Here is a 288358-nt window from a genome sequence, read left to right as displayed (position 1 = left end):
GTCATCTAGCAGTCAAAGCTCTGTCAGGCTACTATTTGATTTTGACAAAGCACAGTATGTACAATAATAACCAAACAATATTACATCCTACATTGTGTGGTGTTTTGGAGCATTCAGAGTACTTGCACAAGTTTTCTCATTTAATTCTAATCCACCATCAGAGCTTGAGTATTATAATTTACGTTTTATAGACGGAAAACTAGGGTTTGGGCAAGCTGAGTAACTTCCCCAAGGCTACAAGGCCAGTCAATCACAGATCCTGGTCTCAAATCCAGGTGCTGAGGCTAAAATCATGGGCTCTTTTTACCACAAAAAGGGTCAGCAAACCAAATCTGCTCACAGAATCTGGCCCACTGCCTGTTTTTGCACCACTTGCAAGCTAAGACTGATTTTACATTTTTAAATGGCTGGGAAAAAGAAAAAGAAACAAGAGAAGGATATTTGGTGACATGCGAAAATTATATCAAATTCAAATTTCTGTGTTCATAAATAAAGTTTTATTGGAACACAGGCACACCCATTGGTTTATGTGTTTCTATGACTGCTTTCACAATACACAGCAGAGTTGAGTAATTAAAATAGAGGTCACATAGCTGGAAGACTAGAGTATTTACTCTCTGACCCTTTACAGGAAAAGTTTGCCAACCCCAGTACTGTGCTATTAAATACTATTAACACCATTAAGTACTATTACATATTGTACTGTACTATTAAAACATTCCTGGGCAAATTAGAATGATGACCTTCTTTTCCAGTATAACTCTATTTTCCAGTATTGTGCTTAGGTTTGTTCAAGGAAAAATAACTCATTTTTTTGTAAGAGAGACAACTGCTTCACAGGACTTTGAGTTGGGTCTCAAAGAAAAGCTCCTTTCTTTTCATAACCATTCCCCCAAGAGTGGTAAATAGAGTAAACAGTCAGGCAAGAGCCAGTGGCCGGCTCAGAAAGTGATGTGGTACAACTACTCATTGATGAATAATTTTAAAAAATGGGAATTCCAGGGACTGAGCTATTGCTTCGCTGACATGCATAGGTATTTAAATATGTAGACAGCTGGGGCCTGGGTCTCTGCTGAGTGGGATGAACTGGACTTGCAGTAGTTGTCACACATCCAAACAAATTCCCCTCCCCTACATGCCTTCCCTCTAATTCTTTCCTGGAATAGAACTAACTAGACTGCTGAGCTGTCTCTCCATCTTCCCTTGCTAGTTTCCTCTAGCCCACAATTGATCAGCGTGATAAGAAGAACCTTAAACCACCACTCCTGTTTAGTTGTACTAGTTCTGGCTCCCTCTAGGTACTCAGCTAAAAGTTTAACATGCAAATAAAAACTAAATGCTTCTCTTAGAAAACAAACAGTTTCTGTGAAAAGAGCTCAGGAAGAAACAGAGGCATAGTAAAGGGTTATTGCATTGTTTGCTGCTTTCTGAGTCTGAAGCACAAGATAAAAATTGGTAACTACAGAAATATTGGATCAAAGAAATTCAGACAATGGAGTTTTGAGATAAGTCAATACTAAATGACATTCTTTAGTATCACTAAGCTGAACTCACTTGTATTCTAAGGAAGCATTTCCAAAGCCAGACATAGGTCAACCAAGTTACGTTTTTTATCTCTTTAGTTCTATTGAAAAATATATCAAGTTCTCTCATGAGTGCTTTCCTGGAAGTTAGGTGGAAAAGAAAAAAATTTGTAATAAATCATTGTGATGTTGTATTGCTGACAGATAAATGATGGAAATTGAGATGAATTTGGTCCTGTGTCTGAAACTAAGTAGTTGATGGTATCTGCAATCATGCAAAAAGCTTGCGATATTGCAACTGCATGGAACAGCATAATAACTAAGTGGGAGGGGAAAAAATCTCAAAGTTCAACACCATAAAACTTAAATAAATGTTAAAAGGAGTCAAACTGTTACTTGGCCTCATTACCTTGGTGAAAGAAAGCTTCATGCATCCACCTAATTCAAATAGGAGAGTCGTAGGGAAAAGAGGACAAACTACTTTAGCACTCACAAGAATAGTTAATTGAAGTAGTCAACAGGACTAAGTGATTGAGATTTATCACCAGTGAAAATGGTATTTATAAGGTTATTTTTAGACACTACCCCCCTAGACACCAATCCTAATGTGCCCTGTGGTTAGCTAGAGACTTGTGACCACATAAGCAACAGAGCTTGATTTCAGAGAACTAAATCTTCCTACTAACAAAGCGTAATTGACCATTTCAAGATTAAGGCTACATACCCGTTGTATTAACATGGATCATGAATACTGTGATATCAACCAGCCAATCTTTATAAGAATAGGAAGGGCTGTTTTTCTCAGGCAATGTAAATATCTGCTACCAACAGGCACCAGTGAAATAAACATGTAATTCATCATCATTTCTAAAATTCTAACAGAAAGCACAAAATAGCCATCCAATGGAGCAAAACGTCCCTGGAGTCCAGGATCGGATCTCTTTGGCTCCTAAAACCCCAGTCCAAGCTGAATGCCTTATGGAGTATGTCAATATTGGGTCTATCACCACTAAACGCAAGTAGCAGAACTGGATCAGCTGTAGCGCAGAGAGCTGGGTTGTCGACAGCTGTGCCTGATTGGAACCTCTGGGTCTTTAGCCAGGCTTCTCAGAGAAGGAGAAGGAACTCTGTTCTCAGATCCAGCCATGGCAGGTGCCGTTCTGGCATCATCTCTCAGCATGGCTGACTGCGGGGCCAGGTATGAGCCATACCCTCCCTTGTCCTTTGGCTCAGCCTTGGGTGGTCCAGAAGCCTTGTTCATACCCACCGCCTCTCTGGGGGAGCCTCTCCCTCCAGCCCTGGTTTCTGCGCATCTAGACAATGACCCCCCAGGAGTGTCTGCTGGGAAGCCTGTATCTTTTGAGCTTCTCTTGGCCAGCACACTTGACCCCACAGAGCACCTGCGTGGGTTAGGAATGATGACTCTCCCTAGAAGAACTGAACTAAGACCTTTTGAGTCCCCTATGCACAGGGATGCCCCTCCCATACGTAAGTCAACGTCAAACAGTAATAATGCATAAATGAAGTAAGTGTAAGGAAGTCCAAAAGAGTTCTCATTACCCATGGTGGTTACCTCACTGCTTTGTTTTCCTTTACGTAGCTTTCTTCAGCTTCTAGAAATTCTCACTTTTCAGCCATCTCCCTAGATGGTCTGACCTTGTCTCCTCTTTTTAAGTGAGAGGTCTTGATCTGTCCACACAAATCTACCCCACAACCAAACAAATGCTGCCCCAATCAAGAAACTTTACATCCCTTCCCTTTCCTCTGGCAGAGCCACCAAATGTGGCAGCAATGTCAAGGGTTTTCTTCTTATTTGCAAGGAATGCCTCCGGATTGCAACTCTTGGAGACACAACTTGTGCTGTCCCCAGGTGCCCACCCAGCTTTCACATCACCGCAGGTGGTCGTCCAAGCCTTCTACCCAGCTCCTCTCTCTGAATTTCCTCCCTCAGCTAACCACTAACAGTCATCTTTCCTGGCACCTTCCTCTGAATGTTCATTCCATTCTTGAGCAGTAGCCGAGACCTATTACTGGGGCTAGTCCTATCTCTTACCACTTCATTGTCCACCACCAGTTTTAATTGAGCATATACTATGTTCATGGTCTGACCACCTGAGACCAAAATGTAGAATATTTTGCTCCTGCCGCATAAACATGAGCTACTGAGAGCCCACGAGTGATGGTCGGGCATTTTGACATCAGCCCATAACTGAATAGAACATCAGTGAAGTCTTGTGCGGAAGAGACAGCTGTACTTTTCCAGGGAAACCTTCTTGTCCTTGTGACTAGGTTAGCCAGCTTGCCAAAGATAGTCCTGAATATCTTTATTCCGCCCAATGATTCTGCATCTAAAATGAGAGCCACGCAGGGACAACAGTGAACTCTCAAGCGTGTACAGGATTCTGAAACAATGACCCAAAAATCTGCCTGTGCAAAGTGGTCTTTCCTCCCCCACCATCTGCACAGACTGTGCTCTGGGGAAAAACCCAGCACCTATGCGGTGCCTGGTTACCCAGGACATTCATGGCTGCTGCCATGGCAACCATAGCCTATCGGTACTGACCATGGAGTCTTTGATGAGAACTGGCAGTGGCCCCAGGGGGCTGAGGCTCCCCAGGACTGCTCCACCTGTAGATAGCCTTGGGGGAGATAGGTATTCATTCAGCATGCCAGGTGTGAGATATTCCTACCCCTTCCTCCTAGGATGGCATGCACTTAGGTGGCCAAACTTCTCCTTAAAAAGCTATTCTTTAAGCCATCATCCCCATACACACACTCTCACACCCAAATCACATTCGCCTTTAAAAAAAAAAAAAGATTCCAAAACCAAAACTAAATTCACATCATCTGATGTAATAGATGTCCAAAGAGCTGCCATCTTATTAATCTCTGCCTAAAAGATTAAGATTGGTCCACAATAAATAGTTAGTGTTTCAATAATAAGCTCAAGTACAAACAAAGGCGATTTTTAAAATTTACTTACAAATTCTTTTCAAAGCCCTAATTTCAAATCAGAGATATTCATTTTTGCCACCAGGATGCAAAGTCCCCCCAGTACTATTTCTCCTTGAACTTGCCATTTTCCATCTGGCTTTGAAACTGGGAAAAAAACTCCTTGACATTGGCATGAAAGGTGAAGTGGAATTTAGCACTGAAGCTTTTAGAGTTCAATTCAGTCTGGCCCCATGAATCAGGCTAGAATAAACGCTGCTAACCAGGAATGTCTCAGCAGCAATCCCACTGGACACCGACCTCATGGAAACTTTGGACACGGTGGTACTCAAGATGATGGCCTGCTTTCAGAGAGAGGATCTTAACATTCAAATCTCTAAGTCATGCCCACACTGTACAAGTCAGGCCAGATCAGATCCCAGAGTTTGCATTTCACTGGGTCAGCTGGCCGTGTTCAGATGGGTGTTAGGGAATAAGTGAGAACTTTCCACAACCTGAGCAGCTTGACTTCCATCTTATTTTTTAATTCTATTACAACAGGCATCAACAAGACGTGTGGGCTCTTCTCCTGTGGTTCCTCTCTATTTGTATCTTCATGTGCTTTTTTTCCTTTTCTAAAAGACTCCGCTAAACGTACACAATGCAGTGGGAGTTTCCAGTCTTTTGTAACTAACACATCAACTGACAAATGCATACACACATATATACATATACTCAAATATACATGCACTTATATACACACACGCGCATGCGCGCGCACACACACACACACACACACCACACGCACTTATCCTTCCCAATCCGTTATGAGCTGGTCCACATAAGTGAATTTCCAGAAAGCCAAAGCCATAACAATAATAATCACTTCCCCCCGGCCCTCCCTCACCATCACTGTGATATTCTTTCTGAAATGTACCATATGCTTCCCTGAAGCCACAGGCAACGGGTCATACATATAGTAGCCTTTCTTTTCACTGGTATGTAGGAAACCTGGATTCAGTCTGAGGAGACTGGGATTCTGGTCCTGGTTCCATCCCCAGATGGGCCGTGTGATCTTGAATAAATAAATGAACTGCTTTGAAACAGTTTTCTCATCTTTTAAGAACTTAGTTAACCTTATTTTCTTAGAGCAGTTTTAGGTCCACAGCAAAACTGAGCGAGAAATATAGAGACTTCCCATATACTCCCTGTCCCCACACATGTACAACCTCCCGCGTTATCAACATCCCCCATCAGAGTGGCTACATTTGTTACAATTGATGAACCTATCTTGATTGTCATCATCACCTAAAGTCCATAGTTTACATTAAGATTCACTCGTGGTATTGTACATTCTATGAGTTTTGACAAATGTGTAATGTATAACGACATGTATCCACCATTGTAGAATCATACAGAATAGTTTCACTGCCAAAAAATCTTCTGTGCTCTGCCTATTCATCTCTCCCTCACCCTAAACCTTAGCAACCACTAGTCTTTTTACTGTCTCCATAGTTTTGCCTTTTCCACAATGTCATATAGTTGGAATCGTACAGTATATAACCTTTTCAGATTAGCTTCTTTCGTTTAGTAATACACATGTAAGTTCCTCCACATCTTTTCGTGGCTTGGTAGCTCATTTATTTTTAGTGCTGAATAATATTCCATTGTCTGGATGTACCACAGTTTATTTATCCATTCACGTACCAAAGGACATCTTGGTTGCTTCCAAGTTTTGACAACGATGAATAAAGCTGCTATAGATATTTGTGTGCAGGTTTTCTATGTAGACATCAAGGGTTTTTTTTTTTTTTCATTTGGGTAAATACCGAGGAGCATGAAGACTGGATCATACGATAAAACTATGTTTAGTTTTGTAAGAAACTGCCAAACTGTCTTCAAAAGTGGCTGTACCATTTTGCATTGCCACCAACAGTGAATGATAATTCTTGTTGTTCCGCATCCTTGCCAGCATCTGGAATTGTCAGTGTTTTGGATTTTGGCCATTCTAATAGGGGTGCACTGATATCTCATTGTTTTCATTTGCATTTCCCTGATGATATAAGATACGGAGCACCTTTTCATATGCTTATTTCCCACTGTACTTCTTCTTTGATGAGGTGCCTGTTCAGGTCTTTGCCCATTTTTTAAAAATTTTTGTTGGGCCATAGTTGTTTTATAATATTGTGTTAGTTTCTGCTGTACAGCAAAGTGAATCAGTTGTACATATACATATATCTACTCTTTTTTATTTATTTAATTTTTTTCTGAAAGTTTGTACTTTTTTTTAATTAATTTATTTATTTTTTATTTATTTATTTTTGGCTGCATTGGATCTTCGTTGCTGCACGTGGGCTTTCTATAGTTGCTGTGAGCGGGGGCTACTCTTCATTGCGGTGCACGGGCTTCTCATTGCAGTGGCTTCTCTTGTTTTGGAGCACAGGCTCTAAGTGCGTGGGATTCAGTAGTTGTGGCACACAGGCTCAGTAGTTGTGGCTCGCGGACTCTAGAGTACAGGCTCAGTAGTTGTGGCGCACGGGCTTAGTTGCTCCGCGGCATGCGGGATCTTCCTGGACCAGGGATCGAACCTGTGTCCCCTGCATTGGCAGGTGGATTCTCAACCACTGTGCCGCCAGGGAAGTCCTCTACTCTTTTTTAGATTCTTTTCCTATATAGGTCATTACAGAGTATTGAGTAGAGTTCCCTGTGCTATATAGTAGGTCCTTATCAGTTATCTATTTTATATATAGTAGTGTGTATGTGTCAATCCCAATCTCCCAATTTATCCCTCCCCCCCACTTTCCCCCCTGGTAACCATAAGATTGTTTTCTACATCTGTGATTCTATTTCTGTTTTGTAAATAAGCTCATTTGTACCATTTTTTTAGATTACACATATAAGCAATATCATATATTTGCCTTTGTCTGACTTACTTCACTCAGTATGAAAATCTCTAGGTCCATCCATGTTGCTGCAAATGGCATTATTTCATTCTTTTTTATGCCTGAGTAATATGCCGTTGTATATATGTACCACATCTTTGTTATCCATTCCTCTGTCAATGGACATTTAGGTTGCTTCAGTGTCCTAGCTATTGTAAACAGTGCTGCAGTGAACATTGGGGTGCATGTATCTTTTCAAATTATGGTTTTCTCCAGGTATATGCCCAGGAGTGGGATTGCTGGAACCTATGGTAGCTCTATTTTTACTTTTTTAAGGAACCTCCACACTGTTTTCCATAGTGGCTGTACCAATTTACATTCCCACCAGCAATGTAGGAGAGTTCCCTTTTCTCCACACCCTCTCCAGCATTTATCATTTGTAGATTTTTTTAAATAAATTTATTTATTTATTTATTTATTTATTTATTTATTTATTTACTTATTATTTATTTTTGGCTGAGTTGGGTCTCCATTGTTGCGCACGGGCTTTCTCTAGTGGAGGTGAGTGGGAGCTACTCTTCCTTGTGGTGCACGAGCTTCTCATTGTGGTGGCCTCCCCCCGCCGCCAAGCACGGGCTCTAGGCATGCGGGCCCCCGCAGTTGTGGCACACAGGCTCAGTAGTTGTGGCTCTCGGGCTCTAGAACACAGGCTCAGCAGTTGTGGCGCACGGGCTTAGTTGCTCCACAGCATGTGGGATCCTCCCGGACCAGGGCTCAAACCCATGTCCCCTGCATTGGCAGGCAGATTCTTAACCACTGTGCCACCAGGGAAGTCCATTTGTAGATTTTTTTAATGACGCCCATTCTGACCAGTGTGAGGTGATACCTCATTGTAGATTTGATTTGCATTTCTCTAATAATTAGTGATGCTGAGCATCTTTTCATGTGCTTTTTGGCCATCTGTATGTCTTCTTTGGAGAAATGTCTATTTAGATCTTCCGCCCATTTTTTGATTGGATTGTTTGTTTTTTTGTTGTTGTTGTTATTGAGCTGCATGAGCTGTTTGTATACTTTGGAGATCAACCCCTTGCGGTCACTTTGTTTGCAAATATTTTCTCCCATTCTGTGGGTTGTCTTTTTGTTTTGTTGCTGGTTTTCTTTGCTGTGCAAAAGTTTTTAAGTTTAATTATGTCCCATTTGTTTATTTTTGTTTTTATTTTCATTATTCTAATTTATGTCAGAAAGTGTTCTGCCTATGTTTTCCTCCAAGAGTTTTATAGTATCCAGCCTTACATTTAGGTTTTTAATCCATTTTGAGTTAATTTTTGTGTATGGTGTTAGAGAGTCCTCTAATTTCATTCTTTTACATGTAGCTGCCCAGTTTTCCCAGCACCACTTACTGAAGAGACTGCATTTTCTCCATTGTATACTCTTGCCTCCTTTGTCATAGATTAATTGACCATAGGTGCATGGGTCTAATCTCTTTGCCCATTTTTTAATCAGGTTACTTTCTTATTGTTGAGTTTTAAGAGTTCTTCATATATTTTGGATAACAGTCCTTTATCAGATGAGTCTTTTGCAAATATTTTCTCCCAGTCCGTGATTTGTCTTCTCATTCTGTTGACAGTGTCTTTTGCAGAGCAGAAATTTTTAATTTTAATGAAGACCAGCTTATCAATTCTTTCCTTCATGAAATATGCCTTTGGTGTTGTATTTTAAAAGTCATTGCCATACCCAAGGTCATCTAGGTTTTCTCATATGTTCTCTTCTAGGAGTTTTCTAGTTTTGCGTTTTACATATAAATCTATGATTCATTTTGAGTTAATTTTTGTGAAAGGTGTAAAGTCTGCATCTAGATTCTTTTTTTTTTTTTTTTTTTTGGTTCCCTGACCAGGGATCAAACCCTCATGCCCTGCATTGGAAGCACAGAGTCTCAACCACTGGACCACCAGGGAAGTCCCCTAGATTCATTTTTTTTTAATATGAATGTACTGTTTTTTCCAGCACCATTTGTTGAAATAACTATCTTTGCTCCATTGTATTGCCTTTGCTCCTTTGTCAAAGTTCAGTTGACTATTTATGTGCGTCTATTTCTGGGCTCTCTATTCTGTTCCATTGATCTGTTTGTCTGTTCTTTCACCAATACCACACCATCTTAATTACTGTAGCTTTATAATAAGCCTTGAGACTGGGTAATGTCAGTCCTCCAACTTTGTTTTTCTCCTTCAATATTGAGTTGGCTATTCTGGGTCTTCTGTTTCTCCATATAAACTTTAGAATCAGTCTGTCAATATCCACAAAATAACTTGCTGGGATTTTGACTGGAATTGCATTGAGTCTGTAGTTCAATTTAGGGAGAACTGACATCTTGGCAATATTGACTCTTCCAATCCATGAACATGGACTATCTCTCCATTTATTTAGTTCATCTTTGATACCTCTCATCAGAGTTTTGTAGTTTTCCTCATACACATTTTGTTAGATTTAAGCCTAAGTATTTCATATTGGGGAGTGCTAATGTAAACAGTGGTGTGTTTTTTATTTCAAATTCCACTTGTTCATTGCTGGTATATAGGAAAGAAAGTGATTGACTTTTTGTATATTAACCCTGTATCCTGCAACCTTGCTATAATGGCTTATTAGTTCCAGGAGTTTTTGCTTTGTTCTTTCAGATTTTCTACATAGACAATTTAGACAATTATGTCATCTGCAAACAAAGACAATTTTATTTCTTCCTTCTCAATCCCTCTAAGCACTGCTTTCACTGCACCCCACAAATTATGATAAGTTGTATTTCCATTTTCATTGAGTTCAAAATATTTTTTTAATTCTCTTGAGATTTCTGCTTTAACCTATGTGTTATTTAGATGTGTGTTGTTGAACCTCCAAGTACTTTGAGATATTTCATCTATCTTTCTGTTATTGATTTCTAGTTTAATTCCACTGCGGTCTAAAACAGACATGGCATGATTTCTATTCTTTTAAGTTTGTTAAGGTGTGTTTTATGGCCCAGAATGTGGTTTATCTTGGTGAATGTTTCACGTCAGCTTGAGGGAAAAAAATGTGTCTGCTGTTAGTTTCATCTTTTTCAGCAAGTATTTGAATCCCACAGTCTCTGCGTCTATGACTCAGTATCTGTTCCGGTCTACATCACCATCAGATCTGGTCTATAACATCCTTCCTTACACTAAATAGCCCAAGATGGTTTAGCTTTAAGTCTTAGCTGCTTTTAAGAGTTTCACTGATTCCTTTGCTGGCAGCAGTGAAATTTCATCACCACCCATATGCTTGTCTCCAGCACCCCCTTGCCAACCACATCCTTCTCTCCTCTCTTTTACCACCACTAAACCTATAGCAAATAAACAAGTTGTGAGTGTGAGTTAGGTACCTTCTAGACAAATGAGGTATTACCAGAGAAGCACTATACTCTCCTCTACAGTAGAAAAAGCCCCAAGGAAGCTTAGCATCTTTGATAGAAAATAAGTGCATGCCTACATCTTAGGTTCATCCATGAACAGCTCAGTCAGCTCCAGCAGGTTATTGGCAACTTATTTTTAACCTGAATCCAACTCTACGTTTCCTGAAGCATGCACCTGGGATCCCAGGCCAGCCAAAAAAAAAAAAAAAAAAAAACTAAACCAAGCAGAACGTAATTAAGGAGGCCAAAACTTACACCATAATAACATTTTCATTCAACTGCTTTATTTCAACCATATCACTCTCTTCCACTATTAATTGAAAGACAATTCATATGTTTGTCTTTCCTAATAAAATAGCACAATACTAAGGCCCCAAACATTTACTATGGCCCTATAAAATATGAGGTTGTTCTGTGAGCCATTTCCTAAGATAGAAAGAAAACTATTCTGGAAAGTTCACTAGTTCAAAAGTCTTAAGCAGTGCCTAAACTTCAATAGTCTTTTTAATCTGAATCTGTGAAATTGAGGGTAATTCTTAATCTGGTTTGAGCATTGCATGTTTGTAGACATCCATGTTTCTCTTGACCTGGAAGTTCTCATTCCTACCATCACACAGAAATGTCAGGAACTATTTAAACAAAACAAAGAACGGACGCTCCCAGGACCAGGTCATCAAGCTGGGGTGTCACTGGGGTGCATGTTGGTGTTCCAGGTCCAGTATCCATTCCTAGAGAATGCAGGTCTTCTAAAAAGAGACAAGGCTCAGACACACTTGATCTTCAATGTCGTTCCCAGAAATTCTTTTAAGAACTTGAGTTTTTGATAAATTTCTCCTACAGAGAAATAAAATATTTCATTTTCAAGGTGCACGAAGTTCACCAATGCTGGGAGCAGGCATGCACTTGTATTTCCATTCTCAGGGATCTAAACCACCGACTAAAACTAGAAAAAGAAAGAACTCTCAAAATATAGAATACTCAAAAGAAAAAGAAAGAACTCTCAAAATATAGAATACTCAAAAGAAAAAGAAAGAACTCTCAAAATATAGAATACTCGAAATATTCTGAAAGCTGGCTGATGCCCCATATTTTATTATTCTATATCTACATGAGCTTGACTGAGTATTGGCCCATGAAAAGTTGTATTACAGTGGGTGATGCCCTAGGCAAGTTACTCTGAAGACTAAGAAATGGTGACTTCTTCCTCTGCCCTCAACAAGCCTACAACCTCATGTCTACCAGCTCTCACCACGTGACAACACGTGCTGAGTGCATCAAGCCACACAAAAGCCTGGTGAGCAAATACTGACTCCCACTTTACAAATGAAGATACTAAGGCCTAAGAGGGAAATTAACATACTCTAGTTTTAGGAATAAGACAACCTAACAGAGAAGGCAAAACAACTGTTCTGAAATTTAAAGAAAGCAGATCAGCTTCCATGTAAGCCATAAGGAGTGGTTTCCTGGGAAAGGAAGGGATATTTGTCTTGACATTCCTTGAGACTAAATGGGATTTGGAAGATAGAGATCCAGGAGGGAGGGCCTTCCTTTCAGTTTGAGGAGCCAGCATGAGAGAGGGTCCAAAGATAGGCATACACAAAGCAAGATTGGGAGATGGTACCTAGGCCAGCCTAGATGGGTTGGGATGGCTTATTGTAGATTTGATGAAATATGCATTTTGAAAACTGGTGCTAAATTGTAGAAGACGGAATTCCAGGCTAAGGAACACAGACCACAGAAAGAATAGTACAGCAGCATTTATTAATAAACCCACCATCGTGCTTAAAAGGCTGTTAAGGCTTTAAGATTGAATTTTTTTAAAAGAATAACTTTCACTAGAAAAAGGCAAAATGTCCTTGACAAAACTGTCAAGCACTTTGATATGATTCAGTGAATCTGTGGAAACAGAATAAATCATTGGTGGAATTTCAATAGCATTTAGTAGTAAATTACAAGTCCAGAAAAATCATAAAACAAGGGTTATTATAAGAGAGATTTATAGATATTAAACAATACAATGCAAAAAATGAAGTTTTACTTGAGCAAAACCAATGATCCTTTAGTGATAAACAGAAAAAAATAAGAAAATGCATCTTTCAAATAATCTTACCAAGGCTTCTGACTTTTCCTCATGATAAGTGATTAGACTGGCTTCTGAAGTCAGTATTGCCAACCTTCCCGCCACGCTTTTTGGAAAGGAAAGCCAGGTAGGGCTCAAGTGCTGGTTTGGCTCCTGACCCACCTTTCAGTTCTTTTGTAACTCAACTCCAAGTACATCTGTGCACGGACAATGAGGCGAAAGCATGCAAAATGCAAAAGCACAAATTATGTATTGAGAAATCACTACAATGCCAAATTTTTTTAGAATAAAAAAATATATCTTTAAGAACTCGCTGTGTTAGGGAAACTGTTTACATATTGAGGTGTTCCTCTTTTTTTTGACTGGAACAATAAAAGAAAAATTTGATATGTCCTTGGTTTCTTCTTTGTGTGTGTGTGTGTGTGTGTGTGTGTGTGTGTGTGTGTCCAAAGAAGTCAGCCTTTTCTGTATGTGGGAACATGAATCATTTTTGAAGTGCCATATCCTTTCACAGGACCAACAGGATGTCAGACCTCCCCCCATATAAATCAAGGACGGTGTTATGGGTTTGTAATAATCCTTTCCCTCTCTCTCTTTCTGTCTGTCTCTCCATCTCTGTCTCTCTCCCCCCCTCCCCTCCCCCACCCACCTCTCCCCACGCTCTGCCTATGGCCAGATCCCTGCACTGGGGCAGCCCTGCTCCTTCCCACACCTTCCCACCCAGGCAGGACCCATTCTATACCCATCTGCTGTTTGCACCTCATGAAACTTTAAAAGATGAAAGGGACCTCAGGACTCACAGAGCAGTTCACAGCTGCTTGTCACAACTCTAAGTATCTTAACTAGAGGAGTTTAACAATACCAGACAAAGTCCAATGTTGAACTGAAGAAACGTTCCTAAGAGAGTTTTCCATGTTCTCAGTGTTCCATTTTGCATGGGGTTGGCTTTGCCCAACTCCAGCACCCCAGCTCTGACTCCAGAGGGCCTTGGCCCCCAGCCGCCTCTAGGGAGGCATGAAAGAAGCCCCTGGGTCCAGCAGAGTTTTCAAATGGCATGTTGGTCGCCTTACACTATAACATGAACAGAAGACGTTGTGTAAAAATACACCTGGGTTATATCATTTCCCAGAGCCTGCTGGATGTGAAATAAAACCCTCAGGACACCATCACTATTTCATCCCACTTTTCCTAGTGTAACCTCCCCCCAAGTCTCGCTGCTGCACCTGGTAGAGTTACTAACCTGTCTTCTGCAACCCCCAGCCCCTTACACATCTGTCCCACTTAGCACTCACCAGGCCCAGCAGAAACCCATGGGCATGTCTCCATCCCTTCAGGTACCCAAGAGAAGAGCCCCTGTCCCTGCTTCTAGCTGACTCCCCTAGAGCCACCCTCCACATTATCCTGGAGCGATTGTCTAAAGCAACTCCCCAGCCAGAGCCATAGCTGGAGCCCCCTCATCTACTCTGGTGGTTTCCAAACTAAGCTGCGGAAACTTTTCTCTGACAGAACTCTCAAGCAGAAGCTCATTATTTGAATTAGACAAAAGATGAGTTGCCCAGTCGCAGCAAGGGTGGAGCTTAGGAGCCCTGCCCCTCAAACCCAAGTGCCCTGGGCCCCTGTCCTTGGATCCCAGGTTAATAATCACTGCTGTGCAGCATCATTTCCAAACCTCTTGCTGGGCCTTATAAGGATGGGCCAATATTCCACCCCACTAGCCCTCTTTATCAAATGTCTACATTCCCCAACAGGGCACGCTCTCCCAGGCCACCTAGACTTTGAAAACATTGCTTTTGCTTCCTGGAATGTGAATCTGGGGCCATCTGGGGAGCTCAGACATCCTTCCCTAACTCCTTTGACCCCAGCAGGCTTCCGAATTTCCATCTTCAGAGCTCATAAGCTAGCACTGCACTGTATATTAACTCTTCCTGTCTGTCGTCCCCAGTAGAGAGCAAACTCCTTACAGCCAAATATTGTCTCACTCATCTGTCCCCAGCACCTTCCACAATGCTTGGTACTTAGTTGGTGCTTTTTTGTTGGATGGATGGATGGATGGATGAGTAGGTGGATGGGTGGCTGGATGGATGCATGAGTGTGTGGATGGATGGGTAGATGGGTGGGTGGGTGGGTGGCTGGATGGATAGATGGATGGATGAGTGAATGGGTAGATAGATGGGTGGGTGAATGGGTAAATGGGTGGGTAGGTGAATGGATGGTTGGACGGATGGAGTAGAAAGAGTAGTACATTCATAGTTTGCCATTCAGGCAACTACAGCAGCCACAGAAACTCCTATTATTGCTTTCACAGTTGCAGTATATTTTGAAAATCTCACTCTTTGCCAACCAGGAATGATCTGGTGCTTCCTTCCATCTATGGTAAAATGGTTTATCCTACCAAATTACATGATCTGACATTTTGACAAAATGTGCTGCACTGCTCACATCCTACCACACTCTAATGGGTAATTCCTGTGAAATTCATTAGTTTATATTTTTAAAAGAGGTCCTCTTGAGCAGAAGCAAGAAGAACTACAATCCTGCAGCCTGTGGAACAAAAACCACGTTCACAGAAACATAGAAAAGATGAAAAGGCAGAGGGCTATGTGCCAGATGAAGGAACAGATAAAACCCCAAAAAAACAACTAAATGAAGTGGAGATAGGCAAACTTCCAGTAAAAGAGTTCAGAATAATGATAGTGAAGATGATCCAGGACCTCGGAAAAAGAATGGAGGCAAAGATCGAGAAGATGCAAGAAATCTTTAGCAAAGACCAAGAAGAATGAAAGAACAAACAAACAGAGATGACCAATACAATAACTGAAATGAAAACTACACTAGAAGGAATCAATAGCAGAATAACTGAGGCAGAAGAACGGATAAGTGACCTGGAAGACAGAATGGTGGAATTCACTGCTGCGGAACAGAATAAAGAAAAAAGAATGAAAAGAAATGAAGACAGCCGAAGAGACCTCTGGGACAACATTAAACACAACAACATTCACATTATAGGGGGTCCCAGAAGGAGAAGAGAGAGAGAAAGGGCCAGAGAAAATATTTGAAGAGATTATAGTTGAAAATGTCCCTAACATGGGAAAGGAAATAGCCACCCAAGTCCAGGAAGCACAGCGAGTCCCATACAGGATAAACCCAAGGAGAAACACGCTGAGACACAGAGTAATCAAATTAGCAAAAATTAAAGACAAAGAAAAATTATTGAAAGCAGCAAGGGCAAAACGACAAATAACATACAAGGGAACTCCCATAAGGTTAACAGCTGATTTCTCAGCAGAAACTCTACAAGCCAGAAGGGAGTGGCATGACACATTTAAAGTGATGAAAGGGAAGAACCTACAACCAAGATTACTCTACTCGGCAAGGATCTCATTCAGATTCGATGGAGAAATCAAAAGCTTGACAGACAAGCAAAAGCTAAGAGAATTCAGCACCACCAAACCAGCTCTACAACAAATGCAAAAGGAACTTCTCTAAGTGGGAAGAACAAGAGAAGAAAAGGACCTACAAAAACAAACCCAAAACAATTAAGAAAATGGTCATAGGAACATACATATCGATAATTACCCTAAACGTCAATGGATTAAATGCTCCAACCAAAAGACACAGGCTTGCTGAATGGATACAAAAACAAGACCCAGGGCTTCCCTGGTGGCGCAGTGGTTGAGAATCTGCCTGCCAATGCAGGGGACACGGGTTTGAGCCCTGGTCTGGGAAGATCCCACATGCCACGAAGCAGCTGGGCCTGTGAGCCACAATTACTGAGCTTGCGCATCTGGAGCCTGTCCTCCGCAACAAGAGAGGCCGTGATAGTGAGAGTCCCGCGCACCGCGATGAAGAGTGGACCCCGCTTGCCACAACTAGAGAAAGCCCTCGCACAGAGACGAAGACCCAACACAGCCATAAATAAATAAATAAATAAATAAATAAATAAATAAAAATTTAAAAAAAAAAACAAGACCCATACATATGTTGTCTACAAGAGACCCACTTCAGACCTAGGGACACATACAGACTGAAAGTGAGGGGATGGAAAAAGATATTCCATGCAAATGGAAATCAAAAGAAAGCTGGAGTAGCTATACTCATATCAGATAAAATAGACTTTAAAATAAAAAATGTTACAAGAGACAAGGAAGGACACTACATAATGATCAAGGGATCAATCCAAGAAGAAGACATAACAATTATAAATATATATGCACCCAACATAGGAGCACCTCAGTACATAAGGCAACTGCTAACCGCTATAAAAGAGGAAATCGACAGTAACACAATAATAGTGGGGGACTTTAACACCTCACTTACACCAATGGACAGATCATCCAAACAGAAAATAAATAAGGAAACAGAAGCTTTAAATGACACAATAGACCAGATACATTTAATTGATATTTATAGGACATTCCATCCAAAACAGCAGATTGCACTTTCTTCTCAAGTGTGCACGGAACATTCTCCAGGATAGATCACATCTTGGGTGACAAATCAAGCCTCAATAAATTTAAGAAAATTGAAATCATATCAAGCATCTTTTCTGACCACAACGCTATGAGATTAGAAATGAATTACAGGGAAAAAAACTTTAAAAACACAAACACATGGAGGCTAAACAATACGTTACTAAATAACCAAGAGCTCACTGAAGAAATCAAAGAGGAAATCAAAAAATACCTAGAGACAAATGACAATGAAAACACGATGATCCAAAACCTATGGGATGCAGCAAAAGCAGTTCTAAGAGGGAAGTTTATAGCTATACAAGCCTACCTCAAGAAACAAGAAAAATCTCAAATAAACAATCTAACCTTACACCTAAAGGAACTAGAGAAAGAAGAACAAACGAAACCCAAAGTTAGCAGAAGGAAAGAAATCATAAAGTTCAGAGCGGAAATAAATGAAATAGAAACAAAGAAAACAATAGCAAAGATCAATAAAACTAAAAGCTGGTTCTTTGAGAAGATAAACAAAATTGATAAACCATTAGCCAGACTCATCAAGAAAAAGAGGGAGAGGACTCAGATCAATAAAATTAGAAATGAAAAAGGAGAAGTTACAACAGACACCGCAGAAATACAAAGCATCCTAAGAGACTACTACAAGCAACCCTATGCCAATAAAATGGACAACCTGAAAGAAATGGACAAATTCTTAAAAAGGTATAACCTTCCAAGATTGAACCAGGAAGAAACAGAAAATATGAACAGACCAATCACAAGTAATGAAATTGAAACTGTGATTAAAAATCTTCCAGCAAGCAAAAGTCCAGGACCAGATGGCTTCACAGGTGAATTCTATCAAACATTTAGAGAAGAGCTAAAACCCATCCTTCTCAAACTCTTCTAAAAAATTGCAGAGGGAGGAACACTCCCAAACTCATTCTATGAGGCCACCATCATCCTGATAGCAAAACCAGACAAAGATACTACAGAAAAAGAAAATTACAGAACAATATCACTGATGAATATAGATGCAAAAATCTTCAACAAAATGCTAGCAAACAGAATCCAACAACACATTAAAAAGATCATACACCATGATCAAGTGGGGTTTATCCCAGGGATGCAAGGATTCTTCAATATACGCAAATCAATCAATGTGATACACCATATTAACAAATTGAAGAATAAATACCATATGATCATCTCAATAGATGCAGAAAAAGCTTTTGACAAAATTCAACACCCATTTATGATAAAAACTCTCCAGAAAGTGGGTAGAGAGGGAACCTACCTCAACATAATAAAGGCCATATATGACAAACCCACAGCAAACATCATTCTCAATGGTGAAAAACTGAAAGCATTTCCTCTAAGATCAGGAACAAGACAAGGATGTCCACTCTCACCACTATTATTCAACATAGTTTTAGAAGTCCTAGCCACGGCAATCAGAGAAGAAAAAGAAATAAAAGGAATACAAATTGGAAAAGAAGAAGTAAAACTGTCACTGTTTGCAGATGACATGATACTATATAGAGAGAATCCTAAAAATGCCACCAGAAAACTACTAGAGCTAATCAATGAATCTGGTAAAGTAGCAGGATACAAAATTAATGCACAGAAATCTCTTGCATTCCTATACACGAATGATGAAAAATCTGAAAGAGAAATTAAGGAAACACTCCCATTTACCACTGCAACAAAAAGAATAAAATACCTGGGGATAAACCTACCTAGGGAGACAAAAGACCTGTATGCAGAAAACTATAAGACACTGATGGAAGAAATTAAAGATGATACCAACAGATGGAGAGTTATACCATGTCCTTGGATTGGAAGAATCAATATCGTGAAAATGACTATACTACCCAAAGCAATCTACAGATTCAATGCAATCCCTATCAAATTACCAATGGCGTTTTTCTATGGAACTAGAACAAAAAAATCTTAAAATCTGTATGGAGACACGAAAGACCCCGAATAGCCAAAGCAGTCTTGAGGGAAAAAAACAGAGCTGGAGGAATCAGACTCCCTGACTTCAGACTATACTACAAAGCTACAGTCATCAAGAGAATATGGTACTGACACAAAAACAGAAACATAGATCAACGGAACAAGATAGAAAGCCCAGAGATAAACCCACGCACCTATGGTCAACTAATCTATGACAAAGAAGGCAAGGATATACAGTGGAGAAAAGACAGTCTCTTCAATAAGTGGTGCTGGGAAAACTGGACAGCTAATGTAAAAGAATGAAATTAGAACACTCCCTAACACCATACACAAAAATAAACTCAAAATGGATTCGAGACCTAAATGTAAGACCGGACACTATAAAACTCTTAGGGAGAAACATAGGAAGAACACTCTTTGACTTAAATCACAGCAAAATCTTTTTTGACCCACCTCTTAGAGTAATGGAAATAAAAACAAAAATAAACAAATGGGACCTAATGAAACTTCAAAGCTTTTGCACAGCAAAGGAAACCATAAACAAGATGAAAAGACAACCCTCAGAATGGGAGAAAATATTTGCAAACGAACCAACGGACAAAGGATTAACCTCCAAAATATATAAACAGCTCATGCAGCTCAATATTAAAGAAACAAAAAACCCAATCCAAAAATGGGCAGAAGACCTAAGTAGACATTTCTCCAAAGAAGACATACAGATGACCAAGAAGCACATAAAAAGCTGCTCAACATCACTAATTATTAGAGAAATGCAAATCAAAACTACAATGAGGTATCACCTCACACCAGTTAGAATGGGCATCATCAGAAAATCCACAAACAACAAATGCTGGAGAGGGTGTGGAGGAAAGGGAACCCTCTTGCACTGTTGGTGGGAATGTAAATTGATACAGCTACTATGGAGAACAGTATAGAGGTTCCTTAAAGAACTAAAAATAGAATTACCATATGATCCAGCAATCCCACTACTGGGCATATACCAAGAGAAAACCATAATTCAAAAAGACACATGCACCCCAATGTTCATTGAAGCACTCTTTACAATAGCCAGGTCATGGAAGCAACCTAAATGCCCATCGACAGACGAATGGATAAAGAAGATGTGGTACATATATACAATGGAATATTACTCAGCCATAAAAAGGAACGAAATTGGGTCTTTTGTTGAGACGTGGATGGATCTAGAGACTGTCACACAGAGTGAAGTAAGTTAGAAAGAGAAAAACAAATATCGTATATTAACGCATGTATGTGGAACCTAGAAAAATGGTACAGATGAACTGGTTTGCAGGGCAGAAGTTGAGACACTGATGTAGAGAACAAACGTATGGCCACCAAGGGGGGAAAGCCGCAGGGGAGGTTGGGGATGGTGGTGTGATGAATTGGGCGATTGGCCTTGACATGTATACACTGATGTGTATAAAACTGATGACTAATAAGAACATGCTGTATTAAAAAATAAATAAAATTAAATTTAAAAAAAAAAGAGGTCCTCTTGTCTGATCATCGTCCATCACTGTGACCTGAGCATTTACAACCAGTGGGCTACAATTCAGCCACCTAAGGTCAATAGATATCCTACAGAAAGGTAAGTGTTTCTCATTCATCACTTGGCAGGACCCATCAGGAGGGATGGACGTTGTATCCAGTGGGACGCAGAACAGCCAGCACCTCCCACTGCTAATGCTTTCCCGAAGCTCACCTTAGGCTTCTTTAACCAGCACCATGCACACATCCTTTCACATGCTTTGATTGTATAATATGATCTTTCTTCTCTTACAAAGAAATGCATTATTCTGGGTCTTCTCAGGAATTGCTCAAGTTACAGTTTTCCTAAATCACAACATCATGTTTCTTTTTCTCAAAGCCCTGAAGTCATCTCTAGAAGGAAGACTTGGGAGTTCAATTCCATCCAAAAAGATGCTTTGAGCAGACCAGGTTCTGCCTCTCTGCCCTCCAGCGTCAAGGAATCCCAAAGACAAGAAAATGAGAAGGCCAGTTCCTCAAAACACAGCTTGTCCCTACCAGAGCTGGTAAAGAGGTGACAGGGCCGCCTTGCTGAAGGCCACTGTCGATACATTGTAGCTCTCCATTCCAGCTTCTTTTCCACAGGCCAGTCTCAAAAAACATAGTTTTTCTACTTTTATAGACTCAAGGCAAGCCGATGATTCTTCCCTTTTTGGACTCTGATTGTTTGATGGCATAACCACAAAAAATACCCACCACTTGTTAGCACATTTACATATAGGTGCAAGGAATTCCATATCCTTATAGCCCTGCAAAATCAGTAATATCAGTCCATTTTCTAGCTGAGAAAACAGAGGCTCAAAGATTATAACACTTAGTCCAAAATGACATGGCAAGCTACAATGATAATATTGAATTGAAAGCTATACTGCCAATTATGTGTTAAACATTCCGAGATGACCCAGCGAATACACAGATTCGTGTTGAGAGGAAGAAATGAAAACCAGGACCAACCATCTTTACCCACGTGGTGACGGGGTCATTAGGCTCGAGCCAGGAGGGGGCAGCAGAATGTTAGCCAGGGAGCCAAGACCAGCAGGGGCCCAACGCTGGCTGGTGATGAAGGACACTAGCTGATGGGGTGTCCGTGACCTCCTCAGCAGGGTCTTGCCACTAACGCCACGCCTGGCTGGGTCTCTCCCCAAACCGGCCGTCAGGGAGGGCATCCAGCAGTACCGCATCAGCAGGCAGAGATGGGGCAGGCCGACCAGGACATAACAGGTCTGAGGACACTGGTCAGCTGCCTAATCAAGGAGCCCAAACTCCCAGCGAGCCCACTCCCTCTCCACAGTAACCTCACAGGAACTCTGTCCCACCGAGGACAGGCAGGGATTTCTTGGGACCAGAATCGTGTCTGTCGACTCCTCCTGTCTCGTGTGCCAAGCAGGTGTGAGCTCAGTAGGCATTTGCTAAGTGATGGAACAATGGACTTGGGGATCGCATGTGTTTACTGTTCCAGCTGCCCTGCCCCACCAAGAGGCGGGGTGATGGGACCTCATCCAGGCCTATGCAGTGATTGTGTACCCTCGCTAGTCCCCAATAGACGCCCCTCTTCACCTGCACCTGAGAGAGCAGCTGAAATCTTTATCTACCAGTTTATTGGGCCACTTTTCATAGGGCTTCCTCCCCGACCCAGCTGGGTGACCAATCTTGTCTTGACAAAATTCCCCAGGTATGTGTTTCTCCACGTGAAGCCACCCATAGAGGCTTCAAACAACCATTTATCTTGCTCACAGTTTTGTGGGCGGGGCAGCGCGTGCGGGGATGGTGTGTCTCGGATCCGTGAGCCGTCAGCTGGGCGCCTTGGTTTCCTCGCCCAGCTCTGTCTCCACGTGGCTGCTCATGGCCCAGGAAGCTCACAGCCACCAGACTCAGGTTTTGCCCAGCGTGGATGTCTCCAGGTGTCCCACTCCTCCCAGGACAGCGCTTCCAAGAGGCAAGAAGCCCACACCGCTCAGTGAAGGGCAGCGCCAATGCTACTGACCAGGGTTCTAGGATTCTTGAGTTAATAGAAATTGATCAGAGGCCAGGCTAGGAACACGGGCAAGGCTGTACTGGGACTCGTGCTGCAGCACGAGGGAGAGAAAACAAGTAACAGGTTCCCTTGCTCGTTCCCCGAGTGTGGGCGAGCTGGTTCCTTAAATGGGGTGGAGGTAGGGACGGATCGGTGGGTTGCGCCCAGAGGGACGGCTTAGGTGGACCGCCCACCCCCTGGGTTGTGCTGTGTGCAAGGATCATACGCAGTCCCCTGCTTTTGCTCCTGGCACATCAGAAATGGCAGTTGGTTTGTGGCCTTTTTGTATCTTACTGTTCATACATTGCCCCAGCTGTGCATGCACGCAGTTATTTTTAGTCCCTTATAGTTTCTTTGTATCTGTTGCTGGAGGAGACGTTTGTCCAGATGCAAGCCCTGCAGTAAAGGGCCCCAGGTCCCAGCCTGTCTCACCAGGAACTGAGCCATTTGTCACCACACTCCGCTGGCCCAAGCAATCACAGTGCCCACCCTAACCCCAGATCTAAGGAGGCAGAGACTCTACTCCACCATGGGGGAGGGGCAAGTTCACTACCCACTGCCCTTGTAGCAGAAAAACCCGGCCTGCCCGCATTGCAGTGCACTGCAATTGCCTTCTAATCCTCCGGACACTAGATCTGGAAGGACCCAGTGAAAGGTTTAACTCCCTCAGCCCAGGTTGGACACTGTCCCCACCCCCTCCCACGTCCTTCCAGACAACATGCACTGAGGCCCTCCTTAACTTCCTCCCCCATAATTCACACATTCCTTCTATCACAAAAAAAAAAAAAAGAAAGAAAGAAAAAATAGCAACAAGGAAAATAGAACCTTATCATATTCATTCCATTCCTGTTAGAGCCGTTACAGTGGCTCTCTGATGACAACACAACAGCCAAGACCTATTCATGTCTTTCCTGAGTTTCTACCTGTGCTGGAATCACAAAGAGCTGCCTTATAAAATGATCCTTATGACAAAAAAGAAGCAGACTCACAGACACAGAGAACAAACTAGTGGTTACAGTGGGGAGAGGGAAGGAGAGAGGGGCAAAGTAGGGGTAGGGGATTAGGAGGCACAAACTATTATGTATAAAATAAGTTATATATACTGTACAAGGATATATTGAACAACTCAAGGAATATAGCCAATATTTTATAATAACTATAAATGGAGTATCTCTTTTAAAATTTTTGAATCACTATATTGCACACCTGTAACTTATATAATATTGTACATCAACTACAGTTCAATTTTAAATTTTTTTTAAATAATAAATTAAGCTGAATCACAAAAAAAAAAGATCTTTACTCATATGAGATGCACGACTGGCTAATGGGCCTTAACAAGCCCTAGATGGGAGAAGCCCAAGATGAGAAATGCAGTCAGACAGCTGCCCTGATGGCCCTAGGACACAGCTCGAGCAAGGTAATTGATGTCAAACAGAATCCAAACAGTCTCTGGGGTCTTGTCCACTCCGGGAAATGCTAGAGGGAGACTGCCAGGGCCAAAGATGCACGAGAAACAAATTAGCTGGAACCACCACCGCCATCACTACCCTGCCCCACAACCATATCGCCAGCTACTGGAGGAGAACCAAACCTTGGGCTGTGCCTTCACCCACCATGGGCCAAAGAGGCCACTCATCCACTTGCAACTAACATCTCTGCGCACAAAGAGATGACAAAATTCTGCCTCTAAGCGCTGAAGAGCTGCATACGCCCATAAGGGCATACGAACAAAATACCACTAGTTCCTGAAAGGAAAGGAGTCTTGTCCATAATTGCCTGCCAGAACCTGCTCCCTAAGGGCTGCCAAGACCTGGAGATCTGTTATGTGTGCACAAAGCCAGCAGAATGAAATCCCCGCAAAGCCCAAGATGGGCGCAGAAACAGACAACAGAGCTGAGGGGGCAGAACAGACAGACTTTGGTTTGGGCGTTTTTGCAGCCCCGCCAATTTCTTGATTTATATATGGTGGTTATCTCTGTGTTCTTTTCAAATTTAAAATGTTTTGTTTTTAAACATTTTAGCATTTTAAAAAATTATTTACCCTCTCAGAAGCCACAGCATTCAGACACGGCTTTGGTTTCATTGTAGGGTACTTGGGATGACAGAGAAATAGGAAGATTTCAAAAGATAAGTCTGCAAGAAGAGTCAGGGAAATGCCAGCGGAGAGCAAGAGGGAATTTCTGAGCTGCTTTGGGCTCTGGAGAAAGAAAGTAGAGGAACATTCTCCAGTCTGGTCAGCCTGTCTCAGGGCCTGGAGGAAGGAGCTTCCAGGCCACCGGGGCATGAATGTGTGGCTACCCCATGCTGTTAATACCTGTAGTAGATTGAATAGTATTTCCCAGAAATTCATGTCCACCCAGAAACTCAGAATGTGACCTTATTTGGAAATAGACTCTTTGCAGACATAATTAGTTAAGGTTGAGATGAGATCATAGGGTGGGCCCTCAATCCAATGACTAGTGTCCTTCTACAAAGAGGAAAAGGCAGACACAGAGGTGAAGGCCAAGTGAAGACAGAAACAGAGGTTGGAGTGATGCGGCCACAAGCCAAGGAATGCCAGGAGCCACCAGAGGCTGGAAAAGACAAGACGGATCCTCCCCTGGAGCCTTCAAAGGAAGCCGGGGCCTGTCGACACCTCGATGTCAGACTTCTGGCCTCCAGAACTGTGAGATAATACAGGTCTGTTGTTTTAAGCCGCCCCGTCCATGGTAACTTGCTACAGCAGCACTGGGAACTGAATATAAAGCCCAACCCCCAGGTGTCCAATCGGCAGAGAAAGGGAAATCCAGAAATAGAACCACACACACAAGGAAAGGCAGCCACACTGTCAGGTCTGGAACCCCTCGTGTTTTCCCTGATCTTGGCAGACCTGAGGTTTGTGATTCTCCAATCCGAACAGGAGTGATTTGATCCGTGTCTGGGCTCCACCAAGAAGACACTGCGGGGGCACCCTGAAGGCATCATGACAATGACAGTTCACCTTGATAGCTTTCTATATGACAGGCCCTGTCCTCAAGTTTCATGGGAAAAGAACGAAAGAGCACACAATGTCTCTCTTCCGCCCACAACACCCGAGTGGGTGGGAGCTACTGGTACCTCATGGAACGGCTCAGAGGAGATGGGAGCTCAGAGGGGTTAAGTGACCTGTCCACTTAGAGGTTTGCCGGAGGCTATGCCAGGGTCAAACCCAAGTTGTCAGACTCTGGGGTAGGGGGCTTTTCTCTTACTGTCCAGGCTACTGTCACCAAAGCAGAGGGCATTAACAAGGAAGCAGCGGCTGAAACCCACGTATGAATCCCCAGTGGCCACCAGGAGAGAAGGACATCCCAGGTGGAGTCTTCTCTATTAACCAGGAGAAGGCAGCGGGCAGAGAGGGAGGGGGCGAGGGAGGGGCAGGAGACAAGGGATTCAGGGACCTGCCGTTATCCACCGGAGGGGATGTCTTGCATAACTTGGAACACGGTCTAAACATAAACCACTTCTAGAGCACTCTGCAATCCCCACCGTTCAGCCGATAAAAGGCGCTAAACTTTGCAGGCTGCCACCCTTCAGAGGAGATAATGAGACGACTAGAAAGGTCAACCGCGCTCTGAAACGCGTCGTGGAAGAACAGAAGCGAGCCCGAGGAACGGTATTCGCTTCTCCTGCACGTCTCTGTGTTTAGTTACACTTTCCTGGTGCATTTTTTAAAAGGAAAAATACACAGTGTTGAGGTTTGTTTTGCCTTCCCTTCAGGCTACAACCCATCCTCCGGGGGTCACGGTCTGTCTGCACGAAGCCAGAGCACAGGCTTAGGCGGGGTCTCTGTGGGATGCAATCCCCCCCTTCTCATCCACTGATATCAGGGGGTCCCACAAGGGAGAAGGGAGTCTGGGGTCCCTCTGGAGTTCTTCATTCCCAGGAGGAAGGAGGGCAAGGGCAGCAGCTCCTCTAAGAGGGAGGCAAAGGTATCCAGACTCTGTGACTCTGTGACCCTGGGCATCCAGGGCTGGTTCTGTGGGATTGCTGGACCAACTCACCTGCTTAGGTGGCACTGGGACATGCCAGGCTTGCACACATTCCCTAAGGGCAGTGCAAGGCTTGGGACCAGGGCTCAACCAGGTAAGTATCAGGGTTGATACAGGGCAAAGCTAGGGCTCACCTGGGGGAGGACCAGGACTGCCTGGGAGCAGTACAAAGCCCGGATCAGTCTGGAAAGCACATCATGCAGCCTACAGCTTGGCAGAGAGCACCAGTGCATCCCTGGCTCCATCTAGCCACGTATGGCTTCCTTTTTTCCTAAAATCCTACAGCACACAGAGACCTAGAATTGTAAGGATTTACATCAGAAGGACATAGCCCCATTCCTCAGGCCAGAAGAAGATGCAGATGGCTGAATGTCCCCTTTCCAGTGGTGACAGTCAGAAGCAGGACCCAGACCTCCGGCCATCAGTCCACCAACCCCGCTTGCATGCACCGCGCACTCCCACCCAGGATGGCGCTGTTCTATGTTACCTGTGCCTGTCGACTTTGCCAGCTCCTTGAACACAAGGTGCAGGTGGGCTCACAGCCCAGCAAGCAAGCCTAGCTCTGTGTCTGCTCTGAGTTTACAGAGGCCGCAGTGGGAATTGACCATGGGAGAAAGCCCTGGAGGACAGAGCAGCACAGTGTTTACACGCACCTGCTCTGGACTCAGGTGTGTATCTGCCATACTCTGTGCATCTCTGGGCAGGTCACTCAACCTCCCTGAGCCTCAGCACCCTCGGCAGGACCTATCTTGAGTGGTATTGCCAGGATGGATGAGCCACTCTGAGCGAAAGCTTAGCTAAGTGCCTGGACCATACCAGGATTCAACAATCACAGTCAAGAAGTATTATCATCAATTACCTTTCAAGTTACTGCACTGGAAAAATCCAAGTTCCCTACTGGAATTTCCACCCAAGAGAACCGAAGCAGAGAACCCCGGAGAAGGGACGAGAGAGTGACCCATGGCTACCATCCCAGCCCAGGACCTGCCTTCCATGACCCATCCTTCTACCCTCATCGAGCAATTGAGACCAAGTCAAACCATGCTTGGTGTCATCTCCTCGGTCCTCCCCGGCGCCGCCCCAGCCTGAGGGGCCAACCTCAGCACTGCACAGCATGGAGAAGGAAGACTGCCCAGCTACAAATTCATTTTTTTCCTGACCCTGAAAAATTTGGGAACACATCCCCAGAGCCTAAATAGGCCCTCCCGGAACATGCAAAAGGAGAAAGCCAATCACAGCCCCCCCTGACCTTCTAGGCTTTCCAGACTGTAATATCATCAGTCTCCAGGAGGCCCTGCTTTGAGCAAGCAGTTTCCTCTAAGTCTAGAGTCTTAAGCCCTTTTCTCATCCATCCTTCAAAGAAAGAATTTGAACAAAGAAAAGCAGGCTGCCCACGTGATCATGGTCGACACGGAAAGTTCTGCTTGTGAACACCTGATCACAGAGTAAAAATAGAAGCTACTTGGCCTCCAAATACTGGGCACTGGGCTAAGTGCTTCATGTACATCAATTCGTGAGATTCCCCACAACCCCTGATGAGCTAGGTTTGATTACCCCCATTTTAGAGATGAGGAAACTGAGGCTCAGAACCTTTCAGTAACCTGCCCTGGCTTCATAGCTAGCAAGAGGGGGAGCCAACATGCTACCCACCACCAGATCCAGCATCCACACAAAGTCCTCCCCATGGATGTTCAGACCCCTCCGATGTCTGAAACTAGATTTCTAGGAACCCACGGTCCATGAGCTAACAGAAATTTCTGGAAGCTTTGAAGGCTGCAATGGCCATAATCTGTCTGTAAAATAATTGTTTCAGGTGGATCTGGCTGTCCAAATGCCTGTCAGCCTCATCTGTCACCCCTAATTAGGAATGTCCACTTTATTAAAACTGAGGAAACTTCAAGCAGCCGCTTCTAATTATTTCATTAGCAACCCACCACCACTTCTCACCACCCTGAAACAAATATTTGGGGCATAATTGAAAGTTATCATTTCTTCCATGAAGTTGCTCTCATGTTAGCTAATTCAGCACCTAAAATAAGAAGATTATGCATATTAGGTTAAAAATGGAGAATCTTATAGCAAAACAAGAAGCGAACGTCTGCTTTCTAGAAGAGTTCTCTTCTCAGAAAGGTGGACCCCTAGCTCTGCGGATGGAGCATGAGACGGCATGCAGCTGAGAACCAAAGGGCTCACCATTTCATCACCGCGTTCCATCCAGATTGCCCAACACCCCAAATCCTGGCAACGTTACAACACCATGGCTAGTGCGTGATGGTGCACCCCCTAAGAACCTAAAAGTGAAAGAAGTAAGACTGCTCCCTGAGCTTTGAACTGTGGTGTCAGCGGGAGGGGAGAGGAGGGCAAAGCCACCCAAGACACTTGGCATCCTTACCCGACGTTATAGGGTTGCGTCAGCAGGATCCCCTCAGCGACACCTTTAGCCAACTCGGCTAAAGTACTCTGGGGTTCAGAGAGCCGCAATATGGGGATGCAGGGCTGTGTGTCTCCACCCTCCACTTACCCTCTGAGGCCAGGCTGAAGGGTTGGGGCCACTGACCATCCTTACGGAAGGGCTGACATGCTCGTGCTAGGTTTTGAGATGATTCCTCTAAGAGCAGAGGGGTCTGGGAGGCTAGTCAAGGCTGGTGCCGTCGTCCAGAAATGGATACAAGGGGCGATTTGGGGTTGTGGCTGGGGGAGGATAAGGAGTGATGTACACAGGAGGTGATGAAGGAGGACTGACCGGGACGTGGGAGGGAACAAAGAAGCAGGATTTGGGGGTGACACAGAGTGGGGCGATGGGGGGCGGGTAATGTGACCGGTGTGGTCAGTCTAAGGGTGATTTGAGGTCAATTCAGCACGGTCTCGACCTACAGATTCCATTAGCTGTCCCTCCCTCTCGGACTTCTAAATGCAAACGCTGTGTTCAACTGAATCATTAGGAAGCGTGTGGTTTCAACCCTCCACAAAGAAAGCCTTCCTTGGATTCAGAGATAATACGATGCTTTCAGCTTTCCGAAACAGGATGCTGCACGCCCTCAGCCGGTCCCCAAAATGCTGACTTCCGGGCCAAGCGGAGAGAGGATCAGGACAGGAAACAGGTGCTGGGGACGTTTCCCCGACGTCGCCAAACTAGCTGCAGACCTTTGTCATCATACTAACCTATGGCTTTTATGTTGTATTTTAAAAATAAGGCATTTATGGGCTTCCCTGGTGGCGCAGTGGTTGAGAATCTGCCTGCTAATGCAGGGGACATGGGTTCGAGCCCTGGTCTGGGAAGATCCCACATGCCGCGGAGCAACTAGGCCCGTGCACCACAACTACTGAGCCTGCGCGTCTGGAGCCTGCGGTCCGCAGCAAGAGAGGCCGCGACAGTGAGAGGCCCGCGCACCGCGATGAGGAGTGGCCCCCGCCCGCCGCAACTAGAGAAAGCCCTCGCACAGAAACGAAGACCCAACACAGCCAAAAAATAATTAATTAATTAATTAAATTTAAAAAAAAATAAGGCATTTATGGAACTAAACCAATCTCTCCCTTTTGCCTTTGCTGCCAGTGAATTCAGTCCTCGATGCATTCCTGGGGCCAGAATATAGTTATTTCTCAGTCTTGTCATTAGAAATTTTTCCTTTCTTTTGTAATTGTCCTGTTACCTACGCATTTACCTTTATAAGCTGCATCCAAGCTTTTCTGAAAGTAGGCAAAGGATGTGTCGCTAAAAAGATGCTCTATTCCGTGCAGCTGCTTCCGTGCATCAAAGAGCCCTGAGCAGAGTGTCAGACACACAGGAACCCCTACTGTCTAGTGGCCCCACCTCACGTACAAGGTCCTTGTGTGGGTTATATTGTGTCCCCCCCAACAGGTATGTTGAGGCCTTAACTCCTGGGTACCTGTGAAAGTGACCTTATATGGAAATGGGCTCTTTAAAGATAAAATTAAGACGTACATTAGGGTGAAGTCATACTGGAGTAGGGTGGGCTCTTCATCTGATAAGACTGGTGTCTTTATGAGAGGAGGAGAAGAGACACAGAGACAGGGATGCAAAGAGAAGGACACCAAGTGATGACCCAGACACACAGAGGGATAACGGCCGTGAGATGATGGGGGAGGGGGGAGCGGAGGTGGGAAGATGTCAGAATTATGCTGCTGTGAGCCAAGAAATGCCAAAGATGGCTGGCAACCACCAGGGGAGAGAACATGGCCCTGGCGGCCCCTTGATTTCAGACTTTCAGTCTCCAAAATGGTGAGAGAATACATTCCTGTTGTTTTAAGCCACCCAGTTTGTGGTCTTTTCTTACAGCAGCCTCAGGAAACTGATACAGCCCTTCATACTAGAGCAGACGCCGCCATGACCCTCTCCACCAGCTCCATCCTGGGCCCATTTCCCTGCTTGCTGCTCCTCAAATCCTCAGCAAGGGTCTCAGAGCCCCCCCCCCACCCCCGCCCCAACCAACCTGCCTTGGCAGCTCTTCCCCCAACATCCCGACATCTGTGGGACTTGTTCCCTAGTATCTTTCAGGTCTCTGCTCAGACATCACCTTCTAAGGGAAGCCCTCCTTGACCACTCTCTATATACAAACCTACCCAATCCTGCCCTCTGTATTCTCCAATACCTACCTGCTAGAGGTGGAATTGCCTCCTGCCCGGCAAAACATGTTGGAATCCTAACCCCCATTTACCTCGGAACCTTATCTGGTGATAGACACTTCACAGAAGTAATCAAGTTAAAATGAGACCATTAGGGTCCCAATCTCATCTGACTGTGTCCTTGTGAAAAAGGGAAATTCGGACGCAGAGACAGACACACACAAAGGGAAGATGATGTAAAAATGATGAAACAGAACAACCACGAAGCCTGGAGCAGATTCTCCTTCACAGGACTCAGAACCAGCCCTGCTGACACCTTGATCTCGGACTCCCGGCCTCCAGAACAGAGAGACAGTACACTTCTGTTGTTTAAGCTGCCCAGTCTGTGTATCTGGTTAAGGCAGCCCTAGCAAACTAACACACTTCCTGATCTGCTACATGTTGATTTCTTTTTTTTTTGTTTTTCTTTGCTCCCTATTAGAATCTAATTCCACGTGGGCAGGGATTTTGTATATTTTATTCGCCACCCAAGTGCCTGGAACAGTGTCTGGTGTGAAGCAGTTGTGCAATAAATATTTGTGGAATAAGTGAATTAATTTGTTAATTGCTCCCTCCCTGATGGCACCACACATACACTACGTACAATCCTGAGAGATTTTTTTTCCTCCTGACACCAAATATGTGGTGTCTTTTCCAACACCACTTCTCCAACTCTCCAACACCAGCTGGATGGCCAACAATTCAATTCAGTTCTGACACTCTCTACCTGGAGTCAGTTAAAGGGGTCATTCGGTCCCTCAAGACTGCCCTCCCTTCAGACATCATTCACAAATCCTGGGCCACCCAATCTTCTGACCAAACGGCTATAAATCAGAAGTTCTCGAGACCCCCTCCTCAGGTGTGATAATCCTCTAGCACAACTCACAGAGCTTCAGGAAAGCACTTCACTTACTATATTACCAGTTTATCGTAGGGGGTACAACTCAACAATGGCCAAATGGAAGAGAAGCATGGGGGTTGGGGGTGGGATATAGAACTTCCATGCCTTTTCTAGGGAGGCCACCCTCCAGCACCTCAATGTGTTCAGCAATGTGGAAGCTCCCTGAATCCCATTGTTCAGGAGTTTTTATAGAAGTTCCATTACATAGATGTGATTGATTCAATCACCGGTCATTGGTGATGACCTCCAGCCCCTCTTCTCTCCCCAGAGGTTAGGGGGGGTGAGGCTGAAAGTTCCAGGCTTCTATTCCTGGTGTGGTCTTTCTGGAAACCAGCCCCCATCCTGAAGAGGTAAATACAAGACCAAGAAATATATATAAAGATGGCCAGTATGATTAGCAGATGCAAACTTTTATATATAGGATGGACAAACAACAAGGTCCTACTGCATAGGACAGGGAACTATATTCAATATCCCGTAATAAACCATAATGGAAAAGAACATTTATATGTATAACTGAGTCACTTTGCTATACAGCAGAAATTAACACAACATTATAAATCAACTATTTTTCAACAAAAATTTTTTTAAAAGATGCTCAATACACATACTAATTAAGGAAAGACAAATTAAAACACTGAAATATTTTATAACCACCCAATTGGAAAATACTAAAAAGCCTAACAATTTCAGTATCAGTGCAGATATAAAGCCATGGGGTCACTTACACGTGGGTATTTGAAGGGTAATTTGCTACAGTCACTCTGGCAAGAAAAGACTTGCTCTTCAATCCAGCGGTTCCGTTTCTAGGAAAAGAATAGAAAAACTCTTACAGAAGTTCCATAGGGAAAATGGCACAAGAGAGTTTATTGCATTATTTGTTTGTCATAGAAAAAATATACACAGTATGACATCAATAAAATACATTTTGACAACACAAAAAAAATAGGGATTCACATATAGGATGTTAATAGAATTTTCAAATGCCATTCTAGGTAAACACCAAATTCGAGATGACAGTTCCCCTCTGGGTGAGGGACGGGGAAAAGAAAGGGATCCTGGAAGGATATACCGGGAGCTTTGCCAGCATGTGTGTTCTTTCGCTTCTTAAAGAAATAGGAAGCAAGTATGACAAAATGTTGGAACTCACTAGAGCTGGGTGGTAAATGTGCTGTGTTTGTCATGAACTTTTCTGTGTATTTGAAATGATTCATATTTTAAGAAAACCACTCAAAAGTGTGCCTCTTAATGTCGTGACTCTTTTTCTCTTGAGCAGGACCTCTTTTGTCAGTCCCACGGTTGCCACGGCAGCTGCACACGTACTACGTCCCCTGCCACCCTCACATAGTGGGCTTTACACTGCCCGGGCCTCTGTAAATGGGGAGAAAAGGATGAACTGATAGTTCTACAGACTTCTGAAGATCATATGAAACGTCTTCTCATCTCTTTTCAAAATGGGCTACCTCCTGCTGACCACTAGGTAGGACACCAGCTTGCCAGTTGCTGAATAAAAACGATACATAGAGAATCCTTGAAGCAGCCTCTGTTTCTGCAGAGAGGACCACGCTCAGAGAGCTGTTCGTGGTGTGCTTCCCGAGTTTGTAAGCAACACCCCTCTGGACTCCCGATGATGACAGCTCATTTGGAGCGCAGGGAGTAATATGTTGCTAATTTGTGCACATTTAAACATATACTCAATTAACTGAAATTTTCTTTGATCCATGACTGGTTTTTTTTCTGACTAACTGTGGTTGGGAGAAGGAAGAGGGAAAAAAATGGAAAATAGCACTGATTTGATGTCCGTTATGTGCCAGGAAGCAAATGACAGCTTTGTCTCCTGTGACCCTTGGGCCTCTCCTTGAAGGAGGAGCACCATTTCAGTTTCAAAAGGAGGAAGCAAAGGCTCCGAGATGTTAGGTGCCTCACCCAGTATCCCACACAGGAGCAACAGACAGAAGGTCTGAACCCACCTCTCTCTTCCATCAAAGCTTGCCCTGTTTCTGTCATACTCCTTCTCCAGAAAGCCTTTGCAGTGAAAGTCTGAGAGAGAGAAGGCAGAGAATATATTTAGTGTAATTTAAACATCTGTAGGCGCAGCTATAAGAGAACAGATTATAAGACAACAGACAAAAGGTCAGTCACCTCCGAGTTCTGCCTGAACCAAGATCACAAAATAAAATGAAAAATATTGCAGCTTATTCTTCCCACGAAATGAGGTTTTTAAGGGAGTAAAAGGCCTAGGGAGCTATTCTTATATATCAAGAGGGAAAATAATGTCCTGGTATGGTCTTTTGACTCCAGACGTGGTGAACTGGGAACAGATTCTCACAAGCAGTGTGTGCATTTGTTTGTTGGGGGTGGGACGGGGTTGGGGGGAGCGGGTTGAATCACACTAGGGCTGCCATAGCAAAGTACCACAGACTGGGAGGCTTTAAATTGATTTATTCTCTCACAGTCTGGAGGCCAGAAGTTTGAGATCAAGGTGTCAGCAGGGTTGGTTTCCTCTGAGGGCCTCTCTCCTTGGTGTGTAGACGGCCACCTTCTCTTTGCGTCTTCACGTGGTTGCCCTCTGTACTTCTCTGTGTCTGAGTCTCCTCTTCTAATAAGGACAGCAGTCCTATTGGATTAGGGCCCACTCATATAACCTCATGTAAACTTAATGACCTCTTTAAAGATCCTATCTCCAAATACAGTCACATTCTGAGGTACCAGGGATTAGGACGTCAAAACATAAATCTAGGGGAAACACAATTCAGCCCAAAACAGGGAAAATACAAGGTGTGAAGGAATCAGATCAGAGTTTGTGGGATTCTGTGAAAACAGTCATAGATGGTGACATAGCCTTGTTTAGCTACCAAACCAGAACAGAACCATCTTCTCTAGAAATATCCCAGTTGACTGGCATCAGAGGTGAATCATCAGTAACATCTTTTTTTTCTTTTAGAATCATTTGAAAATAATTATGACAAGGATTCTGGGGAGATTGTGAGGCATAATATTTTCATCTCTTCAAATTCCTCCATCAAATCAGACCAAGAAACCAGTGTATCAAAATCAAAGACCTTGAACTTCTACAACAAAATAATTAACAAGGTATTCCAATGAATCTTGCAGAATGAGCATGTGGGGTAAATCACCAACAGCTACAAGACCTGTATGGTTGAGGATCTGTGTGGGAGGAAAGGAAGGGATTCCAACAGTACAGAGAACAGAAAAGCCACAACATTGCTCACCTGTATTCACTGACAGCACAGAGGTCCAATTTGAAAATGGTAGCATCCAATTCACAGAGGAGCACAAGGGGACCATGACACACCATTCTGACCATGAAGGAGCAGTCTAGAAGCCTTCAAAAATAGCACAGGGAAGCTACCTGTCAAGACAAACTCCACAAGGAAGAGATCAGGAATAAAGGGTGCAGGGAACAGAGGTGGTGCAGGAAAAAAGAGGGGGAGGGGACCAGAAAGTCAGATCTCTGAAAATATTGAATACAATATTTTTTGTCACTTTGCAAAAGCAGCAGAAGAGGGAGCACTAGAGCCAGGAAGCTACAAAACCTATTTTGCTGTATCCCTCACTCCTGTAAATACAGAGAAACTCACTTCACTTAAAACCAAAAAACAAAACACAATAGAAAAGGATCATGGCCAATTCTCATATAAAGTTGTTATAAGAGAAAAGAGGAAAAGAACATAATATTGTCCCTGCAGACAACAAAAGCAAAACAGAAAGCTATGCTGCACAATGCAGATGAAAATGTAACCTAATATTTGAAATGAGGTGAAAGGAATTAAGCAAATGATAGATGTTATTAAAGTGTAACTTGGGGAATTCCCTGCCGGTCCAGTGGTTAGGACTTGGCACTTTCACTGCGATGGCCCAGGTTCAATCCCTTGTAGGGGAACTAAGACCCCACAAGCTGAGCAGTGCGGTTAAAAAAAAAAAAAAGTGTAACAAATCAAAACTAGAAACATTTAGAAGTACAAGGTTTGAAAGGACTGGTGACAGAACGCAGAACAGGATTAGAAATACAAGGAAAATTTTTCAGAAAAAAATAACTAAATTAGAAGAGACATCAAAAGCAATAAACAAAACAAATAATGGCTTAAAAGAAACAAAATATAAAAGAGCAGATTTTCCAAAATCAAAACAAAATGAAGAGGTTCCACTTCTGGTTAAGATGTAAGAGATCACAAAAGACCACCACTACACCATAGCAATGAGAAAGCACTGGATAAGCTTGAAATTGTATTTTTCTTTAACACCATTGAAGAATTGTAGATTCAGAAGAAGTCTGAATAAACTAAAATCCAGAGAGGGATGAGTCCTTCTTTGTTGAGCATGGCCTCTTCCATTACTGGGGTAAGTTGTCAAGTATGGGAGCCTGGATGGGCAGAAAAGCAAGTTTGCTACTGGTAGAGAAAAACTGGGGGGGTAAGGAGAAACTGAGTGTTTAACAGCTGATGTGTAGACTTGAATCTGGTGGAGTCCCAAACACAGAGTCAGACATCGCCATCTGCCAACCCTCTCTCACAGAAATTTACTGAGTAAATGGTGGCCAGGAAGATGACACAAGAAAGAGAAATTTTGTGGTATCAGATCTCACAGCACTGCTGGGAGGAGGGTAATCCCACACTCAAGATATTTAGGAGCAGAGGTGAATTAAGTTATCCAGAGTGACAACCCCAGTGCTAATTCAGCTCAACTAATGATTAGATTAAAGAGACCAGATCCTAGACCAAGATGCCTGACTCAAAAAAGAGCAAGCACTTTCTGGAAAATATTATAATTTCTGTCTGTTTTCACTGCTCTGTTATACTCAAACTGTAGTATTTAATTAAAAAACAAACAAACAACAACAAGAAAAATAACCTAAAGTACATGTGAATAAACCTGAAAATATGACCCATAAATAGAAAAAATAGTCAGTAGAAACAGACCCAGGGATGACCCAGAACTGTCATGTGCAAATAAAGACTTTAAATGTATTAATATATATGTTAACATTTTTAGAGTGAAAAATGGGCAAAATTCATGAAAATATAAGGAATTGTAGCAGAGAAATAAAATGAGAAACTAGTCTAGTGCAGAAATGATTTCCAGGAACACTCTTTCTGCTCTCTGTTCCAATTCACCTGGCTTGGTGACACAAATATCACAGTATATTTGCCATGAGCATCTCATTTCTTTAATTTCATAGGGGAAAAAACTGCCTTCATAAGACCTAAAGTTGTTAACTACTGTGATATTTTGCAGTAATTATATGTGGGTTTTTTTCAGGTTCAAGTGATTGGGTAATTTAAGCACACATTATCAACTGGATTTTTATTTGAAGAGTCTATTTTTAGAGAGATGCTACTATAAATTCATTCAAGCCTTGTAACTTGGATATAACAATATTTTAAGGACTTTAATATATGTTTTTAAAGATTCAAGAGAGAAACCCAAACACAGCAGGAATGAGAAAAAGAATTATTCAAAAAAGTTGATAAAACTTGAATATGCCAGTTTAACTGCAATTTGAAAATGTGCTTTGGAATGTTTCAATAAAACAAATGAGAAACTATAGACTCGTATGGACTTGTATAAAAAGTGCCTTTTTTGACACTAAAATTTGTTAAAGCACTGAAAGAAAATACACATAAAAATTAATAGAATATTTTAAAAGCAACAAAGATGAGAAATGAACAACAGAAATCATTCTGCTATCAAAGCGAGAACGTTCATAATGAAAAAGTTTAGATGATCCTAAAAGTAGTCAATCATTAAGACAAGGAAAAAAATTTCTAATAGAAATAATTGTTTCTTGAATGATGTGGTATCCAATTAATAATGAGAAGCGAGTCATAGGATCACACTGAAATAAGATTTCAGTTTTTTGCCTCTGAATACTGACACTGATGAAGATAATGTAAAACTCCTGACACACCACTACAACAAGGACATTGATGACCATCTGGTTAAAGAGGATCGGTTCAAAGAATAGTGAATCACAGGAAAGTTGAAATGCCTTACAATCTTAAAGCTCACGGGTGACAGAAACTCAATAGAGATGGTCCCAATTTCAACAATCCTAAAACTTTACATGATACTACCAGTAATTAGTTGTGAGGTTGTAATTAATTAATTAATTAATCTTTGCCAAACTATCAATAACAAATATTGATCACAGATGCCAGAGGAAAGACTGAATGACCAACCTATTCTTTGTTTTTAAATATAGTTTAAAATCATTGTCATATGAAGAGGAAAGCAAAGAATATGCAGCCCAAAAAAATAGAGAGAGGGGAAAAGAGGCGGTTCGGGCAGCTAACTAATAATATAGTGTGCTACTTCTCTGGACTTTTTAATGGGTGTGTTATTAAATTTATGATCAATGGTGATTTTTTCTCTCCTAAATAAATATTCACCATCAAACCTAACTCCATATTCATAATTTCATGTTATTTGTTACTAAAATGGACCCTCCAATAACACAAGCTTCAGGCCTCAGAAAACCTAGCTCCACCCACACAGAGCACTGGCCAGTCTCCGTGGGCACCGGCCACGTTCCCGGGACAGTGGGGGTTGGGGGATGCAAGGACATACCCTTCAGGTTGTTTTATTTTTTGGCATGCGTGGCCTGTGGGATTTAGTTCCCCAGCCAGGGATCGAACCCGTGCCCCCTATATTGGAAGTGCGGAGTCTTAACCACTGGACCGCCAGGGAAGTCCCCAGGTTCTTTTAAATAAGTCACCAATGTCTCTTATTTTTCGTTTGCTGGGTTTGTTTTTATGATTTGTCTTTTTCCCCCTTAAGGAAGGTTGTCGGTCATGTTAATGAAAGTGACAGCGTCTCCAAGTGGGAAGCATCCTGGGACCATTTCACCCACCAAGACCACTTCTGAAGCAGAAGGTAATAGTGGTTCCACCACCAAGCCAAAGGGCCCCATGGAAAGACAGAACAAAAAACACGTGCTCCCTAAGAGAAATAAGACAGGCTGACCTGAGAAGGGGTGACAGTAGCCCAGGAGAGGTTCCAACCCCTGGGGCTTCCTGGGCAGGTGGCAGGACCCAGAAGTATGGGAAGCTGATCTCTGTGAAGGGAACTTTGACAATGGGAGACGGAACAGGAGGATCCAGTGGATGAATTCTACCTGCCTCCCTCCTGAAGGACGGTTCTGAGCAGCTGCACCTTCATACAGCCAGCCCGGAGACAGTGCATGGGACCAAACAACCAGCCAGCCTGTCTGGCGAGGCTGGGACAGGTAAGTAACACACCCGCTTGTCTGCTTTCCCTCCTTCTCTGCTCAATCAATTACCCCGACTTCTGGCTTCTCAGGGATTTTCACACACACATACACACATACCCCCAATAAAGTGTTAGCTCATTGTATCTGTTCTTCAATTTCAAAAAAGTGTATCAAGAAAACTGACCTAGAAGCCCAGATATAAAGTTTAGTCAATTCTCCAATCACTTAGCCATGGAAAGCATGATGATTATATAATCAGAAAACAGCCCCTTCCTGTCCTCATGCCCCAGTTGAAAATGGAAAGCAAGATGCCCAGATGTGATAAAGGCTTGGGATAAAGGCCAGTGTCCTAGAGGGGCAAGAGTTACCACAGAGAAGAAATGACCAGGGAGCATCTGACAGCAGGTGGGTGAGTTGGATTAAAGATGGAACCCAGTGAGTGATGAGCAAAGAGTTTTGCAAACCTGAATGTAAGTGATATGAAAGTAAGTTTCAAGCAAATGTTGAAATTAGGTTTGGCTGCAAATGACAGAAAATTGTCAAAAGCAACTTTTTCAGTACTCTGAAAATTAATCAAAGGCTTGCAACAATTTGAGGAGATTTATTCAAGAAAAATGACTAAATCTTGGTAAGAAATGTGAACTTTGTAGCATTTTCACTTGCCCTGGGCCCATCTGCCTTTTCCCAGCTGGGGCAGTTAGGGCAAGGTGCTTCCCCAAAAAGCCCCATTCCCAGACTCTGCCATTATTGTCCTGTCTGTGAGTTCTCTTGAAATCCCAGTGGCCACACACGATGAAGAAAATAGACTATACACATTTAGTTCGGAAAGTTCGTAAACAAACAGCAGCTGTTGCTAACAGAGCCTGGGAGATGTGATTTCCAGAGTTTCCACAGCATATGATTTAATATGTCCGGTTTGCAACAGAAAAGTTATTAGACCTGTAAAACACAGGAAATATGGCCCACAGGAAAAAAACGCTGTCAGAAACTACCCCTGAGGAAACCCAGATGTTGAACTTACTAAATAAAGACGTTAAATCAGCTATTATAAATAGATTCAAAGAACTAAAGGAGGCCAAGCCTGAGAACAAAAAGAAAGCATGAGAACTATGTCCCACCAAACAGATAATATCACTAAAGAGATGAGACTTATTTTTTTAAATAAACAAATATAAATTCTGGAGCTAAACAGTACAGTAATTGCAAAGAAAAATTGAAGCGTGGGGCTCAACAGCAGATTTGAAGACAGGTCGGTTGAGATTACACAGGCTGAGGAAGAGAAAGTGTCTTAGTCAGCTCGAGCTGCTGTAACAAATACCAAAGACTGAGTGGCTCAAAAAACAGACATTCATCTCTCCCAGTTCTGGAGGCTGAAAGTCCGAGATCAGGGTGCCAGCATGTTTGGGTTCTTGGTGAGTTCTCTCTTCTTGGTTCTCACATGGCAGAGAGACAGAGAGAAATCTCTGGTCCCTTCATCCCCTTATTAGGACACCAATCCCATCATGGGGCTCCACCTCCATGACCTCATCCAAGCCTAATCACCTCCCAAAGGCTCTACCTCCAAATACCATCACACTAGGGATTAGGGCTTCAACATATGAATTTGGTTGTGTGGGGGGAGAGGAACACAAACTTTCAGTCCACAGCAGAAAGAAAAAAGAATTTTTTAAAAAATTAACAGTGTCTCAGGAGAGCTGTGGAACATTGTCAAGTGTACCAACATGCACTTAATGGAAGTCTCTGAAGGGGACACACAAGACATTTGCACCTACTGCTCCTCTGTGTTGTCCTTCCCTTATCTATCAGCATGGCTCACTCACTTTCCTCTTCCAGGTCTCCACTCAAATATCTCCTCAACATGGAGGTCTTTCCTGACCTCCCTGTGTAAAACAGCAACTCCCTACCCCTCCTCACCATCCCCCAACCAGGCACTTCCAGGCCTCCTACTCTGCGTTGTTTTTCTCTATGGTGGTCATCTACCTGATTGTCTATCTATCTGTTTGTTTATTTGTTTGTGGTCTTCTCTCTCTACTGATGGTAAGTTCCAGGAAGGCTGACAGTTTACTGTTTCACCACCAGCTGCTGGCCCAGTCCTGGCACCCCACAGCTGCTCAACAAATATTTTTTGAATGAATGAATTCTGTCAGCCATAAAAATATCTGTCTGCTTTGATCCAGTAAACTCAGTCCTAGGAATTTAAGCAAATAATTCAAGAGAAGAGAAAAGTTATGTGAATGCAAATGTCTATTGCCATAGAGTCGTTGGTCAAACTTCATCTTATCAAGGGCATGGGGTAGGCCAATGATGAAAACATGGAGTCGGGTTTTTAGGAAAGGTTCCTCGGAAGAGAGAGTCTTGAGCAGAATCTTGAAGGAAGTGGCAGGTTTGGTTTAGCAGAAGAAAGACTCTGGCCAAAGACCCAGGAGGAGGAATGGGTCCTGGAGCATGAAGCCTAAAGGACACCAGTCAGTCATCGGCACCAGGGGTCCCAGGGGAGTGCAGTTTGAGAACCAGAGAGAAGTTGGTGGGTGAGGGTCATAGATCGCACCCAAAATTGAGTGTAAACACCACTGAGCTCTTCTTGCAATAAACATGGGAGAACCCCAAGATATTGTACATGTAAAGTTTGCATCTTACAAAAACTATTTTAAAATACCTGCAAATGGGTAAAATATGTGAGATTCACTCTTCCAGATCAGGAAAGTCATCCTGCAGTTCCTGGCAGATCTGTCAAACAAACTCCCACCTGGTTTTCTAATCCAGAACCAGCACCGTCAGCGAGGGCGGGACTTCTTGTCTGGAGAACACCTCCACGCCTATTTAGGATCCCATATCAGATCATTTGGGGGTTGTCGGCATGTTTGCAACTCTGTCAGAAGAGATGTGAGAGTAATTTCAACAGAAAGACTGAAAAGCTATTCCTCTAGGGGAGGTTCCATCATGCTATTCAGAACGGTGCACAATTTAAAACTTATGGATTATTTCTGGAATTTTCCATTTAATATTTTTGAACCACAGAGAGTAATTTCAACAGAAAGACTGAAAAGCCATTCCTCTAGGGGAGAAAAGTCCTTAGACTGACAAATCCTTCAGGCAAAAATACTTGAGAACACAATAATAACAACAAAATTCTCAGGGCATGGATTCGCAGCGGCATGGATGGACCTAGAGATGATCACACTAAGTGAAGTCAGTCAAAAAGAGAAAGACGAATACCATATAACATCACTTATATGTGGCATCTAAAATATGACACAAATGAACTTATCTACAAAACAGAAGCAGACTCACAGACGTAGAGAATGAACTTGTGGTTGCCAAGAGGGAGAGGGGATGGCGGAGGGATGGAGTGGGAGGTTGGGATTAGCAGATGCAAACTATTATACATAGAATGGATAAACAACAAGGTCCTACTACATAGCACAGGGAAATATATTCCATATCCTGTGAGAAACCATAATGGAAAAGAATATGAAAAAGAATATATATGTATGTATAACTGAATCACTTTGCTGTACAGCAGAAATTAACACAACATTGTAAATCAACTATACTTCAGTTAAAAAAAAAAAACGTTCTGAACTTTTTTAACTCTGGTTTTGTTTTGTTATCTGTTTTACTCAAAACGACAGTAAAATAGCATTTTACCATGAAAAACGTTTTCATGATGCAAATGGCTTGATGGTTTTCCTCAGATGTTGGATTTTTAAACTTGAATTCTAATTCTCTTTGCACTACTATATTTATTCCTATTTTGTGTCATCTCAATAACTACCACTGAATGCTGTGGCTTTGCCTATGCCCCTCACTTAAGTTCCAAAGTTACCATGTGGCTTTAGCCAAATTATTTGAACCCTGCCCCTCCACTGTACAGTGAAGATAATCAGATTCCTCAGTCCTAAAGCCAATTTTAGTTAAAATGCTAAAAGTATGATCTACAGCACGAGATCTGACTCAGCTCTAAGGAATCACTGCCACTGAATGGTTACCTTCAGAAGGATGGGCAAGGTTTTGCTTATTTAAAGATTTTGAAAAAACTGGTGTCCAGTCATTGTAGCTCCCAATGTCACTTAGAAGAGAGATTCAACACGTAGAACTACCAAATAACAATTCAGAATGGGATACTGATAAGCTCCCAAGTATGCCCTTCCAATTAATACAGGCAGTCATCCCCACTTATCCTTGGGGGATATATTCCAGGACACCCAGTGGATGCCTGAAACCGAGGATAGTACCAAACCCTATACATACTATGATTTTTCCTAAACATACATGCTGAAGATAAAGTTTACTTTATAAATTAGGCACAGTAAGACAATATCCTAATTGCCAGCATCACTACTCTTGTGCTTTGGGGTCATTATTAAGTAAAATAAGGGTTACTAGAACACAACCACTGTGATACCGCTATAGGTGATCTAACAACCAAGGGGACTACTAAGTGACTAACGGGTGGGACATGTTAGAGAAAAGGATGATTCACGTCCTGGAGGGACGGAGCAGGAGGGCATGAGGTTCCATCATGCTATTCAGAACGGTGCACAATTTAAAACGTATGGATTGTTTATTTCTGGAATTTTCCATTTAATATTTTTGAACCACAGTTGACCTCAGTTAACTGAAACCACAGAAAGCAAAACCACACATAAGGGGGAACTACTGCAGTAAATTAAAATGAAGTGAAAAATAGGGGTGGGGAAAGGGGAATTGGAGGAAGGTGGTCAAAAGTGGAAAGCAAAGAATGTTGCCCACCTTCCAGCTCTACAAGGATTGAGTTATTAGTCACTGCAGTAGCTGACCTACATATAGTACACCCTGAAAAGAATTCAGGGCAAAGATCAAGAATGAGGCAAAACAGGCTCTTAGAGAGTTAGAAATATTTCAGATGAAACTTTTTATGAACCTGGATTCTTGCTTCTTCCCATACTTAGAAAAGCACTAAAATCATTAGCTGAGATATCTGTCCCTCATGATGAGCAGTAAGCTTCTACTGAGGTCTATGCTTGAGTGCACATACCCCTTTGCCAAAATCACATGTACACTGACTTCTCTCCCTCCCTCTTTGGAGCACTTCCTCAGAGCTATCTGAGAGGATGTCTCCTGGGCTCTAGTCCTCAGTAAGTCCCCTGCAACTGAAACTCACAGCTCTCACACTGTGTGTTTTTTTTCAAGTCAATGGAAAGTGTAAACTTCCAGTTATAAGATAAATAAGTACTAGGGGTGTAATGTACAGCATGGTGACTATAGTTAACACTGATGTATAGTATATTTGAATGTTTTTAAGAGATTCAGTCCTAAGAGTTCTCATCACAAGGAGGAATTTTTTTCTTTTCATTTTATTGTATCTATATGAGATGATGGATGGTAACTAAACCTATTGTGGCAATCATTTCACAATATGTGTAAATCAAACCATTATGCTGTACATCTTAAACCTATACAGTGATGTATGTCAATTATTTCTCAATAAAACCGGAAAAATAAAATTATCAGGATTTTTCAAATGATGTGAGAAATAATATGCAGAAGGTACCCATGGAGGAGACTCAAGAAGTCATGGAGGTGGACCTTCAAGATAGTGGAGGAGTAAGACGTGGAGATCACCTTCCTCCCCACAGATACATCAAAAATACATCTACATGTGAAACAACTCCTACAGAACACCTACTCAACTCTGGCAGAAGACCTCAGACTTCCCGAAAGGCAAGAAACTCCCCGCATACCTGGGTAGGGCAAAAGAAAAAAGGAAAAACAGAGACAAAACAATGGGGATGGGGCCTGCACCTCTGGGAGGAAGCTGTGAAGGAGGAAAAGTTTCCACACACTAGGAAGCCCCTTTACTGGTGGAGATGGTGGGTGCGGGTTGGGGGGGGAAGCTTCAGAGCCACAGAGAAGAGTGCAACAGGAGTGCAGAGGGCAAAGCAGAGAGATTCCCACACAGAGGATGGGTGCTGACCAGCACTCACCAGCCCGAGAGGCTTGTCTGCTCACCTGCTGGGGCGGGTGGGGGCTGGGAGCTGAGGCTCGGGCTTCGGAGGTCTGATCCCAGGGAGAGGACTGGGGTTGGCTGTGTGAACACAGCCTGAAGGGGGCTAGTGCACCACAGTTAGCCAGGAGGGAGTCCAGGAAAAAGTCTGGAACTGCCTAAGAGGCAAGAAACCATTGTTTTGGGATGTGCGAGGAGAGGGGATTCCTTCTCCATCTGCCCACAGAAGGCAGAGCACTGCCTAAATGAGCTCCAGAGACGGGCATGAGCCACGGCTATCAGCTCAGACCCCAGAGACAGGCATGAAATGCTGACACTGCTGCAGCAGCCACCAAGAATCCTGTGTGCAAGCACAGGCCACTATCCACACACCCCCGGGAGCCTGTGCAGTCTGCCACTTTCAGGGTCCCATGATCCAGGGACAACTTCCCCGGGAGAACACACAGCATGCCTCAGGCTGGTGCAACATCAAGCTGGCCTCTGCCATCGCAGGCTCGCCCTGCATTCCAGTTATAACTACCATACCCCTCCCAGATCATCCAAAATGAAAATAAATAAGGAAACACAAGCTTTAAATGGCACATTTTTAAAAATGGACTTAATTGATATTTATACAACATTCCATCCAAAAACAACAGAATACACTTTCTTCTCAAATGCTCATGGAACATTCTGCAGAATAGATCATATCTTGGGTCACAAATCAAGCCTTGGTAAATTTAAGAAAATTGAAATCATATCAAGTATCTTTTCTGACCACAATGCTATGAGACTAGATATCAATTATAGGGGAAAAATGTAAAAAATACAAACACATGGAGGTTAAACAATACGCTACCAAATAACAAAGAGACCACTGAAGGAATCAAAGAGGAAATCAAAAAATACCTTGAAACAAATGACAATGAAAATACGATGACCCAGAACCTATGGGATGCAGCAAAAGCAGTTCTAAGAGGGAAGTTTATAGCAATACAATCCTACCTCAAGAAACAAGAAACATCTCAAATAAATAACCTAACCTTACACCTAAAGCAATTAGAGAAAGAAGAACAAAAAAACCTCAAAGTTAGAAGAAGGAAAGAAATCATAAAGATCAGATCAGAAATAAAAGAAAAAGAAATTAAGGAAACAATAGCAAAGATCAATAAAACTAAAAGCTGGTTCTTTGAGAAGATAAACAAAATTGATAAGCCACTAGCCAGACTCATCAAGGAAAAAAGGGAGAAGACTCAAATCAACAGAATTAGAAATGAGAAAGAAGAACTAACAACTGACACTGCAGAAATACGAAGAATCATGAGGGATTACTACAAGCAACTAAATGCCAATAAAATGGACAACCTGGGAGAAATGGACAAATTCTTAGAAAAGCACAACCTTCTGAGACTGAACCAGGAAGAAATAGAAAATATAAACAGACCAATCACAAGCACTGAAATTGAAACTGTGATTAAAAATCTTCCAACAAACAAAAGCCCAGGACCAGATGGCTTCACAGGTGAATTCTATCAAACATTTAGAGAAGAGCTAACACCTACCCTTCTCAAACTCTTCCAAAATATAGCAGAGGGAGGAACACTCCCAAACTCATTCTACGAGGCCACCATCACTCTGATACCGAAACCAGACAAAGATGTCACAAAAAAAGAAAACTACAGGCTAATATCACTGATGAACATAGATGCAAAAATCCTCAACAAAATACTAGCAAACAGAATCCAACAGCACATTAAAAGGATCATATACCATGATCAAGTGGGGTTTATCCCAGGAATGCTAGGATTCTTCAATATACGCAAATCAATCCATGTGATACACCATATTAACAAACTGAAGGATAAAAACCATATGATGATCTCAATAGATGCAGAAAAAGCTTTCAGCAAAATTCAACACCTATTTATGATAAAAGCTCTCCAGAAAGTAGGCATAGAGGGAACTTTCCTCAACATAATAAAGGCCATATATGACAAACCCACAGCCAACATCGTTCTCAATGGTGAAAAACTGAAACCATTTCCTCTAAAATCAGGAACAAGACAAGGATGCCCACTCTCACCACTATTATTCAACATAGTTTTGGAAGTTTTAGCCACAGCAGTCAGAGAAGAAAAAGAAATAAAATGAATCCAAATCAGAAAAGAAGAAGTAAAGCTGTCACTGTCTGCAGATACATGATACTATACATAGAGAATCCTGAAGATGCTACCAGAAAACTACTAGAGCTAATCAATGAATTTGGTAAAGTAGCAGGATACAAAATTACTGCACAAAAATCTCTTGCATTCCTATACACGAATGATGAAAAATCTGAAAAAGGAAACACTCCCACTTACCATTGCAACAAAAAGAATAAAATACCTAGGAATAAACCTACCTAAGGAGACAAAAGACCTGTATGCAGAAAACTATAAGACACTGTGAAAGAAATTAAAGATGATACAAACAGATCGAGAGATATACCATGTTCTTGGATTGGAAGAATCAACATTGTGAAAATGACTCTACTACCCAAAGCAATCTACAGATTCAATGCAATCCCTATCAAACTACCACTGGCATTTTTCACAGAACTAGAACAAAAAATTTCACAATTTGTATGGAAACACAAAAGACCCAAATAGCCATAGCAATCTTGAGAAAGAAAAACAGAGCTGGAGGAATCAGGCTCCCAGACTGCAGACTATGCTACAAAGCTACAGTAATCGAGACAGTATGGTACTGGCACAAAACAGAAATATAGATCAATGGAACAGGACAGAAAGCCCAGAGATAAACCCACACAAATATGGTTATCTTATCTTTGATAAAGGAGGCAAGAATATACAACGGAGAAAAGACAGCCTCTTCAATCAGTGGTGCTGGGAAAACTGGACAGCTACATGTAAAAGAATGAAATTAGAACACTCCCTAACACCATACACAAAAATAAACTCCAAATGGATTAAAGACCTAAATATAAGGACAGACACTATAAAACTCTTAGAGGAAAACATAGGAAGAACACTCTTTGATGTAAATCACAGCAAGATCCTTTTTGACCCACCTCCTAGAGAAATGGAAATAAAAAGAAAAATAAACAATCTGGGACTTAATGAAACTTAAAAGCTTTTGCACAGCAAAAGAAACCATAAACAAGATGGAAAGACAGCCCTTAGAATGGGAGAAAATATTTGCAAATGCAGCAACTGACAAAGAATTAATCTCCAAAATATACAAGCAGCTCATGTAGCTCAATATCAAACAAACAAACAACCCAATCCAGAAGCTCTAAATAGACATTTCTCCAAAGAAGATATACACATTGCCAACAAACACATGAAAGGATGCTCAATATCACTAATCATTAGAGAAATGCAAATCAAAACTACAATGAGCTATCACCTCACACTGGTCAGAATGGCCATCATCAAAAAATCTACAAACAGTAAATGCTGGAGAGGGTGTGGAAAAAGGGAACCTTCCTGCACTGTTGGTGGGAATGTAAACTGATACACCCACTGTGGAGAACAGTATGGAGGTTCCTTAAAAACCTAAAAATAGGACTACCATATGACCCAGCAATCCCACTACTGGGCATACACCCTGAGTAAACCATAATTCAAAAAGAGTCATGTACCACAATGTTCATTGCAGCACTATTTACAATAGCCAAGACATGGAAGCAACCTAAGTGTCCATCGACAGATGAATGGATAAAGAAAATGTGGCACATCTATACAATAGAATATTACTCAGCCATAAAAAGAAATGAAATTGAGTTATTTGTAGCAAGGTGGATGTACCTAGAGTCTGTCATACAGAGTGAAGTAAGTCAGAAAGAGAAAAGCAAATACCATTTGGTAACACATATATATGGAATCTAAAAAAAAAAAAATGGTTCTGATGAACATAGGGGCAGGACAGGAATAAAGACGCAGACGTAGGGGATGGACTTGAGACGTAGAGAATGAACTTGAGGACGCGGGGAGGGGGAAGGGTAAGCTGGGACGAAGTGAGAGAATAGCACTGACATATATACACTACCAAATGTAAAACAGATAGCTAGTGGGAAGCAGCTGCATCACACGGGGAGATCAGCTCAGTGCTTTGTGACCACCTAGAAGGGTGGGATAGGGAGGGTGGGAGGGAGACGCAAGAGGGAGGGGATATGGGGATATATGTATACGTATAGCTGATTCACTTTGTTATAGAGCAGAAACTAACAACATTGTAAAGCAATTATACTCTAATAAAGGTGTTTTAAAAATAAATAAATAAATAAATCTAACCATAATGGTATAAGGCCACATTAAAAAAAAAAAGAAGAAGAAGTCATGGAAAGATGCATCATAAATGCGGTGCTGGGTAGGTATGAGCATGTTCTGGAGGGAACAGAGGAGAAACATGGTGCCAGGGTAAAGGGTCTACATTAGGAGGCAAAGAGATGTAGACTGGCTTAGGGGAGCTAGGGATGAATTGTAGGGGACCTAGGAAGACGTACTTTTTCATGGAAACAAACCCTTCGCAACTCTTCCACAAAGTAGAACTGAATAGAGGTTATTCTTCCTGCTCTTTCTCCTGAAATTGTTATCAAAAGTAATTTGATGTCCTTCTCCCTCTGGCCCCTGTGTCCAGCCTGCACATTCACACTATTATCAAGAACAACACTTCTCCAATTTTTTGGGTAGGTGGACCACCTGGGGACCCTGTTATAAGGCAGGGGCCTGGGATTCTGCATTTCCAAGTTCCCAGTGACACTATCCAAGGAACAGACTTGGAGTAGCAAGGATCTTGGGTCTAATTCTCAAATTAGGGGAAGACATTTCAGAACCTCCCGGGGAGCTTTCTCACACTTGCCTAAACGATCTACACCAATCCACGTGGTGCAAAGGCCTCCTTTCATCCACTTTCCACCCCAAAGCTTTTGCTGGGCTCGCTGCCTGCAGACTGACCAATGACAGAAATAAAAGATTATTAAAGACTAGGGTTTGTTTTCTTTTTTTTGATATATTCAACTAGAAAAAAGCTCTGGGCCTCGAATATGGTCTCAGCCTTCTTTCCACTTTCCATGTGCTAAACCACGTGATAAAAGAGTGGCCTAGAGAAGTCGTTCTCTAATTTTTACGGTGCTTCTGCAGCTGCTGGGAGCTCATTAAAATTGCAAATTCCCAAACTCTGTCCCAGAGAGTCCGATTCAGCAGGTCCTACTGTGGCCCAGGGACTGACCTTCTGATGCAGATGGGGCCTGGACCACATCTAGGGAAGGACGGAATCATTGCTCAGTTTCCTTCCAGGGCTACTCAACTGTTCCTCACTTTGGGAAGAAAATCAAATCTCCTCAAATGTTTTGCGATTGATTTAAATACATTTTGGGTTTTTGTTTGCTTTTGGTTTTGGCCCCGCCGCAAGGCATGTGGGATCTTAGCTCCCTGACCAGGGATCGAACCTGCATCCCCTGCATTGGAAGCACAGAGTCTTAACCACTGGACCGCCAGGGAAGTCCCTAAATGTGTTTTCATATTCTGATCAATTTAGATAGCCAGAATATAATTGCAGTGCCTTGAAGTCTTCCTCTGCGGGTTGAAGCAAAAGTAAATTAGATAAAATTACAAAATATAAAATAAAATAAATCAACCCCAGAAGTCTTGAAGAATAATGTAGACTCTTCTGTAGGAATTTCTGAAGATGCAACACAGTGCTTTACATTGCAGAGGCTCTAAAATTTCCCTATCTCTCTCTCTCTCTCTCTCTCCTTTTCCTCCATGGAAGCTCCCTCACCTTTTCCATATGTGCTCCCCCATAAACGCCACCTGGACCCTGTCTCCTGGGTCAGGGACCCTCCCACAGCTCATTGGAAAATGTAGTCTGCTCTCCTGTCCCCCTTTCCTTTTCTCTCACATTGAAAACCTGGAGTTCTATGGAATAAAGTATCCACTGTGATATCCTTAGATCTCAATCAGAAGTTCTGGAGTTAAGTTTCTTCAGAAAAAAGTCAGTGAAGACAGGGGTCCCATAGGGGTTAAGAACCCCTGTTGGTTTTGAGGAAACACTGGTATTGATTATAAAGTGGAGGGGACCGCAAAGGACTTCAACCATTTAAAACTAAAACAGGTGATATCTTAGAAGTTGATGAATGGGAAGAAAACTCAAGAGTGGTTTCACAAGGTCTCACTTCTTGAGTCTCAGAGTCCTCCTGGGTGAAATGAAGGTAACATCGAACTCACAGGGTCATTGTATCTGACAAATAAATGCGTAACTGGGGCTACTTGGCCGTGGAAGCTGTGGCATACTGCACTATAATTGTTGAAGGGCCTGTTCTCTCTCCCTTTCCAGACTGTGGGTCCCACTGGGCAGGGTTCCCTATTTCCTGCAGGTCTCCTGGGTCGGTGCTTATACCGTGCTTGGCGCTGCAGCGAGCTGCAGGATGACGTGAAGGAGGGAGACCCGCTGGTCATGCAGGCAGAGCTCGTGGGACTCCTCAGCAGGCTCCGCTGTAAATTCACTCAGAAATCGCATCTGTGATTTGCCAGACACAGGAATGAAGGCCAGCAGCAGCCTGCCACCTTCTGCCAGGACGGAGAGAAATAATGCCTGCAACCGTGAGTCACAGTACACGTCTCACTGAAGATCAACCTTGGGGAACCCGTGGCGTGGGGGGAAGGGAGGGTGGAGGGGGAAGGCGGGGGAAGGCGGGGTGTCCTGAGGTCCAATCTGCGTTCCCCACGGGGAACAGGAGTGAAACGCAAGTTGGGATCAGGCTTGGACACTGCGGGGAGGGGAAGATGGCCTCTGCAAGGATTTTCCTGGGAGGGTTCCTTCACGGCGGTGAGGGCTTTCCTCGGGCACCACGACACGGGGCACGGCGAGGATGTGACCCCGTGTGGAGGGCGTGGTTTCCCTAGCGCAGCCCTGGAGCAGTCTCTAGAAAGCCCCGTTCCGGAGAGCTGCCCTGCAGGACGCCAAGCTCAGCACAGCTAATGTGTCCAGCCACCAGAGACGCAGCAGCACAGATCCCGACATGACCCGTAAGCCGAGAAGCCCAGATGTCCCCACGCAAGTGCACCTGAGGACGCCGCTTCGCCGGTGGCCGCGCCTCCTCTGGGAGCGAAGGGCTCGGCCCTCGGGGCGTGGCCCGGGAGAGTCCGGCCAATCGGTGCCGCGGGCTCCAGGTCACGTGACCTCCGGCCGGGGGAAGCCTCTTCCGCCTTCCGCCTCGCAGCTCGGCCCAACGTGGCGACAGGGTGCTGGCACCACCGGGGTGAGGGTCTGCTCGGGAGAGCAACTCAGACAGCCTGTCGTCTCCTCTGTCCCGCGCCGCCTGCAGCCGCACCCCAGAATAGAGGCTGCGAAGCTCCGGGGCTCCGGCGTAGCGTGCAGGGGGCCCCACCAGCGCAGGCGCAAGGGCGAGAGCGCGGGAGGGAGCTGCAGCCGGCTCGCCCCTCCCGGCCAGGACAGCGGCGATCCGCGGGGCTGCACGCCGCCCTGGTGTCAATCGCCTCCAGCCGACCCCGGGGGCCCCCAGGCCCTTGACCTGCACTTCTCGGGGCCGGAAGTAGTGACTGGGTTAACGGGTGTCACTGGGGACTTCGGATCCCGTGATTTTCCGGCTTTAAAACATCTTTGTCACCACCTACCCTCCGCCCACTGGAAACCTTGAGGCATGGGAGAACGTTCCAGCAGGAAATCCGGGTCGACCCCATCTGAGAAGATGTGGTGAGAGCAGCTCGTGTCTGCGCATCCCACAAAGGCTCCAGCTTCTCCCCAGATCACCTCACCTGTCCTATAACTACCCTGCAGGGCGGGCTTCGTCCCCATTTTAGAGATGAGGAAAGAAGTTCAGACGGGTTTGAGGAGCTTGCCCAAGGTTGCACAAAGCCAGGCTTTGCATCTCAGCTGCTTGTGAGTGACCAGCTGCAGGCCGGCAGGTGGGCCTTGAGGTCTGAGGGGAAAGGCTCGGCTCAGTGCCCCTGTGCACTCATCAGGGAGTGGGCTGCACGCTTGACCCCCGGCCCCAGATGTGCCAGCTGCCGAACCCAACCTCCAGTCCCCAGGAGAAGACGGCCTGTCGGCAGTACCCACCAGAGCTCTTCACATGCCTCTGGCTTGGTGCCGCCCCTGCATCCAGCCTTCCAGCCCCGGGGCCTTGGAGGAAGAAGGAGGCCCACCATGGACTCCAGCTGTAATGAGAATGCTCTGGCTACGAGGGGCCACTTGTTAACCACAGAGATGGGCAAGAGTGAAAGATGGCCTCCCTCAGATACACTTCTCTGAGGGAACTCCTCAGGGGTTATCAACACTGTCCCAACTTAAATCCATTCACGTCAAATGAACATTTGTCTCAGGCCCACCAGGATACCTGGCAGAGCCAAACCAGCCTACTTCAGCCACCTGCAGGTGAGTCAGAGGCTGCCCTGCCATTTAAAACACTCCGTGGAAATGCCTGAAATTCCATTAGCGATTCTCTGAGATTAAGAATCATCCTCTCTGGATTCTTTAATAGATAAAAGACACTAAATCCCTGATTTTCTGATAGGAGAGGAGGTAACTTAAAGCGCTGGGTTCCTAGGGAGAGGGAAGAGAGGACACAAAGGAGGGGGAAGCTTCCTTCCTCCCCCCTTCGCCCCCCCGCAAAAGGGCCTCTGAAGAGAGTATAAGAGGGGGTTTTTCCACTTGGTGCAGATCACTCAGAAAGTTATAAGATCTGGTTTCTCCAACTCATTTAATACTCCCCAAACCTTAGAGGGGTGCTTTTCTTCCCTTTGTGGGGTTCTGAGACCACCTGAGCCTACTGAATGCTCATGGCCCCATGTAGCCACATACCGGGGATATGAACAGGAATCCCAGCGCTCTCTACTGGCCAGACTTCCCTCTGAGCAGCCGTGTCATCAGAGAGTAAGACCTGGCCTCTCCCAGGATTCATCAGAACCATTTCTGTTACCGATTCCGGGAAGCAAAGCAAAGCCATACTCAGGAAATAATGAGAAAGAGCCGTGAAGTCAAAGGAAAAAGGAAAACAAATTGATAAATCAATTGTGTTGGCTCTAAAGAGGAAACTAAGAACCCCAAGGCGATAAACATTATTATTAAAACAGGAAAAATTATTCTGTTTGGACATGCTGCTGACTCCCATCTCTTCATCTGCTCAGACTCCTAATTCAAAGCCCAGGTTGAGAGCGTGGAAGTTGCAGAAGGGGCGCGGAGGAAGAGATTTATCATTTATCATCTGAGGAAGAGATTTGACATTCCTTCCTCACTCTTCTAGAAATAAAGGGTAGATTCAGAAAGCAAGAGCACTTCCATAAATTTTGAGAAATGTTATCATCAAAATGAAGCAAGTGGTCCAGAGGAAACTAAATCCATCATCATTGCCCCCGCCCCTCCCCCGGGCAAATGCTGGCTCACATTGCTCAGAATCCGATGTGATTCAGGGAAGGCAGAGCCAGTCGTCAGTAACTTGTTGGTCCCCCAGTAAAGACGCCACCACTTCTAACTATATGGAAGGCCAGTGTACCCAGAACTCTCGGGCCTTTTGCATCTTGGTAAGGACATCCCTTGCCTTTCCTCCTCCTCCACACTGCCCCCTCCCCCCCACCAGAGGCATGGCACAGAGCAGGTACCCACTGACTGTCCCCTGAGTAAGCACCAGCACCCACAGCTGGGGTGGCAGGGAAGAGAGGCCCCTGATGCGGGAAGAGCGAGCCACCACCTCGGGCCCCAGCCCCACCCTCCCTTATTGGCTCTTCCCACCTTCTAGGGGACGGACTCTGCCTGGTATTTCTTCGAGATCTAAGCAATCACATCAGGGATCCAGGTACGGGTTAGGAGGACAAAGGAGGTAGCAACACTTTATATTTGCACAGCACTTTACAGTCTGCAAAGTACTTTCACATAATTTCCTTTAAGAAGGTTAGCATTACAAGCCCTAGATCAGGACGCTGGGGCACAGTGTTCTAGGCTGAATTGTTTCCCCCCTACAAATTCATATGTTGTTCTAACCCCCAGTATTTGGAGAGAGGGTCTTTAAAGAGGTAATTAAGGTTAAATGAGGTCATTAGGGAGAGGCCCTAATCCAATATGACCAGTCTTTGTCTTCCTGAGAAAAGAAGATTAGGACACAGACACACACAGAGGAAAGACCATGTGAACATTTGGAGAACATGGCCATCTACACACCCAGGAGAGAGGCCTCAGAGGAAACTAACCCCGCTGACACCTCGATCTCAGGCTTCTAGCCTCCAGGGCTGTGAGAAAATAATAATGTTTAAGCCCCCCAGTCTGTGGTACTTTGTCATGGCAACCTGAGCAGACTAGTACTCAGAGGACAGTCACACAGCCATGGAGCGGAAGAGGTAGGGTTATCCCCCAGTTCACTGATTCCAGTCACAGTATTCCTTCGCCTCCCAGGCAGCATGTACCTCTGCACCAATTAGGAAAAGGCACCCCTTCCTCAAGATACTGCTGACTGCCAGAAAACTGACCTAAGATGAGTGTGACGAGAATGGTGCCCCTGGAGTTGCTCAGTGCATGACATGCACCGCCATACAAGGCAGCCTAGAGTGGAAAACACACTCGGACACCCTCCATGGCAGAGGCTCGCACAGGCCATTGATCAGGCTGAGGCTCCCCAAGCACCAAACACAATCTACTCTGTGATCAAGACCTAAGATAAAAAAAGCCACTGAGGTCTCACGAAGGTCCAAGCAGCCCCTGCATCAGTAGAGCTCAAAGAAGTAAGGCTTCCTTGTGTGAGTGACCTCAGGGGCACTCACAATACAAAATCGCAGAGGGCCTTGCAGGCAGCCCCGGCTTGCTATGGCATGATGGTTTTAATATCATACATACCGTGAAATCCACACGTACTTTATTAGGTTTGCTTTTTGCCTAAATAATCGGAGGTTTCGATTTAATGTTGATTTGGGTCAGCTGGCCCAAACGTTATATATCATATTGCAATTAAAATTGTATCATATTGTCGCTTAAAATTATTTTCAAAAGAATGGTTTTTGAAATAAGAACAAGCTGGGGACGGGGGTGTGGCGGGGGGGGGGGGTGACAGGGTGTGGTCACAGTTTGCATGGCCATTGTCCTAACATCAGCCTTCTCATGAAACAAAAATCTGTCAAAACACCTTATATTTTCTCAGATAAATTACTGAAGGAATTTTAGGAAGTACAACTGTTTCTGGATGTATCCTTTGAAAGAAAATGATTACTTATTTTAAAAGCAATTTTTCTAACAGTGAGCAAAGAAAAATGATTATATAAAATGAAAAAACAAGGAGATGCAAATAGCATGAGAGAAAGTTCTCTTAAAAGCTCATGACAGGGCTTCCCTGGTGGCGCAGTGGTTGAGAATCCGCCTGCCAATGCAGGGGACACGGGTTCGAGCCCTGGTCCGGGAAGACCCCACATGCCGCGGAGCAACTAAGCCCATGCGCCACAACTACTGAGCCTGCACTCTAGAGCTCGTGAGCCACAACTACTGAAGCCCGCATGCCTAGAGATCGTGCTCTGCCACAAGAGAAGCCACTGCAATGAGGAGCCCGCACACCACAACGAAGAGTAGCCCCCGCTCACCACAGCTAGAGTAAGCCCGTGCACAGCAACAAAGACCCAACACAGCCAAAAATAAATAAATAAATTTAAAAAAAAAAAAAAAAAGCTCATGACAATATGGTTTGTGCACACAAGGAAACAGAAGCTGTATTTTGGGTGTACAGTGCAAAGCAAGTGGAGTGGAGTAAAAAATATTTTTTATTCATCTGGCACCAGTCTCTTAGAGAACAAATTTCTTGTTTGAGAAAAAAAAAAAAAAAACTGTTACACTGTATGGTAGGTTAATATTTTCTAAAATTGTCAACTGTAATATTTCTGGTCTCACATATCCTTCCAGGAGGTAGCCATACTCCCTTTAGGAGATGGTGTCTATCCCCTGCCCCCCCTTGAAACTCAGAGGGTCTTTGGGAATAGAAAGGACTAGAATGCAGCAGAAGCAACACTGCTGACTTCAAGGCCAGGTCCAAGGGCAGGGGGTTCCCCTTGGTGTTCCCACTTTTCCCAGTGTTCTCTCTCCACCATCCCCCCCGACACATCATCTCCCCCACCTCTCTCTCCACCTCTCTCCCCACCTCTCTCCTCCTTCTCTCTGTCTCTCCCTCTCTGTCTCTCTCTCGGAATGCACATGCTTAAAACCCAACCACCATGCTGTGTGGTGCCCAGAAACCCTATGGGACCTGAGGTCAGAAGGCTCTCACAGGGAGCGTTCCGGGAGAAGCACGGGAATATGACCATACTAAATTGTAGGACAGAGATCAAGGCAAGTAGAAGTCCAGGGGAGAAAATGCTCTACAAGAAAGGAAATGAAATCACAGTATATGAGTTGGCTCAGCAGGGAACAATTGTTACATTGTCATAATAACACACTGAGAATATAAGGGGAGGAGGTGGGATAAAGATGTTAAGAGTGAAATCCTCCAGTCTAGTAATAAGAAATCAACAGATAATGTGGAAAAGATGGGTGTCAGGAAATGACAGTATCAGCACATATGGACGTGTGATCAGCAGAGTAATGGTCCCCAAAGACATCCAGATCCTGGAGCCTGTGACTACGGTGCCTTATGTGATAAAAGGGACTTTGCTGATGTGGTGAAATTCACCACCTTGAGATGGGGAGATGAGCCCGGGTCATCCCAGTGGGCCCAGTGTAATCACAAGGGCTCTTAAAAATGGACGAGGGAGGCGGGAGGGTCAAGAATGAGGTGAGACCATGGAAGCAGAGGTCAGAGTGATGTGACAGTGGCTGTGAGGGCGGAGGAAGGGCCACACTCCAAGGACTGTGGACGGACTTCCGAGGCTGGAAAAGGTGAGGAAACAGGTTCTCGCCCGGCCTCTCCAGGAGGAACACAGCCCAGCCGACACCTTGATGTTCGCCCAGTGAGACTCATTGCAGACTTCTGACCTCCAGAACTGTAAGATAACAGATTTGTGTTGTCGCCACTAAGTTTGTGGTAGTTTTTAAAGCAACCACAGGAAATTAACACAGGAGGTAATGCCCAGAAGCAACAGCTCAAAGGGTGAAACGGTTTTCTGGGAAGCATGGCTATGAGGGGAAAGGACTGGATCGAGGGACAGCCCTCACCGTCTGTGCCTTTCAGTTCTAGATAATTCTTCAACTACGTGCATCTGTTTGATAAACATTTCTTGAGCTCAACAAGGGATCCCTCACATCCTAGTCACTCAAAGAGAGGAAGATGTGAGAAAACGGACTGTGGTACCAGAGGGATGGAGGCTGAACAATTAAACAACCAACAGGGGCTCCACGTGCACCTCTGTGGGCCCCCCACCTACAAGGTGGTCTGAGGGATTTTACAAGGTGCCCAGGGACTTCCCTGGTGGTTCAGCGGCAAAGAATCCACCTTCCAATGCAGGGGACGTGGGTTCGATCCCCGGTTGGGGAACAAAGATCCCACACACCGCAGGGCAAGTAAGCCTGCACGCCACAACTACTGAGCTCAAGCACCTCAACGAGAGAGCCCACGAGCCGCAAACTAAGACCCGGTGCAGCCAAAAACATAAAGAAAATAAATAAATACAATTTAAAAAATGATAAAAGATGCCCATACCCTGCACCCAGGGGTCCATCAATCCCACTTGCTTCTCACCTCACAAGACCCAGAGCCAGGCAGAGCTGCCCTGGGTGGCACGGCCCCAAGGCCATGGGCACTGGGAGTCAACAAAGGTCAGCATGGGTTGGTGACGTCAGAAGCAACTGTGCTCCCTGGAGGGCCAACCTCGAGCTGGCCTTAAAGAATTGGAGCCTTCTGATACACGGCAGGTACGAGGGGCAGGTGAGTGCCGTGTGTGTTGGGGGACACTGTCAAGACCACCTGGAGTTCCACACGGATGGGATTCAGCCCAAGGATGAGGCCTAGGAGTGTACAATCCACAGCTGCAGATTTACACCCCTCCCGTATCCAGCCAGCTTTGCCAGACACACTGCTCAGTTTCATTCACAGCGTTGACTTGGAGATTTCCTGCTGCAGTGGGCAGGTATCACTCAGAGGGGCGAGAAGGAGCCCACGGCTCTTCCTCTGAGCATCTTGTCCACCACTCATTCATTCAACAAACACTGTTCCAGCACCTCCACATGCCAGGAGCACTCTAGGCACCGGGGATCCTGTGACGACCAGGACAGCCTGGGAGCCTGCCCTCGGGGCCCACCGTCCAGTGAGGGAGTGATGCGGAGCACGTGCGTTTATGCGGGTGGGGTGGAGGAGCGCTTTGAGGAAACGTAAAGCAGCGCGAGGGAAGAGAGGGTGTGCCCTTTCAGAGGGAGGAGTCAAGATATGACTAAGAAGGTGACATCTGGGAAGAGGGAGTGGCAGGGGGTGGGACTGACCTCGACTTACCTATCCTGGCACGGCTGCCGGATCTCCTGCAGGACCTAATGAGATTCTGTGGTTTCTCCCCTGCCTCTGTCGGTAAGACCAGCGATGGTCCCACTGCCACAAGAAACCATTCCAGATGTTTGCTCCCATTTGCAGATGGCTCGGCTGCCCAGCTCTGCTTGCTACAAGCATGTATCAGCTGTTCACCACACCGGGCTGGGCGCTCTCCAAAGACAGATGCAGACACATGGTGACACTGTGGACGTGGCGCCTTCAGGAGCGCCGCTCGGTCTGTCCCGCCCGTAGATCCTTCCCGGGGCCTCCGCGCTCTGTATAAGGCACACGGCTAGACACACAGAGTCATCAGCGGGGTTTAGTGTCGCTCTCTTTGGAAACGGCATGTCTTCTGAGTCCCACCCAGGGCATGTCCGCCTGTTGTTCTCTTTCGGCTGGGCCTTAGCCTTAAAAAGGCGCACAAGTGCCCACGCCACTTAGGCGGAAGGAATCGGGGCACGTGGCCTTGGCGCTCCGAAAGCATCCTCCCCTTTAAGGGGCTGCGGAGGTTAGGCTAGGTTCAGAGTTCAGCTGGACTTGCTGAGATTTTGCAGCAGAGGTTCCTAAACTTCGGTGTGTGTTGAAAATGCAGATCCGCAGGCCCAGAGACCCAGAGATTCAGATTCAGACGTTCAGTCTGAAGAGGAAGCTGGAATTCTGCCAGTTACAGGCCCCCAGGAGCTTCCCATGCTGTTGGTCCACAAAGCACACGTTGAGAAATGGTTTTACTGTTTTACAAACCATAAGTCGTGTTGGAGGCGAGTTTTTTGAGATGCCACCTCCTAGGGCGGCACACAGTCAGAACACAGAACAGCTTCCTTCTAAAACCAAAGTGCAAACCCCTCAAAACTTCGAGCAGAGAAGCACTCGAGAGGGATCTCACATAGACAAAAGGTGCATTTTTCAGCTCACCTCCAGGGCTCCCAGGCTCTTCCCTCCAAGATTAACTTTCCCCTTGGAGTGTGGTTGTTGTTGTTTTTAACTCTGATTTCCATGATGCCCATCAAAATTCCAGTCCTAGATCAAAGTCTCTTTCCTCTTATTCCCTGAGGATAACCAAAATTAGCTGATATTTACAAAAGAATGTTAATATAACTAAGAGTGCAGAAAACTAAGGGGAATCCTTATTGAAAATACAAATAGCAACAAACATGCAAGTTTCCAAAATGGAGGTTTCTGGTGCTAAGATGAGCATCCACCAGCGGTGAGTGGGCGCCTCCCATCCGCACCCCCAGTGTCCTCGCCTCCCGGACTCCTGCGGCGCTGTATCCCCCTCCCACCACCGGCCAACACCGCCATCACCTCCTCTGAGAACCGAGGCAGGAAATGGAAAGATGCTTTCCTACGCTCTGTCCATAGAGTGACCCCACCCATGCTGCGGCCACCCGAGGGGCTCTGGTCTCTTTAGCCCCAAGCTCTGGGCTCTGGGCTTTGCAGGGACGCATTCCTGCAAATCCCATTCATCGCACACCCGTCCCTTCATGGGTAAGCACAGCATACGTGCCATGATAAACCACACCCAGAGCAGCTCACACGCGCCTCCCCTGCAGAACCACTCTGGAATTCCACGAGACACAACTTTCAGAACAGAGCAAAGACTTGAAAACTGGCCCCTTGGATTTACATCCAATAAAAAACGTCCAGCTCTCCAACCAAGAAGTTTAAGCCTAACTCCCCACTTCACACCTTATCAGCAGCCCCACGTCTGACACACACCCTCCTGGATTCTTATCTTCGTAACTAGTTCTTAACCTATAGGAAAAGACCACAGCTACAATGCCTATATTTCCATAACAAAAAAAAAAAAAAGAAAGAAAGAAATTGAGTGATGACACGACAGAGTGTTTGTTTGGATTTGTGAATTCATGTGTGTGTAACGTCGTACAACTCCATAACAGTAAGTTGCATTTAGACATTTAACAGATCACCTTAACTGAAAAGAATCCAATTCCACAGAATGAAGGCTGTCCTGGAGAAAGTGGGATGTGTGGTTGCCGTAGTAATCGATATCTTCTAGAACGAATCCGTGCTTGGCTAATTACAGCCTTCTATTTTTAAACTCATCTGCATTCTTCTCCCCCCAAGCCCAACATTTCTCACACGACTTCAGCAATAAAATACTATTACTGTTATCCGTACAGACTGTGCTGGTCTCAAAATAACTTGTTTCCAGTCGGCCTCCGTGCCATGTGAGGCGAGAGGCCCTTGTCCCCCACGCACATGGAAGGCCAAACAGACGCCTTTGAATGAGCCCAAATGCTTTACAAAATGGGAGTAAAACAGCAGCACGGAACTCCAAGGCTCCAGCTGTCTTGTGAGTACCCGGGGCCTGGGGTCGAGGTGCGGCCAGCTGGGCAGCCAGCCTACCACCGCCCTGAGCCAAGGCCCAGGCCTCTCACTGTCTTATGGGAAGCTCTTTGCTAACAAACCACAGAGGTGATGGAAAAGGAGCACTGACGGTCAGTCCAGAGCCTATGGGACCGTCTCAGGTCATCCCCCGGGCTGTGTCAAGGCCCAGGGCCCCTAGCCTGAGAAACGGCTTCTAGCAGCCTTCGACCCTTTGAAGGCCTGGCTGCCTGGGGTCCTACTAACTCCATCTGAAGACCTGTCCTCCCCAGCAGGGATGTGGGGCTGTGGAAATAGATGAAGACCACCCAGTGACAGCAGGCAAAGGCTCTCGTTTCTTCCCAGCTTGCTATAGCAAGGGAGCTGTATTGGTTTGCTAAGGCTCCTGTAACAAGGCGCGCGCCACTGAGGGTCTGAGACAGCAGAAATGCGTTCTCTCACGGTTCTAGAGGCCAGAAGTCCGAGAGCATGGAATCAGAAGAGCCGTGCTCCCTCTGAAGGGGTTAGGGAGAAGGTTCCCAAGCGTCTCTCCTGGCTTCCTGTGGCTTGCTGGCAACCTTTGGTGTTCCTTGACTAGTAAATGCATCCCCGGGTCTCGGTGCAGATCTCTACGCAGATCCATTTCCAAACGTCTCTGTTTTCTAAGGACACCAGTCGTATTGCGTTAGGGGCCCACCCTGTTCCAGTGTGCTGTCATCTTAACTAATTACACCTGCAATGATCCTCTCTCCAAATAAGGTCACATTCTGAGCTGCTGAGGATCAGGGCTACAACATACAAATTTCTGGGAACTCCCTGGCGGTCCAGTGGTTAGGACTCAGCACTTTCATTGCCGAGGGCCCGGGGTTCAATCCCTGGTCGGGGAACTAAGGTCCCGCAAGCCATGCGGCAAGGCAAAAAAAAAAAACAAAAAGTGAATTTCTCGGGGACACAACTCAACCCATAACACTTGCCTCTGGCAGAGACTCAAAGGCAAGCAAAGCAGGAAGTGGGAAAGCTTCAGCGTGAACGAGAGGGGAGGCTTCAGGGGGGCCCTGATGGGAGGCTGCTGGCACGGGGAGTCTGGAAGCGGCTGACTAGAAGTGGGCATCCTATGTGGCTGGTTAAGAACAAGCGCACATTTAGCTTTCTCTGGCTGGTCCTGAGCTGGAAGTCAGAGCAAAATTTAGGGAAGGTGGCAGTCACTGACCGAGTCCTGGGTGTTTTGGGCCCGTAGCTGCAGAGGTTCTATTTATATCTACATGGTCTCTCCATGTTATATTCAGTCTCTCAGTGCAAATGAAACCTCCTGAGGTTCTCAGGATGCTTCTGGGGCCGGAGTGGGGGGCAGGTGGTCTGGAAGGCCCAGCCCTGGAAAGGCTCAGTGCCCACGAGAGAAGACCCACGATGGGCAATCCCACAGGGCAGACCGGCTCAGATCCTTGTCCAGAGAAGAGGCAAAACACCCAGGGGCCCTGTCTGCACCCTTCTCTTTTTATTCCCACAAGGCTGAGCACAGACATAAGTATAGATACTCTGTCCCTAGAGCAGCAGTCCTCTGGCTTTTGGGTTTAGCTCCTCCCTTTAAGGACCCCAAAGAGCTTTTGCTGATGTGGAGAATAGCTGTCAATATTCACCACATTAGAACTAAGAGATTTTTAAAACATTAAGCCCATTACATGTTCATGGAAATAACATATTTTATGAAAAATAATTATATTTTCATAAAAGAAAAACATTGCAAGAGTGGCATTATTTTAAATTTTTGCAAATCTCTGAAATGTCAGCTGGAATCTCATATCCGCTTCTGTGTTCAATCTGTTGGGATATCACACATCATGGGACCTCTGGAAAACCCTACATTACATCCATGAGAATGAACAAAAGCTAATAACGTGGTAGAATCATCATGAAATACTTTTGACCTTGCAGGCCCTCTGCAGTATCTCGGGGAACCCCAGGAGTCCCCAGACCACAGCCATAGATCCACGCGTGTGGACCAAAGTAGAAACCAGACCCGCAGCGAGCCCGGGCGCACTGTGATGTGGGAGGAGGAGGGTTATAACCCGCCCTAGTCAGACTCATCTCACAAGTGAGGAAAATGCCGCAAGCCCGAGCAGAAGGTAAGAAGTGTAAGACGGGTCAATGTCAATGACTGCCAGGATCTTCTCCTCCCACCTGAAGATGCAAAGGCAAGAAAGCAGAAATGAAAAATAAATAACCCCTCATTGCTTGTTAGCTCCATTTTTCCTCCACTACTTCCAAGATTACAGTTGTCACTCAGGGTCCAAGGGGGATTGGTTCTAGGACGACACCCCACCCCCAGGATACCAAAACCCGAGGATGCTCAAGTCTCATACAAAACAAAACGGCATGGTATTTGCATGTAACCTACACACATCCTCCCGTATACTTTAAATCGGCTCTAGATTACTTATAATACTGAGTACAATGTAAACGGGATGTAAATAGTTGTAAATACAGTATAAATGCTATGTAAATAGTTGCCCGTGTGTGGCAAATTCAAGTTTTGTTTTTTGTAACTTTCTGGAATTTTTTTCCAAATATTTTTGATCTGCAGTTGGTTGAATCCAAGGGTGCAGAATCCTTGGATGCTGTACGTGCAGTTAGCAACTGATTGAACTGATGGATGTTGTGAAGCATTAGTGCCCCCACCCTCCCCACCACACACACACACACACACACACACACACAAAGTCCTTATTAGACCCACCCCAGCCAGGGAACCCAGGCCAGGAGCCGAAGGGCAGTGATGATGCAGGAGCTCCTTTCTTTTCCAGTCTTCTCCCTCAGTCCCACCCCCTTTGTCTCTAACTGCGCTGGGCTCCTTCTTCCTCCTCCTTCCCCTTCTGACTCTGGCATAGCCTGAATTACACTTTACCATAACATTTAAGATGAAAGAAGTAGCTGGCTGGCCACTTACTAGAGTAGATTAAGACTAGTGGATGAAAAAGTAAAAAGAAAAAAAAATTAATTAAAACTTTTTTGAAAAAACGCAGTTGCTGGAATTCTAATCCTTACCTCATACTGTTCCATCCAGTGGAAGAGAGAGGGTCTCTCCTAGTGGATTTACAGAATGAGGAGAGACTGTCTCGAAGCCCACCAGCCCCAGGAAGATCTCTTTGCATCTCCTTGGCTCTGACTAGTTTATGTGTCCTTCCTTGAACTAGTTATTGATGGCCAGAGGCTTGGGATTCCCTGATTGACTTAGGGATCCTTTCCTGGAGCTGGGGATGGGTTTCAACCTCTTCAAATCATGTGGCTAAGAATGGGGAGGGAAACAAAGGGTTCTGTCCATGAAAGGAGGGGGCTTAAAGAAAAAGAAGACTAACGCCCTTCTTTAAAGTGGTTGATTTTATGTAATGTGAATTTCGCTTCATTTCGGTAATAATAATACCATTATTTTAAGTCTTGTTTAATTTAAAAATTTTTTTAATCCTATTTAAAATGTTTATTTCAGCCATTGATTTAATAAGGAGGAGGAACCTGGAAATTCTGATTCCATAAAATGTGATAAAAAAAAAAGCGTTAATTTTTAAAGAAAATTTAGTGAATCATGTAAAGTTTCCTTACGTTATACTCCAAACGTGAAGAACAACAAATTAAATATGGACACAATGATAGAGAATCAGAGATACTCAGCTCAGTTCTCAAAATGAAGGCTTGAAACTCCAGAAGTCACCTGCTTGATGGACCTCTATCTACCAAAAAGTAGACGTCCAAGCAGGGCTTCTAGCTCTATCCCCAAAGGCACAAAGACAGGCATGATGGAGAAGCTGGGGGAAAGTAAACCATACAAGGACGAAACTAGAAATTGGAAGTATTGTTTGTTAACCAAAATTTCAGAATCGGGGATCTGATTGAAATAAAGAGGCATTTATTTGGGGTTTGTTAGGACTGCAGCCAGGAGACACGGATTCCAGGGGCACCTGAACTGTGTTCCATAGGACTACAAAATGGAGAAAGTTTGTAAAGCAAAAACTGCAAGGCCATTGTTAGTTACATGAGTTGTTTATCAAGAATTCTAATGGGAGCTGGCAGGAAGGATTGGTTGGGGTCCAAGATGGTTACATAGTTATAAGGGAGAACAGCCTTGAGACCACAAGGCTGCAGTTGGCAGGTGTTGTTTTAAAAATGGCTGATGGTGTCCTTGAGTTTGGTACAGTTCACAGAAAGTCCAAGTTCCCAGGGGTGCAGGGACGTGTCTGAGACCAGATCCTCATGGCCGCTGACTCCTTTTTGTATGCCTGAGCTATAATTACTCCATTATGACATCAATCTGTCATCGAGGTCCTATCGCTGCAATACCGTTGCCTAACACACAACCCCAGCACTCTGTACCTTGTTGACTTTTAGATGGTGTGGCAGGTTGGTTGCACTTTGGTGGATCTAGGCTGCAGTGTGGCTTCTGGTCTATTCCCCATGTTCTTTTTATGGCAAATAGCAGGAGCACCAGAGGCGAGGAAAAGCACGCATTCAAGACCTCTGCTTGCAAGGGGCGGAGTCAAGATGGCGGTGTGGGAAGACGTGGAGTTTGGGTCTCCCCACAACTAGGGCACGTGCCAGATGCTGGTGGGGGACCTCGATGCCCAAGGAGATGGGAGGAGCCCCCAAGCAACTGGGTAGGAGGGGGGACTGAGGCGGGAGGAGAAGTGGAGGCCAGACAGGACAGGCGCCCCTGAGGGGTGGCTGGGTGGGGGGACATGTCCCCATGCCTGGAGGGACCCTCGGGAGCTCAGATCAGGGGGAGGCAAGCCTAGCATTTTCCCTGCCCAATCAGCGTGGGAAGCCTTCCCAGCTCTTGAGCCAGGTCCTACACCCTCAGAGGCCCACTCTGGGCCATGTTGGTCCTGGGGGCATAGGAAGGAGGCTGGCGGAGAAGAGGATAGGCAGGCGGGAGGGGCCCTCCAGGACCAGAGGAGTGGGAGAGGAGCAGAGGGCATATGCCTCACCCACTCGAGCCTGGGAAGCCTGCTGGGCTCCCAGGCCGGGTCCTCCCACCCTCGGAGACTAGAGGCACACCTGGGCCCCTTCTGTAGGGTTGAGCCTAAGCCCCCACCCCCACAGGGCCTTTTCCAGCCCTGTGAGTCCTAAGCATAGGCCCCACCCACTGCCTAAACTCCACCCCTCCTAAGCCCCGCCCCCTCACAGCCAAAGCCTTTTCTGCCTTTTTTTTTTTCTCCTCTTTTTTACTATTGTGGTTCTGTTTTACCTTCCAGTTGTTGTTTCATCTTCCAGTTGTTGTTTCATCTATATTTTTATTTTTATATTTTTTCTAACATATCTGTTAGTTTCCTATCTAATTTTATTTTTTACTCTTTGTTATTGTTCTGCTCTTTTTTTTCTTATTTCTTTTTCTCTTTTTTTTGTTTTGCCACCCTGCACAGCTTGTGGGATCTTGGTTCATGAGCCAGGGGTCGGGCTGAAGCTCCTGCGGTGGGAGCTCCAAGTTCAAACCACTGGACTAACAGAGAAACTCAGACCCCAGGGAATATTCATTGGAGTGAGGTCTCCCAGAGGTCCTCATCTCGGCACCAAGACCCAGCTCTACCCAACAGCCTACAAACTCCAGTGCTGGAAGCCTCAAGCCAAACAACCAATAAGACAGGAACACAATCCCACCCATCAAAAAAAAAAAAAAAAATGAGACGGCAAAAAAATATGTCACAGATGAAGGAGCAAGGTAAAAACCTACAAGACCAAAGAAATAAAAAGGAAATAGGCAACCTACCTGAAAAGAATTCAGAGTAATGATAGTAAAGGTGATCCAGAATCACAGAAATAAAATGGAGGAACGAATTGAGAAAGTACAGGAAATGTTTAACAAAGATCTAGAAGAACTAAAGAACAAACAAAAGAGATGAACAACACAATAACTGAAATGAAAAATATACTAGAAGGAATCAATAACAGAATAACTGAGGCAGAAGAACGAATAAGTGAGCTGGAAGACAGAATGGTGGAAATAACTGCTGAGGAGCAGAATAAAGAAAAAAGAATGAAAAGAATTGAAGACAATCTCAGAGACCTCTGGGACAACACTAAATGTACCAACATTCGAATTATAGGGGTCCCAGAAGAAGAAGAGAAAAAGAAAGGGTCTGAGAAAATATTTGAAGAGATTATAGTGGAAAAATTCCCTAACATGGGAAAGGAAATAGTCACCCAAGTGCAGGAAACACAGAGAGTCCCATACAGGATAAACACTAGGAGAAACACACCAAGGCACATATTTATCAAACTAACAAAAATTAAATTCAAATAAAAAATATTAAAAGCAGCAACAGAAAAGAAAAAATAACATGCAAAGGAATCCCCATAAGGTTATCAGCTGATTTTTCAGCAGAAACTCTGCAGGCCAGAAGGGAGTAGCAGATATACTTAAAGTGATGAAAGAGAAAAACCTACAACCAAGATTACTCTACCCAGCAAGGATCTCACTCAGATTCAATGGAGAAATCAAAAGCTTTTCAAACAAGCAAAAGCTAAGAGAATTCAGCACCACCATACCAGCTTTACAACAAATGCTAAAGGAACGTCTCTAGGCAGGAAACACAAGAGAAGAAAAAGACCCACAAAAACAAAGCCAAAACAATTAAGAAAATGGTAATAGGAACATGCATATCGATAATAACCTTGAATGTAAATGGATTAAATGCCCCAACTAAAAGACACAGATTGGCTGAAGAGATACAAAAACAAGACCCATATACATGCTGTCTACAAGAGACCCACTCCACACCTAGGGACACATACAGACTGAAAGTGAGGGGATGGAAAAAGATATTCTGTGAAACTGGAAATCAAAAGAAAGCTGCAGTAGCAATACTCATATCAGATAAAATAGACTTTAAAATAAAGACTGTTACAAGAGATAAGGGAGGACACTACATAATGACCAAGGGATAAATCCAAGAAGAAGGTATAACAAGTATAAATCTTCATGCACCCAACATAGGAGCACCTCAATACATAAGGCAAATGCTAACAACCATGAAAGGGGAAATCGACAGTAACACAATAATAGTAGGGACTTTAACACCTCACTTACACCAATGGACAAATCATCCAAACATAATATAAATAAGGAAACACAAGCTTTAAATGACACAATAGACCTGATAGATTTAATTGACATTTATAGGACATTCCACCCGAAAGTGGCAGAATATACTTTCTTCTCAAGTGCACACAGAACATTCTCCAGGATAGATCATATCTTGGGTCACAAATCAAGTCTCGGTAAATTTAAGAAAATTGAAATCGTATCAAGCATCTTTTCTGACCACAACGCTATGAGATTGGAAATCAATTACAGGGGAAAAAAAACTGTAAAAAACACAAATACGTGGAGGCTAAACAGTGTGCTACTAAATAACCAAGAGATCACTGAAGAAATCAAAGAAGAAATTTTTAAAATACATAGAAACAAATGACAATGAAAACACAGCAACTCAAAACCTATGGGACGCAGCAAAAGCAGTTCTAAGAGAGACTAGCAATTCAATCTCACCTCAAGAAACAAGAAAAATCTCAAATAAACCATCTAACCCTACACTTAAAGCAACTGGAGAAAGAAGAACAAAGAAAACCCAAAACAATAGAAGGAAAGAAATCATAAAGATAAGAGCAGAAATAAATGAAATAGAAATGAAGAAAACAATAGCAGAAATCAATAAAACTAAAAGTTGGTTCTTTGAGAAGATAAAGTTGATAAACCCTTAGCCAGACTCATCAAGAAAAAAAGGGAGAGGACACAAATCAGTAAAATGAGAAATGAAAAAGGAGAAATCACAACTGACACCGCAGAAATACAAAGGATTATAGGAGACTACTACAAAGAGCTATGTGTCAATAAAATGGACAACCACGAAGAAATGGACAGATTCTTGGAAAGGTACAATTTTCCAAGACTGAAACAGGAAGAATTAGAAAATATAAACAGACCTATCACAAGTAATGAAATTGAAACTGTAATTAAAAATCGTCCAACAAACAAAAGTCCAGGACCAGATGGCTTCACAAGCGAATTCTATCGAACATTTAGAGAAGAGCTAACACCCATCCTTCTCAAACTCTTCCAAAAAATTGCAGAGAGAGGAACACTCCCAAATTCGTTCTGCAAAGCAACCATCACCCTGATACCAAAACCAGAAAAAGATATCACAAAAAAAGAAAATTATAGACCAATATCACTGATGAACATAGATACAAAAATCCTGAACAAAATACTAGCAAACAGAATCTAACAACATATTAAAAGGATCATACATCATGATCAAGTGGGATTTATCCCACGAATGCAAGGATTCTTCAATATATGCAAATCAATCAATGTGATACACCATATTAACAAATTAAGGAATAAAAACCACATGATCATCTCAACAGATGCAGAAAGAGCTTTTGACAAAATTCAACACCCATTTATGATAAAAATCTATCCAGAAAATGGGCATAGAGGGAACCTACTTCAACATAATAAAGGCCATATATGACAAACCCACAGCAAACATCATACTCAATTGTGAAAACTGAAAGCATTTCCACTAAGATCAGGAACAAGACAAGGTTGTCCACTCTCTCCACTCTTATTCATCATAGTTTTGGAAGTCCTAGCCATGGCAATCAGAGAAGAAAAAGAAACAGAAGGAATACAAATTGGAAAAGAAGAAGTAAAACTGTCACTGTTTGCAGATGACATGATATTATACATAGGAAACCCTAAAGATGCCACCAGAAAACAACTAGAACTAATCAATGAATTTGGTAAAGTTGCAGGACACAAAGTTAATGCACAGAAATCTCTGGCACCCCTATACACTAACAACAAAAAATCAGAAAGAGAATTTAAGGAAACAAACCCATTTAACATCGCAACAAAAAGAATAAAATACCTAGGGATAAACCTACCTAAGGAGGTGAAAGATTTGTACTCAGAAAACTATAAAACACTGATGAAAGAAATCAAAGATGACATAAACAGATGGAGAAATATATCATGTTCTTGGATTGGAAGAATCAATATTGTAAAAATGACTATACTACCCAAAGCAGGCTACAGATTGAATGCAATCCCTATCAAACTACCAATGGCATTCTCCACAGAATTAGAACAAAAACTTTTACAATTTATATGGAAACACAAAAGACCCTGAATAGCCAAAGCAGTCTTGAGAAAGAAAAATGGAGCTGGAGGAATCAGGCTCCCCGACTTCAAACTATACTACAAAGCTACAATAATCAAGACAGTATGGTACTGGCACAAAAACAGGAATATAGATCAATGGTACAGGATAGAAAGCCCAGAGATAAACTCACGCATATATGAGCACCTAATTTACAACAAAGGAGGAAAGAACATACAATGGAGAAAAGGCAGCCTCTTCGATAAGTGGTGCTGAGAAAACTGGACAGCAACATGTGAAAGAATGAAATTAGATCACTACCTAACACCATCCACAAAAATAAACTCCAAATGGGTTAAAGACCTAAATGTAAGACCAGACACTATAAAACTCTTAGAGGAAAACAGGAAAAACACCCTTTGACATAAACCACAGCAAGATCATTTTTGACCCACTTCCTAGAGTAATGGAAATAAAAACAAAAATAAACAAATGGGACCTAATTAAACTTCAAAGCTTTTGCACAACAAAGGAAACCATAAACAAGATGAAAAGACAACCCTCAGAATGGGAGAAAATATTTGCAAATGAAACAACTGACCAAGGATTAATCTCCAAAATATACAAAACAGCTCATGGAGCTCAATATCAAAAAAACAAACAACCCAATTAAAAAATGGGTGGAAGACCTAAATAGACATTTCATCAAAGAAGACTTACAGGTGGGCAAGAAGCACATGAAAAGATGCTCAACATCACTAATTATTAGAGAAATGCAAATGAAAACTACAATGAGGGAGGAGGAACCAAGATGGCGGAATAGAAGGACATGCTCTCACTCCCTCTTGCGAGAACACCAGAATCACAACTAGCTGCTGGACAATCATCGACAGGAAGACACTGGAACTCACCAAAAAAGATACCCCACATCCAAAGACAAAGGAGAAGCCACAATGAGATGGTAGGAGGGGCGCAATCACAGTAAAATCAAATCCCATAACTGCTGGGTGGGTGACTCACAGACTGGAGAACACTTATACCACAGAAGTCCACCCACTGGAGTGAAGGTTCTGAGCCCCATGTCAGGGTTCCCAACCTGCGGGTCCAGCAACGGGAGGAGGAATTCCTAGAGAATCAGACTTTGAAGGCTAGTGGGATTTGATTGCAGGACTTTGACAGGACTGGGGGAAACAGAGACTCCACTCTTGGAGGGCACACACAAAGTAGTGTGCACATCAGGACCCAGGGGAAGGAGGAGTGGCCCCAGGGGAGACTGAACCAGACATACCTGCTAGTATTGGAGGGTCTCCTGCAGAGGCAGGGGGTGGCTGTGGCTCACCGTGGAGACAAGGACACTGGCAGCAGAAGTTCTGGGAAGTACTCCTTGGCGTGAGCCCTCCCAGAGTCCTCCATTAGCCCCACCAAAGAGCCTGGGTAGGCTCCATTGTTGGGTCACCTCAGGCCAAACAACCAACAGGGAGGGAACCCAGCCCCACCCATCAGCAGACAAGCAGATTAAAGTTTTACTGAGCTCTGCCCACCAGAGCAACACCCAGCTCTACCCACCACCAGTCCCTCCCATCAGGAAACTTGCACAAGCCTCTTAGATAGCCTCATCCAAGAGAGGGCCGACAGCAGAAGCAAGAACTACAATCCTGCGCCTGTGGAACAAAAACCACATTCACAGAAAGACAGACAAGATGAAAAGGCAGAGGGCTATGTACCAGATGAAGGAACAAGATAAAACCCCAGAAAAACAACTAAATGAAGTGGAGATAGGCAAACTTCCAGAAAAAGAATTCAGAATAATGATAGTGAAGATGATCCAGGACCTCGGGAAAACAATGGAGGCAAAGATCGACAAGATGCAAGAAATGTTTAACAAAGACATAGAAGAATTAAAGAACAAACAAACAGAGATGAACAATACAATAACTGAAATGAAAACTACACTAGAAGGAATCAATAGCAGAATAACTGAGGCAGAAGAACGGATAAGTGACCTGGAAGACAAAATGATGGAATTCACTGCTGCGGAACAGACTAAAGAAAAAAGAATGAAAAGAAATGAAGACAGCCTAAGAGACCTCTGGGACAACATTAACACAACAACATTCGCATTATAGGGGTCCCAGAAGGAGAAGAGAGAGAAAGGACCCGAGAAAATATTTGAAGAGATTATAGTCGAAAACTTCCCTAACATGGGAAAGGAAATAGCCACCCAAGTCCAGGAAGCGCAGAGAGTCCCAGGCAGGATAAACCCAAGAAGAAACACGCCAAGACACATAGTAATCAAACTGGCAAAACTTAAAGACAAAGAAAAATTATTGAAAGCAGCAAGGGAAAAACGACAAATAACATACAAGGGAAATCCCATAAGGTTAACAGCTGATTTCTCAGCAGAAACTCTACAAGCCAGAAGGGAGTGGCATGACACATTTAAAGTGATGAAAGGGAAGAACCTACAACCAAGATTACTCTACCCGACAAGGATCCCATTCAGACTCGATGGAGAAATCAAAAGCTTTACAGACGAGCAAAAGCTAAGAGAATTCAGCACCACCAAACCAGCTCTACAACAAATGCAAAAGGAACTTTTGTAAGTGGGAAACACAAGAGAAGAAAAGGACCCACAAAAACAAACCCAAAACAATTAAGAAAATGGTCATAGGAACATACATATTGATAATTACCTTTAAGGTGAATGGATTAAATGCTCCAACCAAAAGACACAGGCTTGCTGAATGGATACAAAAACAAGACCCATATATATGCTGTCTGCAAGAGGCCCACTTCAGACCTAGGGACACATACAGACTGAAAGTGAGGGGATGGAAAAAGATATTCCATGCAAATGGAAATCAAAAGAAAGCTGGAGTAGCTATACTCATATCAGATAAAATAGACTTTAAAATAAAGAATGTTACAAGAGATACGGAAGGACACTACATAATGATCCAGGGATCAATCCAAGAAGAAGACATAACAATTATAAATATATATGCTCCCAACATAGGAGCACTTCAATACATAAGGCAACTGCTAACAGCTATAAAAGAGGAAATCGAAAGTAATACAATAATAGTGGGGGACTTTAACACCTCAATTACACCAATGGACAGATCATCCAAAATGAAAATAAATAAGGAAACAGAAGCTTTAAATGACACAATAGACCAGATAGATTTAATTGATATTTATAGGACATTCCATCCAGAAACAGCAGATTACACTTTCTTCTCAAGTGTGCACGGAACATTCTCCAGGATAGATCACATCTTGGATCACAAATCAAGCCTCAATAAATTTAAGAAAATTGGAATCATATCAAGCATCTTTTCTGACCACAACGCTATGAGATTAGGAATGAATTACAGGGAAAAAAACGTAAAAAACACAAACACACGGAGGCTAAACAATACGTTACTAAATAACCAAGAGATCACTGAAGAAATCAAAGAGGAAATCAAAAAATACCTAGAGACAAATGACAATGAAAACACAACGATCCAAAACCTATGGGATGCAGCAAAAGCAGTTCTAAGAGGGAAGTTTATAGCTATACAAGCCTACCTCAAGAAACAAGAAAAATCTCAAGTAAACAATCTAACCTTACACCTAAAGGAACTAGAGAAAGAAGAACAAACGAAACCCAAAGTTAGCAGAAGGAAAGAAATCATAAAGTTCAGAGCGGAAATAAATGAAATAGGAACAAAGAAAACAATAGCAAAGATCAATAAAACTAAAAGCTGGTTCTTTGAGAAGATAAACAAAATTGATAAACCATTAGCCAGACTCATCAAGAAAAAGAGGGAGAGGACTCAAATCAATAAAATTAAAAATGAAAAAGGAGAAGTTACAACAGACACCACAGAAATACAAAGCATCTTAAGAGACTACTACAAGCAACTCTATGCCAATAAAATGGACAACCTGGAAGAAATGGACAAATCCTTAGAAAGGTATAACCTTCCAAGACTGAACCAGAAAGAAATAGAAAATATGAACAGACCAATCACAAGTAATGAAATTGAAACTGTGATTAAAAATCTTCCAGCAAGCAAAAGTCCAGGACCAGATGGCTTCACAGGTGAATTCTATCAAACATTTAGAGAAGAGCTAACACCCATCCTTCTCAAACTCTTCCAAAAAATTACAGAGGGAGGAACACTCCCAAACTCATTCTATGAGGCCACCATCATCCTGATACCAAAACCAGACAAAGATACTACAAAAAAAGAAAATTACAGACCAATATCACTGATGAATATAGATGCAAAAATCCTCAACAAAATACTAGCAAACAGAATCCAACAACACATTAAAAGGATCACACACCATGATCAAGTGGGTTTTATCCCAGGGATGCAAGGATTCTTCAATATATGCAAACCAATCAATGTGATACACCATATTAACAAATTGAAGAATAAAAACCATATGATCATCTCAATAGATGCAGAAAAAGCTTTTGAAAATATTCAACACCCATTTATGATAAAAACTCTCCAGAAAGTGAGTAGAGAGGGAACCTACCTCAACATAATAAAGGCCATATATGACAAACCCACAGCAAACATCATTCTCAATGGTGAAAAACTGAAAGCATTTCCTCTAAGATCAGGAACAAGACAAGGATATCCACTCTCACCACTATTATTTAACATAGTGGAGAAAAGGGAACCCTCTTGCACTGTTGGTGGGAATGTAAATTGATACAGCCACTATGGAGAACAGTATGGAGGTTCCTTAAAAAACTAAAAATAGAATTACCATATGATCCAGCAATCCCACTATTGGGCATATACCCAGAGAAAACCATAATTCAAAAAGACACATGCACCCCAGTGTTCATTGCAGCACTATTTACAATAGCCAGGTCATGGAAGCAACCTAAATGTCCACCGACAGACGAATGGATAAAGAAGATGTGGTACATATATACAATGGAATATTACTCAGCCATAAAGAGGAACAAAACTGAGTCATTTGTTGAGAAGTGGATGGATCTAGAGACTGTCATACAGAGTGAAGTAAGTCAGAAAGAGAAAAACAAGTATCGTATATTAACGCATATATGTGGAACCTAGAAAAATGGTACAGATGAACCGGTTTGCAGGGCAGAAGTTGAGACACAGATGTAGAGAACAAACGTATGGACACCAAGGGGGGAAAGCTGCGGGGCGGGTGGGGATGGTGGTGTGCTGAATTGGGCGATAGGGATTGACATGTATACACTGATGTGTGTAAAATTGATGACTAATAAGAATCTGCTGTATAAAAAAATAAATAAAATTCAAAAATTAAATAAATAAATAAGTAAAAACTACAATGAGGTATCACCTCACACCAGTCAGAATGGCCATGATCAAAAAATCTAGAAACAATAAATGCTGGAGAGGGTGTGGTGAAAAGGGAACCCTCCTGCTCTGTTGGTGGGAATGTAAATTGATACAGCCACTGTGGAGAACAGTATGGAGGTTCCTTAAAAAACTAAAAATAGGGGCTTCCCTGGTGGCGCAGTGGTTGAGAGTCTGCCTGCCAATGCAGGGGACACGGGTTCGAGCCCTGGTCTGGGAGGATCCCACATGCCGCGGAGCAACGAGGCCCGTGAGCCACAACCACTGAGCCTGCGCGTCTGGAGCCTGTGCTCCGCAACAAGAGAGGCCGCGATAGTGAGAGGCCCGCGCACCGTGATGAAGAGTGGCCCCCACTTGCCGCAATTAGAGAAAGCCCTCACACAGAAACGAAGACCTAACACAGCCATAAATATAAATAAATAAAATTTTAAAAAAAATAAAATAAAATAAAAATAGAACTACCATCTGACCCAGCAATCCCACTACTGGGCATATACCCTGAGGAAAACATAATTCAAAAAGAGTCATGTACCACAATGTTCATTGCACCTCTATTTACAATAACCAGGACATGGAAGCAACCTAAATGTCCATCGACAGACAAATGGATAAAGAAGATGTGGCACATATATACAATGGAATATTACTCGGCCATAAAAAGAAACGAAATTGAGTTATTTGTAGTGAGGTGGATGGACCTAGGTCTGAGTGAAATAAGTCAGAAAGAGAAAAACAGATACCATATGCTAACACATATATATGGAATCTGAAAAAATAAATGGTACTGATGAATGTAGTGGCAGGGCAGGAATAAACACAGACATAGAGAATGGACTTGAGGACATGGGGAGGGGGAAGGGTAAGCTGGGACGAAGTGAGAGAGTGGCATGGACATATATACACTACCAAATGTAAAATAGATAGCTAGTGGGAAGCAGCCGCATAGCACAGGGAGATCAGCTCAGTGCTTTGTGACCACCTAGAGGGGTGGGATTGGGAGGGTGGGAGGGAGGCTGAAGAGGGAGGGGATATGGGGATATATGTATACATATGGCTGATTCACTTTGTTGTACAGCAGAAACTAACGCAGCATTGTGAAGCAATTTTACTCCAATAAAGGTGTATTAAAAAAAAAAAAAAAGACCTCTGCTTGTACCACATTTGCTAACATTCCATTGCCAAAGCCAGCCAACCTGCTCAGACCCAACATCAATGGGTATATCGTGTCCACAGTGACAGGGGGAATTATTGCTCAACAATAATTCACGTGATCAATTTGGGGCAGAGAGGAGAGAGTGGCCACGATGAAATTTGTTGAGCAGCATCTTCCAGAAAACACGAAAAACATGGTGCTTTGATTTAAAGTCTGCAATAGAAAAGACTCATTTTAATGAGTCTTCTAAAATAATAGTATCTTACAAAAATGAAATGTATTTCTAACTCTGCATTTTGAAACACACATATTAAAATTTATCAAATAGAAAGAATGTACTTTTTATAAGAAGAATGTACTTTTTATAAATCAAGTTGATAGGGACAGAGTAAAGGGACAAAGTAGGTGATGAAATAGTTAATCCCACTAGGGGATTGTAAATAGAGAAAAAAGTATGGGAGCCCCCTGTAAGTTAATGATCACTCAAGAAAGCAGGTTTGCTTAACCACAAAACCCAGCAGGCTCACTTAGCAACAAAACCATGCACAGAAGCATGAGACATGCCCCCAAACAATAAAACAATGGTGGCATGAGACCCACATCCTGCCCAGTGAGCTAAGTCAACGATTCCTAGGACATGGTCCTCTGTGCACACTAAAAAGAAAAATATAAGGAAAGAGTGACATTATACTAAAACCTGAGATGATTTACCATTTTTAGCATATACCACCCTTCTGCTAATTTGAATAGTGCCATGATAGGCCCAGTTTGACCATGTAGGGCCAAGAAAACTCCCCCACCCAACGTGGAGGAGGTGCTGATGATGGAAGCTTGATGTCTACTCAAGAATGAGGAAGAAAGTGGTCTTCTCCCCGTCCCCACTTTTCCTTGGATTATAAAACTGTAGCCCACTAAGTCCTGGGCACGGCATCCTCTTGCCCGCCTGCTTGTATTTGTCACAAGTGTCCTATACTAATAAACTCTTTCCCTACCTGTCACTCTGCCTCTCACTGAATTCTTTCTGCGCCGAGACAGGGGAACCTACACTCGACTAGGTACCGAGATGCGCTTCTGTCGGTTTCAAAGTCATCCGACCTCAGGACAAATAGTGAGTAGAGGCCATCTTCAATTATTCATTCATTTTCATTCACACCAGAGGGTTACTGGGTGACAATGTGCCACTCGGGGGCTGGGAGGGGTCCAAGGGGGAAAAAGACAGCTCGCCCGAAGCACTCAGAGTCCAGGCGGGGAGAGGAAAAAGGAAAGAAATGCCCATAAATAATTAGAACTTGAGATGAAAAGTGATAAACATTTAGAGAAAATGCTTCCGGGGGTTTAGCAGAGGGAGCGCGTTAATTCCAGACGCTGAATGATAATACTGTGGGTTGTCATGATTGCAAGAAATTCACAGAACTTTCAAACTAGGGAGGATGATGGGTCCAGACTCTTCATTTTACAGAAAAGGAAACTGAGGCCCAGAGAGATGAAGTGCCCTCTCCAAACTCACGTAGTAAAAGGGCCAGGACTCGAATTACCGGGACTCTTCCACTCTGTCTTCTGTAGCTCCGTTTCCACAATCCCCAAATCCACTTTCCTGGCAGCATTTCAATTCTATTCAATGAAAAGTTACTCGGCTCAGAGAGTGGCATTTACAAGGTGTGGGGAGAGGCATGAAGAGCAAGCACGTGGCTGAATAAATACCAAGCCGGTCAGAAAATAACAAAGGAACTATCAGCCAGAAATTTACGATCTGCAAGTATTTTCCTTACGTTTTCTGCCGTGTATGTTCATCCAGACTCCCTGTTCTTTGACCGAAATACCCAGAAACACACCCGTCTTTTTTGGCCCAAGGAGCAGAGATGTCTTCAATGATCCAACGTGTCTCTTGTTCTAAGAGCCCTTAAAGGATGTGAGTTATGAGGCCTTTCCTCCTGCCATGGTTCCTTTAAATTATGCTCATAGCTTGGCAAAGAACTCTTAACTGCCTGGCCCATTAATCAGGTGGAGCCATAAATTTCTTGCCTCATTGCCCAGTGAAGAATCCTTCTGGAAGATTTTCATGCTGGAGTAGTTCCTGAAGCTCCCGCCAGCTCAATGGCCTTGTCAGGCCAGGGCCCCCGTGTGCCCTAAGAGAACACAGGGCAGCCCCAGAATGCACTCCTGAGGAGTTCCCCAACCTGGGTTGAGCCTCGGTCCTCCTTGGCTGTATGATCTAGGACCAGCCACTTCATCACTCTGGGCTCCTCATCTGTAAAGCGGGAATTAATCTGACTTATCTCCCGAATTGTTTTGAAGGTTAATGAGATTAAGTGTGTGAACCAGAGGCTATGAGATTAAAAGATAAGAAAATAACAATAGAATATCCTGGAACATAGCACAGGCTTTGCCCAAAGACTCCTTACTCTTGGCTCCAGCTCCATGGGAGAAACCCCTCCTTTCTTATCCCCCCAACTACCCACAACTTCCCATCCTTGTCATTCAAAATACTGCTGGACCGGGAGCCCCTGCACTGCAATAGCTGAAGGAATAGGCCTGGAATTTGCTGTGGACCAAGCCTATTTCATTCTCTTCCTTTCTCTCTGAAATGCAAAACAGGCAGGGCACACACCACTCAGAGGACCATCCAAGTTGCAAACCCCAGCGTGAGAGGCCGGGTCCTGGTTTCTTAGGGCACCTTCCTGCAGGAGCTCCAGGCCATCCTCGCAGCCTGGGGCCACTGTTTTTCCTTTTATAATGCTTTCCTTCCCTTAATTTCGGCCACAGCCCAGGGTTTCTCCTTCTGGGGCACTTCTCAGGGTGAGCCGTCCATGGCTGCAGCATCTTTGCTCGGTTTGATTGTGAAATAGTAACACAAGGATGTCACTCCAGATGTAGAGTGTGTATGAGTTGAGACTTGAAATCTCAGTCCCAGCCACAGCTCCTGATGGGTACCAACTACAAGAGCTGCCTTCTTCCAGGGAAGGCAGTCACATCTATCAGGATGTGTAATTGGCTATTCTACAAGTAGATGGCTGGGGAAAGCAGGGCCAGAATCAGCAGGCATCATGCCCACAACCGACAGATTGGAGTTGACTGAATATATAATGTCTGTGCTTTCAGAGCCCCCCAGGACTTGCCTCCCTGCAGGAAGGCTGTGGTGGTCCCTGTACTCTCTGGACCCTTGTAGGTCTCGTCTTCGGCCGGAAGCTCTGGATCTCTGAGGAGGGTCCTGGGACAGGATCTGACCCCCAGCATCCAATCTGATACAAAGTCATCCTGGAAAGAGACTCCATAAACGCCCACCTGAAGGTTAAGGTACTTTGGATTCTTAACCCTGCCTCAAAGAAAAGGGTGTGTGGTAAAAAAAAAAAAAAAAAAAAAAAAAAAGTTTAGTTTAGGTAGATTCATTTTATGTTTTACGTTTGTTGTGTTAGATAATTCTATAATAAATATAAGTAATGTGAAGACTCCCTTCACTTTATTACGTGTCTGAAGTCAGTAGTGTGAACGTAATGTGGTTGGCTGTAGACCTTTGACCTCCGCAAATCTTTCTCAGAAACTACTCATAGCCCTATATCTTTTCTCAAATTAACTCCTGCTTCCTCCCATAATCACTGTATAATTCAGTGGTAATGCTTTCTGAAAAGCATTTTTGGTGCCCCTTGCATCTCAAAGGTGGCCTTGCCAAGGACTGTACATTTGGGAATTAACCCTTCATCTTCTTTTAAATGTGTTAGGTCTGTTCCTTTAGCTTTTATTCCTTTTCTTTCTGTTTTGTTAAGGCAAAATTCACATAACGTGGAATGAACAGATCCTAAGTATACCATTCAACAAGTTTTGACAAATGGATAAACCTGTGTGACTCTAGCCCCAGTAGTAATACAGAGCATTTCCATCACCACGGAAAGTTTACTCACGTCCTTCCTATTAATCTTTCTGCCCCAGAGAAAACCACTGTTGTGGTTTCTATCAGCATAGACTAGTCTGTCATGTACTAGAACATCATGTACAGGACCAAATAGTGTGTATTCTTTTGCATCTGGCTTGTTTTACTCAACATAATGTTCTTAAGATGCATACAGTTTCATATATCAGCAGTTTGTTCTTTTCTGTAGTTGAGTAGTATTCCATCATATAAATACATCACAATCCACTCTCCTGGGGATGGAAATGTAGGTTGTTTTCAGTTTTTAACTAGTAGAAATAAAGCTGTTATGAAGATCCTTGCACGGCTGTTTTAGTGGACATACGTTTTTATTTCTTGTGGGTAAACAAGTGGAAATGCTTAGTCATAGGGGAGGTGAATGCTTCACTTGATAAGAAACTGCCATTTTCCCAAAGTGATTGTACCGTTTTATACGCTCATGACAACATATGAGAGTTGTGGTGACTTCATGTCCTGAACAAGCATTTGGTGTTTCGGGTCTTTAATTTTAGCCATTCTCCTGGGGCGTAGGAGTATCTCATTATAATTTTAATTTGCATATTACTGATGAATACTGAACACTTTCTTATGAGCTTATTGGCAATTAGTGTTTCCTTTGTGAAGTATATGTTCAAATATCTTGCCCCCTTTTCTTTCTTTTTTTTTTATTTTTATTTTTGGCTGAGTTGGGTCTTTGTTGCTGTGTGAGGACTTTCTCTAGTTGTGGCGAGCAGAGGCTACTCTTTGTTGTGGTGCATGGGCTTCTCTTTGTGGTGGCTTCTCTTGTTGCGGAGCATGGGCTCTAGACTCACAGGCTTCAGTAGTTATGGCTCACGGGCTCTAGAGTGAAAGCTCAGTAGTTGTGGCGCATGGGCTTAGTTGCTCCGTGGCATGTGGGATCTTCCCCGACCAGGGCTTGAACCTGCGTCCCCTGCACTGGCAGGCAGATTCTTAACCACTGCACCACCAGGGAAGTCCCTGATTGGAATGTTTTAGTGACCTTGAATTCCTAGAATAAATCTTAGTTGGTCATGATTACCCTTTTTATATGTTGTTGGATTCTAATAGCCAATATTTTGGTAAGAATTTTTACATCTGTGTTTTAAAGGACAACCTTCTGTAATTTTTTTTCTTGAAATGTTCTTGCCTGGTTTGATGTCAGGGGATTCCTTGTCCATTTTCCAAACAATTTGCATAAGATGTACATTATTATTTCTTAAATACTTGGTAGAATTGACAAGTGAGCAATCTGGGCCCTGAGTTTCTTTGTGGGAAAGTTTATAATTACAAATTCAATTTCTCCAACAGATATAGAGTGATTCAGACTTTCTATTTTTCTTTGACTGTATTATAAATTTGCATCTTTCAAGAATTTGGCCATTTTAATTAAGTTATTGAATTTATTAGCAGAAAGCTGTTCATATTTCCTTATCTTTTTCATGCCTTTCAAATCTATAGTGATGCCTCTCTTTTATTCCTGATATTAATAATTTGTGGTTTTTTTCTTCAGTCTTTTGAGGCATTTATGAATTTTACTAATCTTTCCAAAAAGCCAACTTTTTGTTTTATTGATTTTCTGTACAGTCTCTCCATTTTTCATTTCACGAATTTCTGCTCATATTGCCTTCTTTCTACTTTTTTGGATTTAATTTTTTTCTTCATTTTTAGCTTTATGGATCATTGATATTAAACTTTTCTTCTTATCTAATATATGTATTTAAAGCCATAAGTTTCCTTCTATGCACTACTTCACCTGAATTTCACAAATTTTAAAATCCTTTTTAAAGTATTTTTAAAATACTTTCTAATTTTATTTTGATTTCTTCTTTAATCCATGAGTTATTTAAAAGTATGTTGCCTAGCTTTCAAATATTTGGGGACTTTCTAAGTATTTCTTAATTAATCCTATTGAGACCAGAAAGTATTATTTCAATACTTTTTGAAGTGTTGAGTTTTATTCTGTGGTCTGTTCTAGTGACTGTTCAATATGTACTTAGAAATAAGAAGTGTTTTGCTTTTGTTAGGTGTAGAATTTTGTTAATGATAAACAGGTTAAGTGGATCAAAAGGGTTATTTAAATCTTTTTTACCTTTACGAAATATTTTGACTACCGGTTGTATCAATTATGGAAAGAGAATTTCTAAAATCTCCAACTATAATTGTAGATTTGTAAATTCCTCCCTATAATTCATTGAGTTTTGCTTCATATACTCTGAAGCAATTCTTAGGTACATACATTTTTAGGATTGTTAAGTCTTCTTGTTGTAGTGCCCTTTATCATTATAAAATGCCTCCTCATCATTTTTGTTAATATTTCTTTATGTCTGGCACTCCACTATTAATATAGCCATTCTGGTTTTCCTATAGTTACTGTTTGTGTGATATACCTTTTTTTTTCATTTAACTCTTAACCTGACTCTGTCTTTATGATAAAAGCATGTCTCCTATAAACAGTTTATCACTGATTCTTATTTTTTTTAATCTAGTCTAACAATCTCTACCTTTCAAATGGAATTTTCATTTCATTTATATTTAGTGTAATTAGTGAAATGTTTGGGTTTAAATCTATTATAATGCTCTTTGTGTTCTATTTGTCCTATATGTTCTTTGTTCCCTTTTCCTCTTTCTGCCCTCTTTTTTATTAATCAAGTATGTTTTCTTGCTTCATTTTTTCTCTTCTATGCATATTTAGCTGTTCATGAATTAGATGTTTTAATGGTTGCTGTAAAATTATGATATACATCCTTAACTTATCATAATCTACATGAATTAATATTATACTACTTTTGATATAATACAAGAAATTTACAAAAGTACACTTACATTTTCTCCTTCCCTTCGTGTCATACTGTTTCAGAAATTTTACATCCACATTTGTTATAAGCCCTACAAGATGTTAATATTGTTACTTTTAAGCAAATTGGCTTTCAAAGAAATTAAGAAATGGGGAAAATATTTTATACTTTTCCCATATTCACCATTCTTGTACTTTTCATTTTTGTGTGTTAATTCATATTTCCTTCAGTACAATTTCCCTTGAGCCTAAAGAATTTTCTTTAACATTTCTTGTAGAGCAAGCATGCTGTCTACAAATTTTCCTAACTCTTTTGTTTCTGAATATGAATCATTTCATTTTTGTTTTTAAAGGCTATTTTCTCTGAAAATGGGACTCTAGGTTCACAATTTTGCCTTTTAGCACTTAAAAAAATATGCCATTATGCTGCCTCACATTGTTTCTAATGAGAAGTCAGAATCATTCTTATTGTTCCTGTGTATGTAATATGAGGAGTTTTTCTAGCTACTTTTAATATTTTTCTCTCCATCTTTGATTTTTAGCAATTTAAATATGGTACACCTAGATGTGGTTTTTCTTTGTGTGTATCCTACTTAGGTTTTGTTGAACTTTTTGGGAGGATATTTCTCATCAAGACTGGAAAATGTGGGGACTTCCCTGGTGGTCCAGTGGTTAGGACTCCGAGCTTCTATTGCAGGAGGCACAGGTTCAATTTCTGGTCAAGAAACTAAGATACCACAAGCCGTGTGGCATGGCCAAAAAAAAATCTTCATCTTCTATTTCTCTTCTACAATTTTTCCTCTTAGGTATGGATCACATTTTCCTGCGTTTTTGTTTTTAATATTTGTATTTGGGCTTTTTTAAATATTTATTTACTTATTTGGCTACACTGGGTCTTAGTTGCAACACACGGGATCTTTAGTTGTGGCACATGGGATCTTTTTTAGTTGCGGCATGTGGGATCTTTTTTAGTCGTGGCATGCGGGATCTTTTAGTTCAGGCATGCAAACTCTTAGTTGTGGTATGTGGGATCTAGTTTCCTGACTAGGGATCGATCCTGGGCCCCCCGCACTGGGAGCATGGAGTTAGCCACTGGACCACCAGGGAAGTCCCTCCTGCCTTTTTTGGATGCCTCATAATTTTTTATTGTTTGCTGGATATTGTTCATGTTGTTATTGAGACTCTGAGTTTTATTGTCTCTCTTTAAAATGTGTTGTATTTTGTCTGACTTAGCAGTTAATGACTGGCAAATCATATATCCACCTGGTGTAACCAATAAGACATATCTAGAACACACAACTAACTCTTACAGCTCAGTAATCAGAAAACAAACAACCCAATAAAAAAAAACACGGGGGCTTCCCTGGTGGCGCAGTGGTTGAGAATCTGCCTGACAATGCAGGGGACACGGGTTCGAGCCCTGGTCTGGGAAGATCCCACATGCCACGGAGCAACTAGGCCCGTGAGCCACAACTACTGAGCCTGTGTGTCTGGAGCCTGTGCTCCTCAACAAGAGAGGCCACGACAGTGAGAGGCCCACGCACCGTGATGAAGAGTGGCCCCCGCTTGCCGCAACTGGAGAAAGCCCTCGCACAGAAACGAAGACCCAACACAGCCAAAAATAAATAAATAAAAAATAAATAAAGAATTATTAAAAAGAAAACACAATATTTTAATAGACACTGCACTAAAGAAGGTATACAAATAACAAGTAAGCACTTGAAAAGTTGTTCCACATCATTAGTCATCAGGGAAGTGAAAATTAAAACCACAATGAGGGCCTTCTCCGGCAGTCCAGTGGTTAAGACTCCACGCTTCCACTTCGGGGGGAATGGGTTCAACCCCTGGTCAGGAAACTAAGATCCCACATGCCACATGGCGCAGCCAAAAACAAACAAACAAAAAAACAATGAAATACTATTATATGCCTAGTAGAATAGCTAAAATCAAAGGACTGAAAATTCCAAACATTAGTGAGGATGTGAAGAAACTGGAACACTCATATATTGCTGGTGGGAATGTAAAATGGTACTGCCACTTTCAAAAACCACCTGTCAATTTCCTGAAATGTTAAACAAACATTTATCATATGACCTAGTAATTGTACTCCATTTCCTATGAGAAATGAAAATATATGTCCACACAAAGACTTGCACACAAACATTCACAGCAGCATTCATGATGGCCATATCCATCTACTGATGAAGCAACAAATAAAATTTGGTATATCTATAAATAGAATACAACTTAGCAGTGAAAAAGAATTAACTACTGATATGTGTAACAACATAAATGGACATTAAAACCACTTAAGATGTTAAACAACAAAGATATACTGTATAGCACAAGGAATTATACCCATTATCTTGTAATAACCTAAAATGGAGTATAATCTGCAAAAATACTGAATCACTATGCTGTACAGCTGAAATTAACACAATATTATAAATCAACTATACTTCCATAAAAAATAGATAAATAAAATACATATACCAAAATAAAAAATAAAATATAGCTATGAATACACATTTGAAATCACGTTAAAAAAAGAGACACATCGATCTTAAAAAAAAAAAAACTTAAGTGGAAGAATCCAGACACATATGTCTATACAACTATAGAGACAGAAGGAAGACCAATGGTTGCCTGAAATGAAAGTAGGGATGGATTGCAAATGGGCAAGAGGGAATTTTGGGGGGTAATGGAAGTGTTCTAAAAGCTGGATTCTGAATTTACTGACTCATCAAACTAGGCACTTAAAATCAGTGAAATTCATGGTAAAGCCAAATTACACCTCAAAAAAGCTATTAAAATGTATTATGTTGAGCGAAAGAAAATTTAATTAAAAGAAAGTATTCAATATATACTGTATTATTCTATTATATGAGGTTTCAGAAGAAGTAAAGTTAATCTGTAGTGAAATATCATAACAATAGTTACCTCTGAGTATTGTAGGTGGGGATTGATTAGAAGGGGTAATCAGGAACCTTTCTGGAGTGATGGTGATTTCCATAACTTGACAGATGTTTGGTTACACAGTTGTATGCATTTGTCAAAACTCATTAAATACGCGTTTAATATTTGTGCATTTCACTCTATATAAATTTTACCTAAAAATAAAGACTATAAATAAATATTGAACTCTAATTAATATTATGCATGTTGCAGCTCCCATGCCTGGCTGTGCACTTGAGGCACCTGGGCACCCTTCCCCTACAAGAAACGCCAATGCCTGAAGGAAACTCCAAACCATCTTAGGTTTACATTGACTTGTAACCTACCAGAGTCTACCTAACACATAACATCAAATGAAGGAAGGGTTCTTAATACCAAGGATCCTTATTTTTATTGCTTGTCTTAATGTTTTTTCCCCTTGTCACACTTGACTTATTCCCTCAGTTTGAAAAAAGCACGCTATTTATTTGCATTACAATGATTCAAATATTAGAACAAATCCCACAATCAGTGGGTCCCTTTATGTCATGGTGTTTCCCCTCATTCTTCCCGCATGGCTGTTATAAATGAACAGTCCATCTTACCACTGACAATGTCTGACACTCAAAGACATATGGCAGTAGGCACTAAATCATTGTTTGCTGTACTAAACAAAATTACTACCCTGAAATCATAAATGGCTAATACTTTTGAGTAAGGAAGCAAATAAAAAGCCAATCCCAATGAACTCAATTTCTCAGTGTCCCCTTTCTAACAGCCTTGTCATTGCTCACCAAACTCCTGAAGCCACGTCTTCACCTTCCCTTCAAAGGCAAACTGGCGGCAAGTCTGGTCTGTGTTGAACCAAAGGCAACAAGTCAATGAGTCTTTGGGAAGGATGCTCGGTCCCCCCAGCACACTGAGCACAGGCTGGGGAGGTGATGGACCACAGGCTCGACAGGAGAGTCCGGTTTAGAGGACCAGAGAGGAGGCCTTTATACGCACCTCTGCGTTCACAGTGCAGCCAGGGCAACACTGATGACGGTAACACTTAGTAAGAATGAGGTGCCACCACCTTGTCCACTGACGTGGAAGAGCTTTGTTAACCTTGTTTTGCCTGTTTGTTTCTCAGCTTCCCTCCCGGGTACTCAGGATGACAGGACAGAACCTCAGGCTGCCTGTGAAAACATCCTGCCCGCACGGGGACCCTCAGACCGTAAGCATGAGCAAACCATCCCCACCTACAGCCCCTTCCTGTGCCTTCAGCTTCTCCCCCCTTTTCACCTCCACCCCCCAGTTCTAACTACTCTTGACGGGAATGACCCACAGGCCACAGAGGTTGACACAAAATCCTCAATTCTTGCATTTTCTCAAAAGACACCCAGAAACGCATTGGGAGGAAGGGAAATGTACATTCTTGATCATCTAACAGATCACAGATGGCAACACAGAAATCCTAATTTGTTATCTTATAAATGCTTTTCCCTTCTCATCTATCAAGAGAATCTAAAGGTCTGGGCGGCACGGGCTCAGTTTCCCCACCACGTGCTTCAGAACCTACAAGGACACCGCTGCGCCTGTCTCAGTGCCCGGCTGTCACCAAGGCTGCCTGGAGGGCGTCAGGAGGGACGGGATGGGGGCGCCTCGTGTCCAGTGGACTCAGATCTCACCATGCACAGGGGAGCGTAGTGGGAATTCGGCTTCGCTTAAAGACAGCAACCTCTTAACAAGCGTGGGCCCTTGTCCACCACGACTGGGCGAATGACCCTTGTGCAAAACAGCCACTCGTGAAAGTGACAGGGCTTTTAATCGAGCTCCGTTTGTCACCAAATAGCAAACACTCATGTTGCTTGCCGTCTGCAAGAAACACCCTTTTGAGCAAACACAAAAATAACCATGCGTTGGCCTGAGTCCTGGAATTAATGAAACTGGGTCAGATGAACTTTAGATGAGAGATTTACATATAATGATTATTATAACAATAATAACTAATGATAATCAGAATGTTTTCAGTTCTTTGGGTCACAAGACCCCCTGGGCTACCTCAGTAAAGGGGTTACCATGCACAGAAACCCTGGACGACAGCAGAGATGACGGCCATAGAACAGCCCCCAGAGGAGCCAGGAGTGGCCTTCCGACCAAGACGGGCAGCAAGTGTCACAGATGATGTGTCTAGGGGCCCCTCAGTCCCTCTTGCGTGGCCTCTGCTGTTTCCGGTGTCACCCTCCACCTGAATCCTCCTCTCCTCCTGGCGGCCTGACTCACCTGGAGCTCCCTCTCGCCCACAGCTCTTCTGCCTCGTGACGCCTGCATGAATCAACCAGCCTGTCAAAGGGGGAGGTCAAGAGAAACTTGGCAGAAACCCTGAAACAGAAAAAAACATGTGACCTTTCGCGTACCGTGACAGTGATACCCACTAACACGGCCCCTGAGAGGCTGTTCTCAAGAGTGAGGTCACCAAGGTGAAAACGCCATCTGTGTAGAGCAAAGAGTACACCCCCTTGTTGCCTGCCTCCAAACCCTCCTGCCAGCGTGATGATCCGAAAACGGGAGTCACTGCCACCCCGTCACGTAAGCCCCTTGTTCTTGCCCCAAACCCCAGTCTGCCTCCCCGCCTCCATCTTCCCCTCGGACCTGAGGTACCACCAACCTGATCTACTTGGCCTGCCTGGGCTCCTGTGGCTACTGCAACATATGACCACACCTTCACTGGCTTTAACAAACACAGGTGGATAGTCTTACGGTTCTGGAGGCCAGAAGTCCAAAATGAGACTTCCTTGTCCCCTGAACAAACTCGTTTCTCATTCAAAATCCTTCTTAAGTGTTACATCCTCTGTTACCCACTTTGTTCCTCCTCTGATCCTGTAAATCCTTGAGCTGTGTCCATGCTGTGTTAAAAAACTACGTATGTCAGCCCCTGAGACTGAGAACACACACGCGTCAGGAAACCTTTTCCACTGAAGAGAACTGCCTTTGTCACGTCTTAAATTCCATCCATAGACAGTGGGCCGTATTTCAGGCTTGTCTATTCTTCCTCGGATCTCGTGGTCTGTCCCTAGACCCTGACTTGGTTTCAGTGGCTTTACAGAACCTTCTGACACCTGGTAAAGCAAGTCTCTCCAGTCCCTATGACTCTTTCTCATTGTGCCTGTCTTGTCTGTCCTCTCAGGAACTGATTCTCCTATATACACTTTAAGGTTGTTCTAACCGATTAAACGCTCTGGGCAAATCAGCGGTTGAGGCAGATGGAAGGAGGGATCACACTGGGAATTGGGGTTTTGGAGGAGATGGAACTGTTATCTGACAACGGTGTTGGTTACACATGTGTATACATACGTTGAAACTAATCAAACTGTACACTTATTTTTTTTTAATCTTTGGCCACGCTGTGAGGCATGCAAGATCTTAGTTCCCCAACCAGGGATAGATCCCATGCCCCCTGCGTTGGGAGCACGGAGTCTTTACCACTGGACCGCCAGGGAGGTCCCAAACACTTTAAATGTATCCATCCATATCCTGGGGCTGTTGCTGAGAGTTTATGCTGAACGCAGCTAGGACCTTGGCAACTTGGCAAATGAGGGGGCGGTTGGATTGGAACTAAGAAGCTTTGTTTTCCCTCCTTACAAAAGGAAATAAACGCTTGACCTCATATTAATCATTTAGTTCGTTCGGTATGAATTAGTGCTGCTGGCTAGTCACGTCTCCTTGGATGGCTGGCAGCAAGTCGCCCACAGATGGCTTCCGCGGGTGGCTCAGGGCAGAGTGCCGGCAGGTGAGGCGGCCGGGAGCCCCGTGCCCTGGACACACCCGCTCGGCGCTTCGCAGAGGTGCCTTCGCTCAGGATGGCGGCCAGCCAGACCCTCTTCTTGCGGGGCCTCTACAGCACCTCCTGAGGCAGCCGCTAGGGTTCCGAGACGTGGTACCTCCTTTTGCAGGGTGGAATGCAAGCAAATCCTGCCTGGGGAAGTCCCTGTAATCCCCTGAACTGTGCCCGCACAGCGGGGTCTGGATCTCAGCCCTGGGAGGGGCTTGTCTCAGTCCCAGGTGCGGTGCCGGCTACCTGTGCCTGTTCTTTCTTTTATTTTATTTTTTTCTTTTTTTGGCCCCAGTGCGCGGCATGCAGGATCTTAGCTCCCCGACCAGGGCCTGAACCCGCGCCCCCTGCACTGGGAGGGTGGAGTCTTAACCCCTGGACCTCCAGAGACGTCTCTGTGCCTGTATTCTTTAGCGTCCTCTTATTAGCCAGTTCCCCGCTACTCAGTATCTCTTTATACTAAGCTTTCCCTGTACAAATTTCTCTGTGGTTTCCGTCTTCTGGATGGACCCTGACTGACACACAGGCTAAGCAAACAATTCCGCAGCAAACATCAGCTACCTATCATGGAGAAGGAAGGGTGCCTGAGAAGGTGGGGTCAAAAGCCCAGAGGAACCGAGGTCCATGGAGATGGCCAACGATGATCCCCGGGCCCCAGTACTCCTGCTGCTGTGTAGACCCCTCCCCATTTAGGGACGACCAATAAGATACTGAGGAAATGACAGAGTGAGGAGATAAGTCGTAGAGACTTTGTAGCTTCTGCCTAAAGCTCTTGGCATACTGGACTTGGTGGAAGCTAGGTGCTATGTGAGGATGCTATAGGGGTCATACGCAGAGATCCCCGTGGTGAGGAAATGAAGCTTCTGCCTGAATTCAGTGACTACTCAGTGACTACCTAAAGCCTCTTACCAACAGTCTGGAAGGGAGATATCTTGTCAGGAGACCCTCCAGGCCGAGTCGAACCTTCAGATGACTGCAGCCCTGATGGACATCTTGACTACAACCTCAGCTCTAGTGACCCCCAAGCCCAACTATCCCATTGAGCTTCTCCCAAATCCCTCACCCAAGGAGACTGTGAGATAATAAATGGTTATTATTTTAAAGCCACTAACGTTGGGGGTAACTTGTTATACAGTATTAAATAATGTATACACATAGTCTCAAAGTATCTCCCATCAAATGCTTATGACTTACAAAGGGAAAGCTAATAACTTCACAGTGGAGAAAACTGAAGAATACCACTTTAACCAAGGGATCAAAGTTAACATCACCAGTAATAAGATATAACAAAAGCCTATGCCTCCTGGTGTGATGTAATGAGAAGAACACAATATCACTTCTTGGTATTCTTACCAAAAATGCATAACCCTAATTTAATCACAAAAAAAAAATCAGAAAAGACAAATCCAATGGAAAGTCTATAAAATACCTGGGTGGAACTCTTCAAAAGTGTGAAGGTCCTGAAAGACAAAGACTGGGGAATTGTCCTAGAGTATAGGAGACAGAAGAGACATGACAACTAAATGCGACGCATGATTCCGGTCCAGAAAAACAACGTTAGTGGGACAGCTGATGAAATCTGAATAAGGACTGTAGATCAGTGAATAGTATAGTATCAGTGTTAACCTCCTGATTTTCATAATTGTATTATGGCTACAGAACATGGTTACTTTAGAGGAAACTGGATGAAAAGTATCCGAGAACCCTCTGCACTATGTTTGTAACTTTTTAATAATCCTGAAATTACTTCAAAATTAAAAGTTAAAACTGATATTCCTTAAAAATGAAGGCAAGGAATAGTTTCAAATATCAAAAACTAAAGTAATTCACTACCAGTAGACTGCAATTTAAAAAAAACAAAAACTTTAAAAAAACCCAAAAACTTCAAGCAGAATGAAAACAATCCTAGTTGGAAGCTCAGAGATGCAGGAAGGAATGAAGAGTATGAAAAAGGGTGAATCTTACTGTGGGTAAATCCTACCGACTGCTGACTTCATAGAAAGCAATAAAATCTACTGTGGGCTAAAAATAGAGTTCAGATATGATAATCATATCATGTAAATTGAGAAGTATGTACAGCTAAAAATATTCTAAGATCCTTGCATTGTCTAGAAAGAGGGTGAAGTGCTTTAATAATAGTAGCCTTAGATAAATGAGTGTCACACTTTTTAATCTCTATGGTTACCACTAAAAGACAAGTGGAGTGTTGGATAACTTCCAGACTAATGGGGAAAATAGAATGATAATTGAAAAATATACAATCAACCCAAAAGAAGAAGAAAATGACATAGAAATAGAAATCATTGGGGACAAAAAGAGTAGGTAATAATTCTAAATAATGTATAATTCCAAATATACTCTTACTTATATTAAATCTAAAATCTAATATATAATTAATATGGAATCAATGTACAATTCCAAATATATCAGCAATTATATTAAATCTAAGTGGATTGAAAGTCCAATTAAAAACAAAAAGACTTTCAGAGTGGATAAAAATATGTCCAGTCTGACTCTATGCTGTTGACAAAAGACAGATAGAAAACAAAAGGATACAGAAAAGCTGAAAGTAAAAGGATAGTAAAAGATATATTATGCAAACACTAATCAAAAGATAACTGGTACAACTGTACGAATTATAAAGAAAGTCAGGAGTAAGACAAGGAGGTCCACTATGTTTTCTACCACTCCAATAACTGCACTGGAATTATTAGCTAATGTCACTAGATGAGAGAACAACAAAATGATAATCACTGGAAGGAAAATATAAAACATCCCTGTTTGCAGATGATTTTATTGCATACTAGAAAAATACAAAAGAGTCCATGGACAATATACTAAAAAAAAAAAAAAATGAGAGAATTTAGTAAGGATATAAAATTAACATTAAAATACCATAAAATAAATAGCCTTCCTATATTCATATAATAACCAATTAGAAGATATAAGGGAAGAGAAAAATCCCACTTACAGTACAAACAAAAAAGGAAAAATACCTCAGTGTAAAATTTAAAAGAATTGTGTAAAACTTTTATGAGAAAATTTTAAAACACTCCTGAAAGACACGAAAGTGGATTTAACCCAAGAAAAGACAGACCATGTTCTTGGATAAGATGACTCAACATCAAAGGGAATCAGTTCTTCCCAAGTCAATTCATCATTCACAGAATTTTCTTCTGAAATTAGATATATTTATTTGAAAAGTCATATGGAAAAAAATAAACCAGCAAGAATAACCGGGAAAACTGTGAGGAAAAGAGTGATAAATTGGGGGTACTGGCCTGCCAGATACTAAAACGTGCCACAGAACCTGTGCAATGAAAACAGTGTGCTTGCGGCATATGGATAGGCTTACACACTATGCAACACGTTAGAAGGTACGAAAGACCCAAGCAATTATGACAGTTAACATATGACAAAGATACATGTGAAATCTTTAATTAATGGGAGAAAGATGGACTTTTTAATAAAAGGTGTTGAAACACCCACATAGCCATTTGGGGAAATACAAAATCGAATCCTTGCCTCACGAGATACGATAGAAGAAATTACAAATGGATCAAAGATTTAAATGTAAAAAATGAAACTATTAAACATATTAGAGTGGGGAAAACTGTTCTATCACCCAAAATATAGAGAGCAAACTTCTGGATCTAAGGAGGTTTAAGAAACAGAACAACTAAATGCAATGTCTGGACCTTGATTGAATCCTAGTTTGAACAAATCAGCAGTGAAATATATCTGGGGGACAATGGGGAAATTTGACTATGGACCTGGTATTGGATGACAGTAAGGAATTACTGTTAATTTTGCTTGGTTAAGCAGGAAATTGTCATTTTTTTACAGATGCAAATTACTGAAGTAATTTGGGGTGAAATATCATGTTTTCAGCAAAAAAAAAAAAAAAAAAAAAAAGGTAAGTTGAAGTGATTTTGGCATATTATCATAGAAACTCAAAAAGTCTCTGAATGCTTCTAGTTTGGGAAGCTCATTGCCTTTTTGTCCTTACCGCAGTTAGAAACTATAGCTGGAATTTTGTCATAAAAATTATCATTCTAGAAAATGCCCCAAATGGCACCCCAATCAAACTCTAACCAGTGGACATTCACATTCAGCTGTGCCTGATGTGGCTTAGTACCTAAGGATTGCCGCGGCCCTGAAGGCCAGCCAGGGCAGCTGCCAGGGGGTTTGCAAAAGGGAAAGAGGAAATAATTCCCCCCGAGGACATAGAGGCCCAGGAGCCCGATCTGAGGACAGCCAGCCAGTGGAATTGTCTGGAAGGAGTCCTGCAGTGGGGCGTGCCCAGAGCTTTCCCAGCCCCCCAGCACTGGGGGCCCAGGGCATCCCTGGGAAAATGAGCGCTGGGGTGAAGGGGCTGCTCCACTTTCTCAGCTCTGCAGATCTGAGACCAGGCCGCCAGGGAAGTGATGGGCAGACAGTGCTTTCAGGGCCCGCTGGAGATTAGCCCAGGATGCCTGGAGACGGGCCATTCCAGCAGCAGGACTGTGACGTCACGCTCCGCAGGTCTTGGGGAGACCTAGGGCTGGGCGTGGACAGGTCAGGGCGGGGCGGGGGCGCAACTAGGGAGATTCTCTCTTTTCACCACAGTTCCTCTTTCATCCCAAGGCTGCTGTGTCTTGGGAGAACTTGGTCACACTTGAACAAACCCTTTCTCAGGGTTGAAAGTTAGTCCAAGAAAGGAGAGAAGATGCAGACTCACCTTTTCCAGGGCAAAAGTCACCACTCAGCTTGAACGGAAGCATCACAGATGGGCAGTTAGCTGGTCCCCTGCAGCCGTGGGCCTTTCTAGAAAGACTGAGCCATCAATGCTCTAGAGGTAGTTTTAAGGTCCAAGAAGTTTCCTGTGACAGTATGTTAACACGTGCTGTCACCTCCCAGCCCGAGGTTTATATATCTAATCTTGAGTAGGGTTTATTTTCATCTTATAAAACCCTGATGCTGCTCTTGTGACTCTGGTCTATGTGGTGACATTGGGCTTCTGTCCCATGTCTCTCAATGGAAGAGTCTCACCTGGGACCCAGATGGGCACACTTCTCAAGCCCAGACTTTTCATCACTGCAGATTTTTTGCAATTTAGGCTTATAAAACATATAACCATTTATTAAATACTCAGAGACCCAAAGAAACTTGTCCATTTTAAAAAAATTGTCTTCAGGTTCAAAAAACAAAATTCCTTTGGTGCAATTCTTACCTATTTTTTTTGTTTTCCTTCACCCCTTTCCCGGTCTTCGGTTGTGGTCCAATGCCTGTTCCAGCCCCCTTCAAGCCAACTGCACCCCTACCCTGGCCTCTTGAGAGCTGGCATGTCACCCTCACTCCAGCCCCACCCAGCCCTGCTCAGCCTGGATGCTGGATGCACAATGGACGCCTTCGATGGCTCCCAGCCCCAAGCTTCCGATCTGTGCAAACGAAACAAAAAGAATCTGCCCCAGGGTGGTATCCACTGTAAAACAAAGAATGTTACCCACCATTCCGTTCTACAAGGATTAAGTCCTTAGTCGCTGCTGTCGGGACCTGCAGTTCACCCTGAAAGAAATTCAGGACAGAAAACAGGAAGAGGCACTCTGTGCTTTGGAAAAAACATGCCCCTCAGATAGTTGGATGTATATCTCAGAAAGAACTTTAATGAACCCAGAATCTTGCATCTTCCCCTGCATAGAAAAGCACTAAAATCATTAACTGAGATACCTATTCCTTGTGACTAGCAGTATGTTTTACCAAGATGTGTGCTTGACTGCACGTATTCCTGAGCCAAGAATCGTGTATATTCTGGTTCTCCCCCCACCTCTTTGGAACAGTCCCCTCAGAGCTACTGAGAGGTTGTTTCCTGGGCTATAGTCCTCAGTAAGATCCTTGAATAAAACTTAACTCATAATTCTTACATTGTGTGTTTTTCTTTCAGTCAACACCGTGAATGGAGGTGTAGCACCCCTCTGTTTCCCTAAAGCCAGAGGGGTAGAGGTAGCTGATCCCTCTCTCTGGCCTGAGAATGTTCTGCCAGGTACAAGAGTGAGACATGGTGTCTCTCCATCCGTCATTCTGCGAGCAACTTCCTGCTTCAGGGAGTCCCAAACACACAAACTTCAAAAAGCTTGTGGAAAGAGACTTAACGGGTCCGGCCATATTCTCTTCCTTTCCAGGAAGCAAATGCTCCCATTCATTCTTTTACTCCACAGGCATCCCGCATCCTGTATTGACTTTACCCTAAGCATTGGAGAGAGAGGAGGAAGGAGAAGCAGGCCCTGCCCTCCAGCTGCTGGCCAGAGAGACATTGTTAACTTTGACACATTGGGCGATGTCTGGGGTTGCACGCAGGAGCCGTGGAACACAGGCAGGACCCTGGGTCATGGAGGGAGGGGGCGCTGGCGAGGACCAGGAAAGCATCACAGAAGATCAGTCTGGGAGCAAAGGCTGATGCAGGCACATTTGAGAGGCTGGTGAAGCTGGAACACAGGAGGCTGTGGCTCAGTGGGGCAGGTGGGTGTCAGCTCTTGAATGAATTTTCTAGAACCTTAAATTATATCCTGGCAGTGATGGGGTAGGATTTTAAATGGAAGAGGTCAATGTTTGTCTGTGAGAATGCTATCAGGTAAGTGATGGACCGGGGGCCTAGGAGGCAAGAGACAGAGCTGGAGTTGGGGTGGAGGCTTGGATGGGAGGCGGTTTGGGGTAATGGTGAGTGAACTCGCTCAGTCTGCAAACCTAGGCTTGAAAACTGACTCCAAAATTAATAGCTCTGCGACCTTAGGCCAGTTACTGAGCTGCAGGTAACAGTCCTTACCTTCTGGGCAGCTAGAACATCTAATAAGAACTGACAGTTACTAAGCTCTGCTATGTGCCAGGCACCGTTCTAAGATTATTTATAATATAATATAAATGTATTTAATCCTATAATAACCTACAGGGTGGGTAATAGTCTTATCCCCATTTTACAGATGAAGAAACTGAGACCCAGAGAAGTTGAGTACCCTGGTCGATCAGAAGCACAGGAGTCTGAGAACTTGTGGTTGGCATCTGAAGTGGGGGCAGTCTTGCGGGACTGAACCCTTTAACATGCAGAATTTGATACTAACGCCAGGTAGATAGTGTCAGAATTGAATTGAATTGTTGGGCACCCGGTTGAAGTCTGCAGAGAACCAGAAAACTGGCTGGCATCAGGAGGAAAAGGTAAACCTTTCAACGCCTTTGCACAGGCAAACAGATGAGTGGAGGTCAGGCATCCGGGGACAGACCTTGTCAGTAGACAAGCTTTGAGCCGCAAACTGGTCTATCACTCCTTGCTGCTGGACACGGGGCTGTCCCATTGGTGGTTCTCTGCATCATGGCCTGGTCCTGTACCAACAGACCATGGCCCAAAGACTCCTTGGGGAGCAGAGATTGTTTCTGGGAGTAGGGCCAGAGGGTCCTGGACCCCCGTCCCAAACTTGCCTTTTGGTGTACTCATCTGGAGACTGAATCCACTTATTCTTTCTTTGCTCCATCTATTGTAGGAGAAGGCAGATTTTTATTTATTTATTTGTTTTATTTATTTATTTTTGGCTGCATTGGTCTTTGTTGCTGCGTGCGGGCTTTCTCTAGTTGCGGCGAGTGGGGTATACTCTTCATTGTGGTGCGCGGGCTTCTCATTGTGGTGGCTTCTCTTGTTGCAGAGCATGAGCTCTAGGCGTGCAGGCTCAGTAGTTGTGGCTCGTGGGCTCTAGAGCGCAGGCTCAGTAGTTGTGGTGCATGGGCTTAGTTGCTCCGCAGCATGTGGGATCTTCCCTGACCAGGGCTCGAACCCATGTCCCCTGCATTGGCAGGTGGATTCTTTAGCACTGCACCACCAGGGAAGTCCCGAAGGCAGACTTTTTAAGAGGCCAGATATTAAATGTCTTAGGTTTTCTGGGCCAAGAGGCAAAACTCTAGGATATTGTGTAGGAATTTATATAATAAACAAAAAAAATTTAATTGGTGAAAGCCAAATATAATAATTGAGTATAATTTTTGTGTAATACAGGTCTAGTAATAAGAATAATTTGAATTCTTTGGGGGGGATAACATTTCACTTAATTGAAGTTCAAAGCTAGTGATCAGTATCAAAATTAATTGCACACCTTTATATGTTAATGCTGATTTGTAATGAGATTTTACATATTTCATGTTTGAAAATGTCTTCCCACAGATAGGTACTTCCCAATACTGATTATCAGTCGATGAGCACAAGATTTTTAACTGCACATATTTATCGCTTGAAAGACATTTATAGGGAATTCCCTGGTGGTCCAGTGGTTAGGACTCCACGTTTCCACTGCAGGGGACATGGGTTGGATCCCTGGTTGGGGAACTAAGATCCTACATGCTGCGCGGAGTGGCAAAAAAAAAAAAAAGAAAAGAAAGAAAGACATTTATAGAATTCTATTAGATTTTTCTCTTGATGTTTGCTTTTTAGCAGATTAATCACTTCATTTGAAGGTTATGTGGAAGCTCCTCAATTGCAGTTAATGGATTTTGAAATGTGCACATTTCTTTTGGGTTTACATTAAGGTCTAAAAACGGCTCCTGGAACTGTAGTATGAGCTCAGATAATATACCTGCTGCAAATGTGTGTGGGAATAATGGAATTCTTGCTCCTTGTTTCAACTTTTGACAACATGTTAACATTAGCTGTGATCCCAACAACGTTAGTTCTTGTTGAAATGACTTTACCATAGTGTGAATTCCATGTATAAACAGTTTTCCCTTGTGATTTTAGATAGAATTCATTAAGAAACATTATCAATCTGCAGCAAAAGCTAATTTCCAAAGCTGTTCAGTGTTTGACAATAGTGGTTGAGGGCAGTTCTTCTTATTCAGAAAAGTTTCAGTCTTGGTCCTGAGGTCAAAAATTGAAATAAACTTTACGACTACTAAACCATTGAACTGCTGTGTTATAGACCAGGTCAGGACTTTCAGCTACTATTTCTGACAAGAATTCATGGAACTGTTGCCAGGTAAGTCCACAACAGCAACTGAAGTTCACTGTTGACAATATTGGTTCAATAACACATGATTCAAATATTTTCCACAACACACCCATTGATTTAAATAATACAACAAATAACCCTACACTTCAACACCTTATCTTATCACAAGCATTGTAAGTTTGTCCTGTTAATCCTTTTTCTACTCTTCACATATTTTTTCCACCATCAGCTGTAGCACATCTTAGCAGATTCCACTTCAGGTTGTACTCAGTTTCTCAACTTTGAAAATATTTTTGCCTGTAGTTGTTACACCACAGGCTATGGACAAAGGCTAATTTCCAACTTAGCACAGGCTCCTCAAGTAAGCTAACATACATCAACTCTTGTAACAAGAGTCACAGAAAAACACTCAAAATCATTTGCTTTGTTTTTTAATTGACTATTGATGTTACTCCTGTTGTCTGCAAAATCTTGGAGCAACTGTTATCATCGAAAGGCTGGTAGTTCTAAACAGGCTTACTTTCTCTGGTGGTGTTTCTTCAGCTGCTGCGTCACACACGATTGAATTAACCCACCATAGGTAAGTGGCTTTCCTTGCTTGCCTAATAAATGAGCCAATCAGAAACTGACTTTGGTTGCAGCCTCCTTTTCAATTTTTATTTCTGTGAAGGAATTCTGTGATTAGATGTTCAATTTTAAATTTTCTAATTTTCCTGACCATTGCTTTCTTGTGAGTTAGAAGTCATTTGTTGGACGTTTAGACTGGTAATGCCAACATATATTGTATTCTTTGTAATGTGACAGCTACCATGTCATTGTGTGTTGCCACTTAATTCAGGAACAGAATAACCCATACTCCATCATGTCTTAAAAGCTGTGATATTTGAAATCCACTTTCCTCTTCTCTTGTTTTGACATAATGACCACACCGGTAATAAAAAATAAATGCGTGGCATGGTAAAATATGCAGCACTGAAAATGCTGTTGATTTATAACTGTCACTGCCACGTGTAGGGCACCAAACAGCAGGGCAAAATGAGTGTGCCACGCATGCTCTCTGTGGCAACTCCTCAACACTGCCAGTGTAGCAAAAAGCAACCACAGGCAATATGCAAATTTTAAAAAGTGGTGGTGTTCCAATAAGACTTCATTTATGGGTACTGAAATTTAAATTTCATATAATTTTCACAACAGGAAATGTTATTCATTTGATGTTTTTCAACCATTTAAAATATAAAAACCATTCTTAGCTGGGCGGGCCATACCAAAGCAGGAGGGTGGCTGTAATTTGCCAACACCTAATCTTTGGCGACAGACAGGAAGCAGAGGCCAAAGTCATCGCCGCTTTTCCAGAGTCTCCTGTTCCTGCGGGGCCCACCGCCCTGGAAAGATGTGCTGAGGGCTTGCTGCCAGCCGCATGTGGGCAAATGCAAGTAACAGCAGCAAGGAGCGAGCAAGCTGAAATGCTTCAGAGAGAAGAAAAAAGGGAAGGCTTCCCTGATAATCACTAACACAGAATGAATCTCCTTATTTTGACTTCCATTTACAACTCTATTTTTACCTTTGTTCAGAGAGTCTTCAAGAGCCTCACTGAATCCAGAGGCATGGGCTGGGGGCCTGAATTACAATCTGGATTTGCACAATCTGTCTGGACTCGGCGGACAGCTGGGAAAGACAAGAGGGGCCTATGGCTGCCACGTGGGAGAAACAGTCTCGGTGAAGGGCTCCCGACTTTGTCACACGACACCCCAGACACCAGCCTGAAACACCGCCGGGGAAGAGGTGAAGCCGGAATAAGAATGCTGGACCCTGGAAACCAGAAGGAACAAAAATGACCTCGGGAGAAAGGAACGGGGGCTTGGAGCAGCATTTAGAGGGGGAGAAAGGGGAAGCAGCAGAATCTCCGTCTTCACTCTTCAGAGTCTCCCGGGAGCTATTTTAGTTACATAGTTAAATGAAAAGACAATCAGAGATAAACCTGTTCAACATTTCCAGGTTCAGGAAAGCCATGTCTATCGTGGTTCATGGGAACAGTGCAGTCCTTCCGGAATAACTAAGCTTACTCAGCCCATAAGCCAAGAGTCTACATGAATTGATATTGGTCTCACCGGTAACTCCGCTTCGGGTGGTCCCAGCAGCTGGAGGGACCGTCCGGCTGCAGGTTGTGGTATGTGATCCCCAAAGTCGAGGTCATCGTGGTGGCCAGAGCCTGGCCTGGAAGTTGGAGGCCGTCACTGGTCAGGTGTGGCATCTTGAACAAGCTGCTTCAACTCTTAGATTTTCTCCAAGGCTTCTCTTAGGTTTTCACCTCACCCAGCGAGGTGCCAGCCAGTGATTCTCGCCCTTGCACGTGCGTATGAATTGCCCACAGCCGTTGTTAATATGCAGGTTCTGCGCAGGTCTGGGCCGGGCCTGAGCATCTGCGTTTCTAACAGGCAGAATGGGCGGTGCTGACGCTGCAGTCCCCAGACTACGCCAGGTGGCGAGGGCCGAGACGAGCTCTCTGCCCTCGCTAGTCCTAAATCGGCCGAAGGCTCCAGGCAGGCGTGGGCTCTTACTGTTCCGAGTATACAGGTTTCCCTGGTGAAAGTGCCCGGGCTCTCCTCCCACCTCCCTTTACATCATCTCAGTCACCATCACCTGCTCACAGAAGGACCAAAATCTACCACCCCAGGCCTCACCTTCACCGCTTCGACCTGTCCTTTTATATCAAATTATCTACTTGACATGCCCACTTAAATGTCCTGTAAGCCCTTAGCACTCAAAGTCCTGAACTGCAGGGAGATGGTGTAGGAGACCTGCTCTACCTCAAACGCTCCCGATACCAGTAACAGCACGGCCGCCACCAAGCTGCGCAGGCCAACGCCTCCACTCCGGCCCCCCGCCGCCCCTAACTCTGTCCGAGCCACACCCCAGGCCTGCCAGCTCTCCTTCCTAAGCGGCTCTGGACTCCATCCGCTCATGAACAGATACCTGCAAGGCCTCTCACTTCCTCATTTCTTCAGGCTCTGAACAGACTCTTTCTTTGAGATTCTAGAACATTCCCACCACCTCCTGGCTAACTCCCATTCACCCATTAGATTAGCAGCCTAACCCTCAATTCCTCAGGGAAACCCCCTCCAGCCCCTGGACCAGAAGCGGGTCTCTGTTCACACCCTGACCCTAATAACACTCGGCTCAGCTGGAGTTGAGCCCCACCCCCAGGGACAGTGATTGACTTGGCCTCACCCCTAGGACGTAGCCAAGTGCCTTGCACAGGACAGGTGGTCATGATACATTTCTCCCGTGTAGTCCTCATGTCACCTGCCTCAAGACATACCCCCTCCCTCCAGCTAGTAAGACATTTTACTTCAGAGTAGGACTTTCCGTTTATAAATTCTACTTCCAGGGTTAGTACTGATTGCTTTCCTTGATTCGGAGTGTCTTCTGCAGGCAGCAGGGGAGATGTTTCAAGTTCACTCCGGTTTTATCCGACCAGTGAGGGGAGTCACCGCTAGCGCCCCGCTCCTCGTGAAAGCCAGGCAGGGCCCTCACCCACAGAGCAAGCCGAGCTGCGGAGAAGGACCGCAGCTGGTGACTACAGGGGAAGCCTCACGGGGCGAGTCCTAACTTGACTCCTCCTGGACCAGTACAGATGTGAAGTCATTGCCCTTACACGTGGGCAGGAGGCACCTTCAGAAAAGTGTCCACGGTCTCAGCAGCGCCCACCTCCCCACGCCGGCGGCAGGACCTGGGCGACAGTCGTACTGAGTCAGAGTGGTGGTGATGAAGGCCGTGTGAGCCCCCTGCAAGCGGCAGAGCATCTCTCAGGTCTGACAGCAGTCTTAGATTCACCCCATCCTACCCTGATCCGAGGTGTGCAGTCAGCGCCAGGGCTCCTGCTGGCCAGGCCCTCACGCCAAAGGCATGTCCGGAGGGCGGAGATGTGCCAGCAGGTCAGGGAAAGACGGAGAGCTATTAAGAGGCACAAAAGCAGCCCAGTTTGGTTTACAACAAGAAGGCTGTCTATTGTATGTGAAATTTAGAATCATGGGGAACTCGTCTCCCCAAAGCATTGTATCTACCTCAGGGAAACATTTAAATCCATTATTAGATCCATCGTGAGCTCCATCCAGCTGCAGCCACAGGCCACGTTAGGCACGTGCTCCTGTGTGGTAATGTCTACCACATCCGTATGTTCTAACTCGAAGGAACAGACTTTCTGTCCTAAGACATTTCTGTCCTTATGCTTGCTCTGAGGAAAGGAGGATGCCTTAGGAATGAAGAGAAAAGGGGGTCAAATTACGGGCCCGCAGGCTGGTGGAGGTACAGAGTCCTCTTAACATATGAACAAAATAAAGAATAAAAACAAAAAAAACAAGCAGCAGCTAGCTCCTTAAAGCTTTTAACATGTGGGTTATAACTAAGTTCTGAAAGCTTCCCCAATTATATCGCTGTTTATGAACTTGGGAACTTGATTTTTTACTTATCCTCCTTTCTCCCTAAGTCAAATCTCTGGAGGCTAAAAATGTAAGATATGCCTTCAAGTGGGAAAAGGGACGTGGCGAGAGGCCACCGGACACATGACGGCCAGGTTGAATGACAGTGCTTGTTAAAAAATGGGCCCTTTCCATAGTTAGGCCTCCAAACAACTTCCCTTAAGTTACAGAGAAAAATCCTTTATAAAACATTTAAATATCACACATTATATCAAAGCAAACTACAAAACACACAACCTCAAAATTCTAAAATAGATGTAGGTACTGTGCAGTAGCAAAATCAAGTAGTAAAAGAATAACATCCAGTTACAGACTCCAGAAATAAAAGTAAACTGGAAAATAATCCTATTTAATCATTCATAGAGAACACTACTCAGTTTCCCACAGGATGCTTGTTAAATTTATATAGAAGTAGATCCATTCATACTGTGGACTTAAGCTCTCTAGTTACAAATTGTATTTATTGAGCACTTCCTACATTGTGCTAAGATTCTTATGTACATTATCTCAGTGAAGCCTGCATAAAATCCCAGAGTGGATACTACAGTTATTCCCATTTTACCAAAAAAAAAAAAAGGAAAGTGAGGCTTAGAGAAGTAAAACAACTTGCCCAGGATAAGAGCAAGGATAGCAAGGATTTGAACCCGATTCTAGAGTTGAAAACCGTGGCCACTGCGCTGTGGAGCCCTCCTGAATGTCTGCACGCTCAGACAAGGTGGCTCATGCCCTGGAGAATCTGCCACTGGGCCAACAAAGACCACGCGAGACTGAGGTGTGAAGCAGCACGGCCCAGCCCCATCTCTGGGAAATAAACTTAACACGTGCCATTCTCATGGGACATCTGAGAGCTACTGATAGGACGTCACACCAACCCCTTCCAAAAGGGAAGATGACAAGAAACAAACTGTGAAAGGTTTACACACTTACATCTGCTATTTTCCGCCCTTCTTGGAGGTTTGTTTATAATACTTTATAATGCAGGCTAAGTTGTGAATTTTAATTACCCATTGATATATATTTAATTATATACACTTCAATAATGAAACTATTTTAAAACGTTCTTCAGTTCAGACTCCTGTCCGGTTAGCCAAGCCTATCTCTGGGCCCTCCGAGTCATCCTATGCAAGGGCACAGTCACCTGTAAAGCCACTTAAAAAGCAGAGACCCAGGCCCCACTCCCAACTCTCTGAATCAAAAATTCTCGAGCGTGATCAGCACAGCTGTGACTTTATAAAGTTCTACGGGTGCGTCAGATGTGTGGCAGGGTTGGAAACTCATTTTAAATTGATGAGCACTGATTTAACCGTTTGGTAAGATCACCTAGGGTTCACCAAACACACCGTTCCTTTCCCCTAGGTCTTGCTTACCGATTTGCTGGGCAATTAATGGAGCAGTGCCTGAAGTCAACTACTTCACCCAGCTCAGGATCCCGTCCGTGTGTCATGTCACCTCTTCAACAGACTGGGGCTTGCCTGCGACGTACATGAAAAGACTTTCTCCTTAGGGTCACTATGTCACTACATTGTGCTTCAGATCTTTAAAAACAAACAATCCTTTGACACCATCAGAAGTCATCTTAGTGTCCAGGGAGCTGACAAGCCCCATCCTCACCCAGCCTGCTATTGCATTCCTATGCAACAGTGAGTCAAGGGTGACTCACCAACTCACCATCCTGGGCTCTATTTTAACCAACTCAGCACTCTCCTGGCGAAGCTGTTCCTTCTTGACAGACCTCCCTGGGCCCCAGCCCTGGGCCCAGCTGCTCAGCTGGTGTCACCGGCCCCGCCTGAGGAAGAACTGCCACACACCCAGGGCCTACCCCTCTATTTTACCTTTGGCTCTGAATCCTCCCCTTTCACTGCAGCTTCAGCTAAAGACCTGAGGCAATTATAGTGATTAATGAGTAAATACTGGGAGTAAAGTTTATAAGAATAAAATAAAAATTTACAGAAGTATTTTAAATAAACTGTGGTCTTTAAAACAGACGAATGTATGTAATTCCTACATGGCCTTTCTACATGTTGCAACCTGAAAAATCCTCAAGTATCTTTCTAGATCTGAGAGCACACAGTTGACCACGCCCGAGCCAGCATCACCCAAGGGCCCCACCTCCACCGGGAACAGGTGTGCGCTCACTCAAGGCCCACCTCCTCCATCCTTCACCAAGAGCTTTGTCACCCATTTTTCCTGCCGCACATTTAAACTGCGTTTATACCAGCCAACAAGATTCCTACCGCAGTACCTCTGTTCCTTCAGAACCCAGCTGTGACTGGACAATGACATCCAGTTAAGGCACAAGGGAGCGAACTGAAGGTTCACCTTCCCTCCTCGCTGCTCTGAAGCAGTGTCCCCAAGTCCTGCTGCAGGTGGCAGGGAATTCATGACATGCCAAGACTGAAACTTAGTCTTTCCCACCGCTCTCTTTAATAAAAGGTCATACCCTCAAGGTGTGAAATTATGTAAAAACCAGAACAAAAACCTTGTGTTTTCATGTAAAGAAGCTGATATTGAAACCTGTGGGGCTCTACCTAGTTATCTGGTACACATTTAAATCATTGTGTTTTAGTTGGAAAAATACTTCCGTCTTTGAAGATCTCAGTTAAGAAACTGGAAAAAACTGATGACAAATACCTCGGGCCGTCTCTGTGTTAAGGTGAATGTTATCCCCAAAAGTTATGATGCAAGAACACCTTAGCTCTTTTATCATGTTTTCCTGGGAGCAGCTGAAACCAGGGACCTTGGCTGTACACAATGCCAAAGAGAAAGAAAAACGCACAAACCGACAAGACCACTTACCGTCCTAAATGAGTCTTCCACAAAAAAATAACGAGTGCTTTAAACACAGGGATATGTAGGAATGACTACTAGTGTGAAAGCCCAGGTGATACCCACAAGACGGTTCTCAGGGGACTGGGAGATAGGTTACTGCCATGCATTATGAGGGATGATGAAGAATAAGGTTATGTTCTTAGGGTTTTCTTGTTCTTTGTACTAAAAATTACTTGATGTACGTTTTCACCCTAGGAAACAAGTCTAGGGAAGGAGATCCATGGTTAAGAAAATGAGACCTTCTACTCTGCACTTCCTGACACCAAAGGCTTCCCAATGTCGAGCCATCCCAAGGATTCTAAGAAATCTGAATAGACTCAGTATACCGATCGGTTTTTCTCCTAACCCTAATCTTAAGATTTCAAACTTTTTTTTCATATATGGCACTAAGGCCAAGTTCTGTATCTGGAATGAACCGTCTGATCTGTTAGCTTTGGTCACCGCTACAAAAATGGATATAAAAATGAGTACTGAACTTGTATTCTGAGAGCTAACAAAGGCAGGCCAAAAGGAAACTGGAGAACTAATCTAGAAGAAATTTAGCATTTACTATCTCATCATTGTATTGCCTTATTATAAGACTTATTATAACAATAAGTTTAACAACACAGGAGCTGGGAAAGACGATACAGCAGTAAACAGAGCAGTCATCTTGTGGGCCTTACATAATTATTGTAGCCTTAATGATTCTTCACATGTATCAATAGTTCTAATATTCATTAAATAAAAATAAGCCTAAGTTTTTTGGAGTCTGATATACAAAATGTGCCACTTACCTATCAAATGCTCATTACCCTAAGAAAAACACTAAAGGAAGTTTCTTTCATACATGTGGTAAGTGCACTTTATGTAGACAATCTGAACTTTACAAAATCACATTTAAATTTACAGTAAGTTTTTTGCTTTCTGAAAGCCACCTTAATGTATACTTACGCAGGCTAACTTATAAAAAAGAGGAGACTTTAGGTTAGGATTAATTCACTGTGGCAGGAATTCTAGACTTCCTTGTATAAAGTCCCTGATAGGCCCCCATCAAGGATCTGGGGAAAGAGGAACGATACTATTTGTATTTCCTCTTGCTTCCAAGCAGGTCAAATCCTAGAGAAAATCATCTCTCACATCCATCCTAAACATGACAGACTATGAGCACTTTGAATCAAAGAGAAACTGTGAGTATCAAGGAAAGAAACAATTTTAAAAAATCAAAATGGTCTGTTAAACCTCCAATGTTTACTTTCCAAGATTTCTGAAGCCTACGTTGATGTAACTACTGTTCTCCTTTCCACACATTTGACTAAACTTATAGTCAGTATACCTACCAGACCATTACCTGGACCAGGTTAATTGCATAGGAAGATTTCCACTATGATTACAATTTTCTTAAATTAGTTTTAAAAAAGCATAGTAAAGAGTCTGAGGACAAATTATTCAACTGTTTATCATACATAAGACCGCATGACTATAATACAAAGGGGGGTTCTTTTTCATTTAACGTTACAATATACACAGCAAGTCCGGACCAGATCTTACAATCTGCACACAGGTATTTAACCTTTTCCATGCTGTTTATGTTTACAATGCACAGAAGTCCTGTAACCAAACCGTGTAGTAAAGCACACAAAACTGGACTGTAACGTAACACACGATGCAGAAGCATTGGATTTCATGACTTCCTTTATGTAAAGAGCGGCTTAAAAACTGCTTTCGTTTTTTGGTGCTTGCTAAGATGTGGCAACCAGCACAGAAAAAAATGACCTGACCCATGTATCTTCACCTTCTATTCCTAAACAGCAGTAACTACTGAATTCCTTTTGATATTGCTAGACTCAAGATGATGTCCTTTTATTCACTGTAAACTTTATGAACTACCGAGTTCAAAAATCCACCCACAGGCTTGACATTTAATTACAAAATAAATATGGATTTCCTGATTAACAACAAAAAAAATTTTTGTGGTTTATAAAAAACGGATATTCCCAAGTTTCCATTCACATTCACATAGTTTTAAGCCTTTTTTCTTTTGTCACTGTTTACATATAAAAACCTGCTTTTGTTCAGAGAAAATTGACCTAGTCAGCCACATGGAATTGACCAATAAAAAGTAATGTGGTGTTTCTGCTGAGTTGTTCTGAACAGGGTTATCGGCAGAGGTAGATTACTGCTTCTTTTCTAGGCTTCTTTGATCCCGGACAGGTAAATTCCTTAATCTTCATTCTCCCAACTCAACCGCTCAAAAGCTTAACACCATAAAATTGGTCAATTTAAAATGGGAACACAAATTTAGCAACTGCCGGACTGTGTTACATTAAGGCAGCATAATCTCAAAACTAGGCACCTGTTACACACCAGCCTGTTCCTTTCAGGTCATGCATGGAAGTTTTGCTTTACTCGTGATCATATTCTGGACCTGTTGGTGCAACCAAGGTCTTGCTTTCAAGTTTACAAGTAGGTTAATCAGGAATACGAGAATCAACTGCTGGTTCCACAGCTTCTGGATCCAGTGTCCCTTTACCTTCAGAAGCCTGAACACATTTAGGATGTAACAGCTGTTGTAATCTTGAGTTAGATGTCAATCTATTATGTTCAGTACACAGATTGCTGTAAATGTATTGGCTATGGATTCAACAACAGTTCCAGTTTTGTTTAAGCAATAGTACAGCCATAATTTTCAACTGACATTTAAAAATGGTCTAGTTACACCTTGTGTCAAAGTGCAGAACTGCTACATTATTGGTTACAGACATCTATGTGCTATAAAAACAGCTTTGGTACAATAAATTATCAAAAAAGAAAATAAATTTTTGTAAAATTCACAGCATAATTGTGAGGCAAAAAAGCAGTCACATAAAATTCTGCATTTTTTTAAAAATGTTCAGGATGAACAGAAGACATCTTTGTGCAGAAGAAATGGTGGAGATACCACGTGCCGAGAAAAAGCAAAAGAAAAAGTAAAAAGCAGGAAGGGACACAGCTGTAGCTATTTCCATCAAAGCAAACCACTACTTCTGTGACCTTCAACCAATAAGGAAGTCAACTTTATGACACACGCAAAGTGACCTTGCAATACCTTACAATTAGTGGGTCACAAAAGTCTATTTTAAAAGAAAGGCCTCTTGAATTACCCATTCTCTGTGTTTTCAGCATTAAGGACTGTCTGCAAAAGCATGTCCAAAAGTGATTGCATCTGAAATGGTAGGCTCTTCTAATTTCGAGTCCAAATCCATAAGGCCAAAGGTTATCCCAAAGACCACCACTCAGACCTCCCCAGGACTGGCCACAACTGACCCGTTGATTGCTTCTCAGTGCACCTTGGTTAGGAGACCAGTCACGTTCCGTTACTATCTCACTGTGGCCTCGACAACGGGAGACCCACAGGATCCCAGGCAATTGCTGCTTTGCTCCTCAGTAGGTTCAGACAGGAGAGTTCTGATCCCGCCACTTAGCATGCTTACTGCGCCTTACAAACTCCAATACAACCGTCCCTTCCATACAGCTGAAGGTGATGTTTGTGTGAGCTGGAGGTCCCTCTTCCTTACAGTACTGCATTTCCGTGCCCAAGTGTGTTTAGAGGACTTAAAAACCCAAATTTCCCACCCCCCACCCTAAACAAAATGAAAACAAAACAAAAACGGGAAGGAAAAAAGGAAAGACAAAAAAGGAAGGAAAAACACCCTCATGGGGCCCTTTATGCAAATTATGTGCAGTGCCTTTTATTTTAAAATTAGTTGGCAAATGATTAAGACCAACATCTGAACAACAACTTCTGTGGAATAGAAAGACAAAAACCCCACTATGACTGGGATGTGGCGAGTTAAGATGGGGGAGGCAGAAAGAGGACACCTCTGAGCTATCCGCAAAGATGGGTTTGGACATGGCTCTTTTAAAAACTTCATTGTCCCTTTGCAATCTTTTCAAGTTAAAAAAAAAAAAAAAAAAAGTCAGCTTTGCCCTCTTGTAGCGGTTCAGTGTGTTAATCTCCTTCTGATTCAAGCAGCTTTGCACTTTGTTTTTTGGAAAAAAACACCACTTCTATAAAAACACACAAGAAACAAACTCAAGTTTCAATTTAGTCACGAGCTAGCTACAGGACTCTGTTGCACACAAACTCCTGTCATGGGGGACTCTTCTCTATCAGCCCCTTGCCTCATTGTCAGATGTCCTTCAGTCATGTAATGTGCAGGACCTGTATTAGCAGAAAATTGGTATGTTGGATGTCCAGCTATGCCAGTCTCTTGGCGGGGATTGGAGTAGACGGTTAAATTAACGTCCATAGCTCCATTCTGTCCAAAGTCCAAGGTATTAGCAGCCACTGGGCGATTCTGGTAGGCCTGATTGCCTTGATTACCAGTAGAGGAGGAAGATGTAGAGGAAGAAGTAGTTGAGGAAGACAGGGATGTCATGGAGTGGTGACTATGGCCAACCTCCATAGAATCCTGGGTAGAGGAGCTATTTGTTGGAGAATTGTAGACCCTTGGCCTGGTCCGGTTGCCCAAGGCTTGTTGTCCATGGTGGTGGTGGTGATGGTGGTGGTGGTGATGGTGATGGGAACTGTTTCCATGGTGATGATGCAATGCATTCTGTTGAGGGGCTACATGAAAGGTTGTTTCTTGAACGGGATGAGTTTCAACAGTGACTTGTGTAGGAGCTTCAGTGCCTGACCAACCAATGGGAGCAGGAAATTGCTGACGCACCTGTAAGAACAGATTTTAAAACCATTTATTAAGAGTACCGTTTCCAAGCTTTAATCTTCAATAAAAAGTTACAACACTAGCATTTACATTAGTTAGAGAGAGGGTTTTGAAACTTTAATGTGTTAGACAGTTCTATAACACAAACTTCCAAATGTGTTCAAGAGTGAAAAATATTTTATTATGAGAGCTTCAATTTTTAGCAAGTTACACCCATACTCATAAATTTTACTCGCCACTTTCTTTCCTTGGGAGCACTGTTTATGCCAGGAGTCAGCAAACTTCTTCTGGAAAGGGCCAGATAGTAAATATTTCTGACAGGTCAAAAGGCATTCTTTACTTCCCCCCTAAAGCTCCTCCTCTCTCCAATCTTTCCTGTTTTAATAGAACCACTAGTACCCATCTAGCTGCTCAACTATTCCTCCATCCAAACAATCAGCAAGTACTACTAAAGCTACCTCCAAAATAGAACTCAAATCTGGCCTCTTTTCTCCATCTCCACCACGACTACTCTATCCTAGATCACTATCATCTCTTGCCTCGACTAATACAACAGCCTCCTAAATCAACTCCCATCTTCCATCTTTGCCTTTTTCCAAACCATTCTCCAAAGAGTAGCAAGAACAGTCTTTTTAAAACACAAATCCAAATTAGGCAAGAAAAAGAAAAGTCATCCACACTGGAAATAAAGAAGTAAAATGGTCACTACCTGCAGATGACGTAACATTATATATGGAAAACCCTGAAGACTCCGTTAGAAAAACTGTTAGAACTAATAAATGAATTCAATAAGGTTGCAGGATATAAAATCAATACACAAAAATCGACTGCATTTCTATACACTAATATGAAACAGAAAAAGAAAACAGTCCCATATACAACTGTATCAAAAAGAATAAAATATCAAGAAATAACTTTAACCAAGGAGGTAAAAGACCTGTAGAAGAAGAAGGTCTGGAAGAAGAAGACACAAATAAATGGAAAGACAGTCCATGCTCACAGACTGGAAGAGTGTAAGAATCAATATTGTTAAAATGTCCAAACTACCCAAAGCAATCTACAGATTCAATGCAATCCCCCACAAAATTCCAATGTCGTTTTTCAAAAAAAAAAAAAAAAAAATAGAATAATCCTAAAATTTGTAATCCACAAAGAAACCCAAATAGCCAAAGCAATCTTGAGAAAGAAGAACAAAGATGGAGGCATCATGCTCCCTGATATCTAACTATACTACAAAGCTATAGCAATTAAAACAGTATGGTACTGACATAAAAACAGGCACATAGATCAATGGAATGGAAGAGAGAGCCCAGAAATAAATCTACGCGTATACGGTCAATTAATTTATGACAAAGGAACCAAGAATATACAACGGAGAAAGGACAGTCTCTTCAATAAATGGTGTTGGGAAAACTAGACAGCCACATACCAAAGAATGAAACTCAACCACACTATCTTACACCAAACACAAAAATTAACTCAAAATGGATTAAAGACTTGAATGTAAGACCTGAAACCCTAAAACTCCTAGAAGAAAACCCAGGCAGTAATAATCTCCTTGACATAGGTCTTGGTGATGATTTTTTGAATCTGACACCAAAGCAAAAGCAACAAAAGCAAAAATAAATAAATGGGACGACACCATACTAAAACGCTACTGCCCAGTAAAGGAAACCATCAACAAAATGAAAAGGCACCTTACTGAATGGGAGAAAATATTTGTCAATCATATTATCTGGTAACAGGCTAATATCCAAAATATGTAAAGAACTGATAAAACTCAACAGCAAAAATCCAAACAATCTGACTGAAAAATGGGCAGAAGATCTGGCTAGACTTGTTTCCAAAGAAGACATACAGATGGCCAATAGGTACAGGAAAAGAAGCTCAACATCATGAACCATCAGGGAAATTCAAATCAAAACCACAACGAGATATCACTTCACACCCATGAGAATGGCTATTATCAAAAAGACAACAGATAGCAAGTGTTGGTGAGGATGTGGAAAAGAGGGAACCCTCATGCTCTGCTTGGTGGGAATATAAATTAGTGCAGCCACTATGGAAAACAGTATGGGGGAGGTTCTTCAAAAAATTAAAAACAGAACTACCATATGATCCTGCAGTTCCACTTCTGGGTATTTATATGAAGAAAACAACAACACTATCTTGAAAAGATATATGTACCCCCATGTTCATTCAATTCAGCATTATTTACAAAAGCCAAAATACGGAAACAACCTAAGTGTCCATTGATGGATGAATGGATAAACAAAATAATCCAAAATCCATAAACAATCTGGCCAATGCTCATTTCTCCAACCTTTTCCTCTAGCCATCCTTCCTCTTGCTGCCTAAGTTCCTACTACACAGGATCTTCCTTCTATTCCTCTACCTAGTCAACATCTTTCAAAAGCCTCAGGGTGTTTGTACTTACTGTTCCCTTCTGCCTAGAATGCTCTGATTTCTAATTTCTGCTTGGATGCTTCTTTCTCATCATTTCAGTTCCGGAGTCTTCCCTCACCACTCTGGCTAATGCTCCCCCAATTTCTGTGGCAGAGGTTCCGAACTGTCCTCAAAAAACGTACTCTTCTTCCTGAGCACAAGGCTGCACCACGCTTACTCCCCGGCCTCCCCTGCACAGACACGGCCATACGACTGTTTCAGTCAATGGACTGTGAATGAAGGTTCCTATGTCACAGCCAGATCTGGCCCACAAAATACATCCCAAGTCATTCTGCCTGCCAGATGCAGCAGACAACTAGGCCCTTGGGGATGGGGCAGTCATAAGATGGTAGGAACCCAGGATGTGGGAGAGAGCCACGCCACTAACCTGAATACCCACTCTGGACTACTACATAAAAAAGAAACTGCACATTCTTTAAGCTACCATATTTTGGGGGGGGTCTACCTGTTATCAGTTCGGCCTATCTGAATTAATACATCCCACCCAACAAATCACTATTCTCTATTATATTATCTTGTCTTATTTTAACAGTTAAATAGTACTTGCCATTTCTATTCATTTGATTCGTTTTACTTATTTTCTGTGTCACGGTAAGCTCTGGGAAGGCAAAGCCTGTGTCATTATCACCAGTGGCTAGCACAGATCGTTAAGACCACTCAACAAAGGTGGTCTCAGAATCAAAATTCAAGAAATACTATTGAAAATAATCCAGTAGAAAAATAGGCAGAAAGTTCTCAGAAAATACTAATGGTTCTTAAACTATGAAGCTACTTAAATTCATGGAAAGAAAGAATAAGTGAAATGTAACTATACTCTGTCCAATACCAGGTTTTTCAGTTCAGACTGATCCAAAGGTGATCACACTGACTGCTTCTCCAAACTCTGTTAGTGGGAGGCTAAACTGGTAAAACTATATGGAGAGCAATTTGGCAACAGCTATCAAAATGACAAACCACATTACTCTTTGACCCAGCAATTTCACATCCAGGAATTCATATCACATATAAACTGAATGTGTGTGGATGATTTATATATAGGGTTACTTATTACAGCATTATTTGCAGTAGTAAAAAAGATTGGAAATAAGCTAAATGTCCATTAATAGGGAACAACTGCAATGACTTGGAATATCTAAACAATGGAATACTGTGTGACTGTCAAAAACAAAACAAAAAGAATGAAAAAGCTCCCTATATAATCATACAGAAAGAGCTCCATAATATATATTTTAAAACATATGTAAAACATGTTAAAATAAAAAAACAAGATGTGAAACAGTGTGCACGGTATGCTACCATTTGTGTACAAAGGTTAGGTGAAGGATATACATTTGTATTTGCTTGTATATGTATAAAACATCTCAGAAAGACTACATAAAACTAATAACATTAATTTAGAAACTGGGAGAAAGGGAGGGAGGGAGGGAGGGAGGGAGGGAGGGAAGGAAGGAAGGAAGGAAGGAAGGAAGGAAGGAAGGAAGGAAGGAAGGAAGGAAGGAAGGAAGGAAGGAAGGAAGGAAGGGAAGGTCGTTCTAAAGAATTAGGGAAAGCCTCTGGCAGTGATATTTAAGACCTGAAGGATATATAGTAATTACCAAAGCAAAGACGGAGGAAAAGCTTATTCCAGGCTGAGCACAGTCAATGTGAGAAATGTGAAAGGGAACATGGTATATAGTCTGAAAAATGAAAGAAACAAAAAAATTCCAGGAAGACCAGAATGAATGAAGAGGAGGAAGGATGCCTGGGTAGGGGCCAGATCACAGAAATCACTGAATCCTTTGTAAGAAGTCTCAATTTTTTTTAAGTACAAGAGAAAGCCAGAAACTGGCTGAAAGCAGGGGAAAGGGCTGGATCAGACTGCTCTACTGAACATTCGCTTGGCTGCAGAGAAGAGAACAGAGGTGGACTGGTGAATGAAACTGGACGCTGCTGGAAGTCCAGCTGGAATAATCTTTATAGTAAGATAAGCTAGAGATGATTGTACCAAGGGGGTGAAGTAGAGAGAACAGACACATATGCAGGATATTCAGAATCCATACTATTTACCATTGGATTCAAGGTGGGGGGTGAGGGAGAGAGGAGTCAAGGATGAACTCCCCAGGTGCCAGGTGTACAACCTGAGCAAATGGGTAAATTCAGAGCCATTTGTATTGATACAGATAAAAGCAGATGAGCTGTGGTGGAGGAGAAAATGGTGACATCGGTTTACAGGATGCATCTGTAGTGTTGTGCTGTAGGGACTTCCAAAGCGGTACTGATAGTAAATGATTAGAAATAAAGGCGTGGGGGCTTCCCTGGTGGCGCAGTGGTTGAGAATCTGCCTGCCAGTGCAGGGGACACGGGTTCGAGCCCTGGTCTGGGAAGATCCCACATGCCGCGGAGCAACTAGGCCCGTGAGCCACAATTGCTGAGCCTGCGCGTCTGGAGCCTGTGCTCCGCAACAAGAGAGGCCGCGACAGTGAGAGGCCCACGCAACGCGATGAAGAGTGGCCCCCACTTGCCACAACTAGAGAAAGCCCTTGCACAGAAACGAAGACCCAACACAGCCATAAATAAATAAATAAATAAATAAAATTTAAAAAAAAAAAGAAATAAAGGCATGGGGCTCAGGAGTGAAGTCTAGATCAGAAATAAAGAGGTAAAGTGACCGACATCGAGATGGTAGCTGCAGTCATTGGTTAAGAGCAGGTGAGGTCACCAGGAAGTGTTTAAGGTGAGAGACAGGGCACAGACCACCCACGTTACGTGGCCGAGGGGGAGAAGAGAATCCGAAAAGGAGTCAGTGAAGGAAGGGGGTGGGCCGGGATGAGGGCCATCCTGTCCGGGAAGGCAGAGGAGAGTGCTACAAAGAGCACGGAGAAGCCAGGGCTGTGTCAATGTGAGTGAGGGCCAGAGAGAGACAAGCGACTGAGTGTCCGCCGGGCTCCTCAGTAATGACCACTGTGACTCCACAGGAACAGTTTCCTGAATTGGGAAGTAGCCCAATTGGAGCAGCTGAAGACTTCTTAAAGGGTGAAGTAATAGTAGCAGAAATGTGGGGCGAGGAAGACAAGGGCCAGGGAAAGGTTTTGCTTCGGATGGGAGAGAGCTGGGGATGATCAGGTGCTGACAGGGAGGAGGCGAGCAGAGGACACAGGGGCCAGCGGCTGAGCAGGCCGAAGTCCTGTGCGGGGGGGAGGAGAGGGGCAGGGCCCGAGGTGGCTGGCCCCAGGCAGGAGCTGCTGCCCCTGCTGACAAGGGGCGGGGGAAAGGGGACGGGCACACATGGAGGCTGGGCGAGGTGGCTGGTGACACGCAGCGAGGCGTTCCTTTCTGAGGGCTGTCCCTTACACAGTGAGGAGTGAGGGAGAACAGAGAAGGGGAGGCAAAGGTTTCCAGCAAGAGTAGAAGAGTCTGAAGCAATTATTAAAGAGAATGGGAGCACGATGAGATGACCTGAGAAACATGTAAGCTTGCCGAAGTAGATGCTGGTGACTATGAATTAACAAGGGTAACAATGCATCTACAGGTACGCCTTTCTCCACCAGCACTCAGCTGCCCCAGTCCCAAGAATGGGCAGTGATACTCATCAACTTCCATTTTATTTCTCATTAGATAATATACTTGCCTCTCATTATAAACATCATAATGCAGTACTCAGTATGAATTAACTTATTATTTTACAAAGAGTGTTTAATAAATATTTTGACTATCATCATCTGCCTCACCCCTTTAAAAAATTTACTTAATTAGATTCTCTTTAACAAAAAACCTTCAAAACAAAAAATGGAGGTGAAAATCAAACCACAAACTGATTCAGAATCTAGGACTATCAGTGATAGCAGATCACGAGAGGCAGTGGCGTGCAGTAATTAAGATCACGCACCTCGGAAAGTTCCCTAAACCTTGAAGTCACAGTTCCCAAAGTAAAATGAAAATCCAAACAGGGCAAGGCTCAAAATGCTGCCGGAGTAAACGAGATAAACAAACACCTGGAGCAACGGCTGGTATGCACTCAATAAACGGCAGCTATTTCTAAACGCGGAGGGAAAAAGTTGCAAGGATGTGTAAGTTAGAATTCCTTACAACCAAGGAAGCTATGAACCTTTTAGAGTAAATGACGTTATCATTCTAAAAACACTTGGCATCCAACACTGGTACCCCCGGGCACAGTGGAGGGCGTGAACGAACGGCTGTGTGACCGCTCACCTGGGGGCTGTGTGTCTCACAGTCCATGGCCTGGACGGCGGCCGTGAAGTGCCCGCCGCTGTGCCGATGCTGGTGCGTTGGGTCCGACCTGGCTCTCCCACTGTTGCTCGTCCCCGATGATCCACCTGAAGTATCACAACACGGTACAGCTTGTGAGTGTAAAGCTAATTTTGTTCAAGTATATATCCTAAAACTATAACGAGAAGTGAGTCACCAAAAAAAATCTGTATTAACCTGGAAGTATACCAGGAAGGCTTCCAATTCTCTATGTCCTTTCACATCAACCACTGAACTAAAATATGACCAAGTTTGGTTAAGTCAGGGGAGAACTCAAGCATGTGAACCAAGTACTTCCATTTTAAAAACAATTTAAAAATTTGGCTAATAAAGAGTATTGTTTCCAAGCAGAATTTATTATACGCATAATTAAGTATTAGAGCTTTGGGGGAGGTGAATTTTTTTAGTAGCCACAAAGAATAGATTCGGGAAAAATAATTCCTCCCACCCATTAACAAACTTTAAAAAACTTTAAAATAACCCCCACTTTGTAAAGAAAAGAGGAAACATTTCAAAGCCTAATATAATATCAAAAAAACAGACCTGAGCTTGAAGATGTACTGGAGGTGGTGCCCGAAGACTGTGACTGCTCCATGGCAGGACTTGTGGATACACTATTACTTGTATTTGTACCTTCATCAGCTGTTTTCTTGAAAAAGCTGTGCTGCAGGGCATAGTAAGGTTGAATCCGAGTTTTGGGGTCATAATCAAGCATCCTTAAAATGAGGTCTTTGAACTTCAAGTAGTCAGCTACCGTATGACCCGATTCCCCAGCACGACGCCCACCAGGTCCTCCTGTTTCTACTCCAAGAATATTATGAAGTTTGCGGGTTCCTGGTGGTTTATACTCCTAAAGAGAAAAAAGATAAAAAGGCTTTCTCTAAATCTGATGGAATATGTAAAAGCCTACATAATGTCACATATGCTTACATGTATGATAATGTTGAGGCCTTCATTAAAAATATGCTTTATAGTTAGAGCCTCTATATTTTCACACGTACTATTCCGAACACACTGTAGTTAGGAGAAAGTCAATTTTGACACCAGAAATGACTATAAAGATCATCTAGCCCAGAGATCAGCAAACTATGGCCTGGCTCAGAGCCTCTTTTTATATAGCCTCCACTATGAATGGTTTTTGTATTTTTAAAGATTGTAAAAACAAACAAAACCAAGTAAGAATACGCAACAGAAGGCCACAAAGCCGAAACCTTTACTATGGGGTCCTTTACAAAGGAAGTGTGCCAACCAGTGGCTGTGAACCTCTTTTCTGCCCAATACACCTATGAACTCAGGGGCACTTACTCAGTAACAGTGGCTCATTAAAGCTTTAAAGGTCACTCCTAATAAAGAATCATGGGTCTAACCCTACCTGCTCATATGCAGATAAAAAAATCAAAAGTAAATTATTTATGCCTCATTTTACTGATAGAAAATATGTTTAATAATACATTGCCTTAATATGTGCTGAGATTTTCTGGGAACTCATTTTAACAGATAACAGTATAACCTTTAAAATCCCTATGGATACTGAATTTATTCAGAATAGTATCACTGGATTGTTGCTTCTAGGTACAATGTAGAAATTCGCAAGAGACCATCGCTCTTACTCTAAAATCAAGAACAAGCCAGGCAGCAAACAACAAAATCACTGCTTTTTAAAAACCTATCAGAGAGCTGAGGACTAAAGAAACCAGATTAACTAAATTCTAGAAAATTAACAGTCTTTCCTAGGAAAGAAGAGACTTATGGTGGGAGAAGGAGCAAATGCCACAGACGTGACTAAGAAGAGTCCAGCCCAACTCCCAACCAACTTCTAACAGCCACGTGTGGCTGGGCCAAAGGATGGGACAGGCAGACGACCCAGGGAGGGTCCCCCAGGGCGCCGCAGAGCTGGGGCCAGAGCAGCAGTATGGACACAGGTCACCCCGAGGCACCAAGAGTTAGCAGCAGGTTGCTGGCTGGGCAACAATGCATAAAAGATCTCTCCAGTTTCCAAACACCGCTTAAAACCTAAGAAGACAGTGGAGAATAGAATCTAAGTCAAGCAAACAAACAAAACAAACAAAACCCAGATTCAGCTAAACTACAAATGAAATTGACTCAGTCTCATCACACTAGTAGCCTGACAGAGTTAAGTGGCATGCCTCTTTCTAAAGGGAAATAAGATTTACTTCCATCTCAACTGTTCTTAAATACAGCAAGTCCAACATACATATAAAAAATTACAGACACATGAAACAAACAAACAAAAAGGGTCCATGATCAAGTGAAAAAAACAGTAGAAAACCCACATATATAAATGACCCAAATGTTGAAATTGACAGACAGGTAGGTATTTTAAAATAACTATGGGGTTTCCCTGGTGGAGCAGAGGTTAAGAATCTGCCTGCCAATGCAGGGGACACGGGTTCGAGCACTGGTCCAGGAAGATCCCACATGCCGCGGAGCAACTAGGCCCGTGAGCCACAACTACTGAGCCTGCGCTCTAGAGCCCACAAGCCACAACTACTGAGCCCATGTGCCACAGCTACTGAAGCCCGCGCGCCTAGAGTCCGTGCTCCGCAACAAGAGAAGCCACCACAATGAGAAACCCGCGCATCGCAACAAAGAGTAGCCCCCGCTCGCCACGACCAGAGAAAGCCCGCACACAGCAACAAAGACCCAATGCAGACAAAATAAATAAATAAATAAATTAAAAAAAAATAACTATGATAAAAAGAATTTAGTTCAAAAGCTAGGTAACGTGTGGATAGATTGGGGAGGGGGTGTTACTTAAAACTATTTTTTAAAGAAAAGATAAATTAAGTGAAAACACTAGAACTAAAAAAATGCATCCATTTAATGGTTTTAACAGCAGACTGGGCTCAACAGAAGAAAAACAATCAGTGAACTAGAAAGAGCAAAGAAATTACCTAAGCTAACACACAAAAAGAAAACAAAATGAATAAACCAAACAGAGACCTCTAATAGTAAGCACTATAACATATATTTAATTGAATAATTAGCAGGAGAAGAGAGAGTGAAGCAGAACAAATATTTGAAAGGATGATGTCTGAGCACTTTCAAAAATTGATGAAAGAGATTAACCCACAGGTCTAACAAACTCAGCAAACTCCATGGAAAATAAATACAAGGAAAACTATACATAAGAACCTAATAGTCAAACTGCTGAAAAATCAAACATTAAAAAAAAAAGCAAAAAAAAAAAAAAGAGGTTGAACGAAAAGATCTACAAAATTCATACCAGCTTTTATATGTCATGTTTGAGTGTGCCACCCAAATTGCTTGCTTCTTTACTCTTCTCTTCCACAGAAGATCCCTGTGCTAAAGGCATTTTCCTTCTTCGCTATATCCCCAACTTCTCTTTCTCAGCGTGAGAGCGTGCTAAGCGCAGCTGGAGAAGACCTGAGCTTGCTTTCTAGCCCTACCATTCCTTGCTGTGGTCGCCAAAGAATTTATTTAACACTCTTGAATCTCAGTTTTCTGATGTGTAAAAATGAAACCAAGAATATCTATTATTACTATCGTCATCTTCTTATTGTGAGAACCAAATAAAAACATCTTAAAGTACAATAATAAAAAAAAAAGCATCAAAATCAGCCAGGGGGAAGAGAGAGAAATATTTCATAAAGAAAACAATGCTTAGAAAAACCACGGACTTTTCTTCAGAAACAATGTAATACAGAAAACAATGTCATTAACATATTTAAACAACTTCATTTTCTTTTGCTGAAATGTAAACCTAAAATTCTATATCAATTTGTAATTTCCATATCCATGGAAAATATCTGCCCCAAAACGAAGGTGAATAAAGATATTTTCAGATAAACAACTGCTGAGAGAATTCATCAGCAGAAGTTATTCACTATAAAATAAAAAGTTAAAGGAAGTTCTTCAAGCTGAAGGAACATAATACAAGACTGAAGTCAGGAACTGCAAAAAGAAATGAAAAATTCTATGGGTAAAATGAAAAGAACTTTTTTTTTCTTTTGGGCTTGCAGGATCTTAGTTCCCAAACCAGGGACTGAACTCGGGGCCACAGCAGTAAAAGCTCCAAGTCCTAACCACTGGACCACCAGGGAATTCCCGAAAAGAACTTTTTATTTTATTTTTTATGTGTTTTTAAATCTCTTCTAAAAATCATTTTTAATTTAAGTAGTCAATGTGTTGTGAGGGTTATAACATATGCGTAAGTGATATATGACGACAAGAGACGGAAGGGGTTAGATAAAAGCACGTGGTTATCACACGGTTTATCAAGTGATATAACACTTTGTTAAGTTCAACTGGTAAGTTAAAGATGCATGTAGTAAAAGCAACACTAAAAATTACACACAGAAGAACAGCTAAACAGTCAATTAAGAAAAGGTGAAATAAAATACCAAAAAGTACTCAACTCAAAAGAAGGCAGTAAAGAAGGAACAGGGAACAAAGAACAGATAAAACAAATAGAATACAAATAAGGCAAAAGTCTAAAACCCAAACCCCTGAATAATTAAATAGGCTAAATATTCATTGTGAAAGAAAGATACTATTTGACTAGATTAAAAAGGATGACTCAACTACATTTTGTATACAAAAGTCATACTTTACATACAAAAGTATGAACAGGTTTACAGTAAAAGGGTAAAAAAACAACACTATAAAAATGTTAAGAATTAAAAAGCCAGTATAGCTAGAGTAATATTAGACAAAGTAGACTTAAAGACAAAAATATTATTAGAGATAAAGAGGAATATTTCATGGTAATGAAAGACTGAATTTATCACCAAGTCCTAACAATACTAAATAGGTATACCTATTAAGAGAGCTTCAAAAAACATAAAGCAACTGAAGGAGATTAAGACAAATCCAGTATCATCACTAAAGATGAACACTCCTCTCAGTTATTGATAAAACAAATATACACAGACAGACACACACAAAGGAAGGATGTACAGATTCTCGAAGAAAGATAAGGCCAACAGGCACATGAAAAGATGCTCAACATCGCTGATTATTAGAGAAACGCAAATCAAAACTACAATGAGGTATCACCTCACACCAGTCAGAATGTCCATTATGGAGAAGTCTATAAATAATAAATGCTGGAGAAGGTGTGGTGAAAAGGGAACCCTCCTGCACTGTTGGTGGGAATGTAATTTGGTACAACCGCTATGGAGGTTCCTTAAAAACTAAAAATAGAGTTACCATATGACCCTGCAATCTGACTCCTGGACATATATCCAGAGAAAACAAATTCAGAAAGATACAAACACCCCGATGTTCACTGCAGGACTATTTACTGGGTTGGCCAAAAAGTTCGTTTGGGTTTTTTCCGTAACATCTTTTTTTCTTGCAGAAAAACCCGAACTTTTTGGCCAACCCAATACAATAGCCAAGACATGGAAGCAACCTAAATGTCCATCGACAGGTGAGTGGATAAAGATGATGTGGGGTGTATATATATATCTCTCTCTATATATAGCAAAATATTACTCAGCCATAGAAAAGAATGAAATAATGCCATCTGCAGCAACATGGATGGACCTAGAGATTATCATACTAAGTGAAATAAGCCAGACAAAGAAAGACAAATAGATCACTTATATGTGGAATCTAAAAAAAAAAAAAAGAAAAGAAAAGAAAGATGCAAATGAACTTACTTTCAAAACAGAAATAGACCTACAGACATAGAAAACAAATTTATGGTTACCAAAGGGGAAAAGGGATGGGGGAGGGATAAATTAAGAGTTTGGGATTAACATATACACACTAGTATATATAAAACAGATAACCAACAAGGACATACTAGATATTTTGCAATAACCTAGAAGGGAAAAGAATCTGAAAAAGAATGTATGTAGGTATGTATAACTGAATTACTATGCTGTACATCTGAAACGAATACAACATTGTAAATCAACTACATATACTTCAATTTTAAAAAAACTTTGAAAGGAGAGCATCTTCATAAACTTGAGGAAGGTAAAGATTTCTTAGAATACAAAAAACACTATTCATAAAAAAAGAGATTAAATTTCCTGCTCATTAAAAACTACTACTAAGAAAAGAAATAGGCGAGCCGCAGTCTGAGAATAAATACTGACATATATGTGACGAAGGACTTATATCCATTACATGTTAAAAAAAAGAACTCCTACAGCTCAACAATTAAACATCCCAATAACAAACAGGCAAAAGACTGGAAAGACTATCACAAAAGAAGATACATGAATGGCTAATGAGCACATGAAAAGGTGGTCACTATCATCAGTCATGGGGAAATGCAAATGAAAACCACTATATACCCATTAGAATGGCTAAAATCAAAAAGACCAACCACATCAAATGGTGAGGATGTCATGCAACTGGAACTCTCATCCCTTGTGGGGATGCAAAATGATAAAACTGTGGGAAACTGTTTGCTCTTTTCTTACGAAGGTAAACACATACACCCTATGATCTGGCAATTCTAAGTAGTGACCCCAGAGAAATGAAAACTTAAGTGTACGAAAGTTGATACAAGAATGTTCCCAGTAGCCTTATTCATAATAGTCCTAAACTGGAAACAACCCAAAACATCCACTGACAGGTAAATATAAATACAGTATTTCCATTCAATGAAATACTATGAAGCAATAAAATGGAGTAACTTCTGAGACACAATATGGATGAATCTCCAAAAACAATGTCTGTTAAGTGAAAGAAACAAAGTAATAAATACTATACAGATCCCATTTACATGAATTTTTCCTATGAATAGCCAAAACTAACCTATGATGACAGAAATCAGAAACTGAGGGTGAGATGACAGAAACGGATATAAGAGGTGGTGGAAGTACTCTATGCCTTGTTTTAGGTAGTGGATATATACTGTTGTATTTAAAAGCTAAAAAGTTAGAACACTTAAAATACTCATCTTACTGTATATAAACTATACTTCAACAAAATAGCATCGTTTATACTCTTAATTCTTCATCCCCCTTCCCCACCAAAGGAAAAAAATAGATAGTAGGTATGGATTTCATTACTAGGAAGCTAAAATGGGCCCTTGAAACATAAAATGAGAAATTAAAAGTAAAAATAACATCACTAAGGAAATAAAGCAAACAAATATACCCAATGATAGTGCATGCACACCTGTTTATACTTAGGGTTAAAATCCCTAGTGCATCGTTATAATGTAACCATTTGGTTATGGATTTGATTTTTTTGTTGCTGAAAATTTATTTCTATTTAAAGAGAAGTAATTATTTTACACTTTTAAAAACAAAAGTTTCTTAAGTCAGTTGCTTAATTGCAGCTGAAGAAAATCTCAATCTATGGTTAATTAATATGTATTAAATGTAGGTCAAGATACTCACTTTCAATTTTAAGGGAAAAGATTTAACTACTCTTTTCTGAAATGTCCTCCCTAAACAATTTAAAATAATTATACCTGAATTTTGGAGAAATGATAGGTTACAATTCACTGTGACTTAACTGTGGTTTTATAAGGCAGAGATTAGGGAAATGGAATGAGATGAATGTTTCATTTAGAAAAAGGAAAAAAAAACAGCAGAAGAAGAAGGGAAAAAAAACTTCAAACTGGAAAAAGAAGTGGCAGCCTGTATTGCAGAGAGATAAAAACATAAAGAAGGCTTCACATCCTCCATGCCAATTAAAATCAACTGGCAGGAGCAACCCTGAATGCTGCAGAAGCTCAGGACTCCTAGGCTGTGTTTTGGTTCAATGGGAAAAGGGGCCATGACTGATAAAGCTATGTGGACAAAGGCAAAAGGATTCAGGATGTCTTGCTTGGTATTTTCCATCCCTTCCTTATGGGGAGTAGGCATAATTTAGCTGCCGGATATTACAATGCCTGGAACTTCAGAGAATAAGGCAGAATGCAGTAAGTTACAAATCAATTGTGAAAGATACAATTATATATATATATATATATATATATATATATATATATATATATATATTTTTTTTTTTTTTAATATTCTTAAGAAAAAACCCATCTGATATTAAAAGTTAAGACTCCATAGCTGAAGGTGAATGACAGCACGTAAGCATCATCTTCAGTTCACTGGAAATGACACCTGGTGGCAGCATCGCTAAAACGCAAGGGCAAAATAAAAAGTGTGGCAAAAATAAAATCTCTTAAGTGTTGAAAATGCAAAAACTACAATCACAAGGTGTCTGGTATACGTATCACATACAATCACATATTTATAGATTATTTTCATCTTATACTAGAAACAAACTAGATTACAAAACATATGATTATTTTCAGATATATAAAACAAAGATGTAAATCAAGATGCAAAACTGTTATCATTTACTCTATTAAACTGACATAGCTTAGGTATCTGAAAAAAGTTCTCAGATAAAAGAAAATTACTAAAATGTACCTAACGTGTTTAAAAACCTCACTTAAATTTTAAAGATTTTGGAGATGTGAAACTCCTGTTACCCAAGCTAGGAATCTGAAATCTATCGAAGGACCATTTAGTCAGTTCATATTCTTGCCACAAACTGCTTAAGTCAAAAATCCTTTTCTCTCATCTGAACTTAAAAAAAAAGAGCCATTTACTGCAATTATGACTTCCACTGTTCACAGCTGCAGTATTGTTAACTGTGACTTCACTACATACTCAAACTATGAGAAACAAAGGTCAAACTTACTAATTCTACTGTGGAAACAAGGCATGGTGATTTGATCAGCTACCTCAAAAGGCAGGCATATAGTTTCAAAATGAAGCCTTAAAGAGCACTAAGCAAACACTGGTCCATACAGATAGTTCAGGTCAAACTCTATAACCAACTTATGAAGAAAATATATACCTAAGTTATCAATGGAACTACTGTTAATAACTGACTTCAGCAACACTGATTTCAAGTAAATACAAAATGCGCTATATAGAGACAGCTCAGTAAAAGAAATAAAAAAGGCTCAAAAAAAGTATTTCCCTATTTTACCCGTTTTCCATCTTTGGTCTTCTTTAAGTTCCAAGTGCCATCTGGCAACTTCTCAAAGAACTTTCTTGCTTTTGGTGCTTGGTCAAGAATATGAGCAGGTGGAATACCCAGAACTTCCACTATTTTATTCATCTGATCTACCTGTATTAAAAATAAAAACAAAAAACCTGTAATTTCTACTGTAGGACATCCTATCTGTGCTCATCAATTCATTCATTCATTCATTCATAAATTAGAAATAAATAAATCAAGCATCTCCTGTGTGTTGGGCACTCCTCGGGGCAGTAAGCATAGAATAATGAACACAAGAGATAAAGTCCCTGCCCTCCTTGAGCCCCACACTCCACAGAGGGGAGGGCACACAATTAAGCAAACACATATATCCATGGGATGGCAGGTGGTCATGGATACAATGGAGAGTAAGGAAATGATTGGAGGGAGTTTTAAAGTTTAAGTTTTGGGAGAATTTTAGTTAAATAATCACACACACAGAAAAAAAAAACCCAAAGGCTTAAAAGTGTGGACCCAATAAAAGTATTTTTTTAAAGTGCAGATTAATTCACTCAAATACTGAGCGTCTACTATATGCTGGAAACCATGCCCACTAGAACACAGCAATAAACAAAACAGACAAAAATCCCTGCCCAAAAGTTCGTGTTATAGAGGAAGAGATCACCAAGAAGCAAATACATAATAAGCAAATACATATCAGATGATCACTAAGAACCATGGAGCAAATTAAAAGGGGATGGAGAGTGAGAAGGGCACTGCAACTTAAAACAGGGTGTCACGAAAGGCTTCCCCGAGAAGGTGACATGAGAGCAAAAACATGAAGGCCGCGAGGGCAGGAGCAAGAGCACTCCAGGCACGGAGGAAAGAATGAACGCCAAGGGCCCTGGTACAGGCCTGTGGTTCGTAGGGACCTGAGAGAGAGTTGTGTGTGCTGGGCCGGGAGACGGAGGCGGGGACAGGGGACAGGACAGCAGGGAGAGGTGGAGAGAGAACAGGAGACAGAGGGAGTAAGGGATTTTCAAGCTACTCAAAAGGGCTCTGGCTTTCACCATGAGTGAGATGGAAGCCACTGAAGTTTCAGATGCTCCTAATATTGTTTAAGCCCATGAAAAAGGTACTATTACCTTTATATTATTTATTATTAAAAGAAAACCAAAGACACACTTATGGCAGTTCTGCCAAAGAGCAGCTCACTGGCCAGAGTGAAGTGATTTAAAAGGAAGGAGGAAGGGACACGTTTCTGACACTATTTATTGACAGTTGTATAACCCAGTTCAAGTCATGAAATTTCATCAGTCTTTCTTTTCTCACATATAAATGAATGGACTGATCACGATCTGCAATGGTTAACTTTTCTTTAAAAAACAAAACACAACAGGATCCCACAGCAAATAGTTTTAAAACCAATGAAAGCCCATTCCTCTGACTGTAAGGGAGCTTGGCCTCCCTCTCCCTTGCCCTCCCTCTTCCCAGGCACTGCCTCTGACCTTCAAAAATCTTCTAAGAACACAGAATGAACACCTGTGGACTTGCTCTAAAATTCTATAATCCTAATTTACCCTGAATTATTCAGATCAAATATTCATCAACCCTACTAGTCATCATTTACTTTAATTTCAAATCATACTCTCAAAATTTACAGTGATGTTTACACTGTTTTTAGGGTGGTCCTCATTTCTTCATTATCATCTTTTTCTGTTCTTACACTTAAAATCTGTAAAATTTACACCAAAATACTTAACATTTTCTAATCTAATTTATTGTTCTCCTCCACTGGCAGATTGAAAGATCTCGTTTCCCATCTCGTAATTCTGAACTCACCGTTACATAATTGAAAAAAAATTAAAAATGGATAAACTAAGTTCAAAACTGACCTAACACTTGAATGATTAAAGTTGGTAAATAGACATCTTTTCCTAGAAACAACTTTCAGATTATACTGTCAGAGACTGAAAACAAAAACAGAACTTTTAAAGCGATCCATCATCTACCTCATTGGCTCCACTGAACAGAGGTTCTCCAGTGTGCATTTCAACCAAAATACACCCAAGGGACCACATGTCGATAGCAAGGTCATAAGGCATTCCCAGGAGCACCTCTGGAGACCGATAAAAGCGACTCTGAATATATTGGTATATCTGAAATACATTTCAAAATAGTATTAATTCCAAAATAAGTTTTGTTTAACTGTGGTCAACAATGAATTAAGAACACAAGTCTAATATTAATAGCAAAAAATAACTGGGTTATTAGAGTTCGTTTACTGATTTCAACATTAGACTATGAATACTGTTAAAGAACTAAACGTTTTAAGGGAGTGGTAAATCTGACTGTGAAATGCAAAAAAAAAGAAAAAAAAAAATATATATATATATAAATCAAGCCCTTTCATTTAGTTCAATCCTAACCGGTAACCAAGATATATCTTAAAACAATTATGCCTTATTAGAAGAAAATATTATTGAGAACAATTTATCTCCCTATTAATTATTCTTTCCTGCTATGGCTGGTACTTGGTTTACCGTTAATTTAACAGCTAAATTGTATCTAAATTAACCTGAAAGACTTTTTTCAGGTTAATTCAAAGCATTAAGAAAGACTCAAACTCAGCACAATGTAATTGAAATTTCAGACATCTGTACTGTACCAGTCTCACAGATAAATCTAGAAACACTGCCACGTAAAGATTCAATTGGGAGTCGTTTCTGACTAATCACTTCTCTACCCTGTCCCCCTCCATCTCATTCTAAGACTTCTTAGAAAAAGAAATCTTGAAATGGATTATTTTCGATGAAGTAATCTGAGATGTCTTCAGAGACCAATTCATCTTCACCTGGCCATTTAAAAGTTATATCTAGAAATACTACAAAAGCAAAGATAGTTTTACTTAAAAAAGGGAGAAAAACAAACAAAGTCCTCCTACCCAAACTTCCTAACTTAACACTCAAACGAGGCAGCCAGCAGCAATGGAGTCACTTCTCACGAAAGCTTCCGTGACCTCCACGACTCCAGCCAAATCTGAGAACCATCCCATGCCTCCACAAGCAGGTCAGCCCAACCTTAAGGCCTGCTCAGAGTGAAGAAAGTCTAACTGAAAGGGACCAGGAAGAAGTATTACATTTCCAAGTTTTTATACGCCAACAGCATCGTGAAGCCCCAAAGACTCCGTACTACTGAGACTTATTTCCCAGCTTAGGAAAGGAAGTTTGTCACCTACCTATCCAGCTGCTTAAAGCAGTAGTTGGGCTATCTACAAGCCTGTGCGCCAGGATCGCCACCTGAGAAACTTTTTCTGAAACATACTTGCCCTGCCACCTTCTAACACTGAGCCAGCAGACCTAGAAGAGGGCCACTGTATGTCTGTTTTGGAAATGACTTCCCATGGGATTCTGATACACTCACATAGTTAAAAACTCACTGAGCTAAAGGTATAGCTGTTTCACTTTGGCTGGAGAGAGAGAGTAGTGCTTGATATCAGGGCGGCATATATGATTTGGTTTAAACAGGAAAAAATTTTACAAGTCTAAAATCTATTCAAATGACTCTCAAGATGGGCACATATTTTCCATTTACAATATACTTTATCCCTATTAACAACTATGAGCATCTTTTGATTTTCAGAGGCATCCGAAACTGCAAACTTTGCTTCCTATTCCTTCCATTTTTAAAAATTATTTCATTGTAGCATTGCTACCATAAGATAATTTGCAGAAAATAACAAAAAGACAATCTTGTTAACTGACCATAAACCTTCATGATTAAATTAACCTACTGTATTTAAAAGCTGGAATAAAGTTGGATAGGAAATTTCACTAATTTGGAAAAACAAGAAATGGAAAGCCAATATGAAATAGGAATATCTCCATGTTAGTTATGTTTTTACCTTTTTTTTTTTTTTTAAGAAATGCAGTTTCAATACTTAAATAGGAACAACATTTTAAATGAATAAAGTATTATCAAATGGTGACCCTAGTTGCTTTCAAGAAGAGAACATCCTGTAACTTCTATTTTATATGCAAAACACTGTTAGAGTAGCTTTCATAATGCTAGAAAGAGCCGTAGGAAAATTGTTTTCTTAAAATCAGCTAAACCTAAATCTATTTATTGCTATGGACATGTCTGTTTTTTAGCACTCTAAAGAAAACTAGTTCGGTGTCATAATTTATAAAACAAAAAAAGGATTTAAACTTATTTATCAAAACAAGTATGTCTATCAACCTAGTAATTTACACTGTATCACTGTGTGTAATGTAAAATTACCTGCATTTTTTTTTACCCATCAGCTTTTGAGGAAAAACATTTATCTTGACCTATATTTAGGGAAATATTTTACAGCAAGGAGTCAATGTTCTATTATTGGAATTTCCCCAAATTTATACTAAGGACCTCTATTTGGGAAATACAGTTACAACAAATCACCTAATATTTAATATATCCATCCCCTCTTTTCTCTTAGACTTTTAGCATACACATAATTTTTTAAGATAACTTTGAAAAACTAATACCTTCTAATTCAAAGTTTACTACTTGCATTTTAAAAGGTATTTCCCAAAATAGGTATCAACACAAGGTGATTCAAGTGCTGCATTTTAAAGATAACCATCCTGTAATTACCTCCAAATTGTATACAGACTAATAACATTTCAAGTATCTACTTACACTGTTTTAACCTAATTCTAATTTTAATTCACAAGTCCTGAAATATACTTACCCTCTGCCCCAACTGACAAGAACTGCCAAAGTCAACAATCTTGATTGCACTGCGTTTGGGGTTACACAGAAGGATATTCTCAGGTTTTAGGTCACAGTGAATGATACTAAGTTCTGGAGTCGCAAGGAAAAGCAGTGCAGTGCACATTTGCTGTGCAAACTTTCGTGTTAGGTTCAAAGAGACACCTCGAAAATTGGTGTTCCTCAACAAGTCATAGAGGTTGTAGGACAGCATTTCAAAAACTAAACAGAGGTGGTTTCGAAACATAAAGTGGCGTTTTAAATGCACTGAAAGAGAAAAAAGTTTCATTTTAAATTATACATACCAATAAAATGAGAATAACATGCATTTGAACTCTCCAACAATCTGTAACATGACAATATCAAATGCAGAGTGAAAATCAAGTTAAAATCTGGCGATCAGCATTCTGCACTAAACAGCACATTCTTTAATCAGTTAAGAATATCTAAACTGTTCATCTGCTGAATTAATATATTAGTGTATACTGTCTGCCAATAAGCAATATAATGCAAGAAGTACCACCAAAATGCCTTGCTTAAAAAAAAAAAATTAAGTCAGGTATGAAAACGCAAGTAGCAAATTGACAAAGAGTACTGAGAATACTTTGATAATTTTATCGTCACTTGTAAGAGAAAACACGTTGTACTCCCTGAAAGCCCTACCTCACAACTTCATCTAAGCTCCACCCACTGGGATGTCCAGCTTTTGACGACGCTGTACTTGGCAGCCCTCTCTGGGAAGGCTTTGATACATATACACAATCTGCTTTGCTGAGCCTTAGATTTCACTAGTAATTTTTTGAAACAATTGTCAAAGGAAGACAGATTTTTTTTTTCTTTTGGGCAAATACAGCAAAGGCTCGAAAATCACATTGTAAGGTACTAGAGTTCATAATCAAGGCATTTGATTATGTTTATCAAACCGGTACATGGGACACCCTGTCCAAGACTGAAGGTTTGGGAAAACTTCAAAATAAAGCTCAATCACAAGAAATTATGAGTAGGCTTATGAATGGGTAAAGACTAATAGAATACATTACTCGGTATCACTACTGATCCTCTACAAAGGCTTAATAGTCGACAAACTGCTTCGAAAAGTTGTGCTTTAAGTATTAACACTGACTTCACATCAGATGAAGTCATTCAATAAAGAACTGCCCTTCAGTATAAAAATTCTTATACACACCAAACTGAGCACCCAGAACTCAACTGGAATGACATAAAACAACCATTTGTCAAGGCTACCTTCATTTTGGTCTTTTAGTATCATTTAAAACAGAGGTTTCTCTACAGATTTATCTGGAACAACTAGGACAGTATTCAATGTCTGGTCCCTGAGAAAGGGGATACATCGTGTTGTCCTGGTAGTAGCCCTGAACTGTCTCCCTGGAAGCAGTGCATGTCAATATTGCTTTTAGATCACTCCTGATACACATGATCTAAAATTAGGATAAGTAACACAATACAAATACTACATGGCTCTCTAGGAGTCCATAGTACAACTCAACTCTCACCAACAGTTACATAAGAATGTATAACATCTGCTCTTAATCACTGAGTTCATAGGTTTAAAATTAAGAACATAGCTCCATGTGACATAAGACACCCCAGAGACATGGTCCAAACAAGCGTTTTGACCTGGTTAAGCAGCAGCCGCAAAAGGAATGCAGAAGGTAACTGATGTCAGAATTCAAACGTGATTATGACAATCCCTCTAAGAAGCTGTGATCAGAATGTTCTTCCAATGGAAGATCAATCCACTCAATTCCACTAATTCATCATTCATTTACTGAGTATCTATAATGTGTTGAGCACTAAAGACATTGTCAAAGAAAGCTCAAACACAAGTATATACGTTCAGTTTTTTTAAACTGAACTTTGGGGAGAACGGACGGTTGGCAAGACTTTGTTCTACACTTAAACTGAATGTTCTTTTAACTAGCCCATGGCAGGTACCAAATAATCCAGATAAGAAATTATGCTATGTAGTAAAAAAGTAAGAGTTTTTAGAAGTTCAAAGACTTAAAGACTATACAACTCATGAGACTAAATTATATTGATCAAATCACTTCAAAATTAAGTTATTTACGTTATAAAAGAGCAATACAACTTCCAGACACCTTAAGTTTAACGTATCAACTCTACTGCCATGGCTGTGTCTAAATCTAAAGTTCTTTTTGCTTGCTTTCCAATATAGAAAACTCAGTTTCTTAAGACACTGTGCATGAATTCACCTTCTTCCTAAATAAGAACCTTTAAAAAAAAAAAAACTCATCCAAAATAATATCTGTAATAACTGATGCAATTAATGATCATTAAAGTCAGTTTATTAAAAATAAAAATGACAGACATTATTATAACATAACCAAGTAGCTAACATTTAGTGTTTTCTTTCAACAAGGCAGAAATAAATTGTTATAGTAATGCTATCAACATTTTCTCTACTACTTAAGAAAAATTCAAAATAAAACACACAAGAGTGAGAAAGAAGAAAAAGGGAGGTATGTTTAGAGACTGTAAGTCAAGCATCCTTAGAATGTCCTTCTTGGCCTCCTAAGCCCCTTGAATGGAAATGTGCTCACCTTACACTAAGTTGTAACTGAAAGTAAACAGCAAACATGCAGTATGAAACATGCAGTGTGAAAAGACTTGAAATACAAATGTTATTACTGTGGGTTATATCAGATATCTACAGAGAAGGCACTAAGGAAGAAAAATTAATAGTATAAGCTCATTTTATTGCAACAATGAGGAATGAAGGGTGTTTCATAAATGAAATCTAATCTGAATATGTGAACCTTACACCTTTAAACATCAATTTTTTTGTTTCTGTTATTTTGGGGGGACTAAAGAACCATAATGCTGCCCTCCCTTCATTTCTTTTTTTTTTTTTTTAATAAATTTATTTATTTTTGGCTGTGTTGGGTCGTCGTTGCTGCGCACGGGATATCTCTAGTTGCGGAGAGCAGGGGCTACCCTTCGTTGCGATGCACGGGCTTCTCATTACTGTGGCTTCTCTTGCTGCACGGCACGGGCCCTAGGCGCACCTGCTTCAGCAGTTGCAGCATGCGGGCTCAGTAGTTGTGACTCACGGGCTCTAGAGCACAGGCTCAGTAGTTTTGGCGCACGGGCTTAGTTGCTCCGCGGCATGTGGGATCTTCCCGGACCAGGGCTCGAAGCCGGGTCCCCTGCAGTGGCAGGCGGATCCTCAACCACTGTGCCATCAGAGAAGCCCTCCCCTCATTTCTTAAAAAGGAGTTTGCTAATAAAACTTAACCTCATATGTTTTTCAGGTAAAGTTAGCATTTATGAATGTGAGTTGCTAATACATGCCTATAAAAAAGTCTGTAATTAATTGATCCTAAGGTCTCTATCTTAAAATTGACATCATCTTGTTTTTACAGGTGGCAGCAATTTGCTTCTTGGTGGCACATAAAATTATGGTGTCTTAGATTTGATTAAGAATAGTATTAAAGAACGTATAATCAGAAGATGTTTTATCCATATATCAATTGGCCCTAGACTTCACTATTTTCATAATTCTTCTGTCTCCTCTTTTTGTATTCAGAAGAAACACCATATGACAATGAAATAAACACAAGCTCTGGAGTTAGGCAGAGGTAGGTTCAGACCCTAGCTCCAAGAGCCCTGGGACCTTGGGTACGTTACTCTTTGTACAAACTACCTGTAATATAAGGATTTACCACCTTCCTTTCAGGACTGCTATGATTACAGATGATGGAAGAAAAGCACAAGGAATATGGTAGGAGTTCAAGAAATGTTGGCTATTATTTCTCGAGGAAGAACCTGAGATCTTGGCTCAGACATTCCAAAACTGGTTCTGTAACCATTAACAACTTATTAGCTCACTTCTAATTTCTGAGCTATATTAGAAATGGTTAAAGTTAACACAAAGTGGACTCTCTAGATAAACATGCACCATTAAAGCAAACAAATGACGCTTGTTTCAAAAAACAAACAAAAAGAAAAAAACAAACAAAAAAACCCAAAAAGACACTATTCCCATTTGTTTTTATACTATATACCACCTAGAATGCACATTCCTAGAGATTTAAAATATTACTGCCAGATCAAGTAACATATATAAATCTATGCCCTCCAACAGAAATAACTGAATTTTTACCCAATCGCTTTAAGATAAAATCAACATATTTTCATACAAAAATAACAATTAACTCAAATTTGTGGTCTGGGTTAGGGCACACTGCTTTGTTTGCCTGTTTGTTTGTTTACCTATGTAGTATTTCATCTCAGTGTCATGTTTGTTCATGAGCTCAAGAAGTCGCACTTCTATCTGGGCTTGATTCAGAAAAGCCTTCTTGTTCTTTATTATTTTAATGGCAACCCATTCTTGCTCCACACGATCATATGCCTTTACAACCTAAAAGAGAAAAAAGATAAATGATACCTATTTCATTAATGAACAATTTAACAACAGTTTAGAGTTCACCTTAATTGTACATTTATCTAATTACTCTTTTTCTGACCTTCCTAATTAAAAGAGATCCTGTTCGTTTCCATTCGATAGCATCCATTTACTACTTTATTGTCACTTTAAGTCATTTTTCAAATGGATTTCTTTTGCATCCTTACAGTATTTCTAAACATCCACAAAATAGATAACTTTCTTAAAATCAGATTAACTATTTTCCTCCTTCAGAAATAAATTATGAATCTTGACAAGTGCTTTGGGGTTTTTTTACCTTTCTTACTAAACAACATTATAAAACAATTCTTCTAACTATTCTTTTAATAAGAGAAAAACCTGGTTTAAATCCCAAGCATACGTGTGAGATACTTAAAAGGTTGTAAGTCATCTGAAAAATGTAGATAACTTCCTAAATTTAACTTAGATTTTCATAGATAAAAACTTAGGCATATACCAGAAGAATTAGTTTACACTTATTCAATAAAAAAAATATCAAAAACAAATAACCAGGAAAAAAGTTTAAAATGTCATAATTAGGGGATTTTGAGTTTTTATTTAAAAAGAGAAGGAAACTGAAACATTCATGTGCAAATCACCATGCACACCTCTCATTTAAAATTTTACTCATTTAAAACAAGTTTCACACTACTAATAAATTTATACAAAAATTAGGAAATACACAGATAAAACTATATCTCTACAAATCAGAAACTGCTATAAGTGATTAAATATTATTATATTTATAATATTACATATAGTCTGAATAGATAATAGTTTTAGATACATTTTCTAGCATATTCAGAAAGTACAGAGATGCAGGTAGAACTCCAAGTGATTTTCCAATGTGTTGGCTGAGTACCACTGGATTAGAGGAAGAGAATGGAACGCATGGTCCAAGATCACATCAGTCAAGGTTACTGTCAATCACAGATCATAAATCGTTCAGCTGAAATCAAACTTGGAATGAAAAGTGCAGTATCTCTGGTTTCACCCAATTCTAAAAAAATACTATCTATTGTCTTAAATCAGAGGCGACCCATGTAAACATCTGACCAAGTGCTTCTGATATTCTTCTGTTTCACTGACCATATTGACTGTACCAAGAGTAAACATGTAAACCCATGTAAACATCTGACCAAGTGCTTCTGATATTCTTCTGTTTCACTGACCATATTGACTGTACCAAGAGTTGCAGTTCAGTGCCCAGATCCTAATGGTCTCCAGGACAAAGGCCACTAACATGGACTCAACTATTTACTGACTTAGCAAATAGTTAACTTGCTCAATGCTAAAGCAATGATTTGCAACCCTGAATATCACACATTCAGTAGGCTGTTTTCAAAATTACCAATGCCCAGAATCCAGTCACAGAGATTCTGATTTAATTGGTTGGAGCCTAAGTATCCATCCTCCCCTCCCCACCCCACCCCCAATCCCCAAAGCTCCCTGGAAAATTTCATGGAAAATTTCAATGTGCAATCAGGATTGATGACCATTGGCTTAAGAAATGAAGGAGCTGCTTCTTTGACAAGGATCTGGCAGAGAATTTAGAGGAAGTCTGACCAAGTCGGTAAGGAAGACTTTATTTGGTGAGTGACAGGTCCTGACCCTGAACACACCTCAGCCTAGGAGAATGGCATCAGTCAGTCTGATCTGGTAAAATGGATTTTGATGTCAAATAGGCCTATGTTTTCACAGGTTTACTATGCTGACTTGCTCTTAGGAATCAGAGTATGAGAAAATTAAAGGGGAGGGGGAAAGATCACAGTGAGCTCAAAGACTGAGTATTTAAGGAAAACTAAGTTTAGAGAACAGGCTGTATAGCCACAGTTTTCATGGTGGACATCACAGAAGTCTGAAAAGTGTCCTGTTGAGAGCAACTGCCTAAACGTTAGTGTAATTTTGAAGGTGGAGATGACACTCTATCCAGGGTGTTCATAGCCTTACTTAAGAGGTAGGCCTCAGAACTGCCTTGCCTTAAAAAGCTCTGAAAGAGAAGCAGAAGCTGCTTCTGACAAAAAGTAATACTTTCTTAAAGAGGGACTCCCCACACACTGAGAATCCCCTGACTCAGGAGAAAAAGAGATTACAAATCAAGGGGAAAGGCCCTGAATTACGTATAATTACAAAAATTCTGTGAAATCATGGACAGGGGCAGACATATTATACATGGGACACCAGGGCCTGGTAGAGCCACACCAGAGTTAGGGGTCTTCTAAGAAGCTTGTTCGTATTTCCCTATAGGTTTAATAGCTTGATCTGTCTGGGTCTAGAGCTGTAGCTGCTAATGGCCCGTAGTATACTTTCTGTCCTAAGCGTGATTAGACTGACACATGATGAATTTTTCCTCACAGGTTGAAAAGAGGCATACTTTGCTTTCTCTCAGGGCAGGAACAGGTAAGTAAGAGTATGCAGGTTCCATAGTTTTAGAAAAAACAAAAACAACCTCCAAAATCCAAATATTCTCCAAGTCAAAAGAAGTATTTGGATCACAAGTTATTATAGTAACTGACTCGCAGCACAAAAGCTACAAGGCAAAGGAGGCTGGGATTAACAGTAAATCATACCTCAAACAAAAAGGCTCTGTGACTTGATGAGATAAGATAGGGAGATTTATACGTGGGAACAGCTGGGGGATCCACAGCCAGAGAAAAGCTTTTTTTTTTTTTAATATGTCAAGTGTTTACTAATTAATTTACTTTTTTAAAAATTATTTTTGGCTGTGTTGGGTCTTCGTTTCTGTGCGAGGGCTTTCTCTAGTTGCGGCAAGTGGGGGCCGCTCTTCATCGCGGTGCGTGGGCCTCTCACTATCGCGGCCTCTCTTGTTGCGGAGCACAGGCTCCAGACGCGCAGGCTCAGTAGTTGTGGCTCACGGGCCCAGCTGCTCCGCGGCATGTGGGATCTTCCCAGACCAGGGCTCGAACCCGTGTCCCCTGCACTGGCAGGCAGATTCTCAACCGCTGCACCACCAGGGAAGCCCCTGAGAAAAGCTTTTTAAAAGTGCAAGGAGGAAGGTCTGACAGCTCTTGGTCTGGGCGCAGCTGATGCAAGAGGCTAATGTAGTTAGGGTTTGTGCTTTGTACTGGGATAGGGTGGGCAAGTGAGGAGAGCTGTGGGTGGAGTGAAGAGGCTAGGAACAAAGAGAAAAAACAGGTCCACTGGAGTTCCTCCCTCACTCTTCCGGGTAGAAGCAGCCTGAACAATCCCACCATCGGAACAATGCCAATCACAATATTAGCAACGCTGATGCCGTGAGGACTTAAGAGGAGACCCTGGAGACCCTCTGCCCACTTAGAGGCCTGATGGAGCTAGAAGAGGAGCTGAGGACAAACTTAGGGCACAGCCCCTGGTGTCCCAAGTCTCCAAAGAAGCGAGAGGACACCCGCTGTGCCAGCTGAAAATGGTAATTTTTTTCTCTTTGAGGAGGAATATCAGACAGGAAGGTAATTATCTCTATCATACATAACGAAGAACCATCCAGAGACTAAAAACCCCATATGAAAGAGGCAATACTGTCTATTAGTGATTAAAATCAACCACTTAGTAAAATAACTACTTGATAGCTACAGAAAGTTTTTTTTTTTAAAAGTCTAATGGAGTTTTTATAGCTGATGCAGTTTTCTTACCTTTAGAGAAAACTATAATAATCCAAATACTTACATATCCGTTGTTTAGATTTATTTACAAATATCAAAAGTGTACTACTGAAAAAAGGATATAGTAACATGATTCACTAAGACGTTCTTTCTAATTTAGGAAATTCAGCATCTTCCACTAAATTACCTGTCCGAAGGAACCTTTGCCTATCAAGGAGTCAATTTCGTAGCGATCCATCCACTTCTCTCCGTTTTTTACGATATAATCATAGTTATCATCATCATAACCATCATTGTAAACCTTCCGCTCCTTCTTATGACTAGAATCGTCTCCCTGGCCCTGCTGGTGTCTTCGCTTCTTTTTTGCATAGTAAACCTGAAATGAGAAAATACAGTGTTAGCTGTGCAATTAAAAATCATTGGGGACGGGGAGCAGTGAGGGCACCATATATCGAGTACATACAAGACACGTCTGCTATCAGTAGGAAACTGATGAATTTTTATTCTTTATAACACACACAAAAATGAAATAAAGAATTTTCTATAGCTGCTATTGGAGTTACAGAATAACACTGATATATAACAAATGAAAAATATCTACAGTAAAATTCACTTCAGAATTACACTGTTTATACATTTTTTAAATAGGAGATGTTAAGTGACCACGCCAAAGTCTCCCGTTCAAAAAGAGTAACAGGACCTGATTTATATTTATTGTCTAAACTAAGGTATAATTTATATACAGTGAGATGGTATAGATCTTAGAGAAATGCAAATCAAAACCACAATGAGGTATCACCTCCCACCATCATCAAAATGGCCATCATCAGAAAATCTACAAACAGCAAATGCTGGAGAGGGTGTGGAGAAAAGGGAACCCTCTTGCACTGTTGGTGGGAATGTAAATTGATACAGCCACTATGGAGGACAGTATGGAGGTTCCTTAAAAAACTAAAAATAGAATTACCATATGATCCAGCAATCCCACTACTGGGCATATACCCAGAGAAAACCATAATTCAAAAAGACACATGCACCCCGACGTTCATTGCAGCACTATTTACAATAGCCAGGTCACGGAAGCAACCTAAATGCCCATCGACAGACGAATGGATAAAGAAGACGTGGCACATATATACAATGGAATATTACTCAGCCATAAAAAGGAACGAAATTGGGTCATTTGTAGGGACGTGGATGGACCCAGAGACTGTCACGCAGAGTGAAGTAAGTCAGAAAGAGAAAAACAAATACTGTATATTAACGCATATTTGTGGAACCTAGAAAAATGGTACAGATGAACCAGTTTGCAGGGCAGAAACTGAGACACAGATGTAGAGAACAAACGTATGGACACCAAGGGGGGAAGCGACGGGGGGCGGGGGGCGGCAGGGGGTGGTGGGGGTGGTGGGATGAATTGGGCGATTGGGATTGACATGTATACACTGATGTGTATAAAATGGATGACTAATAAGAACCTGCTGTATAAAAAAATAAAATTCAAAAAAAAAAGAGCGTATAATATGAAGGACTTTGGAGAAAATGTATATGCTGATGTAATCAACATATGCTAAACGAAATAAAGAACATTTTCATCCTCCTTATATTTCGAGTTCCATCATGCCCCCTTCTAGTCAATCCCAATTTTATATTTGATCCTAAAGCAAAAGATTTTAAAAATGAAAGTTTAAATGTATAATATATGAACTGATGTGTTGCTAATATAAAAAGGGCCTGAGACACGCCTAGTTCTGAAGCCTGTAATAACATATTAATGAAAAACAGCCATGCCCCTCCCCCCACACAAAAGGCCGTAAACCTTGTGGCTGGTCACAGATTGAGTTATTTTCCTTATATCTGTTTTTCTTATAAAATAGTTTCTAAGACTAGTAAAAAATAATAGGTGGACTAGGCAACAGTCCAGGTAATTGGTAACTAACTTTGAGGAAATTATAAATTACACTGCACAGAGCAACATCAGAAAAACTAGTTTACAAGGTGGCAAAACAGGTAAAAACAAGCTTTAACAAAGCTACTGTTAACAGCTTAACGATTTATCAGATATTAACAAACTGACATTAATCAATTGTTAACAACAATTTATCAGATATTTTCAGATGATCAAAAGCTAGTTTGGTGCCTCTTTTTATAACATATAAATTGCATACGAAATCCAATTTAGAAATGTTCCTCATTGAGTTCACTTCAATTTTATCCTGCCACATTGCCACAATAATATAATACTGGCATTAAACAGCATCAAACTGCTATAAAATTTATACACACATAAGAACATCTTTTTAGTTAAATGGCTCTAAAGCTGGTAGAAGATAAGTCTTTAATGTGAAAGGATGTAGGGCCCCACTGGAAGAGGAAAGAAAGCACAGGCGTGTCCACCCTTCTCCAAAAAAGCTCATTTAATAATTCATTACAGAGCTAGAGTTGGGGTTAGAAGCAAGTAACAACCAAGCCAAAGGTCTAAGACACCAGAAAAATAATTTTTGAAAGCAGAGTCAAGTTGAAAGGTGAGTAATTCAAAGGGCTGTCCATGTTTTTTATCCTACTTACTTCCACCAAAAAGGCTTTCAGATATCTTACAATGAAAAAGATACAGATTAAAAGAACACACATTAATTTAAAAAGAAAACTTTAAACCACATAAATATAGATAGATCAGATAGACTAGACCAAATGCCTGTTAACTGGGCATTAAATACATCTCAGAGCTTCCTGACATCCATGGTAAAAGTAGAAACAGATATGTAAAAATTTAAGCAAACTTCTGTAACATTTTCATACTTTTATATTATCATTATTGCCTTCCTTTCCCCTGAAGTTTTGGAGACAAGGTTATTATAGAAATGACAACTCAGCATATATTAAATATAACTTTAAAAAGAGGGGAAGTTATCCACAATTATCTTAACTTTTTGCAGTCCTTGTTAATATATCTTATTTGTTTTACACAATTATAATTTTATTATCTATAAATCACTAACTTACCAGTCTTCATGATAATCATCAATATGACAATCCTTGGGAGTTAAAAATAATTTTAGTATGTTTAAATATGCTACAAAATAACTTTTTTTCCCTGCTCTATTGCAAAATAGATGCTGTTATAACAAATCAATAGTCTTACCTCATTAATATGCTTATATGTTTTGATCAAGTCAACAGAAAGTTTTCTCAGGGGAGCAGTAGCTGGATCACGGAAGGTTTGGGGCATCCGCCTCTGTAACATGACAATATCAGGCATCACCTTAAATAGACAGAAAAGACTAGCACTTTAACTATACTGTACTGGTATGAATTCCCTCTTCTGTAACCTGTGTATACGTATTTTTAAAAAAAAAAAAGACATCTACGTTAGAATAATATACATGCTCTCTCGGTCATCTCTTTCATCCGGAATCCACTGAAGACAACCACTGGAACAAATAAACGAAATTAGAAGATAATATGCCCAGTTACCAAGCCTTCAATTTTGCTCCCCAAATTCAACAAGAGGATTACAGATATACCCCTGGTCCAGGAGACATGCATGATGCTGCCCAAGAGGGCTTCTCCACCATACAGTTAGCCTAAGGAAAAATGTCTTCTAAATTATTCCTAAAGCCTGACTTGGTTCACAACAGGCAGATGAAGACTAACCTACCTTTCCAGCTTCCTAATACAGGAGTTTAAGACCCAGTTGGCACCACGAAGCAAGCTGCTCATGGAGCAGAGATGGAGCTTGGTGCTGCAGAACTGCAGTTCCTAACACCCCCAGACCCTGCCCTCTGACCAGCACCTGCCTGTAAGCAAGGCTGAAATCTTCACTCACTTCTTTCACATGACTGAGTAAAACATGCCCTCCACCTTAACACATCCGACCTCACCCTCCACATTCCCTGTGCCCCCAGCCAGCAGCACTTTTCAGCACCTGACATACTGGTATACATTTACTCATTTACTGGTTTTAGTTTTTTCTCCTTCTCCTTCCACTACAAGGAAAACTCCATATGGGGCAGGGATTCTTTTCTTCAATGTTGTATTCCCTTTGCCTAAAACAGAGCAGGCATAGTGCCTGAAACACAGTAGGTATTTAATAAATATTTGTTGAATAAACAAGTGAAGCCATAGTACCAATATCCCTACCTATGATTACACTAGGAGCTGACCACAAATAAGTTCCAGAGAACACCTTAAAGCTAATGAAACTTTCTTTTAAAAAACTCATTTCAACCATACTCCCACCCCGAAACTAACCCGTGTCTCTTTCATCGTCAGTAAGCAGTCAGGGTTCAACTGTGAGCTTCCTGCTAGACGGGGGATAAAGCAGGAAACAAACGTCCTCCAAACATAAATACGCCCAGGATGCTGCAACTAATGATCCTGGATGGCTGTTCTCGCCCCACTCCTCAAGCCTCAGCAAAGGAGTTCCCAGAAGGGCTTCTCGCAACCAACAGATACTCAAAACCAATTAATGACATCAAGGTACCTTCAGTCACTACCGCTAGTCATCCTTGGGCTCCTGTCTAGCTCTCCTGCAGACATTTACACCAGCAAAACAACTGAGCCAGAAGCCCCTGATGCAGCCCCTTCCAAAGGCACTGTGGTCAGTCAATCTGAGGGGCAGAGAGCCAGAAAAGACATCATACTAAGGCCTCAGAGAAATGTCTGGAATCTTGGGAAAATTAACCAAGTTAACCCACAGTAACAAAAAAAGAAGACAGAAGGGTTGTAAGGACAGAACAGAAAAGAATCCCCATCCCTGTGGCATGAAAAGATGGTGTGATCATAGCAGTTACCTAGCTGGTACTCTCTCTCTCTCTCTCTCTCTTTGTTCTATGAAAGAAGTGGAAATTTGAGCCAAATTTGAGGATTATAACCTTTGGAATAGCAACTCAGCTCCGAGAACTGTTCCGACCCTGCACTTTCTCTTAAACCGGTATTAACATTAGTTTCTTCTGAATCTATACTCAAACTCTAAAAAGTTGTTATCCGGATGGTAAGTTCACTGAATTACTGTATTAAGTTAATAATTATTACCTCTTCCCATGATCCTCTCCTTCTTAAAGATCCAAATAAGGTTTAAGGGAAAAAAAACCTTCAAAGATTATAACTATTTGTCTGAAAATATAGTAAGACAATAAGATCATCTGAATTAATTTATTAAATATATATAGTTTTATTTTTCTAAATATGAACAGGTACAGTTAGGTTCACAGAATATTTGGTTCTTATACCTGTCCTTGGAGACTTAATTTAATGAATAGACAATATCAGTAATAAGCATGTCAAATACTTTTATGTGAATGAATGCTATAAGCATTTAAGGTAATGAAAGAGGTTTCCCTTAATGTATTTCCTTTTTTTATTTTTTAAGACCCTGACTGTTTTCAAGCAGGTAACGTACTTGGCAAGACCCTTCTTGGACTACTGGAGCGTGGCCTCACTGTGAGGTTTCACGAAATCTGAACCAGTAAAATACTTCTTTACCTTTGTCACAAGAGTTGATAAAAGGTATAACTATTGTTAGAAACAACTGAATTACTTAAGTAGTGAATAATAAAATAATAATTATAGCAGCAAATATTTGCTATACACTATGCTTTGAGTATGCAGATTTTTACTCTCTCATGTAATCCTCTCAACAATCTCATGAGAATAAGGAACGTAAGTTCCTGTCACTATTTTACAAATGAGAAATCTGAGTCTCGGATGTAAAGTTTACTTGACCAAGGTCCTAGAGCCAGTAAATAACAGAGATGAGAACTGAGGCAGTCTCCCACCTAAGCCTATGCTCTGAACCACAGCTCTGGGCCAGGAGCTCCCTGTTAATTTTAGGTCTCTAGTCTATCCTCTTGTTGAATCATTTTTAGGCTATTTGTTGGACAAAATAATTGAGTCATGCATAATAAATACCAATAAAATAAACATATGCATTTATTAAAATTAATTATGTTCAAAACTGTAAATATGCTTTTTTTAACTTGCCCACTTACAATTCCACGGGTACTTCAAACACTGGAAAAAATGTGACTAGTGACTACATCTTTCCATGAGTAATTATGCTCTCTTAAAACACCAAAATCCCACAATCAAAAAAAAAAAAAATTAAATGTATATAGGACATGCATGAAATTGGATATGAACGTAATTTTGACTGACAATCTTTTTCTGCACTCAATAAATGAGTGTGTGCTATGGTCTTGGCATGTCACACAATATTGCTAACCTCTTCCACAATTGGCCAAGCTGCCTAAAAGGCCAAATCAATTAGCTAATTCTAAATATATCACTTTTCTTATATTCTTCTGGCAACAGAAGTTACTATTTCAGGGGCATCTGTATATATAAACCAGATGAATTCTACCCACAAAAAACTGGCCTTTAGATCAGGCTGTATTTCAGTGCTTCAAATAGTGCCTTGTGCAGGCTAGGCACTCAAAATATATGGAAAGAACAAATTAATTTCGACAAACCAAACAACTCTTCCTTCACAAACTTTCATTGTGATTTCATGTTAGGTAACCAAACTTTCTGTTTTTCATTATTGTGGTGCCATAAGCACCAATCCAGAATTAGAAAATTAACTTGTCCAAATACACACTCAGTTACAAATCTATATACTAAGACTCAAGCCAGCCCTAAGCATTTGACGCTTTGTCCACTTCCAACTTCTTATGGTCACACAGTCAGGAGAATGTAATGTAGCAAGCTCCCTCCTTCCCTTCCGCAGCCGGGCAGAAGTCCCACAGTGTTCAGAGGACCCAGGGGCTCCCTGAGCCACTGCAGGTAGCCAGTCCCACCACGGCCTCCACACCGCCCCCAACGCCCTCGCTGAAAAGGCAAAGTTGTTGCGCTATTCTCCTGCCGCCTCAGCCTTAAGGCTCCGGGAGCCAAAAAAAGTCACATCCCCAACGCTCCTATCTCTTGACCTTTCTGTGTGATGATGACACAAATCACAAAGCCAAAAAAAAAAGAAAGAGAAAGAAAAGGAAAAAAAAAAAAAAAGGCAGTAGTTCACACCTCCTGCTTAGAGAAGTTACAAGAGCTAAAACAATCTTTTTTTCTTGAAAAGATTCCATAGTGTTAAGTACCAGGACTTTATTTAAAAATTGTTTTCTAGTTTAATAATACCTATTCCACCCATTTTATTTATGTTTACCTCATATTTTCATATATATAGTGGAGAATGAGAAACACCATGTCCTGCCATTCTTGCTATTTTGAGAGCTATTAATAAAGCTGAAGAGCATATGTAACACATATCCAGAGTACATAGCTTAAGAACCATGAAAGGTACTGTGAAAACTGTAACAGCCCAGAGAGACTCAGCATTCTGAACATCAATCATACTTTTCTACATTTACTTTTACTGCATTTATCTTTTGAACAAAACCGTATTTAAACTCACATGAAACACACTCACACAAGAAAGATTAACTACCAGAAATAAAACGTTATCTCCTTTCAATTTACTTGTACAATAAACCTTACTTAAAAGGCACTGATAGGATGATTATGGAAACTGAATAATGAAATTACAGAAGTTCAGAGCTAGGAAGTACTCTTCTGGAGGGTCTAGTCTAAGGTCCCAATCTTACATTCAAGGAACAGAGAGAAGGGTCCATGTGACCTGACTCAAGTCATACAACCACGTGAGTCAAGACCTGGAGCCCATGTCTTATGACCGGCAGACCACGCCACGTCAGTGCACAGTTTCAGTGCTTTACACTTCAGTTGTAAGTAAGCTTTTAATCTGACTGCCTTATTAGGTTCCAAAATTTCTGGAGTTTGGCAGAAGTATCTGGCTGAATACTATTACTGAAAAGACAGTCTTTTTACATCATATGAATCTTTAAAAATATTTTACAGCTTACAATGGAAATACTAAGTAACTTATCTCTTATTTGAAAATAACCCTCAAATAAGATGTTAGTTGTATCTAAAAATAGGTACTTTGCTAACTAAATTACCTACTACAATAATACAAACATAAAATAACTTGAAAGGACTGGATTTTTTTCCTAGCCTTCCTTAGATGCCAGGTGTTAGAACTGAAAAAGCACTGTATCTAAGAAGAAAGAAGCCTGGGCTGGGCCCCAGAGTCTACTGCCTACATACTTGGAGAAGTCACAAATGGGAGCTCAGTCCCTTCAGCTGTAAAAAGAGACTAAAAACAGACACCCTACCTGATAGGCTGCTCTTGAACAAGCGGGAAAATGAATCCAAACATACTTTGTTTCTTAAAAGTACAGTGCAAAGACTGTGCTATTACTACTCTTTGGATGTCCAGAGAATTTTCTTCTGGTACACAATTAAACACTTTCCAATTCTGACCAACTGCTCCAATTCTCAAACATACAACTTCTCCATTTACTGCCTAAAACAAATTCTTATGTCCTGTCATAATTTATCTTACTATTTAACTGTGAATGTTATTCACATGCTATATAATTTTATAAATGTAAAAGTCAGTTCAACTATTCACAAGATCTTATTATAATACATACAAGGGTGTCCTCAAATAATGATGTTACTTAACTGTAGCCAATAGCTCATTAAAACCAGGTATTATTGAATTAGAGAAAACACATTTCCTTCAAATAATCCAGTATAATAAATACTTTGAAATTTTCTAAGTTTTTGTTCATATTGAAAGACCTAAACAGTGACAAACCAAATTCCTGAGTACATGGAAAAACAGCCATTTTCAGCACTCATCACACACAGTCTCAGTGGAGAAAGAAATTTTACCACAACTACAGCTAGTTAAAAAAAAAAAAAAAACTCCCGAAATCAAAAATCAACATAGTGGACGCAGTTAATTCAGGAAGATATTAAAAATACACACACATACACACATGCATATGTGTATGTATATCAAGAGATTTCAGCATTTATTCACTTTACACTATCCATCTTATGGAAAATTGCTGAATCTCTAGTCTGAATATTAGAATGAGCAGCATGGTTAATTTACATTTTTTTCTTTTTAACTTTAAGGAGTTTCATATTTATTTTTATAAATGTGTACTAAAGTAGTTTATAACAGTGTAAAATCACCTCTTTAAGTTTCCTGTAATGGAATCTGACTTGTTTTCCTGTAACTTATATTTTTCTACTTAACCGCCTTCCCATAAAAATAAGGTTTAAGTTTTTTTATTTTAACTAATATTCTTTAGAAGTAACTTTTCCCCCATCGCAGAATGAGAGAATGTGGTTATGTTTATAAGTGTTTTTCTAATTAAGGTGAAATACATAGAAAAAAAACAAACAAAAAAAAAAACAACAAACTTTTAAACGCAAACTCCTTAATATCATATTCTGTCAACCTGGAATCCCATGTGACATGTAAACCGAAAACCATTAAGGCATTCTGCCTATTTACTATTTTACCATTTTAATGAATAAATTACCATTCCAACAAATCATTTCTGATACGTCATAAACTTACCTGGTTAGTTAGAGGTTGCTGAATCTGGTCAGAATAAGATAAGGCAGAAACCTGTTGGTCACTTATGTTTGGCTGGCGACGGTCACTGTACTGATGTGAATGGGGCATCTGTCCAGCCATCTGAAGGCCAGCAGCATGGAATGAAAATGACGGTGCAAGCCGAACAGATGAAGGTTTGCATGCTGAAGTCTCTCCTCCTACGAGAAGATAATAAGTGAGGTTTAAAGGATGCATTCATATCCTAATGTTTGTATCTTTTGACTTATCTGATAGTTCTTTAAATAAGGACTTTAGGATGTTCAATAATATTAAAAACCTTTAAAAAAAATTAAAAACCTTTAAAACTTCAAACAAGGGTATGACACTCAACACAACTGTTGTACAATAAATGGTATAAAATATAATAGTGATTAAAATGAATATCTAAAAGTCTGTTTTAAGAGAAAATCTTAAGCAAATCCTTTTGTAAAGCAATGGGAATAACCTTTCATACTTATTTTTACATATGAGATTTTCATCAATTGAGAATCATAAGTTGCAAAAGTAATCTCTGAATTCCTGCAAAGGGCCTGTCCAATGGATCAGCTCTTTAGAAATCAATTCAAAGGAAAACTGCTGAGATGCTGCTTTGTACCTGTCAGGTGTACGGCAATCCATAGCCCTAGCATCTCCCAAACCAGGTGAAAAATTTGTCCTAATGGTGCTCACCACTGACACAGGTAATTAAAAGTTGAGCACACAATACATGGAAACAAATTCACAGGCTGCTGTATTCCTCTGGACTCTTCTGACACAGTCCTAAGAGAACCTAGACCAGGCAAGCTTGTCACAAAAACGAACAATCAATTATTATCCCACAGGTAGGCTGGGACCACGGTCATGATTTTCATAGTAGAAATGGAAAATTAACATTTTGGTCCTAAAAGTATTTGGTAGCTAGCTAATAAAAGTTAATTTTTCTTTAGGAAAAGAAAAAGACTTTTCTTCTTATATTCGACCAAATCTGCAAATTTGCAATCACAGACTAAAGCCAGAAAACAAAGCACAAAACCCTGGTCAACCAACACTGGCCCAGAATACATGTGCCTGTCTTCCTGAGTAAACCAGCAAACTCTCACCACACAACACACCACACTGTTCAGCACCAGAGTACTTTTTCTAAAGTCAGCTTGTTTTGAAACACACAACAGCGCTGGCCCCAAAGTGAAGACCACAGATTCTCAGCCAGGCTGCTGCAGTTTGAAATTTCAGCTCCACACTTACCAGCTGTGTGGCCTTGCACACCTAATTTCCTGATAATGATAATAGTATCTACCTCAAACAGCTGTGGTGAAGGTTAAGTGCTTTAATACATGTAAAGTACTTAGAACGGCTCCGGCAATTAGTAGGTGGCTTAATATCAACTGCAATTACTGTACTGTAATGCACGGTACAGTAGATGGGAAGGAAGATGGGGCGAGTACCCTTCTTCTGAGGCATACAATCTCCACCTGAATGTTGCACAGATTCTGCAAACTAACGAGAACAAAGCTCAATTCCCCCCAAAAAATATAAGTTCCACTTTTATATCCTACACAGCAAACGCCACCACGCCACTGTCTTCTACCCAGTCAACCAGAATCAAAGCTCTGAGAGTCACGCTCGAGTTCTTTTCCTCCAGACAGCCTCGCGCAAATGGCAGCCCAATCTCACTGACTCTACTGCCCACAGAACGCTCAAACACAATCTCCTCTTTTCATTTCCATTACCCCATGCCTCACTTAGATGACTAAAATAGATTCCTAATAGATCTCTCTCTCTTTACTTTGCCCATGTGCAACTCCGCATTTCTTCAATAAGATGGCTAGAGTGGCCTTTCTAAGGTGCAAATCTCAAGTCTTCACCCCCTACTTAGCGTTGCTTTTAGACCTTAGCTTCTATCTCCCTCCATTACAGCATGCGGTCCTTAACTGACCCAGAGTATATGATTCATAAATATCTGCTGGATAAGTACAATGTTCCTACGATGACAGATGGGATAACTTCTCTAAACATTTCATTATTCATAATTAAAAAATACATACAGTTAATCCAATTCCATAGAGCGACTTTGTTCCGTGAAAAAAATAATTTATCCTAAGGAAATAATAGATGATGTGCACAAAAATAGTAAGGGAAGAATGTTTATCTTGGTATTATTTACAACAGCAAAAGATTGGAAACCTAACTGTCAAATAACTGGGGGTGGGTGGGTGGATGGGTGTGTGTCTGTGTGTGTGTGTGTGTGTGTGTGCGTGTGTGTGTGTGTTAAATTTGCATGTTAAAAACACAAAAGACTGGGAAGGAATATAAATATAAATATATATGAAAAGAATTGGGGTCCTTGATCTATAAATAACTCTTAAATAGTAAAAAGACTAAGGCTCTGAATGACAAACGACTTAACCATTCTGGGTCCTAGTTTCCCTACCTATAGCAGAGGTATTATTACACTAACCCTGTTCCTTTAGGATTGTTATCAAGTTTAAACGAGATACCAAAAGTTGACATACAGAATAGAACCTGGTACATAACATGCACTTTTTAAGAAACACGAGCTTCTGTTTCTATCATCAATGTCATTATTATATACTGTGTTTAAACTTGTTTGTTATAATATATAGAAAAAAGTCATTAGTATATAGCTTAAATAATTATCATCAATTTAACCTGTGGGACAAGAAAAATAAAACTTGCCATCATTCCAAAACCCCTACCACCACTCTATGACCCCTCACAATCAATACCTAACTCCCTCATCCCCAAAAGTTACTAGTATCTTGACCTCCAAAAACAGATTAGTTTTAACTTTATATAAATGAATTTGTTTGCTTAATGTTAGGCTTATGAACTGTAGCTTGTTCATTATCATTACTTTATCCACCCTACTTTTGATTGACATGGGATTATTTCCAGTTCAGAGCTATTATGCATACTGCCACTAGGAAGATTCTTAAGTGATTTTCGGTATATACAGAGATGCTGTTCTGTTGGGTTTTTCCCAGTTTTCTGTTTAATCAATCTATTTTTTCCCTAGTAGTTTATGAAAATTCCCTGTGCTCCATTCCTTCACTAACACTTAGAATCATCAGTATTTCTAATTTCAGCCACTACAGCAGGTGTGTACTCCACTGTGATTTTAATGTGTATTTTCCTCGTGACTATGAGCATCTTTTCATTTATCAGCCACTTGGGTATCCACTTAGGTGAAATGCCCATTCAGATTGTTTTTCAATTTTTCTATCAAGAGAGTCTTTTTCTTACAAATATCTAAAACCTAAAAAAATTAGATTTTTTAACATATTTTGGATATAAGCCCCTTATTGGTTATAGATGGTTTACACTGTCACTCTCTTAATGTCATTTCTTAAATTAACTAATTTATTTTATTTATTTTTTGGCTGCGTTGGGTCTTCATTGCTGTGCACGGGCTTTCTCTAGTTGCAGCAAGCGGAGGCTACTCTTCGTTGCGGTGCATGGGCTTCTCATTGAGGTGGCTTCTCTTGTTGCAGAGCACAGGCTTCAGCAGTTGTGGCTCACGGGCTCAGTAGTTGTGGCTCGCGGGCTTAGTTGCTCTGCAGCATGTGGGATCTTCCTGGATCAGGGCTCAAACCCATGTCCTCTGCATTGGCAGGCAGATTCTTAACCACTGCACCACCAGGGAAGTCCCTTAATGGTATTTTTTGACGAACACAATCTCTTAATGTTACCAACTTTTGGTTTAAAATTAGTACTTTTGGTGTCTGTTTAAGAAATCTTTCCTTTATACCAAAGTCATGAAGAAATTCTATGTTATCTTCCAGAAGTTGGGTTTTACCATTCACATCTAAAGATGAGCAGTGCTCTTGGATCTGATTTCTGTGTGTTTTCGATAGCAATCAAGTTTCATTTCCCCCCAAAATGGACATCCAATTAACCCAGAACCAATTATTAAAAAGAAACTTTCCCCAATGCCCTGTAATGTCAACTTTATCAAAAATCACATACTCGTACATACTTGGATCTGTTTTTGGATTCTTTATTCTGTGATGCTGGATAAAGACTTAAGTAGATTTCTTACATCTTTGTGTAAGAACCAAATATTGTCTAAATTATGATAGCTTCAGAAGTTTTAATATGTAGTAAAGAATTTTTTTCTTCTACAAGAATGTTTTGGCTATTCTTAGCCCTCTCTGTGTCTATGTTTTAGAATTAGCTCATCAAATTCACCAAGACAAATAAACGCATGCTGGGATTTTGGCTGAAACTGCATTGTCTGGAACAGCGCTGTCCAACAGAAAGTTCTGCAATGATGGATTTATCTGCACTGTTTAGTAAGTAGCTACTAGCACAACTGGGCACTTGAACAGTCTTTTTTTTCCCCCTTCCCAATCTTTATTCTTCACTTTGCCTTATTCTACTTGCTGCCACCTTCAGTACAGTGGTTATCAGAGGAGGAGGTACAGACAGGTTCTGCTGTCTTATACCCAATCTCAGAAGGAAAGCTTTCTATATTTCTCCAGTATTGTGGTTGCTCTAGGTATTTAACTGATAACCACTAACAGGTTAACGAAGTTCCCTTCTAGCCCCAGTTTGCTAAAACCTTTTTCTCATGAACTGATGCTGAATTTTATTAAATGCTTTTTCTGAGCTCCACTGAAATGACATGCGTTTTCTTATTTATTTGGTTAATGTGGTGAAATACACTGATTGGTTTATGAATGTTAAATCAACTGCAGCATTCCTGGAATACAATTTGGTCATGATTATCCTTTTGTAGTAAATTCACTGGTGACATCATCTGGACGTGCAGTTTTCTTTGTGGGTAGGTTTTTCAATTAAATTTCTTAAATATGACTATTCAGATTTTACATTTTCTGGTGTGTCTATTTTGGTAGGCTATATGTTTCCAATAGTATTTACTTCGTCTAAATTTCAAATGCATCGTTATCAACTTCTTCATAATATCCTCTCTTATAAGCTTTTCAATCAATGTAGATATAACTGTAGTAACAGCCGCTTCACCCAAGACTGGTTAAAAAGTCCTTCTCTTTTCTTCTTTGTGATCAGTCTAGTCAAAGGTTTATTAATTTTATTAAGTATTCCTCTTTTACTTGTATTTTCTTTTTTTTTAACCCATGTTAAAAAAAAAAAAAAAAAAGCAAAAAGAATAACAAATTAGTATTTTCACATCCAAAACGATCTTAACTAGTTTGCCAGTTATATTCTTTTTTCTTTTTTAATTTAATTTTAATTTTATATTGGAGTTTAGCTGATTTAAAATGTAGTGTTAGTTTCAGGTATACAGAAAAGTGATTCATTTATACATACACACATTCCATTCTTTTTCAGATTCTTTTCCCATATAGGTTATTACAAAATATTGAATAGAGTCCCCTGTGCTATATAATAGGTTCTCATTTGTTATCTATTTTATATATAGGAGTGTATATATGTCAATCCCAATCTCCCAATTCATCCTTCCCACCTTGGTAACCATAAATTCGTTTTCCACATCTGTGACTCTATTTCTGCTTTGCAAATAAGTTCATCTGTACATTTTTCTGGATTCCACATATAAGCGATGTTATACATTTGTCTTTCTCTTTCTGACTTACTTCACTCTGTATGACAATTAGACTCTCTAGGTCTATCCATATTTTTGCAAATGGCATTCTTTCTTTCTTTTTTATGGCTGAGTAATATTCCATTATATATATGTACCACATCTTCTTTATCCATTCCTCTGCCGATGGACATTTAGGTTGCTTCTGTGTCTTGGCTATTGTAAATAGTGCTGCAATGAGCATTGGGGTGCATGTATCTTTCCAAATTATGGTTTTCTCTGGATATATGCCCAGGAGTGGGATTGCTGGATCATAAAGTAGTTCTTTTTTTTTTTTTTTGAAATGGTTTTTGCTTTTATTTTTTTATTTATTTTATTTTATTTTATTTTTATTTTTTTGTAATGTCTGAAACATTTATATTAACATATTTCCATACATATTTCCATACAAATACAAAATTTTTAGAAATTTCATGTAATGTCTGAAACATTTATATTAACATATTTCCATACATATTTCCATACAAATACAAATATAAGATTTTTAGAAATTTCATGTAATGTCTGAAACATTTATATTAACATATTTCCATACAAATAACCCAATGAAAGTTTAGTATTAGTTGTTTTGTTTGTTTTTTTATACTGCAGGTTCTTATTAGGCATCAATTTTATACACATCAGTGTATACATGTCAATCCCAATCGCCCAATTCAGCACACCACCATCCCCACCTCACCGCAGTTTTCCCCCCTTGGTGTCCATATGTCCATTCTCTACATCTGTGTCTCAACTTCTGCCCTGCAAACTGGCTCATCTGTACCATTTTTCTAGGTTCCACATACATGCATTAATATACGATATTTGTTTTTCTCTTTCTGACTTACTTCACTCTGTATGACAGTCTCTAGATCCATCCACGTCTCAACAAATGACTCAATTTCGTTCCTTTTTATGGCTGAGTAATATTCCATTGTATATATGTACCACATCTTCTTTATCCATTCATCTGCTGATGGGCATTTAGGTTGCTTCCATGACCTGGCTATTGTAAATAGTGCTGCAATGAACATTCGGGTGCACGTGTCTTTTTGAATTACGGTTTTCTCTGGGTATATGCCCAGTAGTGGGATTGCTGGGTCATATGGTAATTCTATTTTTAGTTTTTTAAGGAACCTCCATACTGTTCTCCATAGTGGCTGTATCAATTTACATTCCCACCAACAGTGCAAGAGGGTTCTCTTTTCTCCACACCCTCTCCAGCATTTGTTGTTTGTAGATTTTCTGATGATGCCCATTCTAACAGGAGAGAGGTGATACCTCATTGTAGTTTTGATTTGCATTTCTCTAATAATTAGTGATGTTGAGCATCTTTTCATGTGCTTCGTGGCCGTCTGTATGTCTTCTTTGGAGAAATGTCTATTTAGGTCTTCTGCCCATTTTTGGATTGGGGTGTTTGTTTCTTTGATATTGAGCTGAATGAGCTGTTTATATATTTTGGAGATTAATCCTTTGTCCGTTGATTCATTTGCAAATATTTTCTCCCATTCTGAGGGTTGTCTTTTCGTCTTGTTTATGGTTTCCTTTGCTGTGCAAAAGCTTTGAAGTTTCATTAGGTCCCACTTGTTTATTTTTGTTTTTATTTCCATTACTCTAGGAGGTGGATCAAAAAAGATCTTGCTGTGATTTATGTCAAAGAGTGTTCTTCCTATGTTTTCCTCTAAGACTTTTATAGTGTCCAGTCTTATATTTAGGTCTCTAATCTATTTTGAGTTTATTTTTGTGTATGGTGTTAGGGAGTATTCTAATTTCATTCTTTTACATGTAGCTGTCCAGTTTTCCCAGCACCACTTATTGAAGAGACTGTCTTTTCTGCATTGTATATCTTTGCCTCCTTTGTCATAGATTAGTTGACCATAGGTGCGTGGGTTAATCTCTGGGCTTTCTATCTTGTTCCATTGATCTATGTTTCTGTTTTTGTGCCAGTACCATATTGTCTTGATTACTGTAGCTTTGTAGTATAGTCTGAAGTCAGGGAGTCTGATTCCTCCAGCTCCATTTTTTTGCCTCAAGACTGCTTTGGCTATTCGGGGTCTTTTGTGTCTCCATACAAATTTTAAGATGATTTGTTCTAGCCCCGTAAAAAATGCCATTGGTAATTTGATAGGGATTGCATTGAATCTGTAGATTGCTTTGGGTAGTATAGTCATTTTCACAATGTTGATTCTTCCAATCCAAGAACATGGTATATCTCTCCATCTGTTGGTATCATCTTTAATTTCTTTCATCAGTGTCTTATAGTTTTCTGCATACAGGTCTTTTGTCTCCCTAGGTAGGTTTATTCCTAAGTATTTTATTCTTTTTGTTGCAATGGTAAATGGGAGTGTTTCCATAATTTCTCTTTCAGATTTTTCATCATTAGTGTATAGGAATGCAAGAGATTTCTGTGCATTAATTTTGTATCCTGCAACTTTACCATATTCATTAATTAGCTCTAGCAGTTTTCTGGTGGCAGTTTTAGGATTCTCTATGTATAGTATCATGTCATCTGCAAACAGTGACAGTTTTACTTCTTCTTTTCCAATTTGTATTCCTTTTAGTTCTTTTTCTTCTCTGATTGCCGTGGCTAGGACTTCCAGAACTATGTTGAATAATAGTGGTGAGAGTGGACATCCTTGTCTCGTTCCTGATCTTAGAGGAAATGCTTTCAGTTTTTCACCATTGAGAATGATGTTTGCTGTGGGTTTGTCATATATGGCCTTTATTATGTTGAGGTAGGTTCCCTCTATGCCTACTTTCTGGAGAGATTTTATCAGAAATGGGTGTTGAATTGTGTCAAAAGCTTTTTCTGCATCTATTGAGATGATCATATGGTTTTTATTCTTCAATTTGTTAATATGGTGTATCACATTGATTGATTTGCATATATTGAAGAATCCTTGCATCCCTGGGATAAATCCCACTTGATCGTGGTGTATGATCCTTTTACTGTGTTGTTGGATTCTGTTTGCTAGTATTTTGTTGAGGATTTTTGCATCTATATTCATCAGTGATATTGGTCTGTAATTTTCTTTTTTTGTAGTGTCTTTGTCTGGTTTTGGTATCAGGGTGATGGTGGCCTCATAGAATGAGTTTGGGAGTGTTCCTTCCTCTGCAATTTTTTGGAAGAGTTTGAGAAGGATGGGTTTTAGCTCTTCTCTAAATGTTTGATAGAATTCACCTGTGAAGCCATCTGGTCCTTGACTTTTGTTTGTTGGAAGATTTTTAATCACAGTTTCAATTTCATTACTTGTGATTGGTCTGTTCATATTTTCTATTTCTTCCTGATTCAGTCTTGGAAGGTTATACCTTTCTAAGAATTTGTCCATTTCTTCCAGGTTGTCCATTTTATTGGCATAAAGTTGCTTGTAGTAGTCTCTTAGGATGCTTTGTATTTCTGCGGTGTCTGTTGTAACTTCTCCTTTTTCATTTCTGATTTTATTGATTTGAGTCCTCTCCCTCTTTTTCTTGATGAGTCTGGCTAATGGCTTATCAATTTTGTTTATCTTCTCAAAGAACCAACTTTTAGTTTTATTGATCTTTGCTATTGTTTTCTTTGTTTCTATTTCATTTATTTCTGCTCTGATCTTTATGATTTCTTTCCTTCTGCTAACTTTGGGTTTTGTTTGTTCTTCTTTCTCTAGTTTCTTTAGGTGTAAGGTTAGATTGTTTACTTGAGATTTTTCTTGTTTCTTTAGGTAGGCTTGTATAGCTATAAACTTCCCTCTTAGAACCGCTTTTGCTGCATCCCATAGATTTTGGGTCGTCGTGTTTTCATTGTCATTTGTCTCTAGGTATTCTTTGATTTCCTCTTTGATTTCTTCAGTGATCTCTTGGTTATTTAGTAACGTATTGTTTAGCCTCCATGTGTTTGTCTTTTTTACGTTTTTTTCCCTGTAATTCATTTCTAATCTCATAGCATTGTGGTCAGAAAAGATGCTTGCTATGATTTCAATTTTCTTAAATTTACTGAGGCTTGATTTGTGACCCAAGATGTGATCTATCCTGGAGAATGTTCCGTGCGCACTTGAGAAGAACGTGTAATCTGCTGTTTTTGGATGGAATGTCCTATATATATCAATTAAATCTATCTGGTCTATTGTGTCATTTAAAGCTTCTGTTTCCTTATTTATTTTCATTTTGGATGATCTGTCCATTGGTGTAAGTGAAGTGTTAAAGTCCCCCACTATTATTGTGTTACTGTCGATTTCCTCTTTTATAGCTGTTAGCAGTTGCCTTATGTATTGAGGTGCTCCTATGTTGGGTGCATATATATTTATAATTGTTATATCTTCTTCTTGGATTGATCCCTGGATCATTATGTAGTGTCCTTGTCTCTTGTAACATTCTTTATTTTAAAGTCTATTTTATCTGATATGAGTATAGCTACTCCAGCTTTCTTTTGATTTCCATTTGCATGGAATATCTTTTTCCATCCCCTCACTTTCAGTCTGTATGTGTCCCTAGGTCTAAAGTGGGTCTCTTGTAGACAGCATATATATGGGTCTTGTTTTTGTATCTATTCAGCTAGTCTATGTCTTTTGGTTGGGGCATTTAATCCATTCACGTTTAAGGTAATTATCGATATGTATGTTCCTATGACCATTTTCTTAATTGTTTTGGGTTTGTTTTTGTAGGTCCTTTTCTTCTCTTGTGTTTCCCACTTAGAGAAGTTCCTTTAGCATTTGTTGTAGAGCTGGTTTGGTGGTGCTGAATTCTCTTAGCTTTTGCTTGTCTGTAAAGCTTTTGATTTCTCCATCAAATCTAAATGAGATCCTTGCCGGGTAGAGTAATCTTGGCTGTAGGTTCTTCCCTTTCATCACTTTAAGTATATCATGCCACTCCCTTCTGGCTTGCAGAGTTTCTGCTGAGAAATCAGCTGTTAACCTTATGGGAGTTCCCTTGTATGTTATTTGTCGTTTTTCCCTTGCTGCTTTCAATAATTTTTCTTTGTCTTTAATTTTTGCCACTTTGATTACTATGTGTCTCGGCGTGTTTCTCCTTGGGTTTATTCTGTATGGGACTCTCTGCGCTTCCTGGACTTGGGACGCTATTTCCTTTCCCATGTTAGGGAAGTTTTCGACTATAATCTCTTCAAATATTTTCTCTGGTCCTTTCTCTCTCTCTTCTCCTTCTGGGACCCCTATAATGCGAATGTTGTTGCGTTTAATGTTGTCCCAGAGGTCTCTTAGGCTGTCTTCATTTCTTTTCATTCTTTTTTCTTTAGTCTGTTCTGCAGCAGTGAATTCCACCATTCTGTCTTCCAGGTCACTTATCCATTCTTCTGCCTCAGTTATTCTGCTATTGATTCCTTCTAGTGTAGTTTTCATTTCAGTTATTGTATTGGTCATCTGTGTTTGTTTGTTCTTTAATTCTTCTAGGTCTTTGTTAATCATTTCTTGCACCTTCTCAATCTTTGCCTCCATTCTTATTCCGAAGTCCTGGATCATCTTCACTATCATTATTCTGAATTCTTTTTCTGGAAGGTTGCCTATCTCCACTTCATTTAGTTGTTTCTCTGGGGTTTTTTCTTGTTCCTTCATCTGGTACATAGCCCTCTGCCCTTTCATCTTCTCTTTCTGTAACTGTGGTTTCTGGTCCACAGGCTGCAGGATTGTAGTTTTTCTTGCTTCTGATTTACTTGTATTTTCTATTTCTGTACTTATCTTATTCCTTCGGTTAGCCAGAGAGGTATATTAAAAATCTCCCATTTAGGTTATGTACTGAATTACATAAATTGGAAGGTTTTATACCTTCCTGATGAACAAGATCTTTTATCATTATAAACTGCCCCTGTTTCTTTCCAATAATGCTTTTCACCTTGTCTGACATTAGCAATGACTACACCAAGCCTACCTCTTAATCTTCGCATGGTATGTCTTTTGTTCATCCTTTTACTTTCAACCTTTGTTTCCTTATATTTGAGGTTTGTTTCTTGTTAAACAGTATGTAGTTGGGTTTAATTCATGTATGAACACTAATAACCTTTCTATACTTATTGCAACTGTTTTATGTTCCTTTCTTACCTTCTGCTGGATTAAACTTTATACGCCCCCTCCTTGCATGCAGATTATTTTTTTTAAGTTATCTTATACATTACAATATGGATTACATATCCTTGACTCACCAAAACCTAATTACTCCTTTAATTTGCATACTATTGTTGACTTATGTACACACACACACCCCACAAGCACACGATCACAAGACAGTGACTAATCATCCAGCATGAGTAGAATCAGACTCAAGAATACATTTTGGGTGACGGATCAATAACTTTTTGATATCCAGACAGCCATGAAAGAAATACAATGAACTAGATAGCTGTTGCTTGATTATTACTGTTACAACTATCCTCCTAAAATACTTGTTTCATTTTCTGAATCTAGATCTAGTCAATTACATGCACTAAATTCAACAAGCACTCAATGAGGGGTAACTAAGGCATTGTTTTGTGGGGGTGACAATGCCACCCACGATCTGTAACAGTGAGTCTCAAACTTTAACGTGCTTACAAATCGCCTTTGAATCTTGTTAAAACTGCAGACTGACTCAGTAGATCTAGAGTAGGGCTTGAGAGTCTAACAAGCCACCAGATGATGCCAATGCTGCTCTGAATAACATCTAAAAAAATTTAACTGCTCATCTTAAGAAAGCTATCTTTCAACTAATGCAAGTAGCAGATAGTCCAAAAACAGGCTATGTTCTGACTACACAATACACCGTAAGGCTTTTCCCTCCAAATTTTGGGGTCTGTGGGTTTTTTTTTTTTTTTAAAGACTAAAACACATTCCCTTCCTAAGAGTGGTATGGTAGGTGACAAAGAATCTGATTTTCCTTTAAAATTTGCTGTAGGTAATCTAAATGTGGGTCAGCAAGAAATAACTATGTTTTTCACTTGTGGGATTTTTTTTTGGCTGCACTGGGTCTTCGCTGCTGAGCGTGGGCTTTCTCTAGTTGCGGCGAGCGGAGGCTACTCTTTGTGGCGGTGCACGGGCCTCTCACTGCCGTGGCTTCTCTTGTTGTGGAGGACGGGCTCTAGGCGAGTGGGCTTCAGTAGTCCAGGCACAGAGGTTCAGTAGTTGTGGTGCAGGGGCTTAGCTGCTCCGCGGCCTGTAGGATCTTCCAGGACCAGGGCTTGAACCTGTGTCCCCTGCACTGGCAGGCAGATTCTTAACCACTGCACCACCAGGGAAGTCCCTGTGGGATTTTTTTTAAAGCTGTTTACTATACCATCTGTTTACTATAAAATCTATTATAACTACTTAGTAACATTACCAGTTATTTAGCGAAGTGAAAGAAAGATTAAGCTTCTAGCACTAAGGCCTGGTATATAGGTGATGTCTGCCACATGCTCACTGTCTCCTTTCTTAGTTCAACTGCTCCGTGTTAAATCCAGAAAGAGACTCAAGTTTAGTTTCCTCCCACAATGCCAGAAAGTATTTAAGGTATTCACTCATTCATTCCTCTCCTATTGTAAGGCTCCAAGAAGACAAACTAATATGGGAATTTCCTGTCAACCTGATTTTATAATTAAGCAAATCACCATGGTTTTTATTCTTTCTAAAGTTTCCATCTTCCTTTTTAAATCTAAATGTTAATGAGGAAAAAGACTCCGTTCATCCTATAACAGAGATGATGATAAAGAATTAGGTTGAACTATATGAAATTGCTGATATTAGACCTCCTTTGGCCTACAAAACAGCAATTTCATATGGTTTAACCTGTATCTGCCATAGTATATATAACCCTTATTCAACTAAATTAAAAATAATATTTTAGCCCAAGAATGTATCATAAATACATGTCGCAATAGCAGATATTTTAATTTAATGATAAACTTATAAAACTTAATTCAAAATTATCTTCTTTTTTTTTTAACATCTTTATTGGAGTATAATTGCTTTACAATGGTGTGTTAGTTTCTGCTTCAAAATCATTTCTTGGAGTTCAACTCCAATGTAATATTTTAAATTGCTGCCAAACAGTATAAAAGGCAAGTTGGAGAAAAGTATGCATGTAAGGTCCTGTCTTCATTTTTTATATCCTTCTGAACTCTATGGATCTTTTTTACCATAAGCATATCTTCATAAATTTTAAAAGTTCATAAAAATGTTGTTGGTAAATAGTTTATTAAAAAATGAAGCAGCTTCCTCACTATGTTCTAAAAAGAAACTTTAACTAGAGACCATAACACTAGTAGAGATTAGCATTGATTCTAGAGAGAAACATTCCATGAACAGATCTCAGAGATTGAGAGACGGCAAGACAGAGGCAGAAGTAGACACAGAGGAAATACCAAACAAAAAAGCCTGGGAGAAGACCCTGAGTGAAAATAACCATCATTTATATCTCTGATATAAGACCCACATGTAGCGCCACTTGTAGCTAACTTGAATTTTTTTTTATTAATATACTGATAGGAGACCATCCTTGTAACAGTATTAATCCACATTAGATTTTAAAGAGACAGAACAATATTAAAGAACAAAAATAAATGAAAACAATTCAAGTTAATTAAAACTAAGACATTCAAATGCAGAAACTTTTACTAGGCCAAGTTTCTGAGACAGAATCCCCTAAGAAATGACAGAAAGGCAACCAAGCGTAAGTGGGAAGAAACCTGCAAGGTCCCTAGCAACAAGATATACCCATAGCAAAAGAGAAGAAAAACGTTAAAGGAGTAGCCAGTTGCACTTTTAATGATGGCTGGCAAGAAAAATACACATTAAGAGGGTAACTGAATGGAAGTCCACGCGTATATTAGTACTAAGAACAGTGCCTGGGACGTGGCCTGCATTCAATAAATATTTCTTCAGTGAAAGAATTAACTGAATCCAACAGGAATATTTAGAACGTGAAGAAATGGTTCAAAAAGGGAGGGAGAAAGCTGAAGGGGGTAAGGATGAAAGAAGTATTTTTAAAATGGGGGCTCGGGGCTTCCCTGGTGGCACAGTGGTTAAGAATCCGCCTGCCAATGCAGGGGACATGGGTTCGAGCCCTGGTCCGGTAAGATCCCACATGCCACAGAGCAATGAAGCCCATGTGCCACAACTACTGAGCCTGCGCTCTAGAGCCCGCACGCCCCAACTACGGAAGCCTGTGTACCTAGAGCCCGTGCTCCGCAACAAGAGAAGCCACCACAATGAGAAGCCCGTGCACCGCAATGAAGAGTAGCCCCCGCTCGCTGCAACTAGAGAAAGCCCGCACGCAGCAACAAAGACCCAACACAGCCAAAGATAAAAATAAATAAATACATACATACATAAATAAATAAAATGGGGGCTCATGAGCCAGAAATAAAGAACAGTCTAATCACAGCACAGGCTACATCTATTGCTGACAGTCAATTTCTCTTACTCACTTTTATATCCCAAGCACATATGACAGTGCCTGCCTCCACAGGTGTTAAATAAATATACATTAAGGTGAAACTATGTTATGATTCTATAAATTATCTAATTTTAAGAACAAATGAACTGATTTCTTATTACCCTCTAGTTAGTGGCCAATATGTATCACCACAGAATGCATGTGTACGTGTACACACACACACACACACACACACACTTTAACCTACTAGCCAAAACAGCATATTCAATTGTCTACAAACAGGATGAAATTGCTCATATGAGACCTAAACAAAATGCTCAGGTTTATCAATATGAGATGTTAAGTAAATCTGTGCATTAAATTGTTAAGAATAACAATGGGATAGGGATAAAAATATTTCTCTTTAAAGCCTATAATATCAGACTTCCACTTCTGACCATTTTAGAGCACCTGGTCCCGAACTACCTCACTCACAACAAACCACTACGCAACTGGTCAAGACAGATGAAATATCTGTTTTCAGACACTGGACGATAGGCCACACAGAACAACTTCTTTGTGTGCCTAGTGATCACCGAGAAAAGGGAAACTTGGTGAGCCCCACAATCACCTTGGCTTTCTATCTGGAGACAATTTCCAGAGTACAGTGCAGGGAGGGGGGCCCAAACAGAACACAGTGGTCTTGCTGAACTGAGGAGACAGAGATGAGAGTTCAAGGCTACCGAGTTGGCTGGAATCTGTGGGGCAGGCAGTAGAAATAAGGGAGTTATGCAGAGAAGGAGCTCCATTAATCTATACCTGGGGATGCCTTTGACTGTGTGGCCAAATACTACTAAGCTGCACAATCGTCAGGCGAAGGTCCATGAGGCCACTCAAAGAGCAACAGGCAGGGAGCTGAAAGCTGAACAACTACTAGAACTTGCCCCGGACTGGGAGACAGTAAGTGTTCTAATCACTTAGGGTGGAGAAACCCCGACAAACACCACAGACATTCAACAGAGATGCCAGAAAATCCACACTTCAGGAGGAAAGCTATACTGGCCCTATAAAAGGCAGTCTTCCACTTGTCGTAACAGAGACTGTAACAAACCTCAAAGGATCAAGATGATCAACAAGTAAGCTAACCGCCCACCAGGACAAAATTCAACACTTCTTAAAAGGAAGACAACAAAACCCAGATGCTCAACAGCCTAGCATTCTTAACGCCCATATCCAATCAAAAATCACTAGGCACACAAAGAAGCAGGAAAATGAGGTCTGTATTCAAGAAGAAAATACCTCATTAATAGACCCAGAAATGACAGAAATAATGAAATTGGCAGACAAAAAACAGATTAGAAATCTTTTAAAATATAAAGGAAATTATGGACAAAATAAAAGAACAAACAGCAAATCTTAACAGATAAATGGAAAATATAAATAGGAACCAAAAAGAAATTCTAGAAATGAAAAACAATTGAAGTGAAAAATTCACTAAATGGACCTAATAGGAGACTAGACACTGTGGAAGGAAAAAAAAAAAAAATCAGCGAATTTAAAAACAAAGAAACAGGCCTTCCCTGGTGGCGCAGTGGTTAAGAATCCACCTGCCAATGCAGGGGACACTGGGTTCGAGCCCTGGTCCAGGAAGATCCCACATACCGTGGAGCAACTAAGCCGGTACACCACAACTACTGATCCTGCGCTCTAGAGCCTGCGAGCCACAACTACTGAGCTCACGTGCCACAACTACTGAAGCCCACGTGCCTAGAGTACAAGACATAACTTAAGGATGCATGTGGTAAGCCCTCAAGCAACCACTGAGAAAGACTGGATGGATGGATGGATGGATGGATGGATGGATGGATGGATGGATGGACAGATGGATGGATTATCCTCAACTAGATCACAGAAAATCTTACTTAGCCCTAAGTAAGACAGTAAACGGTCCTTTACCCTTTCACAGTTACTAAAGGCAAACCAAATTCTTATAGCTGAAGTAACGTGTCAAGCACTTATTTTTAATAATAGCATCTGGAACACAAAAAGGATTAAAATAATCACTCAAGATACAGCTGCCAGACTCTACAATTATTATACTGTACATAGTATATATAACACGTAATATGTGTAAATTTATATTTCTCCCAATATTCTAAAATTATAAAATATGTTTAAATAGAAAAAAATAAATAAAACAGATAATACTACCTGGTTATTTTATGGGTTAGCAGCAGCTATGAAAAACTTCCAAGTGGAAAAAAAAAGAAATCCCTTTTTTCTTATACTGTCCATTAAATTAAAATGTTTAATCAGTAATAAGCCCATCTAAATAAAAAATTTCCCCCTTTCGTAGGAAACAAGGTGTCAAGCAGCCTTTGAGCCCTTAATTTTTAGGAATGGGGGGTTGGGCTGAAACAAAGGACAAGTTAACATACACAATGTCTGGAGAGAAATTTTAGAAGCAAGATTAAACCTTTCAAGAGATCAATTCCAACCACTTGAAGAAAATGAAGATCAGTGATTTTCTACCTTGGCCTGGTAGCTACTTAGTGACTGATATGGATGAGAAGCCAGTCTACCTCCCAGTGCAATAATGTTACTGAAACACACACTCCCCCTGCCCTCCTCCAGCTTTGTTCACTACTGAATCCCTAGGACTTAGAACAGTGCTCAACATGCAGTAGACATGCTGTAAGTAACTGCTGCCTAACCAACTCACTGTGCAGTATAGAAAGAGCACAGACATTTACAAATTTATAAATATGAATCTGCCATTAGGAGAAGATTTAGAAATGCCAACACAAAAGATTATTATGTTACAGTAAATTAAGCATACAAGCTGCTGAATTTTAGGTATGATTAACTGGTAACTGATTGTAAATGACTTCAACAAAACTCTTCTAAAACTTAAAACTAAAATTTTACTGGAAAAATTACATGCTAAAGAAAGCAACATACTTATTTAACACAGCAAACAAAATAATGGCCACTTCAACAAAATGCTCACAAACATGCTTTTGAGGCAAATTAAGTTTGAAGGAAATACAATAAAAAAATGGTTTATCTTCATGATGGTAGCTGCATGATCCTTGTTGGCTCATTAACTGTTTCAAATTTATATAGCCTCTAACCCATCCACCCCACCCTACTCCAGTCCTTTGGGGAAACAAAAAGCAAACTTGTTTCTGATAGTTTAATTTTAGATGCTGTTTCACCGGACAGCCCTGCAGAGGGGCAGAAAAAAGATGCCTTTTGAACGAGCAAAATCCAGCTCTCAGCACAAGGGAACAGCAATGAGACAACAGCTGCTGCAGCAGCCTTTTCTGGCAATATCAGTGTCTCAGTATAAAAACAGTGTCACCTATAAATACAGGACCTAATTTACATAAATTTCTTTCTAGCCACAGTATGAGAATAACATGATTTATTCAACAGGTAACTAATCAGGCTAAAGGAGACCAAGATTCTAAAAAAAGAAAAAAATCTACTACCACTATGAGAATAAAAGTATTTTCAAGAATCTAGAAGATCTACACAGGACAGTGCTGGTTGCTCTATCAGGCGTCCGGGTTAATACCAAAGAAAATGAGCAAATAACTGGGGTCCTGACTAGAATGCTTGTATAAGTGCTAAACACTTGTTTAACTGAAGGATTCACATGTTCACTGCAGTCATCTGGCCTTCAGTAAGTTTAACTTTCATAAATAAATAAAGATACTGAAAGTATTACAAAAATGATGTAAGTCATTCAAACTGACAAACTATACTGGTTAAAATCAAGAAACAATTCTTTCAAGCAAGCTAAGGAACTATCATCATTCAATTAGACGGTAAGCCAGATCTGAGAGTCTAGCGTGTCTTTCAACGAGAAGGGACGACAGTGATCATGTAGCTCAAGGCTATCAGACAGCTGTCCCTCACACTAGTACTTGTCAGATGACGTATCCTTATTTATGGTTTAGCAAATACAATCACCTGAGACAGGGTTAGCGGTAGTTGACAACGCATGAAACAGTCAGCCTAACCAGCAGTAACGTGACATGTGCATTCAATGAACGCCACTCCCTATTTTCAGTCAGAAGATGGGGTTTTCATTCACCTCCTCTCAGGTCAGAGTCATCTGTGGGACAGTTAAGGGAAAGCACTGGAACCATCCAGATGGGATAACTGTAGATCTCAAGCTGCTCATAACCACCTTTGTGAAGCTCTGCTTTCCATATCTCAGATTCCTCTGTAACAGGCAAATTTAGCATATTCATTTACAAAACAGGTAAAATGAGAAATACGCCAGGAAAGTTCAAGCTTGCTACATAGAAATACACTGAACTAGGATTTAAGACTTCCTCTCGCTTGCTGTAACACCCGCATAAATGCAGCATGGTAACAAATAAGTCAGTTTCCTCATACATGAAATGAGATGGTTCATCATCTTGTCCAGTCACATAAACGCAAAGTATTCCTTCCTTTGTAAAATGCCATGGATTTGAAATGTTACACAGATCATTGCCAGAGGAAAGGAAAGGCTGTGCTCAAAAGTCTCTGTTTAGAGCTTAAATGACACATTTTAATAAATGGTGGTTAGATTCTAATTTATTTCCTTTTTAAAAAAATCTACACAAAAACATAGTAAAATACTATTTATCTAAAAACAACTTTAAATGTTTTATATATACATATATATACACACACATAAAGTATATACACGTATATACATACCCACACAATGTATGAATATGTTCATACATATAAAACCTGAATTACCCAAAGATGCTCCCTCCCCAACCCCATTCCAGGATTTTTCTTCAGGTCTCTTGACCATGACTTTGCTAGGGCCCATACACACTACAGTTGCCTTCCAGAGACCTGGAAGTACAAAAGGAAGAGAAACCATATATTACAACACATCTAAAAGCTGAAACATTATGAAGCTATTAAAAAGCTGAACACTGCCTGCTTAGCTGCCTTCCCCTCCAGGAAGAAGAATCAGAACATAGAGAGAGGCCGCTAGGAATACGACACAGGCGGAAATGTCACCTACCACAGGCTGCCATCACTTCAGCTATGCCACAACCATGCCACTTTAACAAGTGTCTGGAGATGCTACTAAGTTTCAGGCACATAAAGTTTCTCTGGAAAGAAAGCTGCCCCATACGTTCCCTCATCTTTGCCTCTGCCTTCTCCCAAAGCAGGCACAGCAACAGCAGCTGAGAAAGAAAAAAACACTTTTAAAACTCTTTCCCTCTCTGACCCCAGGCGGAAAAGAGGAGAACCATACACATAAACTCCTCTCCTCACTCTTTTTTCGTTCTAGCTAGACAGCTGTTAAACATACAAGATATTTTTAAGTCTAGTTAAGTACTTAGTTGGGTACCTATATTGAATTGCAGCATAATACTTAAAATTATCCAATGAGGCAATCATTTGGCTTTGTGATTCCAATTAGAACACTGTATATTTACAGGGATTGTCCATTACAAAATGCCCCAAAGGCAAGATATTTATCTGACCAGAGACACTTTAAAAAGTTAAGCACTGAGCAAACTGTTAACTGTTCACAGAGGTTATAAAATGGAATAATATTAAAAAAAGGAACACTTCATTAAAAGTATATTTATGTAGCAAATAAATACTTCATTTTAGAGCTCATCATTAGTTTTCCCTCTTCCATATCTACTGTGCAAAAGTGTTTAAAATTTGCATCTGAGTTCCATGCCAAATGAAAACAGTCTGGAAAATGTTACTGTCCAAAGTGCTATACAATATCCTTAAATATATAAAGCTCTCTAACGATACAATTAAAAACACTAAAATCTGCCCCCACCCCCCGAAAAAAGGCAAAAGATGCAATTCTCACAAACCAATAATAAGCATATGAGAAAACTTTCACTCCCTAGAAGTCAAAAAGTAAGTCAACAGGTAAATAACAGTGAGATTTCATTATTTACCTCTCAAACAAGCACATTTTTCCAAACCAAAGAGAATACCCTCAGTAGTAATAGTAAGAATAAAGCAGGTTTGTATGACCCTTTACCAGAATGCTCTGTCAATAGTTTTTCACAACTAAAGAAAAAGTAATAAAAGTAAAAAATAGTAACAACATTCATTAAACTCTTCTTCCAAGCCAAGTTTTGTTCCAGTATGCCTCATATCCACGAAAGCTCCAAGAATTAGGCGGCATCATTACAGCATCTGCTACACTTTACACAGAAAGGAACTGAAGTCCAGCAGCTACACAGGGGCCCTAAGTGTGGTGGCCCCACGCTTATGGCTGGTCAGTGGTAACACAACCCAGGCTCTGCAGAGTCCACTCTCCTCACCAGGGGACGCCTCAAAGATAGAAAGAGTGGGGAAGTGCTCAAGAGACATGAGAAACACCTCCTACAAGACGGGACTGCTAGGTCCTCCCTTGCAAAGGAGTGAAGATAAACTGAACTAGCAGGGAAAAGATATGGAGGCTGAGAAAGAGCACCCTGCTTGAGGATGTCCCTTCCCAAGTACAACCTGCTTAAAAGTCAAGTGAAAATAAATGCAGCACGGATGCGTCCAAATGGATGGCTGTGGCCAGAAGAGAGGGGAATTTAAAAAGGAATCTAGGAAAAACAGATACACTTCACATCAAGCTTTACAAAAGTACCTTCCTAAAAAAGCCAGTTCTCAGTCTCCATGAATCTTGTGAAGAGCTCACAAAAATGTCCTGTGGAAAAAGACAAGACCGGGAAGTGGGCCACAGTCCAGACCGACCTTCACCTGCAGCCTCACCCTGCGCAGGCCCGCCCTCAGGCTCCAGCCCCAGCTCTCCCGGGCGCACCCTCCGCTCCTTACTCTGCTGCTTTGCCCGACCAACTCCCACTTCTCTTCCAGACGGCGGTTCAAACGTCACTTCACGTTTGGCTGGAGAACACAGACAGAGGAGTAGGTTACAGATAGAAAGGCAGGCTGGACCAAAGGGTCTTTCTGCCAGGATAAGAGATTTGGATTTTGTAAAATAGGTAAGAGGGTGCCAGAGAAAGGGTGCCAGGAGTGACACCACTCCAGCTGTGTTTTCAGCTATAGAAATAAACACTCAGGAGCGTCTGGATTCAATTTTGCCACTTACTACCTAGCTACTGAGTGACTGGATAATTCAATCTCTGCCTCCTTTTCCAACTGCAGAATGGGTTAATAACAGTGCTTGAACCTCAAGACTATTATGAAAATTACAGACAATGTTTTAAACCAGGGGTCCCTAACCCCCAGGCCACAGACCGTTATCGGTCGGCAGCCTGTTAGGAACCGGGCCGCACGGCAGGGGGTGAGCGGCGGGCCAGTGAGCGAAGCTTCATCTGCCGCTCCCCGTCGCTCGCGTTACCGCTTGAACCCTGCCCCACCCACCCCACCCCCGTCCGTGGAAAACTTGTCTTCCATGAAATCGGTCCCTGGTGCCAAAAAGGTTGGGGACCTCTGTTTTAAACAATACCTGGCACATGGTAAGTGCTCAACAGATGTTCTATTACTTAAGCTTATCATAATTGATGTGTAATACGGATTGAAACAGAGAGAAACCTCAAGCAGAAATCAATTAGGGACTTATTTCAACAGTCCGAGCAAAGGACTGTGAGAGCCTTTAGGAGATTAATGTCGAAAAAAAAGGGAAGATGTATGAACAGACACCATGGGATAGAAATGACAGGACTTAAAAACTTGTTTAAAGATGCAAGATGAGAGACAAGCTGGTTTCAAAAATGGCTCAGTGGTTTTGAGCCTAGGTGACTTAGGACACAGTGGTGACAATGAGAAAGTCTGAAAAGGGCACTAGGTTGAATGAGCACATGTCCTTAAATGTAATGACTTGGTCAAAGACTGCTTCCTAGTACATCTCAGCAGTTTTCATGCTATCAAGCACATGACAGTTAAAACTTTGTTGAAAATAGAAAGGAGAAAAGGGTACAAAAACAATAAAAGGAGAAGGAAAAGAGTGTAGCAGAGAAAAAAAAAAAATTGGCCTGGGGAGGAGAAGCCCACGGTTCTGGTCCAAATTCAGAGGTTAACTACGTGACATTGGGGAAAACATGCCACCTGTACCAACAGCCCCACCCCGTCACATACCCTACTGCGTCACATACTGAGGAAGTATCACCATCTATTTGGGGCTTCTTCAAAATATACACATCACTCTCCTTTCTTCCCCATCTCTGAAGCATTTTCCTAGAAAGCCTCTGTTTTTGACAGGTGTTAACTTAACCTGCTCTGGATGCTTGGGCAGAAAAAAGGTTGAACACCCATGAATAACCATCTCCCCAGTCACTTCCAGCCTTGACATTATCATATTTGCCTGAGCATACCTCAGTCAGGAATATACGACTGTCCCCAAAGCAAGAAGAGCTCACATTTCCCAACCAGACCATGACTACAGGCGTGCCTTGTTCTACTGCGCTTCACTTTATTGAACTTCGCAAATATTGTGGTTTTTACAAATTGAAGGTTTGTGGCAACCCCGAGTCAAGCAAGTCTATCGGCACCATTTTTCCAACAGCATTTGCTCACTTCACGTCTCTGTGTCACATTTTGGTAATTCTTGCAACATTCCGAACTTTTTCATTATTACTACGTTTGTTATGGTGATGTGTGATCAGTGATCTCTGATGTTACTATTGTAATTGGGGGTTTTTTTGTATTTTTTAAATCAAGGTATGTACTTTTTAAAAAGACATAATGCTATTATTGAACACTTAACAGACGACGATATAGTGTAAACATAACTTTTATATGCACTGAGAAACCAAAAACTTCATGTGATTCACTTTAATTAATGTGGTGGTCTGGAATCGAACCCACAGTATCTCTGAGGTGTGCCTGTGCATATCTATCTATATACATGGAAGGTGTCCATCACAATATAGTCAAAAGCCTACTTCCAATCTTCAATACCAGTTTCTTGTCCTCATTAGATTTCCTTTAAAGTCACCTAGGTTTCCCAGAGCACATAATCTTAACTTCTAAACTGTTTTAAAGGCAACATTTTTTGAATGACCATATGACACTATAACTGGATATATTATCCCAAGTAACAGTAAGATTAAAAACTTTTTAAATTAGAAGAGTTGATGTTTTCCATTAATTCTACGGGTATATTCACGATTTCTACTTATTACAATACTTTAAAAAATGGTCTTTAAAAGTTTTATTTACAACATCAACACCTGAAAACATGAGATCATGACCTTAAAAATCTGTTAAATTTCTCTGCCTCACTTTGAACAGATTTGTTACATCAAACGATCTCCATAAGCATCCCAAACTACTACTGAAAGCAGTTCCCCCATGCTTACATGTCATCCTCAAACAGACCTCTATTATTCAAATAAAGTAATGAACAGTAACAGTATACCCCATAACAGAAAAGACAATATAAAAGACTGTTTAAGAACTCAAATATGTAAGGACTGAGGAATAATTTTGGGGAAATAACCTTATTTTATATTCAGACATGTACAATGCAGATAATTTTAATCCCAAATATAATCACAATGCTAAAAACTAGATTTAAGTTAATTTTAACACAGAAAATACTTCTTTTTCTAGTCGAATGACATCAAAGAAAGAATGCTGATACATGTCAATAACACTTCTTCCCACTTCCCACCTAAAAAGATGTTTTTCTTTTCCTTTCTTTTTTTAATTAAAAAAAATTTTAATTGAGGTATAATTGACATACAGCATTACATTAGTTTCAGGCGTATAACATGATTCAATTTTTTTTTAAGTCATTAGGGAAACCACTTTTAAGATTTTTAAAATAACTCTCAACTATCTAATATCTAAAATGAGGGGAAGAAATAGTTATAACACAATTCCAATTAGAAATTTATGCTAAACAAACTGGATTTGGGTTTCTGAAAATATCATTGAAGAACATACCTCTTCAAAGGAGGTAAGATAGCAGAACATCTCTCATCCTTCCTACCTGGGCTGCTAGACCCCATTTCCAACCACCTCCTCAGGGGCCTTCCTCCAGGGAACTTCCTCCATCAAACTGCCCCTCTATTATCATCCACCTCTCCCTTCCAGTTCTGTCAAACATATAAGTATGCTCTATTTCCTTACTGTTAAAACAAAATCCTTCCTGGATTCTACATGCCCCCTTAACAACCAATCTATCTTCTAATTCATTCATTCAACAAATATTTACTGAGCCCCTACTATGCTCTAGACCTAAGCTGTCCAATATGGCAGCCACTAATCACAGGTAGGGCTACTCAGTGCTTGAAATGCATCTGGTTGGAACTGTGATGGGCTGTAAATGTACAACAAATGTAAAACATGCAAGATTTCAAGGACTTCGTACAAAATAACAGAATGTAAACTCTCAATAATTTTTAACTTTAAAATAATATTTTTCAGATATATTGGGTAAAATAAAATATATTACCAAAATTAATGTTGAATTCTTTTTTCTGTTTTTTAAACTGTGACTCCTAGAAACTTAAATTACATAGGTGGCTTACATTATATTCTATTGGACAGTGCTGTTCTAGATAAAGTTCTCAGCATTAAGGCCAAAAATGTGAAGATGAAGGGCAAAGTCTCTGTCTTCCTGGAGTTTGTATTTTATTGCTGGTGGGGGGAGGGCAGGATCCCTGAGACAATAAGTGAACTTGATAATATCAGAAAAAATGTCAGATTAGTGTTCTGAAGAAAATAAGACAAGGAAAAGAGAAACTGGGTGTGGAGGGGAGCTGTGTCTTCTCTTCACTTCCCATCCCTCACAACAGAGAAAAGGCAGCCAGGTTTCCCCTCTAGTACAAACTCAAACAGACTGGCAGTGGCCGTCTGGAGCGCATACTGTTACAGATTCCAAGGCTAACTAGAACCTCGGTTTAGAAAGCACGGCATGCTGTGTCTGCCCAGGCTGGAGCAGAGAGGAATGCCAAGTGCAACTCACTTCTATAAACTGCACCCCCCCCCATCCATCCACTCAAGCTAGAGACCGCAGAGCCTTATTCACTGTCTCATTTCCGCCCCCCCCCCGTGCACGCGCATGCATGCACACGCGCACACACACACACACACACACACTCACACAATCCAACTACATTCTATGAATTTGGCCTCAGGAATGTCTCACAAATCCATCTGCTTATTTCTATACTCTTCGTCAAGATCTCAATTCAGAAGAAAGTGCTGGGGAGGATTCTACAGTACCTGCGCCTTCTCCCCACGGCTGTCAAAGTTTGCTTCCTTAAAAAAGTTTCAAGATCCCAACACCTTGAGACATTCAGAGCTTCCAGGTTTAAGTGTTTACAGCTCTCATCTCATTGCCCACCATTCCCTCCATCCTGTCCCCTCATCACACATCCTTTCTGTCAGGTGCACTGACAGTGTCTGAGCAGAAGTTTTCCCTCTATCTAGAATACTCCCTTTTCTCCTTTTTTCTGCTCCTAGAAATCTTGAACTCAAACTTCAAAACCCAGATGTAATGTCATCTTCTCTTAGAAACCTTCCCAGAATCTTACAGCGAGCTGCTCCCTGCTCCATTTCTTTTCCGACTATTCTGCTGTTAGCACAGCAAGCGTGTTCAGTGCGGGAGTAATCAGCATGCCCTCACAGTTAGCACCCTAGAGGGAGGACTGGTCTTATTTGTTCACGTATCCTCATAAATACAACAATGCAAAGGCTTAAAGTAGACACTTTAATAAATGAATGAGTGAATGAAGCAAAGAGAGATCCAGGAATCCCCTGCCCACAACCCTCTAATCTGGATAAGGGACTCCTCATGAGCTGCCATCCCACCCTAACTGCATTAGAATGATTTCTGTGCTCATCCACTGAACTACGAGAAGGCCAGGATGTCTCTCTCACTCACCTCTTTTAAGCCAGCACATAAAGGCACTCAATAAATATTTTATCCAGTGAGTGAGTGGATGAACAAATATTATCAGGCATCAAGTTCCCAACCTCAGTTTATAGAGGGGGCACCTGCAACCCAGAGAGTTTTAACGACTTGTCCAAAAAGGTCAGTGGCAAAATCAAGACTGGAACAGTCTCCTATCTTACACCAAAATATGGGACATTTTCTCCTGATGAAAAGGTGCTAAAGTAGGGGTTTGTCACTGTTTGGTCACTTGGTCTCTGGACACCCATCACGGTTTGTGGGAATCACAGAAGACAAAAGAAGCCATGCCTCCTACTATAAAAGCTGAACAGTAGCAAAACCCTGCTCTTCCTCACTCCTTGGTAACCAGGGCTTCGCTAGCAACCCAAGTTTGAACAGTCAGAGCGAGCATCTTGAGGAGTCACTTCTGAAGGTGCACAGATGGTGAGAGCACACTCATTGTGGGGACGGGACAGACAAAGCTCACGTGGTAACTGACTGTGAAGTGCCAGGAGTGGCATCCTAACCAGACCAGGCCTGTGGCCTGACCTGGCTGTGTCCTCTGCTGCCAGCCACTTTGGTTCCTACTTATTTTTCCAGCACCGTCTCCAGCTTCCCAATCAATTCTGTGAGCTAACTTATAGCCTTCCATTAAATTCATTTTCTTCCCAAATTAGGAAAGGATGAGTTTTTCTGCATCCAAGAACCCTGTCACACATAAAGGAACAATGAAGGACAATCACCCAGAATGGGGGGTGGGGAACATGGGGGAAGTAATTTAGCAGAATCATGGGGGGAAGGAACAATGAAAGAAAAAATTACATAGACTAAATCAAGGTCTTGCTGGTCATATTTATGGTGGCTGCATTTGCCACGTGGACAAGACTGCTAATCGGTAACTAAAGGCACTTTTTTTTTTCCTTACTGAGGCAACTAGTCATTTCCCAGCTTCTCTTGCAGCAAGCATGGCCCTGTGACTAACCTCTGACCAATGGAATGTCAACAGAAGTGATGTGTGGTACTACCAGGTCTGACCCATAAAAATCTCCCATGTAAACCTCCGTGCTCTTTCCCAATCCAACGACTGAATGCCAAAGCCCAGGGTGACCTTTAGACACCACATATAAGATAGGAAAATGTCCACAGTTTGGTCCCTGAATAACTGTACAGAGCAGAACAGTTATCCCCTGATTCAACAGTCATTGGGCTACTACATGAACAAGAAATAAACTTCTAATCTAAAATCACTGAGGGCTTCCCTGGTGGCTGAGTGGTTAAGAATCCGCCTGCCAGTGCAGGGGACACGGGTTCGAGCCCTGGTCCGGGAAGATCCCACATGCCGCGGAGCAACTAAGCCCGCGCACCACAACTACTGAGCCTGCGCTCTAGAGCCCAAGAGCCACAGCTACTGAGTCCGCGTGCCACAACTACTGAAGCCCACGTGCCTAGAGCCCGTGCTCCGCAACAAGAGAAGCCACCGCAATGAGAAGCCCGCGCACCGCAACAAAGAGTAGCCCCCGCTCGCCACAACTAGAGAAAGCCCCTGTGCGCAACGAAGACCCAACACAGCCTGAAATAAATAAAAATAAATAAGTTTTTAAAAAATTATTAAAAAAATAAAATAAAATCACTGAAATGTTGGGTATCTTTGTTATACCAGTTAGCCTACCATAATGAATACAGGAAGTAATACCTACCCAGAAAGGTTAGTAACTACTTAAAAGAAATGTTATTTCCCAGTTTGAAAACAGTGATCAGATGTATGCCACCTCCCATTAGTAAGGATCTGGGCTAATACAAAGCTACCACCCAAAGGTTAAGAAATGTGTTTTTGGTTTTGAGAAGGTAGGCTTTTTCTTGGTGAATAAGTACAAAAGCAGAGGGTGGGAGGGAGTGAATTAATGTGAATCTTCAAATCAAATGAAATAATCCCTGTCTTATATGTATTTCCCTCCTTTGTTCAATATTTGAATTCAAAGAAACTCAGTATACAGATTTTTTTTTCCAGGATAAACCATGAACTATATATACTAGAAGCATGTAAAACCTTACCATTTTCCTATAAATTTTCATTATGAAAACAAAGTTGTATTATACAAAGTGCTACCTACTCAATAGCTCACTTGGGGGACATCCCAACCTCTAAAGATCTGGAGTCATTTAGGTCTGAAATGGGGACCAGACATCAATATTTTTCAAAGATTTCCCAGGTGATCAGATTATGGGGCGCCTCTACTAGAACGAGAATTTTGATTAAAATTTGTGAGATTTAGAACAGTGATGATATAGTACAAAGTACTTTAATATTTGGCATGAAAGCATAATTTTAAAAATCTACAATGTCAACTCATCAACTGATGGGGAGGCTTCTATTAAAATCCTTTCTAATTCTTTGCATTTTGAGGTGCCAAGTCAACTAAGGGGTCACAATGTAAAAGAATATAATCAGAAAATCAATTTTTTTAAAACTCTTGGGTAGAAGGGAATATTTAGACAGTGGTTAAAATCCATGTCTTAACAGCCCTTAAGGGACTTCCCTGGTAGTCCAGTGGTTAAGGCTTCACCTTCCAATGCAGGGGGTGCGGGTTTGATCCCTGGTCCGGGAGGTAAGACCCCACATCCCTCACAGCCAAAAAACCAAAACATAAAACAGAAGCAGTATTGTAACAAATTCAGTAAAGACTTTAAAAATGGTCCACATCAAAATAGATCTTTAAAAAAAAAAAACAGCCCTTAATAACGAATATTTCTGAAGAATGGGACTCTAGGGTAACAGGAGCAACTCCCATCATCTAATTTATATATACTTTTATTACGTCATTTTTATTTATTCATTAATTTATTTATTGATTTTTGGCTGCATTGGGTCTTCGTTGCTGCGTGCAGGCTTTCGCTAGTTGCGGCAACCGGGGGCTACTCTTCGTTGCAATGAGTGGGCTTCTCACTGCGGTGGCTTCTCTTGTCGTGGAGCATGGGCTCTAGGCACACGGGCTTCAGTAGTTGCAGCACGCGGGCTCAGTAGTTGTGACTCGTGGGCTCTAGAGTGCAGGCTCAGTGGTTGTAGCACACGGGCTTAGCTGCTCTGCAGCACGTGGGATCTTCCCGGACCAGGGCTCGAACCCACGTCCCCTTCACTGGCAGGCGGATTCTCAACCACTGCGCCACCAGGGAAGTCCTTATTACATCATTTTAATACACATTTTTTAAATCGCCACATACAATTCACACTTACTAGAAAACACCAACAATAAATGCTTTTCTGCAAGCATAATAGGTTCCCTACTTCAAAACAAGTTATTCAGTCACCTCCACCTTTGGAGCTACCACAGTGATCCCACACCTAGAGGATGGAAGCTACCCTCTCCGCCCCAAAGTTCCAACCATCTATCATCTCTGTTGGCTTCCCAAATCAAGCTTTATTTTCTAGCTCTGAAGCTGAACCAGTACCTTCGAGCACGATGGCTGGCAAGATCTTGAGCAAGCAGTGAGCCAACTTCTTCTTAAAGCCAGAGTGTGAATATTTTAGGCTTTATCAAGCACACAATCTCTGCTGCAATTAATCAACTCTGCCCTCACAGCACAAAAGCAGCAACAGACAATACATAAACCCGTGAGTGTGGCTGTGTATTTATAAGAAAGAGGCAATAGGCTGGATTTGGGGTCTTGCGACTTCAGAGGCAGCAACGTTAGCATGAGGCACCCTAAAATTATACACACACACGCTTATATATCTGTATGTTACGTATCTACATGTATAATATAAAATATTGTGTATTTATGTATTTATTTATATAGTACATGTGTTTGTGTTATTATCTGTTTTACCCCAACTATAACACAAGGCCCTGAAGGATGGAACTGCTGCTGCTTCGCTTCAGTCACTGACATATCTTCAGTGAATGGGCACATAATGGCACTCAAAAAACATCACTGCCTGGCTCGACTAACTCACCTCATGAGACTCAAACACAGATTAACAGGAAAGAAGGGGATACAAAAGAACCAGTTTCTCCTACTAGGAGAGTAGAGAAATGGTAAGTGCCCTCTGGTCCCCTCCCAAGCTGTCACTGTCACCGACAAGGAGGACAAGTGCTAACAAAGAGGGACAGTCATAAGACTAGTATCAACCAGAGGAGCAGTGACTTGTATCAAGAACTCCATGCAGCAGAGTTATCAAGGGGGTACTGAGGGACAACTCACTCTGCCCATCCTGGGCACGGTGCTTCAACAGCGAGAAGGAGGAGAGCCAGCCGGGCCTTCCTAGTTGTGACATCTACAGTGCCTGTGGCATACGACAGGCACTGAGCAAACACTGCACTAAAAAGAGTAAGCGGATTCTAGCCTCAAGCTCTACTCTCTCTCAGTGTGACCCTGGCCGCCTTCAAGGCTCGGCTGCCCTTCCTTAAAGTGGGGATGATAAGTCATGCCAACACCTATGAGAGGGTCATGTGAGCTAACACATATGAACACAGACTTTGTAAACTCTAAAACACCGCCCAAATTCAAAGATGAAGGATTTGAAAGCTGCCTTCATGCTGTGAATTCTCAAACTCCAGGATACTAATATTTTAATAGCTAGAAAATAGTACCAATTTTCCTATTAACTACTTTATTGAAAAGAAAACTAATGTCAATTAAAATGTTTTTTAAAAGTCCCCCATGGACCTGAATAGGCTATTTTCATTTCGAATTTCTGAAAAATGCAACCTGTCAGCTTTGTTTCCTGAGTTGCACCCGCTACAGTGAGTATTTAATAGTAATGCACTTAGTTCAACACGTTTTAGAAAAAAAGTTATTATGCTTATGTTTTCAGAGATATTACAATACTTAGGAGATGGTTAAAATAAGTGCAATATAATCCATTTTATGCAAAATGAGTGAATTGAGAGGCCTAGTGCTCAGGAAAACTTTTTCAAACTTTCAGTTATAAAATGTTCTTCCACGTTAACTATCAAGAAATATCGATGGTGTGTACGGGCACTAGCAAGGATTTTCCTGCACAGTGCTACATTCTTTTCTTAACGCTGAAGACGTCTGTGGTAGCAAAGTCTACTCACTGTTTTCAAAGCAGGGAAGTCCTTACCACCAAATGAGTGATGTTTAGACTGCTAACACTGACAAGAGCAGGATGCTAAGTTCCCTCCCTCCCCCGGCTCCATGAGGAGACGCACTGTGATTACGAATGACCACTCTTTTACACAGAGCTTCCTGGGCTTTCACATGGACAACTATCATTCCTCTACTCCAACTGGGAAAAAATATTAAGTTGTTCTACATACAAGAATACGTTTGCAAGATCTTATGCAGGACTGTGGTTGGAACTATAAACTAGACTATCCCACAGACACATGTTCATTTGAAACAAGTCAAATGAAACTGAAGTAAAGCACTCCCTTGGAGAGACCATCCCTGGCCTTTCTAGTAAAAACTGTACCTCCCCCAACCATCTACTTGTTTAGATGTTTACTGTGTATCTCTAGCCATTAGAACGTAAGCTCCATGACAGCAAGGACTCTCTGTCTTATCCACTAGTATATATATTCAACACCAAGATGAAATGCTTGCCACAATAAATGCTCAAAAACGTATGCTGCTTATCTCACTGTTTTCTTAAACTACCTGACACCCAGCAGAATATCCCTTAGCTACTAACTGATCATATATAGTTCCATTATTTTCAGGTATGCATTCTGTAAGTTGTATAAATTTAACAGAATTGCTGGGAATTCCCTGGTGGTCCAGTGGTAAAGAATCCGCCTTACAATGCAGGGGACGAGGGTTTGACCCCTGGTCAGGGAACTAAGATCCCACATCCCGCAGGGCAACTAAGCCTGCGCGCCACAACTACTGAGCTTGCGCACCTCAACTAGAAAGCCCGCGTGCCGCAAACTACAGAGCCCACGCACTCTAGAACTCGTGCACCACAACTACAGAGCCCACATGCCCTGGAGCCTGCACGCCACAACTAGAAAGAAGGTCATGCACCGCAATGAAGAGCCCGTGCACCACAACGAAAAATCCCGCACGCCTCAACGAAGAGCCCGCACACTGCAACTACGACCCAACGGAGCCAAAAAAAATTTTTTTAATAAATAATAAATAAATCTTAAAAAAAAACCGGAATTGCTTTGGTTTCCCTATATTTATTTTTACTCCCACCTTCATTAAGTGACAAGTGAGGCTGATGTTCTAACTTTGTAATAGTATTATAGTTTCCTTACGAAAAACTTTAACGTGTTAAATAAGTGAGTACATTTAAAGAAAAATATTAGAGGCAGCATGGAGTAGTGCCTAGAAGCACAGACCCTTGAGCCGCGATACCCAGTTTGAATTCCAGCTCCACCACTTACTAGTTGTGTCCTTGAGCACCTTTCAACTTCCTGTGCCCTAGCTCCCTCATTAGTAAAGTAGAAATGATCATCACAGTATCACCTCCCAGTTCTCCAGCCCTTTCACTCTTCCTCCAAACATTTTCAGAATATCACCCCTGCTGGCGACTCTGTCAGCCCCTCCCTTCAACTAACTGCTCGTGCTCTCTCTCCTTTTCATGATAAAGCAAGACCAACATCAATGAATTCACTATTCATTTCTGAATTTTCTGCAATCTGCAATTTCTACTTAGAGGTTCTATTTATTTATCCAGAAGCAAACTAACTTATCTTTTCCCCCGAGAAAAGAATGTCCTTGCCTGACTTGAAATTTCCACTAACAATACTCTCCCATTCATCCAGGCTTGACATCATGCTTCTTTAACTCTTCTTCATCCTCCACCTTCGTGACTAATCATTCTTTAAGTTCTGTCTAGGGTTCCTTAGGAAATTCCTTCACATCCACCTTCTCTGTTCTTTTACCTCGTAATTGTTCATAGACAGTAAGTTCCATGAGAATAGTGGCAGATTCTGTAATTTTCACAGGTCTATCAATTCCTAACACCTAGTAAAGGGTTCTGTATCTAGTAGGCTCCATAAGTATTTGTTTAATAAACTAATGTATGGCTGGCTTACTATAACCACCTCCTAAATGGCTTCCATGAGTCCAGACTCCAATCCTTCCTAAAGTTATTAATCTTTCGTAAAATGCCTCATACCTACAACTTGTCTGCTCAGACACACTCATTAATATACTCAATTCAAGTACCCACTAATTATAAGATACTACAGGCGGTACTGGGGAGGAAAGAAAGAACTGGGGCACAATTCCAAAAATGAGTCCTCTCCAGTTCTTCAAAAATGTTGCAAGTATGTGCAAGAAACAGCCATGTAAATATTTATAATAAAAGGTAAATAGACATTAATTCTGATTAGTAGGTAGTTTTTAATTAAGATAAGCAAAGGAAAGGAAAAGGAGACATTCCAATGAGGGAAGAACATAGATAAGAACGTAAGAGCATAAAAGCGGTACATTCAGGGACTTCCCTGGTGTTCCAGTGGCCAAGACTCTGCGCTCCCAATGCAGGGGGCCCGGGATGGATCCCTGGTCAGGGAACTAGATGCCAAGTGACACAACAAAAGATCCCACATGCTGCAACTAAAAGATCCCACATGCCGCCAGGAAGATCCCTCGTATTGCAACTAAAAGATCCCGCGTGCCACAAAAAAGATCCCACATGTCGCAACTAAGACCCGGTGCAGCCAAATAAATAAATAAATAAATAAATATTTTTTTACAAAATTAAAAAATAAGAAAAAAAATTTTTTAAAGGGGGTACGTTCAAGGAAACACCACTGGGGGAGGTGGGCAGTTACAGGTTTAACTGTGTCCCCTCAAAATTCATGTTAAAGTCTAACCCCAAGCACCAGAGAATATGACTTTACTTGGAACTGACCTTATTTGAAAATAGGGTCACTGCAGATGTAGTTAGTAAGGATAAGGTCATTAGGTTGGGCCCTAATCCAGTATGGCTGATGTCCTTATAAGAGGAGAAAATTTGGACACAGAGACAGGCACACAGAGAGAACACCATGTGAAGATGAAGACAGAGATCAGGGTGATGCAGCAGAGGTCAAGGCATGCCAAAGACTGCCAGCAAACCACCAGAAGCTAGGCAACATACACACCAATCAGACTGGGAAACATCAAGATTCACAGAGCATTAAATAAATTACACAGGGTACTATCTTCTCAGTAGTGAGGAACAATCAGACTAAACACTGTGCTGGTCTCACATACAAAACCTTAAGTACAACTCAAAAGATCAAATTATTTCTAAGAAATCTAACTGTCCCAGAAAAAAGATCACAGAAATGTACAGGTATGTAAAACTACCCAGCACTCAACAAAGTAAAAATTCACAGATGTCTGGCACACAATCAAAATTACCAAGCATGCAAAGAAGCAGGAAATCAGAACCTATAATGAGAAAAAAAAAAAAAAAAAAATCAATCAATGGAAATTAATCCAGAATTGACACAGCTGTTAAAGTTAGCAGGTAAGGACATTAGAGGAGGTATTATTGTAACTACATTCCACATATTCAAATAGTTAAGGAGGGTTGTGGAAAATATTTTTTAAAAGATGCAAATTGAACTTGTATAAATAAAACTACACTGTGCAAGATTTAAAACACATTAGAGGGCTTCCCTGGTGGTGCAGTGGTTGAGAGTCTGCCTGCCAGTGCAGGGGGCGCGGGTTCGAGCCCTGGTCTGGGAGGATCCCACATGCCGCGGAGCAAATGGGCCCGTGAGCCACAACTGCTGAGCCTGCGCGTCTGGAGCCTGTGCTCCGCAACAGGAGAGGCCACGATAATGAGAGGCCCGCGCACCGCGATGAGGAGTGGCCCCCACTTGCCGCAACTAGAGGAAGCCCTCGCGCAGAGGCGAGGACCCAACACAGCCATAAATAAATAAATAAATAAATAAAGTGAAAAAAAAATGCGTTGATACAACCATGTCTCACTTTCAAAAAAAAAAAAAAACACATTAGAGGGACTTCCCTGGTGGCACAGTGGTTAAGAATCCACCTGCCAATGCAGGAGACACGGGTTCGAGCCCTGGTCCGGGAAGATCACACGTCCCGCAGAGCAACTAAGCCCGTGCGCCACAACTACTGAGCCTGTGCTCTGGAGCCCGCAAGCCACAACTACTGAGCCTGTACGCCACAACTACCGAAGCCCACGCTCCGCAACAAGAGAAGCCACTGCAATGAGAAGCCCGCACACCACAATGAAGAGTTGCCCCCGTTCACCGCAACTAGAGAAAGCCCCCGTGCAGCAACGAAGACCCAACACAACCAAAAATAAATATAAATAAATTTAAAAAAAACACACATTAGACATTGCAGAAAAAAAGATGAGTGAACGTGAAGACATAGCAATAAAAAGTATTTCAGAATTCCAACTGACTATTCAACACCTGAAACTGGCTGTCAAAACAAAAAAAATATATAAAACAGATTTTTAAAAAGAGAGAAAATAAAATATAAAATTAACAGACATTCACTGAGTTCTGGGACAACCTCAAATATCATAATATACATGTAACTAGACTAGAGAGGAGAGAATGAACAGAAACAATTTTGTAAATTTTCCAAATTTGATAAAAAACCACAAACTGACAGATCCAGAAGTTCAACAAGCCCCAAGCGCAAGAAACATAAAGAAAACCACACCAACCTGCTCAAAACTAATGATAGAAAGAAAATCTTAAAAGCAGCCAGGAAAGAAAAAGGACATATTATATATAAAGGAACGAGGATAAGGATTAAAGAAGATTTCTTAGAAGAAACAATGCAAGTCAGTAGACAGTGGAGTAACATCTTAAAACTGCTGCAAGAAAAAGGTATCACCTAGAATTTCTATACCCAATGAAAATATCTGTCAAAAATGAAATAAAATGCAAACATTTTCAGATATACAAAAGGTGAGAAAATGTGTCACTAGCAGACCTGCACTACAAAAAATATTAAAGGAAGTACTGAGGATGGAGGAAAATGCGACCAGATGGAAACAGGACCTAGACAAAGAAATGAAAAGCATCAGAAAAGGTAATCACATGGGCAAATGTATAAGAATTTTTCTAATTAGTTAAGTCTCATTAAAAGATTATTAACTGTTTAAACAAAAATAATAATGTAGTGTGGGGTTTTAACATACATACAAACAGAATCTGTGAAAAAGCAGTAAAAAGACCAGTAAAAGATAAATGAAAGTATTCTATGGTACGGTCAATATGCCAAATGTGATGTGATATAAGTACTAGTATTTGAAAGTACACTGTTATCAGATTAAAAGCAATCACTGAATTAAAAAACAAAGGGTTAAAATGAATAAGCCAACAAAGGAGAAAAAAAATCAAATAATAAAATATATTCATTTAATCCAAAGAAGACAGAAAAAAAAGAGAAAAGGGGGAACAAAGAACAGAGGGGATAAATAGCAGCCTGATTTAAACCGAAACATATCAATAATCAAGAGGCAGAGATTTGCAGACTTGTGGGGGGCCGTGGGGGAGCAAGACTCAACTATATGCTGCCTATAAAAACACATTTCAAGGGCTTCCCCGGTGGCGCAGTGGTTGAGAATCTGCCTGCCAATGCAGGGGACACAGGTTTGAGCCCTGGTCTGGGAAGATACCACTTGCCGCGGAGCAACTAGGCCCGTGAGCCACAACTACTGAGCCTGTGCGTCTGGAGCCTGTGCTCCGCAACAAGAGAGGCTGCGACAGCGAGAGGCCCGCGCACTGCGATGAAGAGTGGCCCCCGCTTGCCGCAACTAGAGAAAGCCCTCGCACAGAAACGAAGACCCAACACAGCCAAAAATAAATAAATAAATAAATAATTTTAAAAAAAAAAAACATTTCAAAAGAGACATTAACACATTAAAAGTAAATGGTTGAAAAAAGATATATCATACTAACACCAATCAAAATTAAGACAGAACAGTTATATTAATATGAAACAAAGTATTCTGTAACCCAAGGAATATAATATATGACTAGGAATGAAGGTCATTTTATAATGATAAAGATGCCAAATCATCAAAAGGATATATTCATTCTGAATATGTATGCACCTATTAAAAGAGTTTTAAAATACACGGAGCAAAAAAAGACAGAATTGCAAGAATAGGCACAATTATATTAGAAAATTTCATATCCTTCTCTCAATAACTGATAGTACAAGTAGACAGAAAGTCAGTAAGGATATAGCAACAACACTATCCACAAACTTGACCTAACCAACACTTAGACAATACTCCACCAAAGAACAGCTGAACACACATTCTTTTCTAGCAACACAGCACATTTACCAAGACAGACCATATTATGGGTCATAAAACAAATCTCAACAAATTAAAGGGAATCAAGTCACACAAAATATGTTTTCTGACGGCAATGAAATCTGAAAGCAGTAATAGATGTATGGAAAATCCCCAAATACTTAGAAACTAAATGACATACTTCTAAACACCTGTGGCTCAAAGAAGACATCAAAGAGCAAATTAAAAGTATTTCTTTTGAACTGAAAGAAAATGAAACACATTATATCAAAACTTGGGGGATACAGCTAAAGCAATACTTAGGTAGAAAATTATAGCACTAAACACCTCTATTAAAAAAGAAGACATTTGATAATGGAATGGACAAAAACACAGTACTGTTTCTAATATAGCAAATAATGTCCAGTAGTACCTCTGTTATGTGAATTAAATATATAAATGGAAATAGAAAATATAATTTGAACTAAATATAAAATATTTTTTAAAAAGAAGTTCTGAAATCAATGGCTTCTCTTTTCTTGATATACAGTGAGCATGAATCTGAAGAATCAATATTGTTTAAGATGTCAATCCTTCCTCCAAAATTATCTACAGATTCAACACAATCCCAACCCACATCCCAGTAGGCTTGTTTGTAGAAACTGACAAAATGATGTGCCGATTCACATGGAAACTCAAAGGACCTGGAGTAATCATGACAATTCTGAAAAAGAGAAAGTTGTAGGACTAACACTACTACTAGCAGATTTCAATACTTATTATACAGCTACAGTAATAAAGGCAATATGGTATTGGTGTCAAGACAGACAAACAGATTAATAGAACAGAAAGTCCATAAACAGACCCACACACATATGGAAGACTGATTTTCAACAAAGATACAAAAGTAATTCACTGGAGAAAGGGTAGTCCTTTCTTCAAACGGCCCACTTGCAGAAAAAGTGATTTTTTAGCTACACCTTGCAGCACCATTTACAAATATTAACTTCAAATGGATCACAGACTTAAATGTAAAACCCAAAACTATAAAATCTGGAGGGGGAGAAAAAAACATAGGAAACCTTTTAGACCTTGGGACAATCAGGCAAAAGTTTTCCAAAAGCATGATCCATAGAAGACCAAATCAATGAAATAAGACTTCATAAAAATTAAAAACATCTGTTCTTCAAGACAAGTTTAAGAGAATGAAAGAGTAAGCCATGGACTACGATAAATTATTTGCAAATCATGTATCTGCTAAAGGACTTGAATCCAAAACAGGTAAGATTTCTCAAAACTCAATAATAAGGAGAAGAAGAAAAAAAAAAGGTTGGACAAGGATTTGAACACTTCACCAAAGATGACATACAGAGCGCAAATAAGCATTCCTAAGACATGTGAAACACCACTTCCACCAAGAATCTTTTCCTAGTCCCAATCGAAAAAGGATCACCCCCTCTTCTGAATTTCCACCTCTCTTGTAGCATGGATATTTCACCACTTTGCATAACTATACCATACAGTTATATAAAGACATACCTCATCCACCTCCATTAAATTATAAACTCCCTGAGAGCAGGAGCCTATGTCTCTCTGACTATGGGGACGAATAAAGAATTTCTATTCATTTGTTTTATTTTATTTATTTTTCTTCCAGCTTTATTGAGATATAATCGACATAGAGCACTGTGTACATTTGTTTTAGAATACATCTTCAGTAAATATGCCTAGGAAAAATAATAATCAGATATTAAGGTTTAATTTTTGTTTACATTCTTTGCAAGGCTGTAAGATTGTCCGATTAGCCTGTCTAATTTAACCAGGTCCTTAAATAAAAGATATAACAATTAAAGGGGTAAACTTCTTAGAAAATCTGATATAGACATCTAAAACTCAAATGGATTATTTTTGGTGCCATCTTGTGTTTCAATGCTTTAGGGCCAAGAACAAGGGAGGAAAGAAAGTTTAAAAGCCCTATGCTTTAAGCAACAGACACAAAAGGTGAAGAGCACTGGTCGCCACAAAACCAAGTGAAGAAAAGCCAAAGAAAATTAGAGCTAGAACAGTAAAACAGCAGTTCTTATTTTAAGGGAATGACACCAGCTGGCTTAGAAATTCAGGCACTGAAACATCTAAGACACTGAAGCCTTAATCACTGTGACCACCTATACTGGATAACAATAATATCAGAATGTTACTTTTGTTCAATTGTTATCTATTCTTCACACTAAAATGTTCTTCCTTCCTATTATTCTCCGGCTATTTGAATTAAGTCATACTTAAAACCTTAACAAAGTTCTGTGGGCTTTCTCAAAAGCCTTTCCCAGACCACTCAACCCGTTTCCCATGTCCCTATCCTCAAAAAGCTTGGTGATTTCTTTTTACCTGTACTCTCCCAGATAAATACTCATGGCACTTTCTGTATGACTGTCTTATATTTTCATCTAACTTTGCATGTGTTTACTCTTCACCTCTTAAGTTCTTTGAACAAAACACTGAGTTTTTAATTTCCTACAGAATCTCTCACCTAACTACTCAATAAAAACCTAATGTAAACCTAAGATAGTATAATACAAGCAATAGTTAAAACATCTGACTTAAATCAGAAAGATAATAATAACAAGAGGTGGTGAGTAACAACCTGATCTTCCAAGTGAACAGAAGAACATGAACAGGGGGGTTCCAGTTATGCTCCTATTTGCTAAGATTACATGAGCAGTACAAGATAAATTCTGCCCCAAAGCTTGCACCCATTTATTAAAAACAAACATGTACCTTTACAAAAGGTCAAAATCATGAGAAATATCAAATATGCTACTTTTTGCAATGGTACTATTTCTAATCTGAAAAGAAAGAGATCAATTTTACTGAACAGAGTTTTAGAAAACCTGTGCACAGCGCTGCTCCCTGGGTTATATTTTGGCAATGCTACTCCCTTTCTGTTATAAAGTATTTAATTAGATAAAGATTTTATACAATTTAACTTCTATAATTTAATACACATATTTTGGTTACAGGTATTTAACAAAGCAATTAAATCCTTATTTCCACTTCTGTTCTAAAATCCGCCTGCCCGCAGCGAGTGGGAACTGCTGCAGATCATTAAACGCTCATTTATCAATGTCTCTCACCAGGCAACACAACGCAGCAGAACAGCACATAGAAACCATCCTGAACCCCAGCAACAGCGGCTAATTAGCATAGCCTACCACTAAACCGACGCCATATGATTGGAACTGTTAGTCGGAATGCTAGCCAATCAAACTAGGTTATGCAAATAGCCTATTTTAGTTGCCAGGGCAGAGCTACTTCCAATTGTCCAATAGGAAAACAAGCAATAAACAAGAAATGAAATTGAGCTTTGTCACATTTTCAAGTTGCTGTTAACACTTTCAGGTTTAGAGCAAAATTAACAGCAACTGTAAAGGATTAGAATCATATTCTATTTTTCACTCCAAATGAAATCCAATGGCAATACACACAGAATACAGTTAATGTAGTGTATGTGTTATAATTTTAACTTTTTACTATATAGCTATGAGTTCTTCTATCAGAAGCTGCCATCAACATTTTAACTTTTTCCCCCACCTACTCAAAGGCAGGCATTATGTAAATGTCTTTCTATACATTCAAATAGATTCTCATTTTAGAGAAATCCTATAAAGCATTTTTATTCTATTATGGAAAGCCTGAACAAAAGGTGGGCATAACAGAACACACGGCTCAGTGGAAGTCTGAAACAAGCTTTATCAGACTGAAGAGAAAAAAACATTTTGGTTTTGGTTATGATATGTGTTAATATACAGTTTCAAAATAATTTTAAAATAATAAAACCCACATTAATTGTTAACCTATAGGGCTCAGAATACACAAATTGGGACCAAGAAAATAATACTCATATCTTGGAACCAAGATCAAGATATGAGCAAAATATAAACACATTATAATCATATGTAAAATTTCTAATAATGAATAAAGCATTAAAAAAAAAACTTCTACTCTGTCAGTACATACTAACAGCTACAAATATGGCCTTAAAGAGCATCAGTGTCCTGACAATTCTTAGTGGTTGAGAAAATTTCTTTAATCTCACATATTCAGAGAAATGCTTTGAAACATGTCAAGGAGACACAGTTCCCATTTGTGCCTTATAACTGTATCTTTATAAAAGATACAGTTTTATTTTAAAATAGATCAACTTGTCCCACCTATCCTAGCAATTATCTCCTTCTAAACAGGAGTACAGATTCATCCCACACCAAGAAGTCAGTGATTTTCAAATATATTTTCCCACAGAATGTCTGTAAATGTCTCCAGAAAGACTGCTAGCATTTGTAAAATACATTGAATTAAGACAAAGAGCAGATTTCAAGCACCAGATTCAAAGAAAACAGCATGTTGCTCCTATCTCTACCACTGCAAACTATCTTCCCCCTTAAGAAAACTGAAGCCACTTTTCCACCATCTCCAAGCATCCATCACCCATACTTGTCTCCTAATTTCTTCTCATGTTCTCTCTACTTAGCAGTTCTGGATGAAAATTATTTAAAAAGTCCAATAAAACCACAAACAGAGTCAGCTTGTTAGAGGGAGGAACTTTAAAGCTGGAAGAAACCTGAAAGAGTGTCTAACACTAACTCCTTGTTCCATAAACAAACTATACTTTTAGAAAAATAGTGCATAAGATCCTACAGATGAAAATCAAAGCCCTCCCAAATAATCTTCTAACAGTATCTATAAATAATCAATATATCCGTCAGGTACCAGTAAGTCTCATGGTTTGCTGTTCATATGAAAATATATTTAAATATAAATGTTCAAAAAAGATTAGCTCAGAATCATTCTCCATGCCATCATATGACAAAAGCATCTATTAACCAAGGCTTACTTAAGAAAGGGTTGAAAATCACTAACCCAAAGCATTTAATCCATTCCCTGAAAGACGCAATCTCATTTCACTTCAAACTTTAGATATCATTTGGTGTGTTTTTTAAATACTTGGAACCCTTTACAAGCCTCCTTTAATTCCTAAAGACAAGGGCAAAAAAGATTTTTAAGCCAATTTCATTCATACTCTTGCTCTTGCCCATGAATCTTTAATATCTTGGTCATTTCTCCCAGGTTCAAGCTTTTCTTACTTCCATCACATTAAGTGATCTTAATCCAGCCTGTCTTCCAATCTACAGCAGTTTAAAAAAAAAACAAAAACAAAAAAAGCATTTTCCATATAAACAAAGGCTGCTTCCTGGCCCACCTCTTAAACATTTTTCATAGGACAAAATTTTCCCATCCTTGAAGAAGAAAAAAAAAATTAAAACCTTGGATTCTTATTTTCCTTTGGGGCCTAGAGACACAAGGAAATATCATCTGCCTGGTGACAGATGCTCTAGGATAAAACATCCTGAATTTAAATGTTGTTTAGTTATCAGCAGTTCTTTTAAAAGTTACTTAAATTGTGGAGTTTAGGAAAACGTCAATGACTACTACTTTTAGAATCAGAAATAAAACATTTAAAATGTTTAAAAATAGTTAACTCACTGAATTAGAATCTTCATTACATAAAATATGTATTTTAGAATTCCTAGTAAAGAAAATGGTAAGTTTTCTAAGTATACAATTAATCATTAACTTTTTAAAAATATAGTATTCCAGTTATGTTTTCTCCCCTATATTCTAAGAAGAAACATATTTAGAATATATAACTAGTAACTTCTCATCTGCAATTAATGATGCTCAAGACATATAAACAGCCTCTATCCTCTCAATGTGTAAGAGACCATTATTATGCCACGTAACAAATCATCCAAGATTATCTCAAATGACAAATCACACCATACCAACAATTTTGCATTTTAGGGAGAAATACAATGTAGCTTTATAGTTTTGAAAAATGGCAAGTATTTTCCTTTTTTAATTTGAAGCCATCTAATCTGGAAAAATATTCAAAAATTTTTGAGCAACTACTTTGGTCAAGTTTGTAATGCCTCATTCTATAAAGTGAGGCTGCCACCATATTGTTTAGCTGGACATCCTTTACAAAAGATTAAGTCCAGTAGATTCTCTCCAACTTAAGAGCAATCCTGATGCTTTTTTCCCCTCCTTCTCATGAGTCTGCTTATAAAAATAGAAGGTAAACCGTTATTTAAATCTGGATTATAGACATAAATTTTTAAATCTTGGACTATTCTCTACTCTTGTGGATCAACTAATTCACATTTGGGAAATGGCCCCATCTTCATCCTCCTTCCCCTCCCAAACCAAAAAAGGCACCCAAAACATTACAAATACTCACTGCTGTATATTAAATATACTTTTACTCCCTCATCAGGTATCATGGAAATATAAAAAGCTGACTGATCAAGCCTTTATTTAGCTAAATGTTATCATAATCAATGCACATTGCCAAAACAAACAACAACAACAAAAAAAGATTCTTGCAAATTAACTTTGGGGTTAAAAACTTTCTTTGTATTGTGCTTATCAAGACAATAAAATACAGCAAGTTTCATCTTTCTTAACCATCTTCACCTATACAAACTACATTAGGTTATTTTCTTATCAATTTCTATGTCATATGAAAACAGGTGGACAGATTTAACACATTTAGCGCTTATATTCAGTTTGACTTTAAAAATGAACAGTATGAAAAATTCACTTTCAAGATGGTTATGTTCGAAGCACCTGAGATAAGCAGACATCCTCCCAAGCAGCTGAAACCTAGGTAACAAGGAGAAGCCACGTGGAGGTAATGGACAAAATGTGGACAGAGAAAACAGTGCTCCCAAACAGAGCCCAAACCAAAAGTCACAAAGGTAGAAACTGAAGTACAGGTACTGACTCTCAAGAGAGCTATTTCTCACAAGGGCAACTTTAAGTGCTATACTACAGGTGGGTAGTAGAAGGAAAGTTTTACTGAGACCACGAATGCCACCTAGTTCTTAATATTTACTAACAGAACTCACTAGTAAATAGAGAACCAAGGACAGCCAGAATTGGAGTAATGCTTGAAAAATCCGTTAAGACTACCAGCAAGAGAAGGAACCGACGCCACACCCAGAAGCTCAGTTTCCTAAATTGAGGGTGGAAGGTGCTTTTAAAAAGAAAATCTACAGCACTAGATAGACTAAGCATACCAGTTCATATCCTCCATAATATCCGCCAACACAGCAGTCAACAGTCACAAAAATAAAGTCAATTCATTAAAGCATGGGATGGAGAAATACCAGTGAGCCAAAGGTTCTGACAGACTTCTTCAAGATAAAAGGCCAACAGGATCATACCAATAATCCAAAGAGTATCAGCAAGACCCAGAGCTGAAAGCTGACACCAAGAACCACAGCAAAAGTGGCAGGTGCCATTCTGAGTGGAAAAGGAAAACTGGAGGAGAAGGACGGGCAGAAGTGGGCTTGATCACCAGACAACTACCTGCTGCGTGGTCAGCCTGTCCCAACAGCTCCAGGAAGTGTCTACCACACGGTCAACACACTGAGACTCAGACACTCAAACACAGATGAACAGTCACCCCCAGGCTGAGGCCAAAGAAATGCCCCGGAAGACACTAAGCCACCTGCCTAGGAAGGGCTAGACAGGAGAAGCACAACTCCGTACTGCTCACTTTGGTCCCCCACCCTGGCAATGAAAGGATGAGAAACCTCTTGCCAGGACCCCAATTCACAGCCACTGAACTGAGGCCATCGGTCCAGTGTCTCACCAGAAACACCAAATCTGCATTCGTCCTCCCACTTGGGAGAAAAGGTGATAATGGCAGAGGGAGTTCAGGTTCTTGAGTTGGGCAATAGAGGTTACAAATATTTTTTATTAAAATAAAAATTACAATTACTCTGCATCTGAGATTTCAAAAAAATTTTTTCCTAGTGAAAACTGAATGCACATCATACAATTAAATCATTTTTAAAAATCATCATGACATTGCACTATACCTCCAATCTTTGTGTTAACATTTCTTCTATGAGTGGAAGGAGCTCAGTGACATAGTATTACATCTCCCTCTCTGTAGGTCCTAATACACTATGTGGTTTTTCCAGTATAGCTTTTTCTGTTTTTAATTTTCAACAGAACCTCAAGACAAAATCATGGAACTCAACTGCAGTTAAAGAAAGATATCTAAGTGTATATTCTTATATACAATGTAAAAGTCATTCTCTGTGAGGTAAAAAGAAAGGGTACTAAAGCCCTCATTTTATATCTTGGGAAAACAAGAGAAACTGTCTAAAACTGACAGGTCGAGAAAGAGAGGTTTAAATCAATTTTATAAAATTTTAATAATAACAGAAAAACTTTAAAATAGTCATAGAAATTGGCAGAAAGAAAGGTAGCATAGAGAGCTATCTGATTTCCTCTTTCTGGGATGACAGCCATTAGTTTCTTAAATAATAAAATAGATCTATTACTCTATTTAAAGTGACGTAAGTAACCAAAGGAAGAATTTAAACACTGAAGATTAAAAGGCATTTTACCACTAAGGAGTGAGAATGAGGAAAAGGAAAACTGATATTTCATTTTTTACTTCCAGAATTGATTAAGGTTTATTAACATATGCCCATAAATTTAGTAATTAATGAGTAATTAATGCTTAATATAGAAGCAAAGTACAAATATGATTTTAACATGTCAGTTAAGCATGGGCTAAAAAATACTACTACTAGTAGGGGAAAAAAAGGTTGGTTGTAACCAGGAGGTTATAGAAAAGGCAAGCATTCAACAAATTTTTTTTAGCTTTTATAACTTTATACAAAGCAGACCTAGGTTTCTATTAACAAGATAAATATTTACATTTTCAAGTGTCTGCTTTTTGAGTACTTGATCCCATGTATATTTTGTGGACAGTGTGTAAAAATGGAAGTAAACTTATTTGTGCGTCTCTCTAATCTCTAACATAGATCCATTTAATAATATGGACCTCTACACTTTTTAATAAGACTAGCGTTTAAAGGACACCCCAGGCCTCAACCAAACTAAAGAGGGACCAGTAAATAGTAGCCTGATGTCAAACGAAAAGGGAGAAAAAGCACTTAGAAGTGCAATCTTAAATTACACCTTTGGAGTAGCTGATCTACATTGTCAAAACTTTTAGCACAAACTTTTTACATCAGCTTTTTTAGTTTGGGTTTTCCTTTTAAAGGATCTTACTGCTCAAAATAAACCAAAATTTATTCAAAAAGCCTTTTAAATAATGGCCAAGTCTATCCATTTTCTAAAACTACAAAAACCAAACTCCATCAAATTATTCCTACACTCAAAACAAATACTTCATTTCACTTGAATCTACAATTCAAATCCCTGTCGATAATATACATTCTTCACCACTCATATTTGCTTGTTTAAGAACACATGTTCCTTTTTAAAGCAGTAATTACTTCCACAGACTTTCTAGAAAAGCTAATACAGATAAGCTTATTGTATCTTATCAAAACCAAAGAGTAGGGGGCTTCCCTGGTGGTGCAGTGGTTGAGGGTCTGCCTGCCAATGCAGGGGACACGGGTTCGAGCCCTGGTCTGGGAAGGTCCCACATGCCGCGGAGCAGCTGGGCCCGTGAGCCACAGCTGCTGAGCCTGCGCGTCTGGAGCCTGTGCCTCGCAACGGGAGAGGCCGCGATGGTGAGAGGCCCGCGCACCGCGATGAAGAGCGGCCCCTGCTTGCCGCAACTGGAGAAAGCCCTCGCACAGAAACGAAGACCAAACACAGCCATAAATAAATAAATAATTTAAAAAAAAAAAAAAAAAAAACAAAAACCAAAGAGTAAATTATTTATGAAGCCCTTGGGAATCCCTGTAAAAGAGGATATACAATACACAAAATAAAAGGTCACCACCACCAACAGATTGTTAATGGGTTTATTCTCATTTGTTCAACAAATATTTGAGAATCGATTATGTTCCAGGCATTGACCTAGTCCCTCCATACAAAAACTTAGAGCTCCTGTATAAAATAATACTATGAATTAAATTAAAACACAAATATAAACTGCAAAATTATGACAAGTAACAAAGCAGGAATATACTGCTTAAGAGTTGGAAGTCAAGCTCCTGGGTCTGCATCCAAGCTCCATCCCTGACTAGCTGTGTGACCTGGGGCAGGCTACCTAACTTCTGGCTGGGTTAATCATCATACCTATCTGAGAGTTATCATCAAGAAAAAATGAGTTAGTAAATGTAAATCGTTTAGAATGGTTCCTGGCATATCATCAGAGTCAGTGAGGAACTCTTAGAAAATGAAATTTAAAAAAAAATACTCAAGAGAAATATCAGCAAAAAATATTAAAAGGAAATTCACAGAACATATACAAACATATTCAATCTCACTATATTCAAATAAATGCAAATTAAAATATTAAGTTACGTTTTGTCTATTAAATTGGCAAATATTTTTAAATACTCAGGATTCTAGAATGTGGTAAAATTCTGCTGTGTAGCTGGGAAAAGCATAAACTGTTCTTTAAAAGGACATTTGAAAATATGTATCTTAAAAATGAACACATCCTTGGGGCTTCCCTGGTGGTGCAGTGGTTAAGAATCCGCCTGCCGATGCAGGGGACACGGGTTTGAGCCCTGGTCTGGGAAGATCCCACATGCCGTGGGATGTTTCCCTCGGATGTAAGCCCTTGTGCCACAACTACTGAGCCTGCACTCTAGAGCCGGTGAGCCACAACTACTGAGCCTGCGTGCTGCAACTACTGAAGCCCGCATGCCTAGAGCCCGTGCTCCACAACAAGAGAAGCCACCGCAATGAGAAGCCCACGCACCGCAACGACGAGCAGCCTCTGCTCGCCGCAACTAGAGAAAGCCCGCGCGCAGCAATGAACACCCAACACAGCCAAAAATAAACAAAAATTTTTTTGAAAAGTACATATCCTTTAACTCAATAAATGCAAGTTCTAGGAACTGGACCTAAGGCAATAAATCAAACATGAACACAAGGACTACCACAGTAACATTCACTTAAACATTATTATGAACTAATTAGCAACAACGGGGAATAGTTAACTGATTTGTAAAATACTACTCATTAAAAATGATGCTATAAAAGAATATTGATGGAGAAATGTTTAAATTTTAAAAGAAGACTAGAAAAAGTAAAATGTGACCCCATTTTGTTTCTTCAATACTGTTTGAAGGAGCCACATGCACATGAGGTATAACAGGCAAAAATATATAAACTAAAAAAATACAGTGATATTCTGATTATTTGGATTACTGCTGATTTTTATTTTCTTCTTTCAGAAGTTCTATTTGAACTTGAATTATTTTTAATTAAAAATATACAAACTTGGGCTTCCCTGGTAGCGCAGTAGTTAAGAATCTACCTGCCAATGCAGGGGACACAGGTTCGAGGAACACAGGTCCGGGAACGTCCCACGTGCCACAGAGCAACTAAGCCCGCGTGCCACAACTACTGAAGCCGGTGCGCCTAGAGCCCGTGCTCCGCAACAAGAGAAGCCACCGCAATGAGAAGCCCACGCACCAAAACGAAGAGTGGCCCCTGCTTGCCGCAACCAGAGAAAAGCCCGTGCGCAGCAACGAAGACCCAATGCAGCCAAAAATTAATTAATTAATTAATTAATTAAATATATATATATACACACACACACACAAACTGGACTGTTGTGGTAATAGCTGCACAACTGTACAAATTCAAAACTCAAGCTTACTCCTAAGATGAATTTTATGATATGTAATTTGTGTCAGAGAATATTTACACACACAAATACACACATACTTTACTTCTATAAAAGGTGAGGGATAGGAAAAAAGTCCTTGCCCTCAAAGAGAGAAAAAAATTACATTTTGTGTTTTATTGAATGGGGAAGAGGGAAAACTAAAGTATTTCAGATCTCTTTCGACAATAAATTTTCGTTGTAACAAAATCTTTTTCTACTGGATTCATGTAAAAATGGATGTTAGATAATCATGTCAAGTATATCACTATGAAAAAACAAAATGTTATTAGCTTTTCAGGTAACTTGGTTCCCAGAAAAAACCCTTTACCCCTATTACATTTTTTTCCTATCTACCCTGCTCCTGCAAATAAATCCTTTCTGAATAATTCCAATAAGTAGGAAAAAGAATCAGCATTAATTCCAATGCCTAATAAATAAAACAGTCCTTCAACACAAATTTTAAATTATGTAAATGAGATGAATTTGAATTAACTGTAAGTCTGATAAAATTTGAGACATTAAATATGTAATTTGAGAAGACAGGCCAAAGTCTCAAATAAAGAGGAAATTTAAGAAAATGCAAACCCTAAATATTCATAAATAGTATGGTAATAACAATTGAGAGGGGAGAGAATAATAATAATTAAAATAGAGCACATCTATCAGGCATGTGCTATGTATGTGCTCAGCACTACATTGTGAGGTTTTATTACCATTATTATGCCTCCTATTCCCCATATGAAGAAAGTGAGATTTGGAACTTTGTATTTTGTTCTCATGGTTACCCAAATCCCTTCTATTTTCCTTTCTTTTCACTATGTGTCTAGGGGTGAAGGAGTATGACCTACTGTTTCCCCTACTTAGAATACCACTGAAACTTAATTAGTAACTTTTCCCCTCTCCCTTCCCTCTTCTCCAATTTGAAGTAATATTCTTTTATTTCCCATTGGTAACAATGAAGCAATCAGAAACTTTATTCTACCTTTTTTGTTGTTGTTTGTACTGTATCTTCACTGCAGAGAATCTAGCCATTACATATTACACTCACTCATAAGCATCCTTTAAGTTCCACAAGTACCTATTTAAAGCTCCCCTTATATCAATGTCCCTGCAATCTCTCTGGTTGCCAAAGTTTAGTCTCTGGTAGATTCCTTAAGAAGTGCTCAGAGAAAGAACAGCCTCCAAATTCATACTCACGTTCATAATATTTTCTCTGCTGTCTTTATACTTCAGTCAATTTAGCTAGATATAAAACTCGTGGCTCTTATCTCCTTTCCTTGTGAATATGAGACATTACTCCATTGCTTCCAGAATAAAGCATTGCTATCAAAATCAGATAATCTAATATTCTTCCTTTAAAAACTTGGGTCTTAACCTAGATACCCCGAAGAATTTTCTTTAAAGTCCAATAATGTTTAAAGAATATGTCTACATGTTGGTCGTTTCTGTATCGATTTATCCAAGTATACAACATACCCTTTTCAAATGTAGTGGCAACACTTTTTTTTTTTTAATTTCAGGAAATTTACTTGAGTTATTATTATTAGAATTTATTAAGTTTCATTGCTTTGGTTCCTCTTCACAGACTCTTATTATTTGTGTGTTGAAACTTCTTTGCCTCTCTAGTAAATGTCACTTTCTCTAGAATGCTTCTTTATTTTTCTTTAATTCTTTTTCGTCAAAATTTTTTTTCTCCTATTTATCTTCTGTTTCTCCGAAGAAATTTTCTACTGTTTTTTCACTCTTGTGTACCTTCTAGTTTAGACTTCATTTTTTAAATGATTTTTTCTTTTATTTCTCTTTCCTTAGTTATCACCACATTTCTAACATTTCCTTATTCAGATTTATGTTGCTCTTCCATATTTGTACCATTTCCTAAATTTCTCTGAGTTCATTTAGAAACATTAGATTATATTTTTCATTTGTTTCATTAACATTTCTTTCTAGTAGTATGCTTTCACTGTCTGCAGAAATATTATTCTCTCCTTATTCCTTTCTTCTTACAAAAGCTCTGTGGGGAATTTGACTGTGATCCTAGTCAGTTGCTCTATCTCATGTAAAATAAAAAACTTTTAGGAAACTGGAGTAGCTTTTCCGGTTTCAATAAGAGTCCTCTTCTGTTTTCATGAAGAGGAAATGAAGGACACTGAAATATAGTTTCATGAATGAGGTCTCCTGTACTTTCACCTTCCCCCTACTTTATATGTCCTTTTTTCCCTTTTCCCCACTGTCTTCATCCTCCTTAATTTGGATTCTATTACCAGCAGCGTCTCCTTAGTGCAGGACTTTGACCAGGAAGGGAACTTCAACTGGTAAGTTTTGAAAATTCACAGGTACCAGATGGATCTAACCCACAGAATTCACTGTGGGCCCCTGGTATCCTGAGAACTCAAACACATCTCTTAATTTTAGCTTCTGTTCTCCAACTTGCTTGCCACACTTTCCAGGGACTTTTTGTTAGCTAGCCTGGGGTTCTCCTGTTCTCAGGTCCATCAGATTCCTGCTGCTCCCTTCTGCATCTTTCTGTACAAATGCTGACACCATGCAGGTCTTGTAGTTATTGGAGACTTGTCCCCACCTATTTCTATTAGGGTTTGTAGTGATACTGTTCACCTAGTCTTACAGAAAGTGTCCGTGAATTTTTGGTTTTGTTGTGCTGGTTACTCTGTTTTTAGGGAAAACTGTGAAGATTCAAAACAACTATGCCCTGCTGTCATCTTCCCAGAACTCAAACATTGTTTTGGAGGTACATTTAGTAAGTCCCTAAAATCGAAAATAATGAATATGAATCTATTTGCTTTCGCCTAGGTCTTGAATAAAGGCACTAGGGTCTCAGAAATTCAACTTTACAACATGGCTAACCTCAGGTTTCCCATCATCTTCTCTATAAATATCGTTATGTTCTCTTATGAGATACATATATGATGTAATCATTATTAACTGCTTTCAATTAGAAATCAGAAACTTAATAAAAATATGAAACATGAAAGGATAAGGAAATGGAAAATAATGCAGAACTCTTAAAACCATTTGAAGAAATGTATTAAAGTAGACATTCAGAGTAAGATATTTTTAGGCATTAGTAGCATGACAAAACGTGGTTTTTTTCTAGGTGTTCGTTGAGCACTTTCTATGTCACAGGAACCCTGCGAGACACACACAGGAAACACAAACAGGATAAGCCACGGTCCTCTAACTTTGAGAATCAGACTAGCTGGGACCAAAAACTGGTAAGCAAACATGTGCAAATGCCATAAAAGCATTAAATACAACCATTTGCTAGAAAGAATCCTGGGAGGAGAATATTTACTCAACTATATTAGTTTTGTCACTTTATACATATCTGAAGCAATTGAACTTTTTCCTCCACTGAGTACACACTATCACGTTTATATTTTCTAAAACAGAAGATTCTTCTTTTTGCCAGCTGAATTAGAAACTTGTTTTTAATTATAATACTCAATGCTCACAAATGTATATTAAAAGACCAACATTCATCTAATGCTAGTGAGTATAAACTGGTACATATTACCAAACACCTTTCTGAAAGGCTGTAGGAAGGGCCTTAAAATTTTCCAAGCCCTATGACCTAATACTTACGCTCCTAGGAATAAATTACAAGGAAATAATTTAACATACAACCAAACACTCATGCACAGATGTCAGTACTTTAAAATAAAGTGAAAAGGAAAAGTTTAAATAAAAAAAAAGAAAAAGAAAATGTCTAATAAGAGAGAAACCTAACTTAACTAGGAAATGAGCATACAAAGAAATGGTTTCAACTCAGCATACTTTAAAATAAATTTCTAAAATAATTCACCTGCAAAAAGTTATAGTTCTGAATACTCTGAATTTGCTCCAAGTTCAAAGGAACAGCAGATCACTATAGTTAGTAAGTTTTTGATGACACAGGGAAATGTTCACAATATAATGCTAGGCAATAAAAGAGAAAATATAAACAATATAAAAATAGATTCTACCCAAGCACACCAACCTGAACAGATATTCAGATGATCTTAATTAATCAAAAATGGCATTGCAAACAAAATACTAGAAGGGAAAGTGCCACAGTAGAATTCTGGGTATGTTTCCTTCCACTTACCTATATTCTTATAAATTTCCAAATTTTTTCACTGATGCTGTATTACTTGGTAAATACAAGTATTTACCAATTTTTTCTTGGGAGAAAAAATTAAAATCTGAGAGCAAAAATAAATCCACTAGATTTACCATTCACCAAAACCCATCAATTCATTGACTCATTAAGCACAAAATCAGACCACTCAGGGTTAAGAAATGAATGACAGCTAAAGGAGGGAAAACACTTAACAGAAAAAGACCAGATACGCAGGACCACATGAAGAACAAGTCCAAAAGGAGGAAAATGGGCAATACACTCCCAAATATCAAAATGTACATACCCTTTTATTTCCCCCAGTGCACCCTGTATATGAATGGAATTACAGAGTTGGTTTTATTTAAATATACAGATCTGATTTCTAATTGTTCTGTAATAGTATGCCATACTCCTGTGACCACTGAGGTATACAAACTTTGCCCTACAAAACTCACATTTTAATCTAAAATTAAAAACTCTGCCACATCAAATGGTTTTAAGCACTTAAATTCATAGAAATATGGCAGACAATATGAACCAATGGCAGAATTTAAAATAAATTTCCGGGACTTCCCTGGTGGCGCAGTTGTTAAGAATCCGCCTGCCAATGCAGGGCACATGGGTTCGAGCCCTGGTCCAGGAAGATCCCACATGCTGCGGAGCAACTAAGCCCACAACTACTGAGACTGCACTCTACAGCTCACGAGCCACAGCTACTGAGCCCACGTGCCACAACTGCTGAAGCTCACGCACCTAGAGCCCGTGCTCTGCAACAAGAGAAGCCACCGCAATGAGAAGCCCACACGCTGCAACAAAGAGTAGCCCCCACTCGCCGCAACTAGAGAAACCCCGCGCGCAGCAACAAAAACCCAACGCAGCCAAAAATAAATAAATAAAATTAATTTATATTAAAAAAAGAATTGATTTTCAAAATAAATAAATTTCCAATGTTATTCATCCTCAAAGAGTTACAGTTCTGTATGTTCTAGAACTATTTCAAGTTTTTAAATGACTAGCCTATCACTATTGTTAAAAAACAATTTCAGTTGTTAAAGAAGCCCAACAAATAAAGAACAGTATCAACTGCTGTATCCAACAGCTTTTCCCATTAATGTTCCCTTGGATGTTAACAGGTATAAACAAGAAACAAAAGGAAGGTGAGGTCCTTTTATCAAATAAACTGGAAAAATGCAAACGCCTTTATGTTAATGTCCACAGTGATCTCTGAGGCAGTGCATTTTCCAAATTTAATCTCCTAAGTGATTTCTACATTCTAAATAAACAGAATTTGGTTATCGCTTAATTCAAAGCGGTAAAAAATAGCTCCTAGGTTCCCAAGATGACAGTGTGCTTGGGTAGAATGGTGTCACTCATCGCTAACAGGGATAAACAGGAGAGGAGGGAGTGTGTGCAGGAGAGACATCTAGGAGGCAGTTACATGAGTCTGGAGCTCAGAGGAGAAGAGTGGGACACAAAGGTAGATTTTGACAACATCGGCATGAAGGTATCAGGTGAAGTCATTACTGCAAATGTTATTAACCAGAGAGTGCTTTCTGTTTTTACTCTAGATGGCTTGAATTCAACAGACAAGTGTTCAAAATTTATCATAAACATCCACTGCAAAATTTGTTATATACCTGCCCCCTCTTCCAATTGAAATGTGCTCCTATGTGCTCCTTGACTCTAAGTACAGGGATCCTTATGAGCAGAACACTATTACAGTACCTGGTACAAAGCAAATGTTAGCCAAATAAAATGTTTGGTCATAAATGATTTTTTTCCAACAATCAAAAAATAATCTAATTTTACCTAATTTACATTCTAACTATATTTTAAAATATGCAAAAATACCCTCAAATTAAGTAAGTACAGGAACACCTATATACACACGTACCAGAGATATACTGAAGTTTAACTTTGGCTTGCTGTTCAGTAAAAATCGATTATTAAGCTGTGGCTTTTGAAAGACAGTCAGTCAAAGCATACTTCAATGTCCTTTCTAGCATCCCTGAACCTGCACCTAAAATGAAATGGTATGAGAGAGTAAGGTATCATCACAGCTAACCAACATAAAGTCAGGACCATGAATGCCTGGGGAAACAATATTCACTTTCAAGTAGGCAAAAGCATTCTAGAAATAACTTTCAATGAAAAAACTCCTTACAAGCTTTTATGTGTTAAAATTCTATCCGTTGAAGAATAAATGTGTGCATAGTAAAACCAGAGCAAACTTCATTAATTAATGATGATTGTGAAAGCTGTTAATTTTACATTCAAAAACAATTATTAACTTTCAAACTGTTGAAAGGGAAATACGCCAACAGCTAATATGTATATTAGAGAGAGTCAGATCTTTCTTCTTGAGTTTTTTCCTTTATAAGCCAGTAAATGTTGGTAATTTTTAAAGACTACGAGGCTGAGTAAGAGACTAGGTTATATCATAAATCTAGTATTTGTTATTTTTTTGTGTGTTCTAGCATTCATAAAATTAACTAGATAACCTTTATAAACTGGATTTACTCTTTAGATATTTCATTTCATCCATAAGCCTTTCAAGAAAAAGTTATTTAGAAACTCTTCATATCTTGTGAAGGTAAACTAGAAATAAAATAGCAACTTTGCCACCTCAAAATTTCTTAAGGGAACATCTCCAAAATCATTAATATTCATGGTTAAATCTATGAGATGCCCCCAAAATACTCTGTCCCTCTACTGACCTCCGGTGAAAGTGGGCATCTACCTGGTAGAGCCCATGTGCAGCATGTGCCCACGGAACAATCCGGGAGCTGACGGTGCTGCGCAACTGTTCCTGCACCAAAAGGTCAAACTTATAAAATCTGACAACAAAATTTTCATAGAATCCTATAATTTTTTCTGTAAATATTCCTATTTATTCCTCTATGACACTGACATTCAGCCTCAGCGTCATGTTGCTTTTGTCAGCCACTCAGCCAGAATGTGTACATGGTGTACCTCTAATATGTACAGGCAAATATACATGTGCACCCCGGAGAGACAGATTACAGAGATAATTACTCAAACACCTTTTACTCAAAAAAGAATTATCATCAGATTCTTTGAGTCCCTCATGAATGTAAAATATGATTTGATCTATAATTAAATTTAATATATATTCAAGCACATTTCTTCATACAAAATGGCACACCTGAGACATTATTTTTTAAAATCCCAAGCTGAAGTCAAAAAATGGTAATTTTTTTCTCTTTAGAAAACAAAGATCACCTAAATAAAAAGCAATCACAAAAACCTTAACACCTTCACCAATAATGTAATTAAGCATCTATCCAAGATTTATGTGGTTACTTCTTTTCCAGTTAAAGATCACACTTTCAGTTTATAAATCAAATAAAACTATCTCTGACCAGGTCTGCAAATATAAGCCACTTGGTTCAACAAAATACCTCCTCATCGGCCTGATTTAAGAACATTCAAGTTTAAAAGTTAGTAACACTTCATCCATTAGCTACACTACATTTTCAAGAGCTCAAACACAGCCACAGATGGAACAGCCTCCATTTTTCCGTGTATAAGTTAAGATCACCTCAATTAATTATAAAGCAATCAAAAATATTCTTTCAAAAATGCCTTCTATACTGCTTCTCCTGTATAAATACAAATGACAAAAGGAGAAAAGGGAAGGGGAAAAGGAAGAAAGAAAGGAGAAAGAGAGGAATGAAGGAAGGGATGGAGAGGCAGGAAAGAAAAAACAAAATCCCAGACCATATTTTTTAAGGAATCATACATATGGGTATAATATCCTTAACTGAATTGTCAGAGACTTAAGACACACTACTAACATCTACTCCCTATGCCTTTAAAAGATTTGCTCTCTTCTAACAGGGATCTGGGGGAACATGCATTCAACCATAAAGGTGAATATTTTATTTATTTTTAACAGAAATACTTCAATTCTCGCCAAAGTATTAGCCAACACCCCTTTTGAAAAGGTCAAGTACTAGCAATCACTAGGCTGTGTTTGTATTAATACCACTATCTGTCACTGATTATCAAACTGATTCCCAAAGTCAAGTTTAATAAATATTCCAACTATCTTTGCATTTATTGATCAAAATAATTCCCCGACTAATGCTGTTTATCAGAAAGCTCCCGCATTCAAAATATACCACCAGTTCCCACATTCTCTCAGACAGCCACAGATTTACTGTATTTCAAAACTTGAGTCACCTGTATGCATCGTCTTCTTTCAAGTCTCATATCATCCTGATGGGGTGGGGGAAGGGAGGGAAGAGTCCAGCAGCAAAACTATAACACTGTGTGAAGAAAAACAGATTATGATAAGAGATAAGGATGCAAGACAATTACCCCTAACAGAGGAACATCTAATGTAAATACAATCCCCAAAACATAGAAATAAAATTACTGCAAATTCATTTCCTCACATTTATTTAAGCTTACTTGAAAATAATTTTCATTAATGAAAATCAATTATATATAAAATATTTAATTGTCAGGGAGAAAAACAGTTTTAAAATCTGACCACTACCAACAAAAATTTCACACATTTCTAGGGATGAAATAAACTGTCAATATTACCCTATTCTATGTAATTTTATCCGAATAAAAAAATCTACATTTTGTAATCTACATCAATTCACAAATCAGTAAATGTGAATTCACTTTTCACCGTGGCTTACTATCAGAGGTAATGAAAGTTACTTTATAGGAACGATCACATGTCAATCTACCAATGTTACTGGTAAATTAAGTTCGGAGACACTGCTTACCAACTGTTCCCCTAAGCCCACAAGCCCTCTTTTGCTCTCCGAGTGGCTTCTCGTACTTATTGTAATTCTTTCACTTTACTTCCTACTTATTACTTCCACTGCTATTTTATGATTGGCCAGCAAATTCCATGACTGATGGGAAAGCAAAAGCAACCTTGTGGCTACTGTCAACTGAGAGCACTGATGACAGACAAGACAAAGACAAGCACAGGCTGAAACCTAACTTATAAATGAGTTTGGTCTAAAAATCTATTTTTCAAATTGATGCTGTGGAACTAAGTATTATTCCTAATGAAACAATGTTGCTTATGTTGGCCAAGTGCCCAGACTAGCCAAAAGACATCTATTGAACCCAAAAGATATTACACCAGCCATGGGCACTAGGGACCCTGCAGAAGAAACATAGAAACTTAACCAATTCTAGATCCTCTCTTTATCCGGACAAATTTTGAAGTAGGTTGTTTTCCTTTGTTAGCACTCTCTCAACTCCTGATGCCTGTAATTCCCTAAATTTTACATTATGACATTCCAATCATCCTGCTAATAACAATGCTCTCCCCTAAGTATGTTCCTAAATTACCACCCAAAGCTCCTATTGCCTCAGTGTAGTTCATTTCAGGTATGTGATAGGAAGAAATCAACAGGGCTGAAATAATTCACTTTAATATTTGCAGTTTTCAACAAGGATGCTAGCTAGTTAGCCCAAATAAACCCCTAAATGGTAGAATTCTAACAGTGTTGCAAAATAATGTTAAAAACTACTGAGGTAGTTTGAGGAAAAACATTTTTATCCAAGTGGGTCATAATATGGATTTGACTCTATATTTATTGCCACCAAATATTTCTGCTTTTCACTTATTTCTGCTTCTACTTACTTTTGAACCCCAGAAGTTCTTTAAAAGCTCAAATTCTGTACTCCAAATAGGAGCAACTGAAAGAGCAGCTCAGGGAAGGGGTTTACATGTATGAATTACTTGTAAATTAAGAACTACCTGTGTCTGAAATCATTCCCTGGATTCCAGATTCCATTCCTGAAGAACCACTTTTCCAGCTTAGATGCTGCTGTGGTATCAAGGAAAACCCTAGGCATGTGACCAATTAGTACCCAACTTGGGGGAAAGGGGATATGGACAGATAAATGGATGAACATTAAAGTAGTGCATCAAAATAGTTTTATTTGCAAAAATAATATTTGAATCATCAAGATTCAAGATTTTTACTTCAAAGACATAGTTTTCTAATAATTTTTCCCTCATAAATGGTAAGTCTTTACAATTCTAGCATAAACTATGGTAAAGGAAAATGTGAATTTTTAAATCTCTTGCCATGAACTGCACATTTTCAAATCCTTCAGGCTCCTGACATTATATTCTTCACCTATAAAATGTCACAATGCTACCTATACCCTGCCAACTTCAATGGTTTCAATAGGAAAAGATGAGTGGGCCAGTGGCACAATGGATAATGCACCTGACTCTGGATTATCAAAATGGTCTCACCCTAAAACTGACATCTTTTAGAAAAAAAATCAACCATTTAATCACACTCATTTGAAAAGCAGCCTTTAGCAAAGGGTAAAGAATTTCTGTAAGTTACAAAATCTGCTGCTGACATATGCAGCAACTAAACCATCATATACTGAGAAATGATAAACTCCTCAAGTCTTGATCTTGGATTACTTTAAATAAAGATTCTAGTGATTATTCCAATATATCCTTCAGGCTGGTCACTTTTCAAAAAATAGATGTGAGTTTTAATGACAATAAGTAGGTAACAGCGAACAACAAATGTACTTGGCCAATTATAGATACAATTTTCTTTCTAAAGAAGCTTACAAATCCAGACAGTCACATTTTAATTTTTTCTGAGAAAATCCGACACTGAATTTTTTATCTTTTCCCCCACAAATGGAGCCATTCACAAATTATGGAGCAAAATTAGATGCCAACGAAAAGCATCTACTATCCTTACCACAGGAACCTCCCATAGTCCTCAAAATCTTTTACAGTATGTTTTAGCTCACACTTTGCCCAAGGCAATACAATGGTCTATGAACAATCTAGGAACCAAGCTTAAGTGGTTTTTGAAGCTAAACTTACAAACCAATTTTTAGTTGTCTGAAAATCACTGCATAAAATTAACCTACAGCACATCTGCAGGGATAACAGAATTTCAACAAGCTGAGTTTACGTGCATGGTATGCTCAGGAAGGTATCAGACTCGGTCTCTTTGTGTCTGTCTCTCTTTCTCAAGAGGGGTGGGGGAGATGAGAGGAGGGGAGAGAGGGTGGGAGGATATCGAGACACCTAATCAAAAGCACTGTCATCCTGAGATTTATAAAATTACTACAAATCTGAAAAAAACTAGAGTGGCAAAACTATGATTGAAATGAATGCATTAGCATGATATGGCAAATCCAGATTAACTAAAGAGTTAATAAACTAAATGGCAGGTACTGATGTATTCTCTAATGACACAATGTTTTGCACTGAGGCAAAACTAAAAACTGTACCTAGTTTTTTGGTTTTTTTTTTAATAATTTCATTTATTTATTTTTGGCTGTGATGGGTCTTTGTTGCTGTGCGCGGGCTTTCTCTAGTTGCGGCGAGCGGGGGCTACTCTTCGTTGTGGTGCGCGGGCTTCTCATTGCAGTGGCTTCTCTTGTTGCGGAGCCCGGGCTCTAGGCATGCGGGCTTCAGTAGTTATAGCACGCGGGCTCAGTAGTTGTGGCTTGCAGGCTCTAGAGCGCAGGCTCAGTATTTGTGGCGCCCAGGCTTAGTTGCTCCGCGGCATGTGGGATCTTCCCGGACCTGGGCTGGAACCCATGTCCCCTGCATTGGCTGGCGGTTTCTTAACAACTGCGCTAACAGGGAAGCCCTGTATCTAGTTCCAAAATAACTAAAGTAGTAGGGAAGTATTATAAGCAGCCGGTGAAAAAAATCAGTCTGATACAAGCTTCAGAAGATACTATTTTATTTCTGGTAGGTACTATTTTATTTCTCAAGCTGGGTACAAGTATACAGTTGTTTTTTTATGACCTTTTAATTTTACGTGTTATATCAATATATATTCTCATATATTCATATATTCACAATTTAAAAAAAATTAACCCACATGAAAAAATAAAATATAATGCACAATGAGATTTAAAAGGACAATTCTGATAGTTCAGAAGATGCCAATTAAGAATAAGCTACAGGGCTTCCCTGGTGGCGCAGTGGTTGAGAATCTGCCTGCCAATGCAGGGGACACGGGTTCGAACCCTGGTCTGGGAAGATCCCGCATGCCGCGGAGCAGCTGGGCCCGTGAGCCACAATTACTGAGCCTGCGCGTCTGGAGCCTGTGCTCCGCAGCAAGAGAGGCCGCGATAATGAGAGGCCCCGCGCACCGCGATGAAGAGTGGCCCCCACTTGCCACAACTAGAGAAAGCCCTCGCACAGAAACGAAGACCCAACACAGCCATAAATAAATAAAATAAATAAAATAGTGTTAAAAAAAAAAAAAGAATAAGCTACAAAAAAATAAAATAAAATAACAAGCTACAAAAATGAAAACAAAGTTGAGAGAGTGGCATGGACTTATATGTATTACCAAATGTAAAATAGATAGCTAGTGGGAAGCAGCCGCATAGTACAGGGAGGTCAGCTCCGTGCTTTGTGACCACCTAGAGGAGTGGGATAGGGAGCGTGGAAGGGAGACGCAAGAGGGAGGAGATACAGGGATATATGCATATGTATAGCTGATTCACTTTGTTATAAAGCAGAAACTAACACACCATTGTAAAGCAATTATACTCCAATGAAGATGTTAAAAAAAAAATGAAAATGAATTTTAAATACCTAAAATTTGATTCCATGGATCAAATTACAATGTGATTATCTTAAAATTATACTCTGTGACTAGCTTTCCTTATAAACTTCTGCTCACTTACACTAACAGAGCAAGGAAGTGATAGAAGAAAATGTCTTTTTTCCAAATAATAATTTTAGAAATAGATTTTCAAGAATTATAATAACCAAAGGAGTCATGGGGGAAATGTTTTGATACCTAACACACAAGGAAAATAAAAAATCTATAACTCTAATTCCCAATAAGATGATCAAATGGCATACACAGAAAAAAGTCCTTTCACTAACTGGGGGTTTCAAGAGAAATCCTAAAAACCAAGAACATTTATGATTTCCCCCAGAATCCCTAGGAAACCGTCACAGTCTTAAAAAAAAAAAAAGTAAAAAGGCAAAAAGCGTAAGATGATATCAAATCAAAATTATGAGTAAAACTGCAGGGAAAAAGACATTTGCTATACACCATCAGCTGAGACACTTCACAGACGTTGACACACACCCTACAAGTAGGCACTGTTATTTCATCAGTGGGGAAATCAAGGGTCAGAGAGATTAACCCGCCTGGCCTAAGGGCACAGCTTGAGAACTCTGGTCCCACACCAAAATTCACTACTTTCCACCACTCCAAGATGCCTCTCATTAGGGATCACTGAAATGGTTATGAGAAAATTGCAAACCTGCAAGAATCTAGGTGACTTAGTCTGATTTTAGACTCACCACTCTTCTGCCTCAACCATACCAAACATAAAATAAAGCTCATAAGCAGTAAATTAATTTGTATAAAGTATTTCACTTTAGGGGAATGGAAAAGTAACTCTCCTGAAAAGTCAGTCTAGCAGAGAAATTCTGATTATAGCATGTAACAGTTTGTTATATATTCCCTTTACCAAAACAAAAAACAAAAAAATTAAGGAGACAAGCTGAAAAGAGTGTAAAAACCAATAGCAGATAAGTTATTTTTGCACTAAAGCCTCAGGCAAGATAAAAAGAACATGAAGGACTGAAAACCTGGGTCTTGGAATATATGACTCCAATGGCACGTTGCAAGTGGAAGTAGCTGATACATGGGTTTAAGGGGAAGAAGGATGTGATTTCTCATGAAACTGTACATAAAGAACTAACACAACCCTGAGTGAGCACCAGAGAAAAGGTTCAAGAAGACAGAGCTGAGTGGATTAAATAAATATTGCCCCAATTTTTGCTACCTCAAGCACCAAGTTACCTGGCCTCTCCAGGACTATATCTGGGCTAAACTGAGACAAAATTAGGCACTGAGTATTCGTATATGGCAATAAATACAGGAAAACAGGAGGGAAATAACTCATAGGCATATTATCTGTTACAACGCATAACGCATTGACAAATATCTTTTTTAAGACTGGTGGGCAGAGACTGAAAAGTTTCTAGGAGTAAGCTATGACCAAAAAAAAGTACAGGTACCCTGCCACTAATTCAAAACATATAGGGACTTCCCTGGTGGCGCAGTGGTTAAGACTCCACCTGCCAATGCAAGGGACACGGGTTCGAGCCCTGGTCCGGGAAGATCCCACATGCCACGGAGCAACTAAGCCCGTGAGCCACAACTACTGAGCCTGCGCTCTAGAGCCCACGCGCCTAGAGCCCGTGCTCCGCAACAAGAGAAGCCACCGCAATGAGAAGCCCGCGCGCCGCAATTAAGAGTAGCCCCCGCTCGCCATAACTAGAGAAAGCCCGCACACAGCAATGAAGACCCAACACAACCAAGATAAATAAATAATTTATTTTTTTTAAAAACATATAAACTACCAGTGATACTTTATTTTGCTTGCCATCCTTTGTCTCCTTTAGTGAGTGTGAAAACAATGATTTTCACAGGTTTATTTCAACCTTCAAGTTTATCAACATATCTGCATGTATTCTCTTATACTCCAAGTTCCTCAAACATTAATATTCAGACCACAGCACTTTTCAGGAACCTAACTTCCACTACTGGAGAGTGACTACTACTATATAAAGTAGATACTAGGAAATATCCCTTATCATAAGCAGATCTAAGTTCCAGAAGGCTCATTTCTAAGATTTGGTTGAAAGGCAACATTAAGTACCCTCTTAGTTATATGTGGAATTAAGCAGACTGAAAACACCAACTTGCCTCTAGCCCACCTCTCTCCTTTAAGGTTCAGGCCCACATTTCTGAGAGTCCAGTGAACTGAGCTTGATTTTGTTTCCCAGTTATTACTGCATATGAGGTATCTTATATTTAATGTACACATAAACATTTTCCTTTAATTCACTTAATTCCCATTACATAAGTTAAGTAGCACTATTACCCGTTTTACAGGTGAGGAAACTAAGACCCAGAGAAGTGAAGTCGCCCCAAGTCACACAGGACGAATTGTAGAGAGATAAGATTCAAATCCAACCAGACTCCAAAGCCGCTGATCTCAGGCCCCACATTAAACTGAATTTGTCATTTCCCCACTCTTCTCTCTTGATCAAAAAAGAAGAGGAATGACCAGGCAGGACAGGAAGAAAATCCACTTCTCCTTCCTGTATTCTCAGTTTTGGTTACTGGGTATCACCACACCTCAATCTCCCAAACTAAAACCCTAATCATCTAGGACCTCTTTCCTATTGCTTACCCCACATCCAGTCCACACAAATTCTTGTGTTGAGAAATTCCCTGGCGGTCCAGTGGTCAGGACTCGGAGCTTTCACTGCCAGGGCCCAGGTTCGATCCCTGGTTGGGGAACTAAGATCCCACAAGCTTCGACGCATGGCCAAAAATGAAAAAAACAGAAAAGTGAGTTCTGTGAGCCATTCTAGGAAATGAATCAAACCTAAGGAGGAGGTCACAGGAACCTCCAGTTTGTAGCCATTCAGATGCCCAGGTAACAACCTGGGCTTGTGCTTGGTGTCAGAAGTGGAGGGTCTTACAGGACTGAGCCCTTCACCAGGTAGATAGTGTGAGAATTGGGCTGAATTCTCAGACACCCTGCTGCCATCTGAGAACTGATTGGTGTGAAAAAGCCCCTCCCCCGTGAAAAACATACACACACACACACACACACACACACACCCTCACATGTTGGAACTGGGTACAGGAACCCTTCGTCAATAGGAATTAAAAGCAAATATGAACAAAACAAATTTTTTCAATCTCTTCTGCTGATGCGCTTGCTTCATATCACCTACACATAATGTACTCAAACTTTCTATTACTCAAATCGATCCTGCTCATAAGAGGAATTAAAAAGGGGTGGCCCAACGACCTCTAGGTGCTTTGAGAATCAAACAAGGTTGAGATCCAGTGCTTAGTGTCATCCCCCGTTACATTTCCCTCCCTAACCTGAACATCTGGGGTGATCTCGTGCATGCATGTATTCCAGAAACAAAGCATATCTATCAGACAGAAGACACTTAGGAAGAGCATGTTCAATCAATAATAGTCTGCGACCCCTTCTCTTAACTAGTTTCTAAGAAATGCAATAAAAAACTACTCTGCTCACTCTTTCCTTTCTGATAGTACTGACTTTTCTAAATAGGATGGTCTAAAGTATTTATATATATATGTGTTTCTAAAATATTTTATATATACACAATTTTATTTATAAAATATACATTATATATAGTTAATTTACGTAAGTACATGCACACATATACTTAGTTGATTATCTGTACTTTAATACATATAATTACATATAATTTTATGAACCACTGTTTTTTAATTATCCTTGAATTTCAAAAATACGGAAAAACAACAAGATCCAGAAATAATTAAAAAACACACACACTATTATTAACAGCTTACATTTTCTTCCAATAAGCTTATTACTAAGAGTAGTAAAGTGAGTTTAGTTGTACTTATTTTCCCTGCTAGACTTTTGTGGAACTTAAGAGAAATGCTACCTCCTAAAAAATTCTTAAAATGTGTGATCTTGTATTTCAGGGTACCAATCATCCTCCATGTCTCTTTCACCTTTGGCCCCAAACTCAGGTGTCACTCTCCAGTTCCATCGTCTGGCCCCTCCACTCATTTTTCTATACATCTTTCCCTCTAAAAGAAGCACTTCAAAGATTTACTCTGAACTAATAATTCCAGACTCTCTTCTCCACCCTGACCAATCACTCAGTATCTAGTCCAACAGCTGCTGGATGCTGCGTGCAGTGCCACATTCCCACCTCAACTCACTATGCCTAAAAGGCGTCCTCATCCCTTCCTTACACAGCTCACACTGCCCCCTCTACACGTGCCCCCGACACCACAACCATGCTAGAAACTGCTGACTTCTTTAGCTACTCTAAACGGTCTCACTAAATTCTATCGATTTTCAAAATGCCTCATGCCTTTCCATTCTCGTCCATGCCTACTGTTATCACCCTGGTCCATGTCCTTATATCAGTCCCTATTTCACACGTATTACAGATGCCTCCTTAACTAAGCATCTCCTAGGCCAGACAGTATGTCAGAAACAATACGGGAGGTTGCCAAAACTAGACTGCAGACTCCACCCCCAAAGATCCTGATTCAGGAAGCGTGGAGAAGGACTCAAGAATCTGGCTGTTTTTTAAACAAGAACTTCCAGGTTACTCCTGAGCACAGCCGGATTTGGGAACCGTTTTACTTAAAGACAGCGCATCCCTTGTCCCTTTTCATCGCACCTTTAGCTGCCACGCTTACATCCCTGAAGCACAGACTTTCAACCTGGATTTAACCCCTCTGTAACTTAGGAACATTAGATCAAATCTTATTGCCCTGAACTCAGAGCTCAGCATGGCATTCTATAAAATGCCACTTAACCTCCTTCTGCATCAATGCTCAAATCATTCCCCCTGCCTAAAACTTGCCCTTTCTTTACCTAAATCCTATCCACTCTTCAAGACCACCTTAATTCTCCCTCAACCAGCTTAAAGCCACTCCAATCTCTCCTCTGAACGTGCGTTTACTTATCGACCACTATATTTTAGTAATTATTTATGTTATATTCTTACTCAAGTGATAGTATCTACTGCTTGGTGAATCTCAATCTCATATTTCTACTATAGCCTAGTAGATGTTCAATAAGCACATTAGAATGATAGAATAACAACATGGAAAATACTGTCTTACATAGAAAAAGTGGGCTATAAAGCAGTATGCAAATATATTCATTTTAAAAAGGAGAGAATAACTGTGTGCAGAAAAAAAAAAAAAAGACAGGTTATACACAAAATGCAAATAGTAGTTATCTCCAGAGAGAGGAACTGCAGGAAATTGTTATTCTTATCTTCAGTATTTTCTAAAGTTTCTAAAATGAATGTGCATTTTGTAATGAAATGAAATCTTAAACCTAGAATCTTAAACCTTAAAATCTTAAACTAGAATTTTCTTGATCAATGGAAATTGTGTATAAATGACTGGCATTGGGTATCAGCAGCCATACTGTCACAATCCTAACACATATGACTGATTTGTTAATGTCAACATTTCCCAACCTATATTTCAAATTCCGCTGGCCTCACTAGACTGGATGTTCAACTTTGGGGACCTCATTCACAGTCATGCAAATCAATTACATACACGGGCATGCTATTTTGCTAGCTGCCCATGTGGAGTTTTATTTGTTTGTTTCTTGTTCTGGTTTGTCCTTTCAATCAAAACTGCAAACTTTAACATAGTAGTGCTGCTCTCATATTGGAATGTCAAAAAAGAAACATACAACAGGTAAGAAATCTAGAACTAATATTAAACTAAATCTTAGAAATAAAGGTCTAGTTATACCTTTAAATCGTCATCTTAAGCACCCCTTCCTCCTTATGCAGAACAAAATCCTAAATTTATAGTGAAAATCTACCCATCTCCAAGAATAATTCTCATGATAAACTATACCGAGAATTTTCAATCCTGAGTCACAAACTGTATGCTAAATTCCTCTATGCTAACTTAAGTTCATGTTTTTTTATGCACTCTGAAGAAATAGAAAATAACTATACAAAGCCTACAAAACACTCTTCAGATGCACAGAGACTTATTCCTCAGCTTCTTCTCCAGCTGAACATCAAGACACTCAAAATCTCTCTTCTCAAATTTAATTAGCCAGTCCCAGTCTATTTTTCTTGCTCGAATCTTATGCTTTATTTCTCAGTTTATGATCTTCAAATCTATACACGGTACACTTGAACATGAGCTTCGGCAAGAGTAAGTATTATTCCCATACAGTTTTCTTCATGTAACACTGATTCACATTCTGCTTGTAGTCTATTTTGCTTCATATTCAATCTCTACTTTTAGAAATACATTTCATGATGAAACATACAAAATTTATACACAAAAGTGCATCGTCAAAAATAAAAAATCAGAAACAATAAAAATGTTCAACACTTTCAAAAGAAAAGATGACAAGGATTATTGTACATTCACATGATAAAATATTATGTAATCATTTAAGTTCTTAAAACAACTATATTACATGAGGGAAAAAGTCATGCATTGTATTTTATCAGAAAGAACTCAAAATCTTCATCAAAGCATAGTCTCAAGAAAGTTAAAAAAAAAAAAGCATAGAAAAAACTCTGGAAGAAAATACATAAAATTATTAATAATGAATGTCTTTGGCTAATAAAAGACTGGATGGTTTTTACTGTCTTCTTTACACTTATCAGTGCATCACATCTTTTATAAATATGCACATGTTTTATAATCAGGAAAAAATGGTCCAAGAAATTCAGCCTCCATCTTAACATAAAAGTCATCATGGAATCTAGCTAAAGCCACAACTATGAAACAACCTTTAAGAACCTCCAATTTTTAAAACTCCAGTAAAGGTGAAAAGCTCATGAAAATAAACTATTAAAATTCTTTGCTTTTAAAACTCAGTTAATATACTGCTAGGTCACTGTCCATGGTAGGACCCCCAAAAAGTGCTTTGTGTTGCTTAACCTGGTGTTCAAGGCCCAAAGCCGTCAGGCTCCGGAGTCAGCCTGCCCTAGTTTAACTCCTGGCTCCACAACTTACTAGGTGGCCTCACGCAAAGTTCTAAACTAGTTGACTAAGTGCCCTCATTTACAAAGTGAAGATTACCCCATAAAATAGTGCTGTTATCGATGACACAGCACGTGTAAAGCATTTAAAGCACTGCACGGTAAATGCTCATTACCTGTTCACTTCTTCATACTGTCATATTTTATACTGTCATTATTATCTCCACCTTTCCAGTCTTATTTCCTACTATATGCTTTCCCCAAATCTACACTCTAGCCACGAGGAACAAAGCTCACTCCCCCAACATCACTTTTTTGCTCAGACTCCATGAGCCTTCCTTCCTTTTCCACCTGTCAACACCAATGCCTTCTCCTCCAGAAAGTCTCCCACCAGCAACCTCTACAGTAGACACCACTTCCCCTCAACCCTGCCACAGTATTTATACCATGATTAAGGCCCTAACCCCACTCTGCCTTCAACTGCAGCTAACAAACTATATGCTTGACAGCACCTAGCCCCAGGAAGTGGGAACAGCCTGTTCAACTCACCCTCCAGATGGCCAGCTTCCTCAACTAAAGCTGACTCTCAATACAGGAGGGAAAGGAAACCAGGATCATCGAACTATATCATCTCCAAAAAAATATCTGCTTTTGGTTGCTTTGTTCAAACAAATGAGTTAAATTTTTTAAATATTTAAGACAAGATTATAAGCACAGTTAAGTCATACCTGCGATCTAATGATGGAACAAATGACTTTGCTAATTCATTTCAATGCGAAAGGCACAAAATTGAGTATTTCTGATACAGAGAATGGTATATGAACTAAAAAAATATTTTATATAATTATCAATTCTCTATAAATAGCCATAATCAGATAAAGCTTGGGCATAGTTTTTGTTTCTTGTTTTGAGTTTGTTTTTTTTTTCCTCTTAAACACCAAGCCTCTTTTCTAAAGAGAATATTTTTAAATGTGGTATTATTTATATTGAAAATGTTAGCAAACCAGGTGGGCAAAATAGTGATGACTGTGGAAGCAGGAGGACAGGGACATGAGGGTTCATTACATTCTCCACTTTTACGTATGTTGGAAGTTTTCCATAATTAAAAAAAAATTTTAAATAGAAGTGGTGACATATGAAAGAAGTATTAGAAATACAATTCTTTAAACTATAAAATGAGTGAGATACTTGACAAAAGCAGCTAACTAAAAGAAATTTAAAGATTTGATATTCTATGACAGAGAACTTAAAAACATACCATGACTAAACAAAATTTGCTTTTTTTTATTCTTTTGTTTGTTTCTCTTTTGGGAGAGGAGATAGGGGTTAAAACTGCTTGGGAAACTATTTTACATAAAATGCTTTATATAAATCACTAACAAAGATTTACCTATGTAAACTTCGATTCCTATAAAATTTTTCACAGGGACATTTATTGTGTTAATAAATGTACAGCTGTGATGTGAAAATTCAGGGAGTTGGGGTGAAATTCCTTTTAGGGTGCCATCAGCTAGCTCTGAGGGATCAATAAAGCACAAACTTCCTAGTGCCAAAGTCCACAAGACAGATAGATCCCACTACTAGTTTTAGCAGCTAACATTCTCTAGCCACTCTTGGAGAAAAAAAAAAATTGACAATTTAACAACTTGCCCCAAAATTTCCTCTTGCTACCCAAAGTCATAACTGATGTTTGACCTTCCTGTTTTTTCAATATTACAAAGAATAACATGTTTTTTTGTGGTAGCTAATACATGTGAATTATACAATAACATTGAATTTAGTATCAGATTGAGAGCAAGAGGTCTTCAATTTCATTTAATTCAAATCAATACTTTAGTAGATGTGGCAACTCAGGTCTAGAGGTTATGTGCCTTACTTAGAGTATGTGAAAGTAAAATAAACAGATCAGAAAAGATCTGATTATCAAACCAATGATAATAGCAAAATTAATACTTAATTGCCATTTTAATTGAGCATTCAAATTCCACTGCTACAAAGAAATATGGGCAAACATATATCTGTACAACAACAACATAAGCATACTTGTTTCTTTTCATATAAATGGAAATACACAGGAAAATGTCCAGAAAGATACCTGCAAACCTTCAACAGCAGTATCTGTCGTCAGGACAATGGGACTGAGAAGGTGGTTGGGTAGGAATGGACAGGAATGGACAAAGTCGAAAGAGGGACAACCATACATACTTCTGTATACAATTCAGAAGTGCCATCACTTACGCCTATTGAAACAACCGAAAAATAATTTTAAATAACTGCATGCACACAAATAATATCTTAAAAATCAGATGATGTCATGACATGATGAGTTTCAAATTTATCATTCATTTCTTCAACAAATATGTGCTGAGAACTGGAGACATAAGAGTGAGAGTTACTGCCACTGTGTCTGCCCTCAGGGAACTCACAGTCCAACGTGGGAAACAGGCAAAATCACACTAATATATAACTACAAACCATGCTCACGATTATGAGGGGGAAGTACAGATTGCTAAAAGAGAAAATTAACAAGAGGAACCAATTTAGATTTGAGGAAGAGGGAGTATCAGAAAAATCTTTCCAAGAATTTGACAGGTGAGACCTGGATTTGCAGTCTTAGTATGTGTAAGGCTTCTGAAGCTCACAATTCTTTCAATTTCTAGATCTACATAAGAGAGGCGGTGAAAATTCAGAACTTCTGAGAAAGTAATTAGGTGAGTGGGGATCTGGAAGTACCAAGGACGTTCAGCCAAGACAATGAAAGATTAAAGGACCAGTGACTAGACATCTCCAAATAATTTAGCAAGTCTCAAGGATGGAATGAACTGACTTTGACTCGCTTCCCGTAAAGAAGATAAGACTAAGAGTAAGAAGAATGTTACAGGAGAACAGGTGGCAAATGAAGGAAAGAATGAAGGCATCCATTAATGGGAGAGTTGTTTCATGAGTGACAGCCCCTAGTCATTGCACCTGCAGAGCTTGCAACCCATGGCATCTGCCTTGGCTATGGTTCCAACACTAAGAGGGAAGCGGGGTACAATTTACTCTAGAGCCCACCCCTCTGTCCTGACCTTCATCCAAAGGTCCACATCACTACAACATTATTTAAAAGTCTGCCTACTCCATGAAATATAATCAGGGAAACAGAATTTTTAAAGAAAATTGTCTCCTCCACCGACCCTATTTTTTTGCCCTGGTTCTCTGGGGACAACTTCCCAACATGGTGGAGGGAACTAGAATCCAAGCAAAGCATGGGGGTCCTACTGAGATGTGAAGGTAAAGATTAGAGTTCCAAACAGCTGAAGCACCTGGAATCTTTGGGGGACAGGGTAACAGAGAGAGAAGAGCTATGCAGAAAGGGGTCTCCAAAAGTCTGTAGAGGGGTCCCAAGAAGACCAGAATGTACATGGGGCAAGGTGAGACAAGCTTAGAGCAGAGTGACTGCTAAGAGGTTGAGAGCAGAACAGAAATGAAAGAGAATGGGAAATTTTGGAGTCTTTGCCCAGCCACAGTGGAGAGATCTCTTTAACAGAGGTTTACTGTGTCAACTTGACTGAGCCATGGGCTGCCCAGACAATTGGTCAAACATTATTCTGGGTGTGTCTGTGAGGGTGTTTCTGGATAATATTAACATTTGAATCTGCAGACTGACTGCCCTCCCTAATATGGGTGGTCCTCATCCAGTTGGTTGAGGGCCTGAGTAGAATAAAAAGGCTGATCCTTCCACAGGTAAGAGAGAACTCCTGTCTGACTGCTTTGAGCTGAGACTTCAACCTTTTTCCTGCCTTTGGACTCAAACTGAAACATCAGCTCCTGAATCTTGAGCCTGCTGGTTTTCAGACTAGAACTTAAACCATCAGATCTTACGGTTCTCAGGCTTCAGACTCTGACCGGAACCACACCATCAGCTCTCTGGGTCTCCAACGTGCAAAGTGCAGATGTGGGGACTTCTCAGCCTCCATAACCACACGAGCCAATTTCTTACACTAAATCATATGCCTCCTATTGGGTCTGTTTCTCTGGAGAACCCTTACTAATACACAACTTAACATCCTTTCCCCCTTTCAAGACTTAAGGACCACACTTTTAGAGTACAGCCTACTCCAGACCAAAACTAATAATGTCTAAAACCAAACCCAGACAAGATCCACAGGAAGACCCAGTTTGGAAGTCATGTCCCACCATATTAGAGGGGCCAGGCGTGACCTTGAGCTTTCTATAGATCTTGAGTAATAAAATACAAAACCAAACATAAATAAATTCGAGGTGACCAACCAGCTTTGTAGAACAAACAATAACATTCTCAAGAAGAAAAAAACAGTATTCAATCAAAATTCAGTAAACAAGAAACAGAAAAATGTGATCCACAGTCAAGGGGAAAAAAGAGTCAATAGAACACCAACCCCAGGTTGGACAAGATGTTAGATATAGCAAACAACAACAGACAAAATATCTTTAAAACAGGTATTTTATACAAAGAATTAGAGGAAAATGTGTTCAAAAACTTTAAGGAACAATTTACTCTTTTTTTTAAAATTTTTTTTCTTTTAATTAATTAATTAATTTATTTATTTATTTATTTATTTATTTATTTTTGGCTGCATTGGGTCTTTGTTTCTGTGCGAGGGCTTTCTCTAGTTGTGGCGAGCGGGGGCCACTCTTCATTGCGGTGCACGGGCCTCTCACCGTCGTGGCCTCTCTTGTTGCGGAGCACAGGCTCCAGACGCGCAGGCTCAGTAATTGTGGCTCACGGGCCCAGTTGCTCCGCAGCATGTGGGATCTTCCCAGACCAGGGCTCAAACCCGTGTCCCCTGCATTGGCAGGCAGATTCTCAACCACTGTGCCACCAGGGAAGCCCCCCAATTTACTCTTTAATGTGTGAATGGACAGAGTATCTCAGCAGAAAAATTGAAACTACAAAAAAGAAAAAAAAAGGAAATTATAAAATCATAGAAGACAGTGAGAAAACAGTAGAAAAATATTTGAAGAAATCATGGCTAAAAAAACCTCTCAAACTATAAGCACACCCAGGCACGTCATAGGCAAACAGCTTAAAACCAAAGATAAAGAGAGAAATCTTGAAAGCAGCCAGAGAGAAAAAAGACAGTATACACAGAGAAAAGAACAAAACAGTAATTATCACTAACATCTTACCAGACACAAGGAAGCCAGGAGACAGTGGAAAACCACCATTAATACACTCAATGACAACAAGTATCAATCTGGAATTCTATATCCAGTTAAAATAATCTTCAAGCACAAAGATGAAATAAAGACAGAATTTTTTACCAGCATACCTAAACTACAAAAACCGCTAAAGAATGTTCTTCAGACTGAGAGGAAATTATACTGGATGGAAACACAAATCTATGGAATGAAGAGTGCCAGAAATGGTAAATAAGTAGGTAAATTTTCATAAATGAGTATTTTTTCCTTCTTGTAATTAAAAGATTTTTTAAAACAAAAATTAATCATAAATTGGAGCTTAAAATGTGCTTAAAGCGAAAATCATAAAATTGTAACATATGTAGGAGTAACACATGTAGGAGGAAAAAAATGTGGCAACAACTGCACCAAGTGGGAGGCAGGTAAACAGCATGATAGTGTTCACCGTTATTACACTTGGGAAATGGGGAATGGGAAGTGGAAAGTGTCACTGACTCTAAATATTTAAACACAGATATGAACTTCCCTCGATACACAGAACACCTTCAGAAGTTCCTGTGAAGAAGAGCTCACACAAAGTAATTACAAACACACAAAGAAACCCTCCTTCACAAGAGAAACTCAGCTACATGCCTTTACAAGTGTGCTATGAGAGAGGCAGAAGGACACGCGACACACCGGCAGAAGAGGAGAAGGCAGAGCGACCATGGAGGCAGAGGTTGGAGGGATGCAGCCACAAGTCAAAGAATGCTGGCAGCCGCCAGAAGCTAGGCGAGGCAGGGAAGAGACTGTCTCTTAGAGACCCCCTGGGCCTGCTGACACTTTCAATCTCGTTTCAGTGGTACTGATTTTAGACTCCTGGCCTCCAGAACAAGGAGAGAATAAATTTCTGTTGCTTTACGTCACTAAGTCTGTGACGTTTTTACAGCAGCCACAGGAAACTAATACAAAGAGGTAAGAAAGACAGTTTCAAATCTTCTTAAAATACATACATTTACAAATGTCACCTATGAAAAACGCTCCAATCTGTACTTCTGTTCTTGGAGGATGTGGAAAAGTACGCTTGATTTATGTCAACATCTCATTTGGAATGATTTGCAATCTTACTGCTTTTTTGTGAGTTCCTTCAAGATTTAAAAAGACATAACCACTGGAAAACATATAGTGTAAAATCCCCACCACTTTCATGCTCAGTGAAACCCAATACTGAGCTATCCAATCTGTAACAGTTCAAGAAAGCTTCCACATGTTCTATCACAAACAGCAAGTGTTAAAATGTCAAACCTAGGCTGTCAATGACATGAGGGCACAAACTGTATTTGTGTTTTTCACTACTTTATCCCCAACTTTTGGTACATTATCAGATAAATCAGCCTTTGTATTTCCTGTCAAGATTCCCTACTACCATATACTGCATGTTTTCTATACCACTCTTCCCCTTCCTTTACTCTGCAGCTTAATAATGAACCCCCAGACCTCCACCCGTAACATCTCAGTGGGTTAAGCAGCAGCCATGCCCTTGTCAAAGCCAAGGCAAACCTAACATGCTGAAAGGAAGGAATAGTCTGACATGTCCTGTCAAGTTGTTTCACCAGGAAGAAGCCACTTACTTGAACATCTATGCATAAGCCAGATTTGGCTCCAACATTACCAACTGCTTCTAGGCTTTAAAGTCCCAGGCTCCTTCCACTAAAGGACACGGCCTCTCTCAACTCACAGAACTGTTGGAAGTGATTAAGGTGATATACATAAGTGCCTAGCACATGGTTTGCATTATCACGTTTAGTTCCACTTCCCTTTACTTCAGAGAAGGGAACGTATCCTTAACCTTCACAAGCTTCTCGATCATGTTACTTGCCTTACAAGGTCCAGGCAACTGCAGATGGGGAGAGAGAAGAGTCCTCCTAGTACCTGACAGAGGCTGGTCCCTCTGGGGTAGAAAGAAAAAGGGAAGTCACTCCTCCTGTCTCAAGCTGTGCTCTTCACCTTACGTGACCTCTCCCATCCTCTGAACCTGAATATCATATTCAGAACCTGCCTTGTAACAGTTGTAGAATTCATCCCTTAAGAAGAAAATGTTCTTAATAATGGTATTGTGATTTGTTTATAAGTCTTGTCTTCTCTACCAGGTTGTGACTTCCTTATGGGCAGAGATTATATCATACTCAAGGCCAAAGTACAAAGCACAGTTTCCCACACAGATGACAATGAAGTCATCAAGTCGATATACAGTATCTTAACACTATGTTTAAACAAAAGTATGTAAATTATCTGGCTTGTTCTGCTACTGGTAGTTATGCTGAGCAGATAACTTTTCCAGAATCCCTGTTCAATTAGGCAAGGATCAAGAAGTCTAGATTTCTATCTCACAGTAATTTCCCAGCTTACTTCTAAAGGGAGATATGAACACTTAACTTTATTTACCAAATAAATTAGCACAATACCTGACACAGACTTAACTTATAATGCCACCTAACATTTTTTATGATACTTTTTAATTTATGAAACAATTTCAAGTACAACTCATGTCATGCTCCCTGAACCCTGTGAAACCAGGTAGGTATAATTTTGCACTTTTACATGTGAGGCAACTGAGGTGCAGACTATCCAAAGCAGTGGACATCCCGTACCACTGACAGCTGCATCAGAGTCACCCTGAGGGGCTTGTTAAAAATTCAGATTCAGAGACATAACCATCAGAACCTCCAGAGGATAGGGCCTGAACCTATATTTTGAACAAGGGCCCCAGGCGATTTTGACACATGGCCAAATTTACAAACTTGCAAGAATTCAGAGCCCAAGAGGCCTGATGGTATTTAAGAAGGAGCTTCCTTCTGTTGGGCTAGTTTACCGAAGTGAACTATGGACTACTCCTCTGGAAAACTGAGATGTCACTTGTGACTGAATGTGCACCTAGGTGTTTCTAGGAACACAGAATGCAGCAAAGATTAAACGACTCTTTACCTGGCTTGTACTCTGAGGACACAAAGGTATAATCCGTTAGAGCTGGTTAGTTTTATGTTCCTAATTAATTTCAAAACTTGTCTTTTAATATACTCTATTTAGCATTTTAATCCAAGTGCCAAAATAATTTCCTCTTTGTGTTAATTGTAAGATTTTTCCTAAACAAAAACATTAAGTGAACAGCTTCCCCCATAAGGGTACTACTAAGAAAGCTGAACAGTTTCATCCACACTATGTGTGGCAGACAGTCATCTCCTTCCTCCATAAATAGAGTCAAGCACACAACTGCCCTGCTAGGTTACACTTCCCAGCTTCCCTTGCAGCTGGGTATGGCCACGCAACTAAGTTTTCATGGACAGAATGCGAAAAAAAAGCGTGGGGTGACACTTTTGGTCTTTTAAGACAAGGAGTGAACACTTCTCTGTCTCTTCACCTGCCTGTGAGTTGGGGCAAGGACAACACAGATGAGGGCCGTCCCCTAGGGTACTGTGAATGATCAAGGCAGAAGAAACGTGTCTCCGGATGACCCACTGAGGCAGCACCCCCCGCAACCTGGCCATTCACCTCGAGATGATTCTGTGTTCTCAGAGCCATCAAAGTGCTGGCTCCCACTTACAGCAGCTTAACCGTGGACCCTAATACGCTACTGTGTGTGTGACAACTAGAACTAATCCCCTCTAACAACTATTCAATACATCAGCTGAGGACGTTTCTAAGGTGTTTGATAATAAAATGTTGGATGCTGAAGGGCTCTTAGAAGATCATCTATGAAAGTCTAGAGATTAAAAGACATGGCAGGAAGAACACTGGACCCTGGGACTCCTAACTTCCCAGGTCACTCTCCCTTTAACATTATGTTAAGCCTGGATTCTAAAATCATAGAAAATAGAACTGCATTTTTTAAAATAACCTTTGGATTAATTTTATTCATTGATTCAACAAATAATCTACCCCAGCATCTGCCAGTTGCCAAGCGATGTGTTTTCAGGTGAATGCAGATTTACAGAGGCCTTTCGTTTTCTGGCTGTACTATGCCTTTAACCTTCCTGAGCCTGGATCAATTACACAGAAAACAAGTACAAAGACGTTAACACTACCCTGAAGGACCCAGAAATACTCAAATCAAAATTTGAAGTTTTCCTTATAGAAATTAATATATTAGAAACGTCTCTTCTACTTCTGCTACTGCCCTGTAATAGCCCCCATCCCAAAAAAGCATTTTCATTTGTACCCAGTCCAAAGCAAAGAAAGAAGTCAGTAAACCCAAGTAACAGTATTTGGCCTACACTCCTTCCCAGAGAACAGGGGCACTGGGGTCCTGCCTTCTCACCCACCCTGACCCCCCAGGGCCTGCACCATACAGGAGACAGAGGCATGGGAACAGGCCTCACTCCCAGAAGAGACAGGAACGCCTCCTTTCCCGTGGCATACAAGAGATCCTGGTGAGCTATGTGATAAAAAGCTGAAGAACAGGAAGAGCTTTTGTTAGAAAGCTAAAAGGTTTCCAAATCCCAGAACAGAGTCCATTCTAACAGTGCTTTGTCCATAAGGATAAGATCGATCTGCCTGGATGCAAAACTCCATAGAGTAAAATGCTTTCCCCCTCTGGATTTTTAAAAGAAAATCTATATAGTGTAGGTAAAACCTCAGTATTAAAAAAAAATTATCCAGATCACATACTAAGGTTTTCCAGGATGGGGGAGGTGGCTCAAGTCCTGTGGGGCAGGCACTATGCAGGAATAATTCTTACAGAGCAATGTTTCTCAACCTTTTTTCCTTCATTCCCATCACCAGGAAGAAAACTTTAAATTTCTCCTTAATGAGAGAAATTAAATATTATGGAATAAGATTCTGTCAGGTAAGGCTGACTTACTGTAATATCTAAGATTTTTTTTCACTCCCTCACGCCCAAGAACAAGTTTTCCCCCTTGGGGAGTGATATCACCCCCATGGAGAATGCGTGTCACAGGACCTAAAAATGTGATCCTCAAACTTTACACATCACCCAGACCCCTTCTCAGACATTTGGATATGCTAAGTCTGGGGGTAGACCCAAAAATCTGCATTTCTTTTAAGCTTTCCAGAGGACTCCAATGTATATGGTCAATGAGCCACAATGTTTCTGACAAATTTCCATTGTTACACCCAAGCCCAGTAACAGGATGACCTCAATATGAGAACTATTTAAATGAAATGAAACACTGTCACATTCGCGGCATTAAGGAGATCTGTTCGGGGCAAAAAAGAAAAGTCTTGAGCTACAATTACAGGAGATGTGATTATCTATTTCTTCTTTCTCCTGTACAAAGGACAATCACAGGATTACTGGAGAAATACTTGAGATATTTTATGGACTGTAACATGTGACCCAAAAGGAGGTTTACATCACTTATTTCACAAAGTACATATTCAGAGTTTTTATCTAGTACTTTGGTACTTTAATTTAGGTGTAATTTGGAGCTGAGAAGACCATAACGTACTCATTATCTCTTTTACCCAATCTCCAAATCTGTATTTATAAACCCTACCAAAATTATCAAACCACAGTTTAACTGAATAAGACAAATTATGTTAATATTATACAGCTATCTGAATGTAGTTACAGCAAAAAGGCATACAATCACATCAGTGCATTATAAAATGCATAAACTGGTCAGATTAGATAATAAAAAAACAAAACAGAAAAGTCACCTTTTTCCCCTTCAGAAAAATACTTGGTTCATGTAGTGGGATGTTCCTTGGTGGTCCCAATAAACCACTCTTGCCAGTGTCCACACCTTGTATAGTCCCCTCTGCTTGAATCTGGACAGGCCTGTGACTTGCTTTTGGCCTAAAGAATCTGGTGAAGATGACATTATGCCAGTTCCAGGCATAAGTCTTAAGATGGCCCAGTGGCTTCTGCTGTTGGCACCTCCAGAATCCAGTCACCACCTGTGGAATCCACCACCACGTACGAAGTTCAACTACCCCAAGACGATGCTGTGAGAAAGCCCATGGTAACCAGATGAAAAAGTCACAAGGAGGAAGATGTCTCAGACACCACACATGTGCCGGAATCCAAAATCTCAGACTTTCCAGTCCCAGGAGACACCATGTGGAATGGAGGCAAGGCCTGCCCAAATTGGAGAATTGTGAGCAAAGAAAAGAGTATTGGTTGTTTTAAGCCACTCAGATTTGACATGGTTCATTAAATAAATATAGATAACCTCAACATTTTGTATGCAAACAAACATGGAAGAAAAGTTACAATGTACATGTTTGGAAAATGTATGAAAGTAAACACTCTACATCTGAAATCATTTATCTTCTTGAACTGGAAAAAGGCTGGTAAACTCTGACACCTTATATTGTATCAGCACACTTCTTTAACAAATAACTCAGGACTCCTACGAGATGGTCAAAACTGAGGAGAAAAGGGAGTCAAGACTCCATCTCCAGACTAGAGACGTATACATACCCACAAACAAACTAGTTTATTAAACTTCAGTAAAAAACTTGCCTATAGATAATCTCTTTGAGAATATGTCCTCCTGGCTAAGATACAGAGTGGAGTTTTTTAAACTGGTTTGTATCCTTACACAGAGGCATTAATGAGTACTGAAAAGTACTGTTACCTGCTATCAGTAAATGACAACCACGGATAAGTCTTAATATTAATGGGTTCAAACACTTATTGAGAATATTAGATATACTATGGGCCAGGCATCCTGGATACCAGAAAAAAAACAATCCCTGCCCAAAGCTGCTCAATCTAGCAAAGGCCCCAAATACAAATAATGATTTTATAAATGCTACTTAGAATAAAACTGTGCACAAAAAGGAACTAACGAGAATACAGAAGACACAGCTATTCTTTCTACCCCATTCCTGCCTCTTTCCAGAAGCGCTAGGAGAAACTAAAAGAGATGACATCTGAGATGAGTAACTAAGGTTATGGAAGACTTTCCCCAAAACCCATCCCACAAGGAGAACTTTCTAATATTGGTTCTATTAAGGGCACATTTGTCTGCTTTGTTCCCCAAGTGTCTCGAGCATCTAAATCAGGGCCTGTCACAAAATAGGTACACAAACATCTGTTAAATGTAATTTAACTCCTACAGTTATGACCTTGGACATTTCACTCAGCATCATTTATAAAAGATGAATAATGGCTTACAGAGTTGCTTTGAGAATTAAATGAGATACTGTATGGTAGTATTTGGAAAATGATAATAGGTCAATAAAAAGTTTGGGTGGTATTATTATTTCAGAGGAAGCAGCATTTGTTTATGTATTTAATGCATCCAGTGCCCACTATATGCCAAGCTCTGTGCTCTATAGAAAATGCTGTAAAACTAGCACAATGTGCCTCAAAGGAAAACTGAGAGGAAAGGAGCAGAAAGCATAACACACGTGGGGAAATGAAAGCTACTTAGAATAGCTCTGGAGTGGAGCAAATACGGTAGGGTTACAGATAAAAAGACTGGAAAAGTAAGCTGAGGTCCAACTATAAAGAGAACCTGAATATTTTAATAAACTTGGTCTTCATTACATGGAAACGAGAATCACGGATGATTACAGGCTGTGGCGAAACAGCACAATCAGGGTGAAAGCAGCTATAGTAGGAGGAGGGTAAGGCTGACAAGTGTAAAAAAAAAATAAAGACAAAAAAAAAGATCTGAAAAGGAAATACTACAGCTTCAACAAGTACACATTCAACACAGTGTATAGTCCATGCATTTACAATTATTCTCTCACAAAGCTCCAATGAAAATAAAATCAGTATAGAAGTCAAAAAATAATAATAATAAAAGAAAGTAATGGACAAATGTTTAGATAACGAAATAAAACATAGACAGTGGTAGTAGACTTAGGAGAATGAAGGAAGGCACAGAGTTAAGTGTCTACACTTGGAGATACCAAAGAAAATAGTTAATGTACCCTGAAACCTGGAAAGGCTTAGGACACACACATATTCTCTATGTCCGCTGAGACCTGGAGAAGATCCACACCCTAAGAGCAACAAGCACACCTAATGCTCAGGTTTTGGTTTCTAATACCATTCTCCATAAAAAAGAACCAGAGCTCTAGGCAAAGAGCTCTCACACTTGACACCATATGCATGATCCATAAAGGAAAGATTTAATAAACTGGACTTCATCAAAATTCAAACCTTTTGCTCTGAAAGACTCTTTTAAGAGGATGAAAAGACAAGCTATGGACAGGGAGAAAGTATTTTCGAACCACATATCCAACAAAGACCTTGTATCTAGAATACATAAAGAACCCTCATAACTCAGCAGTTAAAATTTTTTAAAAAAATCCAATCAGAAAATGGGCAAGACATGAACAGATATTTCACCAAAGAGGAGACACAGATGGCAAGCAAGCAAATAAAAAAATGTTCAACATCATTAGTCATTAAAGAAATGCAAATTAAAACCATAACAGGGTGTCACCACACCTATTAGAACAGCTATAAGTAAAAAACAGTGATAACACTAAATGGTGGGGAGGATGCTGAGAAACAGCATCCCTCATATAGTGCTGGTGAGAACAATAAAGTGGTACAGACACTATGGAAAATAGTCCGGTGGTTGCTTACAAAACTAAACACGTGCTTACCACATGACCCAGCAATCACACTCTCAAACTTCTACTCCCAAAAATGGAAAACAATGTTTACACGAAAATCTGTTCTCATTCAAAGCAGTTTTATTCATAATATTATACAAAATATTGGAAACAATCCCGATGTCCTTCAATAGGTGAATGGTTGAACAAACTTGGTAATCCATACAACAGAACACTACCCAGCAATAAGAAGGAATTAACTATTGATATACATAACACCAAATGGACCTCAAGGCATTATGCTTTGTGAAAAAGATTGATCTCAAAAGGTTACTATTGTATAATTCCATTCCTATAACATATTGAAGTGACAAAACTACAGACATGGAGAATAAACAAAATGGTGGAGGGCGGTGTTGGGAATACAAAGAGGTAGCAAAAGAGTGCTTCTGAAGTGATGGAACAGCTCTGTTATCTTGATTGTGGGGCTAGCTACACAACTCTGTACATGAAATAGATAAGTTACAAAAGACTATATGCACATGCAAATGCAAGCTTAAAAAATAATGAAAAGTGAGTAGTTCTGTAGTGCAGTTAACAGAAATGTACCAGACATATCAAATTTCCTGATTTTGATACTGTAGTAGGGCTACACAAAACTCCACTGCAGGGAGTTGGATGAAGGGGGTACATGGGACTTTATATTATTTTTCAACTTCCTGTGAGTCTACAATTATTTCAAAATAAAGGATTTTTTAAAGGGGGGGGGGGTCCTTGGAAAAACAGCCAATTCCAATTCCAAGGCTGAGACAGTAGTTCAAGATGAGCCTGGAAAGTGCTCCAAAAAATGATGGAGATATGCTAAAAGGACACAGAAGCAAACTTGAAGGGGCTTCTACTAGCAAAATCTGGGACAAGTGAGGCATCAAAATAAATAATTACAGTAATGGATTACAACCCACTGCATGAAACAGAAAATCAGGTACTCATAGTGATATAAAACAAGTGAATAAATAAGAAGTCTGATTACTGATGGAATATTTACACAGTCTCAAAGTATCTCTACACAAAATATTTATTACAAAGAGGGAGGAAAAGTAACTTTAAAATGGATAAGCCTTAAGGCACCACCATAATCAAGTGATCAAAGTAAACGTCACCAATAATGGAACGAACTGAAATCATATGCTACCTGTAGTAGGCACAATAATGCCCCTGCCCCAAGACTGGTCCACATCCTAATCCTTAGAACCTGTGAACGTGTTACTTTACATGGCAAAGGAGAATTATGTTTGCAGAAGAAATTAAACTTGCCAATCAGATGACTTTAAAATTGAGATTATCCTCAATTATCCCAGTGGGCCCGATGTAATCACAAAGGTCCTTAAGAGTGAAAGGGTGGGGCGGAAGAAGAGTGAGAGATGGCAGCATGAGATGCACGAGGTCCAAACTAGCTGGCTTTGAAAAGAGAAGGGGGCCATAAGCCAAGAAATGCAGGTAGCCTCCAGAAGTTGGAAAGGGCAAGGAAAAACATTATTTTGTAGAGTCTCCAAAAGGAATGCAGCCCTACTGACACCTTGATTTGAGCCCAGTTGAGATGCATTTTGGACTTCTGAACTCCAGAACTGTAATATAATAAATGTGTGTTTTTTAAACCACTAAATTTGTGGTAACTTTCTTACAGCACAAACAGAAAAACAATAATACACCATCTAACAAAATGCAATGAAATTAATATAGCATCACTTCTATGATACTCCTGGCAAAGATGCTTAACCTACATCTAATACAAAGAAACATCAGACAAACTCACATTGAGAGTGATTCTATAAAATAACTGGCCTGTATTCTTCAAAAATATCAATATCGTAAAAGAAAAAACAGTTGAGGGACTATTCTAGATCAACAGTTGAAGAGACGTGACAACAAAATGTGTTAAGTGATCCTAGATTGACTGTATCCTTTTCCTATAAAGAACACCACTGGGGCAACTGCTGAAACCTGAATGGAGGCTTAAGGATCAGACAGCTGTAATATATCAATGTTACATTCCTGCCTTTGTTGGTTGTATTGTTGTCAGGCAAGAGAATGTCTGTAGGAAACATGCACTACAATATTCAACAAAGAAGAGACATCATGTCAACAACTCTCTTTCAAAAGATTCAGGAAATAAAAGTTATCTGTATTTTACCGGCAACTTTCCTGAGTTCATTTTAACAAATAAGTATATAAAATAAATGTAGTAAAACCCCAAATTGCAGCCCAAACCCTATACAGGCTGGCAACTATCATGTCCCCAAACAGACCAGAGGCATGCACGCTCTCTGAGGAAAATGCGAAGAGGCTCTACACGTTGAAAGATCAAGCACAACAGAGAACTGGTTTGAGGCAGAAGACTAAAAACAGAACTGAATAAGAGTCTCTATACGGAACTGTGGACTCTAGTCCCCTTCTCCAGTTCTGCTTGCAGAACATCAGCAAGAGGAATACACGTTCCCTCTCCCCCAGGCATGGGATTTACAGTTTCAATCAGGAGACACCAAGAGCCCTGGAGTAAAAGCCCTAGGGTTACTCATATTCATGGGTCCCTCAAGCACCACACTAAGCCTTCAGTGAACAAGCCTCAACCTCACAAAAAGCTTCCTTCAGCTTTATTGTAACTTACTCCTAAATACAAGCCACCAGCCCAGGGATGGCCAGATATTTGAGGAAAGCTGCCAAAACTCAAAGACAGAAATCAAAACAAGCAGAAAAACAGGAATCCAGAGGAAACTGAGACAATGCCATGAAAGGGGAAAAAAGGCAATTAACCATAATATGAACGTGCTTGAAGAGGCAAAAGAATATATGTAACCATGAAGTAAAAACAAAATGCTAGTGGGGGGTGGGGGGGAGGAGCAGAGAACATAAAAAATACCCTGATGGAAAATAAAAGTTGAAAAATATCTCCCTATAAGGGTAAAAAGTAAACAAATAGAAAATAGACAAGGTAACACTACAAAACTTCAGAACACCACAGATGAAGATCAGATCCTTAAAACTTCCGGGAAGTGGGAGGGTTCATATAAAAAGGACCAAATTTTCTAAAAATTTAATGGATCTATATTAATATTTAGTAGCCACTAACATCACAGAAAGTCAGATATTTTGTGCCTCCTAAAGATAACATACCACCCATGCAGTATTCTCCCCACTCACCACCTCTCAAAAAAAAAAAAACAGAGAAAAAGAAGAAAAAAACAAAATTTTATCAAGATCTTACTGCCAAGTACAGGAAATACATTACAAGGGACGGGGAACACATCAATGACACCACAGAGTTTCATTCAACAACATCCAGGCTGCAGAAGACTACAAGACAGATGATACACTTTCTTCAACAAATAAAACTCACGGGGGAAAAAAACAACCAATAGATTAAGAGACTTAAGAGATTTGTCAATCAATGACAATTTATGGACCTTACCTAGATGCTGATTTGAATGAACTGTTTAAAAATATAATTATGAGACAATCGAGGTAACTTGAACTTTAACTGGATATTTGAAGAATTACTGTTAATCTTTTAAAGGTACGATAATGCTACTGGGGTTATAGTTTAGAAACTAGTCCTTACCTTTTAGAGATATATACTGAAATATTCAAGAGTGAAATTATACATCTGGGTTTGCTTGTATAAAATCAAAGGGAAGAGAGGTAGACAGGATTATGAATTTTTTAAAAGTGGCCATGAGGGCTTCCCTGGTGGCGCAGTGGTTAAGAATCCGCCTACCAATGCAGGGTACACAGGTTCGAGCCCTGGTCCGGGAAGATCCCTCTTGCCGCGGAGCAACTAAGCCCTTGTGCCACAACTACTCAGCCTGCCCTTTAGAGCCCACGTGCCACAACTACTGAAGCCCGTGCGCCTAGAGCCCGTGCTCTGCAACAAGAGAAGCCACTGCAATGAGAAGCCCGCACATCACAATGAAGAGAAGTCCCCGCTCATCTCAACTAGAGAAAGCCGGTGCACAGAGACAAAGACCCAACACAGCCAAAAATAAATAAATTAAATAAATTAAAAAAAAAAAAAAAAAGAGCGGCCACAAGTTGATCAATGTTGAAGTTGGGTGATAGATACATGGGAGTGCATTATGTTCTCTAACTTTTCCATACTGTTTTTTTTAATGGAACCCAGAACACAAATTATATCTGCTATAGAAGCTAGAAAACCATGAAGCAATCCATTCAGAGTTCTCAGTAAAAATTATATTCCAACTGCAATTCTGTACCCAGTCAAAACTTTTACTCGTGAGAGAAAGCAGATTAAAGATATTTTCAGATGATGTCTCAAAAAATTAACCTCTCTTGCACCCTTTCTCAGGAAGTACTGAAAGTTGTGCTCTGGCAAAAAGAAAGATAAAGGCAGGAAAGATAAAGGTCAGAGAACTAGGAAACAGGAGACCCAAACCTGTTGGAGATACACAAAGGAACCCTATTAGACCTAGAGAGCAAGAATTCCATACAGACTAATAAGGACCAACTGTATAGCACAGGGAACTTTTCTCAATACTCTGTAATGACCTACATGGGAAAAGAATCTAAAAAAGAGTAGATGTGTGTGTATGTATAACTGATTCACTTTGCTGTACAGCAGAAACTAACACAACATTGTAAATCAACTATACTCCAATAAAAATTAAAAAAAAAAAAAAAAAAAGAATTCCATTCAGGAGTAGTTTGATGGAGCGCCCCTTAAGAACGTTCTTAAGGGAGGGGGTTGGGGGTGAGTGAGAATGAGGACCAGGACAACTAATTATCTGATATTTGTGCAAAACTATATGGAGAGGCTATTAGAAGGTACAGGAAAACTCAGTCACTAGTACCTAGAAAACAAAGCACAACAAAATTATACGAGGAAAACAAAACAGGAAAAACAAAATTATACAAGGAGGGAAATGTAATCATAGTATACAATTTTCCTCCATGGTGAACAGACTTACATAATCATCATTAAACACAATACATTTAAAGAAAGAATATATATATATAAAACTATAATGGACAGATGGGAGAAGACATATAACACAGGTGGTTTAAAGTTAAATATTCATCTACCTTAACAGAAAGTCAATAGATAATATCTTAAATTTTAAGTCAAATACCAAATTAGGGTCAGAGTTACCTACCCAGCCTCCACTCTCCCCCTTCTTCCTTTCTAGCAGAAGCTGATTTTGTCCAGAACCGATTTGCACACCCATCCCTTTAGGCATGTTCTCAGGGAAGGCGCTCAGTTCCAGGCGTGTGCCTAATTGGTCTAAATGTAATTCCATTTCCCTTTCTAGTGAGTCTTTCAGAAACAGGCATATAACCCAGGAGGTAAGTCTGCCGGAGTTTCTAGGCAAAGTTTCCATATTCTTATACAGCTACAAGAAAAATAATTTTCTTTCTCTGGACACTGCTGGATCTGGGTACAACTCCTGAAACTGCTGCAGCCATCTTATTAATTTGAGGATGTAGCCGGCCAATGACTAAAGGGGGAGATAGAAAACTGGGTTCCTGAAGACATTATTGTGCCACAAAACCAATTGCCCTAGAACCCACCCTACCTCTGGACTTCCAACTGTGATTTACACTGAAGCCAGTTTGGGTCGTGGTCTCAGTATTACCATCCAAAAGCATCCTAACTGATAAGCAACTTTAATTTAGAAATAGATAAACAGCAGAAGAAACAGCTAAGAGTTGAGGAAAAAGTGATTACCTACGGGGCAGAGCTTGCCAGCTAGTGTACATGGCACACAGTGCCACTAATGTTCCAGAAGTGCCAAGATCCCCTAAAGACCTCAGGACACCCAAACAGCCTCTTCTATTTTGCCCATACAGACTCTGAGGTGGAAAAGTTCGGGAAGCACTGCTCTCCGGAGCAGGACTAGAGTAATGAAGGGTGTGCCTGGGGACAGGTTTTTTTCATCACAAGCCTTTCGGTAGTATTCAAGTTTGATTATATGCATATTAAAACTGAAAATTAATTCTTAAAAAAAATTACTGCAGTAAGCAAAAAGAAACTAAAGATCTGATCTGTAGAGAGGTCATTAACAATAATGTAAAGAAAGAGCTTAATTGAAGACTATTTCAGAAACAAAACTCAAGAGGGCTGGGTAATAGAGTAAATTCAAAAGTAACTGAGAGGAAGTTACAAGGAGTCAAAGACTACATAGATGTTTCTTCTTTAGGGACATAACTACTCCATCACTGCAAAGTGGAAACACAAAATTACTTTCTGTTGTAATCCACTGATTGGATTATACCAGCTGCTATCCACAAAACTCTCTTCAAGTTTTACATGGACTTCAACTTGGGAAGCTGAGATACAGTTTAAAATACCAGAAACCCTTCATTCAGCCATGTATTAAGGGATAAGCAAGATACTAGTCCTAGATACATGACGAACAAAATGTACAAGGTTCTGAGACTTCCCTGGTGGCGCAGCGGTTAACAATCCGCCTGCCAATGCAGGGGACACGGGTTCAATCCCTGGTCCGTGAAGATCCCACGTTCCGCGGAGCAACTAAGCCCGTGCGCCACAACTACAGAGCCCACGCTCTAGAGCCTGAGAGCCACAACTACTGAGCCCGTGTGCCGCAACTACTGAAGCCCACGTGCCTAGAGCCCGTGCTCCGCAACAAGACAAGCCACCGCAATGAGAAGTCCGTGCACCGCAATGAAGAGTAACCCCCACTCACAACTAGAGAAAGCCTGCGCGCAGCAACGAAAACCAATGCAGCCAAAAAATAAATTTTTTCAAAAAGGTACAAGATTCCTGCTCTCATGAAATTAATATTTGCTAAAACATATTCCACAGAAGCAATACAAGTAATAACTAAGAGTGAGGGCCGAACCTGGTTTGAATCCTATCTCACCAACCACTAGGGAAAACTACTCCACCTCTAAACGTAATTTTTATCATCAGTTATTTGAAAATAATACCTTACTAGGTTGTGATATGTGTGTGTTTATAAAGTATTCACAGCAAGCTTAATAAAGATTGCCCTTACTATGTTAACAGGTTTCCTATAATATGCTAATGTGTACTGTGAATCTCCAAGAAGGTAATTTTCTCCAAGCTTATTTCCTTCATACCACACCATGGAGTGATCTGCAGAGCACATTTACAGCAAGAGAAACTCCCTACTGTGTACCCTACTTCTAATCCACTAGGACTGATTTTTACTACTGTATCCTCATACTGTCAGCTTGTTTTTTTTTTTTACCACTTTTTAGCATCCACTCTGCAAACCTCTTCAATCACAGTTTTAAGACTATTATGCCTCAGTCTCCCATGCTAGATCCTGACCATCCTAGAAACAGAGGGAGTATCTTTTAGACTAACTGCTCCAGTACTTGGAAAAACACAGTATGGTAACACTAAAAATGCCATTTCAAAGAAGCAGTGCATGCAGTTTAACCTCATTCTTTCAATTATTCAGCAAACATTTATGGCGTTTTCTATACACCAGGCCCTTCTACGATTCTATGCTAGGCCCTGAAGAGACAGCAGTGAACAAAGCAGATGCAACTCCTGCTCTTAAGCAGCTCAGTCTAAAGAAAACAGATACAAAAATAAATAAACCGAACAGGTATCAAGTTCAGGTGGAACAGTGTGAAGCAGTGATAAGGAAAAGTTCAAGGTGTTTTGAAACCTAACCTAGACTGGAAGGAGTCGGGGAAGGTTTCCCTGAACACAGACATCTCAACTGGGATGGGGAAGATGACTAGGAGTTAGTAGGATGGAGTCCTAAGTGCTTTACAAGCATTCTATTACTCTTCACAACGCTATAAACAGTAGGCGTATATTATCCCCACAGGGAAACTGAGGCTCAGAGAAGTTTTTATGGCTGGGAAAAGGCAGGGCTAGGATTCAAAGCCAGATATCTAGATCAGACTCCAGGGAATGTACAAAAATGTATGGCATCCAATCAAATGTACAGCATTTCTTTACCACTACACTCTACTCTCTGTAATGGACAGACTCTAAGATGGCTCCCACAACACAGCCTCCTGCTGTTCATGCCCTCCGACAGACCCTTCCTTTGAACCAAGACCTATGACTTGCTTTTAACCAAGAGAATACAGGAAATGTGAAGGGATGTCACTTCTGTGGTTATGATACATGAGACTGTATATCTGTCTAGTGTGTAAACTCACTCCTTCACTGTCTTTGAGAAAGTAGTGGCCATGCTGGAAAGGACCACACAGCAATGAACTGAGGGCAGATGTCTGCCAATAGGTAGCAAGAAACTGAGGCCCTCAATCCAACACTGAACAGGGTACTGAATTCTACCAACAATCATATGAGCTTAGAGGAGACCTTCCCCAGTTACACCTTAGATGAGCCCAAAGCCCCATCAATAACTTGACCAGAGCCCTCTGAGACCCAGCTAATTAAGCTAAGCTGTGCTCAGACATCTGACCTACAGAAACTGTGAGGCCATAAATGTACTTGTTTTTAAGTTTCTAACTTTATGGTAATATTGTTACATATCAAGAAATAACAAACACTCTGTTACACAATAAAGTTTTTCCGCATATCCTGGTGCTTTGCTGAAATAATGATTTGCAACTACTCTTAACTACACATCAAGCCAACTTCAGGTAGCAGTCACAATTGCTCTTTTTAAGCAAAACTCATGTACCAAGATGTCAACATTAACCACAATCTGACCCTGTGTTTTATTTGTATTTTTTATTGAGATACATTTGACATAAAATATTAGTTTTAGATGTACAACACAGTGATTTGACATTTGACTCTGCATTTTATTGTAGCCATTTTTTAATAACCTTGCCTGCTAATTCCATTGTCTCTATCATTTCTGTTTCTCCTGAGTTTTCTCTTCTGTCTTCAAACTCACTAATCTTCTCTTCTGCCATGTCTAATCTGCCATTAATGCCATCCTGTATATTTTTCATTCCACACATTAGTTTTCACCTCTAAAAGTTTTATTTGGATCTTTTTATACCTTTCATAATTTCTAACTTTTTGAACATATGGAATACATTAACTGCTTTCATGTCCTTGCCTGTTAATTCTAACATGTCAGCTCTAGGTTGGTTTCAATTTACTGATATCCTAATTATAAGTCACATTAACCTACGTCTTCACACGTCTAGTAATTTTTGATTGGATGCTAGACATTTTACACTGTTGAGTGTTGGGTTTCTTTACGTTTCTTTAAAGAGTATTGGCCTTTGCAATGACTGGCAATTACATTACTTTCAAATTACAGGTGACCCTTGAACAACAGAGGGGTTAGAGGTGCTGACCCCCCCACACAGTCAAATCTCCAAGTATAAATTCACAGCCAGTCATCCATATCTGCAGTTCTGCGTCCATGGATTCAGCCAACTGCAAATCATGTAGTACTGGAGTACTGAAAAAAATCCACGTAATTAAGTGGACCTGCACAGTTCAAACCGTGTTGTTCAAGTGTCAATTGTAGTTTGCCCCTTTTAAGGCGTGTTCCTAAGATTTTTTTCAAACATATCTAGAGTAACCTTTATTTTAGGACTAGTTTAGCCCCATTAAGACATGACCCTTTTGGATTCTCAATCAACACAGCATATAATGAGATCTTTCTATTTTGGCTATAAAGTACTCAAATATTTTCCAGCCCTGGGTGAGCTCAGAAAATTGTTCTGCTTACAGCGTCCCAGTGGATTCCTTCCCCAGAAATGTTTCCTTCATGAAACTGTACCCTACACACGCACCACAGATTGGCATTCAGTCAACATTTAAGGGGACCACTAAGAAGATTTATGGAACTCTTTCTCTGCATAACTCTCAGCATAAGTCCCTTCTTTCCAGAACTCTGCTCCTCAAATCAGAACCATTCTGGCCTCCCCCAACCCCAATCTCTCTTTCCTCAACTCACTGGCTTTTTTGGGGATCTCCTTCCCCACACTGAGATCTGCCTCCAGGCAGAAAGCTGCACCATCACAGGACCTCCTCGTTTGCTTCCCATCTGTTAGGGAATGTGGTTCTGCACTGCCTATTGTTTAATATCTGAAAACAGTTGTTCCATGTATTTTGTCCAGTTTCCTAGCTGTTTATGGTGGGAGGGTAAATTCAGAATGTTACTGCCCCACAGTCAAAAACAGAAGTCATGACTCCTGACACCAATTTTAAAGTAAATGTTTTATAAGATACAACTCCTAAACATACACACACACATCATTATCACATTATCCTGTCTTTATTTTTATCATGATATGTACATGATATGTATCACTCTTGGTCAATTATGTTACTTGCTTTCTTGCTTATTCTACATTTCACAATAGAACGTAAGCTCTGTGAGTACAGGGATCTTACCTACACTGTCACTCCTGTATCTCCAACACCTAGAACATATCCTGGCCTAGAAAAGGCACTCAAATTCAGCAAATGCATTAAATCAATAAGCAAAGTGTTTTACGAGTATTTCACTTAATATATATTGTGAACTCTTCTACTTAGTAAATTCTAATCTAGATACAGGTAACCCTGACCATAGAGAGTTCCTTAGAATTGTCTATTGCCGTAATTACCAACATCTGAGTAAAGGTTTTTAGTTGCAAACAAAAGAAACTAACTCTAGCTTTGTTGAAACTGTAAAGGAAGTTATTAAAGTGTATTAGGCAACTCACAGAAAACCCCAGGAGGGCCAGGCTGGAAGGCTACATAACCAAGAACACCGAAAATTCAAACCACAGATCTGGTCCAGTGGAGACAACACAGGATTCGGTCCCTGTGATTTGTAGAGATACCACTGACCCTGGAACTAAATGCTACAACTGGATCTGTCACTGACTGCCTCCAGAAGAGCCGCAGCTGCCATCCCCCTTGCACTGCAGAACACAGACTTTGCAAAGTGCCTGCTTCTGCAAATCACTGGCTTCTGAGGTAGTGGAATGGAGGTCCCAGGTCATATGATTGCATCCTAACCCCCAAAAAATGCAGAGAAAGTGAGCAACTGGCTTTCATAATGGAAGACATCTACCTCCCACCAAGCTTCTTAAGGTAAAGAATTCCCCAAACATAGAAAGCTATTAGATGTTCTGGTTAATTATCTGAAAGACTAATGAACCAGTAGCACAAAGCATCAATCCCAGCATACCAGAACTTTTATCTATTTCTTCAATTAATGGGTTATAGAAGCTCTATGTTCCTTTTTCTTTCCTATCTGAATGTTTAACTTTAGGGCCTGTAACTGTTCACTGGGTTTTTTATTATCTGGAAGCAGCATAAGCAATCTACTATGATTAACCTTAAGCAAATTTACTTCCCTGCATCTCAGTTTTCTAACTTATAAACAGATACTATCCACCACCTTCTAGGGCTGCTGATAATATTAAAATAACTAATAATGAATATGTAGAGTCTGGCCCATAGAAGGCAATCAATATTAGCATTATTTAATAATGTTACCATTATTAGTTTATTTTTTAACAAGAGAAACTCACTGATTTACATGAACATCTCTTTTTTAAAAAGAATCTGCCAATGCCAACAAGCTGAAGATCCAAGTTTCTATTTTACATTGGTATTATAAATGTTATCCCCCTTAGCCCCTTTGTTATCAGAGATGAAGCAACAATAAAGTAGTCTTAACATGTTGCCACCAGAACTAAGTTCAAGGAATACATAAACACATGGACAAATGGACAGCTGGATGATGGAAGCATCAAGCCACGTCTCCTTTAGGGTTCTCTACAGCGAACTCCAACCACACTGAAGGGCTTCATGGCCATGAACGGGACCACGTATGTCCACCTAACTCACAACTATGTCCCAAGGGCCTGGCAAGGGGCCAGGCAAAGAGCCAAAAAATGAAATCTGAATATTTGCTTTTCTAAATATTTACTACAGAAACTAGTCCCTGAGAAAAGTTTCAGAACTACTTTAAAACAAGTCCCTTCTAAGCTTTTAAAAAGATCATTCACCTGACAAGATCAAAAGCTTCAGTAATTTTCTAACTACAAGACTCAATTCTTTTGAAAATCCATCCGTACGACGAACTTTCCCTCAATCATTCTTCTTGTTCTGTTGTCCAAATGTGAAGAAAAAGTAACGCCAAAATGCATCCAAACCACTTTCTTCACTTTTTTTTTTTTTTTTTTTTTTTGGCTGCATTGGGTCTTCATTGCTGTGCACGGGCTTTCTCTAGTTGTGGCGAGCGGGGGCTACTCTTCATTGCGGCGCACGGGCTTCTCATTGCGGCGGCTTCTCTTGTTGCAGAGCATGAAGCCTCAGTAGTTGTGGCACATGGGCTCAGTAGTTGTGGCTTGTGGGCTCTAGAAAGCAGGCTCAGTAGTTGTGGCACACGGGCTTAGGTGCTCTGCGGCACGTGGGACCTTCCTGGATCAGGGATCGAACCCATGTCCCCTGCACTGGCAGGTGGATTCTTAACCACTGCGCCACCAGGGAAGTCCCTTCTATCACTTTTTAAATGACGCCAAAGCTAGAGCTTATTTTAAATGTGAACCCGAGAGCTACTGCAAATGCTGGATTGACATTCCAGATACAATTGTTGAATGAAACTCACTTTGTTGGCTAAAAATCATAAAGAACATCCAGCCTGATTCCCTCCACAATTTAAAACCATTCCAAATGAAACTAAGAACTGTATGTGTTTCAATAAACTAATAAAATTAGGTACTCCTTTAATAGAGAAGACACAATCTTTCAACTCCGTAATACCAACACTGAACTTCTAACAACTAGTAGGTATTTCATATGCACTTATTAAATTAATCCATGAGTAAATAACTTGTCTTTTTACTGGCTACATAGAGTTTTCCAAGCTTATCTTTAAAAAGACAGGATTCACATTTTTCTTCTTCTTCAAGGCTCCCATATTCCCTGTCCAACTCTTACTCCAAATGTACATTCCCCTTATGTAATCATTTGGTCCTTGAGACCAACTAGTAAAGACCAAAACGTAGTTCACTGATGCATTCAACAAATGTTTACTTGGTACTCACCACACGCCAAACGCTTGCCGATCTCTTAGAATGCAAGGGGGAGCAAAACACCACTGCTCCTGCTCTCTGGAGGGTATTAATAAAACAAGCACTAAAAAAATTACCACCTGTGATAAGCATTGTGAAAGGAAAGTACAGGGAGACATGAGACATTAAAAAAGAAGAGGTGACTAGGACAGGGGTCTGCTTTCCCTAACAAAGTAATATCTGAACTGAAAATGAAGGAGGAAAAGAAGTTAACTAAAAGAAAGAAGGGATGATGGCTGGCCCAGGAAGCAGACATGCAAAGACATGGGAGACAAGACGGCTTAAGTCAGCTGAAGCCAGATCATCCAGGTAGGGAGTGCTATGACTAGTCTAGTCTTTCCCCTAGAAGTCACAATAAATCATTAAAGAGGTTTGTTTTTTTTTTAAAGAACTGAGAATTCCTGTTCATCCATTTGTTCAAGTCTCTCCATTTCTATCCATTCTATTGAATTTTATTCCTTGACCTTCCCTATATGCCCACATCCTTTACTTCAGATGTCCGTATCTTTATCTTATTCAGCAAACAGCCTTCTTCCAAACATCTCCCATGAATCCTAAGACTTCTGTCTTCAATTTCCTCCCTTTGCAGAGCTGACTCCAGTACTGCTGAGTAGCTGTGGGCCTTCAGGCCAATTCTTAGGTAAATTTACCTAGCATTACTGACATTTTGAACTGTACCACAGAACCACTACAGGGAAATTCAAAAATTGAAATTAGATGGCAAAATATGCTGAGATCGTCATAATTTTCTTACCATTGCTCTTTTGGAAAACTTTAATGAAACAGTCTTTTGTACCATAGTAATGTCTCTCAAAAATAAATGTGTTTGATGTAAAGGTGAAGTAAAACACACCACTGTGATGACAGCTGTTCTTTTTCAAAGGGAAACGATCAAATCAGAACAAATTTTTCAGCAGACAGTATTTGTCTTAAAGACAGCAGTCCTACTTATATCCAAATAAACTTTAACCTAAAATTAACTGTCAAAGGGACTCTTAAAAGGAGACAAAAATTTTGACCTTCAAAAAGCAACATCAGGGGCTTCCCTGGTGGCGCAGTGGTTGAGAGTCCGCCTGTCAATGCAGGGGACACGGGTTCGAGCCCTGGTCTAGGAGGATCCCACATGCCGCGGAGCGGCTGGGCCCGTGAGCCATAATTGCTGAGCCTGCGCGTCTGGAGCCTGTGCCCGCGACAAGAGAGGCCGCGATAGTGAGAGGCCCGCGCACCGCGATGAAGAGTGGTCCCCGCTTGCCACAACTAGAGAAGGCCCTCGCACAGAAACGAAGACCCAACACAGCCATAAATAAATAAATTTAAAAAAAAAAAAAAAAAAAGCAACATCAAACATTACTCAATTTCATAGACTGTGTTCCCTTTAATGAAAATTCATGTGTACTCTAGACTGCGTCCTTAAGCCTACTCTGGATTAGGAGCAGGCTATTAAAGATCCCCCACTACAACTAACTTCCATGATGGCACATACGGTGAGGGTTTTATTTCAGCATTGATTCCCAGGCCCTAGTGCCATGTTTGGCACTAGTAGGTACTCAATAAATAGCTCTATCTGCCTCACAAGATAAATGCTTTTTAGATGATTGGTCTCCCAATAAGAACATATGTGAACATAAACAGAATAAATATGGTATTTTTCAGGAAAATACTAAGACACTCAGAATAGATTAAATTCTCACATGTTTAACTACTCTATACTTTTCAAACCATGAACTGTGATACAACCTTTCCCTTTCTAGAATCACAGCTTCTAACACTGCCTTCTCCCACTGCCCCATTTTTTAGCTCATTTTTAATGGTGCTATAAATTATTTCCACCTGTCACTAATGGAAGGTTTGAACTACAATAATAATTCTATCTTCTGTTCTTCCACAGCTCCTTCAGGACCTTACTAGGAAGTATTCTCAACTGTCCCATTAAGCCAGTCATTCAACTCCTTATGACCTTTACTATACTGCCACCAAAGCTGAATTCTCTCCTTTCTATCTCCAAAACCTGGGTCACATTGCTATTTGAATCCAGAAATATTCACTTTGTTCTGTTGAAAATTAAATAATTAAGAACTCAAGATGTTCCTAACTTGGCTCTCCCTCTGTCTTGTTTTTCCCTCTCTTATTCCTCATGCCTGTACACCTAGAATGAGCCTTTCAAAAGGCTGTCATCTCCCTAACCCATGGATCTGCCAGCATCGCCCTGATGAAAAACCTTCAACTGCCCCAAATTCAAATTCCTTTTAAGACCCATAACTCTCATTTCTCACTGCAATTGTTCCTATCCCTCCCCCAACATAACACACACACACACACACACACACACACACACACACACACTCTTATACTCCAGGCACACCCACCACAGGTGCCCATATGACTTCTTCCAGCCGACTGTCACTTCCCCTGGTTCTACTGTGAAAAGCCCATCCATTCTTCGAGACCAAGCTCCCATCCCTCCTCCTCCACAAGGCATGCTCAAATCCCCAGATCTGTCTGACTTCCCCGTGTTCTTCTAGTTAGTTCTCTGTATGGCAATACCTCTAATTGTTAGCAGCCATGGTCTTACCTGTGCTAATTTTGCCTGTATACACACAACTATCTCAACACTAACAGCACAGGTCACCAAACCTTATTCACTTCTGTAGTCAAAGTTTCTACCACCGTAATTCACATATCTTATACAGAGGACAGGCAAATGTTTCCTCAGTTGAAGAGGAACAAGAATCCCCTTTTACAATTTATCCAAGCATTTACAATTATAAGCATTTACAATTTATTTATAAGCATTTACAATTTATCAAAACAGTTTCTCATTCAACAGAATAAATAAATACAGGAAAATCACAGAACAATTTTAACTAAACAACAAAGAACGAATACTTTGTTATTTAAAGTACAAGACTTACAGTACAATGTAAGATGCTCAAATTCACTCATAAAGAAATGGAAATTCAAACAACTAGACTTCACTATTCACCTATTAAATTGACAAAGATTTAAAACTTCGGTAACACCAGTGTTGGTGAGATTTGGAAAACTATACACTCTCAGACACTGCTGATGAAGTATGAATTGGTGCTACTTCTTGGAAAACAATTTGGCAATACGTATTCAAATGTACACGTACCTGGTGAACCAGCAATTTCCCTTATTAATATATACTCTCTGGCTAACGCTCACAGGAAAGTTACATGTACAAGGATGTACACTGCAGCATTGTTTAAAAATAGCAAAAATAGGGAAAAAATATTTAAATGCTCTTTAATGGAGACTGACTCAATTGTGCTGCATCCATAACATGGAACACTTCCCATCCGTTAAAAAAACAGGGAAACTCCACCACCTGATGTGGGAATATTTCTAAGATAATCAAGAAGCTTAAGTTGCAAAACTTGTGTGTTTAGCATGATCCCATTTGCTTTTGATTTTAAGTACACAGAGTGGATACACACACACACACACACACACAATGTCACACTAAAAAAAAATCAGGATTGCACTAAATATACAGCTTTGTAACAGACGTGTATATACTAAATGTTTACATATACAGTTGTACATTTGTATGTATAGAAAATTTCTAGTAGGAAAAACTAAATAGCTATTACTTATGGAGCACAGGGGGGTGGGGGGTGACACCATTCTACCGGGCTGGATCTTTTTTTTTTTTAATCGTGAAAATACATAACTTGTTGATTGTTAAGAACTAAAATTCTCTAGATCAAAATGATACCTTTTATGTCTGATATAAGACTGCTCAAATAGGAGCCCTAAACAGATGAAAAAACACTAAGAAAAAGAGAACACTCCTACTCCAATGACTCCATATTCCATCAAGCCCAGTGGTCCTCAGCAAAATTATCCACAGTCCCATTACGGACACTCTTAGCAACAGAAGGCCAGCAAGTGCCAGTCTAATGCTACCAACCTCCAGCCACCAGAGAAGCCTCCCTGAACCCTTCCAGGACTGCACCACAAGCAGACATTTCTCAAACATGCCCTTCATTTTCCTTGGGCAAGGGCACATGTGCCCTACCCTTCCCTCCCCGTCCCAAAAAGCTCTCTTATTAGTGCAGGTGCTACTCTCCAATGTTTACAATGACAGCCAGCTAAATGATAAAAATAAAGTGTTAACCTGATAACAGATAAAGGATATTCCTCTGGGAATATTTCCACTTTAAATTAGGGAATCCAGCTCTTACCTTAATCTAAAGGAATGAATTCAACAGTGAGAACTGCAAGCAAACCAGAAGAAAAGGAAAGTAATAATTTGAGGACATGACCTCCCTTTGTTCCTTCTAAACATGCCAGGTCAAAACCTACCTGTCATCTACCCTAACGCTGAAGATACACTACACTACCCACTACAGCACCGACACTAACTATACCTGATTGAAAACCTCAACTTCCCACCTTTAAATACTTATTTGACCAACTCAGGCTATTCTTCTAAGAGGCTAAGACGACAGGTAAGTGAGCCAACCATTCACTACCAATGAGCTCACACATAAATAGCAACATATTTGAAAACAACAGATCTTCCTATAAAATCAAAAATGCAGTTGTACTCTATTCTCTGTCCCCTCTTCTGTAGAAAGAACAAAGAACCAAGAGTCAGGAAAACATGTGCTAGTCCCCCAGACCTCCTTATTCTGAGGCACTGGTTAGTCATTTATTTTCTCTGCACCCCTTTCCTTCTCTAAAATGAGAGACGAACTATGTCAATGTTTCTCAAAATGTTTCTACTGCATCAGGATTACCCAGAGTCCAAATTAAGAAAGGGGATTCTAGAGTGTCACCCATACCTACAGAAAGAGAAGTATCGGAGTTTGGGAATCCCACAACTTTGACAAGTTATCCTGAAAACTGTTTGAGACCCATTAGTTCCTCAGGTCTCTACTTGACCTAATTATACGCTAGTTCAAAGAATCCTAGACCTTCCTCTTTCGTCAAACCCATGAAATAAAGAGGAAGATACTGGACGGTAAATGTTTAAATATCACTGCTATCATCCTCCTTGCAACTTCAGTGATTCAAACATTTATTGAAAACCTAACAAGATATTGCGATACTGAATCACAATATCCTAGTATTGCTTGCTGAGGATGTGAGCACAAATACACACAAAACGGTCAAGGGGACTGCTAAAACTAAATCCAAGAGCTTATATTTCAAATACTGTTTACTGCAATAGTCACAGCAATCAAGAATCATGTTTCTATCAGAAAATACCGTCAGTAAAATAATGTGACCCAAAATTCCTTCACTACTAGTAGTTACAATTTTTCTAATCTGACTACATATGTATATATTCTATATACATATATATACTGATGGTCTATTTCAATTTGTATACCATAGTTCAAAAGAGTAATGAGCAAATATGGAATATAAACTTATTAATTAGTGCAATAAGTTGTCTTTTCAAAGTTCATTTCTGTAAGTTTCTCCCAAAACATTTGAAAGTGTGACAGGCAATGTTTCATAATCGCCCGCCCCCCATTCTCTTCTTTCAGTAGAAACAGATTTTCAGCCAAACAGCCACCTACTGAAGACCACATATCCCAGCCTCCTTTGCAGCTACATGCGGCCACCTAAGTTCTGACCAATGGGTGTGAACAAAAGTCCCATATGCAACTTCCAGGTCTGTCTTTAAAGAGGGGATGTTCTCTCCCCACATCCTGTTCCTGGACTGTGCATGTGGAGAGGAGCTGTCCTCAACTGTATAGGAAATGGTGCCCCCTTAAGCACAGGAAAACAAGTCAGAAGGAACCAAGCTCCCCTATATCTTGGAGCCACCACATCAGCCTTAGACTACTTACATGAGAGAGAAGTAAACTCCTTGTTTAAGCCACTGTATTTAGTCCAAACATAGGTCCAATCTTGTGCTCTAACTAATGCATATAGAAAGATTAAGTTACTAATAAATATTACAAAACAGCTACTTACCAACTCAGGAAGGCTGAAACTCTAATTATAAATTCTTGGGTAATCTCACTACTGAAATTATTGCTACTGTACCAACTTACATTTATATAGCATTTTACACTTTTTGCGGAACACCTCATTACAGTATCTCATTTCCCATTCTCAAAATCCCGGGCAAGGCAGCGGGTGCTCTGCACATTTGGACACAGGACACTAAAGCTCGGAAGCTACTTTGCCCAAGGTTGCACAACTAAGGAGTGGTGCTCAGGCAGGATTTGGCACACAGGTTCCTCATTCCATCGTCCCATGTACATGTACATTTAGCTACACCTGTTATGTGCCAGGCACTGGAGTTACAGAATTATTCCTGTCCAGATGGACCTTACAGGTTAGTGGAGAGAGGGAGAGACAGACAGTAAATGAATAAGTGTACTTATGCGTACATATGAATAACTGTATAGCAACTTTTAGTAATGGCTGTCAAAAAAAGCAGAGTCTGTAAGAATGCATGGCCAAGGAATCTTACTTAGACTGGGGTTTGGGGGAAGGCCTCTGAAGAAGTAGCATTTATGCTGAGACCATAAGGATGAGTATCAATGAAGAAGAGGAAAAGAGGGAGAAAGCTATTAAAAAATGTATGTGTGCTATCTCAGTCTTCACAAGAACCCCATGGTAAGTACCATCAACCCCATTTTACAGATGAAGAAACTGATACTTAGCAAAATCACTGTGCCTTAAGTCCACACTGCCAGTGAGTGGCAGGACCTGAGATTCCAGACCTGCCTGACTCAGGAGGCTCTGCCTGGCACCATCTCACAGGCCAATACTCTCTCCACAGTTATGCTTCTTCAACTGCTATCTCTAACTTGCTATCAAGCAGATTGTGGATAGATGTCACAATTTGAGCATCTTCTTACCCAAATGCATGTGCTAATAAAATGCCAACCTTAACCACAAATATCCATAAAACTTAAAACAATAATAAACTCTTTCCAGTCGAAATTTTATATACTTAGAGAAATAATGGGATTATTTAATGAACAGGTATGTTATTTAAAATAGAGGTGATGCTGAAACCAGTTTCATTCCATGTTAAACCAGTTCACTAAGCCCCTCTCCACAAAATCAATTTGAACAAGCAATTCAATTATGGTGAGATAAAACTGAAAATAATTCATCAAGAGTAAAGATACATTTTAAACTATTATGCACTATATATCAGATATGGGCACATGTCCATCAAACAAACAAAACTTTAACAGTATTACAAACTTTTAAAAGTCACCTTCTAGAAGAGAGGATACATAGCTCTGGGAGAAGAATCAATTGCTGAAAAGACAAAATGGTTCTGTATTAGCAAAAAGTATGCCTACAAGGAACCACATTATCTTAGATGTTCAATGTACCACAAGTTATCTCCAATAAAGAATTTTAACTCTTTATACGACTCTGGAAGTAGGATTTCAAAGCAAAACCATAACTTTTTAAAAACATTTAGCTGGTTTATACAATGCAATATTTCCAAGTCATTTTGTTTTCATATATCAAAAAATGAAACTAAGGCTGCCTGTAGCCACTAGGTTAGGAAACAAGACTTGTCTCTAATTGCCTAATATGAGCCTTAAATTAATTACTTTAGTCATGTGAAGTCAACATTTCACTTTCACATAACCAATGGTAAACTCCACAGCTCTAGCTTAACATTATAGCATTGACATAAGACAAGATTTCAAATGATTTCTTTATTTAGAGGCAACTGGGGAGAAATTTTAGGTAATTTAAAATAATTTGATGATTTTTCCAAGTAATTAATCACAAATTTTAACCTCCTCCCCCAAAATTTTTAATCCAAAACTGTGCACGCCTTGGGTTATGAATTACTATAATTTCTCTAGCCATCAAAACATTGCCCATTGTCAAAATAATATATGGTAATAAGTCTTTCAAAAAGCATAACCACTATGTATACATGTAAGGTGCTCACACAAAAGTAACAAAGTCACGCATTTCACTTTACAGGGCAAAGTGTGTTAAGTGTCAAGTTTCAGGTGATCATGTTTAATAGTTTCAAGTAATATCTTTACTTCTAAGCAGAAAATACAAGTATCTGGAGGTAAAACCACCAAAAAAACTCAACAGAAAATAGTGATTCTTAGCTCACAGTTTAAATTACTGATAGTAATACAACAAAATTCTAAGACTACTAAAATTCTGGGAGAGAAAAATCAAGTTCTTTATAAAGACTCTGGAAGTTTTGGGGTTCTGCTGGGTTTAGATAAAGTTTTTCTCGGGGGGGGGGATAAAAAGAGAAACTGCTTGCGGGTGGGGGTGGGCGTGTAGGAAATGTGAAAGTTCTTTGAGACAAGAGAAAAGTGAATGTTAAAGCAAAGAAAATTTGACACACACCTTACCACAAATAAAGTCACAAATGAAGCCCCCTCTTCTATTAAGCTTATTTTTAGATCACGTAGAAGGCAATTAATTCCCTTCTCACTCATAATAAAGTTACTTCTGTTCAAGTTTTCTCCCCATGACTAGATAGTTGCCAAGCATAAACATGCATGTGAAAATATCCCTGGGCATTCTAAACTTCTAAGCTTTTTTTTGTTTTGTTTCCAAGTAGTACCCAAGATTCAATACAAATTAGCATCTTCTTTCTTTGTATAGTTTCAAAACAAAACATATGCCAAAGGTCACTCTCACCACGTATTATAACAAGTTATCTTAAATTTGGTTTCACGGGGATTTGTAGCTCTACAAAAACCTATGTAAATTCTTTAAATACCAGTTGTTGCACTTACCACACTCCCCACGGCAACGTCTCTAAGTCATACACACAAAAAAATCTGCATAAATGAAACTAAGGGGCAGACATCAGACAATATTCTAGAGGAGGAAAAAATTCTAAGCCAGGTTTTTTTTTTAACATCTACATTCCCAAACAAGACGCTGCATTACAATGGAACATCTTCATTTGTTTTGAATGTTAGTGCCCTTAAAAGAGGCTGGATTAACTCAATTTTTGAATCCCCAGGACACAGTAACTATGTATGCTTGTTAAGTTTCCATTAAATCCCACCAAAAAGTCTTTAAAAGAAATGTAAGAAACGATCTTAAACCTAAATTCCATATTCCAAACAAAAACAAAGATCTCACTAGATCACTTAGTCCATCTCCCACCCCTACCAATAAGGACCATCCACTCACTTAATTCTATTCAAATCCATAATCTTTTTTAGATTTCAAAGGAGTCTTCACCTTACAGACACAGGAGTGACCCTTCCTTCCAGGATAAATAACTTCTGAGCTTACGCTTCTTATGAACTTTTTGTACTCAGTTTTACATTACAACTTGCTGTAGACATTGACAGGACTCAACTTTTTGGCAAGGTTTGAAGTCTAAATGAATTTGGACAGCCACCATAAACATCACTGTTATTCCAAGGCAAATCCTCCAAAAGCACTGGGGTACTTTAAGTGTAAGTCATATGTATACTAAAAATCTTAATATAACTGAGTGAACTTTTTTCATAACTGCAGTCTCTTTGAAACTATCTTCTTCCGTTTAAAATCTTAGCACCTGAAATTTTAATTCTCTTTCCACATTTACACTCTAGCTGAAAAAAATATTCTCATAACTAATCAAGATATGAGAAGTTTACAAAACAAAAGCTAAAGGTAATTCCACTGAATTATGAAAACGCCCCCAAAATCAAAATATTAAATATATCCACTCTTAAATACTTTGTATATGTAAAGTGTAAGGGATCACAAAGAAAATCTTAAGTATTCAAAGATAAAAAGTAACTAAAAATAACTTTGCACAAAACTTTCTTATGACTCATCAATACTTACATGACTATAATTAAATTTAAGTGTGAACAAAACGCACTGAAGAATAATTCCTTCCATTCAAAAATTGTCTATGTAGTTTGCTTGGGAGCAGGGGAGAAGCTGACAAGTTAGTTTCATTCAGAGGCCCTCACCTCAACCTTTCCCTTCCTCTTCCGCAAACTACAAAGTTAATTCCATGCAAAACACTATACGCGGACAGAAGCTCTAGGTTAGAACCCTGAGGCATTACACACAGATCGCTCCAAAATCTGCCAGCATTTATAATAATGAGTTATACCCTAGTGATTAAGAGCCCAGTCTGGCTACAGACTCCTGGTCCCAGCTGTATGACCTTGGATGAGTCACCGCTCAATTTCCTCATCTGTGAAATGGATAACAGTTCCTACCGGGAGAATAAGCGACTTAATTAATACACGTAAGGCCCTGAAGAAAAGTGCCTGGCACTATTCATCCTAATCTTTAAATCAGTGTGAAAACAATGTTACAAGGTGTATATCCTGACAACTTGGGCGGAATTCGAGAACCAAATGGTGCTGGCATTCAAGTACTGCACCTAGATTACAAGATTCACATCATCCAAGGGTTGGACGACAGGCACAGAGAAGTGATCAGAGTCACTCACTCACTAATTCTGCCATTTTTAACTATTTCGGACCAGGGAGGGGCCTTTCGCTAAGTGTGAAGCTATTCAGCAGCTCCGGTGGCTCTAAGCGAGAGTGGGTCTCTGCCTATTAAAAGACTTGTGAAGTTTCGTTGCAATACCCAGGTATCAATTATAATTTACGCATCCTCAGCCACCAATTCCTCCAGCTGCTAAACAGGTCATCAATCCACCTCGAGTGGCCGGGCTCACTTGCGCTCACTGCACAACTTCGGAGCATGCCGAGTGCCCTGGCTCCAGCACACACCCCAAAGGGCCGCGCGGGGACCGGGCTCGCGACCTTCCCCGGCGCCTAGCCCGGCAGCCAGCCCCATTTTCTTAACCCGCGCATTGTCCTTGCGGAGAACCCCGGCCGTTCCCACACTGGTGGGGACCAAGAGGAGGGACGAGGGAGGAGCTGGGGGAAGAGGATGAGGAGGAAGAGGAGGAGGAGGAGGAAGACAACCTCCTCCCCTTCGCTCGGGCGACCAGTGAAGGTCTGGCGCTTTCTCCGGCCCCCAAACCCCGGCTCCCGGGAGGCCGCGGCCCCATCTCCCACCCTCCGCAACTTTCCCTCCGCTCGCACCCGCCTCTCCTCCGGGACCGGGCCTGTCGGGCTCCCTCCCCCGGCGGCCGGCCCCGGGCCGCGGCGCCTCCTCCTAAAATGGCAGGTCCCTCCCTCCGCCCGGCCGGCCTCGGCACGGGCCCGGCTGCAGGCCGCGGGGGGAGCCGGGCGCCGGGCCGGGCCGGGCGGGGCCGGGGCCGCGGCCGGGCCAGGCCGGACACTCACCGGGACGATGGCGGGGCGCTCGCGCCGTTCCCTCCGGTGAGTCTCTGCCTCGGGCTCTCGCCGCTGCGCTCTCGCCGCGGCCTCCGCAGCCAGCGCCGCCCCGGCCTCCTCTCTCCGCCCCCGGCGCTCCCGGCTCCGCGGCGGAGCCGCAGCCTCCTCAGTCTCTCTCCGGCTCGCGGTTCCAGCGGCGCCCGGGGCCGGGGAGGCGACAGCCCCCTCCCCGGCAAATACCGCAGTCCCCGGACCCCGACTCCCAGCGGCGGGGCCGCGAGGCCCGGCCCGGCGCGGAGGGCGGCGGCGGCGGCGAGGCCGGGCGCCGAGTCGCGGCCGCTGCCGGTGGCTTCTTCCCGAGGAGGATTTTGTAAATTTCACAAAATGGCGCGCGCTCCAAACCTGCGCAGCGAGAAGCGCCGGGGCCCGAGCGGCGGCGGCGGCGGCGGCTCCTCCGCCAGGAGAGCCCGAACCGCCCGCCCCCGAGTCCCCGCACAGACAGACAGACACTCACACACACTCACACACACACACGCACGCACACTCGTCCTCGCACACGCTCACGCACACACACACTCTCTCACACTCACACCGGTCCCGCCCGCTCGCCGGCGGCGGCAGCGGCACCAACAGCAGCAGCAGGAACAGCAGCAGAAGCGGCGGCGGCGGCGGCGCCCGCACCCCCCGCTCGGGGTGTCCGCTCCCTGAGCCCGTCCCGGGCCGCGATCAGCAGCAGCGACGGCAGCAGTCTCCCCGGATCCCCCCGCCGCTCTTGCCGCCGCCACCCCCGCCTCACTCCAATGGGGCTTTTTATTATTATTCGGGCGGGAAGCGAAAGGGTTTAAAAAAAAACCAACCAACAAAATGGCGACGGACCGACCCGGTCGCTATAGCAACTGTCAATCAAAACGCAAAACCCCGGCTGACGTGCTGACGTCCTCCTCCCGCCCCCCGGCCCCAAGCCGGCGGGCGGGGCCTGTTGCTCGGGCAACGGCAGATTCCGTTCCCTCCTTTCCCTCTCCCCCTTCGTCCCCAACCAACCACCCAACCCCCTCAGGTCACGTGAAGGATAAATTCGGAGTTCGGGCCCGCTACGAGTGTCAGAGGAGGGCGCGTGATTCGCTCGGGGGAGGGGAGAAGAGGGGGATGGCCAGGCCGAGGTAGGGAAGGGGAAGAGGAAGGGGGGCGAGGCGGCGCCCCGGCCTGTGCGCGAGCGCCCGCCTCTTCCCCGGCCGCCCGGCCGCGCCCCGCCCCGCTCCCGCCGCGCCCGCCGCGCCCGCGCCGACTGCGGCCCGCAGAGCGCGCGCGGCCCCCGCGCCACCGCCCTCGGAGCCCAGAGCTTCCGCGTCGTGCGCCCGCAGCCCCGCCCGCCCCGGGGGGAGGGGGGCCGGACTCTGAGGCCGCGCGGGGACCCGGGGAACCCACCCCCCGCGCGCCCGGGCCGGGGGCTCTCACCTTCATCCCCGGGGAGCGCGCCAGCCGCGGACGTCCGCGTGTTTAAGCTGTTCTTCGAAGGGCTCGCGTGCCCCCCTCGCCGGAAAATGCCCACGGAGGCTGCGGCGGGGGGTGGGGAAGAGGCCGCCTCCGCGTTTCAGACATCTCAGGAATTCCGGACGCTTCGCCCGCATTCAGGATGCCCCTGCGGCTGACACCTTGATTAAATCCTGTCGCTCGGTCTTTGAGGCGGCCAATGCAAGCGTACAGAAATTATGGACGGAGCCATCATAACATCTTTAGACTGTGCAGGCTCTCCCAGGCATTCCCACGGATTTCAACCCCCCCTCCCGCCTTTCCGGGCACAGCGTTCCTTCCCCGTCGGAATTCCCCGAAAATTAATCGTCTTAAGCTGTTACTGTATCTTTGTCCAACTCCCTGATTTTCTTTTTCATGTACCGTCTCAGTTTCCAGATTCTAGATCCGCCCACAATTTATTAGTATTCTGGCCGTGGTTTATCTTTGTTTTATCTAGACCTTCTGCCTGACTAAATATTGCGAGGTGTGCTCCCCAGGCATTAAAACCTAGGTATGCTAGTAGCCCTGCTGTGCTGGCTACTGTGTAATTAGTAGACAGCCACTGTCTGAAATTATATTTTGTACCAAGCCTAGTAAAATGGCATTTAATATTATGGTAAAAAGGATATTATAGATACTATTTTACTCTTAGTCACCAGTTTATGGATTTATTTCTAAGCTTGTTTTTGCAATCTTATGATAATGTTCATATCAATTTTTTCTTAAGCTTAAACCGTTCATAAGTACAATGGCTGCAGATACAATCTTACAGGTGTAAAGAATCTAAAAAAAAGAGGGGATGTATGTATATGTCTAACTGATTCACTTTGCTGTACACCTGAAACTAACACATTTTAAATCAAGTATACTCCAATAAAAAATATGTTTTTAATCTTTTAGTACAAATCAAAAGAAAAAAAAGGAAAAACAACCCCGTTATAAATACTGGTCTCTATCCTGTGTGACTGGAGAAAAGACACTTGAGTTTTTCCAACAAATGTTTCCCTCCTACAGTTATTAGAACCTTGATATACTAAGGCAACCATTCAAATTAGCACAGGCCATGAAAGAAACCAGACTAAACTTAAGATAAATTAGGCAAAAAGTAGGCAAATAACTTACTTCAGACTGATTCTCATGGTATCAAAAGCTACCATGCCTATCAAAAGTTCTTTTAGAGTGCCGACTTTTTCAAAATTAGTAATGCAGTTGAAGTCCACATTCAACTTGATTGTTTTGAAGGAAGTGGCGAAGAGTGTCCCTATTGGGGTGAGAGATTGCAATCTTAACTCTGCCCAAACTTACACTTCCACCTATACAACCAACTCCTTCCTCCCTCCTGCTTCTCTTCTCCGTGCTCCCACCGCCAAACCCACCCCCGTTCACCACAGTTTCACTTCTATCAGGACACTTAAGCATCTGCAACCTTTAACACTAAATTAAATTTGAGTCAATTTTTTATTGCTGGTGGGACTTCCCTGGTGGCGCAGTGGTTAAGAATCCGCCTGCCAATGCAGGGGACACGGGTTCAAGCCCTGGTCCAGGAAGATCCCACATGCCATGGAACAACTAAGCCCGTGCACCGCAACTACTAAGCCTGCGCTCTAGAGCCCGCGAGCCACAACTACTGAGCCCGCGTGCCGCAACTACTGAGCCCACATGCTGCAGCTACTGAAGCCCGCACGCCTAGAGCCCGTGCTCCGCAACAAGAGGAGCCACCGCGATGAGAAGCCCGCGCACCACAACCAGAGAAAGCCCTTGTGCAGCAATGAAGACCCAACACAGCCAAAAATAAAAATAAATAAATTTATTTTAAAAAAAGTTTTATTGCTGGTAATGAAGGGAACTTGCATAAGTAATCTTCTAGATAACCTGAAAAGAATATGACAATGTCTCAAGAAACGTGACCTTGTCTTCAGTCAAGTCCATCTAGAAGGTTATCAGGGTGAAGCAGAATCTTGAGCTTATAGTCATGCAGTAATAGAAGGCATTGCTGGTCTTCATATGTAGAAGGCTGCACCCTTTCCCCCCTCCACCCCACCACCACCACCATCCCTCCTCCCAGTATGACAGCCTTAAACAACATTGATCAATAAGCTGTCATGTCCAGGTTGGAATGCTGTAAAATGGTTTTATACAGGCTTCACCTAAAAAGTAACCTGTGAATTATGCTGATCCCAAACACGTGAACACATGTAGGCAGGAAGGACTCTGGTATAGATGCCAGTTTAGTCTTGACCAGGTTCAGCGATTAAATCCTTGCTCTCATCTGAGAATCTTCCCATCAGGTCCACTGACAGATGTATTACAAATATATCTAGTCATAGAAATTAACGTCTACAAGCAAAGACCCCCAAATCACAGATGGTAACAGCCTGCACATACCCAGCACATTCTAGGGTATCTCTAAACCTCAGCAACTTTACATCCCCATTATACCAGTGAGAAATCAAGTCCTGAATAATTAAATAACTTTCCCAAGGTCATACCACCAGTAAGTGGTGAAGCCAAGATTTAAACTCATGTGTAACTGCAAAGCCTATGTTCTTTCCACCACACCAAAATAATCCAAGATTATTTGGAGATCGGGTTTTTACAGAGGTAATCAAGATAAGGTCATTGGAGTGAGCCCTAATCCAATGACTGATGTCCTTATAAAAAGGTAAAATTTGAACACACAGACACACACAGGGAAGATGATGTGAAGACACAGGGAGAACGCCACCTACACCTGAGGCTGCCAGAAACTGGTAGAGAGGCTTGGAACAAGATTCTGTTTTGGACTTCTAGCTTCCAGAACTGTGAGACAATACATTTCTGTGGTCAAAGCCACCTGGTTGGTGGACTGTTATGGCAGTCCCGGCAGACTGATAACACTGATCTAAGTCAAGATGCCAGGGTTTTTTTGCTGGTTTCCAAATCTGCTCACGACCACTCTTGGTGGTGTACCATACTAAGCCCAAAAGTTCAGTAGTTGGAACCCCACTGGGAGTTACAACCCAAACATTCCAAGGATAAACAAGTTAACCAAGAATCCTATCTTTGCGCCTCATACCAGGTGACAAGGTGCACAATTTACAATTCATGGCTGGGCAGTGGTGAGGATACCCTTGCTCTTCTCACAGACTTCCAAGTGAGAGTGCTTGACTGTTCCCTCATACAAGCTTTATTGTTTGTTCTGATTTTAAAAGTAATTCATGTATATCAAACAGATTAAAAAGAAACAAAATAAATTAAAACAAGAGAGGGGCCTTATTTAAGCTGACAAATGTAGTATGCTGAATGGACCGAAAAGTTAACACTCAGTTCTCCACAGTGGAGGTCCAAAGTCAAAAAATAAAAGTAATATATGGGGCTTCCCTGGTGGTGCAGTGGTTGAGAGTCTGCCTGCCAATTCAGGGGACACGGGTTCGAGCCCTGGTCTGGGAAGATCCCACATGCTGCGGAGCAACTAAGCTCATGAGCCACAACTACTGAGCCTGCGCGTCTGGAGCCTGTGCTCCGCAACAAGAGAGGCTGCAATAGTGAGAGGCCCACGCACTGCGATGAGGAGTGGCCCCCGCTTGCTGCAACTGGAGAAAGCCCTCGCATAGAAACAAAGACCCAACATAGCCAAAAATAAATAAATAAATAAATAAATTTATTTTTTTAAAAAAAGTAATATATGGTCATTACAGATAGTTTTACAATATGGAAAACAATAGAAGTAAAGATTATTCATAGATACCACCCAGAGGTAAACCTTATTATTAGTTTCATACTGGAATAAGTCCTCCCAGATTTTCTTAGGGAGACATGAGCTCACACACACACATACAACATACAGAGGTACCTTTTATGCCTTTTGCCTTTTTTACTTAGTTGTGACCAAATTTTTGTGTTAATCAATTGAAATTTAGATAATTATTTTAAAAGCTACAAGTATTCCACCAGTTGAATGAACCATAATTAATTTAATTGCTCCTCTAGTTTTTTTTAACGAAGTTTTCCTCTTTTTTTGTTATTACAAATAAAGCTGCATAAACAGCCCATATATACATTTTACACACCTGTCTAGTTATTTCCTTAGTATAAGGGCATGTAGCCTTAAAAGGCTTGACTCATGTTGTGAAAATATCCCACAGAAATGATTTCACCGATTTGCACTCCTAAAAGTAGTATGTGAGAATGGCTTTTTCCCACACTCTACCACACTCCCTTGTTTTAATTTGCATTTCTTTGACCATTTAGTATCTTCTTTGTGTATGTGTATATATATATATATATATATATATATATATATATATATATGTTTATTAGCTATTTGTGCCCTGCTTGTGTATATCCTATGCCCATTTGGGGGAAAAGGAAATATATAATGTCATCTTTTTATCGATTTCTTTTTTTTTTAGTTACTGCCAAGAATAAGGAGGAGGAGAAGGAGAAAAAGAAAGGAGGAAGCGGGGAGGGGATGAAGGAGGAGGTGGAGGAGAGAGGGAAGAAAGGGGAGGAGGAGAAAGGAGGCGGGGTGGGGGGGGGAAGAAAGGAAGTAAAGAAAACTGGCAGGCCATATGCTGTTGTTAAGCTAGTATATGATATCAACACCAGACATTCATCACCACAGTCAATTTACCTCTGGCCATCTCTCCTTGGATGTAGCCCAGACTTCTTTCCTGCTCTCAGCCTCACTGCCCTCAGCGTCCCTGCCTCCTCTTAACCAGGCACTGGGACCAAGTGCTCTGCTGCCATTATCCTAGCATCATAAGGTTGCCTACAAGGTTGTTTTATCCCAAGATGGGGTTCTAATGTTGTCATTTTTTAAAAGGAGGACCATGCAATATTCATTACTTTCCTAACATGTAAGACTGTTTACCAGTATTATTTCATGAATTATCATTAACATTTTCTTTTTCTGTGACATCAAGATAAAGGTTGAATAGAAAATGTGAAATTGTGGATTAAACTGGATATTTGCACTGTTTGGGGATATCTTGAAACAGTATTTTGCAACATTTTGGCAAGACTTGAAAAGAAATACACTTTAACATATTGATTCATATATATATAATACTTTCCTTGAAATTAACAGGATGAGGAAAAATACCCTAATGAAACTGTGAAAAACAATTAAGTACATGGAATTAAAAATTAAGTAGGAGGCCCAGAAATCTACAAAGGCCACTTACTTCAATTGTTCATTAGCTCAACAGTTTTGGAGAACTTTGGCTATTTTCTTGGCATTTTAATGTAGGTATGTAGTGGACATCATTTAATATTCCTACAGTGTTTTTTGGTATGTCCATTTCCTGCTATTTTCCAATGTTTGCTTCAATTCAGTGCAAAAGATATTTATGTGGGTATAGCAGTGGTATTACTTTATTACATTGTATTTGCATGTCTAAACTATAAGTGCTTTTAGGGCAAGGTTCCTATATTTTCATCTTTATATCACCATATCTGGCATACCATAAATACTGTTTTGTTTTGTATTGTTAAATGAATGATGATCTACTGCTATTTCCTTCCTGTTTTCCTACATGAGGTTTTTGGCAATCATGAAACTTTACGAGAAACTGTCCATTGATTTGTATAGAAGTGGGAAATGTTCTCTTCTGATCTTAAAATGGATAGAATTTCTCTAGTGCTGGAGGAAAGATTGTTGCAGGGCAAAGCTGGAAGAAGAAGATTCCACTGAAGATACTGTAATGTTAGTGATCACCGTGGAGCTAGTTCTATTTCATCAGTGTTTCTCAAACCAGTGTTCCTGCACAGTCCGCAGCTCACCCCAAGTACCTCCAGTTTGAGAAGCCATAGATTAGGGCATTCTCATTGGACAGGGGTTTAGGCAGCGACTCTGTGTGGCTGAGTCTTTTAGCTTCTATATCCCAAACACAAAAATAACAGCCTTCTGTCTGCTTGTACTATTAGCAGCTTAAGGGCAGAGTCAAATAGCCAAACCATTTGTGAAGGTCAACAAACACGCCTGTCCCTTCCCATGTCTGAAAGCAATTCCAGAATTTTAAAAGCAAAAATTATTTATTATGTTTCCTTTTTAAATCTATAACATAAAGAGTATAAAGACTAAGACAAAAGGAACCACTAATCCCATTATAATGACTGTTTATTTTAAAAATAAAAACAATTCAAGCTTATGGTTTGACAATCCAAACAGAACAGAAAAGAATGACATAAAGAGTAAAAGCCCCCTCCCAGCCTCTCGGCTGGTTCCTCCTTCCCCCTCCTCCTCAGGGCTGCAGAGGACTCTTTCTCAAATTCAGTATAATATCACCTGCTAAACACCTAAAGGGCTCTCACTGCTTTGGGGATAAGACTCCTACTCCTCAGTTTGTCACCCAGTCCTCTCATGATCTGACCCTCAGGCCTTCTTGGCAGAGGCACCGCCAAACTGAGGCCCCCAGAGCACTGTTCTCTCTTTTGGAAGGTCTCATTCCCTCATCAAAGCATTTCTCTTCCTGCATCTTCATCGTAGGTTTCCTTTTCCGTCTGCCAGGAGGAAAGGAAGCTCTTCAAGGGCAGAGACCTAGCTCACTTGGCTTTTTTTTACCCCCAGTGCTTGCAATATACTGGCAACCAAGTAAATGTTTTTGTAAGAATGGAGTCACCATAGAATTGCGAAACAGCTGAAACCGGGAAATGGTTAAAAGCAAGAGAAGCCCACTTCACTCTGGGCTTGAAAGGGGGTGGCCATCTGCTTCCGGCCTTCCTCTCTGTCCCACGGTGGATGCAGGCTTCCTGCAGATTGGGAGGGAGCCTGCGTGGGAGAGTTATAAACCCAGAGGTGTTTCCAGGGAAGTGGGTCAATATCATGGGACCCGCTGACTTGCTTTGCTAGAAAGGCCAGGTGGGGAGGGTCCCCCAGCAGTGCAGCTGGGAGTCGCTCACCGGAAGATGATGCTGGGCAACTTCCTGGAGCCAAAAGGGAACCTGACATTTCACTTCAGTGCGCCAAGAGCAAACAGACTAAGAGGAAGGCAAGGATTCGGGGTGGATGCCAGAAACAGGAATAATTTCCTGGGCTATGTGCTTTCCAGCTAGACAGATAAGAGTGGAGGCTCAAAGCCCAGTGTTCCGGGGGTCTGAGTTGACAGGGTCGAAGGTATATATGAGACAGAGGGATAATGTGGCAGGTATAGTCATTCAGACCGCCAGGGACGGGGGCCCCGTCCTGAGCAGACGGCACCTGAGACATCATGGAATCCTAGGATGTTAGAGTGGGAAGGAGCCCCGCCCTCACCTGTCAGACCCCTAATCGTGAAGTCGCTGCTGTGGTGTAGAAAGGACACACAGGAGACCTTACCTGTTAGCTGTACAGCGACATTCTGTTCACATTAGTCATTGGGGACATTTTCATTGCCTTGCAGTGAAGCAGGGCACAGGCAAAGTCCTGTGAGTCTGGACTTTCAAGAAGGGACTGCTGACCTTAACAGAGTAATAATAGCAAGTGGAAAAGTGAGTGGTTGTAGAGACTGTGAACGTGAGCCTCTGGTCCAGCTCCACTACCTCCCAGCTGTAGAAACTTGGGTGGCTTACTTAACCTCTCTGAATCTGTTCTCTCATTTTATTTAATTTTATTTATTTATCTTTAGGTATGTGTAGTTTATTGTATGTATTTATACTTCAATAAAGCTACTACTACCAAAAAAAAAGCCTGCATCCCTAACTTTGTTCTCTCATTTTAAAAGAGGGATTCTTTCTAATACTTTGTGAACTGTAAATTATTATATAAATATTAGGCCCTGATACAAATAATAATAAATAATAGATTTGCCTCCAAATTTTTGCTTTTGAAGCCTTTTCCATGACATCTTCCGCTTCAAAAAATAATGAATAAATTACTTCTTCTGTGTTTTCAAAACTCTCAGGTCTTTCTACTGTAAGTGTAAGTGATTTTTAGTCTGCGTTTAAACATCTTCATGAGCTGGAAACTCACTACCTCCTGAAGCTGCCCTTAACTGTACACACCATGAATTGACCCCCTCACACTTTCCACCCACTCTTTTGGGACCACAAAGACCAAGTCTCACTCCTCTTCCAAATACCAACCTTCAAATATTGGAAGAAAGCCGTGATTTTCCCACCTGAATCTAGTTTTTCTCAGGCTAAACGTCTCCTTTTCTTTCAACACTTGCCCTGGCCAACCCACCACCCTTCAAGCAACTCCCCTCGAGGGCATCCTTAAGTTGAAACATTGGAAACAACCTAAATGTCCAGCAGTGGGGGCTTGACTAAAAAATGTGGCAAATCATGTCAAACTAGGGACTTCCCTGGTGGCCCAGTGGTTAAGACTCTGTACTCCCAATGCAGGGAGCCCGGGTTCGATTCCTGGCCAGGGAACTAGATCCCTTGTGCCACAACTAAATGAGCCCACATGCTGCAACTAAATGAGCCCGCACACCGCAACTAAAGGAGCCCGCACGCTGCCACAAAGATCCTGTGCACCCAATAAATAGATATATTTTTAAAAAATCATGTCAAAATAAATAGAACACATAATAAAAGAATAAATAAAGTAGTAGATTTGGTATGACTTCAATTTTGTAATTAAAATTATATATATTAAAATAAATTTTTGTAATATTTATCGTAGGGTGGTACAATTATAAGTGATATTTCTCTTTTTTGTGCCTTTTTTCAAATTTTCTACAATGAATTATTGGTGATTAGGAGAAAAAAATAGACCTTATGTCCCTATAGTTTTTAACCTAATGACTCAGGTTCTAAATCTTGGGAATATCATAAAATAGGCCTCTTCCCACGTCTCATTTCAGAAATAAACATGTGGCAGTAAGCCCAGAATACCAGGAGTCTAGCGGGCATCCAACAAGTATTTGTTTCCTTTACTTCACTAAGTTCTTGAGAACTATTCTCATAGCCTCCCTTCTCATTAAAATTTCCTTCATCTGCTTCCTATGCCTGGATTTCGATTCCATGTTACAAAAGACTTTCTCTGTACCTCCAGCTCTGTCCAAGCAATTGATTTGTGGGGGGGCGGGGGAGGAGGGGGCTCTGATAGACACCAGCTCCAACAACAAGAAAGAAAAAATTGGACATTTCTTTAATACCCATTTAAGAGCGGGAAAGCAATTAGAGAGTAGATCATTTAAGTAAAGGAAGATGGGGAAACACCATCAAGTTGGTATCCAGCCAGTTATTCAATAGGATGATGGTACAAATCATCATGCAACAAATATTGTCTCTTGCTTACCCCAAAGTTTCAGGAATTGGCTCACTGAGTTTTTAGCAGTAACTGCAGAGTCGGGGGAGAGACAGGCCACCTGATGCCCAGTCCAGGGCTCTCTCCATCTCTTCTGCCTTCCTTCCATCAGGTTTTGAGAGAGAATTTACAAAGTGTTTGCAGCAATTTGAAGGAAATAACACCAGCACTGAAGGTGCCTGAGCTCACCAACAGTCTTGAACCTGGAGATTCCCCTGTAGGGGAAGAAGGCCTTTCCCCCCACCTTCCTAGGTTTGATAGCTGGGCCTTTGAAATAAACAGATAGCAGGCAGATTGTAAGCAGCAAAGCTGCACACACTTATTTATTTTTAATATTATGTGCATGGGGCATCACAAGAAAAAAAGTGAATGCTCAGTAAATTGGTGTGATTTGAGCTTAAATACCATCAACAGGAGAAGGGGAGGGAGGGTGTAGCCAACTTAGGCGAGAGCAAATGATTTTCAGGAGAGAGGAAGGGGCCCTTAGAGGAACAGATGGGAGATATGATAGTTTCTGAGGACGTTTGGGTGTGGTGTTGACTTTTGGTCTCTTCTCCTGGGATAACGGTCAGTCTTCCCTGCTGATGACACTTCTGGGGGGGGGCACTTATGACATTTGAGTTTCTTTTGGAGAATCTGACTTTAGGCAGATGAGGGGAGTTCAGAGAAATCTCCCCGCGTGAGCTGTCTTTCCAGTGGCTTCAGCTCAAAATAATATCCGAAAGCAACATGTTTAGGGTGGTGTGTCCTGAACCCCTTCATGAGAAACAATCTTTACACAAATTTTTCCTCCTGCAATTCTCCTGTGCACTCACTCCCAGGCACTCAAGGTCACAAGATTAAAGCTGGAATGGTGGATGAACCCAAAAGAGTATATATACAGAGTGAGAAGCTTCAGGCCACAGACCTGGGATTCCCCCAGACAAGGTTCATCTACTCCTTCCTTTCTTCCCTAGAACTGATCATGTTATAGTTTATTTGTCTCTTTGTTGGTCTCCTCCACCAGTCTTAGACTCTGTCAGGATTGGAACCCAGTCTGATTCATCTTTGTATCCCCAGCACTGATCAGGGTATCTGACACAGAACAGACACTCAAATGCATGTGGGGTCAGTTAATAATAATGCACTTCACTGTAGGTAACTTATAATTCAATTTGTTAAAAATGGTGGCTGGATCCATGAAAGCGTCACCTAAGAGAGCCAGTTAAGGAAGAAGATGAGTTCTGGTTTGACAAGTTGAGATCTCTGGTTTTTTGTTCCATTTACTTATGTTTGAATACTCACTGTCTAGACCGCCTTTTTAAAAAAAAAAAAGCACACCCTTAATACACAAAGTTGTGAACAGCATATCATACTTGCTTTTCTCTCTCCAGGGCAAATAATTCCAATCCCTTTGGAGATCCATTGATCAGAAAATATACTCTAATACGACGTCATGGGTATGATGGAAGAATTAACTCCTGGCTATTCTACTTTAATATCCTGGCATTTTAGTGCCTTAAGAATACTACAAAATGGTGGAGCTGGCATTTCTTTTATGCTTTTTTTCTTCAATCTGCCTGCTGTCAGTTTATTTCAAAGGCCCAGCTATCGAACCTAGGAAGGTGGGGAGAAAGTCCTTCCACCCCTACAGGGGAGCCTCCAGGTTCAAGACTGTAGGTGATCTCAGGCCACCTTTAGTGCTGGTGTTATTTCCTTCAAATTGCTGCAAACACTTTGTAAATTCTCTCTCAAAACATGATAGAAGGAAGGCAGAAGAGATGGAGAGAGCCCTGGACTGGGCATCAGGTGGCCTGCCTCTCCCCCGACTCTGCAGTTAAGTGGGTCAACTTGGGGCAAATCTCATAGCCCACCTAGGCTGCCATTTTCTCATCTGTGAGAAGGACAGAGGTGGGAGGTGTAGATTGACTCGCCTCTCCAATTCGTTACTGCTAAAAACTCAATGAGCCAACTCCTGAAACTTTGGGGTAAGCAAGAGAATATTTGTTGCATGATTTATACTATCATCTGGTTGAATAATTGGCTGGATACCAACTTGATGGTGTTTCCCCATCTTCCTTTACTTAAATGATCTACTCTCTAATTGCTTTTCTTCTCATCAATGGGTATGAAGGAAATATCCAATTTTTTCTCTCTTGGCTTATAGCCATGGCTTCTTGTCCCAGAGGTTTCTGAACCTGTGAATAATTATCTGGTTTAAGTTAAGGATGCCCTGAAGGTAATAACATACTTTGCTCATGGTTCAATTTTGCTTGTACTTCCTGTGTAAAGTTCTCCCCTCGAAAACAATCTGCAATGATAACATTACCAACAATACCGCTTTACATTTATACAGAAATTTTTGCTAGAGTATCTTTCATGTTTCTTATACCAGTGATCAATACAGGCTTTAGCAAGGAATAAGGGCAAGTAAGTGTCCTCAGTTATGTTTGAGTGGCTCCTTAAAACAGTTTTCTAACTCTACCATTTCATTTTCTGATTAATTTGTGGCAAACATATGGAAAGAATTGATTTTTGTATATTGACCATGTACCCCAGAGTTTTGCTTAATTCATTAATTAGTTTTAATAGATTGTAAATTCCTTTAGATCTTCTGTGTACACAACTTCTTGTCTGTAAATAATACTTTTACTTCTTCATTTTCAAACTGTGTGCTTTTTATTTCTTTTTTCCCATGATTGTACATACTTGAACCTCAGTATAATGTTCAATATAAGTGGTGATAGCAAACATTTTTGTCTCGCCTGATCCTAGAGGGAAAAGCATTCAGTATTTCACGATTCAGAATTTCATATATTAGCCATAGGCTTTTCAGACACTTTTATCAAATGCAGGAAGTTTCCTTCTATTCCTACTTTACTGAGTGTTTTTGTGATGAACAGGTGTTGAATTCCACTGAGTGACTTTTCTGAATCTATTGAGAGGATCGTATGGCTTTCCTCCTTTATTTTGCTAGTGATTTTTTGTTAATAATAGCTAATTTTTTGTTTAAGATTTTTGTGTTCATCAGAGATATCAGTCTGTAACTCTCTTACAATGTTCTTATCAGGTTCTGTTCTCAACGTTATGCTGGCCTCATAAAATGAGTGAGGAAATATTCCCCTTTTCTCCTTCCTGTGAAAGAGTTATATAAGATTGGTATCATTTCTTCATTAAATTTTCAAAAGAATTTACCAGTGAAGTCAGTTGGGACTGAAGTTTTTGTAGAGGGACTGTTTTTAATAACAGATTCCATTTCTTTAAACGATATGAGAATACTCAGATATTACACTCCTTCTTGTATCAGTTTTTGATAAATTGATTTTTTCAAATAATTTCTCCATTTTATCTAACCTGTCAAATTTATTGACATAAAGTTGCTCTTAATTTCCTCTTATTATCCTTTTCTTATCTGTAGGATCTTTGGTGATATCTAAGTTTTCATGACTGGTATTGATAATTTGTGTTTTCACTCATTTTTATTCATCAGTCTTGTAAACATTATATTATTTTTTTAATCTTCTAAAAAAGATTGGTCATGTTGATTCGTGGTCATTTTGATTCTTGTCTATTGCAGTTCTGTTTTTCCATTTCATTGGTTTAGGGCCTTTTTAAAAGTATTTCTTTCCTGCTACTTACTTTTGGTTAAATTTGCTCTTATTTTTCTAAGCCTTTTCAGATTGAAGTTTAGGTAATTAGCTTTCACCTTGTCTTCTAGTTTGCACATTAGAACAATGTATTTCCCTGTCAAGCCCTGCTCTGGCTATACCCCACACATGTTGATGGATTATATTTTAATTTCATTTCAAGTCAAGATATTTCTAATCCATTGTGCTTTTTCTTTAACACATGGGTTATTTAAGAATGTGTGGCTTAATATTTATAGATAACTAGTTAGTTTTTGTTATTGATTTCAACTTTAATTCCACTATAGTAAGAGAATATTCTCAGTGTGATTTCAATCCTTTGAAATTTTTTAAGACTTGCTTTGTTGCTCAATGTATAGTCTATTTTGGTGAATATTTCGTGTGCACTTGAAAATAGTGTGTATTCTGCAACTGTTAGGTGAAGTGTTTTATAAACATCAATTGGGTCAACTTGACTATTAATGCCATTGAAATCTGTGTTCCTACTGATCGTTTTGCCTGTTCTATTAGTTATTGAGAGAGGTGATTGTAGATTTGTCTTTATTGTGATTGTGGATTGTTTATTGCTCTTTAATTTCTGTAAAATTTTGCTTTTCATATCTAGAAGCTATGTTATTAGATACACATACATTTGTGATTCTTATGTCTTCCTATTGAATTCACCTTTTATATTGTGAAATGTCCCTCTTCATCACCACTAGAACTTCTTGCCTTTCCATCTTTTTTTGTGATATTAATTTGCCAGACCAACCTTATTTAGCTAACGTTTACAGAGTATGTAATTTTCCATCTTTACACTTTCAGCCTAACTCTGCCTTTATATTTAAAGTGTAACTCTGTGAAATTGTATATAATTGGATCTTTTCTTATTGAGCCTGACTATCTTTGCCTTTGAATTATAATTTGATCCATTTTAATTTAATGTCTGATATGACTGAATTTATGCCTCCACCTTGCTATTTGTTTGCACTTATGCCGTCTGTTCCTTGTCCCTTTGTTTCTTTTTCTTTTACTAATTTCTTTTGGTAAATCAAAGAAATGTATAACTCCATTGTATTTCCTCGATTTTTTTTTCCAGTGTCATCATTTTGTGATTTTAATAGTTTAAATGGACACAGATACTTGATAAGCAAGGAGTGTGGTACTGAATAAAGAATCACATGGAAAAGTCATATAATTTGTAGGAGCCATCTTGTTGGTGAGGATGGTGTAGCAGAGAGACTCAGCATTGTGAACAGCAATGCAGAGCTGATCTTTGATGGCTTGGAGAAGTAAATGCTGAAAGAGTACATTCAGGCACACAGCACTTTGTCTAATACTCAGGAACATAACTCTGGCTCCTCCTCCATCTAAACCTTCTGAAATTTGTTGTCCATAAAAACTTCTGTTTATTTAAGCAAAATTCACAATTTAAAACTGAATTAAAATAGAATCTATGTAATTATAGTGCCATAAGTACATGATGAAAAGAAAAAAAAGGAAAATATGAAACATTAAATAGAAAAATATTGCCATGGAGCAGATGAAAATTGTGACAGAGTAGGTGAAATTGGTTCTGAACAGATGAAACTGAATTACAAAAGCCTAATTAGGCTGTTTCCTCTGTGATACAAAAACACAAATAGACATGTAAGAGCTCAGGGAAGTGTCCATACAAGCCAAAGAAATGAAAGCTTAGAAAAGAAATTGAAAAAGTAATCCTAGAAGTGAAGGTCCAATTAAAAGCAACACACAAGAGAATGAACACTATGAAAAATATAATAAAGCATATAGAGAATAAGAAAGAGAAAAGCAAGAAAAAATGAAATAAAAAAGAATAAGTATTTTAAAAGGATTAGAGAGAATATGTTTTACATATGGAAGACAAAGAAGATCCAACCTGCATAACCTTCATACCATTAGAAAAAACAAAAAAACAAGGGAGGAAGGAGTGTAGAGAAATATTTAAAGATATAATTCAAGACAACTTTCCAAAAACAAAAGAGAAATTCAACCTGCAGATTATAAGGAATACCTTGTTCCAGAAAAAAAACTCACAAAAAAAGATAATTATGAAGACATAATCTCTAAGGTTTCTGGTCTTCAAAGATAAATAATTCTTTAGACATCCTGTAAAAATATCATGTTATCTATATATAGAGTGACCATATAATTTGTTGTCCTAACTGGGACACTTGTGAGTGAAAGTGGGTGGGCATTAGTCATCATTATATTGGTACAACAGCATAAACTGGAGTTGTCCTCAGGTGGTGAATATATATATATATATATATATATATATATATATATATATATATATCTGTATCTATCTAACCTCAGACTTTTCCACAGTAACATTCCATGAGCATTCCTAGCATTCTCAAGGAAAGTATGCATAACCTAAGAATTTTACACCTAGATCTGTAATTCCCATGAGTGCTGTTTAAAGAAATTACACAGAATGAACTTCAGCCAACCAAGAGATAGCAGAACCACATACAAAGCATTAATGAGCATTAAATCCATTTAAGAATATAACAGAGAGATTGTATATAACAAACTGAATAATAACACTAAAAATCTTAAGACTTTAGAAGTGAAATAACTTAGAAACTAAGTGTGGGCAATGTGGAAAGAAGATGGAAAATAGGTTTTTAAAATTTTTTTATAACCAGAGATAAAAAGATAACATCATTTAAACCTATTAAATGAGGTATAAGCATATTTAAATATATAAAAGCAAACATGTTTTAAAAATCTTGTACTTAAGTAGAATTACATGGTGGAAGGGACAGGGGAGATGAATGAAGTGAAAATATACTAATTTCTTATAGTATGCTTATAGTATGGAGTCAACAATGTGATATCTACGGAAAAAATATTCTCAGTTTGGATCACTAAGCCAAACTGTCTACAGGAGACATACCTAAAACTCAGTGACTCAGAAAGGTTTATTTGTTAATTAATAAGAGAAAGGAAACCAAAACAGACAAATCCTCTCAGGAAAAATGCCAAGAGGTTTAACCATGGGATTCAATCAAATAAACCCTAAAGGAATGGATAACTCAATTCTATCCAAATTGTTAGATTATAAAGTGAAGGAAATCTCAAGTCTTTTTTTGTGTGTGTGATATTAGCTTAATGTAAAACAAAAACCCAACTATGATAGCATAAACAAGAAAACTACAAAGAAATACCTTTTAAGACTGACAGCACAAGAATTCTAAATGAAACCTTGCATGACTATTACAATGACCAAGGAATTAAAGGGTGTGTCAACATTTTAAAATCTATTAAAATAATTCACAGTATTAAAATATTAAAAGAGAAAAATAATTGACCATTTCTATAGATTTTGAAAAAGCACTTGATAGCAACCACTTTGAGCTAAGTTATCTTTTGTATACAGGAAGGCTACCGATTTCCTTATATAAAAATTTTACCTGACCACCTCACAGAATTCTTTTATTCTTCATGATACTTTTTCTTTTGATTCTCTTGGGCTTCCTCTGTAAACAATCATATAATCTGCAAAAAAAATTTGCATAAATAGGACCCTCAGAAAACTGTCAAGTAATAGTTATGATACAGGACATCTTTATCTTGCCCTGACTTGGATGGCAATGCTTTGAGCATTCTCCATTAAGCTTCATGCTGCATATAGGTAGAGATTTAAGTTCATCATATTGTGGAAGTACCCATCTACTACTTTTATTGAGTATTTTTTAAAAAATCAAAGTGGCAAATATATAGTAAAGGCAGAGGATCAACCACTTAAATATGCTAGGACAAAGATTAAAAGACAAAAAACTGTAAAATCAACTATAACTACAATAACTAATAAAGGGACAAACATGAAGATGTAAAATATGACATCAAAAACACAAGAAGTGGAGGAGGGGGTAAAAAATGTAAATTTTTCAGAATGTGTTTGATCTTAAATGACTACCTATTTAAAACAAGTTGATATAGTTTTAGGTCAACATATGTGAACCCCATGGTAACCACAAAACAAAAACCTACAATAGATACATAAAAACAAGAGAGAAAGGAACACAAGTATACCACTAAAGAAAATCATCAAACCACAAGGGAGTAAGCTAAAAGAAGAAGGAAAAAACAGAGAAGAACTATAAAAAACAACCAGAAAACAAGTAACTATACGGCAATAAGTACATACCTGTCAATAATCACTTTAAATGTCAATGGACTAAATGCTCCAATCAAAAGATATAGAATGGCTGATGGAATTAAAATGACCCATCTATTTACTGCTAACAACAGACTCACTTCAGAGCTGAAGACGCACACAGAGTGAAAGTGAGGGGATAGAAAAAGATATTTCATGCCAATGGAAATGATAAGAAAGTGGGGGTAGCAATACCCATATCAGATGAAATAGACTTTAAAACAAAGTCTATAAGACAAAGAAGAGCATTAGATAATGATAAAGGGATCAATACAAGAGAATATAACACTCATTAACATATATGGACCTAATACAGGAGCACCTAAATATATAAAGCAAATATTAATAGACATAAAAGGAGAAATTGACAATAATACAATAATAATAGGGGACTTTAACACCCACTTATAGCAATGGACAGATCAGCCAGACAGAAAATGAATAAGGAAATAGTAGTCTTAAATGACACATTAGACCAGAAGAACTTAATAGATAACTACAGGTCATTTCATCCCAAAACAGCAGAATACACATTCTTTTTAATTTTTTTTAAACTTTAAGCTTTTTTTTTTTTTTTAAGATTTAATTTTATTTATTTTTGGCTGTGTTGGGTCTTCGTTGCTGCACACGGGCTTTCTCTAGTTGCGGCAAGCGGGGGCTACTCTTTGTTGCATCGTTCAGACTTCTCATTGTGGTAGCTTCTCTTGTTGTGGAGCATGGACTCTGAGTGCACGGGCTCAGTAGCTGTGGCTCACGGGCTCTAGAGGACAGGCACAGTAGTTGTGGTGCACGGGCTTCGTTGCTCCACAGCACGTGGGATCTTTCCAGACCAGGGATCGAACCCGTGTCCCCTGCATTGGCAGGCAGATTCTTAACCACTGCACCACCAGGGAAGTCCTACACATTCTTTTCAAGTGTACATGGAACATTGTCCGGGAAAGATCACATGCTAGGCTGCAAAACAAGTCTCAACAAATTTAGACAGGATAGAAAGTATAGCAAGCATTTTTCTGACCACAGTGGTATGAAACTTGAAGTCATTTATTAAAAAATGGGAAAGATCGAAACATATGGAGACTAATTAACGTGTTACTAAAAACCCGATGGTTCAATAAAGAAATCAAAGAGGAAATCAGAAAATACCTCAACACAAATGAAAATGGAAACACAACTTTTCATAATCTATGAGATTCAGCAAAAGCAGTTCTAAGAGAGAAGTTTATAGCAATAGAAGCCTTCCTCAAGAAATAAGAAATATCTCAAACAAACAACATAATCTATCCTCTAAAGGAATTAGTAAAAGGAAAACAAAGCCCAAAATCAGCAGAAAGAAATAATAAAGATCAGAGAGAAAATAAATAAAAAAGAAACCAGGAAAAAAAGAAAAAAATCAATGAAACCAAGAACTAGTTTTGTGAAAAGATAAATAAAATTGATAAATCCTTAGCTAGGCTCATCAAGAAAAAAAGAGAGAGAACCCAAATAAACAAAATAAGAAATAAAAGAGGAGAAATAACAAATGATATCACAAAGATACAAAAAATCATAAGAATATTACAAACAGTTATATGCCAACAAATTGGACAACCTAAAAGAAATGGACGAATTTCTAGAAATATGTAACCTTCCAAGGCTGAATGAGGAAGAAATACACAATCTGAACAGACCAATCAGTTGTAGTGAAATTGAACTTGTAATTTAAAAAAATAATAATAAAAAAACTTTCAGCAAACAGAAGTCCAATACTGGATGGCTTCACAGGGGAATTCTACTAAACATATAAAGAAGAGGTAATACCTAACCTTCTCAAACTATTCCAATAAATTGAAGAAGAGAGAACAATCCCAAATTCATTCTATGAGGCCACCATTACCCTGATACCAAAACCAGACAAAGACTCTACAAAAAAAGGAAAATTACAAGCCAGTATCTCTGATGAATATAGATGCAAAAATCCTCAACAAAATACTAGGAAACCAAATTCAACAATATATAAAAAAAGGATCATACACCATGATTAAGTTGAATTTATTCTAGCATCACAAGGATGGTTCAACATATGCAAATCAATCAATGCGATACACCACATTAACAAAAGGAAAGATAAAAATCACACGATCAACTTAATAGATGCAGAAAAGGCATTTGACAAAATTCAACATACATTCATAATAAAGAACTCTCATCAAAGGTGGTATAGAAAGAATATATTTCAATATAATAAAGGCCATTTGTAACAAACCCGTAGCTAACATGATACTCAATGGTGAAAATCTGAATGCCTTTCCTTTAAAATGAGGAACAGGACAAGGATGCCCACTCTTGCCACTTTTATTCAACATAGTATTGGAAGTCCTAGTCACAGCAATCAGAAAAGAAAATGAAATAAAAGCATCCAAATTGGAAGGGAAGAAGTAAAATTGTCACTATTTGCAGATGACATGATAATGTATTTATTTATTTTATGTTTGGCTGTGTTGGGTCTTTGTTGCTGCATGTGGGCTTTTCTCTGGTTGTGGCGAGTGGGGGCTACTCTTTGTTGCGTTGTGCGGGCTTCTCATTGCGGTGGCTTCTCTTGTTGCAGAGCATGGGCTCTAGGAGCACGGACTTCAGTAGTTGTCGCTTGCAGGCTCTAGAACACAGCCTCAGTAGTTGTGGCGCACGAGTTTAGTTGCTCTGCGGCATGTGGGGTCTTCCTGGACCAGGGCTTGAACCCATGTCCCCTGCATTGGCAGGCGGATTCTTAACCACTGCGCCACCAGGGAAGCCCCAACATAATATGGTATATAGAAAATCCCAAAGTCTCCACCAAAAACTATTAGATCTAATAAATGAATTCAGTAAAATTGCAGGATACTTTATCAATAAACATAAATCTGTTGCTTTTCTAAACGCTAATAGTGAACTATCAGAAAGAGAAAGCAAGGACTTCCCTGGTGGCACAGTGGATAAGGCTCCGTGCTCCCAACGCTGGGGGCCAAGTTTAGATCCCTGGTCAGGGAACTAGATCCCGCATGCATGCGGCAACTAAGGAGCTAACATGTAGCAGCTAAGGAGCCCTGGAGCAGCAACTAAGGAGCCCACCTGCAGCCACCAGGACCAGGTGCAGCCAAATAAATAAATAAATAAATATTTTTTAAAAAGAAAAAAGAAAGAGAAAGCAAGAAAACAATCCTGTTTAAAATTACACCAAAAAGACTAAAATACCTAGGAATAAATGTAACAACGAGGAGAAGGACTTATACTCTGAAAACTATGAAACGATGAAAGCAACTGAAGATGATACAAAGAACTGGAAAGATATTCCAAGTTCATGGATTGGAATAATTTACATTGTTGAAATGTCCATAATATGCAAAGCAATCTACAGATTTAATGCAATCCCTGTCAAAATACCCGTGACATTCTTTTACATAACTAGAACAGTGGAGCCACAAAAGACCCCAAATTGCCAGAGCAATTTTTTTAACTAATTAATTTATTTTTATAGAAGTATAGCTGATTTACAATGTTGTGTTAGTTTCAGGTGTACAGCAAAGTTATTCAATTATACATACATATATATCTATTTTTTTCAGATTCTTTCCCCTTATAGGTTATTTGAAAATATTGAGTATGGTTCCCTGTGCTATACAGTAGATCCTTGTTGGTTATCTATTTTATATATAGTAGTGTGTGCCTGTTAATCCCAAACTCCTAATTTATCCCTCCCCACCCTGCCAAAGCAATCTTGAGAAAAAAGAACAAAGCTGGGAGTATCACCCTCCCTGACTTCAGACTATACTGCAAAGCAACAGTAATCAAAACAGTATGGGTGCTTCCCTGGTAGTGTGGTGGTTAAGAATCCGCTTGCCAATGCAGGGGACACGGGTTCCAGCCCTGGTCCGGGAAGATCCCACATGCCGCAGAGCAACTAAGCCCATGCGCCACAACTTCTGAGCCTGTGCTCCAGAACCCGCGAGCCACAACTACTGAAGCCTGTGCACCTAGAGTCCATGCTCTGCAACAAGAGAAGCCACTGCAATGAGAAGCCCACACACTGCAATGAAAAGTAGCCACCACTCACAGCAACTAGAGAAAGCCCGCGCGCAGCAGTGAAGACCCAACGCAGCCAAAAATGAAATAAATAAAATAAATAAATTTATAAAAAAAGAATTCACTTGCCATTGCAGGGGACACGGGTTGGAGCCCTGGTCTGGGAAGATCCCACATGCTGTGGAGCAACCAAGCCCATGAGCCACAGCTACTGAGCCCACGTGCCACAACTACTGAAGCCCATGCACCTAGAGCCCGTGCTCCGCAACAAGAGAAGCCACCGCAGTGAGAAGCCTGTGCACCGCAACGAAGAGTAGCCCCCACTCACCGCAACTAGAAGAAGCCCACATGCAGCAACGAAGACCCAATGCAGTCAAAAAAACAAAAAACAAAAAAAACAGTATGACACTGGCACAAAAACAAACACATAGATCAATGCAACAGGGTAGACAGTCCATAAATAAACCCACTAATAGTCAGTTAAAATACAACAAAGGAGGCAGGACTATACAATGGAGAAAAGACAATCTCTTCAATAAGTAGGGCTGGGAAAACTGTACAGCTACATGTAAAAGAATGAATGAAATGAGAACATTTTCTCATACCAGATACAAAAGTAAACTCAAAATGAATTAAAGACCTAAATATAAGCCCTAAAATCATAAAATTCCTAGAAGAGAACATAGACAGAACACTCTTTGGCATAAATCATAGTAATATTTTTTGGATCTGTCCCCTAAGGCAAAAGAAACAAAAGCAAAAATAAACAAATGAGACTTCATTAAACTTAAAAGCTTTTGCACAGCAAAGGAAACCACTGACAAAACAAAAAGACAAATTAATGAAAGGGAGAAAATATTTGCAAATGATATGACCGATAAGGAGTTAATATCCAAAATATATAAACAGCTCATACAACTCAATATCAAAAAACAAACAGCTCAATTAAAAAATGGGCAGAAGACATGAACAGACATTTTTCCAAAGCAGATATACAGATGACCAACAGGCACATGAAAAGATGATCAACATTGCTAATCGTCAGAGAAATGCAAATCAAAACCACAATGAGCTATCAGTCACACCTGTCAAAATGGCTGTCATCAAAACATCTGCAAATAACAAACGTTGGTGAGGATGTATAGAAAAGGGAAGCCTAGTACACTGTTGGTGGGAGTGTAAACTGATGCAGCCACTATGGAAAACAGTATGGAGTTTCCGCAAAAAAAACTAAAAATAGAACTACCATATGACCCAGCAATCCTACTCCTGGGTATATAACTGAAGAAAATGAAAACATTAATTTGAGAAGATACATGCACCCCAATGTTCATAGCGGCTTTATTTATAATAGCCAAGATATGGAATCAACCTAAGTGTCCATCAATTGATGAATGGATAAAGATGTGGTACATATATATACAGTGAAATATATCTCAGCCATAAAGAAGAATGAAATTCTACAATTTGCAACAACGTGGATGGACCTGGAGGGTATTATGCTAAGTGAAATAAGTCAAACAGAGAACAACAAACACTCTATGTTATCACTCATATGTGGAATATAAAAAATAAAGCAAACAACTGAATATAACAAAACAGAAACAGACTCACAGATATAGAGAACAAATTAGCGGTTACCAGTGGGGAGAGGGAAAGAGGGAGGGGTAAACAAGAGTAGGGCATTAAGAGATACAAACTACTCTATGTAAAATAAATAAGCAACAAGGATATATTGTATAAGATGGGAAATGCTATATATTGTAAATCAACCATGCTTCAATAAAAAATTAAAATTAAAATTTTTTTAAATCTTAACTAAAAATCTATCATCAGATGGGGAATTCCCTGGCAGTCCAGAGGTTAGGACTCCGTGCTCTAACTGCTGAAGGCCCAGGTTCAATCCTTGGTCAGGGAACTAAGATCCCACAAGCCACGTGGTGCAGCCAAAAAATATATAATAATAATATATATCAGAAAAATAAGAGAAATATTGTAGCCATGAATCAAGAATAGGATGCTTAGGGGCTTCCCTGGTGGCGCAGTTGTTGAGAGTCTGCCTGGCAATGCAGGGGACACGGGTTCGAGCCCTGGTCTGGGAAGATCCCACATGCCGCAGAGCAACTAGGCCCATGAGCCACAACTACTGAGCCTGCGCGTCTGGAGCCTGTGCTCCACAACAAGAGAGGCCGCAATAGTGAGAGGCCCGCTCACCGCAACGAAGAGTGGCCCCCGCTTGCTGCAACTAGAGAAAGCCCTTGCACAGAAAAAAGACCCAACACAGCCAAAAATAAATAAATAAATAAATAAAATAAAAATAAAGGAATTCCTTTAAAAAAAAAAAAAAAGAATAGGATGCTTAAAAGGGAACTAATTGGAGAAAAAGAAAGAGTCCTTGAAAACTGAAAATACGATAGATATAAATACATATGATAGCATAAAAGAAAAAATAGTAAAAGAGCTGAAAGATATCTCTCTGAAAGTAGAAGGAAAAGAATATGTTCCACAGGAGAAGAAAAAGTAAGAAAATTAGAAGCTCAATGTGGAAGCTCCAATCTGGCTGACAGGAGTCCCAGAAAGATAGACTAGAGAAAATGAAAGGAAGGAAATTAGTAAATAAATAGTTCAATAAATTTTCCCAGAAGTGAAGAACACAAGTCTCCAAATGAAAAATTCCACTGAGTGTCCAGCGTGATGAATAGAAAAAGACTAACATCAAAGAACACCATGCTGCAATGTCAGGACATCAGATGGAAGGAGATATCCCAAGAATTTTTAGAGAGAAAAGGGTTACAAAGGGTCAGGAGTTGGAATGGAATTCAACTTCTCAACAAAACACAGATATCTATAAGATAAGGAAGGAAAAAAAACATGGGATCCAGGAATCTGGGATGCAACACAAGAGAGATGCTGTGGGAACTCGCAGGGTGGTGGTGAAGGAAAGTCCCATTTAACTGCAGAGCAGCAAACCTGAGGAACACACAGTCCAGAGCCAAACAGGTGCTGGGAGAGTTCCACATCAGGTGTCCTCAGAAAGAAAATGGAAATAATACAGATGATGTGTGGGGAAATGGCTTTGAGTGGGATCTTACAGAGCCGTTATCTTTAGGTGAGAAAACACTTAACAATAGTTCATAAAAAGCAAAGCAACTGAAGAAATAAAGCAATTAAGTCAAATTAAAAACAGGTCGTTTTTACAAATCAGGAACTGTCATCATTATATACTCACTTGTTAATCAGTATATGGCCTTACGTCATTTAGTCATGAGTGACAAGGTCAAATATGGATCTCACCACAAAAGAGCTAAAAGTGTCACCTACTATACTAGAAAGTTATTAGATAGATCTAAAATTGTAGACTCAAGAAATAGCAGTATCTGCATTTATTTTTACATTTGGAGGTACATACCAGAATAAGCAACTAAATACGTTGAAAGCAGATATCCTGGGAAGCAGGAAGTGGGCAGAAACAGGAGACCACATTTTTTGTAGTGAGATTTTTCCCCATTAGAATTTTATCTCTGACTTTTATCTTGAAATTTTTCAAATCTATATAAAAGTTAAAGAATACTACAATAAGTAGCATCCATATACTCTTAACCTGGATTCCACGTTCGCTTTATCTCTCCCTCATTTTTTCCGGCACCACTTGAAGTGAGTTGAAAACATCACAAAGCTTCATTCATAAATACTCCAGCTGGTGTCTCTTGAGAAAAAGGACATTCTCCTCCATACACAGAATATCATCATCACATCTAAGGAAATTAACAATGATCCCCTCTGTGGATTGATAGACAATCCACAGTCAAATTTCCTTGATAGTCCCCCAAGTGTTGTTTGTGTATCTTTTTTTTCCAGCCAGGATTTAATCACATTGCAGAGTTTGCATTTGGATGGTTTATCTCTTTGGACTTTTAAATGATAGAATGTTCCCTGCCCCACTAGGACTTTTCTGTTCTTTATGACACTGTCTTTTTCGAAGACAGAACTCTAGTTATCTTATAAAATGGCTCACATCTAGGTGTTTCCTCATGATTAGGTTAAGGTTCCTATTGAAACTGTTCCTATGGGCATACATTACTTTAATACACAAAGTAAAACGGAAAAAATGAAGATGGTATTTGTGTACATTTACGAAAAAGACAACTCCTTCTCTCTTAGGTCTCCTTCAGCTGGAGTTTGATGCCTTCCCTGTGTTAATTGGGTCAGCATGTGCTTACTAAGTGTTCCCAACACAAGTCACTCCAGGAAGCAGGTTAAACACCTTTTCTCAGAGAGGCATAGTTTTCACAGCTTTTCATTTTAAACTTGTCCCAGTGGGGATTTTTTTCCCTCATCTACCCAAGAAATTCTGTTACTGAAAATTCTTGTGTCGGTTATCTCAACCACAAATGGAAGTTGTTTCTGCACAAATCCCTTAGTAGCTGAATAGATTTGATTCTCCTGTGTGATAAAGCAAGATGCAAAGACAGAGAAATGCGGAGGCCTGGCTTCTGGGCCCGGATCTGCCATTGACGCTACAGGCGACCTTGAGCCAGACGGCCGCCTCTCTAGGCTCCAGTGTTCTTATCTATAAAAAGAAGGGGTTGGACCAAGTTGATAATGAAAGGTACCTTTCAAACAACGATTCTGAAGTGAGCAGAAAAGAAAGAGCTCACGGGCAGATAGCCGTCTGCACACCCAGTGGGTGTCTCTTTTTACCTTCCTGCCAGCCAAACGTGACCGCCCTCTGTACAAAACAGGTTGATCCTGGGGACTTCCCTGGCAGTCCAGTGGTTAGGACTCTGCACTTCCACTGCAGGGGCACAGGTTCCATCCCTGGTCAGGGAACTAAGATACTGCGTGCCACGTGGCTCAGCCAAAAACTAAACAAAACAAACAAACAAAATAAGTTGATCCTTGGTTGTGATGGGGAGAAGAGGCAGTAGGGGATGGTGCAGAGAAGAGCAAATAAGGGACAATGATGCAAATACGAGTGCTAAAGTGGATGACAGAAACCCCCTGCCTTCCAGAGTAATCTATCTGATGATAAGGTGTGAGGCATGAACTTTGAGAAACAAGCCTGATGTTAAAAGCAAAAGAAACCTCCAAGTATCCTTGTGACATAGAAGTACTCAACAAATATTTACTAAATAGTGAAGGAGTTCAGGACACGCCACCCCAAAATATGTTGCTTTGGGATATTGATTATTTTGAGCTGAAGCCACTGGTGGGGGGAAAGGCCTTCCTCCCCTACAGGGGAATCTCCAGATTCAAGACTGTTGGTGAGCTCAGGCACCTTCAGTGCTGGTGTTATTTCCTTCAAATTGCTGCAAACACTTTGTAAATTCTCTCTCAAAACCTGATGGAAGGAAGGCAGAAGAGATGGAGAGAGCCCTGGACTGGGCATCAGGTGGCCTGCCTCTCCCCCGACTCTGCAGTTAAGTGGGTCAACTTGAGGCAAATCTCATAGCCCCCCTAGGCTGCCATTTTCTCATTTGTGAGAAGGACAGAGGTGGGAGGCGTAGATTGACTCACCTCTCCAATTCTTTACTGCTAAAAACTCAACGAGCCAATTCCTGAAACTTTGGGGTAAGCAAGAGACGATATTTGTTGCATGATGATTTGTACCATCATCCTATTGAATAACTGGCTGGATACCGACTTGATGGTGTTTCCCCATCTTCCTTTACTTAAATGATCTACTCCCTCATTGTTTCCCTCTCTTAAATGGGTGTTAAGGAAATATTCAATTTTTTCTCTCTTGGCTTACAGCCATGGATTCTTGTCCCAGAGGTTTCTCAGCCTGTGAATAATTATCTGCTTTAAGTTAAGGATGCCCTGAAGGTAATAACGTTGCTCCTGGTTCAATTTTGCTTGTACCTCCTGTGTAAAGCTCTCCTCTCTAAAACATTCTGCAATGATAACATTACCAACAATACCACTTTACATTTACACAGAAATTTCCCCTAGAATGTCTCCCACATTTCTTATACCAGTGATCAGTACAGGCTCTCGTTAAGGAGTAAGGGCAAGTAAATGTTGGAGGGGTTTTTTAAAACAGTTTTCTCATTCACTCCTAGATCCTAACGTCTTTGCTAGAGCCTCAGAGTCTTTGGATTCTGGAGAGAAGGGAAGAGGACGGTACTCAGAGGTAGAGCCCTTTTTCAGGCAGAGGGTGGAATGCTGAGTCCTAGGTCAGACCTGTAGGAAGCGGGGCAGGGGAGATAATTGCAGCACTCATAGATATTTTTTAAAAATTTTTATTGGGGTATAGTTGATTTACAATGTTGTGTAGCCCCCATAGATTTTAAGTCTTAAGAAATACATCAGTCAACCACAATGAATGGGCCTTTTTTGGATCCTGATCCAAACAACTTGTTAAAAAAAATTACAGGACAATGAAGGAAATGACTGGTTTGGGACGAAATTAAAGAATTGCTCTTATTTTAAGCCTCCATCATGATGTTAAGGTTCACATTTTCTTTGAAAAGTTTTTAATCTTTTAGGAATTCTGACTGAAATGATAATGCTGTCTGGCGTTTGCTTCAAAACAGTCTGAGTTGGGGGAGTGTGTGGGGGGGTATATATGGAATAAGACTGGGCAAAAGCTAATAAGCGTTGAAGCTGAGGGATGGGTACATGGGCTTCGTGATAGGATTCTTTCTAACTTTATATCTGTTTGAACTTCTCCAAAACAATTTTTAAATGACAACCAGGAAAACAAATCTTTTCACAACTGAACAATAAGAGAATAAGGAAAAGCCAGATTTTGTGTCCCATTTTACATTAGGCAGCCTATCAAGTTTCTCGGGTAGAAATAAACTCTTGCATTTTAAGGTAAATGTAAGGAATGGGAAATGGGAGCAGGAAGAAGAGTTCTGATGCTTTTATTTTCCCATATAACCCTAATATTGCCATACATTTGAATAACGTTTTACAGTTTCAAAGTACTTTATATCTCATTCAATCTCAGAAAAAGCCAGGTATGTATATGTGTTGTCATATGTGACATCTGACAAAATGTCTTCATTACGTTGTTTTTGCAATTTTTTCTTTTTAGTGATTTACTTTAAACCTGTGAAAATATTCTTATTGCTGTATTAGTCTCTTAGTTGATACCTAAGGATTTATTTCTTGTTCTAGCTTTGCATGGAAAACTCAGCCTGAATGTCTATTTACAGTATTAGAATTCTTAAATGTTCCCCTATAATAATTTGGAGCAATTTTATTTTTCCTCTTAGTTTCTATTTGGAGGAACGTACGGTGGGGGGGGAGTGGGTGGGAAACTTTCTTATTTTCTTTGAGTCCACCCAGCTGTTTTATTTTGTGTTCGCTTATTTCCCAGGCTTCCATTTGGAGTGTGAAACCATCAAAAGTGTTCTGTTCTTTTTACTACTTTATCAGCATTTCCTTTATTAGCCACATTATCCTTTATCTCCTTCCTGTGAAAGCTTTTAAAGTACCAATTGATGAAGCCATGTCTTTTGTTATTTAAATATTATTCCATCAACATTTACAGGTACATCATAAGAAGATTTAAGCACAATATCCTACCCTAATGATCACAAACCCACACATTTTTAAAAATCTGACTTCTTTTCTCTTTTTCTGTGTATATCTCCCGTTCCAGGATTCCACCCACTGAGCACAGGAAACTACCAGAGGCCCTGGTATTAAAAATTCCAGACTGGTCACAGACCTTTAACAGATCAAGAGAGGTAAACACTTTATCTTTATAAGGGCAACACATTCTTAAGTTAATACAAAAGACCTAGATGTGTTTTGCAAGCATTGATCTTGATGGAATCACTGGACAGCCATTGAAGGGGGCAATGAATTTCTATGCTGTACCAAGACCATCCTATAAGGGTCTCTAAGCAGAGCCCTGGAAGAGAAGGGATCCCCAGGGTGAAGGCGTCTCTGGGCTCCACAGAAGTTACTCTGTGACTCTGCAAATATTAAATATAGCTACATGAATCACACTACAAAATTCCAGTCCTGAAATCTGGTGTCAGGCATAACAATTTGTTCTCTCTCCTTGCTCATGAATAACAAAGAATCAATTGAAGAAATTTTGGTTTGTATAAAGAATTCTCTGATGCTTTTTTCCTCCCTCTGGAAGACACATTCTGCATTTGACATGACATATGCTTCTCAAGTGTTATTTTGTGTTTATTAATCTTTGAACTAAATTGTCAGTCCTTGTAACTGGAAAGACATTTCCCCAGAACCCTCCTGCCTTATGCTAAGGGTACACAACAGCTGATAAACTCCAGTGACCTCTGAGGGGACAGATGGGCTGTGTGGCTTTGAACACCCATGTGGCTTTCTG

At 40.4% G+C, this 288358-nt stretch overlaps 1 protein-coding gene and 1 long non-coding RNA gene across 9 annotated transcripts; one reads left to right on the top strand and one right to left on the bottom strand.

The window, feature by feature from the left end:
* Nucleotides 1-109097: 109097 nt before the first annotated feature.
* On the bottom strand, nt 109098-259282 carry DYRK1A (dual specificity tyrosine phosphorylation regulated kinase 1A). 8 transcript variants are annotated; one of them, XM_068547077.1, is made up of 13 exons: nt 257499-257587; nt 253499-253542; nt 208230-208315; nt 150268-150464; nt 143962-144081; nt 141007-141195; nt 137028-137175; nt 132754-133040; nt 130034-130180; nt 128031-128171; nt 119622-119928; nt 119022-119146; nt 109098-112370 (listed from the first exon to the last, which is right to left on the bottom strand). In XM_068547077.1, exons 3-13 carry the CDS (start codon nt 208237-208239, stop codon nt 111750-111752), a joined length of 2292 nt encoding a protein of 763 aa, XP_068403178.1. In that variant the 5' UTR covers nt 208240-208315; nt 253499-253542; nt 257499-257587; the 3' UTR covers nt 109098-111749. The 8 variants fall into 8 exon arrangements, with proteins under 8 accessions (XP_068403178.1, XP_068403177.1, XP_068403176.1 ...); XM_068547076.1 differs by lacking the exons at nt 253499-253542; nt 257499-257587 and adding an exon at nt 258945-259282; XM_068547075.1 differs by lacking the exon at nt 253499-253542 and having other exon boundaries at nt 257499-257582.
* On the top strand, nt 138687-141198 carry LOC137766579 (uncharacterized). Its single transcript, XR_011074353.1, has 4 exons — nt 138687-138793; nt 139578-139620; nt 140412-140626; nt 140980-141198. It is a non-coding gene; the product is annotated as an uncharacterized lncRNA (long non-coding RNA).
* Nucleotides 259283-288358: the final 29076 nt, after the last annotated feature.

This window comes from Eschrichtius robustus, chromosome 6 (assembly GCF_028021215.1).
Source record: "Eschrichtius robustus isolate mEscRob2 chromosome 6, mEscRob2.pri, whole genome shotgun sequence".
Classification (NCBI taxonomy): Eukaryota; Metazoa; Chordata; class Mammalia; order Artiodactyla; family Eschrichtiidae; genus Eschrichtius; species Eschrichtius robustus.
The sequence above is the reverse complement of the archived record's forward strand: the minus strand, read 5'-3'. Positions and strand labels throughout refer to the sequence as shown.

Bases quoted from the DNA above. Each gene is read 5' to 3' on its own strand.
- DYRK1A (XM_068547076.1), bottom strand. The intron at 133,041-137,027 runs GTAAACAAACAA...TTTCTCTTTCAG, and splicing joins TGAGATGAAATACTACATAG to TGCATTTAAAACGCCACTTT. The intron at 128,172-130,033 runs GTAGATGATGGA...TTTTTAATACAG, and splicing joins TGTTCAGTGGAGCCAATGAG to GTAGATCAGATGAATAAAAT.